The following is a 288,358-nucleotide window of genomic DNA, read 5'->3' on the forward strand; positions in this document are numbered from 1 at the left end:
GTGGTTAGGATACAGTAATCTGGAACTTCTAGACTCGAGAATTTGAACTCTAGATCTCTTGTCCACCATCTCACTGATCTTCTGACTTCCGTGTCCAGTGTTAACATTCGATGGCTGTTGCATTGATCTTTCATGAACTTTAGTAAGAACCATTGCAGTCCTCTCATGTTCCCTTGGGCCCAGGGTATTACATGAATACCTGACGCCATCATACCCAGCAGTCTTGACAACGTTGCCAGTGTACTTCTCCTTGCCCGCAGAACAGAGCTTGCTAGGTTCTGAATCCTGACACATCTTTCTATTGATAGTGCTATGGAGAATCTCGTTGTATTTATTCTTACTCCCAGAAACTGTAGTTCTTGAGTGGGATTCAGCTGGCTCTTCTCCTTGTTCACTATCCAACCATGTTTTCTTAGATAGCTTATTGTCACGAATACTTTCTGTCGTACTTCTTCTACTGTAGGTCCTGCTATTAGTAGGTCGTCTAGATACGGCCAGATCTGGACTCCCCCCTTCCTTAACTCTGCCATCAGCGGAACTAGGACCTTCGTGAATATCCTGGGTGACGTTTTCAGTCCAAATGGGAGACAGGTGAACTGTAGGTGTGTCTCTCCTACCGCAAACCTCAGAAACCTTCTGTCTTCTGGATGAATTGCTACATGGTAGTAGGCATCCTTGAGGTCTATGGATGCGAGGAATTCCTTCCTTCTTATTCCCATTACTATTGATGATATAGTCTCCATTTTGAATTTGACTGATTTTATGAATTCGTTCAAGTCTCTCAAGTCTAAAATCGTTCTGTATCCTCCTGTACTTTTGTCTACCAGGAACAGGTTCGAATAGAAACCCTTCTTTCTTTGCTCCATCGGAACATGTTCGACCGCTTTTGCAACTATCAGTTGCTGTATCTTTTCCCATAAGGCCTTTCTCTTCTGCCTTTCTATTGGAATTTTTGATTGAAGAAATCTGTTTTGATAGGGGACAGACCAAAACTCTATCTTGTATCCATGTTGAATAATGTCCTGCACCCATTTGTCTGTGATCGATCTTATCCAGACTTCGGCAAATTTGAGAAGCCTGGCCCCCACTCCTGACTCCTGCACATAGTCATAGTCTTGATCCTCTTCGGAATGGCTGCCGAAAGGATTGACGAGAGGTGTTTGGGTTTCCTCTCCTGTAGTATGGACGGCCTGGTCTATAACTCTTAGCCTCTCTAAAGTTTTGACGGTATGGGTTAGGTATGGGAAACTTGTTCCTCTTGTCTTGAGGGAGTCTGACTGACTTCCCCCCTGATAGCTTACTGATCATTGTATCCAGCTTCGGTCCGAACAGATAGGTTCCCTCATAGGGCAATGCTGCCAACTTATTTTTCGAACTAGCATCCGCACTCCAGGGTTTTAGCCACAAGGCTCTCCTTGCGGATACTCCAGCCGCCATAGTCTTGGATGAGAACGTAACTGTGTCCAATGATGATTCGCACAGATATTCAATCGCCTTTTGCATGATGCCGAGACTCCTAAGGAGATATTGTTTAGATATTTTATCTTCAATATCCTCATGCAGATTAGTGGCCCATAGTCGTAGCACTCTAGCTACTGATGCTGTTGCTACGCTTGATTTTATAGCAACTGCTGATGCTGTGTGCACCTTACGTAAAGAGTTCTCAATCTTTTTCTCCATGGAGTCCTTAAACGCCGCCCCATCCTCAACGGGTATGGTAGTCTTAGACGTCAATTCAGCAACTGCAGCGTCAACCTTCGGCAGAGTGCACCAGTTTAGAAATTCATCATCTTTAAACGGATACATTTTGTCAAGTCTGACACCAGTACCCATTCTCTTATCTACTGCTGAACACTCTTTGGCTATGATTTCCCTCACTACTTTATGGATAGGAAAGGTCCTCCCTTTCTTGAAGCGATCTTCAAACAGCGTATCAGCGTCAGATGATTTAGGCTCCTCCTTGTATTCCATTGTTTTATAAATGTTTTTCAGGAGACTTTCTACTATATCCAAGTTGAACTCTCTGGGTTCCTCCAGCTCTCCTGACTCATCCGTATGATCATCATCCACATCATCTATTACAGGTTCATCTTCCCCTGAAAACTCTGCCTGAGCCCTGGATCTCTTGGCAGTCTGAGTCTGCATGAATTCATCCTTTGAAACAAATGACTGTTTCATCCAGTCCATTAAGTTCTTTAATATTTCTGCCTGATTAGAGGACTCAGGTGTCTTAATCTTCTCAGCATCGCATTCATCACATAAAGATTTCTTATTGGGTGCAGAGAAACTTTTATCACATGCCACACAGGTATATGAGAGATTTTTCTTCTTTGCTACTCTTTTCTTCTTTGCAGGCGATGAAGGCACACTGCAAAAAGGAAACTGACTAAGTACTATGATACATAGCTAACTAACAAATAAATAACTAATGCCCATAAAACAGGGGCTTACCTCAAAGGGGCATCAATAGGCTCTTGGGGAGAAGGCACTTCCATCATGCTTCCAACAGAGTCATCCACGGTATAACAGCCTGTTTTCAAGTGTTCCCGGCTCCCTGTATATATAGGAGCCATTAACTCCTCAGTCCCCGGTTACTCCCATTCAGGATGACCGAGCGGAACCAAACTTCCCCTTCCCCGTTGTGGGGGAAGCAATTATCCGTGCGCCTGCACACGCTGGGCGGAAGTGGGCTAGCGCGCACTTCCTCCCCCTTCTGCCTGAGACGCTGCCGCCGGACCAGAGCAGCGTCTCATAGGGAATCATGCGGCCAGCCTGTCCCAGCTCAGAACCGCTTCTCCTGTCCTCTCAGCCCGACACCACGACCTCAGACGCCGCTGTCACACTCCAGGGCTGCTCCGCTGCACGCATACTGCAGGTACTTATTATATATATCAAGGCAGGTATTTGATGTGTTTTATAGTGCAAGGAGCAGGAATCTTTATAAGGCCACATCTCCTTGCACTCTTCCTCTCCCCGGGGTGCCACCCCACAGCTCCAGCTGTACTTAGAGGTAACCCTATTTGAAATAAACAAACAGACCCTACACTGTCTAACTAACACGGAGACAGGAAAAAAAGACACAGGGTACAGGGAGGAGGGGTCAATTATACCCAAGGTGGGCGGTCCCTGCAAAAAAGATCCTGTCTGAACTAAAGGAGGAGGGGATTAACCCAATGTATAGGCTGCCATGGGGATCGTAGAAGAAATGCAAAATTATGCATTTGGGTCTCAAAAACCCAAAGACAAAATATAGTAAAAATGGCACTATAATGGAAACTACTGAGGAAGAGAGGGATCTAGGTGTCACTATTTCATGTGACTTAAAGGCAGGTAGGCAATGTAACAAAGCAATGGAGAATGCAAGTCCGATGCTTGATTGCATAGGGAGAGGAATCAGCAGTAGAAAGACGTAATAATGCTACTGTATAGGACCTTGATGGCTAACCTTGACACTCCAGATGTTTTTAAACTACCCATCACAGCATGCTCTGCTTCAGTTTTGATATTTTGGCCATGCTAAATATGATGCAGAGCATGCTGGGATGTGTAGTTCAACAACAGCTGGAGTGTCAAAGTTAGCGGTCAAGGGTATAGGACATTGGTACGAACTCATCTAGAATACTGTGTTCAGTTCTGGAGGCCATATCTCAAGAAATATATAAATTCATTAGAGAGTGTACAAAGAAGGGCAACTAAAATGGTGCATAGCCTACATCACGAAACTTACCCAGAAAGACTAAACTATCTTAATATGTATAGTTTAGAGAAGCGGTTCTCAAACTGTGGATCCTGACCCCAAAGTGGGTCCCGACTATGTTGCTGACTATCAGGCAAATGTGTCTGTGGAGGAGGGACAGGGTATAACTAATTAAATAAACACCCACTGCTTCCCTCTTCCATCACTCTGTCACCCTTTTCCATCCCCCATTAGCCACTGCCTCCCTGTCACAATAGCGGTCACTTTTCACATTTGTGGCAGCCATTCAGTAGTAACTTGCTGGGATCCTGTAATAATTGTTATTGTCTGATGGGATCCCAGAGCAATATAGTTTGAGCACCCCTGGTTTAGAGCATAGAAGGGAAAGGGGGGGTGATAAAACCTTGATATACTTTAAAGTGTTTAACAAGTTACAGGAGGGAGACATTCTTTACAGGAAAAGGAGCAACAGAACACAAGGACATGCACTAAAACTAGAGGGAGGAACATTCAGGGGAAATTTAAGGAAAAATTACTTCACAGAAAGGGTAGTGGATAAGTGAAATAGCCTCCCATCGGGGGTGGTAGAGGCAAATATGGAAGAGCAATTTAAACATGCTTGGGATAGGCATACTAATATCCTTACAAAGAAATAAGGATCAAATATGGTTTGAGGTAACATGTTTAACAAGGGACAAGTGATTCTTATTTGCCGTCAAAATTTTATAGGTTTTAAATTTTTACTACTTACTATACAATTATGACTAGTCAAAATTGCACCGTGTGTACACCACTTAACAGGTTATGTTCACTGTTGTGCTGTGGCTATACTGTACAATGTGAACCCAGCCAAATATCGGCAGTGACAGGACCTTGCGGGTGAAGTCACCATCGGCATGTGCAAACACACACCTGACCACATTGGCTTTGTAATGACATCCCACATCCGCCCTGCATGTACGGCCAATGGAGGATACTGCAGACGACCCACAAGAGCATGCATCATCAACTACGTAACTGGTACACAATAGATGATATGCCAGATACGTTTGTCTGATCCGCCAGATCGGAAGACATATTGCCTAGTGTGCACCCAGCTTAAGAGCAAATACACACACAAAAAAGTGTGTGCCCAAATTTATAGTTTTTTTTCTAATTGAATGTTCATTACAACAGATTGTACTTTGGTGATATAGAAAGCAAAATATTTGGGTCACAATTGTTTGACTCAATGGTCAGTTAACCAGGTTTGTTCAATTTGATGTGTAAAAGGTGGGAGAATAGCAACTTGAATAATGAACACAAAAACTCACAAGACAGGTAAAATTTGATGATTTTTTTTTATGATTTGATTTTAAAAACATTTAAATAAATTGACTTTAATGCTGCATCAACCAACCAAACAATATCTTTTTATATATAAAGTTCCATTTAAAGGCCCCTGGTTTTGCAAAGATCAATAATGATATTAAAAGAGCGGATATTTTATGAGAGTGTGGAGATTCTGGGCTTTAATAAACTCTTGAGGTTTTGCTTCTATTAAAAAAATAAAAATAAAAAAACTGCAACAAATCAAGTTATGTGCACAACTATATAATGGCATGATGCAACAAGCATGCCACTCAAATCATAAGACTTATCTGTATTCTTGCGATTTCCAGAACCCTAGGTAGATCTGCTTGTGCAATGGTACAACCCAAAACTACTTTAACAAAAAAAAAAAAAAAAAAAGTTAGCACTTTTACCTATTTATGTACAAAGATATAATTGACATTATGCAATCATTTCTTTAACTTTGCAGCACATGGGAAATTATCAGTGCACACATTTAGTAATTTTGTCTATAAATCCACTGACATGAGGTATATTTAAAAGACAAATAAAACATTTAATTTAAAAAAAGCATAATAAAAGTAAAAAAAAAGTTTTTTATTTCAAGTCCCAGGATGCCAGGAAAATTGCGTAAAATTCCAAAATATTTTATTTGGTGTAAAACTGTGAAAAAAAGTGATACATATCTGATTTTTCCATAGAACACACAAGTATTTTTTTGTATAGCACCGTTTTAAAAAGCTTGAGCAATTTTCAACATCTGAGAACTACTAACTAGTTTATCCTTCTTTACTGTTTTTGCCTCTTTTGACTCCTTTTTTTGGTGTGGGTGGAACATTCTGACAGCAGTCACATATCCAGCGTCCTTAAAAAGAAACACGTATATAGGTTTGGTTTGAAATACACACATGCCAAGGAGAAATTTGCATTAAAAACATGTAATGTTTAACCGTTCATTGATGTTTACATATGTATAATAATACATTTTTCTCTGAATGCTCAGTAGCATAAAATATGAATCCACATCACTTTTACAAATCTGATTTGTCTATCAATCTTTTTAGAAAAAAAATTGGTTATATATTTTATATAAATGGCTTAACATTTGTTTGAACAAAACACTTTCAAAAGAGGAAACCTTTATTTTATCAAAAAGAAAACATTCAACAGAATCAAAAACAAAAATTGAACACATCAACCCACTTTGCCTAAATGCAATTGCATCAAAACAAAGCACATTCAAAATATAAAAAAAAAATAAAAAAATAGACCCCAAGGACCGACACTCCACAATGTAGACAGCTTTCACGGTGCCTTTCCAAATTCAATGTAATATAAGTCCAATAAGCGGATGGCACTCCATGCAAATTTATTGCATGGAGTGCCATCCGCTTATTGGACATTATATATATATATATACACACACACACACACATATACATATACATATATACATGCACGCACATACATACACCTTTGAATCCAATATTTTAAAGCTAGAAGGTTTTTCGGTTCTTGTTTAGTTTCACGCCGGCAGCATGGCCGCCCGCTACTTCTGGGTTTGGCACTTAGCAAACTTTCTAAAATAAAGTCCATGCCAACGTGAATAGTTCATTCCCCCACTATCCACGTTGGCATGGAGTTGATTTTAGATAGCGTAGCGAGCCACCGAGCCCGTAGCGTGGGTGAGCGTAGCAAGCCCCACAAGCGGACACAGACGCTGCTGCGACTGAGACGCTGCCGCCGTGAAACTAAACAAGTACCGGTTTTTCATACTCTGTATTTACAGTCAATTATCAGAGTCTGGAACTGGAGTACTTTTTTTTCCCTACAAGTCACTTTTTAGTTGGGTATCAGGCTAGAATAGTTGGGTATTGGCTACAATTCCAGAAGTAAAGACCTTTTGCAGGGTTTTTCTCTCATGCAGCCACCATATAAGGGGTGGGTAATAAGTTTCCCCATGTGCAGTACATAGTACTCACGGGCAAAGCGATTCATTGAAATAAGTTGAGACACAAGGCTCAGCTCTGTGAAGTGTGTTGAGTCAGTGACTCGACACACACAAGTCAAAACTCTTTTGGTTTTGCAGGCACAGAGACAGTGCACGGGCTCACAGCACATTCAGGAAGTTGCAGAGTCTCAGTCCCTCAGTGTGACAGGAAGTAAGACAGTGGCTTGGCTCACAACTCAGTTAGGGATGCCTATCGTTGCCATTGCCATCGATCTCAATTCTGCAACTGGTCATCCATTGTATTTGAATGATTGGCATGTGGGCCAATCAAAACACAGGGGGCGGGGCTTTGTGGGAGTCGGGGGCAGAGCTATGCTCCGTGTCCCGACACTTTTTTTAACACATTTTTGTTTGAATTTATATAACACGTGAGTGACACTGACATTTTTAGTGGCTATTTTGGAACATCTCTCACAGATGTTGGCACGCAAAAGGGTTAATAAAATGAGAAAAAAGAAAGAAAAGGTTGTGTCTCAATTTTAAAGTATGTTAAAATATACGAGTATATAGGGGGTCATTTTGGAGAATGGGTATTTATGCAACATATGGGTTACCGGTAACTATTTAAGGATTGAATTACTCTAAATGGGTGTTTAGTGCAGTAACACAAGTCTCTGCACCAGGGGATCTTACACACGATCGCCCTTATTCTGGGAGAGAATTAGCTTTTGTGGGGTTTTACATCAAAGAGAGATCTATATTGCAGTGCACAGAAACAAAAATAACTCACCCACATCTAATTCTCTCTGCACATGTTACATCTGCCCCACCTGTAGTGCACATGGTTTTGTCCATTTGAGAAGGAAATTGGGTACTTATGTAATATCTGGGCTCCCGTTTTTCTTATGAGACCGCGTCCGCTCGCCACGCTTCGGGCACGGTGGCTCGCTGCGCTCGCCACACTATATAAAATCACCTCCATGCGTAGTTGGATAGTAAGGGTATGAAAAAATGGGGTTCATTTAACATGGGAGCCCAGATAATACATAAGTACCGGAATTTGTCTTGGCGAGTGAACCAGAATAAGGGGACATGTATTTCGGGCGCTCGTGACCCAGAAGTTCCAGTTATTACGGCGTCACTTTGATTTAATTAAATGTATTTCATTTTATGTGTTTTAATGAAAAATTATATTCTAATAAATTGAAGATTAATAAGATTACACGAACACTTCTTGCCTCCTCCTCAAACGTTATTTTATTATGTATATTTACAGATTGGTAGGTCTAATTAGATCTGTCACATGACCCATGTAGCTAGGGTATATAAAGCCAGTTATACCGATGCCGTAACTATCCTTTGATAAAGCTACCAAGCGTAGCGAAACACGTAAGGAGAACTCTGCTGACTCTCCCAACCAAGTGTACCTGGATTGCAGACCCAATCATCTTTATTTTGGACTCTCCCCTATTTCTCCATTTGGATACAACTTTGCATACCATCAGCATACCAGGAGGTTAAGGACATGACCCCGCTTCACTAAACCTGCGGCAGGAGTTGGTTATTTGTGCCATCTTGGGCCACTCCTTGTGAAATTTCCTCATTGTTTCTCCCCCTGGATCATTGCTTTGGGGACCAATACTATTTCAAGTGGACCTATATAAAAATTAGGACTCTCCGGGACACAAGTTATATGGTTGGTGAGGACTATACTATTTTTAACAGAAAATTGTATTAATTATCATTCATTTTATGAAATTTGCTTGCTTAATATGCCGGTACACCTTTGTTTACTATGTGTTATTAAATTATTGTGATAGATCTACCAATCTGATCTTTTATTTTTAACAGCGCTGCTCCATTTTTTCCTTTTGTTTTATTGAACCAGAATAAGGGCCTATATTCCTTACTCCATGTCTGACTAGGGCATGAAGGGCATGCCAGGGGACTGCAGAGGAAGGGGACCTTAATTATGGGGTGTGCACAGCTACAATAAAAAGGTATAAAAGGTAACATTCATGAACACTACACTGTAGTAGTGAATAAATAATTCATGTATAATACTAAATAATCTAATGATGATCTTGTCCACATTAATTCACTCTAAATATGATAACAGAGGGGGACAGAGTGGTTAAAAGTTAGAGCCAGTGGGTGACGGGGAGAGAATGACATGCAGAGGGTGACAGGGAGATACAATGTGTCACAGGAAGAGGTTGGCAGGGAGATGCAAAGGGTTGAAGCAGAGGGTATGCGCAATCTTTGTAGGTGCGAGCAAAGGTGGTAAATTGGGGTAAAAGGGTGTACTGAGACACGGGAAGCTATCAGAGGGGACAACAGTCCATGATCCTTCTAGAGAAACCATCTATAGCAGCGCGTGACTAGATAGCCGGCACAGCAGGGGCCCAGCCAGACAGAGTAGACCTGGGGCCAAATGTAATAAGGTGTGTGAATCAGAATGTGAGATTTTGGGAGAATTTTCCTATATTTTATAATCGGCAATCAATTATATGGCAAAATCAACCTGGATTTCCATGTAAAAAATTGTCTCTTTAAAAAAAAAAAAAATAATAAAAAAAAACCTCTCCCAAAATCTCTCACCCTATTACATTTGTCCCCTGGACAGGAACACACCAGAGGCGGACTATACGCCACCATAGTCTGTCAAACCACGGTAGGTGGGTAAATAAATCATTTCTCCAACTCATCTGGAACATGTAGGTCTGGAGCATTCACATCAAACCGTGGAGCAACACGGATGTCCTGCTGGTATCTCACCTCCCAGTTGTGGTGTATGTAAAGGAAACGGCTAATAAAACAGTGACTTCTGAAAGGGTTTGGCCATATACTGAGAAAGAAGTTTTCATACCAGACTACTCAATCTCGAATTCTCCGATTCAATATACAATTGAATAATTTTTCAATGAAAGAGACACAACTCCCTGCAGCTGTAACAAAACTGCTCCCCCTCAAAGTCCGCACAGAGTAAGGAGACCCTTGTAGTGAGGAGGAACCCATTACTCACTGCTGAGAGAATGAGGACACCTCTCTGGTGTCTTAGATCTGCAGCGTCCCTATACGGAAAGAGAGCGGGCAGTTGACATCTGTTGATGTCAGCTGCCCGCCCCCACATCATGGCTGCAATATCATGGGAACACACAGTGTTTTCATGGGGATGCACATGAAACGCTGGGCGTTTCCATGGGTGCTACCCCCTTGCCGCTGCTGCCCCACGCACCCATTGCCAGGTGCCAACGAATAAGCGATTCGCCGCTAGCACAAAGCGTCTGCACTAAAAGTTTATGCGCATGCAAACTTGCTAAACAACTTTCCCCTGTGAACGCACAAGGGAGTGTATGGACCAGAATAAGGTCCTTAATTCAGATGAGAACACTGGCTTCCTATGTGATCACACCCTGTCACTCCTGACCACAGCATCCAACAATTTCTACTGCCCAAAAATAACAAATTTGTGGCCATGTGAAGAGGAGGTGTTATATGGAGGTATCTGTGTTAATGGTATCTTCCTGTCTCCACCCTAATGTTCATTATGGGGCAGTAAGTTGGTTCTAAAGCATGGATCAGGTAAGAGTTTCTCTTGTATCTTGATTTCCTGACTTCATCCCAACCTTCATAATGTGATTCTCTACTGTAGACTACCTAAAAATAAAGAATGGCCTAGTCTGGACCATCATCCTTTATTTCTAGTTATTCTACACTAGAGTATCACAAAATACATTGAAACCATAATGTGTAGCCCCGCCAATGACAGTTGCTTCTGGCTCAACAAGAACGGGATTAGATGTTGTGCATATAGAAATGGAAACACATATAGGAAGTGGTATGTTAATAAAGTACAGGGATAGCTAAGATAAATTTTATGAAAAAAAAATTAGTTGTGTCAGGGGGCCACGTCAATGGAAAACACTAGAAATAGGAGGACAACGAAAGCACAAAAAGAGGTGAAGAAACTCTACTGGTAGTATATTTCCTATAAATATCATTAAGTAACCCACATTTTCCCTGAGGAGACAGCTATGGGGGAAAAAAACACACAACAGTCTCATCTCTACAGCATGTGACCTTATCATAGTGATGTCACAATGGGCCCAACAGCACAGATATATATATATATATATATCTCCACATACCTATCCATCCATCCATTCTCCACATATATACACACACACATATATATATATGTGCAGGGGCCCCTAATGCTCTTAGCATGGCCCTGCCCCTTGGCAACAAGCAATTTCACCCCTCTTGGCAACAAGCAACCCCCCCTGGCAACGAGCAAGCATTTTTTATGATTTTTAATGACATCCACAAGAAAACGCAGGGCTGACCCAGGTTCAGTGTAAATGGTGCAGACTCAGGTCCAACCCTGGTCGAAATGCTTAATGGTCAGCCCCAGGTTCAGTTATGTGGTGGGTAGGGGTGACCAACTCATCCCTTTAATCCGGGACACATATTAATTACACAGGTTCTGTGGCAGTTTAAAACCAGGTGAAAGCCAGCCACAGAACCTGTATAATTAATATGTGTCCCGGATTAAAGGGATGAGTTGGTCACCCTAGTGGTGGGCAACATAGCTGTGGTTCTAATTGTCCATACCTTTTATGATTGGCAGTCACCAGCACTGGTTTTGCCTAACCCAAGGCATCCTTGCAAACATCCCGAGGAACCCCAGGGTGCCTAGGCACATAGTTTGGGAACCACTGGGTTAATATGAAGTAGCTTTACTTCATTTGAATGCAGCCAATGAGCATGATAGTTTAGAAAACTAATCAGGTGTCATCTTGTTTTGGCAGTGAGCAAATCAGGCCACCATAGAATTCAGCTGTTGTCATGTGTTGGAGCTGAGAGGAGGACATTTGTAAGTGTGTTATGTAATTGCAATTAGAGTTGGTTGTAAAATGTAATAAAATTAAAGAAAGGTCAGAGTTGTCACTCAGAAAAAAGTGTAAAATAATAATTACTATTAAGTGAACAAGGCTACATTTATGAAGAATTGCTTTTCTAAATTGTTGAAGATCACAAAGCATATTTTTTCTCAAATGGACAAAACCATGTTGTACTGCAGACAAATGTAACATGTGCAGAGAAAGTTAACCTGGGTACACACTAATATATAGATCTGCAGAATTATTGATCTGTAGATCTATCTACAGACGGATTGGGCCGCGTGTTCTACATTCTCACTGGCTAATCCATCGGAATGCACATCACAAGTGGGCGGTCAATCACAGTCAGCTCCCAGCAGCGGATCGCCCCTTCCCCAGCACGATGCGCCGATATATCCTTAGATCAGTGGTGGCCAACCCTAGCCCTCGAGAGCTACCAACAGTTCACATTTTCCAGACAACCTAGCTGCTGCACAGCTGCACTCATTAATCACTGACACATTTTAAAAGATCCACAGATGGAGCTAATTAGCTCACTTGTGATTCTGTGAGGAGACCTGCAAAACATGCACTGTTGGTAGCTCTCGAGGACTAGGGTTGGCTACCCCAACCTTAGATATATCTGGCATCGGCTGTGACACGATATATCTGAACGATGCCGCTCACAGATATAGCGTACACACTGGCCGATGGTTCATTAATATATCAGCCGTTCAATTGTGCCAGTGTGCACCATAAGATATGGATATGGAAGTGTGTTCAGTCTGAAATCTAAATTGCAGTGTAAACAAAGCAGGCAGTATTTACCCTGCGCAGAAACAAAATAACTCACCCAAATCTAACTCTGCACGGGAAACGGTCATCTGTCAGACCAGACTTAGGTCCACAGTCATTAGGTCGACCCCGAAAGGTCGACTGTCCCCAAGGTCGACATGGCTCAAGGTCGACATGGCTCAAGGTCGACATGGCTCAAGGTCGACATGGCTCAAGGTCGACATGGCTCAAGGTCGACATGAGTTTTTCACTGTTTTTTGAGACGACATGTGCCGACAGGCGGTATTTCATGCCCTACCATCCACTAGGGCATGGTGGGAGAATAAAATAGTGTGCCGAGCGCAGCGAGGCACCGTGCCCGAAGCATTGCGAGCGAAGCGAGGGGCTGCGGTTCAACTCCAACTGTGTCCATGTCGACTGTGTCGACATTCAGGTAAAAAACAGTGAAAAACTCATGTCGACCTAATGACTGTCGACCTAAAACCATGTCGACCTTGGCCCATGTCGACCTTGGGGACAGTCGACCTTGGGGACAGTCGACCTTCCGGGGTCGACCTAATGACTGTAGACCTAAGTCTGTTCTGACAGATGTACCGCTTCCCTCTGCACATTTCATTTGCCACACCTGCAGTGCAACATGGGTTATTTTTCAGAAGAGATAAACATAATATAAAGTGACAATCAGAAAGGGAGAGATTTTGGAAGTGGTTTCCCATTTTTTTTTTTAAAGCTGCAATCAATTAAATGGCAAAAAGCAACCTGGTTTTTTTTTAGTGTAAAGGACTGTGGCTTTAAAAAAAAAAAAAAAAAAAAAAAAAAAAAAAAAAACTGGAAAACTACCAAAATCTCTCACTTTCTGATTTTCACACCCGATTACGTTTGCTCCATAATGTCACTTGAAAAAAATGAAATAAATAAAACATACCTGATGGAAGAGCACCAAGACCAACACAAAACGTATGGTAGCCCCGGTCACAGTGGTCACAAAACATCATCTCCTCTTCATGATGAGGCTGCCCACATATAATACACGTTTTACACTCCATGCATTGCCAAGGATATTTCTTTATTACTGCAACCAGCTCAGGAGACATATCTAAACACGAAGGGTGACCTAAGGAAAACAAGATAGTTCTTTGAGAAAAAGCCATTATAACTCAACTAATAGACAAAAGAATGTTATAAGACCTGAGGGACCATCTTCAGTATGCCTATAGAAACCAATCAGATTCTAGCTTTTATCAAAGTGCATTCCATGAAGGCTAGATATAAGTTTATTGATGTGGGCAACTTCTCTACTCTTTAGATGGCTTTAAGCATTTCCATTAAAGAGTTTATTGTTGTAACAATGGATTATGGTCCCTGTCCTCTTTATATGGACTGTATATTATTGCCATATTCTGTGAATTTACAATTTAACTCTACTGCATACATGCTAAAGATTGGACCAGTTCTCTAGGGCACAGTTTCCAACACAACTGACTAATAGCTCATGCGTGAGCACAACCTGAGAGTACTTAGACGTTTATTTTTATTTTGAAATGTTCACCCTCCTGCACTTGGAATGTGAGAGATGTCCACAAGGGTGAAAAACTGTAGTAGTGCTGCCTGCATGCCACCAGCCTGACATTAGAATGCAATATGTGACATCATTTCCATCAGCTTCTAATAGTCCATGTTAGAAACCATTAGAAGATGGCAGCACACCAGACAAGCCCCATCAACTGAAATGATAGCGCAAAAGGCTGGATTTGAAAGAAAACAAAAAGAAGAAAAAGACACATCATCAGAACCAGAGAGAAAATTACTGGTGGCTTATTCCAAAGGGTGTGGTATAGCTCCCAGAAAATGTCTAAGTCGACAGACAAAAAAAAATGTCCCCCCCCACACACAAAACCATTCACAAGCCAACATAAAAACTGTGAAAAACTTTGCAGGTGTCCACCTTTAGGGTTGACCTTGTACATTTTCAATTGTTGGTGTCAACCTAGACATTGTCAGCCATCCAAATACCCATTAAGGTCACCTCAATACAGGTTAATAGACACTTCTACTGGTGGCATATTTCTGGGCACGGGTATTGCTGAAATCTTACGGTCTTTTACTACTACTGGGGTAAAAATGTTTGTTTCTATTAAAGTGGCATACAACTTTATTGCTAAAACGTCTGACGACATGTTAGTGGGCATTACTGCAAGGTTTTATTATAGTGCAATTCTGTTACTGCTGAAATATAACCAAACATTAATACTGTTGCTGTATAGACAATTGGGCATCACTGGTACTGCTGCAGTGCACTGTGTGGTAGAAGTTATTAAGCACATACTGTAAGAGATCAGTGTCAGCTATCGCTTATTGATTGAGGTGTACAGCAAAATAGATCACAACATTCTGTCTGCTTTGTACTATACAGTATATTGAACCTATGCTAGAATGGATGAAGTTTATCCTCTGTTTCTGCAATGCAGATCTTCATTGAAACGTATTTGATATCCATCATTTGTCATTGGATACAATATAGTATACTGTACATAAAAAACATTTTTGCCTGACAGTAAATATCCAGTTTGTTTGCATCACTGTTTCCAATTGTAAAGCGCATGAATGTGCTGCACTATGCAAGAAATTTATGAAAATGCTGAAACAAGAAAAAGGAGCAATTCAATTGGCATGCACTGTAAACCGCGAGTAGTGAATTTCTGCTATGAGGTGCAGGCAGCAATCTGACGAAACTAGCGGTGTGTTGCCAGTTGCAGTCTAAAATCATTTTCTAAAAGCATGGTGCCCGGCAATTAATCAGAAAATGCTGTTTAAAACAGCTAAATGTCCGCCATTAAACGCAGTAAATTGCATCTGTCTACTTGAGTGCCGAGCGCAATGTGGATAATGAAATGGCTCCATTTACTCATTTCCAGCACCACTCACTCTCCCATCCGATTAAATTACATCAACAAGCATTAGGTAGACCACTATTGTTGACAGGCCATAGGTCTGGAAAACATCAACATACTTTAGGTCAAAAAGTAAACATAAGGTTTTGGATGTGGAGGGGGAATAGAACAGTGTGCCGAGCGCAACAAGGCACCATGCCCAAAGCATAAGCCATAAGAGAGGAAGCAGTACACTCACACAGTGTCCATGTCGACAGACACAAAAAAAAAAAAAAGACACATTAAAAACTCATCCCTAACTTTTTTATATTGACCTTTTTCGTGTCGGTCTTTCGACTAGGTCGACCTAAGCCATGTCAATCTTTTTAACGTGTTGATCTACGGCATGTCAACCTATAGTGGCCAAGCTAATAAGAAACGACCTAAAATCTTGTTGAGCTAATGATCCCCACCCACATAAATGTTGCACTATACAAAAGTGTCATGAAGATTTAGAAATGTAATGGGGACTGTGTACCCCCTATACTGTAATTACAAGTCACTACATTTTATGTACATATAGATACATACGGCTGTTATGGAACATTTCAACCACTTGTTTTAACTATACCAACATTATAGACATGGTTACTATTACTGCTGACCTAACAACGGATGACATAATATGCTACAAATTTTTAAGCTACATATTTCTGTAACTACATTATTTAATATAGCTTTAATGTCAGACATATAAAACTGTACTATACATCCCAACTTTACAGCATTGGAAGGAGGGACACTGATGCGCACTCAAAATTTCGGGGGCCACTGTGGGGGCATGTCCAGTGGCTCTGAGCTACTGGTCATGCCCCAGCCCCTCTGGCTGCAGGAATAGGGCACGGATGACTCCCCCTCCCACCAGTATTACAAGGCTGGTGGAGGTACTTTATTGGCCGCTTCTGCTACTACAAGGCTGGTGGAGGCACTTTATTGGCCGCTGCTGCTACTACAAGGCTGGTGGAGGCACTTTATTTGCCGCTGCTGCTACTACAAGGCTGGTGGAGGCACTTTATTGTCTGCTGCTGCTACTACAAGGCTGGTAGAGGCACTTTTTTGGCCGCTGCTGCTACTACAAGGCTGGTGTATATCATTGTATAAAGCAGGCTGAATTCTCACAGACTATTTATGCTGATACAACCAAGTGCAGTAGATTTGTCTGTACAATCTATAGGCATGCCCAATCTTTGACAGATGTGAATAGAAATAAAAACATGAATAGCACAGCACAGTAAAATAAAAACCTTTAATATGAAAAATAAGGGAAGAGTATTTCAAAAATGCTAGACAAAATCAGGCACAATTGTGGTGACAATTTATAAATGAAAATGAAATACTTTTGCAAGAAAGTAAAATCGGATGAAACTGTTCTGCCAGATAGATTGGGTACTTGTTTCCTAGCACGGCGCCCATGATATTAAGTTGTATGGCATCTCATCGTATGGCATGCGATGAGATTTTAAATTGTATAAGCCCTTATACGATTTTTAATTGTATAAGCACCCTAATGGGTGCTTACAATGTTAAATGCACCCCCACGCCACCCCCAGTATCGACGTTAACCCGAAGCGTGGCGAGCGCAGCAAGCCCGCAAGGGGCGGCGGTACGCGTCCTCCGACCTTTTCATACTCCCACTATCCACGTCGGTGTGGAGTTGATTTCATATAGTGTGGCGAGCCCGAAGCGTGGCGAGCCCCGCTAGGGGACGTGCATTACTTCGCATGTATTCCGCGTCTGCTCGCCACGCTTCGGGCTCGGTGGCTCGCCACACTATATAAAAATCAACTCCACACCGACGTGGATAGTGGGGGTATGAAAAGGTCGGAGGATGCGTACCGCCGCCCCTTGCGGGCTAGCTGCGCTCGTCACATTTTGGGTTGGCGTTGATAGTACGGGTGGCATGGGGGTGCTTTTAACTTTGTAAGCACCTACAAACATTGACTGACGTAACAGGATATGATTACAAATAGCTATTTATCACTGCACCATATGATCTAACATGATATGGCAACAAGCAAATAAACACTGAATGGACATAGCATAAATTACAATATTGGAAAGCACTGCAAAGAGTAGTGGATTAATTTGAGCTCATATAAACAGCAACGGAAGATCATCTTTAATTATGTATGTGTTAATGTATTTTACACATTGCAATACATTGGGATTACATGTAATATTTTATAAGTAGATACAGATGTGTCCTCAAACTTTATTACTGCAGTCACACCAAGCATACCTTCTCGGTCTGCCAGGTCCCATGCAACTTTGTTTGCTTCTTAAATTGAACAAAACCAGTTTATGAGACTGGTTCGAATAATTTGACATGCGACTTGGAATGTGCCATGGCCAATCAAGGAGGGGGTGTGGTCTTATGACACTCCTTGTTGATCACTCTTTCAGCATGCCCAGCACCTAAGGGCACGCCCGGATGCCCACAACATCACTCCTCAATGTAAATAGATGCCATATGCATGACATCTATTCCGCAGCATTAGACACTACACTGCAATTTTTCACAAAGAAAAGGGTCAGAATTGGAAAGGCTGTTTCATTGGAGTGGGGCGCATGTTGCCATTTTAAAATTTGGAAGGGCGTGGTGTCTAACGAGAGTACTGTTTGTATATGTATATGATCCAGTTTTCCATGGTGTCCTGCACAAAAAAACTATCCATGAATAAAGAAACCGAGGCGAAGCCATTCACTACAAATGCACAACTGGGAAAAATGCCACGCCATCTAACACCTTTACCCACTGCGATTAGATACAACGCCGCCACAGCAAGTCTTTTTTTCATTTGCGCACACCTTATAGTTGATCTTCCTTATGAAGGGCTACAATATGTAGAAGCGTTTTGTATGCCAAGTTCCATTGCTTTGTATCAAGAGCCAGACTCAAGCTCCCCCAAATATACATGTCATATCATATCATATGAAAGCATTATTTAGTGTGCATTACCATATTATCAGCATAGTCTGGTGAAGAAGTTTTGTCACATTGTGCACAATCATGCGGGATTTTTTTTTAAAATAGGTATATAAGGTAAGCTCCTGGGGAGCACTGGTTACTTCTGACATACGTGCAAAGCAAACAGAGTACATAAGTGCCTTACAAAACAGCATTGATGAGTATGCACATCACTGACTTACCACTGTTCTCACATTGGGAGCAATGTATAAGCTTCTCCGATCTGGTCTTCTTGGTGACGTCCTTACCCTTCAGACAAATTCCACAAATAGCATTTGGGATGGACTTAGGCTGGAAAGGTAGAAAAGGGCAGTAATGTCATGTCATAAGAACCCAGTGAGGGCTCATCAGAACGCTTTCCAATATGCAGTTAAACACTTTGATAATCAAATCACATGAAAAACATACCTGTTCCAAAAAAAGCATTAAAAAGTGGCAAACACACAACAATAATTTCTTACTGTAATAGCACATTACATAAGAGAATACACCTGTTAAATAACATATTTTGAATTACCAAGCTTCTATTTATACAATGTTCATAAGTCTGTAACCTAACAATCAGTCCTGGTTAGGACGGTCTTAAAAGTCTGGTAAATCCTGCAACTAAAATTTAAAGGCAAAAATTAAGTCAGTTTCAGGATCAGTGTTATTTTGTTGCCTTCAGATGTAATCTATCAATTCTCTTGGACATCACTTACATAGTATACAGTGTGAAAGGGTTTCTTCCTGGTACCCTGTAAATAGATAGGCTACATTCCCATAAAGGCTTCATCCATAGTTTTTTGTTTCAATTTTAACAAAGACTAAAATTGGCCTATGTTGTTACGACTCCATATTTACAACAACCTTTGCCATAGAGGTTTTATATTTTTATAAAAAGATATCCTTCATCTGATTACCATTTAAGCCCTGTACACATGGGCCGACCTGGCCTCTATGCTGAGCGGTGGGCTTAACCCCCGCGATGTGTTTCCCTGTAGGCGATGCGTGCTCCGTCGCCTGCGGCTATACACACAGAGTGTTCAGTGCTCCATTTCATCTAGTCAGATCGTTTGGAAATGAGGTGAAGATCGCCCCGTGTGTATGCTCTGTTTTGTGTAGGAGGTACTGTTGCAGGAAGCTGTCTTTTTTACCTATTAGCAGTGATAATTTACATCTGTTAATAGGTTTGCAGGGGGCTATCCTATTAGCCCTGATGCCAGTATCCTAATCCTCCGGATGCTGGAACTTTACAGTAATTATGAAGCATAATCCGCAATAACACATGGGTCCTGGAACTTATCCCGGATTCCATGTTTATCGCCTGAAAATGGGACCTTTTTCACCCAACAAATACAGGTAGTAATTGATTGATAATGACCATTGGGTCATTTGGGTGATTAAGCATCAGGGCTAATAGGATAGCCCCCCAATTGCACAAATATACAGCGGTTGTAACATGCTGAATAAATTGGCACAAGCCTATAAACGTGGCTTTGAAACAAAAGAAGGCTCTGATTGTACTGAACAATATCGCCTAGTGTGTATGCTCCCTGACGTTAACAATGCGCACTTCCGTGAGTCGTTAACAACCACCACCCTCATCCAAACATGTCCGGACGAGGAAGGTCCTCGCTAACAACGGCCATGCTCACCCGCCGATGCTCACCTCGGAGCAGGCAGCAGCAAGTGTCCATGCACTTGCTGATGCCTGCTCCCCGCCAATATTGGCGGCGGGGACCATCGGAAAGTGTGTATAGGCCTTTATACACTTTTATAATTCTATATTTCAATAGTACAATTATGTTTAGGACAAAGAAAACAGCACACAATTAGATACACACAGATAAAAAGGTCAGATCTAATCAGATTTATAAACACTGAAAAATGTTCTTTGCAGAATGTGGAAATTAAAGTTACACATAGTTATATTTGGTTGCAAAAAAAGATGTATAGCTTGTCAACAGTATCTTGACAGCAAAACCTCAGAAGCATTTCAAAGCCCAGAGTCCTCAGCTCAAGCTAAATAACATTACACAAATTGAATGTTCACGACATAATTTGCTAGATGCATTTGCACAAATAAAATAAAAAACACACACCTTTCACTAATTAATATTCAGAATTAGCAGATTACGGACGAAGTACCTATGGAGGTCGATTCGGCTCTTTGAAGTCCCCATAGGGATTTGTGATCCTGTTAAGGCCCTGTACCTGTATCAGAGTGCTGTGCAGTCCGCCCATTAGGCCATAACCATGATTAAAACAAATCCTGCTGAAGCCACGCCCATTTGGAAGAAACCACTTCTCCTTCCGAAACTCAGGACAGTGTATATTCAGTGTTTTATGTAGCCATCACCATCATTAAAAACCTCCATAGGTTACATACAGTGGCTTAACTTGTGAGTGGTGGGCCCAGGTGCACAAATATGCTCCCCCACCCCAAGTTAATCACATTGGGGAACATGGAGAGGGTGACAACTGAGATAGGAAACCTTGCCTTATCCCCAGGCAGAATACATTTCTAAAACATATATATGGCCTCATCCTATTTGAAAGCATAATACAGCACAAAAAGCATGTATACGTGTTTAGTCTTGCCCAAGTTGCATGGCAATAAAGCTTACTTGTGAACAGGTCTAGAAAGAATGGGGGATATTTATAAAAGCAAACTAATTATGTGAGCTGCATTGAAATTAAATCTGCAGATCTTTAAAAGATGACAAAAGCATTCATAATGACATTAGTGCCATTTATTTCAATATTAGAGCATTTTCAGCCTCTTTATATACACAATAAAACATTGAAATAGAAAGTGTGAAACATTCATAGGTTTAAGTCTACATCTACAAAATAAATAGAACGGAGATTAAACTAAACACTTTAAACATTTCACAGGACAAACTGCCTATATTACACTCTTCTTTTTACTTAATATATATTTACATGCATCCATATATATATTTTTTTTCTCGCTTTTTTAAACAAACCTTTGGCGTTTTTTTGTTTGTGTTTAATCAAAAACCTGTGCAATGCGGGGTCCAGGAACAACTTGGAACAGAGTAAAGCTGGCTATACATCTACAGATTGCTTGTCAGATCTGGTTGGTTGGAACAAAAACCTGGTAATATCTGAGTGACAGTTTGTCAGTTTTCCAGAATTTCAAAGCAAAACAGTCAACTGCTCTCATCCATTACCAGGTTTTTGTTCCAACCAGCCAGATCGGACAATAAAATCTGAATATGTATGGCCAGCTTAAGGCAACATCACAAGTCTGTTTTATATCTGCCTCCCCAAGGTTCCACATTTTGAACAAAGACAGATGGATACTCGAGTAGAGAGTTGGACTGATGCACGTGGAAGATTTGAAGTCAGTCCGACACCCCATAGATATCACTGTTGACTTCAAGTTTGCATCTGCTGGTTAAAACTGGTACAGAGGGAAGCTATAAGAATGCCTTTATGCCCAAGGCCAACGTGACCCAAGGACAAACCATTTGTATTTCAGGGAAATTAATTTTCCTTTTTATACAATCTAGTCCCATTGTTTCAGTGCAGGAGCATCATAATACATGGTTGAAACCATTGCACATGTTCATGTATGCTTTATTTGTACTGTACAGACACTTTTCTGTCTCTTCATAAAAAAATAAACATTCCTCAGTTTTGTGCGACTCCCTACAAAACCATCTTCAGTCCAAGTGATGCAGCATATTAAAGTAAAACAACAACTTTTAGCATTCACAATAAATTAATGTTTTCATTGTACCTCTCTCTTACTAGGACATTCTTTTAACTAAGGTAATTGCTAAATGTTACAGCCTGCATCATTCCATCCATCTGGAGGGTTATGGGTACATTTACTAATCCTTGTGTTTTTAAATATTATTGGCCTTTTAAAACCAAAGACAAGGTGGCTTTGAAAAGTTGTACTTAAAAAAAAAAAATGTATCCCTTAAGGCTCTATTTACGAAGCCTTGTGTTGTCATACCTGGGCACCTCCAAGCATGTTTGCTGTGGGCCAGATAATTAAAATGACAATGTTTTTATTAGCAAGTCACAGCTAGTGAATGCATTGCGCTTTATAAATATCAACTATAAGCATGTTAAAAAGCCCCGGGTTTTGCAACACGGGCCGACAGACAACCCTGGGCAAAATTTTCACCGGTGCAAAAAATTGCCGCAAATTCACATGGTTTCCGCGAATCTGTGGCAGGTTTTGACTGTTTGTGTGGCCGTTTTCACCCATGCCATTTAACAACCCCCCCCCCTCACCACCACCACCACCAAAAGCCAGCAAAATCTTTGCCGTTCGTTTCGGCTGGCTAAAATTTGTCCGGTATTGAAGACGGCCCATGATGTTTCATAGATAAACCCCTAACAACACTAATGGCAGGGGGGGGGGGGGGGGGGGGGGGCACAAGAAAGTCTTTACTTCATACTCTGGGCTACTCTGTGATTTTAAGTATGAGTAAAATACTCTGTTTAAAGTTTCCCCTTGTCTAACACTAGCTTCACTCTTGATTATAGTGTAAAGGGGCATACACACGGAGCGACTTTGTGCCATTTTCTAAGCAATCTCACTAGATTGCTTAGAAAGTAAGTACAGATCTTTCCATTAGCAGGAGATTATCTCCTGATAACCAAGTCAGTGCATGCAGTCATGCAGTCAAAATATAGTCATATTGCTTAGCAAATGACTGCAAATCTCTTTTTGTGTACAGAATGAGAGATACTGAGTGCAATCTCTCATTCTGAACCACTACCCGGCCTTTTTCTGCTTAAGCAAAATTGCTTAGCACAAATCTCTGCATGTGTATGTGTTCTCCATGGGAGACCTGGACACCAGGAAATCGCCTACCCTAAATAGCTTAGCAAAATTGCTTAGCACACATCTCTACTTGTGTATGCCCCTTTACATAATGCCCCTCAAAGTGACCATCAAAGGAGAAGCATAGGAATCATCTCTGCGTGCAACACGTTTTAATAATTTTTTTTTGTTTTCTTTCTATTGCTCACTTACCAATATAGGCCATCATCCATAGAAGAAACCTGTATACCAGGCTATCCTTTCCTTTCAGTTGCATAAAATTATCCAACTGTTTAGTCATAAACACCCAATTAATTTAACACTGGTGTATGAAGTGTATATTATACATTATGGCTTGAAACTAAATACATTCTATAGACACAGGGTAGTAATTAAGTCGACAATAACAATGTTGACACTCACAATGTCGTCATTTGGGATGTCAACATTCTCAGAATGTCGATATTGGGGTTAGGCTGTTGGAGGGATTAGGTAATAGAGGAGATTAGGGATAGGGGTTACAGATAAAGCTTATGGATCGAGGTAGGTATACTTATTTGTGAAATAAAATGTCCTTGTGTGTGAAGATTCTCCTATTTGTAGATTAGACCTAGATTTTTTTAGCTTTAGTAGTACATCTGATATTTGTGATCAAGGTAGCTGAATGGTTAGCATAAAAACACCAAAAACAAAAAGTGCCTAGACATGGCAACTATGCCACAGACTTAAGTCTTCCTCCACTTAAAATGTGTTAATATTGTTTTGATCATCAACTGCCGCCAATAAAAGCAATACAACAAACAAAACTCTAAGACATAAGTTTTTATCAAACACAGTCTATAAACTACAGTGTTAACATTTGATGTAGCTTAAATAAATGTACTTCTACTTGGTTTAGCAAAACAACAATAAGAGAAAAGCGTTCTTCGGAACACGGGAAATATCAGATCTAGGTTTTTTCATATGAAGGGGATGGGGAGGGATTTTGGTAACACTGTTGACTGGATAATAGCAATAGCATGTGCGATAACAATGGTATTGTGTATATGCAAGCACCAGGAGACTGCTAAAGTAGCTTATGCCCCTTTCAGACCGCACAAATTAAACGATATATTGCCGTTTCTTTAACGGTAATATGTGCGGTCTGAAAGGTCCAGAGTGAATTTATCGTTTTAAAATAACCGGTATTTTAAAACGGTAAAAAAGCAGGGTCCTACACGTTTCAGACCAGTTTTTTTTGCGGTCTGAACAAGTCTGAAACGGTACCCACTCAGCAGTGAGCACTATTGATCCCCAGTGCCTGCATATTTAATGAGCCGACCGCTAATTACATATGTGCATATGTAATTAGTGGCTAATTACATATGTAATTAGCCGTTCATTACATATGCGCATATGTAATGAGCGGTCGGCTCATTAAATATGCACTGCGCTGGCTCAGAGGGACCAGCGCAGAGGGGACCTGGCTCGGAGGGGACCTCCCCAATGTGTTTAAGAAAACCCCCATGCGCCGGTACCTCGTGCCTTACGATCCCGGCTGTCGGCTCCTGCTTATAAAAAAATAAGTGACTTTCTGAAAATGGCTGCCCCATAGGAAAGACTGTTTGAAAAAACTGTCTTTGGTATGGGGGCAGCCATTTTCCGAAAGTCACTTTTTTTTATAAGCAGCAGAAGTCTGCACAGCCGGGATCCGCAAGGCATGAGGTACCGGCTGCACGGGGGGCTTCTTACACACATTGGGGGGGGGTTTAACTGTAACACATCATGTTACAGGGTGGGGAGGGGGGGGTTGCTGAAGACCGCACTGGCTTTGATCCTGGCTGGATAATATCCCGTTTAAGAGATGCGGTGTGAAAGGGGTTACCTGGCAGACCCGTTTTTAGAAACGTTTCAAAATACCTGGTCAAAGCCAGTTTTGCGGTCTGAAAGCAGCATTAGTTTGGGGATATAAGATTACACTCTGTGCTCCAGACTATAGTTTTAAAGGCTCAGATAAGTGATCTATAATTAAAAATCATTATCTTATTTATCTTCAGGTGCTGATTAGATTCACCACTGAGCAATGTTAGAAAACATCTTTTATTGTTTACTAAATCTGGAGAATTATTCAGAAGCACTAACACACTGCAATCCCTAGTCATACCAATAAATAAAATGACCCTGTCACCAATGTATGCAATAAAATAATTTGATCTCGGTTGTCTGTTTACAGATGCATGAGACACGGGGCCTGATTCAGGTTTGTATGTAAAGAAAAAAAAGGAACTGGGCAAAACCCTGTTGCACTGCAGGTGGGCAGATGTAACATGTGCACAGTGATTTAGAGTTGGGAGGGATGTTTGCAAACTGAAAACTACATTTCAGTGAAAAAATAAACATATAACATGTGAGCTACATGCAAAAGCATCCAGTATTTACGCTACACCCCTAAAAAATATACATTTATTTACTTCCCTTGCATTGCAACAGGGTTTGTTCCATACACAAAGTTACATGCTTTTCTTTTTGGTTTAATTATAAATGTGAATCAGACCCACGGAGCCTGCTGTCTGTGTGCAGTAGTAGTAATATACAAAAGGTGTGTACACATTAGATGATAAGATAAGTGATAAGCACGATAAAAAAAATTTGTGTGCATACTGTCTAATGCAGTGGTCAGGGAACTCGGTCCTCATTACCCCACACAGTGCATGTTTTGCTGGTAACCCAGGAGGCGCACAGGTGTACTAATTACTCACAGACACATATTGTAAGGTCCGCAGGTGGAGTTAATTATTTCACTTGTGATTCTGTGAGGAGACCTGCAAAACATGCACTGCATGGGGTAATGAGGACCGAGTTCCCTGACCACTGGTCTAAGGTGTACAGCAGTGGTGTCAAACTCATGGTCCTCCAGCTGTTGTGGAACTAAACATCCCAGAATGCCCTGCCACAGTTTTAGCAATCCATTATATAAAATCTGTTGCAGGGCATGCTGGGATGTTTCACAACAACTGTTGTGCTGTGAGTTTGGAAATGGTAGCATGACGAGTGAAAACACTACACTAATTGTGGATCCACGTGCTCAGGTGTCAACATTGACACCAAAAACTCCCTGGAAATCATCATGTCGACCTGTTGTCATTGTCGGCCTAGTGAATTTTGGCCTAATGCTTGTCCACCTATCCAGACCTAATCCAGCTAATCCACACCCATGCCATATATACGTGGACACGTTATAAACCAGATTATTAGGCATTAAGTTTGTTTTCAGGCACACAAACTCTCTGATGCTGAGACTATTGTAAATATTGACTGCATTATCTACGCAGGAGGCTATCATTAATCTGACAGCTGTCAATCATAGGAATGACAGCGAAGCTGCTTGGTTATAAACCAAAATGGCCTCTTGCAAACGGATAATTCAGCCTGAAAATAAATACGGCCTGATATAAGCCAACCCAAGCAGTAAACATCAACAAAACACTGAGTATTTTCATGTCATTAATAAGGTTTTTTCTATTTTTATTACAAAAAATATATATATTTATATAAGTCTATGATAAATAAATCTATTCATTAAGGAGACAAAGCTATTAAAAGGGGGGAGGGGGTTCCATGTGGGACAGCACATTCTACGATCCTGCTCAGTACGCATAGCAAACAGGAAAGTTATTTGAAAAGAGCCCCTCCCAGAACACACATTATGCAAATTGGAGTTCCAGGTGTCCTATAGTACAGTGGTTCCCAACCCTGGTCCTCAAGTACACCTGGTCCACAGTGCACGTTTTCCAGGTCACACGGCAGGTGCACTCATTATTCAGGCACATTTGAAAAGATCCACAGGTGGAGCGTATTATAGCATTTGTAATTCTGTGTGGAGACCTGCAAAACATGCACTGTTGGGGGTACTTGAGGACCAGGGTTGGGAACCACAGCTATAGTACATCCAGTCCCACCATATTTGCAATGTTTGATGGGCAGGATTAATCAGGGTTGTCCAGTACAGACAACCCCTATCAGAAGATAGACAACAATGAACATATGCTACAAAAAAGCTCTGAACTAAGAAAGACTGGGGTCAGCATCGACTATAGGGGCTTTCAGAATTGAAGTCTTTCTCAGATACCATGATTATACCAGTTATACCAGTTAATGAAAACTTCCTTAAATAAAAGTTAGCCATCCTGCTGGAATAAATCTCTAGCAGAGAATTTTTGTTTTATATATACTTTTAACAGATACAACAAAGTCTTATTTTCCTAAAGCACTAGGCTAGGTAAATTGGTGTTACTGTGGAGAGGAGATTCTCAATAACTTCTGTATTAAATGCAAACTTTTTAAAAATGTCCTCAAAAGCTGCCGCTGTCAAACAATTTACATAAAAAAAAAAACGAGAGAGTTATGGTAGACCTACCTTAGGTTAACTCTCTTTCTTTTAGGTTCATGGTACCCACAGGGTGACATTGGGGTTGTAGGCGGTTTAGAGGACCGTGGCACCAATCCTGGCACCATCAGTAGTGAGGAGAATTCAATCTGTGAACCAGAAAGGACGTCCCTGGTTCAGGTGAGGCAATTGTAGCCACCACTGGAGAGATATCCGAACTTCTGGAGTCAGTGCCATGAATGTGGTCCTTATGCGCATAAGTTGTCCGTCCTATTTCTGAAGGATCAGACGTTGGAGGGGGCGGGAGTGAAATTGTGCCCATGTCGAATGTTGACACCATTAGACCCAGAATTTGCATTGGATGGATACTCTGGGGCTCTGTAAGAAGAGGCATATCCTTCTTTGTAGAGATTGACACTTGTCCCCTGGTAGGAACAATCTCTGTGTCTGGGAGTCTAGACACGCACCCAGGTGCCACATCTGACATGACGGAGTGAGGGAGGACTTCTCCCAATTGAGGAGCCAACCGTGCTGTAGGAGAACAGCAATCATTGTTTGTAAATGTGCTAATGGCACTACCGGTGACTTTGCTACGAGGAACAAATCGTCCAGGTAGGGAAATGCTCTTATCCCCTGGAGATGCAGATATGCCGCCATTACTGCCATCACCTTGGTAAACACCTGAGGGGCAGTGGCCAAGCCAAATGGAAGGGCCTGGAATTGAAAAAGGTGGGACAGAATCGCAAACCGGAGAAATCTCTGGTGTGAAGGAAGTATGGGTACATGTAGATATGCATCCCGTACATCTAGGGACACCATGTAATCTCCCGGTTCTAATGCTAGAACTATTGTCCTCAGGGTTTCCATGCAGAATTTTGGCACTGACAAATTTGTTGAGTGCCTTCAAATTTAGTATGGGCCTGTAAGTCCCATTTGGTTTTGGGACTAGGAACAGTGTGGAGTAAAAATCGATCCCTCGCTGGTGTTGAGGGACTGGTATAATGACCTGAGACCATCAGGGAGGCGAATATTTGCAATAATTTTTGCGGATTGTGAGGGAGGCCTGTACAAAATAACTTTTGGGGGGGGGGTTCTTTTGAACGAGATGGAGTATCCCCGTGGCACGACTTCTTTCACCCAAAGTTCCGCCGATGTGGTGAGCCACTATTGTGTGAATTGTAGAGGTCTGCCTCCTACTTTGGAGGTCCCCCTGCGGGAGGCCCACCCCGTCATACTGCAGGTTTATCTGGCTTGACTAGGGGTTGTCTAGTGGCCCAGACTTGGTTGATGAGCGAGGAAAGGAGTGACCTCTCGCTTTACCTTGGGGATGAAAGGACCGAAAAGGTGTAGTTTTCGGTCTCTGAGGGAGAGCTGAGGGAAGGCATGCAGTCTTAGCTGCTGACAGCGAGGCTACAATTTTTATTGAGCTCTTCATCATAAACAAAACATCCCCCTTAAAGGGTAGCATTTCTAGTGTCTTTTTAGACTGTAGGTCAGCCTTCCAGGCAGTGTTCCCTCTAAGCTGTGCGCGCGTGCACACAACTCAACGAGCGTGCGCACAGACATTACAACAGAGCGCACAAAGCAGCAGTGGTCCCTTTTTGCAGTTGTGGACTCAATTAATGTGCGTTTCACCCATTAACTACATTGTGTGCTGTGTTTCGAATGTTTAAATGTTTAATATCATTTTGAAGTAAAGTTAACACAAATGCTGAACGTCATTTTCCAGTTATATATAAGTGACGCACAATTTTTTTTAATTTCCTTCCAAAGTTGCACAACCAAAATCTTTTGCCGCACACAGCCTTCGTAAAATTAGAGGGAACATTGCTTCCAGGGCCGTAGCCACAGGATATGATGTGCCAATACAGAGTTTGCAGATGCCTTTGCTGCTAGGACTCCAGCATCAGACAATGCCTCCATTATATATATATATATATATACACAGAGGAGGATCCGGCACAGCAGGTCTTGAGGTGGCCAAGGAAGGTTGTAACTGCCCAGGTGCCAACGATAGGGACCTTTCAGCCCCTTGTATATAAATAGGAAAAGAACGGGCACTCAGGGTCTTGATGGTAGTGAAAATAAAGGACTGTTTATTCAGTCAGATGGTCCGTCTACGTTTCGGGGTCTCCCCCTTCGTCAGGACAGGTAATGGGTATAACAACAAGCAAGTGCAATACAAGTGAATTATAAAGGCTCAGTGACTTACCCCTCCTGCAGCTTGCGCTCACTCTCCGGGACCGCTGGGCTGACTTCCGGGTGCGATCGCGCCGTGATGACGTCACCGTGATTGACAGTGTCATCCCTCCGGCGCATCAGAGCGGGGCTGGCCTGCGGTCACGTGGGGCGGGCTGTGGGGAGGCATACAGAGCGTCATACAGTGCAAAAAACATTATGCATGGTACATACAAATTGTGAACATTGATGCTTCAATGACATGTCAATATAGTGAAAAGTGAATCCAGGACACAGCACCTGAAAACATAAATATGCAAACATTAGTGATATCGCACTGCAAATTATACAAAAAAGCTATACGTGAGGTGGTGCTGACATCTAGTGGTGGACATGTGTATCAAGTAGAAAATACAGAAATGGTTAAAAACAAAGCAAGCTGCACTGAGTACAGTGTAGCAGGAATACATGCATATCGTGTGACATGTATGCTCGGTGTGCTCACAGCACTACCTGCTGAACTCATACTGCAAATGCGACTGGCATATGTCTGTAAAGAATAAAATGAACCCGTAGGTTTGACAAATGTAACAGTTGCCGAGTGTGCCCGCAGAATGGTGCAAAGAAAGATCTGAAGGCAAAGGACATGGCTGCACTAAGTGGGACCCAGAACTGGGCTCAGTCAGCAGGGCTATTACAAGAAATTGTGGAGCCCCAAGGACTCGTTGAGGCCCTTAGGGGCCAGAGTATCAAGTTTATAGATCCACTGTGACTCCAATTGGAGGAGTTTTTTGGATCTATCACCCCTACGAATGGAAGCTGGAATGTGGTCCACAATTCTATAACGGAGCATGGCCATATTATGTTTTGCTCGGGCAAAGTGCCGGGCAACTGGTTGTTCACTCTTACCCGATACAAGCGCTGCCCTGATGGCACTGCGGTGCTGTGCCATACGGACCTTAAAGGTGCAGTCGGTTTTGCCGACGTAATTAAGCCCACACGGGCATTGGATGACATAAATGACGTGACTGGTAGTACACGTCAAGGGCCACTTGATTTTAAATTTCTTACCCGAAAAAGGATGAGCTATCTCGGTGCAGGTGACAAGGTAGCTGCACGTTGTGCAACCCAAGCACCTATAGCACCCTGTTCTCGTGGGCCTAATAGTGCGGGTCTGCTTTTCAAAATTGGAAATTTCCGTCTTAACGAGAAGGTCACGTAAATTGGGCCCTCGCTTGTAACTGGGCATGAGTTTGATGTTTTTGAACATGGGAAGATCGGGGTCACTTTTAACTATGTCCCACCACTGCTTGGCTTTGCGGGACGTGACCAAGCTGGAAGAGCTATAGTCATTGACCCAAGGGATACTGGGTGGCTTGACCTTGGGACTACTTTTAGCGATCAAATCAATACGATTTTGTGCCAGCGCTTTGGATTTTGCCAACAGCAATTCGGTGGTGGGATAGCCCCTCTGTTCAAATTTTTTGACCATAATGTCTAGTTGTGTATTTGTCTCACTGATAGTGTCAGTGATTCTGCAGACCCTAAGAAACTGCGAGTATGGCAGACTTTCCACTGTGCCACGGGGGTGGAAACTGTCATGCCGCAGAAGGGTGTTCCGGTCTGTAGGTTTAACAAACAGAGACGTATGTAGCTGGCCGTCAGTAATAGAAATGGACAGGTCCAGGAATGAGATGGTACTTTGACTAGTCGTAAGAGTGAGTTTGATGGGGTGCGTCGAGCTGTTCTGGGTCTCTACCATGTCAGTGAGTGGGACTAGAGGACCTCTCCCTGGCCCTTATTCTGGTTGGTGCGGTCAGAGCCGCACACGGGGCTCCGACCGCACAAACCAAGGGCCGCCCACCAGACGGATCGCCACGGCCGTCCTTACACGGACGGCTGGCGATCCGCACAAAAATGGTGGAGGCGTACGCCTCCACCATGGTGGGAGCTGCCCCCTGCATTCGATGGTCGTCGACCATCGAAGGCAGGGCCGCACGCCGCGGCAGCTCCCGCAAGCTGAGACCACACGGACAATCGTCCGTGTGGTAGCTTGTATGGGGGCTGAAAGCTGACATCCGGCGACGTCAGCTTTCCGCCCCCATGTCATGGTAATGAGGGCGTCATGCCCTCATTACCATGCATACGCCCCGCGTTTGCATGGGAACGCCCATGAAACGCGGGGCGTACACATAGGGAAATGAGGGCATGATGCCTCTCACGCCCCTATACGCCCCCTTTGCGGCGGACGAAAGACGTCTGCGGCGAAGGGGGCTGCACATGCGCAGAATGACCTCTGCGCATGTGCAGACCAAAAACATCGGCGGTACGGCCGCACGCGGGCCGTACCGTGCCGATTAGAATAAGGGCCCATAAGAGGAAGAGGTCGTCTATGTACCGTACGTAAAGATCCATGTTAGGATGGACACCAGGATTGTCAAGAAGTAAAGATTTCTCCACTTGCCACATATAGGCATTTGCAAAGGACGGAGCTACTGGGGAACCCATAGCACACCCCGTCCTTTGCAAATAATAGCCTCCATCAAAGAAAAAATAATTGTGTGACAATGTATGGCTCAACAATTTAACGAAAAAGTCAACTGGTGGTCCGTGGTACAGCGGATTGTTCTGGATCAGTGTGGCCACTGCCTGTACCCCCTCCGTATGTGGGATACAAGTATAAAGACTTGTAACATCTAGAGTCGCCAGTGAGACGTCTGTCATATCAGGATTTAAATGCAAGAATTTTTGTAAAAGAGAGGTGGAATCACGCAAGTAAGTCGGGAGGTTTTGAATGCAGGGTTGTAAAAATGTATCTAGATACACCGCTATCGGTTCGCACAGCGACCCTCTGGCAGAGATGATGGGTCTGCCAGGGGGGTGCTGTGCGTCCTTATGTAACTTGGGAATGCTGTAAAACAGAGGTATGACGGGAAAGGCCGTGGTCAATTTTCTAAACACAGTGTCGGATATAATGGCATTATTCTTGGCAGTTGACAGTAAGGTGTCAAGCGTGTGCTTAAATTTGACAGTGGGATCACCGTGTAATTTCTCATAGGTAAGAGGGTCATGTAGTAACCGATAGCAATCATTGCGATAATAACTGGTATTCATGACCACTATGGCTCCCCCCTTATCCGCACTGCGGATGATGATGTCAGTGCGCTGACTAAGCTCCTTGAGAGCTACTCTCTCAGCAACAGGTAAGTTGGGGAATACCTTGGGAGGGGGGGAAGGGATGGCAGAATCCAATAGCCGTGAGAAAGTTTTAATGGATGCATTAGTCGACTGTGGGTCGAATTTCGACCTGGGGCCTAGATTTTTTATGGCCATAGGTAAAGTCTCATCAGTGGCAGGGGAAGGATTTTTGGAGAAATACTCCTTGAGCTTCAGGTTTCTATGGAACCTGTATGTGTCCACTGTCCACCGGAATTCGTCCGGGCCTCTGGATGGCACAAAAGATAAACCTCGACTGAGGACTTGCATCTCTGCGGCGGATAGCGGGGTTGATGATAAGTTAAATATTATGTCCTGGACCCCCTCGGTGGCTTGCGCTTGGTTTTTGCGGCGCTTTTGGCCTCCTCGCCTGGTAGGTCTTTTGGGCCGGTTTTGCCCCCGGCTCTGGTGTTCACCCCTAAAGGGCTCGGACCGCGGCTGGTGGTTGGTCCTCCTCTGCGTGCTGAATCGGTGTCACTCCCAGATGTGCTGGAATTCTGGAAGCGCTGTCGGTAACCGGTACGCCCACCAAATCTCCCTCTGGTGGATGGTCTTGAGGTGCTGCCCAGCCAGGGATATACCGCGTGCTGCTCGTTGTCCAGCTGCACTTTCTTTAATTTGTCTTTTTTGAAACGGAGAAGTTCCGTCTTGTAAGACTCCACTTGGGCTTTCAGTTTGTCCAGCCACTTAGTGGTCGGGTCAGCAATCAGGGAGGCTAAATTGGTGGCTTCAAAGGAGGAGATCTTGGCCTGAGTGGTGGAGTGTTCTTTCTTGGATTCTTCTATCACTAGAAGCATGAGGTCCATAGAACACTTATTTAATATGGATATCCACCTTTTACAAAAAGGCACACTATAGCGACCAATGGTGGGGGTGTTATGCACCCTAAACCCTCTGGGTATTTGTTTGTTTCTGTATTAGTCGGAAAGTGTGCGGGCGTGATAGAGAAAATCTATCTCTCTCTTTTTGAGTTTAAACAACTCTTTAAAGATGTCGTCGTTGGTATTGATATCGGTTTCATTAAAGGCAGGGTCTTTGCAGAGAATATCATCTGCTTCAGCTTCAGAGTAGCTGTGATGGTCCACGTTATCACACTGTAGTACGTATGCTGCTGCAGCCGGGAACTCAGGTTCAGTCTGTGACATAATCAGTCAAAAAAGCAGTGTCCGTGAACAACAGAAGTCTGCAGCTTCTGTAGAACCTCAACCCTTCACACTGGGGGGAGGAAGTGATGATGGTAATCCAAACAGGAATGGGAGCAAGGTGAACTGAGCAGGGTGAAAAGGCTTGCCTGGTGCCTGGTATCATGTGTTAGCTGCAACAGGGATATAGCAGCCTGCACATAAATATGCACAGAGGAGGATCCGGCACAGCAGGTCTTGAGGTGGCCAAGGAAGGTTGTAACTGCCCAGGTGCCAACGATAGGGACCTTTCAGCCCCTTGTATATAAATAGGAAAAGAACGGGCACTCAGGGTCTTGATGGTAGTGAAAATAAAGGACTGTTTATTCAGTCAGATGGTCCGTCTACGTTTCGGGGTCTCCCCCTTCGTCAGGACAGGTAATGGGTATAACAACAAGCAAGTGCAATACAAGTGAATTATAAAGGCTCAGTGACTTACCCCTCCTGCAGCTTGCGCTCACTCTCCGGGACCGCTGGGCTGACTTCCGGGTGCGATCGCGCCGTGATGACGTCACCGTGATTGACAGTGTCATCCCTCCGGCGCATCAGAGCGGGGCTGGCCTGCGGTCACGTGGGGCGGGCTGTGGGGAGGCATACAGAGCGTCATACAGTGCAAAAAACATTATGCATGGTACATTCAAATTGTGAACATTGATGCTTCAATGACATGTCAATATAGTGAAAAGTGAATCCAGGACACAGCACCTGAAAACATAAATATGCAAACATTAGTGATATCGCACTGCAAATTATACAAAAAAGCTATACGTGAGGTGGTGCTGACATCTAGTGGTGGACATGTGTATCAAGTAGAAAATACAGAAATGGTTAAAAACAAAGCAAGCTGCACTGAGTACAGTGTAGCTGGAATACATGCATATCGTGTGACATGTATGCTCGGTGTGCTCACAGCACTACCTGCTGAACTCATACTGCAAATGCGACTGGCATATGTCTGTAAAGAATAAAATGAACCCGTAGGTTTGACAAATGTAACAGTTGCCGAGTGTGCCCGCAGAATGGTGCAAAGAAAGATCTGAAGGCAAAGGACATGGCTGCACTAAGTGGGACCCAGAACTGGGCTCAGTCAGCAGGGCTATTACAAGAAATTGTGGAGCCCCAAGGACTCGTTGAGGCCCTTAGGGGCCAGAGTATCAAGTTTATAGATCCACTGTGACTCCAATTGGAGGAGTTTTTTGGATCTATCACCCCTACGAATGGAAGCTGGAATGTGGTCCACAATTCTATAACGGAGCATGGCCATATTATGTTTTGCTCGGGCAAAGTGCCGGGCAACTGTTTGTTCACTCTTACCCGATACAAGCGCTGCCCTGATGGCACTGCGGTGCTGTGCCATACGGACCTTAAAGGTGCAGTCGGTTTTGCCGACGTAATTAAGCCCACACGGGCATTGGATGACATAAATGACGTGACTGGTAGTACACGTCAAGGGCCACTTGATTTTAAATTTCTTACCCGAAAAAGGATGAGCTATCTCGGTGCAGGTGACAAGGTAGCTGCACGTTGTGCAACCCAAGCACCTATAGCACCCTGTTCTCGTGGGCCTAATAGTGCGGGTCTGCTTTTCAAAATTGGAAATTTCCGTCTTAACGAGAAGGTCACGTAAATTGGGCCCTCGCTTGTAACTGGGCATGAGTTTGATGTTTTTGAACATGGGAAGATCGGGGTCACTTTTAACTATGTCCCACCACTGCTTGGCTTTGCGGGACGTGACCAAGCTGGAAGAGCTATAGTCATTGACCCAAGGGATACTGGGTGGCTTGACCTTGACCTTACTACTACTCGCTAAAAGTAGTCCCAAGGTCAAGCCACCCAGTATCCCTTGGGTCAATGACTATAGCTCTTCCAGCTTGGTCACGTCCCGCAAAGCCAAGCAGTGGTGGGACATAGTTAAAAGTGACCCCGATCTTCCCATGTTCAAAAACATCAAACTCATGCCCAGTTACAAGCGAGGGCCCAATTTACGTGACCTTCTCGTTAAGACGGAAATTTCCAATTTTGAAAAGCAGACCCGCACTATTAGGCCCACGAGAACAGGGTGCTATAGGTGCTTGGGTTGCACAACGTGCAGCTACCTTGTCACCTGCACCGAGATAGCTCATCCTTTTTCGGGTAAGAAATTTAAAATCAAGTGGCCCTTGACGTGTACTACCAGTCACGTCATTTATGTCATCCAATGCCCGTGTGGGCTCAATTACGTCGGCAAAACCGACTGCACCTTTAAGGTCCGTATGGCACAGCACCGCAGTGCCATCAGGGCAGCGCTTGTATCGGGTAAGAGTGAACAACCAGTTGCCCGGCACTTTGCCCGAGCAAAACATAATATGGCCATGCTCCGTTATAGAATTGTGGACCACATTCCAGCTTCCATTCGTAGGGGTAATAGATCCAAAAAACTCCTCCAATTGGAGTCACAGTGGATCTATAAACTTGATACTCTGGCCCCTAAGGGCCTCAACGAGTCCTTGGGGCTCCACAATTTCTTGTAATAGCCCTGCTGACTGAGCCCAGTTCTGGGTCCCACTTAGTGCAGCCATGTCCTTTGCCTTCAGATCTTTCTTTGCACCATTCTGCGGGCACACTCGGCAACTGTTACATTTGTCAAACCTACGGGTTCATTTTATTCTTTACAGACATATGCCAGTCGCATTTGCAGTATGAGTTCAGCAGGTAGTGCTGTGAGCACACCGAGCATACATGTCACACGATATGCATGTATTCCAGCTACACTGTACTCAGTGCAGCTTGCTTTGTTTTTAACCATTTCTGTATTTTCTACTTGATACACATGTCCACCACTAGATGTCAGCACCACCTCACGTATAGCTTTTTTGTATAATTTGCAGTGCGATATCACTAATGTTTGCATATTTATGTTTTCAGGTGCTGTGTCCTGGATTCACTTTTCACTATATTGACATGTCATTGAAGCATCAATGTTCACAATTTGAATGTACCATGCATAATGTTTTTTGCACTGTATGACGCTCTGTATGCCTCCCCACAGCCCGCCCCACGTGACCTCAGGCCAGCCCCGCTCTGATGCGCCGGAGGGATGACACTGTCAATCACGGTGACGTCATCACGGCGCGATCGCACCCGGAAGTCAGCCCAGCGGTCCCGGAGAGTGAGCGCAAGCTGCAGGAGGGGTAAGTCACTGAGCCTTTATAATTCACTTGTATTGCACTTGCTTGTTGTTATACCCATTACCTGTCCTGACGAAGGGGGAGACCCCGAAACGTAGACGGACCATCTGACTGAATAAACAGTCCTTTATTTTCACTACCATCAAGACCCTGAGTGCCCGTTCTTTTCCTATTTATATACAAGGGGCTGAAAGGTCCCTATCGTTGGCACCTGGGCAGTTACAACCTTCCTTGGCCACCTCAAGACCTGCTGTGCCGGATCCTCCTCTGTGCATATTTATGTGCAGGCTGCTATATCCCTGTTGCAGCTAACACATGATACCAGGCACCAGGCAAGCCTTTTCACCCTGCTCAGTTCACCTTGCTCCCATTCCTGTTTGGATTACCATCATCACTTCCTCCCCCCAGTGTGAAGGGTTGAGGTTCTACAAAAGCTGCAGACTTCTGTTGTTCACGGACACTGCTTTTTTGACTGATTATGTCACAGACTGAACCTGAGTTCCCGGCTGCAGCAGCATACGTACTACAGTGTGATAACGTGGACCATCACAGCTACTCTGAAGCTGAAGCAGATGATATTCTCTGCAAAGACCCTGCCTTTAATGAAACCGATATCAATACCAACGACGACATCTTTAAAGAGTTGTTTAAACTCAAAAAGAGAGAGATAGATTTTCTCTATCACGCCCGCACACTTTCCGACTATTACAGAAACAAACAAATACCCAGAGGGTTTAGGGTGCATAACACCCCCACCATTGGTCGCTATAGTGTGCCTTTTTGTAAAAGGTGGATATCCATATTAAATAAGTGTTCTATGGACCTCATGCTTCTAGTGATAGAAGAATCCAAGAAAGAACACTCCACCACTCAGGCCAAGATCTCCTCCTTTGAAGCCACCAATTTAGCCTCCCTGATTGCTGACCCGACCACTAAGTGGCTGGACAAACTGAAAGCCCAAGTGGAGTCTTACAAGACGGAACTTCTCCGTTTCAAAAAAGACAAATTAAAGAAAGTGCAGCTGGACTACGAGCAGCACGCGGTATATCCCTGGCTGGGCAGCACCTCAAGACCATCCACCAGAGGGAGATTTGGTGGGCGTACCGGTTACCGACAGCGCTTCCAGAATTCCAGCACATCTGGGAGTGACACCGATTCAGCACGCAGAGGAGGACCAACCACCAGCCGCGGTCCGAGCCCTTTAGGGGTGAACACCAGAGCCGGGGGCAAAACCGGCCCAAAAGACCTACCAGGCGAGGAGGCCAAAAGCGCCGCAAAAACCAAGCGCAAGCCACCGAGGGGGTCCAGGACATAATATTTAACTTATCATCAACCCCGCTATCCGCCGCAGAGATGCAAGTCCTCAGTCGAGGTTTATCTTTTGTGCCATCCAGAGGCCCGGACAAATTCCGGTGGACAGTGGACACATACAGGTTCCATAGAAACCTGAAGCTCAAGGAGTATTTCTCCAAAAATCCTTCCCCTGCCACTGATGAGACTTTACCTATGGCCATAAAAAATCTAGGCCCCAGGTCGAAATTCGACCCACAGTCGACTAATGCATCCATTAAAACTTTCTCACGGCTATTGGATTCTGCCATCCCTTCCCCCCCTCCCAAGGTATTCCCCAACTTACCTGTTGCTGAGAGAGTAGCTCTCAAGGAGCTTAGTCAGCGCACTGACATCATCATCCGCAGTGCGGATAAGGGGGGAGCCATAGTGGTCATGGATACCAGTTATTATCGCAATGATTGCTATCGGTTACTACATGACCCTCTTACCTATGAGAAATTACACGGTGATCCCACTGTCAAATTTAAGCACACGCTTGACACCTTACTGTCAACTGCCAAGAATAATGCCATTATATCCGACACTGTGTTTAGAAAATTGACCACGGCCTTTCCCGTCATACCTCTGTTTTACAGCATTCCCAAGTTACATAAGGACGCACAGCACCCCCCTGGCAGACCCATCATCTCTGCCAGAGGGTCGCTGTGCGAACCGATAGCGGTGTATCTAGATACATTTTTACAACCCTGCATTCAAAACCTCCCGACTTACTTGCGTGATTCCACCTCTCTTTTACAAAAATTCTTGCATTTAAATCCTGATATGACAGACGTCTCACTGGCGACTCTAGATGTTACAAGTCTTTATACTTGTATCCCACATACGGAGGGGGTACAGGCAGTGGCCACACTGATCCAGAACAATCCGCTGTACCACGGACCACCAGTTGACTTTTTCGTTAAATTGTTGAGCCATACATTGTCACACAATTATTTTTTCTTTGATGGAGGCTATTATTTGCAAAGGACGGGGTGTGCTATGGGTTCCCCAGTAGCTCCGTCCTTTGCAAATGCCTATATGTGGCAAGTGGAGAAATCTTTACTTCTTGACAATCCTGGTGTCCATCCTAACATGGATCTTTACGTACGGTACATAGACGACCTCTTCCTCTTATGGAGAGGTCCTCTAGTCCCACTCACTGACATGGTAGAGACCCAGAACAGCTCGACGCACCCCATCAAACTCACTCTTACGACTAGTCAAAGTACCATCTCATTCCTGGACCTGTCCATTTCTATTACTGACGGCCAGCTACATACGTCTCTGTTTGTTAAACCTACAGACCGGAACACCCTTCTGCGGCATGACAGTTTCCACCCCCGTGGCACAGTGGAAAGTCTGCCATACTCGCAGTTTCTTAGGGTCTGCAGAATCACTGACACTATCAGTGAGACAAATACACAACTAGACATTATGGTCAAAAAATTTGAACAGAGGGGCTATCCCACCACCGAATTGCTGTTGGCAAAATCCAAAGCGCTGGCACAAAATCGTATTGATTTGATCGCTAAAAGTAGTCCCAAGGTCAAGCCACCCAGTATCCCTTGGGTCAATGACTATAGCTCTTCCAGCTTGGTCACGTCCCGCAAAGCCAAGCAGTGGTGGGACATAGTTAAAAGTGACCCCGATCTTCCCATGTTCAAAAACATCAAACTCATGCCCAGTTACAAGCGAGGGCCCAATTTACGTGACCTTCTCGTTAAGACGGAAATTTCCAATTTTGAAAAGCAGACCCGCACTATTAGGCCCACGAGAACAGGGTGCTATAGGTGCTTGGGTTGCACAACGTGCAGCTACCTTGTCACCTGCACCGAGATAGCTCATCCTTTTTCGGGTAAGAAATTTAAAATCAAGTGGCCCTTGACGTGTACTACCAGTCACGTCATTTATGTCATCCAATGCCCGTGTGGGCTTAATTACGTCGGCAAAACCGACTGCACCTTTAAGGTCCGTATGGCACAGCACCGCAGTGCCATCAGGGCAGCGCTTGTATCGGGTAAGAGTGAACAACCAGTTGCCCGGCACTTTGCCCGAGCAAAACATAATATGGCCATGCTCCGTTATAGAATTGTGGACCACATTCCAGCTTCCATTCGTAGGGGTGATAGATCCAAAAAACTCCTCCAATTGGAGTCACAGTGGATCTATAAACTTGATACTCTGGCCCCTAAGGGCCTCAACCAGTCCTTGGGGCTCCACAATTTCTTGTAATAGCCCTGCTGACTGAGCCCAGTTCTGGGTCCCACTTAGTGCAGCCATGTCCTTTGCCTTCAGATCTTTCTTTGCACCATTCTGCGGGCACACTCGGCAACTGTTACATTTGTCAAACCTACGGGTTCATTTTATTCTTTACAGACATATGCCAGTCGCATTTGCAGTATGAGTTCAGCAGGTAGTGCTGTGAGCACACCGAGCATACATGTCACACGATATGCATGTATTCCAGCTACACTGTACTCAGTGCAGCTTGCTTTGTTTTTAACCATTTCTGTATTTTCTACTTGATACACATGTCCACCACTAGATGTCAGCACCACCTCACGTATAGCTTTTTTGTATAATTTGCAGTGCGATATCACTAATGTTTGCATATTTATGTTTTCAGGTGCTGTGTCCTGGATTCACTTTTCACTATATTGACATGTCATTGAAGCATCAATGTTCACAATTTGAATGTACCATGCATAATGTTTTTTGCACTGTATGACGCTCTGTATGCCTCCCCACAGCCCGCCCCACGTGACCGCAGGCCAGCCCCGCTCTGATGCGCCGGAGGGATGACACTGTCAATCACGGTGACGTCATCACGGCGCGATCGCACCCGGAAGTCAGCCCAGCGGTCCCGGAGAGTGAGCGCAAGCTGCAGGAGGGGTAAGTCACTGAGCCTTTATAATTCACTTGTATTGCACTTGCTTGTTGTTATACCCATTACCTGTCCTGACGAAGGGGGAGACCCCGAAACGTAGACGGACCATCTGACTGAATAAACAGTCCTTTATTTTCACTACCATCAAGACCCTGAGTGCCCGTTCTTTTCCTATTTATATATATATATATATATATATATATATATATTGCGGCCTGCTTAATATGAGACACGCATAGTCTTGCATCTTCTGATGCATTAATGGGTAATTTGTCTTCCACAACCTGAAGCCATGGCAGAATAGCCTTTGTGGCTCAGGTCGCAGCCACAGTAGGTCTTTGGACCGCTCCAGTGAGGGAAAAGATGGCTTTAATAGAGTGCTCTAAGCGCCTATCCATGGGATCCTTTAGAGAAGATCCCGTGGTGATAGAGAGGACAGATTGTTTAAACAGTCATGTAACATGGGAATCTACCAGGGGAAGAGCTTCCCACAATTTGCAATCTTCTGGTGGCAAGGGGTACCTGGCTAGAACGCTCTTAGAAAAGGAGGATTTCTTGCCCAAAGCCTCCCATTGGTCAGTACGGATCTCCATTAAGTGGTCCGGTGTGGGAATTGGTCTTTGATAACCTTTTGTTTTTTAAAACATCCCTGGGCTTTGCCACTGGTTCATAAGTGTCAGATGAGAGCACTAGTCGTATTGCGTCAATAAGGGCTGGTACATCCGCCATATCCGCTTGTACTACAGGTGTCCCTAACTCTGGTAGAGTGGGATCCCCGTAACTCCCATCAGCTTTGTCACCATCTTCATCCCCATTATCATCATCCTCATCTCCTGTAGTGTCATCATCTAACAATTGGAGTAATGGGGCAGAAACACTAGGTAACTGGTTTCTGACAGATGTAGTTGGCAGTAACTTCTGCATAGCCACCGATGTCTGTGCAAGGGTTTGCACCGTGGTCGTCAGGGTATCTACTCATGGTGGAGGAGCCTGTACAGCCGGTGTAATTACAGGGGGCCTAGAGATGGCAACTATGCCACAAACTTTTAAGACTTCCTGCACTTAAAATGTGTTAATATTGTTTTGATCATCACCTGCAGCCAGGTGCTCCAGCTTCCTGCTGGCACTAACAAAAAACGGATGAGCTAGGCATGCAGGCGGGGTTATATGGGAGAGGAGCCGTGCATCCTGGGAAACCTGAAAGCTTCGCTGATTGTTGCCACGGTCCTCAACCGCCTACAACCAAAATGGCACCCTGTGGGACCATGGAACCCGAAGAAGAAAAACAAATAAAATACGTTTATTAAAAATATCCTAAAATTTTCTATTTTACAGATAGATCTCCTTCCATAAACATATCGGGGACACTTACAACACAGAAACTCACCTATGCAGGAAACTGCCCAATAAAATACACTGCACAACGCAATGTGTTGATAAAGCCGATTAGGAACCTTTAAAATGTAACATTAAATGGATTGGGATCATTTGGTCTACAGCAAGTTGGATAACAAGCATTAGGTCAACACCGTTAGGTCGACCGTTCAATAGGTCGACACAAACATTAGGTTGACAGTGTCTAGGTCGACAGTCAAAAGGTTGACATGGGGTTTTTCACTGTTTTTTTTACCCGAATGTAGTCACAGTCGACATGGAAACAGTTTCCAGTGCACCGCATCCGCTCACAATGCTTCGGGCACCATGTCAACTCGTCGGTTCAAAAAACAGTGAAAAACCCCATGACCACCTTTTGACTGTCGACCTAATGCTTGCGTGGACCTAATTACCTGTCGACCTAGACCCATGTCAACCCAATACTTGTCGACCAAATGACCGTATCCCCTTTAAATTGCCACACCACGCGGACAATGTAGTCACTCCGGAACATCAGTACAGAAGATGCAAACATAGACTAGGTTCTGTGCACATGGGATCCTTGCCATACTGGTTATATGGGGGCTCACACGGGCCGAAACATTTTTGTGGGCATCTCCTTATTATAATGTGCAAGTTTTAAGGAAGACCATCTAATATAGCTCCCTGAGACTAAGGTTGTATGCCTTTCAATAGTAGGTGACCACTAGAAATACTGGTTTATAAATACATCACCTGCATAATCTAACTGGTGGGAGAGTCTTCACAATGACAACACAGTGTGCTGTGGCTAAACAGGACAAACAGAATTCTACTTCTCAAAATAAATGTCATATTAGAGAGTTACAGTTGTTACTAAAACACCATATTGCCATTGTCAATAACATATCATCATTTCAGTCTTGAAAGGGAAGAAATAGACATTAGTTAGTACCAAAACGCTTTTGTAGTGAAGTATGAAGACCAGCCTGGAGAGCAAAGGAGACCTTAAACCTTAACACCTGGTACTTGGATTTGTCTTTAAAAGCCCAAAAGGAATGAGTTCAGTAGCCACTCCAAAGTAAAAGGTTATTAAAAGGCCCCACGTGAAAAAAAAAAACAGAAGCAAAAACAGAAGAAGTAGAACAAATGACAGGAGAAGGGCAAGATATACTTGGGAGCGAAAAAAAAAATTATAAATGTTAGATGCAGGGGAAAAAAAAATATAGAAAAAAAAATTAAAAAAAGGGACCATAAAAAAAAGTAACGAAGGAGTAATATGAAAAATTGAAATGTGAAAAAGCAAGAATAATTCAAGGAGAAAGGCTGGTCAGTAAAGAAGCTGAGTCAGGGGCTTTTTTCTTCTACCTTGTACCCAGTGGTTGATTTGGACCCTACAGAACGTTTGGTGCTCTCCTTTTTTGGGGTTTTTTCTTTCGCCTTCGGTTTTCCTTGCACAGATTCCTCCTTGACATCCTGCAAGTTTTCACCCTCTGATACATTCCCAGATGAACTGTCCTGAAATGACAAAATATTTTTGTGAGTTTTGGTAAACAGGATCTCTACCAGCAAACATCTGTGGCATCTGTGCTTTGAATTAATGGAGATTAAGACTGGGCTCATTCATTGCACCTTCCAATTTCTGTGACCAAATTAAGGACTTCAACCCACTCCTGGAACAGTGTCTGGAGGGATTTAACAGAGGCAGAACACCTATCAAACCTAAGGCAAGTTCATGGAAGACATAAACATGCCATAACTTGGGGATGCAGTCATTTGGTCTACAGCATGATGGTCGACAGTCATTAGGTCGACATGGTTCTAGGTTGACGTCATTAGTTTGACCATGTCTAGCTCGACAGTCAAAAGGTTGACATGGGGTTGGTCACTGTTTTTTTTGAACTGACGTGCCCACAGACGGTATTGCACACCCTACCATCCACTAGGGCGTGGTGGGAGAATAAAATAGTGTGCCGAGCGTTGCAAGGCACCATGCCCGAAGCATTGCAAGCGCAGCAAGCGAGGCGAGGGGATGCGGTGTACTTTAAACTTTGTCCATGTTGACTGTGTTGACATTCAGGTAAAAAAACAGTGAACCAAATAGTGTCGAACTAATGACCTTTCGACCTAGACCCATGTCGACCTAATGGTGTTGATCTAATAACGGTCAACCATCATGCTGTAGACCAAATGATCCCAACCCATAACATATCCTATCAGTTTCAGGTGCAGCTGGAACTGGGGTGCACTCAGATAATGGTTTCAACTGCAGTAAATGCAACAGACAGTGGGGAAGGAGACTAAGATGACTGGGGTCCAAGTTACTAGGGGATACATAAATTAGCACAGTAAATAATTGCTTACTGCCACCATCTCTGTTCACCCCAGGGTTGGGTTAAGTAAAAGTAATTGTCCAACTGTATATGCCCCCTCTTCATAAACTATCAAATGATGTCCCTTTATAGGAGGATATCCATCAATTACTTAAAATTCAGACCACACCACTTTAGCACCTTCAGAAAAGTACAGATGTGTCCTCCTAAATCCTTGCCGTAGTCACGTTAATCAGCCCTTCTTGTTGCCCTTAATCGTGGGTGTGATTGCTAATGAAGGGCATTTTTGTGCATGGTTTCCCCTAAAAAAAGGAGTCTTATTCACATTGCTATGCCAATACGACATAAAAGCTGACTGATTATTAAAATGATATGCGGCATGCCTATATTCTGTGTGTGGCTGCGGCTGTATCTGCATAGAAAAAGCTACGTTAGTGATTTCCTGGTAAACTCGATAGCATAACATTTCATATGCAGATACAGCCAGTGTCACACATATAATATAGGCATGCTGCATATCATTTTTATCTGCCTGCATGACTTATTCCCAATAGCGATGCAAGCAAGATGCATTTACGGCAAAACCATAGCCCAACAATAAGCGGAGGGCTACCTCTCGCCAGACATCTCTCTGTGCATGGCGTATTTAGGACAGATGTAGGAGGACACATCTGTACCTGAATTAGGTTACCAGCTTTAAGTTATGGTGTGCATCCTAAGGGTACGACTTTATTTGCTGAATGATCGTAAGTCTTTAATTCTGCTAAAAAGAACCTGCTCTAAAATGAGAATACAAACAGCCCATAACAAAAAGCATAAAAGCAATCTTTTAGTAAAAATAAATGCAAAAGGTCCTCGTGTAACAGCAGAAGAGTTTGTTATTGTATCCTACAATCTGAAAATCTTAACCATTTGAGTGCCAAGTGAATTTGTTAAAATAAGTGCGAAAATTGGCAAGCAAACATTTTTATTCATCATAATGTACAGTAATGTTTACCTTATATAGGAAATGTAATCTTTATTACACAATTTTTATTTGAATTTATATAACAAATGTGAGCGACACTGGCATTTTTAGCGGATATTTTGAACATCTCTCACAGAGATGTTGGCACTCAAAGAGTTAATAAAGAGAACATAAGCAAGTTCTGTTTATAGCGATGATTCTGCACATCAGACAGGAAGACTAAGGTGATCGCAACTTTGCTTTCTACTACAGTAATTCCAGTTCTCCGCCAATCTCAACATTTCTTAATACCTTCATTTTAGATTTCTCCTGACATATTCTACGGCCACATTAGGGATGCCAATCCCAGGGCATTTTTTTCATTCCCGGGATTTGGGATGGAAAATTACTCATCCCCAGCATTCCCAGGATTGGCATCCTTAATTTAACAAAAAAACAAACAAAAAAAAAAACGGAACCCGTTTAGTTAACGTAGTGTCCTATTCACCGTAGTAGGATCGCATCGCATGCGATTTTCGTGAGATGCAATGGTACTTGTGCAGCTTCACGGCACCCCTTCCCACGGATCGCATTGCACCACACGCAAATTGCATGCAATGCGATTTAGCACACCCCCACTATCCATGTCACCCCAAAGCGTGGTGAGGGGACGCGGTATGCGTCCTCCCGACCTGTTCATACCCCCACTATCCACATTGGCGTGGAGTTGATGTTAAAAAAGTGTGGCGAGCGCAGCGAGCCACCAAGCCCGACGCGTGGCGAGCGTAGCGAGAGGATGCAAATTACTTGACGCGTATTCCGCGTCCGCTCGCCACGCTTTGGGCTCGGAGGCTCGCCACATATAAAATCAACTCCACCCCGACGTGGATAGTATGGGCATGAACAGGTCGGGAGGACGCGTACCATCCTCCTGACCTGTTCTAATGTATTGCTTATTCACATTTTACTTGATTTTTACATACTAATGTGCAACTTAAAATTGGGTACTTGTTTAGATCTGCAGACTACTTTATTCTATAATATATGAAGGGTTATACCTACATGTGTGGTAAAATTTACATAATTCTTCAATAAAACAGACAGGTACTTGTTTCCTAGCACTGCGCCCACGATATTCAGTCGTATGGCATTGTATTCAATTTAAAATTGTATACCATTGTATATGGCAAACAATGGCATACAATGCAATGTGATGCGATTTTAAAAATTGTATATACAATTTTTAATTGTATAAGCACCTTAATAGGGGCTTACAATGTTAAATGCACCCCCCACGCCACCGCCACTATGAACGCCAACCCGAAGTGTGGCGAGCGCAAGGGTTTCTTTTAGTATTTTCAAATAAACTTTTTATTGATGCAAATCCACACAATGAAGTGAAAATATTTATTATAAAATAAGACTGTTCTGAGCAGCAAACCTGAATCTGATGGTGATAATGGGCTACCAGGAATACCAGGTGGGAGTGTTAATAGCCCATTATCACCATCAGATTCAGGTTTGCTGCTCAGAACAGTCTTATTTTATAATAAATATTTTCACTTCATTGTGTGGATTTGCATCAATAAAAAGTTTATTTGAAAATACTAAAAGAAACCTTTATGAGTGTCAACCCACCATTTACATCGTGAGTACGGGTGCGTGTCACCTAGTAGAAAGATACCCAGATACGTGTGTTTATTCATTCCCCATAGAGAAAAATACACAAGAAAAAGAAGAAACAAAGAAATTAAGGATACGAATATCTTGGAGAAAAATATACCTGTCTCGACGTTAAGGGAAGTACTCTCCGTTTTTTATGCTTGGCACCCTTACATTTGCACAGCAGATTTGATCTATGCCCATAGGAAGAGCGCCTAGTATTTGAATCCCATCTGTACATATACGTGTTTATTCTCCAGGGGCATCTAGGGTGAGACCCCAGGGGATTCAGAAGGCCGAACTTCCGATACATCGAGCGCCACGTTAACCTTCACTCCAGTTTTTTTTCCTAAGTTACACCAACTGCACAGTCAAGTATAAATCCAACATTATATATAAAAAGTAAATGTAGAAAACCCACACATTGCTGTCTTACTGAGGTTCCCTTGGTTTTTTTCTTTTCACTGCGCCCTTCATCAATATCATCAGAATCTCCATCACTGTCAAGAGCCAGCAATTCAGGGTCCAGAGGATCCAGTGGAGGCTCAAACAAGGCTGTGTTAAGGGGCAAGTACCGGAGCTCATTTGGTGAATATCTGGAAAGCAATGCAGTAAAATACATGTTGTGCATGAACACCGGAATACATCAGACATAAGAAATTGCTTTAAAATACAGGAGAGTGCAGGGGCCAACTAATCTCTGCACAATCTAAGAGCAAACTTAAAAGTTTAGTAGCTGGGCAATGGTCCCCAAAAATACAGACTCTAATATATCAGTGGTCTTTAACAGAGATCCCTGACATAAGGTTTTGGGCTCTGCTGCGCCCAATACGCAGGTCGTGGCCCTCAGACTGGGTTTCTCATTTGTGAGGCAGGGCGATTCTGGAGGAACCAAAGGCTGGCAGTAACCGGTGCGTTGCGAGGCATACTGAAGACATCAGAATTAGGTCAGAATGAAGTGGACAATGTGCTACCAGGGAACAGGCCGAATGCAGGTATGAAAAAGCCAAAGTTTGGAACCGGGAGTCTTAAGAAGCAGTACCAAGGAAGCAGGATAGAAAAATCAGATAGCTCAAATAAGAACACATGTAACTATGCCGGAGGTTTTAGCAGAACAAGCACTGTTGATCAGCATCTTTATATGATCATGTTATGGCACGGCTGTCCCTTTACATTTCAAACAGGGCAGTGCATGTGTATGGACGGGTGCTGGAATCACCATAAAGGGGAGAGCTGCCCAGAGCAGCAGTCAAGGAGAGGGGAGATGCCGGTGGTCCCAGCAGCAGCCAAAGAGAGAACATGTCAGGAACTCCCTAATAGTTTGTTTTTCACTCCAGTGTGAACTCCTCAAAGTGTAATTAAATATATTGTCCAGCAACACACAGGGAGTTTAATGCTACCCAATTCCCTCCTATTTAACCCCTTCCCGACATTTGACGTACATTTACGTCATGGTCGGGAAGCACTTCCCGACACATGGCGTAAATGTACGTCATGGATTTAAACTGTCACCGCGTCTATAGACGCGGTGACAGTTTCAACATGTCAGCAGACATGTCCGTGCATGCCCAGGGGGGGCTGCGATGCCGCCCCCCCGTCGGCGATCGCTGTGATTGGCTGTTCAGTGTGAACAGCCATTCACAGCGTTTTCCTGTGTCACCGGCGAATAACGTTCGCCGGTGAAACGGGATCGGAGGTGATTGGTGCTGTAAAGTACAGCACCAATCACCGCGGGGTGTAAGGGTGACACTGGTGTCACCCCACCTCACCCCGCCCGCCCCCAAAGGCCGTGATTGGTCCGTCGGACCGACGGACCAATCACAGCCATGGAGGGGGGTTTAAACTAACGGTGACTGCACTGCAGACGCCATTCCGTTCTGGAATAGCGTGCAGTGCGGTCACCGTGCCCACCTGCCGCCATATACTGACCAGAACCTTGCTCCATACTTACCTGATCACTGCTTCATCACTGCTTGATCACTGCTTGATCTGTGCTTGTAGTGTGCTGGATGCTTCCTGGATCCTGTTGCTACTTGTGCCTTCCTGTGCTGTGAAATTGTGCTGCTGCAGTGTAATAGCTAGATAGAGAGATAGATAGAGAGAGATAGAGAGAGATAGAGAGAGATAGAGAGAGATAGAGAGAGATACTGTGCTGTGAAATTGTGCTGCTGCAGTGTAATAGCTAGATAGAGAGAGAGATAGAGAGAGATAGAGAGAGATAGATAGAGAGAGATACTGTGCTGTGAAATTGTGCTGCTGCAGTGTAATAGCTAGATAGAGAGATAGATAGAGAGAGATAGAGAGAGATAGATAGAGAGAGATACTGTGCTGTGAAATTGTGCTGCTGCAGTGTAATAGCTAGATAGAGAGATAGATAGAGATAGATAGAGAGAGATAGAGAGAGATAGAGAGAGAGATAGTGTCAGAGAGTGCTATATTTTGTGCTGCTGCAGTGTGATATAGTTATAGATAGAGATAGAGAGATAGAGAGAGATAGAGAGAGAGAGATAGATAGAGAGGCCTAGTGACAGAGTGCTATATTTTGTGCTGCTGCAGTGTGATAGTTATAGAGAGATAGAGAGAGATAGAGAGAGAGAGATAGAGAGAGATAGTGACAGATTGTGCTATATATTTTTTATATAACTGACTGCTGCCCCCTCCTTTTGTGCTGATCAGTATAAATTAACTGATCAGCAACTTTTTGGGGGCGCAGGTTTTTTTTTATATATAGATATACCTGTCAGTGCTGCTGCTGCAGTGTCATAGAGTGATAGATAGTGAGAGATAGAGAGATAGAGAGAGATAGTGACAGAGAGTGATAGAGAGTGCTAAATTTTGTGTCTGCTGCCCCCGCCTTTTGTGCTGATCACTATATCTGAGGTGATCAGCAACTTTTTTGGGGGTACAGAGGTTTTTTTTTTTTTATATATACCTGTCAGTTGCACCAAAGGTTGTGCACCTGCTGCCCCTCACTGGTAATCAGTGTCGCATCACTGATCACCGTTTTTTTTTTTTTTGTGGGTGCTGTGTGGTCTTTTTTTAATTTTTTTTTTACACACACTGTGATTTTGTGGGTGTCCTGTGGCCACTGTGCGCTGATCAGTGACGTACATCACTGATCAGCTTTTTCGGCACAGGGTTGATCTATTTTTTTTTTTTTGATCAAATTCCTGTTGCCTTTGAGCGCTGTTCAGTGACAGACGTTACTGACCAACATCTGTGCTCAATTTTTGGCGCAGGACCTTTTTTTTTTTTAACCCCTTCAATTTTTTTTTTTAACCCCTTCAATTTTTTTTTTTGGTATAAAGTATTTTTTTTTTCTGCACTACATACACATTACACACTACATTCCCCCCAGGTTGAAATAAAGTTTGTACCCCCCCCTACACTATACACGTGTTGAAACATTTCACTACCAGTAACACAAAAATAAAAATGGCATCCCAAATGTCCTCCCAAATGTCCTCCCAGTCATCCAGGAGAATGTATTCAGTGGAGGAGGCATATGCCATGCTTGCTTCTGACTCTGACACAGCCAGTGATGCAAGCGGGGAATTTGAAGGATTCGTCTTAAGCTCCTCTTCCTCCTCTGGTGATGAGGGACCCCCTCAAAGACGCCCCCGTAGAGCAGCTGAGACCCCCCCCCCAACAATTGATCTCGTATGGACCCCACCACCAGACAATTTTGAGCCCCAGGTTCCTGAGTTTTTGGCCATGCCAGGAATCCAATTTGATTCCACAGGTCTCAGAGAAATTGACTTTTTCAAATTATTTTTCTCTGATGATTTTATAAATTTAATGGTGGACCAAACTAATTTATATGCCCAGCAGTTTATTGCTCAAAACCCCACGTCATCATTTGCTAGGTGGACCCCTGTAGATGCAGTAGAGATGATGACGTTTTGGGGTCTGGTGTTTCATATGGGCATAGTAAAAAAGCCAGAAATTAGGCAATATTGGAGTACAGATGTTCTGTACAGTACTCCATTTTACCGTATGGCCATGACCCGGACTCGATTTGAGACAATTCTTAAATTTATACATTACACCGATAATGCACAGTGCCCGCCCAGAGATGATCCCACCTTTGACCGGCTATTCAAAGTCAGGCCGGTCATTGATCATTTCAGTGCCAAATTTGAAGAGGTGTACATCCCTGAAAAATTTATTTGTATCGACGAGTCCCTTATACATTTTAAAGGAAGGGTTAAATTCCGCCAGTACCTTCCCAGTAAGAGGGCAAGGTATGGCATAAAAATGTATAAACTGTGTGAAAGCACCTCAGGGTACACCCACAGGTTTAGGGTTTATGAAGGGAAGGATTCAAGAATTGAACCGCCAGAATGCCCCCCCTCCCTCGTAGGTGTTAGTGGGAAAATTGTCTGGGATTTAGTGCACCCCTTCCTGGATAAAGGTTATCACCTCTATGTGGATAATTTTTAACTTTTACACTAGCATCCCCCTGTTTAAGGCCCTTGGTTCAAGAGGTACAGCAGCTTGCGGTACTGTGCGCAAGAACCAAAGAGGCCTCCCAAAAACGCACATTGCCCAAGTAATGAGAAGGGGTGAAAGCAGGGGAATATGCAACGAAAATATGTTGTTGGTCAAATATAAGGACAAGAGGGATGTCCTTATACTGACAACAATTCACGGAGACAGTACCACCTCCGTCCCTGTACGAGGTACCAGTACCCACACCTCAAAACCTAATTGTATCCTGGATTACAATAGGTACATGGGCGGAGTGGATCTTTCAGATCAGGTACTGAAGCCGTACAGTGCCCTGCGGAAAACAAAAATCTGGTACAAGAAGGTGGCCGTGTATATCATCCAGATGGCACTGTATAACGCTTACGTGCTATTCCGTTCTACCGGCCAGAGGGGGACATTTATGCACTTTCAAGAGGAAGTCATATAGGGCCTAATATTTGGGAACCAGCAGGCAGAGGGCCCCAGTACTTCTAGTACTGGCCCCCGTATTGTACCAGGGCAGCATTTTCCTGATGAAATCCCCTCCACTGGAAAAAAGGGCAGGACACAAAAAAGGTGCAAAGTTTGCTATAAAAAGGGAATAAGAAAGCAAACTATTTTCCAGTGTGACACTTGCCCCGACAAACCCGGCCTATGTATAAAGGAGTGTTTTAAAATATACCACACATCTATGGAATATTAGGTTCATAATTTCACCGTGCTTCGGGGGTCTTGCTAATGCCACATAGCACCCACCATTCATTCCACCAGAATCTGAGCCGCAAAATCCAAAAATCACTCCTTCCCTTCTGAGTCCTGCCATGCACCCAACTGGTATTTTTTGGTCACATGTGAGGCATTGCCGTACTCGGGAGAAATTGGGGCACAGATTTTGGGGTGCTTTTTCTCCTTCATTCCTTGTGAAAATGAAAAATTTTAAGCCAGAACTGCATTTTTGTGTAAAAAAATGTAATTTTTCATTTTCACTGCCCACTTGTATCAAAATTGGTGAAACCCCTGGGGGTTTGAAATGTACACTATACCCCTAGATGAATTCCCTGAGGGGTGTAGTTTGCAAAATGGGGTCACTTGTGGGGGGGTTCCACTGTATTGGTGCTTTGGGGGTCTTGCTAATGCGACATAGCACCCACCATCATTCCACCAGAATTTGTGCTGCAAACTCCAAATATCACTCCTTCCCTTCTGAGTCCTGCCACTTTTTGGTCACACATGAGGCATTGCCGTACTCGGGAGAAATTGGGGCACAGATTTTGGGGTGCTTTGTCTCCTTCATTCCTTCTGAAAATGAAAAATTTTGAGCCAGAACTGCATTTTTGTGTAAAAAAATGTAATTTTTCATTTTCACTGCCCACTTGTATCAAAATTGGTGAAACCCCTGGGGGTTTGAAATGTACACTATACCCCTAGATGAATTCCCTGAGGGGTGTAGTTTGCAAAATGGGGTCACTTGTGGGGGGGTTCCACTGTCTTGGTGCTTGGGGGGTCTTGCTAATGCGACATAGCACCCACCAAAATTCCACCAGAATCTGAGCTGCAAAATCCAAAAATCACTCCTTCCCTTCTGAGTCCTGCCATGCACCCAACTGGTATTTTTTGTTCACATGTGAGGCATTGCCGTACTCGGGAGAAATTGGGGCACAGATTTTGGGGTGCTTTTTCTCCTTCATACCTTCTGAAAATGAAAAATTTTGAGCCAGAACTGCATTTTTGTGTAAAAAAATGTAATTTTTCATGTTCACTGCCCACTTGTATCAAAATTGGTGAAACCCCTGGGGGTTTGAAATGTACACTATACCCCTAGATGAATTCCCTGAGGGGTGTAGTTTGCAAAATGGGGTCACTTGTGGGGGGGTTCCACTGTATTGGTGCTTTGGGGGTCTTGCTAATGCGACATAGCACCCACCAAAATTCCACCAGAATCTAAACTGCAAAATCCAAAAATCACTCCTTCCCTTCTGAGTCCTGCCATGCACCCAACTGGTATTTTTTGGTCACATGTGAGGCATTGCCGTACTCGGGAGAAATTGGGGCACAGATTTTGGGGTGCTTTTTCTCCTTCATACCTTCTGAAAATGAAAAATTTTGAGCCAGAACTGCATTTTTGTGTAAAAAAATGTAATTTTTCATTTTCACTGCCCACTTGTATCAAAATTGGTGAAACCCCTGGGGGTCTGAAATGTACACTATACCCCTAGATGAATTCCCTGAGGGGTGTACTTTGCAAAATGGGGTGACTTGTGGGGGGGTTCCACTGTATTGGTGCAACATAGCACCCACCATTCATTCCACCAAAATCTGTGCTGCAAAATCCAAAAATCACTCCTTCCCTTCTGAGTCCTGCCATGCACCCAACTGGTATTTTTTGTTCACATGTGAGGCATTGCCGTACTCGGGAGAAATTGGGGCACAGATTTTGGGGTGCTTTGTCTCCTTCATTCCTTCTGAAAATGAAAAATTTTGAGCCAGAACTGCATTTTTGTGTAAAAAAATGTAATTTTTCATTTTCACTGCCCACTTGTATCAAAATTGGTGAAACCCCTGGGGGTTTGAAATGTACACTATACCCCTAGATGAATTCCCTGAGGGGTGTAGTTTGCAAAATGGGGTCACTTGTGGGGGGGTTCCACTGTCTTGGTGCTTGGGGGGTCTTGCTAATGCGACATAGCACCCACCAAAATTCCACCAGAATCTGAGCTGCAAAATCCAAAAATCACTCCTTCCCTTCTGAGTCCTGCCATGCACCCAACTGGTATTTTTTGTTCACATGTGAGGCATTGCCGTACTCGGGAGAAATTGGGGCACAGATTTTGGGGTGCTTTTTCTCCTTCATACCTTCTGAAAATGAAAAATTTTGAGCCAGAACTGCATTTTTGTGTAAAAAAATGTAATTTTTCATTTTCACTGCCCACTTGTATCAAAATTGGTGAAACCCCTGGGGGTTTGAAATGTACACTATACCCCTAGATGAATTCCCTGAGGGGTGTACTTTGCAAAATGGGGTGACTTGTGGGGGGGTTCCTAAATTTTAGCATCTTATGGTGCCTAGAAACCTACATGGTGCCTAAAAAATAATCTCATAAAAAGGAGGCTCCAAAATCAAGTAGGTGCTCCTTCTATTATGAAGCCTGTGGTTTGGTCAACGTGCACACTAGGGCCACATATAGGATATTTTTGAAAACAAAAGAATTGGGGGAATCAATTTTTAGTCACATTTCTCTAGTAAAATGTACTGTGTTCCTTAGAAAAATGTATTAAAATTGCAAATCTGCAAAAAAAATGAAATTTTGAAATTTCACCTACACTTTGTTTTAATTCCTGTGAAACACCTAAAGGGTTAACAAACTTCCAAAATGCTGTTTTGAATACTGTGAGGGGTGCAGTTTTTGAAATGGCATCATTTATGGGGGTGTCTCACATACAAGTCCCTCAAAGTCACATCAGAACTGAACTGGTCCCTAAAAAAATCAGTGTTTGAAATTTTCTTGAAAATTTGAGAATTTGCTATTCATATTGTAAGCCTCCTAGTGTCCAAAAAAATTAAAAGGAAGTTGAAATAATGATGGAAACATAAAGTAGACATATGGTCTATGTTAGTTATTAACTATTTTGAGTGGTATGATTATTTGTCTCACAAGCAGAAAATTTAACATTTTGCAAATCGCTAAATTTTCCATTTTTTCACGACATTTTGGTATTTTTCACAAAAAAACACAGACTGTATCGACCCAAATTTACCACTAATTTGAAGTACAATGTGTCACGAAAAAACAATCTCAAAATCACTGGGATAAGTAAAAGCAAAAAAAAGTTATCCCCACTTAAGTGAGACATGTCAGATTTGAAAAAAATGGCTCTGTCAGGAACGCAAAAACTAGCTCTGTCAGGAAGGGGTTAAAACACACACAAACAATTTTTTGCCATTTGAACTGTTGGTGCTTCAAATCGGGTATGGAACATAGGATAGACAGTACATAGGTGAGGGGTAGCTAACTCCAGTCCTCGAGAGCTACCAACAGCTCACGTTTTCCAGCTCTCCTCGCAAGTGCACAGGTGCACTCATTACTGACTGACACATTTTAAAAGATCCACAGGTGGAGCTAAATACTTGTGATTCTGGGGCAGATTTATTAAGCTTGGAGAAGAGATAAACTGGAGATAAAGCAGAGAAAAGGTAAAAGGAGATAAAGCACCAGCCAATCAGCTGTGTTTGAAAAAGACAGTTGGGAGTTGATTGGCTGGTGCTTTATCTCCTTTTACCTTTTCTCCGCTTTATCTCCAGTTTATCTCTTCTCCAAGCTTAATAAATCTGCCCCCCTGTGAGGAGATCTGGAAAACAGTAACTGTTGGTAGCTCTCAAGGACTGGAGTTGCCTACCCCTGGCCTCGGTCAACATTCATTTTTTTCAACTTTTGGTGTCAATGTCAACAACTGAACACGTGGACCCAAATTAGTGTAGTGTGTACCCACGCATGGCTCGCCTTGCTCATCATGCTTCAGCTCAGGTCCCTTACTCTGCTACAACTGCACTAGGCACACTGTACTCTGCCCAATCAGAGTCTACATGCAGGGGCAGATTGGGAACTAAAAGTGGTCCTGAAAAATTTCCTGAAGTGGACTCACGTGAGCAGCACCAAACCAACACCAAAATGGGCAGGATTAATACATCACTACATCTGGGTGGAAGCCATTGGTTTCAATATACTTGCCAGTCATTACTATAAATTCCCTGAAGATCACATATATGCCCACCCCTCCCCGTGGAGCCCAGAAACTGTCACACCCCCAGATAGCACCCACTTATGTCTTTGTAACAGATGTCACAATGGATATAGATGGGTGCCCGCCTTAGATGAGTATTTGCAGCATTGGGTGCTCTGTAAACTTGCAGAGTTGTTTGTGTGGATATTAACATATAAGCCCCCTCAAAAAAAGTGAAAAATTCATGCAGTCCTTCTAACTGTCGAACCATATATTTGTGACATATCATCCAAATGTGCTTTAAAGCTATGGGCTAAATTGCCAGAATCACGCCCCTTTTTGAAACTTGCAGGCTATTACATAAAAGGCAGATAAGTAAAGATATACCTTTTATAATACTCTTGAAACTGTCCAGGTATGAGGGATACAGGATAAGAACTGACTTTTGTCATATCAGCAGGTAGCATTTTGTATTTTCCCTGAGGCACTTGGATTACCTATTATAGAATAACAATATAGAATAAGGACACCGCAACAAAATCAGATAACACTGCATAAGTGATTATCACTAGATAGAAATCACAAATAAAATAAATAGGGATATTAAAAGCTTCACAATGTTTATGGAAAAATGATTGTGCAAAACACAGCGCTACCTTTTTGAACACACTATAACCTTTACTCCTAATAGTGATGGCAAAATAGATATAATAACCCAAAATAGTATACTTTCATCTAGGGATGCCAATCCCGGGGCATTTTTTTCAATCCCGGAATTCGGGATTAAAAACGCCCAATCCCAGGATTGGCTTCCCTAATACAAAATCCCGCCCCGGACGCCCGCATATTTATTTACAAGTGCGGTGCGGCCGGGGGGATGCAGCCTGGGCGTGTAGGCGGGAGGATGGTACTGGGAAGAGGCGATTGCAGGCAGCCTGGGTGAGTGGGCGGTCTCATGGAGGCGGCGGGAGATCAGCGCAGTGCGCACAGGATGAGGCGGCTGTTGTGTGGCCTGTGCAGCGTGACCTCTGACGTCGTCATTATGCACAGAGCCGCACTGCCCGGGACAAGAGAAGCTGGACAGCGTCTGAACACCTACTCAGACGCTGCCCGGCATTAGACTGCGCATTCGCAGTCTAATCACAAAACCCCAGGATTGGAAACTCCAATCCTGGGATAGAAATCCTGGCGTTTTAGGGGCCAAATACAGGGATCCCACACCCTACTTTCATCCAAAGATTGGAATCAGATCATCCACACAACTATCTCCCCTATTTCGGGTGTGGAGATGATAGTGTGTTCAAAAAGGTAGAGCTGTGTGTTGCACAATAATTTTTCTATATTTATGTATCATTTGGTGACTGACAAACATGAATATTGTTGCAACAATAGCTACATATCCTTATATTGCGCTATTCACAATGTTTGCCACAGATAGTAATTTAAATTATCACAGCATAGATGTGGGACATAACATTTTATTCAAGACTGTAACCGCAGAAACAATTACTCTAGGACACAATTAATCAAAGTTGGCCCTCAGGACCCCAAACAGTGCATGTTTTGCAGGTCTCCTCACTGAATCAAGTGAAATAATTAGCTTCACCAGTGGAGCTTTTAAACTGTGTCAGTCAGTAATGAGTGCACCTGCCGGGTGACCTGGAAAATGTGAACTGTGTGGGGTCCTGAAGACCGAGTTTGAGAACCACTCTTCTATGATATAAAAAGGCAATACATTGGTCACTGCAATTCTTCAATTTAACAGAACATGATGTTTACAAAAAAAAATGAAAATATCTACATATATAAATAGAATTAGCCAATATATTTTGTAATGTTACAAACGGTAGTTTTTTACACAAGACGAAACATAAAAAACTCTAAGATTGTGATTCTATAGTCACAATCATTGTTAATATGTATGACAAATTCCAAAGTGCCTGACAGTCAGAGTATTTGTGAGAGTGACAGTGAGAGTATTTGATAGCAGTCACCGTGCTAGCGCACAGAGCTAAACGTGTTAACTTAAAGATACATTGGTAAAGTTGTGTCATATAATCCATCTTGCCTCAGCTCAAATGTCTAAAAAGTGTAAGGATTTACCCAAGTCCTTTCCAAGCATGTACAGGTGTGTCCTATTTGGGCCATATGGCAAAAGACACCTGTGCTGACCCATGGGTAGCGGACCGTGTTGTGCACTGTAACATCACTTTTGTGTCTGTGCTTGCAGTATACAAGGTACTTAAGGTGCAGATAGGTCTCAAAGTTGAGGGCTAAACAAGGCTATTTTTGGCTAGGTGTATGTGCGCACACCTGTTCTTTGGAAAGTTGGCAAATTACACCATCCAGAAGGCCGGATTCATAGAAGTTTTTTAAAGGTAATAAAAGGGGTCATTCAAGAAGACATGAAACCAATGTTAGGGGAGGGGGGTGGGGGGTCAAATAGACTTAAATGTGTGAATGTTTTGATGCTTATTCAATTAAGAGTCCCTTTTTCTCACCCGGTAAATAGTTTTTGGTGTGAACATATAGAATCCGGGAGACGTTCTCAGACCTATGTGTTAACAGGTTCACGGCACTTGAAAACAGGCATCAGAGATTTATTTTAGGGTCTGCTCAGACCCGGAAACAATCCTGTTACTGCATTTTGCAAGGTGACTTCAGGACAAATTGAATAATCCCAGGGGGATCAATTAGGCCATGGTTAATTACCACAGATAACTGAATTTCCCCCGTAATGTCTTTATAAAGTCCTTACACAATTAAACACATATTGGCAAAAATCAATTACACACAATACAAACTCAATAAATCACAAAATGTAATGTCTTACATGCGTCTGTAAATCAAAATACGCTCTTCTCTCTTCCATTCTTTCACGATTTAAATTACTATTAAACTCTGCAGCTTTCTTGGCAGCTTTTTTAATGTACTCTGGGACTTTGCTTGCCTCCACTTTTTGTGTGTTCTGCTGCTGCTGTTGTTGCTGAAAAACAGGAGTGTTATCATTAGATATCTAATCATATTCACACAATCTAAGATGAAATAAAAATAAAATAAAAAAAGAGGAATTTGCAGTAAAACGGTTTACTTTCTCTGTTTCATCCTGATCACACACTTCATTCTGACTCTCTTCAGTAGTTATCTGTTATGGAAAAATATTGGTATAAAAACAGTTTGAGCTGCGATTCTTCAAATGGCACTAAATGTATTCTGTAATCTCATTAGAACCATAAAATATACATTTTAAAGTGTTGTGTAAAACTGAAGACAGTTTAACTGTGTAAGGAGCTTGATTGGAAAGTCCAAAGTTGTTTAAGGCAAGTCCTCATGATCCTGTTCATTACATAAAATGGTCTCTCCTTTGTGTGTGTTTGAAAAGTTATGGTGCGCTACGACTAATCTAATTCTAATGGAATTAAAAATATTTAGAAAACTTCATTTTTTTTTTTTTTTTTTTTTTTTTTTTTTTTTTTAGGTACAGTCAACGAATGTTTATACAACAGCAAAACAATGATAGAAGAATATATATTATACAACAGCAAAACAATATTAGAATAATATATATATTACACAACAGCAAAACAACGATAGAATAATATATATTATACAACAGCAAAACAATGAAAAAAAAAATAAATAAAAAAAAAAAAAATAATATATATATATATATATATATATATATATATATATATATATATATATATATATATATATATATATATATATATATATACACACACACACACACACTATAATATCACTTTATTAATAATACACTTTTTAATATCTTTATTGGTGATATTGCAAATGGAATGGAGGGTAAAATGTGCCTTTTTGCAGATGACACAAAGGTATGCAACAGGTAGACACACCAGGAGAGGTAAAACAAATGAATGAGGAACTAGGTAGATTAGAGAAATGGTCAAGAGCATGGCAACTACAGTTTAATGCCAAAAAATGCAAAATCATGCACTTGGGTCTCAGAAATCCAAAGACTCAATATAGTATAAATGGCACTATAATGGAAACTACTGAGGAAGAGAGGGATCTAGGTGTCACTATTTCAGGGGACTTAAAAGCAGGTAGGCAATGTAACAAAGCAATGAAGAAGGCAAGTCAGATGCTTGGTTGCATAGGGAGAGGTATCAGCAGTAGAAAGAAAGAAGTAATAATGCCACTGTATAGGTCATTGGTACGACCTCACCTAGAGTATTGTGTTCAGTTCTGGAGGCCATATCTCCAGAAGGATATAAATACATTAGAGACTGTACAAAGAAGAGCAACTAAAATGGTGCATGGCCTACATCACAAAACGTACCAGGAAAGACTAAAAGATCTTAATATGTATACTTTAGAGCAGAGAAGGGAAAGGGGGGACATGATAGAAACTTTCAATTATATCAAGGGTTTTAACAAGGTACAGGTGGGAGACATTCTTAACAGGAAGAGGAGCAACAGAACACGAGGACATGCACTGAAACTAGAGGGAAGATTCAGGGGAAATGTGAGGAAGAATTTTTTCACAGAAAGAGTAGTAAATAAGTGGAATAGCCTCCCATCAGAGGTGGTAGACGCAAATACAGTAGTACAATTTAAACATGCTTGGGATAAGCATATTGATATCCTTACAAAAAAATAAGGATCAAATATGGTTTGAGGTAACATGTTTAAAAAAAGGGGCAGACTAGATGGGCCAAGTGGTTCTTATCTGCCGTCAAAATAAATAAATAAATAAATATATATATATATATATATATATATATATATATATATATATATATATATATATATATATATATATATATATATATATATATATATATATATATATATATATATATATATATATACATATATACACACACACACACACATATATATATAAATAAATAAATAAATAATGGGGCCACAGGGCGGCACTCCTATGCAAGTAATAATAGTCCCAGTGTCAGGTACATAAAAAATATATAGTACACCCCCCCCCCCCTCACTGTACTGAAAAACTGCTTAATCAAATTGCTCCCAGAAAATGTAAATCTGTTTAATACAACACAAATACCAGCATAACTATGAGCATCCTACTATTAAAGTCTTCATTGTTTGGTATATACCAGTGGATGGTGTGTCTTTTACATGGACTAGGGGTGATGTGGAAAAATTCTGATAATCTAAGGTGCCATGATTCCAACAAAATGTGGATATATACTCAGCCCCATAAATTAGGTTTGCACTAATCTGTTCAATGAAGCAGACTGTATGGTCCAGTGGCGTGTCTAAATTCGCTGACAGACATTCAACCAATGCAGATAACATCTATATATTTCTCCTCTCTCTTTTTGTTGGGAGAAGAACCCGTTATACAGTACCAACACATACTGTGGCGCTATGAATCAGTGGGAGGGCATTTTATGGTCACAAAAATAACTTCAGTGGAGCTTACATTTAAAACACACTGGGCTTGATACACTGTAGACTGGGCCTGATCCAAAGACGTACACAAACCCTGATGGCTTACATACATCTCACATTTTATGTGATCTATGCTGTGCAGAGCCATTTCTGCGACAACGCAGCGCTAGTTAATCACAGTGGCTGTAATACATAATACAGACCCACTGTAACATAATTTTTTTGCTTAAACAGCACTTTGTATGTAGACTGTGAATTAAACAATAGTTTGAGACCTTAAAAGAAATATTACTTTACAACTTTTGATTACGAAAACATAAAAAAGGCAGGAATGTAGTTACAGTAACTGTCCTCCAAGAATATATCAACAGCTACAGTTGGAGCCCCTGTCAACTTTGTTCCTTAGGTCTTGGCTCACCATGGCTATCCTATTGTTCTCGGCAGCAATACAATACATAGAACAATACAGTAGGGGATTAGCATAGTAATCCTATTACTCACTTAATCCAATTAACAGGCTAAATGAGGAGGGCTCCATCTGTATGGTGATATTTTTACATAATACAACTAATCATACCACAAAAAAGACAGTTGAAATAATAATAACAATTTCTAAGTGATTGTTTTCATGTTTTACACATAAAAAAAAATATATATATATATATATATATATATATATATATATATATATATATATATATATATATATATATATATATATATATATATATATATATATATTCTTTTAGCCCAAAAATATTTTGTCTTACCTATAATATATTTTTTATGAGGCCATGGATACTGGTACTGTGGGGTATGGGGAGCACCAATTAATTTACTTCTTTAAATGCAGCAGAGGCTCATTCTCCTCTATAGCGAGGACATGGGTTTGATTCCCACCATGGCCCTAACTGTGCAGAGTTTGTATATTCTCCCTGTACTTGCATGGGTTTCCTCCGGGTACTCCGGTTTCCTCCCACAACCCAAAAATATACTGGTAGGTTAATTGGCATCCAACAAAATTAGGCCTAGAATGAATGTGTGTGCGTGTGGTAGGGAATATAGATTGGCGCAGGGACTGATGTAAATGTTCAAGTATTCTCTGTACAACTCTGTGGAATATGTGTGCGCTATATAAGAAACTGATAATAAATAAATAATAATAATATACAACCCCTGCCTTTGTGGACCAGTTTGACTCAACAAGCCCAAGGAACAGGAGAGGCGAAACAACCAACACACAGAAAAACAGTGACACAGAGTGTAGGACCCAAAAGACCATCATCAGGTGTTAGAGCATGGCCTCAATTTATTTATTTTTTACAGGTAAGACAAAAAGCCCTTCATTTTATTTCAGCCTGTAGTGGACACTGGGACTGTGAAACATCCCAAAGCTGCCCGTTTACAAGCAGGAACAGTCCAGTGCTGCACAGGGGACCTGACACCCAAAGCTGCATTAGCCAAAGTGAATGTGTCACAATTATAAAATGAAATAGAAAGGTGTGGGCAGAAGACCATGTTGCCACCTTGCAAAGATACTCTACAGTGGCTCCATGGTGGCCCGCACTAGTAGCCCAAACAGACCTTGTAAAATGGGCCCTGACGGATGTCTGAAATGGCCTCGCAGCCATCATCAGCCTGGTGAATAGTGACACATAACCAATGTGCCTAAGAGTGTTAGATATGTGTATCAACCATCGTAAAAAATGGATTTCATTAAATCCTGCGAGTCATTCATTGACTTGGCTGAAATTAATAAAGAGACACAATTACTTACAACATTTATAGAAAGACGAAAAAAAGTATATACAGTTAAAAGTTTAAACATGGCGAAAATATTTTCAAGTTTAGATGTTGGTCACAGTTGGGATACCGCAATATTTAAGTGTGGAATCCTTATGCAGGTTATAAAGTGTAAATCCTCCCACACAGAATTGGCAAAGAGAAGGTAAGGACAGATTATAAACAGAATTGCTCGCTCTTGCCTGCTCCTACTGTCTCCCCATGTGCCTCACCGGCAGTGAATGGGGCAGGTGAGGGTGCAGAATAATGAGTCTTGTGGTTTTGTGAGCAATTTGAAGAAAGATTATGCACCGGGTTGCTAAGAGCAACAGAGTCCAAAAGGTTCAAAAGGGAGCCCATTAAAGAACCCATAGGAACAAGGTCAAGTCCTTGGGATGTACAAAGAGGGCTGAATGTGGAGCACTCACCGCAGAAAAGTCTGAACTGTCGATGAGTGGGCCATTCAGTGCTGAAAGAATAGTTAAAAGAACAGAGGTTTGCACCATCGGGAAAGCTAGATGAAGGCTTAAGAGGCGACTCAGATCTTAATGCAGTGCAGCAACTTTTTGCAGCCCAGCGATCTGTTAGCTGCCACATGGAAATACCCGCTCAAATACCCTGCGAATGCCACCACAGCCATGCAAATAGGTATGTTTCTCAATCACTCAACCATGGAGAGACGGTATACGTGTAGATCCAGATTTCAGGCAGTCCACTACTGGAAGTACGTCCGTTACACCAGATGATAAACTCTAGCCAAAGAAGGCTTCCTGGCCGAGAGCATGGTCTGGATAACAGGGTCCTGAAATTGACCACTCAGCAGCAACCCAGTCAAAGCCAGACAAGTTTGGGTGAAAATATGGGCCCTGGGACAGTAGATTTGGCTGGAGAGTCTGCTTACCAATTCTGTACCCCGGAAAAGTAGATTTCAGACAAAGCAGGAAGAAATTGCTCACCAACCTCCTCATGGGGGCCACAATCATTGAATTGTCTGACGTGACCTTTATTGGTTTGTGGTGTCCCATCTGACAAGGTGCATGATAAAACACAGAGTTCCAGCATGTTTATGGAGAGACCTGCCTCATGAACGTACCAAAGGCTCTGAAAAGGAGTGATTCCCTGTGAAAGCCCCCAGAGTGCACAGGCTGGCATCAGTGGTTAGAAGAACGACCCATTCCTGGATCAACCCTTGTTTACATAAGATGACTGTAGCTACCACAAAAGAGAGCGAGAGATGGACTTCCCTGGATAGAACAATCAAAAACAGATTTGAGATGTAGATAGGGCGTGATTCCACCTTTGTAAGAGTCCAGTTGTAACAGCCAGGACTGCACTGGAACTGAACATTTTTCACCATGTCAAAGAAGGAGAACTATTTGCCCAGAACTCCTATGAAAAAATGAACCGAGACCCTGCGCAATTTCAGAAATTTTCAAATATCAGGCTGGACTTGCACCAAAAGATTGGCAAGCCATTGGACTACAATAAGTCCAGAGTCAGATGGGTATTTTCTTGCAAGTCATGTTGGGACTGGGCCTTTAGAAGGAGGCTGCCAGATACGGAATAATGTAAATACCCTGGAGGCTGAGGTGGGAAGCCATGACCTTCCTAAAAACATTGGAGAGGCCGAATGACAGGACCTAAAACTGATAGTTCTTCCTCTGTATTGCAAAATGTAGTAATAGAACATGAATTGGCATGGGCAAATAGATATACTTAATGCCCAAGAAGACCATGCAGTCACCCAGCTCAAGGACCTGCACAATGGATCGAAGGGACTCAGGGAAACAGTTTCAATGACCAGAGGTTGAGTATGGGGCAGAAACAACTGTCGGGATTTTGAATTGAGAATAGATTTGGATAACCAAAATAAAAAAAATAGAACTGGTCTATCCAGGGGACTCGGCACCGGGATAATCCTCTTCTCCACCTGGAGGATACAGAAGGAATGGTACTTGTGCAGTTTCACGGCACCGCTGCGCGCACACTCTGTCTCTGAAACTCGGCAGCCTGCCAGAAGCTGTTTAACTGTGGGCGTGCCGCTCTAGCTCTGTTTAACTGTGCGGTACGCGTCCTACGACCTTTTCATACCCCCACTATCCACGTCGGCGTGGAGTTGATTTTATAAAGTGTGGCGAGCGCAGCGAGCCCAAAGCGTGACGAGGGGACGCCGACACCTTCACAGCTATCCGCGTCCCCTCGCGGGCTTCACAGGTGTCTGCGTCCCCTCGCGGGGCTCGCCACACTTTCTATTCTCAACTCCACGCCGACGTGGATATTGGGGGTATGAAAAGGTCGTAGGACGCGTACCGCCGCTCGCCACGCTTCAGGTTGGCGTGGATAGTGGAATTTACACGGTCGACAGCTGTTGGGTCGACTAGTGGCACTGTGGACAGGTTTCAATAGCTGATAACGTAAGCTGACAATACATAGCTTACAGCTAGAGCGGCACGCGCACAGTTAAACAGAGCTTCTGGCAGGCTTCCAGGTTTCAGAGACAGAGTGTGCGCGCGGCGGCGCCGTGAAACTACACAAGTACCGAAGGAATTCTGGAGGGTAGCAGCCTTGCCGAAAACACTTCCACATATATCTCTAGGAATTGACATTCCTTGGTGTGAGCAGCTGGTACCACATAAACCCCATTTTTCTGGCGCCCACTTCTTACCTTGTGTAAGAAAACCACCTCTTTTTTCTCTAGAAGTGAAGGAAACAGCTGTTCATCTGACAAGAAACTAAGTGGGTGCCTGTGTCATCATACCGTAGGCTTTTCAGATGGCTTGAGGGACTAGCAGTAACCAGGATTTAGCCTGTTTGGCTTAAGAGCATTGAACTCTAGAGGAGGACCGACCTCTGGCTTTGCCCTGTTGGCAAAAGGAATGAAAGGAAGACTGTCTGGCCTTGGATGGCGCTGAGGACAGAAATGCAGTTTTAGAGGCCGCAACTGTAGCTACAATCCTGTCCAGCCCTGGAACAAAGAAGACACCTTTAGAAAAGGAAAAAAGTGGTATACTCGAGATGGGGTACTTAGAGTAGGAACAGGCGCCTTGTGGGGTGCTGTGCCAAGCTGCTCCAACTTAAAGGGTGTCAACCCTCTACAGTATGGGTGAAGAAAAGAAAAATAATGTGGAGCGCTAGAAACGGATCAAATGGATATTACAAAGTTAATTTATTATTAAGATAAAAATAAAAAAGACATCAATGACAATGATTTAAGATAATGTATGTATAAAAATTTAGACAAAGAAGGTTTATACTTATGTATCTGGAACACTGCTGATTTTATCTTGCTCCCATATAAATATTGGGCTCCTTGATCCAATGGATTTATACCCTTTGATGGTAAAAAAACAAAAAAACAGAATACCGTGCTGGAATGCAGAGATAACGCTGGAGGATGGTCTTGTTCCCAAATTGATGTGGGGTCCTCACGATAGTGCGAAATTTGTAATCCACAGTGGGTGAGTTCACGCTGGAGGATGATCTTATTCCTGGGTGTAGGAAAGGTCCTCACAATGTATGCGGAAATGGGGATCCACAGTGGATGAGAGATGAAGTCCCAAACAAAGGGGGGAGCAATCCGGGTGTTCGGGCAATATGGGGGTCCAAGGGTGGGCAGGGAGTGGTGTACAGTCGCAACCTTACGACTTTATCAAAGGTATACTTATAAGTCTAACTCTCTTATTACCCCATAGCAAAGAGGAAATCAATCCCTCTATTACTCTAAATATTCAACACTAAGGTGCATATTGGCACCGAAACGGCCGTCGTGCAATGACCTATCTGTGGGGGAGAACCATGTCTGATAAGTATTCCCATTCTTATGGATGTATTTGAACTTGTTTGATGGACTCCTCTTGTTGAAATTGTGTCACTCTTGCACTTTATATGCCTTTATAAACGTTTTTGGCTTAAAGAAAAAATCTGATGTTGCTGGTCTCCAGTTCTACCATATCTAAATCGGGCACTCAGTGGCTGACATGAGTAAATGAGTGCGGTCGATCTATCTATATATATATATATATATAGTGAAGCAAATAAGAGGCGTCAGTCCGGGGCTTGGTGAAAGAAAAATCAATCTTTACTGGTGCATATGGCCTACGCCGTTTCGGGCTATCGTCCTTCGTCAGGACCAACACTTAAGGTTAAGTGTTGGTCCTGACGAAGGGCGATAGCCCGAAACGGCGTTGGTCATATGCAACAGTAAAGTTTGATTTTTCTTTCACCAAGCCCCGGAGTGACGCCTCTTATTTGCTTCACTGTATAGTGGCTCATACCACTAAGGAAGGCACCCGGGCCATTACTTTATAAAGCGGGGAGTGCCGGATATATATATATATATATATATACATACACACACACACACGGGTACCCCTTACCAACACTCATGCTGGAGGGGAATAAGGCGGCACTCCACGGATTTTGGTGAAATCAAAGTAGTTTATATTGGCATAATCAAATGGAAACCATAAACGTTTCAAGGCTCTGTGGCCTTTTCGTCAGGATGTGCTCCAAAAGTGCTGTGTCCGGCACTCCCCGCTTTATAAAGTAATGGCCCGGGTGCCTTCCTTAGTGGTATGAGCCACTATACAGAAAATCCGTGGAGTGCCGCCTTATTCCCCTCCAGCCTGAGTGTTGGTAAGGGGTACCCGTGTGTATTCATCATTTGCTTGGGAAAGCTCCGCGGTGCTATTTCATTCGTCCGGAGTGCCGAACAAAACAAGGAGATAGATATATATATATACACACACACATACACACACCAAGCATCTAGAACCTGGTTAAAGTTTACCATTGAGCAGTCTCAGAAGCTCTTAAACGGAGGCAAATATTGCTAGCTGATTCCAAGTACTTCATTCCCTACAGATCCAGGGCGGCCTCTGAATGAGTGTCCACCAGATAAAGTGAATAGGAGCAGTCCAAATCAGTATACCGAGTGTATATACAAACGGATCCTATACCTGTAGGTATATACTCATGTGAATTGTTATATAAAATAATACCACACCTTTTCGAATTAAGAAATTTTATTTGAATTATTATTTAATTATTACCAAACAGAACTATCCCCATAAGGTGAAAAGAGTTTGGACGGATTAGCAGGATGAATGCCCTAGAACCCTTAAACCCCAAGGTAAAGGCTCTAGTTCATAAATAAACCCCAACACCAGTAAGGGGTCCAATTATAACAGTATGCTCATTATATTTTTATTTTGTACTTATACCCACAGCTATTCAATCATTTGCACATATACGGACTTAATAAATTATCTGTACCGATTGAAATATTGAGAAATCAAGCCCCAAAGTTAAAACGTAAGTGTCCATCTGGATTAATCGACTGTTAATGGTGTAAACACCCCAATGTAAATGACAATCTGTAAGGAATCTTTCCTTTCATAAACTCTCTACCTATAGTTAATTATATCTCGAATTATCAGAGTGATCTCTAAGAAATGACACGTCTTTTTATCAGGCACCTTTGAATTAGTGTTCAACACCCAGTCGGAGACACCCTTACCAAGAAAACTGTGGAAATTGTTCCTATGCCTTTTGGTATGTCAAAGTTACAAATTTTCTTCAAATTCTCTTTAAACCTCTTGGAAACCTGAATTCTTCCTTTTTCTTAATTTTTCTTCTTATCACCTGTTTCTCCATCTTCCCGTAACATAAATTGTCAATTGATATATTCTGACAATTTTGGCCTACTAAATTGTTAAAATTCAAAATTCTTTTAAAGAAGTAAAGTCCCTCCTTTTATAAGTTGCTATTAAAATAGTAGATGTATAAATTGTTATGTATGATGTTAAAGTAAGAATATATGTATGTTTATGGCGAACCCCTGATGAAGTCCCGTGTTGGGACGAAACGCGTTGGGATCGTCTAGTGTGCTGTTATGAATTATACTACTGAACTTTTTATGGTCTAATAAAACCACCACTGTATTGTGGAACAAGAGACATTTTAATAAATTTGTACGTATCTTGGACTTTACTTTCATGTGTTTGGAAATCTGACTAAAGGCTATACAGATCTAATTACCGAAGGTCTCACTAAGGGGCGCCAACCCACAACTGCTATCCACATTCTCCTTGTCCCCATCCAACAGGGGTCAGTGTGAGTCCGGCAGCCCTAACACAGTTATCACAAAAATAGTGGAGCAAAACTAGAGTCTGATATATATATATATATATATATATATATATATATATATATATATATATATATATATATATATATATATATATATATATATATATATATATATATATATATATATATATATATATATATATACTGGATAATAATTTTTATGAGATTAACGCGCCCTGTCAAAGATAGGCCCCTAGGACTAATTTTTTATTTAATATATTCAACTTGGGGTGTTATGTTAAGAGCTTCAAACTTTAAAGGTGTCTCTAGATACCCATATTCCCGGGTATTTGAATTTATCCAGCCATCTTAGTAACTTGAGAGAGCTCAAAGCCCCGGGACGGGTACCTCTCAAGGGTAGAACGTATGATTTGCTCCAATTAATCGTACTGGAATTTTCACCAAAAAAGTATTAATGATCTCCAAAACCCCTGGCATAGCTTCTGCGTTGTTTTGTAAAAACAGCAGAATATGATCGGCATAGAGGCTGATGCGATCTTCTCTTGCACCTATTTTCAGAACCTGGAGCTCTGTACTTTCTCTAATCAAGCATGCCAATGGTTCAATCGCTACTGCGAATAGGCCTGGTGACATTTGGCAGCCTTGACTGGTGCCTCTCTCCACTTTAAAACTGGGGAAATATATTTCTTAACAGATACACTAGCTAAACGGGAAACATACAGCAGCTTCACCCAATTTATGAAAAACACTCCATAGCTTCCAACAGAAATCCCCATTCAATAGTGTTGAATGCTTTAGCAGCGTCTAATGAAGTCACCACTGGGTCCCCCCCTCCTCCTGCGGGGTTTGGAGTTGGCAGTATAGTCTCCTTAAATTAGATGTAGTTGACCTTTCAGGCATAAAGCCTGTTTGGTCTGGATGAATAATTTTGCTGATAGCTTTATTTACCTAGTCGATAGAAATTGAGCAAGAATTTTAATATCATTAGTTAATAGCGAAATAGGCATATACAGTAGGAGTCCATAAGCTTTGGGTCCTTGTCTTTTTTCAGTAAAATTATAATGAACGCTTCTGACATGTAGACTGGTAAATTTTTCTCGTATAAATCATTAAATAATTCAAGAAATATTTGCGAGAACAAGAATTTGCTATGCTTCTTATATAGTTCCTGGGGGATACCATCCAGTCCAATGCGTTACCACCAGGAATCAATGAGATCGCCTCCTCTATTTCAGAGAGGGACAATGGAGCATCCAGCATCTCCCTACTATCTCTTGATAGTCTAGTTATTTTTATCCCTGAAAGAAATATACGTATCTCCTCGGGGGTATGACACTGTTGGGAGGTGTATGGTTGATAATAGTACTGCTTGAAGCTTTCTACTATTTCTGGAGTCTGGTAAACTATACCACCCCTGAGTCCTGAATTTCTGTCACCATAGTCACAGATTGATCTACTCTTGAAAGCCGTGCTAAAAAGCTGCCGGGCCTGTCCCCGTTGGCATATCTGGCATGGCCCGTGAAGAGGTCCCTATATATCACCTTATTAGAGAGGCAATTATGCCAAGTTTCCTGAGCTTTAATCCACGCCTTTTTGCTATACCATTGGGCATCCACTTGGATATTTACAGTCCAACCAAGTTACAGCGTCTTTTGGCATAAAGAAGATTTTTGTAATGTCCTCGTGTATCACCCAAAGTTTAGTGGGGAAAATCATTGCATACTGCAATTCCAGTTCTCTCAGGCGCTTTTTAATTGGGTAGTATTGGGCTCTTTCCTGCTGTACTCCAGCCGCAAAGTCAGGGAATAGAGAGACTTTAACATTATTACATGTTGGTGAGCCTTTTACTCTAGCCATCTTTAATATTGCATCTCGATCCGCATAGTGCAGTAGCTTAATTATAAGCATGCTGGCTGGCGCCCCCGAAGGGCACTCTGTGAGCTCTCTCTACAGTAAAATATTTGGAGAAAGCATTGTGGCCGTATGCCTCCAATAGCCACTTCTGAACAAATAGATCTGGTGTTGACCCTTCTGCTTTCTCAGGCAGGCTCACCACCCTTAAATTATTTCTGCGCAAATGTCCCTCCATGTCCGTCAATTTTGCGCTGACAGATTTCAACTGAAAGGCCATATCCTCCATTTCCCTACTAAGGGGGTGACTGTATCCTCTAAGGTTGAAGTGCGGTTTTCCACCTCCTTCACCCAACTTTGTTGAACAGATTGTCGTATCACATCTAGATCTTCCTGGACTTTTTCTATTTTATTAGCAAGGCGTCCTTAACTTGCAGCCAGGGCGTCTAGCACTTTTTGTATAGAAAGATGAATCTGGTCAGGTTGTTTTTCCACCTCAGGGGGGAACAGGGCCAGAATCTTCTCCTTTTGCGGAGGATGGTGTTGGAGTTACGGGGGCCCTAGCATACTTTGCAAGTGGTTGACAGCTGCAGCATTCTGTGTTTTCCCCATTGTAAGCAAGCGGGGAAGAGGTGCTTCTTTTGAACAATAAATGAGTTGTTTAGGGTGTATCAAGTATATTTACTCTGACCCCAGCTGTTTCGAGCACCCAAATTGGCCTTTACACTGCTTAGCTGTTGTTCAGTTATTTTGGTCTAAGAGGTACTATGGCTGGGAGCACCAAGTAGCCGTACCAGCCCGGGGGACCCAGGTTGTTCACACTCGCCCCGCACCAAGCAATATTCACTTGTACAGCCCAGTCCAGTGTCTCCCGCCCGCAATATAACTGGTCATTTCCCCAAGTCCAGGCTCCACAACAGTCACAATGTCCCCAAGAGGGCTCACCCTTTAAAATAGTGTGCCAGCAGCCAGCCCCTTATTAACTCTATACAAACTCCAGTACTTCTACTCATGGTCTGGTAAGTCTTCTATGGGTGAATGGCAATACCAGTCTCTCACACTGGGTCCCTCTTCCAGGCCACGCCAGACTGCCTCAGGCTGCAGTGGGGAATCAGCGCAGGAGATGTGTCTGCTGCGGCTCTCACACAGCCACTCTCTGTGCCTCAACCTGTCTTTCCCTGGAGGCTCGGCTCTCCCATCCACCCGCCGCCTCAGCTCATCCCACCTACGCTCAGCCACGTCACTGTGCCCCCCAGCCACGGGTCTCCGGATCGTCACAGGCTCTCCTCCTCTCACCGCCTACCCTCAGTAAAGTCCCCTGCGAATGGGAGGCTACCTCACACCAGGATCCTCTGCCAGGCTGCAGTGGGAGATCAGCTAGGGAGATGTATCTGCTGCAGCTCTCACAGTCGCTCTTCGGCTCAGCCTCGGCTCTCCCGGCTTCCTGCTGCCACAGGCTCAGCTGACTGTTAGGTCTAAATTGTAGTGGGCTAAAGGACCTCCTGACAACACAGGGGAGGAGAGGGAGTGGAGAGGAGGAGGAGCAAGGTCGGAAGAAGGGTCACAAACGGACCCTTGCAGGCTTGCTTTACTCGCCACGTTTCGGGCACGGTGGCTCGCCACCTGGTTACTGAAGGCAGCCAGTGGTGGCGTGGATAGTGAAGGAGCAACCCCGCCCCACCCTTGCTCCTCCCCCTAGGCGTGGAAGGTCCTTTAGCCCACTACAATTTAACAACTACCCTCAGCTGACCCCTCTGGCGCACAGCTATGTCACTGCGCCCTCCGGCCGCAGGTCTCTCTCTGGGTTTACACCAGCTCTCCTCCACCCGCCGCCTCCCGTCCTCCAGCACACACTGACTCGCAGGTACACAGGTGCCCGGCTCGTATCTCTGCTCCTCCTCCGCACACACTAAGGAAGTTAGAGACCGCTCTTCCCTCCCTAGACAGGGGGGCTTATACGAGGATTTCTTATGTTGGAGCAGCACATACCTCCCAACTTTGGCACTGCATTAGGCGGGACGCTGCTGCGCGCCTCAGGCGCGTCAAAATTTTCGGAGGTGTGGTCTAATTTGGGGCGTGGCCTATACTCGCGGCTCTTCCGCGAGGCCACGCCCCCATTTTGCCGCTGTGGGGGCATGACCCAGAGGCTCTGTGAGCCTCTAGCCATGCCCCCAGCCCCCTGGCTGCGGGAATAGACGCTGTGCGCATGCGCACAGCGTTTATTCCCCGCTGCTTAGCAGCTGACAGGGGGGACTCCCAACAGCCCCCCCACACCGCGGGACACTGCCGCCCGTGGGTGGGACAGCGGGACAAGCCTTGACAATCGGGACTGTCCCGATAAAATCGGGACTGTTAGGAGGTATGGCAGCAGGAGAGGACAGCGTCCTACGCTCTACTCCCTGCTCGCCGTGGCCACGCCCCCCAAATAACAGCTAGTGTGTATTTTTTAGCAACTGCGATGTATCGCATCTGATTTCTCTTGAACTCCCCCAGCAGCGCACCCAATAAATCGCATGTAAAAATGGCACATCAAGTGCCAAATCTTATGGAAGCACTCCCAGGTTCAAGGGAAAAATCAGGTCTTAATTGTGCCTCAGACATGTCGGACCAGTGTATGGGCACCTTTAGATGAAAGTATGCAGGGAAATGCAATTTGAACATGTATTAACACATGGCAATGAAAATCTAAATGTGAACATCTATAAAACGTTTATATTGCTACCTGTGCATGTCCCCAAACTAAAAAACAAAAAATAAATGCCTAAAATGTAAGGAGTACAGTAATAGAAATATCAATGGAACAGTCATCAATAAACCTATAAACATAAATGCATAATACATTTACAAATATCTGTATGGAAACCAGGGAGTATACTTACCTACAGTAAGTGCAGGTTTTCAGAAGTGGAGAGATCATCCATAACAACCACATTCTACTTATCATTAATTTAGCTTTTTCTAGAAGATAATACCTAGAATCTGATTAGTTGCTATGGGCAACATCTCACCCTCAGAAAACCCACAATTTAGTAAATATAACCCATGTCTCGAAAAAGAGTCAGTCTAGTAGAATACATGCATGTGATAATGGTTACAGAATGTGTGGATAGGTGCATAGACTGCTGCCATGCATAGCTTTGAGGACTGAGCCCAAGATGGCAACTGCTGGAATTTAACTTGACTTTCAGTATTTCTAGCACTGTTTTTACTTTTAGAATGACTTTCTTTGTGAATATTTATACAAGGTTTCTTGCACCACAGTGCCTACAACCCTCCAATTCATGTGCAGAAGTAACTGCCTATAGGAAGGCTTCTTTCAATGAAACACTTCCAATAATTGTTCAAATTAGGTGTTACTCAGAGCATTAAACGCTAAGTTAGGGACCAATAGCTCCAAAAGACAGATTGGATTTTCATATTTTCATGGTCAATGTCATGCATGCGGTATTGGTTCTGGCTTTGGCAGATGTGTGGTTTTCAAACAGGAACAGAGGGTGCGTAAATAAAGCTGAGCCAGCTCTCGCTCATGGAACGTAGCGTGACCATGGATACTGCTAATTTGGTACTTAGTATGTGCAATGGTTGGCCCATAGGTGTGCATAACAGGAAACTTTATATAACAAGAACAAGTATAGGAACTCAAACTGGACTAGCTGTGGATATGAACTGAGAGGATCAGGAGGGTGCTTGGAACCAACTGGTAGCAGTGTATAACAGGGCCGGACTAAACTCTTTGTGCAGCTAGTCCCTGGACTGGAATACAAACTTACTAAGGATGAACTAGGGATACAACTGGAACCATAGTAGTAGTCCTCAAATTACCAGGATCTGGAAACGAGTGCACAGGGACAGGTTAGCCGATGTGATAGTGGTAAACAATGCTGCAAGGATCGGATCGGAGCCAGAGAGAGTGCAATACTGGTAAGGGACTTCAACAGAAGTGACATTGTACTGGCAGGAAGTCGTTCTCATAGCACTGAGCAGATGCTAATTGAATGCTGGTCTTGGAGCAGCATCCAGATTGCCTGTAGAAATTCAGCTAACTGAAACCAAGATGGCCGCATCCATACCAGTGTTTTGAAGGGAACTCTGGAAACTCTGATAGCCAGAGTAATGATTGGAATAGGGAGTACTGCAGAGAGACACACTTTCAATTATTCACAAGGAGCACTGTGCAGGGTGACCAGTGAACACTGCTGAATTCTTAAGATTCTGCAGATTATTCACATACTGTAGGAAACATCTTGCAGGTGGCTAATCAGTCACACCCTCCCTGAAAATACCCGGGCATGTCTGCGTTTTTTCTAACACTTCCATAAAAATGGACAGTTACCACCCAAAATCACCAGCTTCCTGTCAGTCAAGTTGTTAGGGGATTGCGAAAAACTAATCGCTGATTTTTGTCAATGTTTGGCCTCAAGCATATGTGCTTTGATCCGTACGCATGTGAAGTCATCTGATAATCGATGGCTTTCGACTTCACACAACAGCGGTCAACTGTGGCAGGGCATGCTGGGACTTATAGTTTCACAACAGCTGGAGAGCCACAGGTTGGCCAGGCCTAGAATAGACCTTGATTAAGAATCAAAATGTCGAAGAAAACTTCATACAGAAATTATATTCCTCTTCATATAAATTTTGATTTGGGAATAAAGTAGGAATGTGTATGTTACATTGCTGCGTACCTGGACAAACCATGTTGAAATGCAAGGGGGTTTTGCCTCTGGATGAATGCCAACCAGACAAGATTGGACAGATAATCTTAAAAGGTGTATTTAATTTCAACTGCGTGTTACAATGCATTGTTACTGGGTAAAAAAAAAAAAAAAAAAAAAATACAAGCAACAGGATGGAGCATAGCCAAGTAAGCAATTTTATGTAAATTAAATAATTTTAGATGCAAAAACCATCAAGTTTTTCTATTTTTAGCAACTACAAGCTACAATCATTAGTGGAAAAGATGCAACAGGAAACAAGACAAGTGTAACAAGTAACAACAATCTCTGCTGAATGGTGGCCATATACTGTCGATGCCAAAGCAACAGTAGAACTTACCGAGTATTCCTTGTAATGGTCAGTAATGCGTTGACGCTCTTTTTCTTGAAGAATTACAGAGTACTCTGCGTGCTTGGTTGGATACTCCTTCATCATTAGATCAATTACTTCATCACTTCGTAAAGCTGTCAAACCTGTGAAAATGGTAAGGGGAGACTTGTAGTCCAACCAGACATTGACAATGAGAAATAGGTTTGTCCAATAGTAGTAATATTTAGTCTAGTTAATAACATGCATTACTTTAATCATTGTATTCTTGGAAGTACATTTTCTAAGCCACATTACATTGTATTTAGCAAGAAAATAAAAAAAAAAATGGTCATACTATTCAGAGCAAGACATAGTACGGATGGTGTAATGCAGGGGTCTTCAACCCATGGCCCGCGGGCCACGAGTGGCCCGCCGAGTTGTTTTCACTGGCCCGCCAGTTAATGCCATTTAAATTAAAAAAATAAAAGGTATTTAAAAAAAAAAAAAAAACCTTCCGCGCTAGTATCTTAGCAGTGGGACGCGGCGGAGGTGGATGTGCTGGCTGGGGCGGGACTGTGTGCAGACATGCCCATTGTGTATTGCCGGCGCCGCGCACCACTCCCGCCCTCGCCCTTTTTTAGAGAAGACACTAGTTGAACCTGTTTGATTTAAACAATTTGACTGAATGTTTTTGTCAATTTTCCAGGGTTTGTGAGCACATTTCTGATTGTCCTTTGCTCCCATCCAGTACCATATTTTTATTCCATCCAAGCAACCAGTTGGGTGGTTGGAGGAAAGTTGGTCTGATGTGTGGCCAGCATAAGGGAGGTCTGGCATGCTGTCCAATGTGCTGACTATGGAGGGCAATACTAGGGCATTTTGTGAGGGACACTACTGGTGGCATTTTATGAGGGACACTACTGGTGGCATTTTATGAGGGACACTACTGGTGGCATTTTATGAGGGACACTACTGGTGGCATTTTATGAGGGACACTACTGGTGGCCTTTTATGAGGGACACTACTGGTGGCATTTTATGAGGGACACTACTGGTGGCATTTTATGAGGGACACTACTGGTTGCATTTTATGAGGGACACTACTGGTGGCATTTTATGAGGGACACTACTGGTGGCATTTTATGAGGGACACTACTGGTGGCATTTTATGAGGGACACTACTGGTGGCATTTTATGAGGAACACTACTGGTGGCATCATATACATAAGCAGGAGTATTGGGGGCCTTATAGTGCAAGGTGCAATGGGCATCATGGTGTGAAGCATAATGTGCAATGGGCATCCTGGTGTGAGGCATAATGTGCAATGGGCATCCTGGTGTGAGGCATAATGGGCATCCTGGTGTGTGGCATAATGTGCAATGGGCATCCTGGTGTGTGGCATAATGTGCAATGGGCATCCTGGTGTGTGGCATAATGTGCAATGGGCATCCTGGTGTGTGGCATAATGTGCAATGGGCATCCTGGTGTGTGGCATAATGTGCAATGGGCATCCTGGTGTGTGGCATAATGTGCAGTGGGCATCACGGTGGGCCTTCATGTTTATATGTCACTGTGCGGCAACAACCATTTCTGCTGTAACCAATGTCTGGTCATGCAGGTTGCAAAAGTGAGGTGTCAGGTAATTGTTTTCCTGCTAGTTCACACTCTTATAATTAGCCCACGCCCCTTATAATTAGACCACACTCCTTTTTGGCGCACACAATTTCTTCAATACCAAATTATGTATGGGGGGCTGCAGTTTTATTCTGTTCGCACTGAGACCCTAATTGTTTAGAAATAGCCCTGGTGCTGACTATATATTGGGGGCAGGGTTTATGTGTATGGGCAGCTGTGCCAACTATCTATGTGGGGGCTGTGCTGTCTATCTATTAAGAGCTGTGCTAAATACCACAGTAGAGCTTAGTGGCCCTCGGGCTTCGTTTAATTTTTTAATGTGGCCCACACTGTCTTAAAGGTTGAAGACCCCTGGTGTAATGGTTAGTATTACTGCCTCACAGCACTCAGGTCATGGGTTTGATTCCCACCATGGCCCTGTGTGGAATTTGTATATTCTCCCCGTACTCTGGTTTCCTCCCACAATCCAAAAAATATACTGGTAGGCTAATTGGCTCCCAACAAATTAACCCTAGAATGTCTGTGTGTACATGTGGTAAGGAATATAGATTGCCCCAGGGGCAGGGACTGATATGAAAAATATTCTCTGTAAAGCGCTGCGGAACAGTGGCGTAGCTACGTTTTGGGCGCCCCCCCCCCCCCCCGCCGTTAGGGGGCGCCCCCCCTCGCCACTGCCCCGCCAAGCACCCCTACCCCGCCGCCTATGCAAACCCCCCCCCCCCAATCCCCCACAGCCTTACCTATCGCGCTGGTCCCGGCGGCTCCGTTCTTCTGCTGAGGACCACCACAAAATGGCCGCCCCCATACAGCAGACAGTTTCAGAGAACTGTGTGCTATATGGGGGTGGCCATTTTGTGGTGGTCCTCAGCAGAAGAACGGAGCCGCCGGGACCAGCGCGATAGGTAAGTCTGCTGGGGATTGGGGTTTAACTATAGCACCACAGCCCCCGGCGCCCCCCCAGGTGGCGGGGGCTGCGGTGCTATAGTTACGCCGCTGCTGCAGAATATGTGTGCGCTATATAAATAACGGTTAATAACATTACCCCATAATTTAGACCACGGTTTATTACTATAATAAAATGTGAAGTCTTGTGTCATTGTAACCATAATAACCAACCATTCAAAATTAATTTTTGTTTCTGCTAAATTACTCAGTCAAAAACCTCCCCACACCAAAATAAGAAGAAAAAAAAAGGTACAAGCCTGGGCATACAAACTGCCTGTGCCTGGTTTTCCAATATAAGAAAACTCTAAAGCAACTGGACAGCAAAATCCACCTCTCACTTTGCTGTACATGCATGGCTTCCTCCACCAGCCCTAAGCAAATATTTTATTTTCATGTGACTTAAAGGGGCATACACACATAGAGATGGGTGCTAAACAATTTTGCCAAGCTATCTAGAGTAGGCGATTTACTGGTGTCTAGATCTCCCATGGGGAGGCACATACACATGCAGAGATTTGTGCTAAGCAATTTTGCTTAAGCAAAAAAAAGGCCGGGTAGTGGTTCACAATGAGAGTGTGATCAGTAGCGCTCGTTCTGTACACACAGAGAAATTTGCAGTCACTTGCTAAGCAATCTGACTAGATTTTAAATGCATGCACTGACTTAGTTAGCAGGAGATAATCTCTCAGGGTATTCACATGGAGAGATCTGTGCTTACTTTCTAAACAATCTAGTCAGATTGCCTAGAAAATAGCACAAAATCGCTTTATGTGTATGCCCCATTTAGATACCTTCTAAGTAAACAAAGTCTAACTTTTTTTTCCCCCCAGAAGAAAAGGAACATTTAATAAAATCCTCACAGATTAATGACATCATGAGTGGTCAGCTCAGCATATTGAGCTCACAGTGCTAGAGCATAGGCACCACTGAAACAGGGACGGTTGTAAATGGTTAAATACTCCTTGTAAAGTTTTGTATATTGTATTGGAACAATATCAAAACATTAATATATAGATGCAGAATTCATGAACATAGCATAACATTTAAAAAAAAAAAAATCCCTTTGGCCTAATGGATTATATAGAGATAAACAATATGTGGTTTTAAGGGGTCACAACTCTGCTGGCAGACCAACTTTTTTTTTTTTTTTTTGTCCTGTATCAAAAGGGGAGCATGGGTTCAGTTATAACAGGGAGTAAGGCTTAGGGGGTTATTTATATTAAGGCAGAGTTTCCAAAACTCCACCATTACAGTTCAGGTTTTAAGGATATCCCTGCTTAAGTGATTGGTAAAAGGTGCCAGTACACTAGGGTAATATACATTAAAAAGGCCACCGTCGCTCACAGCAACTGTTCATGTAGTATAAATACAGCCAAGTAAATTAATTGAAGTTTAGTTAAAAGGTACTTGTGTATTATCCGGGCGCCCAATTTTTGTCATCGCACGTCTGATTCTTATGTTAAATGCCCCCCCAGACCCGATTTTTGATTATACACCCACCCTGATGGGTGATTACTATGTTAAATGGCCCCCCCATTGTGAACGCCACCCCAGTATCAACGCGAACCCGAAGCGTGGCGAGCGCAGCGGTACGCGTCCTCCGACCTTTTCATACCACCACTATCCACGTCGGCGTGGAGATGATTTTATATATAGTGTGGCTCGCTGCGCTCACCACCGACCCCGACTGGATAGTGGGGGTATGAAAAGGTCGGAGGACGCGTACCGCCGCTGCTCGCCAGGCTTCGGGTTGGTGTTGATACTGGGGTGGCATTAACAAGGGAGGGGGGGGGGGGCATTTCACATAGTAATCACCCATCAGGGTGGGTGTACAACTAAAAATCGGGTCTGGGGGGGCATTTAACATAAGAATCCGGCATCTGGGTGCCTGTGCGATAAAAAATCGGGTATGGGGGTGCATTTAACATTGTAATCAGGCATCAGGGTGCCAATGTATACAATCGGCTATAATCGCGTTGCATCGCATGCCACTAGTTAAGGCATGCGATGCAATATTAAAATTGTACACTTCTCCTGGGAAAGGCTCAAAATCGGGTATAATCGCATCGCATTGCATGCCTTAAGTAGTGGCATGCGATGCAATGTATCGGGCACCCGGATAATACACAAGTACCTAGTTAAATATTGCTCCCAAAAAAAAGCACAATTGCTGTGTGAGATGCTGGCATTTTAGTGGATATTTTGAGAATTAGCATTCAAAGGGTTAAAATAAAAATTATTATTTGAAGCCAAATGTTGTTTATTTTCTGGATTACACTCATGCAAAGACAAATGGTCCAAAATAAAATAATAATGGAATATAAAAGTTGTCAATATCCAAGTTCCAAAGTGAAAAACAGAACATCTCTAGTCCTAGTTACCTAAAGTGCATTGAGTTTCTGTGATGACATTTAGCTCTCTCAGGTACAGCTTCTCCTTGTGTGACAGATCTCTTCTTTCTAAATCTTTAAAGAAAAAAAAAGTATTGCGGTTTGTTTATGCATGAAAGAAAAAAAAGTTATTTATATTTTTTTTTACATAGAATTGACAATTTCTTATTTAAAAGTGCAAAAAGTTAGACATAAGTTGACAAAACACTGCTGTGTAAATAGTGTAATAGAGAAACACATATTAAACAACATATTTATCTCTCCAAAATATAAAACCTACATTTAGAAACTTTCAAGTCATTACCAATATTATGTATAATACTCAATAAGGGTGTCAGACTGATGTACAAAATAAAGTCAGTCACTTTTTTTTATAGTGTAAGAACTTAGTTCAAATCCCTTTCTCTTAATCCATCCTGGTGACACAGCTCAAACATGGGAAGTAGGAGGATCCGCAGGACCTGTCTCTCAAAGACTTAGCATAGGTGCCTAGCTCCTGCGGACCCTCCTACATCCCGTAGGATGGATGAAAGAGAAGTACTACAGCACACCTGCAACCTGCCTACTGTGTATGAGAAGATGCAGCATCTTTTCATGCCATATGCAGTTGGCCTTAAATGCATATGCGTCTTGATGGCTCCCACTTTTAGGGAGATGGACTTTTAGCAGATGAGTAAGACATCAAGGACCATGACACATCTGGGGACAGAATGGGAGGTGAAGAGGTAAAGAGAAGGCAGGGATTAGGGAAGGGGCACAGCGATGCAGGAAAGCCGCAGAGCAGGTGGTGTGGAACAGAGCTGCAAAGGAAAGGGGCAGAACAGAGGATAGAGAGGGGGAAGGGTAAAGCAGTTGGCAGATACTGAGGTGATCTGACAACTATCAAATAGACGGGGTAAGTAAAACAAGACATTTTTTCCCTCAGCACACTGAGTAATGTTAGTAACCAATCTTGAACACTACATGATAATAGAATTCAGAGATATTGGTTACATATACCTGCGAAGGTGTATGCTATGCCCCCAAGCCGCGTCAAGGCTTCTCTGTATATTGGGGGTCCCTAGCGCTATATCTAGGTGCAGGGTGCGGCACCCCAAAAACCATAAGCTGGGAAGCCCAGTGCGGCATGCCAGTGAGATACTAAGTGTTAATAATTAGTGATAAGAGGCCAAAGCTATATATAAAGAGAGAGATAAATGAAATGTAATTAAAATAGGAGAGAGATAGTGTTAGTGAGGGAAAAGTGTTAATAGAATGTAAGGGCTTGCCGCACTAAAGCCACCCAGCCCATCCAGTCCAGGGGCACCGCAACTATCAAATAGACACAAAGGACCAGATAAACTGTTTCGCATGAAAAGCATCTCTGTCCCACAGTGTCCCAAATGTGGAGCCCTGGAAGGTTCTTTCTGGCACTTACTGTGGAGGGGCCCCCATATAGCAACGTTCTGGTCCAATGTTATTGACATTATATCTAGTACCGGTATCCCAAAAGATGCTTGGTCACCCACAGTCTGTACTGTAGCTGTCATAGATGAGGAAGTTTTGGATGCACCATCTAGACGGTATGTAGTTGGTCTCTGGACCCTGACTAAGGTATGCATTGCCAGGATTTGGCTAGCTAAGAATTTCCCAACTACGCACGCCTGGATATCTGTCGTTAATGAAACGGTTTCTCATGAGAAGTTTGCGTATCTCACCATGAAAGCAGAGTAAGTACTTGGCAGGATGGTCCAAATGGCTGGATTCCCCTTACACAATGCCCAGTGTCTAGTTGTACCCACACCTCTTATGAGGCGTGGAGCCTGCAGCTGACCACCCTCCTTCATGGAAGCACATATACTACTATGTTTCATGGTATTTTGTACCCAAGTTAATTTTTTGTGTACTGTACCATAGATGCCTTGATGACACAAAAAGGGACTATAGGGGTTATTCTGATTGATTCGCTCCCTTGTGAGTCAACTAGAACCTGCCCTGCGAATGGTGGTACGCCCCCCCCTCACAGCGTGTGTTCGCATGCACGGCCTGTGAATGGATGTTTGACAAACATCCGTTCGCAGCCTGTGGGTGAAAACCTACATCATTCGGTGCTCGCCGACCATCGAATGGTGTGGAATGTGCACGCCTATCTAAGTGACTCTCAGGTTTGCGTACACCCTCCGGAGGAAGTGGGCGGGAAGCAGAAATCCTGTCCCCGGCACCGACGTCATGGCTCGATTACCATGGGAACCATCTCATTTACATGGGATTGCCATGGGTATGAGAATCCGCCACTGCCCTACGCCCCTGCCAGGCACAGCCTTGGGTGCACCCAAACAGTCTGTTCGCCGTGGCTGCACGCACCTGGCATATGCACATGAGCAGAAATGCTGCTGCACAAGCGCCAAACATCGGTCCCCGTGCGAACGAAGGCTAGCTGCGAAAGGACCAAAATAAGGTCCTATGTTTCATCCATACATAAAGTAAGGTCTTTAAGTTTTAAACATTGCTTTTGAGTTTTCACTTCTACTCAGTGGCACCTTGATTCTATCCTTCACTGGACAGCACTGTTCCTGTTTGTTTAACATCTCTGTAATAGCTGCTCAAAAAAATTGCATAACTGAGATTGTCATTTTCTGTATGCATTAATTATTATTCCCCTTTAACATCACTGACATTTATCGCATTTTATCCAATTTTGGTCACCTGAATACACAGGTTTAGTGAAAACTGTGTGTCTTTACCGGCAGAGCCCCATTTCCGCATGAAAACGTCTGCTTTCAGGAATTTGATTTTGTCTGAGGCAGGTGAAACGAAATCCCTGATTGAACCAGTGCATGCCAGTTTATTAAATTAACAAATTACATTTGCCTTTTTCTCCAGCTGCATGTTTTCAGAAATACATTTGCTGATATATTAGCTTTCTTTGATGTAGACAAAGTCTATCCAATCCTGGGTCACAACTATCGGTACGTCCCTACAGCCGTGACCCTGGCCCATTTGCGTTTTGCTCGACCAAAAATCGCCAAGCCAAGCGTGATTCAATGTCCCACCTGGTGATCATCCAAAAGGGGCCGTGTCTTCGTTAACGGCCGTGGATTGTCAAGATCTGGCCGTGATCGCGACAATTTGCGGCCGTTCTCGGCAAAACAGGCCCGACTTTAAAGGGGGGGGGGGGTTGTATGTGTTTTTGTGGATATGGTGTATATATGCTGTGTATGTACAGTATGCAATGTATGTGTGTATGTATGCTACTATATGTGGGTCTGTGGGTACATGCTGTGTGTAAATGTATGCTATGTGTGTTTGCATATCAATAATTTTAGTTTATATAAGGAATAAACGGGTCACATCACAACATATCAGACAATAACATTCTTTATGAAGGAGAGGACCATGACACTGGGAATCTTTACTGAATACACACAGTACTATCCTCTGAAAATGGATTATTTACCTGGGTATTTACGTTTGAAGGAGGTGACACCCAAATATTCACTGACTTGTTCTTGTAACATATAGTACTCTCCGGTTTCATCTGCTGGCCATTTGTATTCAACTAAATTTTCTGCTGGGAAATAGCTGGAGCTGATAGAAAAATAAAAATCTTTTATATTATTCTGGTTGTACAGTAAAAAGGTGTGCATTTAAAAAAAAGATTCTGTACATTAGTTGGATTGTTGTTTTCTTTAAAGATTTAAAATCTTACTGCTAATAATATTTAAAAAAAATATATATAAGCATCTTTAATTCTGTGCAAAGTAATTCCATTTTTTATGGCAATTTGTCATTGCAATAGCGCTCTACACCATGCACTCTACCTGCTGCTGCATGGAAAAAATTGAAGCTTTTAAAAAAAATGTCATAATTGCATAAGAAAAAAAAAATACTTGCCCAAAGTCTTGGTTTGAATTTTCACAACTAGGGGAGCTTTCTCCGGATGTTGTACGCCTCCTTTTGGGTGGTTGGCTACCATCATTGGAAGTTTCCTCTGGATCTCTACCATCATTTGAATTATCCTCCTAGAGACAGGGACAAATGCATTGAATACTTTGGAGAACAACATAAATAGTATGTACAGGTAAAAGCCATGTGCACTTGCTGTCAGTGATCACTGTACAAGTCTGCATCTCACCACATCTTACCAAGGTGCCCCTACCCCTAGTAAGAACCCTGTGGGCTTCAATAAAGCAGCAGCTTTTCCTTATTCGCATAGTGTATGAGGGCCTTTAAGCCCTGTAAAAGCAATGCAATAAAGGCATACAACATTATCATGCATATCATTTAGTGTGTACACTATTTAGTGTTCATTCTAGCACCCGCTATATTTGAAAACCCATGCAGTTCCTCTTTCCTGCCTGGGGTGTCACTGTCTGCTCTGGTGTTTCTAGCACAGGTCTGGTTTGCATATCAGTGCCGATATACAGACCACACTATGCTAGAAGCACTACACCAGACAGCGACACCCCAGGCAGGGTTTTCAAATATGGCGGGTGCTAGAATGAACACTACTATTGACCTCTTTTCTTGTCTGTACATGAAGTCAAACTTTGCCTAGGTGCATTATTTTTATAAAACAAGATGTTCAGTGATAAAGAACAGAATGTACAGTATTTTTGTCTTTATCTATTGAACTCGTTCAGTGTGTAGTCTCTATATTGTTCATTCTGTAGCTCCGGGGAGTTCAAGGGAAATCATTAGTGATATGGTTGTCTGCTTTTATTGCATAGTGTGGATGGAGCTTAACCCTTTGGGTGCCAACTGCTCTGTGATATGCGCAAAATATCCGCTGAAATCCCCAAATCTCTGTAAGAGATATGCAAAGTATCGGCTAAATATGCCAGCGTTACTCACATTTGTTATGTAAATTCAAATTAAAAAAATAAAATATATATATATATATATATTTCCTATATAAAAGGTAAACATGACAGGTTATCATGATTAATAAAAAATGTTTGTTTGGCAATTTTCACACCAATTTTGCTAAATTCACTTGGCACTCAAAGGGTTAAGCCATATATATATATATATATATATATATATATATATATATATATATATATATATATATATATATATATATATATATATATATATATATATATATATATATATATATATATATATATATAATGGTGTAGTCGGCGGCACTCCCAGACTGGGAAATAAAGAACAACGATATGCCCAAATGTGGATCAACGTTTCAGTGCCCGTGCACTTTTATCAAGATCAGCATTATGGGAAAAATCCCATCATTCCCATCTCAGAACCACTGCCTAAACATCTCTTCCCCCTGAAACATAAGTCCAACTTTGATCCAGTAAGTACGAATGCATCCTTGAAAACGTTCAGTCGATTATTGGAGGAGACACCGAAAACAACCGACAGTTTGATACCGACACATTGGAACTTATCCAACCAGGAAAGGACAGCACTCCGTGCTCTCTCGAATTATAAGGATATAATCATCCGACAATCGGACAAAGGTGGATCGATTGTGGTCCAGAACCTAACTGACTACCAACTGGAACTTGACCGGCAACTTGCCGACGCAAACACCTACCGTCTACTCAATGGGGATCCTACTATGATTTTTAAAAAATAATTGGACAGTCTGATCTCACATGCTTACAAAGAAGGACTCATTTCATCAGCCATTAAGAACTGTCTGACGACTGAATACCCAGTAAGACCCCTTTTATATTCATTACCTAAGATTCATAAAAATCTTGATAAACCACCGGGCAGGCCGATAATATCGGTGAGGGGTTCCATCTTTTCACCGATTTCGGTGTACCTTGATGGATATCTCCAGCCGATCATTCAGGCCAAACCCACTTGTCTGAAGGACACAGCAGCTTTATTAACAGCTATTAATGCTTTTACATCTCTGCCTGAAAATTGCTTATTGTGTACCGTTGATGTATGTAACCTGTACACCTGCATACCACATAATTTGGGTTTACAAGCCACAAGAATGCTACTAACCAACAACCCCCTTTACAATGGTCCTGACCTCAACTTATACATGACCCTATTGGAGACCATCCTTACCAAAAATTATTTTTACTTTAATGGTAATTACTACCTGCAAACAGCTGGGGTAGCAATGGGATCTTGTGTGGCTCCGTCATATTCTAACGCTTTCATGATAATGATTGAAAATTAAACTTTCTTTGCAGATCCTGAAATTGCCAAACATGTATTTGCCTATTTTAGGTTTATTGATGACGTCTTGATATTCTGGAGTGGCACTAGAGAGACATTCTCTCAAATTATGGAAAACCATAATTCCACCTCAAGCCCAGTAAAATATACCTACTCCATCAGTGATCAATCGACTAACTTCCTAGACGTCACCCTGACATTGGCCAATAATAAGATCATAACATCCTTGTACCATAAGCCCACAGATAGGAACAACATACTCCTATCATCAAGTGCTCACCCCACCAGCCTTAAAAAAGCCTTACCCTTTAGTCAATTCTTACGGGTACTACGCATCAACAGTGAGCGTAGCCAGGCCCTGGTAGAATTGGACACTATGGCCAACAAATTTCTCGAGAGAGGTTATGACAAAAAAACGATACAACAAATGAAACAGAAAGCACTAGCAATCCCCCTTAGTGAATTGAAAAATCCCACACGAAATCCCAAAAAAAAACAACTAATGAGACACTGGTATGGACAAACACTTATAATCACCAAACACCTAATCTGATTAAAAAAGCTAAAAAACTGTGGCCAATTATACAATCGGACACAGACCTCCACCTCTCTAACAAAAAGCTCATGCCCGCCTATAGAAGAAATAAAAATCTTAAAAACTATTTGGTACATAATGACATCACAGAAATGGTCAAGAATCCAACCAACACATTTCTTGGCAAACCACGGGCGGGGTGTGTGAGATGTCCGAATTGTACCACATGTGGTTTCTTACAAACTGGCTCAAGCTTCAATCACCCATTTACCGGTAAAAAAATCGACATACATTATCGGTTGACATGTACCTCAAGGTTCATAATCTATCTTATCACCTGTCCCTGTTCCCTCTTCTATGTGGGAAAAACTGAAACCATGTTCAAAGAGAGAATGGCAAACCATAGGTCAGCCATTAAAGCAGCAGTTGCCAAGGGCAACAGTGAACAACCAGTGGCCAGACACTTTGCTAAGGCAAAGCATAGTGTCACGGCCATAAGATACATGATCATTGATCAGGTTCCACCTCTTAAAAGAGGAGGTGATAGACAGACCAAGCTATTACAACTTGAGACCCGGTGGATTGAGAGATTGGGGACCCTAGCACCCCGTGGGTTAAACGAATCACTGGGATTGTATGCATTCTGTTGATAACCTTGACTCATAAGCCATTACGCAATATTGGGCAAGCGGATTTAGACATATAACCACAGTATTGACTCCCCGATATGTATTTCAAGTGGGTATCCCGACATGGTGACGTAGCTGACAAGGTTGCGTCAAGGGAGATTATACTCACTACAATCTCACATACCGCATATATTTCTTTCTTCACACAGTCACTATATTTCTCATTTAATACTTTACAGATGAGATCTTATTTGAACCATTGCATATTTTTAACATGTTTTTCGTATCCTTTCCTTTTAGATGTGCCATTAATTATTATGATGTGGTTGCTTAGCAACGTGTTTGTGTACTGGCGATGACGCAGTAACCGAGCGCCGGATCTTGTGAAGGCGTCCGGAAGCAGCTGACTCCCCATGATGTATTCACTGTCTATTTAGAGTGGTAAGTCTCACTGTTTTTTATTCACTCTGCTGATCTTGATAAAAGTGCACGGGCACTGAAACGTTGATCCACATTTGGGCATATCGTTGTTCTTTATTTCCCAGTCTGGGAGTGCCGCCGACTACACCATACTGTATTCTCCCCCCTCGCTTGAGGGGAAATTTCGGAAGGCACCGGGCAAGCAACGCAGCACAGCGCTCAGAGTGCCGGCCAGCGCAAACAAATATATATATATATATAAATAAAAAGAAACACCACGGTATAAGAAAGTTATCTGTGTTGGGTAGGATAGACAAAAGGTAGATGGTGATCTACCAGCGGAACACAACCTGAACAAAAATACATCTAAGGCCTCAGAACGCCAGCTCCTTAGTAGTGCAATGTGCCCCGGATGTCATGACTTTACCAGAGTGCTGTGAAGAGCCCTATGCAGCTGCTATATAATCAGCCTGGCCTCACACCACAGACTAATGCCAGGCTTACTGCTTTGTACTGCACATAGGTTCCTCACAGCACCAAGTACATCCCAAGTGGCTCCTGGACATCGTGTCTGGGGTTTAATTGTCTGATATGGGTGATGCTGGTGAAGCATAGCCTCCTCTTGCTGGGTTAATATGCCATCCTGAAAACATGGTTCCATGCTCTGGTGTCCTGGATATCAGCTGCTGACTGACTAATAGGTCCTATAATAATGCCAATTTCTCTTCCACAGAAGGCATAGTGCAAGGTATGAAAAGGTCGGAGGACGCGTACCGCCGCCGCTCGCCACGCTTCGGGTTGGCATTCATCGTGGGGTGGCGTTAACAATGGGGGGGCATTTGACAAGAAATTACCCATCAGGGTGGGTATACAATCAAAAATTGGGTATGGGGGGCCATTTAACATTGGTTCCTATGTAAAATCAGGTCCATCGCATTGTATGCCATTATAATGGCATACAATGGACCCAATTATACATAGGAATTTAACATTACATACAATGCTTACAATGTAAAATCGGGTCGGTCGCATCGCATGCCATTATAATGGCATGCGATGGACCAGATTTTACATTTGTCGGGAAACCTCCAAAAAAAGCCAGAAATCGGGTCCGTCGGGTCTCATCGCATACCTTAAGTTAAGGTATGCGATGGGACCCGATGGGCGCCGTGCTAGGAAACAAGTACCGGAGAATCTAATGTTGTGTACACACTTGTACAATGTGCATGAGATTTTGACTATATAGTATAATATAGTCTATACAATATAAATTGTATGCAGACGACGCTCAGTGTGTATGCACGTAGTGTTTTTCAGCCCGGCTATTTTCCCCATCATCGTGCACCATACACGCTGGGCATAATTGCCCAGTGTGTATGGATCTTTAGTGCATCTGGCCCAAAGCGAGAGTAACCGCACGTTGCTCACGTTACCGCACACTCCCATTGTAGAGAAAGACAAAACGAGCAAAGTTGCACTGTAGTTGTGACCTGCACTGATATAAGAAGTGTGGTGCTTTTCCAAGGGCACATCACCACAAACTGAATTTGTATCACTGTATAGATACTGCACAAACATCTTAAGCGATTTGGAACCAAAATGCTGTTCTATAGGCAAAGCTTGGCTCAGTTTTGAAAAATACACAGCACAAGACCCAACATATCAAAACAAAATGTGATATCTGCAATGGCAGTGCTGTACGTACATACATACATGTCCATTAATCAATGAAAACCCATGAACCTGAACAGGTCAGCACTATATTCATACATAATAACTGAAGTCAGAGGCCTACTATAAGCACAACACAATTAAACAGTGGCTATATCCTAGAGGATGTTGTGGCACGCAGTAAATGATAGCAGGGGCTGGAGAAGAGGGCTAGCAGTGACACACACACACCTATAGAGGTACACAACGCACACACCTATAGAGGTACACAATCAAATCTCATACATGTAGCTGGATACATAGCCTAGTTTATCACCTTAAGGGAGGGCGGAGCAGGGGTGGCTGGATCACTGTCGCACGGAGGCCGCACAGGTGACATGACGGCCGCCATGATCCGACCTGCTGCAAGAGGAAACACAACAACGGGAGCCGTACCGGCGGCTAACTCCTCCCCTGTGCTGTCCGACACACCCCCTAATTCACCAGCTAACATTTGATAGGCCCGCCGATACCATAAACGAGCCTATAGAGCACAAACACGCCTCCTTCTCTACCGACAAGCTTGTGATAGGAACACCATAATAACTACGCCTACAGCACAGCTATACGCCCCCTAATCTATCGCCGTGTGATTGGCCCCCAAATCTACAACCACGCCTACAGCGGTTAATCTGCCAATCTGTGGGTAATCTGCGTGACGGTGTGATAGGACTGCGTAGGGATGGGACATCGAAAGAAAACATCGGTCAAATGATGTTTTTCAACATTGAATGCAAAACATCATTTAGACCTAAACATTGGTACTGTGAACCCGATGTTAAGCGATGTTAACCGATGTTTCGATGTTTTTTTAAATAAACTGGTTACCAAAGCATATAATACACTAATAAGCTTCTGAAATGATAAATAATCCCTCTATTAAGTTTATCTTGTTGGAGGCTTACAGTTTATACACACACAATGGATGTAGGATTCATGTTTTGTGGTAAATCAAATTTGTTATGGAAGGAAAAAAACATGAAGCATTAACTATCAAAGCTTTATTGCAACAACTCACAATCTGCTATTTTTACCTAGATTTTTAACTGTAGCAACTTATGTTGATCATAGAAAATAACAAAAAAACTGTACACACAGTGCAACATAGAACATACTACATAGAACAATCACATAGTACATTGAAAAAAAACCTTTAATTTAAATAAGTTTATCACGATTGTTTTAATATACAAAAACTTTGGGCCTAATTCAGAGGTGGATGCAGTTGCGCTCTCAAATCCACAACTTAAGTATAAAAGATGCAACATTGAGAACATCAAGCATATGAGCAACCCTATTGTTGCTTAGAATAACCATCAGAACAAAGATGCTGGAGCCAGTGCAACTGCAAATTAATGTTTGAAACACATCTGCATTTGAAAAACCAGCCCCCATCCCCTCCCTCAAATAGAAACTACTGTACCTGTCACTCAGTATCTGCAGCCACTGTTACTAATAAATCACTGCACATGTGCAGTGTGACTGACATTGCATTTCAAAGAAATAAACTGTGCAAATGTCTGCATCCACAACTGAATCAGGCCCTTTGTAAGGTGCTGTGATATGCTTGCTGCATAATAATAAATCAATTGATAGATTGTAAGCTTGCGAGCAGGACCTTCATACCTTTGACTGACTGTAAATACCCAGTTTGTTGTATCACTGTCTCCTATTGCAAAGCGCAAGTGAATATGCTGCACTATATAAGAAACTATTAATAAATAAATATATATGAAGGGAGTTCACCACAATGTCACTACTAGTGACTTTCATATTATACTGTTCATTCTAGCACCCACTATCTTTGAAAACCCTGCCTGGAGTGTCGCTGTCTGCTGTAGTGCTTCTAGCACAGTGTGGTCTGTATATCAGCACTGATATGCAAACCAGACCTGTGCTAGAAACACCACAGTAGACAGTGACAGTGACTCACTAACAGCACCAGTTGCAGTGAGGCAGGGGTGGGGCTGTTCTGTGTGCTGCTGCTGAATGGCTGGCCAGACTGTCTTTCACTGTCAGCTACCACCCACAGCAGCTGCACACAGCCACACACACATATGAAAGCCCAGCCAGCAGTGATACTGTCATGTTTGTTAATGTTTTTTATCAGTCTCTTAAGATTTTAAAGAATATAAATCAAGGAGAGAGTGAGCTGGCTGCAAAAGCATTGAAAGCAGCACACATTGACACACAAAAGAAAAAACATTGGAAGATTGAGAAAAACATCGGGGGAGAAATCTAGCGATGTTGATGAAACATTGGATCCTCAACATAGCAGGGTTAAACATCGAACATTGGAACCATAAATCCGATGTTACCGATGAAACATCATATGATTACCCATCCCTAAGGACTGGCACTCGCCACTCAGGCGACACTATAACCAATTCGCTGACAGCGCACGCAGTGACGCGTAGCCTGGCAACATTTGGCAACGCATGGTGCTGTGTAGCGGTGCGTCATCCAAGCAAGGCATAACGTCACAAGTCTAGTGAAGTTGCCTATGGCCACCATTTAGGTGTTGTCATAGTATAGATTGCTAAATAAATTCGAACTAGAAGCGGTTTGATGCATCTCCCAATATGGTATTATTTAAGTGAGATATTTGAAGGATCCACCAATTAATAAATTATCTTCTAAAAATGCCTGCATCGCTCACAGCAACTGTACTTTTAGTATAAATAAATACAAATACAGACAAGTTTAATTTTATGAATTAATTTAATTTTAGTTAAATATTTGGACCAAAAAAAAGAACATTAGCGCTGAGCTTTTTTTTGGAGTGCAATGTTTAACTAAACGGTACTTGTGTACTTTCACAGCTCCCATCGCATGCCAAATGTAATGGCATGCGATGGCATGCGATTTTTGCAGTTTTTAGCTTTTTTTTATAAATCGCATGCGATCACATGCGATTTTTAGCAGAAATGCATCCAAATGCATTGAAATTATTATCAAACATGTTCAATGGCCCCCAAATGTCATTTTTGAGGCTGTACCACCCCCACTATCAACGCAAACCCGAAGCGTGGCGAGCGCAGCGAGCCCGCGAGGGGCGGCGGTACGCGTCCTACGACCTTTTCATACCCCCACTATCCACGTCGGCGTGGAGTTGAGAATACAAAGTGTGGCGAGGGGACGCGGACACCTGTGAAGCCCGCGAGGGGACACGGATACCTGTGAAGGTATCCGTGTCCCCTCGCGGGACTCGCTGCGCTCGCCACGCTTCGGGCTCGGTGGCTCGCTGCGCTCGTCACACTTTCTATTCTCAACTCCACGCCGACGTGGATAGTGGGGGTATGAAAAGGTCGTAGGATGCGTACCGCCGCCCCTCGCGGGCTCTCTGCGCTCGCCACGCTTCGGGTTCGCGTTGATAGTGGGGGTGGTACAGCCTCAAAAATGACATTTGGGGGCCATTGAACATGTTTGATACTAATTTCAATGCATTTGGATGCATTTCTGTAAAAAATCGCATGCGATGCAATTTTTTTCCTATACGATGGACATCGTGGGAGCCGTGATTGTACACAAGTACCAACTAAACTTCAATTTAGTGACTTGGTTGTATTTGTATTTATACTAAAAGAACAGTCACTGTAATACCCCTTTTACACCACTGCAAAAACCCGGGTCATGGACGGGTCAGACCCGGGTCAGCGGCGGTGTAAATGGGTCACGCCGTGTCCCTTTACATAGGACTTATACCCAGGTCCTGACCTGGGTAGAACACGGCTAGGACCTGGGTAGAGGGCGGTGTAAACGGGTACGCCGGGTCATCCGACCCGGCTCACGTTTAAATGAATGGGGGACGTCCAACCTGCGGGCCGCAGCGTCCACAGGTAGGGCGGGGAGGCACACACAGTCTCCGCTGCTGTCTGCTATACTCTGCAGACAGCAGCGGAGGAGGTGAATGGATGCCTGTGTGTGGCATCCATTCACCTCCTGGACGAAGGCTGGGGGCAGCCCAGCAGATTACCTTAGTGCTGGGTTTGCCCCCAGTGCAGCGGTCCGGGTCCTGGTGGCGGGGATCGCGCTTGGAGATGACGTCATCTCCAAGCGGCAGCGGTGTAAAAGGGAAAAAACTCCGGGTCGCACCCGGCTTGAAGCGGGGATCAAAAACCTGGGTGTGACCCGGCAATTTAATTCTGTCTAAAAGGTGGAAATTGCCATTGCTGCTGCCTTTAAACACGATCAACGACACCCATTTTGGTGCATTGTCTCCACACAGCGAATGTCTGAATCTCACAAAAGAACACTATCGTGTGAGGGATGTACAGCATAGAGAAGATGTTACCATACCCTCCAACTGTACCGATTTAGCCGGTACAGTACCGTTTTTAAACGGTCTGTACCGGCTAAAATCCACTGTACCGATTGTACCGATTTTTGATCCATCAGGTGGCTTTTCATTTTATAGCAGCTGTGACAGGCAAGCCACTCTGCAAATCCTGTCTCCCCTCACCTACTAAGAAAATATGGCCCTGTAATGACCTGCACCCGTTCCCAGAGGTGCATTGCGGGTGGAGGCCAGCGTGCGTCGTGTAATGACGTCACGCGGCCGCACCGTGGACCTGCCTGTGCGCTCAGGGATTGTTGTGTACATACAGCGCCCTGTGGCAACACATGTGAGGTTGCTTTTTTTGGATGCAGGCCATGGCACGGGACTCTAGGTGGATCTGTGAGGAGGTGAGGGAGAGAGCGGCATATGTGCCCTGCGATTATCCGCTACCTTTGCCAGGGGTCATGCGTCTCCACACTCGGGTTCATCTTCACTGGCCTGGGTGGGTGCTGTTTTCACTCCTTGTAGGAGCCGCTGCTGGGACTGCCCGGTGGCCACACCCCCTCTACCAATGACCACGCCCCCTATATCTGTGGTTACATCCCCCTGTACCAATTTTTATGAATAAAATGTTGGAGGGTATGTGTTACATCATTCAGATCCAGGTAGAAGTACAAATACCGGGGCTCACAGGCTCTCTTTCTATAGGCAGAAAACACACTGGAATGGTCAGATCCTCCCTTAAGATTACATCCCAAAAGGTTCAATCCAATTTCCTTTGAATATTTAACTTCCAGGAAAGGTGATCATTTGTTTATCTCCTGGACACGTTTACATAAAGAAACACAAAGGTCTGTGCATTAGCAACACTTTGCACACAGGATGGCAAACACCCAGCCCACTACCTGCTTTGCAGTGGTCATTCTCCAGACATTCTGTTAGCAAAAGGACAATTTCGCTTCTCATTTCCTCGTCACAGAGACTCTCCTCTAAAATGATCAGCAAGCAGCAGCCACCTTTCAGAAGCCGGGATACTGTCTCCAGGCCCACCCTATTTAGGGCGACATGCATTGGGTCAACCGCTGAAATTTGACAGGGCTTAGGTTGACACCTAAAATAGGTCGACATGGCTAAGATCGACAGGGTTGGAAGGTCGACACAAGCAATAGGTCGACTATTAGACGCTTGACAGACAAAAAAATATTTTAAGCGACATGTGCCGACTGGTTGTATTTCATGCCCTACCATCCACTACAGCGCAGTGGGAGAATACAATAGTGTGCCGAGCGCAGTGAACCATGCGGTACACTTTGACGATGCCCATATTGACTATGTCGACATTCGGGACAAAAAAAAGTGAAAACCTCATGTCGACCTTCCTATTGTTGACCTAATGCTTGTGTTGACCTTCCAACCCTGTCCACCTTAGCCATGTCGACTTATTTCAGGTGTCAACCTTCAGTGGTCGACCCAATGAACCATACCCTCAGAAGCCACTGTTCCCTGTCCACCTAAACACATTGGAGGGAGACTGGTTATACATGTCCGCTTTGCTAATAAATGTTAGTGTATCTATCAACCTAACCAACCTATTCCACAGGGTGATAATCTTCTTTATCATTTATTTTTAATTAACCTGGGGTTTTTGCTTAGGCAGTGTTTTCCTAACCTCGGGCATCCAAGCAAAACTAAAGCCCCGTACACACGGGGGAGATATATGGCTCAGCCATATATTGCTCAGTTTCTCCTTTTCATCAGCGACCAGAGATGGTCGCTGGTGAAAGGTAACCTCTGCCGGCGGTGCCGCAGAGGTAATCAGCTGGTCACAGGAGCAAGCTCCTGTGACCAGCGATTATAACGGGGCTGAAAACGGGAGCGCGCATCTGGCGATTTATCGCCGGGGCACACTCCTATCACTGACAATATTGTCGCCAGCAACCATATTCCCAGCGATATCAGCCCCTATAGCAGCCGTGTGTACAGTCCAGGTTTAAGGATAGCCATGTTTGAGAATAAGTAACTTTATTAGTGCCTCAGCTATTGTGATTTAACAATCTGTACTCAAGCATGGATTTCCTTAAAACCTGGACTGTTACTGGGGTTAGGAACCACTAGCTTAATGGTTGTTAAAATACCTTTTTTATGCATCAACTAATTCACAACGGTTATTGCAAGTGGAAAGGGGAAACACCTGATCGTCACACTGCAAAAGGAGCCAGGTTTGCTAATGCCAGTGAAAGGCATACATGGTGCATTGCTTGTGGCTAGTTACTGAAACTATTTACATTTTTTGTAGTAGAAAACACATAAAATAAATGTGATATTCAAGTGTGGTTAAGTAGATTAATTTATGATCTGGAGAACAAATCACATGAATGAATATAAAACATGTTTCCCTTATACTTTGATATGACTAATTGATATTTTCAACAAGGTAAAGCTGTTCTCCTCCCCCAATTGTGCAATAAGGTTCTCCCACAGCTATAAAGGGATCATGCACAGCAGATAAGCTGACATCCAGCTTTGGTTGCTGTGATAGTGAACATTTAAAATATTTTTTTTTTTTAAGGGTCAAAGGGGGAAGAAAATGCAGTCTCCTCCGAAGGTTGTAAACACTAAGCCGTTCAAACTAAGGAAAAGCTTAGGTAAAAGGTGGAAACTGTTTAGTAATAAAGCATATGAAATTGGCTAAAGAAATCTGACCCTTATTTTATTTTCTTCTCTTAACAGCAACCCGAAAATCTGAAGTCGTTCGGATAAAGGCCAAGTTTCCAACTAAAATTCCGGTAAAATTATTTACTGTTCTAATATTTACTAAAATGATATGTCCAAAATACCATGCAGCTACAGTAATTGTACGGTTTTGTATTGCTGAGGTGTTTTTATTTAACAAATCAAAATGTCATTTCTTTTAAGTATGTGAAAGCTCGCTAGTTCAGAACCAAGTTAAACCTGTATTATTTTTAGTTGATCGGCACAGTATTTTTACAATCTTTTTCTATCTTGTTCCCTTCAGGTCATTGTAGAAAGATACACCAAAGAAAAATATTTACCGCGCCTCGACAAAACAAAGTTTCTTGTTCCTCAGGATATCTCCATGTCCCAGTTCATAAATATCATCAGGTATGTGTCTTATTTACTTATATTTTGGCTTGCCATAACACCCCTTAAAATCAGGTAGCCTATAGCGGTATACACACAGTGTGATTCCATACAATTGTTTACTACATAGTAAAAATCGTGAGGATTTTTTTTTTCTTAACTTTTGGAATTCATTATTCACTGCAATTGGTATTCAATTGTGAAATGTAGTGCAGTCTTAATATTTCCAACCGCAGCACAATGTGAAATGAATTGACTATTCTCATGCAAACTGTATCTATGGACTGTAGTTTCTGCACACTTATAAATCCTATGAGGGATGAAACTGCATTGGCAATAGAATTGCTGGAGCTCTGCGACCTGATCTCTGCGAAACTTTAGTAATTCATGATCTTTTCCTACACTTAGGAACCAGGTTAAGTTTCTTTGTTTAATGCATGTTTTACAATACTGACCACTGACCCATAATGTTCCTCTTTTTGTTTCATGCAAGTTTTTACGTTTATTCTTAGGCTGGGTACACACCTACAGATTTATATGTGCAATCTATCTGGTGGGAACAAAAATCTAGCAATGGATCGAAGTAAATTACAATCAACCCTTTGCTACCAAGCACTGGGAAATGGACTAAATGATTTGGAAACATTCATTAAATCAAATGGACCTTACCATTGTCAGTTTTCCTGTGGTTGGGCACAAATGGTTGATTCTTATTTGCTCCCTTACATTACCATATTTTTGTTCCCACCAGACAGATTGGACAAGTAAATCTGTAGGTGTGTACGCACCTTTATACTCTGGTTTTTCTAAATATTTATTGAAGCTGTATAGATAAACAGGGCAGGTGTAGTGTTTCTAGTAGTCCTAGACAGAGCTGCATAATATTACCGGTCTCCACCGACATCTCTCACGGGTGTGACGTACAAAGCACTGGCAATACAGCCTGCCGCCCATCGCATATGTACTTACACATGCGATGAGCCATGCAAGGGCAGCTACTTCAATAAGACCTGCTCTTTGGGATGGCCACACATCCCTAGACTGGCAGCTGCAGGGCATAATGTGAGGAATCTTTGTCTGATCCCTTCTGCAATCCTGCAGAGAAGCCCATAAGCTTCTAAGGGGTAGGGCCAGCTATACTGTAGCTGCCATTGCCCCAACAGGAGGGGGCTTTAGGGGCCCATTTATCATTGATCGCATTTACAATGCGATCTGGGCGGAACATTACCACCTAGGATCGCATTGTAAAATGAGATCCTAATTGTCGGATATATCATCCCCCGCTCACAGGGACAGTGCATCAAAAGGAGCCTGTCCCTGCGATGCACTCACCCGGAAGCCTGGGTCTGAGTATGCACGGTTAGTGCTGGTCACACTACCCCGGTGGCAGTGCGAACAATAGCCCATAGGCAAATCTAAGGGGTGGTCCGGGGTGCACCAGACCACCCATTAGATCACCGGCCCCTGCCGCACACACAAATTAAAGAAATGACAGCCAGGCAGAAAGTTGTGTGCTGCCCAGCTGTATAGTCACTGTCTAAGCAAAGCAGCAGCTCCGTCGATATCTTTAATGCTCCCGCTGGACCGCAGGCCAATAGGAGCTTGCAGTCCTGCAGCCAATCAGGAGCGACCACCAATGCTGCTCCTTATTGGCTGCCAGCGGAAGCATTGAAGATATTGACGGACCTGCTGCTTTGCTTAGACTATACAGCTGGGCAGCGCACAGCTCTTTCTGCCTGGCTGTTATTTAAATTGGGTGCACCCGGTGTCACGCCCCTCTGGAAACGAGCAATCCCCCCCCCCCCCCCCCCGCAACACGCAAATTCACTCCCCCTTTGCAATGAGCATTTAACTCCCCCTAGGCTAGAAAACACTCAGCATGTAGGTAAGCGGCACTTATGTATCAAATATGTAATGGGCATTATGGTTTGTTATATACAGTAGTATGTAATGGACATCATGATGTGTGGCTTTATTTGTAATGGGTGTTAAGGAGTTTGCTAAAATGTGTTTTGGGTATTACGGTGTGGTGTCTAATATGTAATTGTCCTTTTTGATGACACGCCTCCTTTCCATGAGGCCAAACCCCCTTTTTGCCGCACAAAGGTCCAACCTGCTTCAGTGTTTGAATCTGGGACCATCCATTACCATATTTCTAGATTCACCTATGCCCATAGGCTACCACCATCTCAGAGTGGCAATAGCCCAGGGATGTGAAGCCGGGCTGCCTGACGGGGATGTGGCGGTGCAGGGGGGATCGGAGATTCCTGCTGTGGACCCCCTTTGGTACATTCGGGAGATACTTAATATTTGCAGCTAACCCCCGAAACCGGGTATTTAGCCGCATTTAATATTTGATTAAATGCGACTCTTTTTGTATTAGGGAATGTGTTAAAAATCCTGAAAACAAGGGTTTTATGGCCTATCTTTAGTACATCCTGCCCATGCACACTTGATTCTTCAAATTATTAATATTTCATAGCAACAGGAAATAACATTAAATTATGAGCAGCAATTGCAATAACACTTTGTACAGGAAATGTAGTGAAGTGCAGCAATACATTTAGACTTTTACTTCCCGTGCTTTTAATTTAACAAAATTCTAATCCATGATCTCCTCTCCCACATTGATTATAGCAATAGTCTCCTTACTCGTCTTCCCCAATACAAACTCTTACATTTTTGTTTTTTTTTAACTACGATGGGAGATCTATTGAAGAGGGAATGTTGCTATGGGCAACCAATCAGGTTCTACCTATGCTATTCTGGAAGGTGTTAAGTAAGTTGATTACTTTGGGCACCATCCCATCTTCAATAGGAGGGCGTTAAGCATACTTGCCGACTTTGGCATACTCCTTTCAGGGAGAAGTCCGGAGAGAAGTGAAAGGGGGCGGGTAGAGGCTTCGTTTTGGGGGCGGGGCACGGGTGATGTAATCAAGCCCCGCCCCCATGACGGGCTGAAGCCTCAATTTGCGTGTCCGTGGGGGGAGGGGGTAAAAATGCCGCGAATTGTGTCATTTAGCCCCGCCCCCTCCCCGCGGACCCGCGAAAGTCATAGTTTTTAGACCGCGGGGAGTCGGGGCTGTAGGGAAATGCGGGAGACTTGCCCCCCTTCCCGGGGGACCGGGAGGGGGACCCGATTTGCGGGACCCTCCCGGCCATTCCGGGAGGGTAGGCAAGTATGGCGTTAAGTTGCCGTGACATGAGCTTGCTCCTGGTACCATTGTTCCACACTAAACCTCAGTTAGTTGGCAACTGCTTGAGCCTCATGAACTGTTATTTTGATTAAAATTTAGCTCACAAAAAAGTGTGCTGACTCTTTTAAGCCTTGTACACACTGTGCTATATGCGGCACCACTTATTAATTGTTAACGATATAAGCAGTGCCCCACAACAATTTGCGCTTAAACACAATGATATCGTTAACTGTATACAGTGGCGTAAGTTTGTCCATGTCGCCCGGAGGCAAGATAAAAGTTGGTGCCCCCCATAGATAGATAGAGGGTGAATGATAAATAGAGGGAGAGAGAGAGATGCATCAGGAAAAGTGAGTCAATTAGAGGGGATAGCGACAGTGTCAGGGATAAAGAGTAGGGGGTGAGATGATTTAAAAGGTAAGAGAGAAGGGTCAGGTACAAAGAGAGAGGGTAGGTCATGTGGAGAGTTGGGTTACGTGAAAGAGTGAGTGGGGGGTCAGGCAGGAGCGAGGGATGGGGTGAGGGGGGTCAGGCAGAGAGGGATTGGGTGGGAGCGGGGGTTAGCAGAGAGAGAGTGGGGGTCAGGCAAAGAGTGAAGGGTGACAGTGGGGTCTGACAGAGAGAGGGGTCATGTAAAGAGATATGGGTGACAGTGGGGCCTGGCAGAGAGGGATAGGGTGACTGGGGTCAGGCAGAGAGAGAGGATGGTCAGGCAAAGAGATGGGTGACAGTGGGGTCAGGCAGAGGGAGAGGGGGGGGTCAGGCAAAGAGAGATGGATGACAGTGGGGCTGGCAGAGAGGGAGAGAGGGGTAAAGGTACTTTCCATGTCCTTGGTATGGAGATTCTCCTGACGGTGGTGCATATAGTCCCCAGGGCCTCAATCAGTCCTACTCACTGCTTGATCTTGGCTGCAGCCTTTTTTCAGCAGGTGGTGGGGAGAGTGCAGGAAAGCCGGCAGCAGGGATATTTGCGCACTTAGGATGCCAGTGTTGGTGGAAGGTGCGGTGGAATGCTTCTCCCCAGGGGCCCTCAATGGCTGCTGGTAATGATAGGCGGAGCTGACACCTGGCCGCTGACACCCCGCACGGCTGCTGGACCTGTCCGCTCAGGGCTGCCGAGGAAGCATGTATGCTGTGCACAGGGAGTCGTCCCCCCCTCCCCCCCAGTCCCTGAGTGGCACTGGCTGCAGAGTCCCCTGCTGTATCTCGCGGCTCCTTGCCCGACTCTCCACTTGCTAAGGCAGCTGTCACTCAGTGAGTACAGCCGCAGCCAATCAAGTGGCAGGGAGCAGGAAGGGGGTGACGCCGCTGCATACAAGGGTACTACCGAGGGGGGGACGCCACTGTGTACAAGGGTATTACCGGGCACCACCTCTAAAAGTGATCAGAACATCAGAGGCAATGGAGCCAGTGCCCCCTTTAAGGCTGGCGCCCGGCGGCAGATGACTCCATTGCCTCCGGGAGTTCCGCCACTGACTGTATACTTAATTCAGTGATTCCACTGGATCCTCACTGAATGCGTATTCGCTGTTGATATTGTCAGATTTGACAGCATGTTCAGACAGCAGGGGGTTATCATTAGCGACCTGTGGGAGCGCACATGGTTCAAGATACAGTGGGTACACACTGAATGATATGAATGGTAAATCAATAGTGTTTGTGGAAATTGCATAGTGTATATCCAGCGTTCGGGGAAAATCCAATGTCAGCGCAACTGGCAGATAGCACCCAATGAGGCTTGCAAATGACTGCCAGCGCCCTGGGAGAGTGGAGAGCTGAAGTGAGCAATAAGTGACCAGTTGGAGCCTTCAAACTGGACTTTTCTCTTTGTGTCCGTTAGTTTGGTCAGGTTTAGCCACTCTGTTAAGCTAAGCCAGATCATAATTGGTGCAATTGTAAAAAACAGCTATTTAATATCCCCCACAATTGTTACCGAAACCTTAGACCAGGAGTGGCCAAACTGGTCATCGAGATCTACGAATGGTCCACGTCTTCCACATCACCTAGCTGGTGCACAACTGTAGTCATTACTAACATCACATTTTTAAACCTGCTACATTCATTCCTACTATAGATCCACAGGTTGAATGAAAAGCATGAGCTGTTGGTAGATCTTGAGGACAGGTATGGCCACCCCTGCCTTATGGGACATACACAAGGGGAGATGTGCTGTTGCTAGATTTCTTTATCCAGCATGCTGGATTTGATTCGCCGGGCGGTAGCGCCACGCTTCACTTTCACTATGGCCCTTACACATGAAGCGATGAAGGGGCATTTTCTAAGCAATCTAGTGATTGCCCTCCCCTTCTTTACCACCATTTTGTTGCTCATGGAGCAGTAGTGGGTACCTGACGTGTAGATGCCTCTTACAGTAATTACAAGATGTGCATTTGCAATCACAAAGGGGGGGGGGGGGTGTATACGGTATGTGATCATGGTGGGGGGTGCATAATTGCCATGCATGTGACTGATGAAACTGTGGTAATATGTTGCATGAATGCTGACCCCCACTATATCCTTCATTACTGACTCATCTATACCCTACAGTGCTGACCCTTATATACCCACCACTACTTCACAGGATGCTGGTGTTCAGTGTACAAACGCCGGCATCCTGACTGCATTCAAGACACCGGTGCCAGAATTGCAACAGATCAGGATGCTGTAATAGACTGCTGGCATACCGAACAGTGAGTGTAGGAAATGTTCGGCCAGGGATTGGGGTATTGGGTTTAGACGCAAGTGGGGAGCCTTAGGGTAAGGCTGCAGGAAGGTGGGTTTTAAGGTTGGCTTCCAAAAAGCTGACAGACAATGTCTAGTCTGACTAACGCATGCCTAACTTTTTTTAGTGTCAGACCTATTGACTGTCTGACATTGACAAAACTAACACAAGTAAAATGTTGACATGAAAAATCAATGTGTACATGGACACTGTATAAGTGTGGTTATGGTATATTGGGTCTATGGTCATTTGGTCGACAGTCAAAAGGGTGTGGGACTACAAAGAATATTAGTATTCATGAGATCTGGTTATCCTACATAGGATATCTGCATGTCTCATCCAGTTTTTGTAATGTACTGGGTTTTTTTTTTTTTTTATGCTCAATAAGTGGGGTATTCAATGTTGAATAGCACCCGCCACCTATTCAATTATGCCATTTCCGACCACATTAAAGGTGGAATTCAACAAAACAGATCTGACTTTAAAACTGGTCAGATCCGTTTTGACGGAAACTGTCAGATTGCCGCATTCATGGGCGTTTTTGCCAACACGCCCCCTTTTCCCCTAGGTGGAACATTACGTTTGTGAAATGTGGGACATTTCGACAGTCGGAAACCCACATTGAATACCCCTACTAAATGAAAATGAATGAATTGGTACATGTATAGCCTTATTTAGCGTTGGGCTTATGTTCTCTTTGCCTCCAAATGTGATAGATAGATATAGATTTATACATACATACATACAGTAGCTGAGGTACCCTGTATTGCTTGGAATGTGGTTGTGCAATTCGCATTACTTTTATTCTTTTGTTTTAAACTTAACCGCTCGCCGTGCCCATGTCTTGCATCCCTGACCCAGTTTTAGTGGCTGTACCCCTATTTGAGCGCCGGGTCCCCTGCGGTGTCGAGATTAAGGGTGTTGGTGGCTGTAAACAGCCATGGATGTTCTCTTTGCCTCCAAATGTGATAGATAGATAGATAGATATAGATATAGATATTATCAATACCTGATATTTATATGATCAAAGAACAATAAGTGAAATGTGCAGTTTACGTACTTATTCCGTAACTTGCGTACCCTTTATTCCTAGCTACGTGCGAACAAAAAGTAGTGCAGCGTAGCGTACCTTTTCCGTGTATTGTACACGATAAATCAGTTACAGTAATTGGAAATCCCTTCGCAGTACTTAGTCTCTAATCTGCGAATACCTTTTAAGGACAATGTCCGTAATATACGTTATCGCTAGATGCGAATAATAGACGAGACCATGATATGACAATTGAGGAGATAGATTCTCCAATATAGTGTATTTAGTCCCTAGCGGACAAAAGGGATTATAGAAAGAAAATTCAGGCTAACACGTGATACAATTATATAACAATACTAATATACTCTAAACTAAACAGGGGAACAGTAACATATACAGAATACAGGGGGACAGTAACATATACAGAATACAATTATAATCAGCCACGTTACACAGAAGGGGGAACACAAATGTTACCGTCATGGAGTATGCGCAGCGCAGTCCGGTCGGAGCTCGCTATATTCAAATTGAACTATAGCCCGGGTCAATGGTGAGGGGATACAGCTGATTATCAGCAGTGCCAAAGTGAGAGAGCGAGCCAGCTCAGGGATGGCTATCTTATAGGGTCCAGGAAGGGGGGGTCAAAGGCCCTTACGATTGGTTAAGGGTTCAAATGTCCAGTCCTCAGTGATTGGGGCAAGGTATTACATCTGGCTTGAAGGGGGGAAGGGTACTTTGGTGTCCTTTTGTTTGCTGGCATCGTCGTCGGGGGTCGCAAGCAGCAACAAGAACTGGTTACAACTGCATTCCTTTGTCTCACACAGGACACATGGCAGAAGTACATATAATAGGTATTTTGTCCGTAATTATCAGACCATAGGACTTGCGAATATTTGGCTACGACCGGAATGCCGTGCACGGGACACTGAACATAAAGATACCAAACATGTACAGAAACAATCGTGTATTTCTAATTAAACTATGTGTAGTGCACTAATCCTTTAACTATATTTTATTTAGTGTTAGTGAAACATTATGAATTTATGTGTATTAGTATGGCTGCGCTTATGGTCCACTTCGTTACAGACTCGGGTATTATACTTTATTTGCGCAACTCTGCGAACCAAAATGGCGGCCATACTATCCTAAAATGGCGTGTGTGTAACTCGACTTTAACAATATATACATACATACAGTAGCTAAGGTACCCTGTATTGCTTGGAATGTGGTTGTGCAATTCGCATTACTTTTATTCTTTTGTTTTAAACTTAACCGCTCGCCGTGCCCATGTCTTGCATCCCTGACCCAGTTTTAGTGGCTGTACCCCTATTTGAGCGCCGGGCCCCTTGCGGTTTCGAGATTAAGGGTGTTGGTGGCTGTAAACCTTATCTGGACCCAATAAATGTCCTCTACCCCCTTGCAACTTTGCCATATGTTGCTTCCTTGGCCCACTTTGTGAGGTGGCCAGACACCTTTTTGGGCCCACGTGGATGCTAGGGGTGTCTTACCCTCACAGTATTTTTTCCAGATCTGTACCAAGTATGGTGTAAATTGTTCCAGGCATTCCAGAGTTATGCTGGAACATACATACAGTACACACATACATCCATTTATATAGCTTTTGGGAAGCAAAAAAAAATGTGTATTAAGGAGATTACGGAAGAGTTAAGTCATAGCAGCAACAATGTTCTGTAAGTGTAACCTCCTTAATACAAATTTTCTGCTTCACTAATGCGGTTGCGGGTTGTTTAGTCTGCTTCTACTACAGGAGGGGTAAGTGCCGCTGTATACTACTTATGGACTCTGCACCTCAATCTGTACAATCATTTGAGTGCCGCCTTGCATATATATAGTGAGAAAGATCGATCTCTCCTGATATCTATTTATCCGGAGAGGATACCTGTACCTGACGATGTAAGTGATGGGCGGGCGGGCTGCCCTGACGCTAGGGGAAGTCTCCACCTGAGCCAGCAGCCGCCCACAAGCACCCAGGGATCTGCCGCTGACAGCAGGTATGGGTCCCAGTGTCCTAACTGTATGTCTGCCTATCCATGTAGATGACATTCCAGTCCTCACCAGATTTGTGGATTTCTTAAATAATAAAGTGGGTAATAAGGTAACCCTGATTGTTAGGCAATTGTAGGTCTGTAACACAATGATCACGCTGGATGCTATTAGAGTATATTTTTGCACTCTATTGTAATTCTTATCACCCCCTCTGAATGGGTGCACCTTGCTGCCTGTGTCAAGCAGGTTTGGGTCTCATGGGACCTGAACCAATAGGAGATTCCCATTAGTAACTGCCTGTTACTGACTCCACCCACTTTGCAGTAGGAGGACAAACTGTTTTCCACCACCAGGTCCTCCCACCAGCATCTGGAAACGTGTACTGATATATGTACATAGAGAGGATACTAAGGATGGAAAATGGCATTGGTCCCTCACACGAACCAGGTTCTGCATGGTAGCTTGCAGAGGGCAGAGCTTGGAGATACTGGAACCAACCCAGAACAGTAAGAACGGGACTGCATTTGTTGTCTGTCTTGTGGTCACAGAATAAAAGGAATCTCTTGAAGGCAGGATGTTTATTGTTCAAATAGTCTTAAAAATACTCTTCCACTTTCGCAAGAGGGTTACAGTGAACAGATATTCACAGCACTAATAACCGTTCTTGATATCAAAGAAGGTATATTTATTCATTTACAGTTTCTTATATAGCGCAGCAGATTTCGTTGCGCTTTACAATAGTAGACAGTGCTAAAACAAACTGGGTAACAGACAGACTTGGGGGTTAGAGGGCCCTGCTGCAAGCTTACAATCTATAGGGATATAGGAGGGAAACACAAGGACAGGCATAAGTAATAGCATAGCAGTCCCACCAAGTTACAAGTCCAGAAGGGAAGCTATATAGTACATAAGTGCCTCAGAGTTATGCGTGTAGAACTTAAATATGATAGGCTTGCCTGAAGATGTGAGTTTTCAGTGAACGTTTGGAGGCTAGCGGAGAGTCTTATTGTGCGTGGAAGGGCATTCCATAAGATGGGAGCAGCCCGATGAAAGTCCTGTAATAGTGAATGGGAGCTAGTGATCCATTCAGAAGAGACGCAAATCTTGTGCAGAGCGGAGTGGTCGAGATGGGAGATATTTTGTGATAAGTAGAGAGATATATGCTGGTGCAGTATGGTTAATAGCTTTATATGCTAGTAGAAGTTTTATATTGAATACGGTAAGATACAGGTAACCAATGGCAGAGCGGATCAGCAGATGAGCGTCTTGCAAGGAAGATCAGCCTAGCAGCAGCATTTAAAATGGATTGTAGCGGCGAGAGTCTGTTCTTGGGAAGACCAGTTAGGAGACTATTGCAATAATCAATGCGGGATATAATGAGTGCATGGATAAGATATTTAGTAGTGTCTTGTGTGAGATACGGTCGTATTTTGGATATGTTTTTTAGATGCATGTAACATGATTTGGAGACAGATTGAATGTGGGGAACAAAGGACAGGTCAGAATCGAGGGTGACCCCTAAGCAACGAGCTTGTGGGGTAGGGTAGATTGTCGAGTTGTCAACAGTGATGGAGATATCAGGATGGTAACTGTTCTTAGTTGGCGGGAATATAAGTAATTCTGTTTTGGAAATATTGAGTTGGAGTTGGCGAGAAGACATCCAAAATGAGATGTCAGATTTGGCCCAGTATACATATTTCTTGTTCCTGTTTTTTTTACACACAATTTGATGGGGGTAGTTCCACCCGGTATCTGGACTGATCATAGACTGACTCATGATAGACAGTCCAAGTGGTCGACCAATAATGGTAGACCGGGTTTAAAGGTTGACAAACCATAAGCAGACAGGGGGAAAAGGTCGACATACTTTTTTACTACATTTTCAGCCGACTTGTGCCGTCAGGCGGTATTTCATGCCCTACCATCCACTAGGGCATGGAAGAATGGCGAGCGCAGTGGTACACTTAGACAGTGTCCATGTCGACATAGACACCCTAAACATTTAAATCTCATGTCAACCATATGACTGTTGACCATGAGACAGTCTATGATGCATACCATAACCATTCCACCCTGTGGTCTCTCTAACCAATCCATACTTGCCTACTTTTGTAAACTAGTTTCAGGGAGATTATAGTTGGTGGTAGAATTTTGCAGAGCGTGTCATGCTCCACGCAAAGGGCGTGTTCAGTTCCATATCTGAAGAGATTGTGCACATTGCGCCTAGAAGCGTTGGTGTGCACTGCTACATCTTAGAGGAATCTTTTAAAATGACATATTCAAATGTAGATGAGCCCCAAAGCAGTTAGTAAGAGCTACTATACTTGCTAAAGTGCTGGGAAATAGTGCTGATGATTCAATGCACAGTAACTATCTATTATTCCTTGTTTTTCCCCAAAAAATGTGATGCTGCCCATACACTTGTGAGATATTGTATACAATCATTTGATTTCGACCAATTCTGGCCGATAAATGGAATGATTGTATGCATTTAAGGGACTTTTCTTTGCGATGCGTGGGCATGCCGTCGAATGTCGCGTCAATAGATATTATGTGCTGCACATATCAATCGAATACAAACCGGGGGTGGGGAGCGGAGGGGACGCATTCAGCGGTGTGGGGTTTGTATGGCATACAATGGGATTTAGGCACCCCCCCCCCCCTATATCCACGCCACCCCGAAGAGTGGCAGCGGAACACGTCCTCCCAACCTTTTCATACCCCCACTATCCACGTTGGTGTGGAGTTGATTTTATATAGTGTGGTGAGCCACCGAGCTCGATGCGTGGTGACTAAAATTACGTTAAATGTATTCCGCGTGAGCTCGCCACACTATATAAATTCAACGCCACACTGACAGTGGATAGTGGGGGTATGAAAAGGTTGGGAGGACGCGTTCCACCACCGCTCGCCACGCTTCGGGGTGGTGGGGTGCCTAAATCCCATTGTATGTCTTAAGTGTATAGTACATTTAAATGGCATCGCACCCTATAAAATTGCATGCGATTTTGCAGGAGGTGCGATGAGATCGCATGCGATCTCACCGCACCGCCCAAGGCCAGAGAGCAGTGAATAAATTACATAAGAAAATCACATTGCATGCGATGTGATTTCACTACGGTGCCGTACATATGTAAATTTGGCGCCCAGCTAATATATAAGTACCACATTTACCATAGGATATTGGACATTCTGGATTTGGCTGAAAACAGATCCTGTATACTCTGGTTTGCAACATTAAACAAAATTCCAAAAAAGGGATTTTTGTAAGAACTTCGTTCGAATCCCTTTCTCTGATATGGTCCTGGTGACACAACCCAACATTGGGATGTAGGAGGGTCCGTAGGAGCCAGGCACCTATCCTAAAGCTTTTGGAGGGTAGGCTCCTCCCCTCTGCATCCCAGACTCCTCCCCTCTGCATCCCAGACTCCTCAGTTCAATCTTTCAAAGCCACTGGAATACATTAACTCAGTACAAACGCCTGCACATATTATATGCCCAATTTCAGAAATAACTTTTCAACCATATATAACATGAAACATCATGAACACTGGCATAATTACTGAGCGTAAGGGAGGGATCGCTGTGTCACCAGGACCATATCAGAGAAAGGGATTTGAACGGTAAGTTCTTACAAAAATCCCTTTTTCTCTTTCAATGGTCCTGGTGACACAGCTCAACATTGGGACGTTCCAGAGCCGGTCCTTTGGGTGGGTACGCTCAGGTCTGCAGCTCTCATCACTGCTCACCCGAATGATGCGTCCTCCGACGCGAACTCATGGAACCTATAGAATTTGGCAAAAGTGTGAACAGATGACCAAGTGGCGGCCCTGCAAACCTGCTCAGCTGTGGCCCCATGTCGAACTGCCCAAGAGGTGGCGACCGACCTGGTGGTATGCGCATTAATCCTGGCCGGCACAGGTCTACCAACCTTAGTATATGCAAAGGCAATAACAGAACGCAACCACCTAGCAATGGTCTGCTTAGAGGCAGGCCAACCAATCTTGTGCACATCATACAAGACTAGCAAAGTGTCAGTCTTCCTGACACCCTTCACCCTGTCCACATAAATGCGCAAGGCGCGCACAACATCCAAATTCCTCAATTTGTCCCTTTTTCTTGAACCCTCTGGGGGTTGAAACACAGGCAGAACTATCTCCTGATTTAGATGAAAAGCAGAGACTACTTTTGGCAAAAACTGGGGTACTGTTCGAAGAACAGCCCTGTCATCATGAAAAATAAGAAAAGGAGACTTGCATGACAACGCTCCCAATTCTGATACTCTCTTTGCTGACGCAACAGCCAACAAATACAAGCTTCCATGTAAGGAACTTAAGGTCAGCCGACCTCAGTGGCTCAAAAGGCGCCTTTTTGAAGACACTCCAGTGCCAGCGATAAATCCCATGGAGCCACTGACTGCTTGTAGGGGGGTTTCAATTGTGAAACCCCTTGCAGGAAAGTTTGCACCTCTGGTAGCAAAGCTATCCTTTTCTGGAAATCGACAAGGCCGATATCTGTACCTTGAGTGACTGAAGGCTTAACCCAGACGAGAAGCCATCCTGCAAAACCTCCAGCAATTTAGAAAGTCGAAATCGCGATGTGTGCGACTTCTGCCTTTCACACCACCTAATATAGGTCTTCCAGACCCTATATTAGTTAGCCGAAGACACTGACTTCCTAGCTTTAACCATGGTGTTAATCACAGCCTCCGAGAACCCCTTATTCTTCAAGATGGTGGTCTCAATAGCCAAGCCATCAAATTTAGCCGAGCTGAATCCAGGTGTAAGAACGGCCCTTGGCTTAACAGGTCTGACCTCAGAGGTAGACGCCACGAGTCCACAGACAATCTCTGAAGCATCGAGTACCAGGACCTCCTTGGCCAATCTTGGGCCACTAGAATCACCGGAATTCCTTGGGACTGGACTCTTTTCAATACCCTCGCCAGCATTGGAAAAGGCGGGAAGACATAAAGCAGATTCCCCTCCCAGGGGATAGTCATTGCATCCACTGCTTCGGCTCGTGGATCTCTCGTCCTGGCATAGAACCTGGGCACCTGATGATTGAACCTTTATGCCATCAGGTCCACATCCGAAGTTCCCCACTTCAATGTAAGCTGAAGAAATATCTGTGGGTTCAGGCTCCATTCCCCTTCCAGCAGCTCCTCCCTGCTCAGGAAATGGGCCTCGATATTCTCCACCCCTGGGATGAATATCGCTGACAACGCTGGAACATTCAGCTCCGCCCACAAGAAAATCCGGGAAACCTCCCACATGGCCAGCTTGCTGCGTGTGCCTCCCTAGTGATTCAGGTATGCCACAGCCGTGGTGTTGTCGGTCTGAATCCTCAAAGGAAGGCCCTGTAATCTTTCTCCTGCCAGAGATATCACTTTCCACACAGCCCGCAGTTCCAGGATGTTGATCGGCAAGGCAGACTCCTCCGAGGTCCATAAGCCCTGAAGGCGTAGGTCCAAAACCACTGCCCCCCAGCCCCTGAGACTGGCATCGGTAGTCACTACCAGCCAGTCCCAGGACTGCAGAGACCGACCCCACTGAAGGGAATACACCTGCATCCACCATTGCAGAGAAGACCATGTCTCTGGAGACAACACTATGTGCTCTGACTTCATGGTGTGAGTATTTCCTGACCAAGACGTCAGAATGTCCCACTGAAACACTCGAGAGTGGAACCTGGCAAACTGTAGCATCTCGAAAGTCGCCACCATTTTCCCCAACAGTTTGAGACACCTCCAAACGGATGGACTCTGAGGCCCCAGGATCTCCCGCACTAAGGGGAGAAGGAAAGACTAGGCTTGTCGTTATTGTGGTGCACCGTAAGGAGGTATTTTATATAAAATATAACTTTTATTCAAGTATTCACTTAAAAAGCGACATCTAAAACCAAAGACATACAAAATGGACAATTAACACAAAAGTTTTAAAATTGAGGAAAAGATTCCTCACGTAGTGAGACCCCAATGTCACAGTATCCTGTGGTTTTTGTTTGTCACAGCAGTGCGTCTTACTATATAGGGAGTAGTCTGCAGACCTGAACAGATCAGTGAATTCTACCCATGTGATAGTGTTATATCTGAGTAGCCTCTAAGTTACAATGATGAGTACTAATCCATTAATTGCTAGGGTACTCCAACACTAGTTGTTTTAAATATGGTTATAGTGGGGAGATATAGTGATCTGATAGGTCTAGGTCTGAGATTTTAAACAATGTTCAATGACCCGGTCCTGATGAAGCGAGCAGCGACACGCGCGTTGACCGTGTCCACCTAGTGACTGCACCCCATTGTCCTCCTTTATGATTTGTCATTGAACATTGTTTTGTCACAACAGTGTGCGCAGCCCTCCGGCACTGTCCAGTGGGCGGTGAAGGCACATGGTTCATTGTTAAACTGTGCCTCCCCTCCCCCCATTCCACCTATGTCCAGATACAAATGGTGAATACTTACCTAGTTCTGCAGATTAGGGACAGCTACACCCGCCGTCAGACCGAAGGCGTTACCCTGCTGGTGCCAGGACATCTGTCAGCATCAAGGGTGCGCTGTAATCCGGATCTGTCGGGGGTGACAGGGCTAGTATTCTAGTATTGTTTAGGGTATTGCAAGTGTGCACTTATATAGAGAGACTGCAAGCATTTAACCCCGGTGATGCTAATTCATTCTATGTGCATCATGAATATGCTATAAAATTGGGATCTCTGATTTATCTATAACTCAGTCTGTTGGAAGGTCAGCTGGGTGGCACCTATGAATTGATAAGGTGATATATTCACCACACCAGCCGATTACACTCCAGACAGTTATATCATCACCTAACACTACCTATTACCCAAACAGAGAGACCATTAGCATTTAACCCCTCTGATGCCAATTCATTCTATGTGCACCATGAATATGCTACAAATTTGGATCTCTTTATCTATAACGCAGTCAGTTGGAAGGTCAGCTGGGTAGCACCTGTGAATTGAAAAGGTGATATATTCACCACACCAGCTGATTACCCTCCAGACAGTTATACTGCCATCTAGCACACATGTAATACTGCCTCTAAAAACTCAGCAGACCTAGACCTATCAGATCACTATAGCTCCCCACTATAACCATATTTAAAACAACTAGTGTTGGAGTACCCTAGCAATTAGAGGATTAGTACTCATCATTGTAACTTAAAGGCTACTCGGATATAACACTATCACATGGGTAGAATTCACTGATCTGTTCAGGTCTGCAGACTACTCCCTATATAGTAAGACGCACTGCTGTGACAAACAAAAACCACAGGATACTGTGACATTGGGGTCTCACTACGTGAGGAATCTTTTCCTCAATTTTAAAACTTTTGTGTTAATTGTCCATTTTGTATGTCTTTGGTTTTATATGTCGCTTTTTAAGTGAATAATTGAATAAAAGTTATATTTTATATAAAATACCTCCTTACGGTGCACCACAATAACGACAAGCCTAGTCTTTCCTTCTCCCCTTGATGTATTCAAATTTCTTGTCAAAAGGTAGCACACCCCGCCAATATCACTGATTTAAGTGTAATAAATACTGGGGGCCTCTTCTGATATTTACATTATCAGTACCTAGTGCGACGAGCCCAACTTTGTCTTTTTGTGATCTCCCGCACCAAGGTTTGTTTCTGGCAGAAATACCCGATGTAAATGGGTATCCAGGACAACCCCCAGGAACTGGATTCTCTGTGACGGCACAAGCTGAGGCTTTTGTAAGTTTAAAAGCCATCCGTGAGTCTGCAAAAAACTGATGGCCTCTGCCAAGTGACTCTGCAACTTCTCCGCCGACTCTGCTTTGAACAGCAGGTCATCTAAATACGGAATCACCGTGATCCCTTTCAGACAGAGAGCAGCTGCCATTACAGACATAATTTTGGTGATTACCCTTGGTGCTGTGTCCAGATCGAAGGGCAACGCCTGAAATTGCAAATGCAGGTCTCCTATTGCAAACCTCAAGAGAGCCTGATGCTCCGGATGGATAGGGACGTGGAAATATGCGTCCTGAACATCCATGGACGCCAAAAATTCTCCCTGGTCCAAGCTTAGCAGCACAGAACGTAGAGATTCCATCTTGAAATGGTCTACCCACAGATGGAGATTCAAAGACTTTAGATTTAATATTGGTCTGAAAGACCCGTCTGGCTTGGGCACCAAAAACAGTGTGAAATAAAAGCCTTTTTTCCACTCCGCTCGAGGGACTGGAATCGCCACACCCTTCTCCAAGAGAGATTGAGCCGCCCCCAAAAGAGCAGCCCGGAGCCGAGACTCCTTTTGGTAGTGGTGTAGGAATGAATCTTCTCAGAGGAAGACCTTTGAAGGGAATTCTGTAACCCTGGGATATAATGTCCAACACCCAAGGATCCCGGCCCAACAATGCCCAAGTGTCCCTGAACCATCTCAGACTCCCCCCCCACTCTGACCACCGTCGGGATAATTCCCGGGTAGTCATGCTGAGGGCTTGTCTTCACCTTTGGTGCTTGGTTTCTTATTAAAGGAACCAAACTTTGACTTGGGGGCCTTGCCCCTGGAGGACTGAAATTTTCCCCTAAAGGACTGTCCACGAAAGGACGCACTTCCTCTAGGCGAGGGCTGAAAGGACGGCCTAAAAGCAGAAAACCTTGAGGCCTGTTTTTCTGCAGGAGCCGGCAGGAAGGTACTTTGGCCTCCCGTGGCCTTTTTAATAATCTCTTCCAGCTCTGAACCAAACGGCTTTCCTTTAAAAGCTAATGCCTCTAAGGCCTTTTTTGATTCATTATCCGCCTCCCCGGCTTTAAGCCACAGCACTCTCCTGGCATTGACGGACACTGTGGAAACTCTGGAAGCCATTTTGAGAGCTTCCTCCTCAGCCTCAAGCACATACTCCGCAGCTGCTTTAAGCTTCTCAGCAAGCAGCAACACACATGGATCAGCATGTAAAATTGTACACAGGTCATTGGCCCACACAATCATGGCCTTAGAGACCCAGGCTGATGCTATAAGCGGGCGTACAGTGAAGCCTACCCCCTCAAATATTGCCTTGAGGTTACCTTCCAGCTTTTTGTCTACGGGGTCCTTAAATGCTGCCCCCCCTCCCTGGACAGGTAGCACCATGGCTTTAGAAAGCCGAGCCACAGAAGCATCCACCACCGGAACTTTTTCTCAGAGGTCTGCATGAGCCCCAGGCATGGGGTATAGACTTAAGAATCTCTTAGGCATCTGCAGCCTTTTATCGGGCGTTTTCCAAGCCCCTTCCAATAGATCCTGTAAACCTTCATCCGCAGGGAAGGTAACAGTCTCCTTACGCTGCAGTTTAAAAACACCCTTTGCAGGAGTTTTATCCTCCACAGACAAATTCAAAGCCTGCTTAACAGCAGTAATCCAGTCCTCCACCCCTGAGGCTGAGGACTCTTCAGAATCATCACCCTGATCCCAGGGGATGTCTGTACTCTCCCTCCTCATCAGCAACAAGCAATGGCACTGAATAAGACCTTTTAGGGTTCCCCACAGTATCACCATCAAATCTGTCCAACAAATCATTAAACCTGCTGATCCCCTTAGCAGTATCCTGCATGACCTGTAAGAAGCCAGGATCTGCCTGGGTCAGAGGCGAGGAGCCAGAGGACTGCTGAGATGATGACATAGGTCTCGGGGAAGCTACCAACACTGCACTTTGTCTGTCCAGCAATTGCACTAAGGCATTAACAGACCTGCCCAGGGCACTGGCCCACGCAGGTTCCGATTGCTCTACTCTCTGGGGTTCACTCCCCATGGGTCTCACAGCAGCGCAAGCAATACACAAGCCCCCCTTGGCCATCTGCTCAGGGACAAAATCCAGTGTACAAACACTGCAAGCGCTCAATGCATTAAGGGCTTCCTCCCCCAAAGCCACAGACTGTTGCTCAGACATGATGTTCTACAAATAAGTCACAGCGCACACTGTACAGGCGTTTTATTGGAGCCAATGTACTCAGTCACTTATCTGTCTGAAGCCTTCAGAAGTGGGGAAATGATGCCCAGAAAATCCAATCACTCTGCCAGGATCTGTCAGCCAGCTCAGCTCCGTTGCAAGCATTTCGAATGGCGACAAAACAGAGTGAGTGAAGAGACCAAGTCCCTGCTGCTGCGGGGTCCGTGGCGTTTGGCGCCAACCACCCCCAGACAGCCGCTCCCACAGCAGGATCTCCAAGTTCCAGTGTCTCCCCCTCTGCTGGGGACCACTTGGAACATGCCTGTAACACACTGCTGTCCTCTCATTTAGGAGCTCAGTGTGTAAGCTCCGCAGAAAATGGCCGCCGCCATCACGGAGCGCCTGTCCCCCATGATCCCCACCTAGCGTGAAGCCGGTTTCAAATCGCTCCGGAGCCCAGGCAGCTTCTTAATAGAAGCTGTAAGCGCTGCACAGGGAGACCAGACAGCGTCTCCCCTGTGCACAGCGAGCTGACAGGACGTGCTTCTGTCAGCTCCTGCTGCGCTGTCAGTGTGAGGATTCAGTGAGAATCCTCACACTGTGCCTACCTAGCTAGTGTAAAAGTTAATAAAATAAAAAACTCCTAACTCTAATCCTTTGGCTGCTCCAGCAGCCCTTTAGAATAGCACCCACTCCAGTGGGCACCTAACACGAACTGAGGAGTCTGGGAAGCAGAAGGGAGGAGCCTACCCCCTCCAAAAGCTTTAGGATAGGTGCCTGGCTCCTACGGACCCTCCTACATCCCAGTGTTGAGCTGTGTCACCCGGACCATTGAAAGAGAAATGTGAGCTCCTAAAGAATCTATGCACTGACAGTTCCTGAAAGTAAAATTTGCAACAATATTTGCCATCACTTCTGTAATCCATGGATAGGTAGCTTCTTAGGAGCCAGTATTTATAAATTTCAGTGGCCTGTGGAAATTATTTTCCCATGAGTTGTGGTGGTGGTATACCAATGTATCTGGGGAAATTCTGCATTGCTAGGTTACTTAAATAACTGCTCTAACATTCGAGTCCTAATACTATTATGAAGTCTATACAGTCCGTGTTACTGCACATACATGAACAAGGCGACCTAGGCCCAACAGGTCTGCACCATAAAAATATCCTGGCCAATTTTTTGTTTTATTCAAATCCATTTGAGGATTGAGACCAATCCTAAAATAGCCGATATGATTGTTTAATGTAAACTCCTGTGAGATGCAGCAGTGTGACTACTTCAGCAAGTTTATCCGTATTTTTAAAGTGGCAGTCACTTACAAGATGAATCCAGCCTGTTTGTAAATGATTGCCACTTTAAAAATACAGGCATTCCCACACAACTGCCTGCATCCTTTTGGTTATTACCAAAAAAACACATTATATTGGATTGTGTGCTAACTTTAATTTCTATTTTCAGAAATAGAATGGATCTGTCAGCCACACAAGCATTCTACATTTTGGTGAATAATAAGAGCCTTGCCAGCATGTCCCTTACTATATCAGAATTGTACAGAGATAATAAAGATGAAGATGGATTTTTATACATGACCTATGCATCCCAAGAGATGTTTGGATGAATTTTATTTCTTGCCTGAGAAAAACCCATGTGACATGTTGGAGTATTTGCCTATATCCTTTAGCATGAACGGACCTTTTTTATCCCTTATTTTATTGCTGACTCTCAGAGTAATTGTATGTTTTCTCAATTTTAAAGAATTTATAGAACCTTGTGGTTTTGTTTTTTTTTTAAAGGTAACTACAAATGTAATTTTTCAACAGTTATTGTAATAAAGGATTAAAAATTCCCCTGTTTTCGGTGTATTTTATTTTTTAAACATCGGTCCCCTTCTCCTGTAGAATCCATTTGGGGTACCTGTTGAAAGTAAACACTCACAAGCTGTCTTTTCAGCTTCTCTGGGTCTCCGCCATCGCTGTACACACACCGGGACTACTGTTTACATTTGGGGCTCCGCCAACAGACCGGAAGTTAAGCGTTCCCACCAGCCAATCAAGGTTGCCCTCCATTCCTTTGTACATTATACAAATAACGTGATGGAATAATTTAGTTCAATTTTCTTGAAACCTTTTATAAAGTTAAGTCATTGGGGGTTCCCCCTTCCCCAAGAACCCTGCCCATGCTGGCCGGGCGGGGTGAATGCTTTGGCCGGGGGGACTTTTATAAAAAGTCTCTTCCAGCTGTTGCAATCTCCTACTGGCTGGTTGGGCCCGGTGCTGGTTTTTGAAATACAGGGGACCCCTTCTCATTTTGTCCCTCGTATTTTGGGAACCAGGACCAGCTCTTGAGCCTGGTGCTGTTTTTGTAAAAATCAAGGGGAACCTTATTTGATTTGCCCCGTGATTTTATGAAACCAGGACCGGCACTTTGAGCCCGGGCTGGATATGCTCAGGACATGAGAGTGCGATTTCGGAAAATGCAATAAAATCACATCCTATTAAATGTCACCTACTGTGTCCACTATACAGACCAACCTTGTCTCTTTGTGATCAGCACTACGGAAATATCACTCACTCTCCATCAATGTAAATTAACACAAGGAACAGTAACATCAATCTGTAGATGCTGGGCACGTATCTATAACCCAACACATTTTCACAGATACTGTCATCCTAACGCTGTACGCTGTGACCCCTGCAATGGTAATGTACTAGACAGGGCACACAAACAGTTTTGGGGACCGCAGGTATTTGTTTTCTCACCCGATAATTTGGGATAGTGCAGTCTCGCTCACTCCTCAATTCCTGAGAATCTATCGATTTGTCGGACTAAACAAAGGAAATTAATAGGAGTTTGAGGAGCAGCAGCTACACATCCGATCCGTTACACATGATACCACCCTCCCTGTGTTTTTTTCTCACATACCGATTCTGCCACTTGCTGTACCTGATTTATGGCTTGATTGAACTGCTCTCGAATCATTTTCGATCAGCAATTATATAAATACATACTAATATCAAGAATACTACTATGGATCATTAGGTCACCACAATGTTGGTCGACTCATTAGGTTGACATGCGTTTAGGTCAAAAGGTCGGAGTGTTCACTTTTTTTTTTTTGGTCCTGAATGTTGACATGGACACAAACGTAGCACCACTGCGCTTGCCATGCTTTGGGCAAGGATTAGGGCGACAGGTGGTCAACATGGGGTTTTCAAATTTATTTATTTTTTTGGTACAGAATTTCAACACAGTCGACATGGAGACTGAAACGTAGCAAGACTCGCCATGCTTTGGGCACAGTGCCTCACTACACTCAACACACTATTTTATTCTCCCACCACGCCCTAGTGGATGGTAGGGCATGAAATGCCACCTGTCGTTACATGTTGGCTTGAAAAAAATATGAAAAACACTGTGACCTAACCCATGTAGACCTTCCTGCATGTCAACCTAAATACATGTCGACCAACATGCTGGTGACCCAATGACCGTATCCCATCTATACAACAGTCTGCAATTGTGGTCTATTATGATGTACAGCAGGCATTCCCAACCACGGTCCTCAAGGCACACAAACAGTGCAGGTTTTAGTGATATCCAGGCTTCAGCACAGATGGTTTAATCAGAATCCCTCAGATACTAATTAAGTCACCTGTGCTCAAGCCTGGATATCTACAACACCTGCACTGTTGAGCCGTGTACACACGGCTGTGATAGGGGCTGATATCGCTGGGAATATTGCCAGTGATGGGCGTGTGCCCCGGCGATAAATCGGCGGCACCGATGAAAAGTAGACACTGAGCAATATATTGCTGAGAAATATATCTCCCCCGTGTGTACACACCTTTGGCATACCTCCCAACAGTCCCGAAAACCGCATGAATGTCCCGGTTTTCGCTGGTCATTCCTCCCCCCACAGCATCCCGCAATGAGGGGGGGGGCTGTTGGGAGGCCCCCCTGTTGGCTGGTGAGCAGCGGTGCATGCGCACAGCTTCTATTCTCAACGCCAGGGGACTGGGGGCATGGCTAGAGGCTCATAGAGCCTCTGGGTCATTCCCCCATAGCATCAAAATGGGGGCATTGCCTCATGGGTGAGCTGCGAATATAGGACACTCCCCCAATTTTCCGGTTTACAGTCCCCTGCTCCCAAGAAGTTGGGAGGTGTGCCTTAAGGACAGTGGTTGGGAATGCCTGATGTACAGGGTGGTGTAGCCCTATACGGCCTACACACATGCTGATATTAAGGCATTTTCTAAGCGATTTTGCTTAGTTTGGCAAAGTCGCTTAGAAAATGCCCTCACCTCGGTGTGTGTGTGGGGACTATATCGGCAGCAATGCACGTCCCCGCGCGTCTTTATCGCTGGCCGAGATTGATGGACAGTGTCCATCAGCATCGGCAGGGTTCTCCCACTGGAGAACACTGGTGCTGTCTGCTCACTTAGCACACAGAGCTGACAGCTCGCTCTGTGTGTGGGCTGTCAGCTCTGTGTGCTATGCGATAGCGGCGCAGCACAGCCCGACCTAGTATAGCTAGGTCGCCCTACACACATCGCTATGTGTGTAGGGCCCATAATAATATGTACAGGCTACACTCCTCTTTTAAGGATCTCTATAATTGCTCAAGACCACTAATGTGTGCCTTTATAATTTGCAACACTCTCACTGACTTTCTGTAATTGTGGGGGAATTTACTAAGATGGAAGTTCTATTTCAGATGGAATATTTCTGTGGGCAACCAATCAGACACATTACAGCTCATTACATATGCACTACGCTGTCTTATAGCTACTGTCTGTCCTGCTTTCACACTACAAACCTGCTTGAGACCCAGTATTTATGTGCAGTGTGCAGGGGCGTAACTAGAACTTAGTGGGCCCCATAGCAAAATCTTGAATGGGGCCCCCCTCATTGGTGAAAAAAATTGTCAAGACCAGGACAGAAGGAGAAGATAGAGGATTGAGGGGATAGGAGAGATGAGTGACAGCACCAGGACAGAGGGGACAGGACAGGGACAGAGAGGATAAGGACAGGAGAGAGAGGAGTGACAGCACTGGGACAGGGACATGTCAGCAAGAACAGGACAGAGGGGACATGACCGATCAGTGGGGTTAGGATGGAGGGCAGGAGTAACTATAGAGAAGGCAGGAGTAACTATAGAGAAGGCAGGGACAAGACGGTGCGGAGAGAGGTGACTCACTGGCTGTAACAGTAACATTTTTCTTTCTTTCATTTTTACTCACTGCCAGCTCTATCTGATTGCCTGTTCTGTGGCAGGGACTGTGGTCAGCAGGTCCTGGGTCATTGCAGTGCAGGTCAGTGCCTGGGGTGCATGTACCTTCCCCCGAGCACTGGTCAGGGAAACCTCTTTTGGATCACTGGAGCTGGCTGAGCTGGGGAGAGGCTGCTGAGAGCGAGCACTTGAAGCAGGAATCGCTCTACTGCTTCCATGCACCCGCCGGCGACGCTGCATAGATTCCTGCTGGTGACATCATCATCATCCCACGAGTGTCTCCACTAAGCTCCAGCCAGGCGCAGTGAGTTCAGTGTCCCGGCGATACCCCCTCCCTCTTATTATCCCCTATCTGGTGCAACTATGGAAGTGCGGTGCAGTGGGGGACTGGGCTTTGGGGCCCCCCAAACGGGCCGGGCCCCATAGCAGTTGCACCCTCCATAGTTTCGCCACTGGCAGTGTGAAAGGGGTTTAAAACGGTAATATACCGTTTTAAAATACCGGGTCTCAAATGTTTAAGCAATGTGAAAGCAGCATAAGAGTCCAGGAACCAAATGTAATAGGGCGTGAGAATCATAAAGTGAGAAATTTTGTTAGTTTTCCCATTTTTTTTAAAGCGCCATTTGTTTACACTGAAAAACCAGGTTGATTTTGCCATGTCATTAATTTCTGCTTGCAATAAAATGGGACACTCTCCCTAAGGGCCTTATTCGAGTTCACTCTTTCAGACAAAATCCTTCTTAGATGGACAAAACCATGTGCACTGCAGGGGGGCAGATGTAACTTGTGCAGATCTAATTAGATTTGGGTGGGGTTTTACTTCAAAGTGAGATCTATATTGCAGTGGTAAAATAAAGCAGCCAGTATTTATCCTGCAAAGAATCACCAAAAAAATCACCAAATCTATTTCTATCTGTACATGTTACATCTGCCCCCCTGCAGTGCACATGGTTTTGTCCATCTAATACCCCTTTCACATTGCAGCTGTAACACGGTATATTGCCGTTTTTTTAGTGCTTTAAAACGGTTCCAGCTGCAATGTGAAAGCTACATTGTCAATTTACCGGTTACAGAAAACCGGTATTTTGACACGTGTTAAAAGCAGGATCCTACACGTTTCTGAGCCGTTTTCCCTGCAGTCTGAACAGTTTAGAAACGGTATTTGCTACAAATGATAACCACACTTGATCCCCGCCCACAAGCAGGAAAAAAAACATTTAAAATGACATTGTATGGCTTTCTATGGGTGAAACGGGTTGAATCTGAAAGGTACAAAACGGTATTTAAACTGCAATATACCTTTACACCATGCAATATGAAAGGGGTTTAACTGGCTTTTGACCAGTTTTAAGACACGTTTTGAAAAACGGGTTGAAAGCAGGTTTTTGCAATGTGAAAGTGGTATAAGAAGGATTTTGTCAGAAAGAGTGAACTCGAATAAGGCCCTAAATCTCTCCCTTTCTGATTCTCACACCCTATTACAATTGGCCGCAGGTGTTTGTTTAGCAGCTTGCATACCATTGATAAAACTATTACTGTCGACTGACACATTTGACTTCACAGGTTGAACTGGATCTGCTTTTCTGCAACACCACTGGACACGTTCAAAACAGTTTCTTAGGTCGTACATTATTTTTGTGTTTTGCTATATGTTATGTCCTTTAATTAAAAAACAAATAGTTCTTTTCTTTCCTGTTGTATATTGACCCAACTCTCACCTCCACATCCATTTGAGACCTATCTCCTCCTAAATTAATTTCATTATGTGGATTAATATTTGGCCTATATAATTATCACTTTATTAGCTTTTCACAAATATTCCCATTTTTCCCCTTCCCCATACATTGATTATATGAGTTGCAAGAGTTAGCACTGGGTCAATATATAGTAAGAATAACCTGGGGCAGAACTACAACTTTGTGGGCCCATAGCAAACTTTTGAAAGGACCCCCATTCTACAGTGAGGGAAGGTACAGGGTGATGCTCACATGGGTAACGTGGGGAGAAAAGGGGTAACAAAAACATTCATACTGGGGTGGGGGGTACAGGGTGACACCTACAGGGGTAGGAGGTGTATAAATAAGGTCATACACAAGGATGGGAAGTTGATTGGGTACAGTATTTGTGACATCCTGTACCAGCCTCAGAACTATAAGTGTATAGTGTCACATACCTCCCAACATGCTCCTCTCCACGAGGGACACTTTGCTCTGTTTCTGGACTTCCCTCTTAATGTATGATTGCTGTCACCTGTTTTAAACAGGTAAATGGATAAGAAGTCCAGAAACAAAGCAATGTGTCCCTCCTGGAGAGGGTCATGTTGGGAGGTATGGTGTCATACATGGGGGTGGGTGTAGACTGTACAGGGGTCACACACAGGGGATGAGGAGAAAACAAGGTGTCAAATACACACTAGGATAGGGGTCACACACAGAGGAAGAGAGTGGGGGACATGGGTGAAACACACAGGTAGGGGATACACCGGGTCATACAAGAGGGATGAGGAGGTTAGGAAGACAAGGTTTTACACACACCCATACAGGGGTAGTGGGGCACAGGGGGTTAAACACTGGGGACACCAATCTGTGGAAACCATGACAAAATCTGCATTTACTGTATATTACATGTATATCAAAGTTTTTTTTTTCTTGCTCCCTAGTTTTATCTTTAATGTATCACATAAATTTGAGTAGAATTTATTATGAGAAAGACCATACACAGTCCAAACAATGGAACTGTCTCAATTTTTTTTTAGTATTATATACATTGGTATTAAACTTTCCATTGAAGACTAGCTAAGCCTAGTGATTGCCTCTGTCTTTCTGTATGTGTGAAAGACAGAGATGTAGTTTAACTCGCTGCCAGCAGATGGCAGTGTTTCGGTTACACAAGGACACACAAATATATATATATATATATATATATATATATATATATATATATATATATGAAAAAGAATTTATCGGAGAGCGCTAAACCTAGTACCACCTAGTCAATCATACACTGGTTATTGAATAAAACACCAATCACATTTCGTATGACAATTCTTTGTCCCCTTCCAGAATGATACATGAGATTCGTTCAAGATCAAAGTCCTTTATTAAAACCCAACGCGTTTCGTCAGAACGACTTCATCAGGGGTGTGACTAAAAGTGGTACAGAAAGAAAAACAGGGGGAGTACTTTAAGTAGTACAGTACATAGTGTCCATAGTAATACAGGAACGTACAAACAATTTACAGTACATAGTATCCATAACAATACAGAAACGTATGAACGATTTACAAAATATATACTGTACATACCGAAAGAAATGTATTATTAGGCCAGCATGGTGGCTAACAATTCCTTCAGGACAAGGTAAAATCTAAAAATATAAAAAAAAAAGGTACTTATGTAGTATCTGGGCGTCCGATTTTGTGATTGTATGCCTTACCTTAAGGCATATAATCAGATGCGATGCGATTCGATGCGATTTTGCATAGGATTCAATGTTAAGAAGGTCCTGTTCATTTCCCCACTATCCAAGTGGGCAAAGAGTTGATTTTATATAGCGTGGCGAGCGCAGCGAGCCACCGAGCCCGAAGCGTGGCGAGCGAACGCATATTTCTTAAAAAGTATTCTGTGTCCCCTCGCGGGGCTCACTACGCTTCAGGCTCGGGGGCTCGCTACGCTCGCCACAGGTTTATATCCAACTCCATGCCCACTTGGATAGTGGGGAAAGGAAAAGGACCCCTTTTTCCCATTGAATTCTATGTTAAAATGGACTCAGACCATTTTAACATTGAATCCTATGGAAAAATCTTGACCATCGCATCGCATACGATTTGGTCGCATGCGATGCGATCCGATTTCTAAATCGGACGCCCAGATACTACATAAGTACCAAAAAAAATTCTATAATCACGATGATGAAAAAATACGAGAGAAAGAGCAAGCAAGAACACTTAAAGACTGGCAGGTGACAAAATTACATACCAGTGAGGTGATGGATTTAAGGGAAGCCAATCCGGCTTATTGTACTAGATACTCCTGTAAGGGTGAGGTCCTTGAATGTTGGGCTCACAGGGCCTGAAATTGTTACATCACCACTATATTATCTAGTACACTAAGCCGGATTGGCTTCCCTTAAATCCATCACCTCACTGGTATGTAATTTTGTCACCTGCCAGTCTTTAACCCCTTCCCGACATTTGACGTACATTTACGTCATGGTCGGGAAGCACTTCCCGACACATGGCGTAAATGTACGTCATGGATTTAAACTGTCACCGCGTCTATAGACGCGGTGACAGTTTCAACATGTCTGCTGTCCCTGACAGCAGACATGTCCGTGCATGCCCAGGGGGGGCTGCGATGCCGCCCCCCCGTCGGCGATCGCTGTGATTGGCTGTTCAGTGTGAACAGCCATTCACAGCGTTTTCCTGTGTCACCGGCGAATAACGTTCGCCGGTGACACGGGATCAGAGGTGATTGGTGCTCTAAAGTACAGCACCAATCACCGCGGGGTGTAAGGGTGACACTGGTGTCACCCCACCTCACCCCGCCCGCCCCCAAAGGCCGTGATTGGTCCGTCGGACCGACGGACCAATCACAGCCAAGGAGGGGGATTTAAACTAACGGTGACTGCACTGCAGACGCCATTCCGGTCTGGAATAGCGTGCAGTGCGGTCACCGTACCCCCCTGCCGCCATATACTGACCAGAACCTTGCTCCATACTTACCTGATCGCTGCTTCATCACTGCTTGATCACTGCTTGATCTGTGCTTGTAGTGTGCTGGATGCTTCCTGGATCCTGTTGCTACTTGTGCCTTCCTGTGCTGTGAAATTGTGCTGCTGCAGTGTAATAGCTAGATAGAGAGATAGATAGAGAGAGATAGAGAGATAGAGAGAGATAGAGAGAGAGATAGAGAGAGAGATAGTGTCAGAGAGTGCTATATTTTGTGCTGCTGCAGTGTGATATAGTTATAGATAGAGAGAGAGAGATAGAGAGAGAGAGATAGATAGAGAGGCCTAGTGACAGAGTGCTATATTTTGTGCTGCTGCAGTGTGATAGTTATAGAGAGATAGAGAGAGATAGAGAGAGATAGAGAGAGAGAGATATAGAGAGATAGTGACAGATTGTGCTATATATTTTTTATATAACTGACTGCTGCCCCCTCCTTTTGTGCTGATCAGTATAAATTAACTGATCAGCAACTTTTTGGGGGCGCAGGTTTTTTTTTATATATAGATATACCTGTCAGTGCTGCTGCTGTAGTGTCATAGAGTGATAGATAGTGAGAGATAGAGAGATAGAGAGAGATAGTGACAGAGAGTGATAGAGAGTGCTAAATTTTGTGTCTGCTGCCCCCGCCTTTTGTGCTGATCACTATATCTGAGGTGATCAGCAACTTTTTTGGGGGTACAGAGGTTTTTTTTTTTTTATATATACCTGTCAGTTGCACTGTCAGTTGCACCAAAGGTTGTGCACCTGCTGCACCTCACTGGTAATCAGTGTCGCATCACTGATCACCTTTTTTTTTTGTGTGTGTGCTGTGGGGTCTTTTTTTAATTTTTTTTTTACACACACTGTGATTTTGTGGGTGTCCTGTGGCCGCTGTGCGCTGATCAGTGACGTACATCACTGATCATCTTTTTCGGCACAGGGTTGGTCTATTTTTTTTTTTTTTTTTGATCAAATTCCTGTTGCCTTTGAGCGCTGTTCAGTGACAGACGTTACTGACCAACATCTGTGCTCAATTTTTGGCGCAGGACCTTTTTTTTTTTTTTTTTTTAACCCCTTCAATTTTTTATTTTTAACCCCTTCATTTTTTTTTTTTTTTATTGGTATAAAGTATTTTTTTTTTTCTGCACTACATACACACTACACACTACATACCCCCCGGGTTGAAATAAAGTTTGTACCCCCCCCTACACTATACACGTGTTGAAACATTTCACTACCAGTAACACAAAAATAAAAATGGCATCCCAAATGTCCTCCCAAATGTCCTCCCAAATGTCCTCCCAGTCATCCAGGAGAATGTATTCAGTGGAGGAGGCATATGCCATGCTTGCCTCTGACTCAGACACAGCCAGTGATGCAAGCGGGGAATTTGAAGGATTCGTCTTAAGCTCCTCTTCCTCCTCTGGTGATGAGGGACCCCCTCAAAGACGCCCCCGTAGAGCAGCTGAGACCCCCCCCCCAACAATTGATCTCGTATGGACCCCACCACCAGACAATTTTGAGCCCCAGGTTCCTGAGTTTTTGGCCATGCCAGGAATCCAATTTGATTCCACAGGTCTCAGAGAAATTGACTTTTTCAAATTATTTTTCTCTGATGATTTTATAAATTTAATGGTGGACCAAACTAATTTATATGCCCAGCAGTTTATTGCTCAAAACCCCACGTCATCATTTGCTAGGTGGACCCCTGTAGATGCAGTAGAGATGATGACGTTTTGGGGTCTGGTGTTTCATATGGGCATAGTAAAAAAGCCAGAAATTAGGCAATATTGGAGTACAGATGTTCTGTACAGTACTCCATTTTACCGTATGGCCATGACCCGGACTCGATTTGAGACAATTCTTAAATTTATACATTACACCGATAATGCACAGTGCCCACCCAGAGATGATCCCACCTTTGACCGGCTATTCAAAGTCAGGCCGGTCATTGATCATTTCAGTGCCAAATTTGAAGAGGTGTACATCCCTGAAAAATTTATTTGTATCGACGAGTCCCTTATACATTTTAAAGGAAGGGTTAAATTCCGCCAGTACCTTCCCAGTAAGAGGGCAAGGTATGGCATAAAAATTTATAAACTGTGTGAAAGCACCTCAGGGTACACCCACAGGTTTAGGGTTTATGAAGGGAAGGATTCAAGAATTGAACCGCCAGAATGCCCCCCCTCCCTCGTAGGTGTTAGTGGGAAAATTGTCTGGGATTTAGTGCACCCCTTCCTGGATAAAGGTTATCACCTCTATGTGGATAACTTTTACACTAGCATCCCCCTGTTTAAGGCCCTTGGTTCAAGAGGTACAGCAGCTTGCGGTACTGTGCGCAAGAACCAAAGAGGCCTCCCAAAAACGCACATTGCCCAAGTAATGAGAAGGGGTGAAAGCAGGGGAATATGCAACGAAAATATGTTGTTGGTCAAATATAAGGACAAGAGGGATGTCCTTATACTGACAACAATTCACGGAGACAGTACCACCTCCATCCCTGTACGAGGTACCAGTACCCACACCTCCAAACCTAATTGTATCCTGGATTACAATAGGTACATGGGCGGAGTGGATCTTTCAGATCAGGTACTGAAGCCGTACAGTGCCCTGCGGAAAACAAAAATCTGGTACAAGAAGGTGGCCGTGTATATCATCCAGATGGCACTGTATAACGCTTACGTGCTATTCCGTTCTACCGGCCAGAGGGGGACATTTATGCACTTTCAAGAGGAAGTCATAAAGGGCCTAATATTTGGGAACCAGCAGGCAGAGGGCCCCAGTACTTCTAGTACTGGCCCCCGTATTGTACCAGGGCAGCATTTTCCTGATGAAATCCCCTCCACTGGAAAAAAGGGCAGGACACAAAAAAGGTGCAAAGTTTGCTATAAAAAGGGAATAAGAAAGCAAACTATTTTCCAGTGTGACACTTGCCCCGACAAACCCGGCCTATGTATAAAGGAGTGTTTTAAAATATACCACACATCTATGGAATATTAGGTTCATAATTTCACCGTGCTTCGGGGGTCTTGCAAATGCCACATAGCACCCACCATTCATTCCACCAGAATCTGAGCCGCAAAATCCAAAAATCACTCCTTCCCTTCTGAGTCCTGCCATGCACCCAACTGGTATTTTTTGGTCACATGTGAGGCATTGCCGTACTTGGGAGATATTGGGGCACAGATTTTGGGGTGCTTTTTCTCCTTCATTCCTTGTGAAAATGAAAAATTTTGAGCCAGAACTGCATTTTTGTGTAAAAAAATGTAATTTTTCATGTTCACTGCCCAGTTTTATCAAAATTGGTGAAACCCCTGGGGGTTTGAAATGTACACTATACCCCTAGATGAATTCCCTGAGGGGTGTAGTTTGCAAAATGGGGTCACTTGTGGGGGGGTTCCACTGTATTGGTGCTTTGGGGGTCTTGCTAATGCGACATAGCACCCACCATCATTCCACCAGAATTTGTGCTGCAAACTCCAAATATCACTCCTTCCCTTCTGAGTCCTGCCACTTTTTGGTCACACATGAGGCATTGCCATACTCGGGAGAAATTGGGGCACAGATTTTGGGGTGCTTTGTCTCCTTCATTCCTTCTGAAAATGAAAAATTTTGAGCCAGAACTGCATTTTTGTGTAAAAAAATGTAATTTTTCATTTTCACTGCCCACTTGTATCAAAATTGGTGAAACCCCTGGGGGTTTGAAATGTACACTATACCCCTAGATGAATTCCCTGAGGGGTGTACTTCGCAAAATGGGGTGACTTGTGGGGGGGTTCCACTGTATTGGTGCAACATAGCACCCACCATTCATTCCACCAAAATCTGTGCTGCAAAATCCAAAAATCACTCCTTCCCTTCTGAGTCCTGCCATGCACCCAACTGGTATTTTTTGGTCACATGTGAGGCATTGCCGTACTTGGGAGATATTGGGGCACAGATTTTGGGGTGCTTTTTCTCCTTCATTCCTTGTGAAAATGAAAAATTTTGAGCCAGAACTGCATTTTTGTGTAAAAAAATGTAATTTTTCATGTTCACTGCCCACTTGTATCAAAATTGGTGAAACCCCTGGGGGTTTGAAATGTACACTATACCCCTAGATGAATTCCCTGAGGGGTGTAGTTTGCAAAATGGGGTCACTTGTGGGGGGGTTCCACTGTCTTGGTGCTTGGGGGGTCTTGCTAATGCGACATAGCACCCACCAAAATTCCACCAGAATCTGAGCTGCAAAATCCAAAAATCACTCCTTCCCTTCTGAGTCCTGCCATGCACCCAACTGGTATTTTTTGGTCACATGTGAGGCATTGCCGTACTCGGGAGAAATTGGGGCACAGATTTTGGGGTGCTTTTTCTCCTTCATACCTTCTGAAAATGAAAAATTTTGAGCCAGAACTGCATTTTTGTGTAAAAAAATGTAATTTTTCATGTTCACTGCCCACTTGTATCAAAATTGGTGAAACCCCTGGGGGTTTGAAATGTACATTATACCCCTAGATGAATTCCCTGAGGGGTGTAGTTTGCAAAATGGGGTCACTTGTGGGGGGGTTCCACTGTCTTGGTGCTTGGGGGGTCTTGCTAATGCGACATAGCACCCACCAAAATTCCACCAGAATCTGAGCTGCAAAATCCAAAAATCACTCCTTCCCTTCTGAGTCCTGCCATGCACCCAACTGGTATTTTTTGGTCACATGTGAGGCATTGCCGTACTCGGGAGAAATTGGGGCACAGATTTTGGGGTGCTTTTTCTCCTTCATACCTTCTGAAAATGAAAAATTCTGAGCCAGAACTGCATTTTTGTGTAAAAAAATGTAATTTTTCATGTTCACTGCCCACTTGTATCAAAATTGGTGAAACCCCTGGGGGTTTGAAATGTACACTATACCCCTAGATGAATTCCCTGAGGGGTGTACTTCGCAAAATGGGGTGACTTGTGGGGGGGTTCCACTGTATTGGTGCAACATAGCACCCACCATTCATTCCACCAAAATCTGTGCTGCAAAATCCAAAAATCACTCCTTCCGTTCTGAGTCCTGCCATGCACCCAACTGGTATTTTTTGGTCACATGTGAGGCATTGCCGTACTTGGGAGATATTGGGGCACAGATTTTGGGGTGCTTTTTCTCCTTCATTCCTTGTGAAAATGAAAAATTTTGAGCCAGAACTGCATTTTTGTGTAAAAAAATGTAATTTTTCATGTTCACTGCCCACTTGTATCAAAATTGGTGAAACCCCTGGGGGTTTGAAATGTACACTATACCCCTAGATGAATTCCCTGAGGGGTTTAGTTTGCAAAATGGGGTCACTTGTGGGGGGGTTCCACTGTCTTGGTGCTTGGGGGGTCTTGCTAATGCGACATAGCACCCACCAAAATTCCACCAGAATCTGAGCTGCAAAATCCAAAAATCACTCCTTCCCTTCTGAGTCCTGCCATGCACCCAACTGGTATTTTTTGGTCACATGTGAGGCATTGCCGTACTCGGGAGAAATTGGGGCACAGATTTTGGGGTGCTTTTTCTCCTTCATACCTTCTGAAAATGAAAAATTTTGAGCCAGAACTGCATTTTTGTGTAAAAAAATGTAATTTTTCATGTTCACTGCCCACTTGTATCAAAATTGGTGAAACCCCTGGGGGTTTGAAATGTACACTATACCCCTAGATGAATTCCCTGAGGGGTGTAGTTTGCAAAATGGGGTCACTTGTGGGGGGGTTCCACTGTCTTGGTGCTTGGGGGGTCTTGCTAATGCGACATAGCACCCACCAAAATTCCACCAGAATCTGAGCTGCAAAATCCAAAAATCACTCCTTCCCTTCTGAGTCCTGCCATGCACCCAACTGGTATTTTTTGGTCACATGTGAGGCATTGCCGTACTCGGGAGAAATTGGGGCACAGATTTTGGGGTGCTTTTTCTCCTTCATACCTTCTGAAAATGAAAAATTTTGAGCCAGAACTGCATTTTTGTGTAAAAAAATGTAATTTTTCATGTTCACTGCCCACTTGTATCAAAATTGGTGAAACCCCTGGGGGTTTGAAATGTACACTATACCCCTAGATGAATTCCCTGAGGGGTGTACTTTGCAAAATGGGGTGACTTGTGGGGGGGTTCCACTGTATTGGTGCAACATAGCACCCACCATTCATTCCACCAAAATCTGTGCTGCAAAATCCAAAAATCACTCCTTCCCTTCTGAGTCCTGCCATGCACCCAACTGGTATTTTTTGTTCACATGTGAGGCATTGCCGTACTCGGGAGAAATTGGGGCACAGATTTTGGGGTGCTTTTTCTCCTTCATACCTTCTGAAAATGAAAAATTTTGAGCCAGAACTGCATTTTTGTGTAAAAAATTTAATTTTTCATTTTCACTGCCCAGTTGTACCACAATTGGTGAAACCCCTGGGGGTTTGAAATGTACACTATACCCCTAGATGAATTCCCTGAGGGGTGTAGTTTGCAAAATGGGGTAACTTGTGGGGGGGTTCCTAAATTTTAGCATCTTATGGTGCCTAGAAACCTACATGGTGCCTAAAAAATAATCTCATAAAAAGGAGGCTCCAAAATCAAGTAGGTGCTCCTTCTATTATGAAGCCTGTGGTTTGGTCAACGTGCACACTAGGGCCACATATAGGATATTTTTGAAAACAAAAGAATTGGGGGAATCAATTTTTAGTCACATTTCTCTAGTAAAATGTACTGTGTTCCTTAGAAAAATGTATTAAAATTGCAAATCTGCAAAAAAAATGAAATTTTGAAATTTCTCCTACACTTTGTTTTAATTCCTGTGAAACACCTAAAGGGTTAACAAACTTCCAAAATGCTGTTTTGAATACTGTGAGGGGTGCAGTTTTTGAAATGGCATCATTTATGGGGGTGTCTCACATACAAGTCCCTCAAAGTCATATCAGAACTGAACTGGTCCCTAAAAAAATCAGTGTTTGAAATTTTCTTGAAAATTTGAGAATTTGCTATTCATATTGTAAGCCTCCTAGTGTCCAAAAAAATTAAAAGGAAGTTGAAATAATGATGGAAACATAAAGTAGACATATGGTCTATGTTAGTTATTAACTATTTTGAGTGGTATGATTATTTGTCTCACAAGCAGAAAATTTAACATTTTGCAAATTGCTAAATTTTCCATTTTTTCACGACATTTTGGTATTTTTCACAAAAAAACACAGACTGTATCGACCCAAATTTACCACTAATTTGAAGTACAATGTGTCACGAAAAAACAATCTCAAAATCACTGGGATAAGTAAAAGCAAAAAAAAGTTATCCCCACTTAAGTGAGACATGTCAGATTTGAAAAAAATGGCTCTGTCAGGAACGCAAAAACTAGCTCTGTCAGGAAGGGGTTAAATGTTCTTGCTTGCTCTTTCTCTCGTATTTTTTCATCATCGTAATTATTGATTTTTTTTTTATATTTTTATATTTTATCTTGTCCTGAATGAATTGTTAGCCGCCATGCTGGCCTAATAATAAATTTCTTTCGGTCTGTATATATTTTGTAAATCGTTCATACGTTTCTGTATTGTTATGGATACTATGTACTGTAAATTGTTTGTACGTTCCTGTATTACTATGGACACTATGTACTGTAATACGAAATGTGATTGGTGTTTTATTCAATAACCAGTGTATGTTTGACTAGGTAGTACTAGGTTTGGTGCTCTCCGATAAATTCTTTTTCGTGTATCTTTGTTGTTAGACTCTCACTAACAGGGGAGCCTTATCGGAGTAGCAGCTGATTATAAATTCTTTAGCGCAATACGAAGGCCATATTGTAATATATATATATATATATATATATATATATAGTAGTGGAGGATGGCAGCACGCAGAAAAAAATAGAAACAGCAGACCGGATTTAACCGACATTTCAAAGCCTGCAGGCCTTTTTATCAAGGTGCTCAGCACCTTGATAAAAAGGCCTGTGGGCTTTGAAACGTCATTTAAATCCGGTCTGCTGTTTCTATTTTTTTCTGAGTGCCGCCATCCTCCACTACTCTACATTAAGGGAAGGCAGCAGGGTATATTGCCAGCATTTAGTACACAAGACCTGCACTCTCACCTAGAGGTAACTGCTGGGGTGCCATATATAAAGCAGAGTGTAAGGCACAGTGTTCTAAACAAACAGGAACTCCCCTGTTTGGGGAAAAAAACAGCACTCACCAGACTTTAGCAATGTGGATATATATATATATATTTTTATATATACACACACCCACATAACGATGAAAATAAGTAAAGCTTATTGAAACGTTGACTGTACACAGGCTGCTGTTGTGAAATTATTATACCGGACCTTGCTGCTTATGCCGGACCTTGCTGCTATATATATATATATATATATATATATATACACCCACATAGCGGTGGGGGTGTCCAGCGCAGTCACTTTAGGTAACTGCTTCCTGGGAAGATAGTACAATAGACGATAGAGGTGGCACTCCAAAAGAACTCTGGCAAATGGTAAACGTAAGAATCTATTTGCAACGTTATAATACATATTTTTCAAGCATTTTCTCTATCGTCAATTTTATATAAATATGTATATATATATATATATATATATATATATATAGAGTCAAAGTCATGTTGCATCCACACCGCACTAGCATACTATAGCCACCATTTTAGTTCGCATATTTACGTAATTAGTGTATAGAAGCAAGTAGGAATATTGTGCAAACTCAGAGGGCAGCCATACTAATACACATAGACCCATACTCCACAACCACAAATAATAAAATAGTTATATGGATTAATATCGCTACACATAGTATTAGTGGTAATACACGTTCTCCCCTGGTCATTTTTGGTATCAATATGATCAGTCTCTCACTCGCAGCTCTCTGGTGTTGGTTTGAAATGCGCAGCATTTACCTGTCAAAAGTTATGGACAAAATATATATTTTAAGTTATACATTGCCATGAGGAAGGGATAACTGAAAGAGATCCAGCTGAATCCTTACTGTACCAATCAGGAGAAGCGAAACCTGACCTCTTGGCCAATGAATAACTTTACTGTACCCTATTATCTGGGCCCTATATATTGCTGCAACACAGGCCAGAAACGCTCTATTTGAACTGTGCCTCAGAACTGATTACAGATACTCGGTCTGAGTGGAGCGCCCACATGTTGAGAGATGGTAACTGTACTTTTGTATTGTTGTATTTGTACTGTGGCTGATTGTGCTTACTTCTGTTTTTCCCCTTTTCGTTAGTTATTGTTAAGTATTGTATAGAGATTTGTATATGGTGTAATGATTTTATATTCTGTTACCCCTTTTGTCCATTAGGGACTAAATACATAAGGTGCAGGACTTTGTATCCTTACTCCAAATTTATACCAAGTCTCGTGGAATTTATTCGCAATAAGCGCAAGTGTCAACAGGATTTATACCTGGTACGAATTGTGTTCAAGTACTTAGTACTACGAAAGATACCACCATAAGGGTATTGGTGTAGCGTGAGATATGCTGATAAGGTTCACTACATGGCGCTATGCATTGGTTTGCCCGTAGTTAGGAATAAAAGGTATCAGTTTACCCACATTATGTAAACTGCAAAACGTACTTATTGTCCATCGGTTTGGGATTTATTAGGATTTAACAATAGATAATGATGAGGAAAAAAAATAAAAGGAACAAATACACATTAATAAAATTAAACATTTATTTAAAAAAAATTTACATGCAAGGAAAAAAAATCAAAATCTTAACAGAAAATAAATAAAATTTTTGTACAAAAAAATGAAGATACATTTAATAAAGTATATATATATATATATATATATGTATGACAAAGTAAACTCAGCTGTGTTTACTGAGAAATATAAACTTATTTCAGACATTTTCCACTGTTTTCAGTCTTAATTGCTTCATGAACAATAGTATTCTTATTTATCCTGTTGATTAGTCAAACATTTGCCCTTTAAATCCTATTGAAGTTCATTAAATTTGAACAGGTAAGGCAACCAAAAACACTGGGACGGTTACAGATTTACACCTAAATCTAATAACCTTCTTTATTTCACATTTTTTAAGAATATTAAGAGCCATCAAAAATGAATGTTTCTTTAAATAAAATCCTTATAATCACCAACAGATTCTGTAACAGCAGCTACTACAGGTCGGGTATCCCGTATCAAAATTATTCCAAAAAACGTGTTTTTTTGGAATAATTCAAATATTATTTTATTTTTTCCCTAACCCTCTTTTAATACTTACCAAGTCCTCCGGTGTCCACGGCAGGCCTTCAGCATCCTCTCCCGCGTCTCCAGCGGTCCCAGGAGTGCTTTGCGCGAGTGCGCACGCGTGCCGGTGACGTCACCGGCGCACCTGGGAACTTGCGCAAAGCACTCCTGGGACCGCTGGAGATGGTGCTGGTGGCCTGCCGTGGACGCCGGAGGACTCCATGGACACCTAGGGACCATCGGGGACCCACCAGGGGCAGGTAAGTATAGCTAAAAAAAAAATTCCAAAAACCGGAATATTCCCTTATCCAGAATGCTCGTGGTCCCGAGCATTTCGGATAAGGGATACTCAACCTGTACCTAAATGGAAGGCTTCCCAGAAAGCAGTTTCCTAATGGTGTTCCTGTATGGCTATAGGTGCGTACACACGTAGAGATTTTCTGTCTGATCTATCTGGTGGGAACAATAACCAGGAAATGTATGACTATCAAACATTTCCACCCAAATGCAGTAAAACAGAAAATCAATATATGCTTTGATAAATTTGTAATATCAGAATGATTTAAACAGTTTGTCTGACTGATCAGTGTCTGTTTTCAAGTGTTTGGGAAGAATTTATTGATTGTCAGTTGCTCCCATACATTTCCAGGTTTTTGTTCCCACCAGATAGATCAGACAGAGAGTATTTCTATATACGAAGGCCATAAAGGGATACTAATAGATCCAGATTTAGACTCCTTAATCACAGGAATACTTATAAAGTTAGCAGAAATGGATCTCACACGAGCAGAGCCCTCTTACCTTTCTCGCTACTATTACCCAGCATTGTTTATTACTGTTCTATTACTTATTTATTCCAAATTGTAAAGTGCAACATAATAAGCTGGATCCAATTTTCATTAGTACTAAATATATTATAGTCCAAATGGAAAATAAATATTAGGAGGGAAAAGGGAAAATAAAATCATCCCAGTTATGCCAATTCAATATACTAGCCCAAACTAGTAACTATTGCATCCCCCCCCAATATGCAAACATAATCTGCAACAATGCCATTCTATTTATTATACATTTATGTAGGTCTTGAGAGGTCTTGCTGCCTGATTTATTGAACCACCTGTGTGTGTGCGTGTGCATTTTATATATATATATATATATATATATATATATATATATGCAGTCAATAAGCAGAAGGTTGACACGTTAAAAAGGTTGATCTGAGTTTTTCATGATTTTTTTTTTAACCGACTTGCTCAGAATTTACCATCCCAGTGGGCATAGAGGGAGGCACTGTACCTAAAGCATGATGAGCACAGTGAGCCATGTGAGGGGACATGGTACACTAATATAGTGTCCATGTCAACCTACAGTATGTCTACATAGACTTAAAAAAAAAACATTAAAAACTTGTCGACCTTTTGCCTATCAACTGCCAACTTAGACACTGCCAACTTAGGCGCCCAAGTAGTTGCTTTTTTAATCACTATGGGTCAAGCACAAAATCATTGAACTTGTTATTAAGGGGAGAACTAGATGTGGCCATGAAAGAGTGAAGCCAGAGGAACAGGACAAATGCACATACAGTATAGTTTCCCCAAATGGTGATGAACGGTATAGAGCACAGAAACCAGGCTTTCCGGCATAGAACATTCCATGGGCTTTACATTTGTTAGGAACAAATATATTAGATTTGATGTACTTATTTAGAGGCCCTTTTATAGTTCTGCATTTAAATGAATGTATTTTGTTTTTATGTAAATGACCACTGTTGTTTTGGTTCATAAATTACCCAGCTTTGCACTACAAATGTTAATGCATTGTGAGAAACGTACAATTTTCATTCAAAATGGCAAGCTGAGCAATTTAGTGCTAAACTTTCTAACTACTATTTTAATACAGATTTCATGTGGAGGTGAAAAGACAAACCTAGGCAGTGCCCCCCCTCCCCCCCCTTAATTTTTCAAACATTGAGTGCTCCACTTGCGTGATCCCTGCTACTCTTTACATGGAGAACAGATACAAAGATGTCTCTGAGGACAGTTGTGGGTATGGGTCATTAGGTCGATTCAAGAAATAGGTCTACATGGCTAAGGTCAACAGGGTTGGATGGTCGACAGAAGCATTAGGTCGACAATGGCAAGGTCTACACTCAAAAGGTTGACATGAGTTTTCGACCTTTTTTGTCCCGAATGTCAACATAGTCGACATGGACATCGTCAAAGTGTACCTATGTTCTCGCCATGCTTCGTGCATACTATTCTCTCTCAACATCATAGTGGACGGTAGGGCATAAAATACCGCCTGTCGGCTAAAAAAAAACAACAAAAAAAACCCCTGAGAAACTCATGTCGACCTTTTGACTGTTGATCTTGCTGACCTAATGCTTGTGTTGACCTTCCAACCCTGTCCACCTTAGCAATGTTGAACTATTTCATGTGTCAACCTTCAGTGGTCGACCCAATGCTTGCACCTTAAAATGGTTCGACCTAATGACCCTATACCCCAGCTGTGTCATCAGTCTAATCAGATAAATACATTTAGATACCATCAATCTCTAATCCAGTATGTCTGCAATCTCTATGCTGTACAACAATTGATGTTATTTGATTAAAAAGTAATATGGGAACATTTACAAAGATAAAAAATGTGAATACTTATAACTTAAGTCAAGCAAAATGTACTCTCCAGTTTATGTCCAGGTAAAGAAAATAAGATACATTCTTTGTACATGAAAATTTAAATCTGATTGCTTCTGTATTTCTTCTTTTGAACACATTAAACACAAATGTAAGATTTGCAAAGTAACAGTACCTAAATGAATAAAATATAACTCTTTATTAGAAAATAAAACAAAAAGGTTTACCTAGCATTAATGTTTAAAGCTTCTCTTCCACTTAAAATGTTACCAAAATGTCCATCCCCATGCAGAGCCCCACTGTTCCTTAGAGATTGTGGCTTGTGATTGGTTACACACAATGCTCCTCTGCACTGCCATTTTAGGTTGGTGAATAATACTAATTTGAAGATTCTGGGGCAAGCTAAGGAAAAAAATGAATTCCTATTCAATTGTGGTGTCTTCAGCCTGATTTTGGTCATGTTTCAACTATGCAGCTTAATTTTATTTATTTTTTAAGTCGAAACTCCTTCGGCAAAATATGTCAAAATCGGCCACCGTTTCAACAAAAATGAGTATTTCGCTGATCCAGGTGTTTTTTTTTAATGTGCCGGATTTTTCGACAGTCAAAAAATAAACACTTTAATTGAATACCCCACTGTATACTGTATGTATGAGACAGACTCCAAGGAAAAATGTATCCAAGCAGTAGGGGAAGGCAGCTTAAGAAAATATTTAACATACTTCAGTTCAGCAAGAAATGTATGTGCTTTGTAGGAACAAAAAAAGACATTGGTTATATACAAAGTGTATTAAATTGAAATAAGTTGCAGCTAATTACATTTTAAATTTAATTAATTTGATACCTTTTCCAAAAATTACACAGAAACCTTTGCAACCCATTGTTTATTTCTATGGATGTAATGAAGCAAGTGATACATTTAGGACGTACTTGTCTTAAGTAGGTCCATGAGTGTCACATATGTGTTCATGCAGGGAATACAAAAAAATCAGGATCCTGCACTTAGACTGAGGGACACATATGTCTTTAAAACAGCTGGAGTCAGGTTAGCTTGATTTTTGTGCTCACTATGAAGTCTGCTCGGCTCAGGTGAGTTCTAACAGAATGTAATGTTGCAAACATTAATAACTATACTAAAAAATTAGGAATATATACAGAAGGGTAAAAGGCCATGGTAAAAAAACAAATTCTAACATGTTGAGATGACCAAGGCACAAGTAGTGTTGCTAGTATTCTTTCTGGGGTAACAAGACGGTGGGAAAGGGATGATTTAACAAAAAAAAAAAAAAACTACTGAGGATAAAAGAAGTTTAAAAATTGTACTAACTTTGTATAAAATCCCCTAGTGTGTACAAAGATTATAAATGGTCCTATACAGTAAACTTACCTGCTACTTAAATGTTTTGGATAACCTTTTGCACAATTGCAAATCGCTGTCTGCTAAACAAACCGCAAAATGCTCTGAGGAGTGACACGCGGTCTGTAAACGAACAGGCTTTTAGCATCTTGTGCTATTTTTTTGTTTCAAAATGGTTGGATAAAAAAAAAAAATAATACATAAAATGGTTTGTATACATTGTTAGTGTTAATCCACCATAAAACAAGCTATAATATGTAATAAATTAGATCGGTTGAATTCATACTGAGTACATAGCTAGATGGGGGCAATAGATTTATATGGGTTAGGGGCCTGATTCAGAGTTGAATGCGAACGCATTGGCAGCGGCAATCCTGTATGCAAATAACTGAGGTGGCAGAATGTGTACTGAGAAGCTCAACGGCAGCTTTGCTAATCTCAGTAACTGTGTACACAGAAAAAGCCAAATTGCAGGTCTTTCCATAATCGGGCTTCTGAGTAACACTATAGTCTTTCAGAATGGCAAGGTTAACGGAGATGCTAGAGCCATCCTTAATGCATACGAGATTGCAGACTTAGACAAGGCCATGACCCAAAGACATGTCACCACACCCTGTTACCACCCCCAAATCCCTTCCTGCCAACCAAATGAATCCGCACTGTGGCCCTTATTCAGATCTTATCGCAGTACAAATTTATTCTCACAATGGACAAAACCATGTGCACTGCAGGTGGGGCAGAGGTAACATATATAGAGAGAGTTAGATTTGTGTTTGCCCATTTTGAGAACAAATTTGTACTGCGATCAGATCTGAAGTCGGGCCTGTGTCTACAGTGCAACTAAGACTCATGGCAGCCAGGCTGATATTCCCTTACCTGCGAAACCAGCAGTGTAGCACACAAGTATGTTTCAGGCCACTATGATGGAAGGGAGGTAAACTATTCTATGCAATAAGCACTTGGAAACACTATTAATTGTAAATGTTATCCACACAAAACCTATATTTGATGCTTAGTTTACATAAATTTCAATGTAGCAATAAAAGCCTATCCCTACATGATCTCTCAAATAGGTGTCATACATATACAATGCAAGACCACTGCTCAGATAATAAGATATGAAAGACAAAAGCATAACAACTATTAGTGGTGTAACTTCCAAACAAATTTTGTGTGGAATATCGACACTCCTGAAGTTAGACCCAATGTACTTTGCGGCCAGCTCTGCCCAGTGGGCCCTCCTCTACGGATAACCAATTTCTTTAAGAACCTCCCCAAATATTGATATAGAGGGTGCCAGTGACAGAGCCCCACTGTAGGGTTTATCAAAAAAAATTTAAATGGTCATGTCCAAAAAGGACATCTTTCAATTGTGTAGCATATAACTGTACTGCATTAGACTTGTTTACATACATTTGAGTCACTGTTACTACATTTTATTTGCAGTTTTGTATAATAAATGTAGGATTTGCATTAACAGTGCTATTCAGGTAAAGTGGAATCTTCTTTTCCATCAGGGTTGAACCTATTAAAATGAATGCTAAAATGAGGATCAGTTTCCACCCCATCCAAGTCTGAGGATACCAATGCAATATTTTGTCGACTCGTCCTGCTTTCAGTTTGACATCGGGTTGATAATGTTGAACTGACGTTCTGGACTGAGGAGCTTCGTTTAGGCTTTGACTGGGTTGCAGGAAGTGAGGAGCCAAATCCCAATAAGTTCAAGGCATCGAGAGAGCCATCTGGATCAATCATTGCATTGATGACTAGAAAACAAAAATGCATTCAGACTGAAAGTTTGACCACTCAACAGTGACGAAGATAACATTTTAAGAATTTGTATGGTCCTAGAAATTTTTAGATTTAATTTGGCATGTTATTAGACCAATTTTAAAACTGAACATCCAAAGAATACGTGTATTTATAGTCAGTTAACCATTATTATTGTATTCACATCAACATATAAAATGCTAGTAAGTGACCTGGCATGTCTCAGTTCACTTTGGTCTGTCTGCTGATCGGGAATTGTATTCCTTCACGTGGAAGGAAAAGGTGGCGCTTGGACCTGGGCTGCTGGATCACTAGCAGCTGCTGGATAAAGTCAGGTTTGTCAGACCCGAACTACAAAAAACAGGAGAAGCAGCGCTAACTGTTTGATGTATAGGTAAATAAAAATAAAGGATACAATAGTATATAAATAATTTTAAAAATGAGATTGGACTGAATGTACAATAAAATCAATACATTTTATTCAACAATAGTAACCATAGGAAAGATGCTGGTATTAGGTAACCTCACGTGAGGAATAAGAAGGGGGGGATTTAAAATAAAATATGTAGTGTTCCCGCTAGGCTTGTTTTACAGGGCGCTGCGCCCTGCCCCTTTCAAACCCGCCGATTTCCGCCCTGCCCGTTTGTGGCCGCCCTGCACAAGTTAATTGCTGCTGCCGCGCTAGAAGTCTCCTCCCGCTGACAGTGTTAAGCTTCTAGCGCGGCAGCGTGTGTGAAGTGGTCACTCCCCCTTCAGCCCTGCAGTCTGACATGCCGCTCACCTCCTATTGTGAGCGGCTGTCAGCTATTCCACCAACATCCCTCCTTCCCCTTGCCACGCTGACATGCCGCTCACCTCCTATTGTGAGCGGCTGTCAGCTATTCCATCAAGCATCCCTCCTCCCCCCTGCCACGCTGACATGCCGCTCACCTCCTCTTATGTGAGCGGCTGTCAGCTCTTAAGTTTCAGGGAGCATCTCTCCTCCCCTTGCCAGGGAGCGGACCCCATGGAGGATTATACTGTTAGCTATAACATCCAGCGCAGCAGCAGCCGGCAGAGCGGTGCACAACTCACCGGGCTGCTGCTGTATCAGAGCAGGTCTGCGGCGCGGCTATTTAAAAGTTGAGCACGGCGGAGCTACAGTGGTAGCTCCTGATTGGCTCGGGAGCCGTCTTGACTTTTCAAATAGTCGCGCTGCGGACCTGCTGTGTGCTCTGATACAGCAGCAGCCGGGTGATTTGTTTGCGGCACTGCTAGCTGCTGCTGCGCTGGATGTTATAGATAACCGCTTATAGTATAACCCATCTCGGGGCTGTCGCGCTGCGGACCTGCTGTGTTACACAGCAGCAGCCGGGTGAGTTGTGCGCGGCTCTGCTGGCTGCTGCGGCGCTGCCGCAGGACCGCTAACAGTATAACCCACAGCGGGGCTGCTGCTCACGTGGACCCCCCCCCCCTGTAGTTTTTTTATGGATCTGCCCCTGCCTGGTATCAATGTGGCATAATATGTAATGGACATTATGGCATGTGGTTTTATATATAATGGGCATCACAGTGTGTGGCATAAGGTGCAATAGGCATTACGGTGTTTGGTATACAGTGTAATGGGCATTATGGCATGAAGTATAATATGCAATAGGTATTACAGCATGTGGTATAATGTGTAATGGGCATTGCGGCATGTGGTATAATATCTAATGGGTGTTCGACATGTGTAATAGCCATTATGGTGTGACGTTTTGGCACGCACTTTACCTATTGTTAGTTTTCTGGCTCCTACACTTTCATCCTGGCTCCTAGATTTTTTTTAAATTGTCAAGCCCTGGGTTACGGTATGTGATAAGTTCTGGGGGGGGGGGGCGTCATGTAAATGTGCGCTGGGGGAGGTGTCATGTAAATGTACTGGGGAGGGGGCGGTGGCATGTAAATGTGTGCTGAGGAGGGGGCGGTGTCATGTAAATGTGTGCTGGGGAGGGGGGTGACATGCAAATGTGTGTTGGGGGGATGGAGGCATAATGTGTGATGTAGGGGAGCGAGGCATGATATGTGATATAGGTGATGGAGGAATAGGCAGGTATTCAATGCCGCTGCGAGCGGCCGGCGAGGGGGTTAAACTGCGAGGATCACAGAAAACCAGCGATCCTCGCTGTTTAACCCCCGCGCCGGCCGCTTGCACTATTCAACGTTCTGGGGATTCCCCTAAACAGCGAGACCTGCGGCTATTGCAGCAAACTCGCTGTAATTAGCCGCAAGTCTCGCAGCTTCTGCAGCCGCATACGCCGATTCCCCCTCACTCAAAAAAGGAAGCGAGGGGGAATTGGCATATGAGGGGGCTGCGTTGAATACTGACAGGGTGAGTGGTGACAGCGAGCAGAAAGCCCTGCTCGCTGTCAACGCTCGCCCACAGCATTGAATACACCCCAATATGTGTGATGTAGGGGCTGGAGGCATAAGGTGTGATGTAGGGGATGGAGGCATAAGGTGTGATGTATGGGGATGTGGGATAAATGTGCTGATGGTGTGACACTCCGGTGTCACAAGATGGTTATATAGCATAAATGTGCTGATGGTGTGACGCTCAGGTGTCACAAGATGGATTATATAGCATAAATGTGCTGATGGTGTGACGCTCCGGTGTCACAAGATGGGTTATATAGCATAAATGTGCTGATGGTGTGACGCTCAGGTGTCACAAGATGGTTATATAGCATAAATGTGCTGATGGTGTGACGCTCAGGTGTCACAAGATGGATTATATAGCATAAATGTGCTAATGGTGTGACGCTCCGGTGTCACAGGATGGATTATATAGCATAAATGTGCTGATGGTGTGACGCTCCGGTGTCACAGGATGGATTATATAGCATAAATGTGCTGATGGCGTGACGCTCCGGTGTCACAAGATGGTTATATAGCATAAATGTGCCGATGGTGTGACGCTCAGGTGTCACAAGATGGGTTATATAGCATAAATGTGCTGATGGTGTGACGCTCAGGTGTCACAAGATGGATTATATAGCATAAATGTGCTGATTGTGTGACGCTCTCAGGTGTCACAAGATGGATTATATAGCATAAATGTGCTGATGGTGTGACGCTCAGGTGTCACAAGATGGTTATATAGCATAAATGTGCTGATGGTGTGACGCTCAGGTGTCACAGGATGGATTATATAGCATAAATGTGCTGATGGTGTGACGCTCAGGTGTCACAAGATGGTTATATAGCATCAATGTGTTGATTGTGTGACGCTCTCAGGTGTCACAAGATGGGTTATATAGCATAAATGTGCTGATGGTGTGACGCTCCGGTGTCACAAGGTGGTTATATAGCATAAATGTGCTGATGGTGTGAGGCTCCGGTGTCACAAGATGGTTATATAGCATAAATGTGCTGATGGTGTGACGCTCAGGTGTCACAAGATGGTTATATAGCATAAATGTGCTGATGGTGTGACGCTCAGGTGTCACAAGATGGTTATATAGCATAAATGTGCTGATGGTGTGATGCTCTCAGGTGTCACAAGATGGTTATATAGCATAAATGTGCTGATGGTGTGACGCTCAGGTGTCACAGGATGGATTATATAGCATAAATGTGCTGATGGTGTGACGCTCAGGTGTCACAAGATGGTTATATAGCATAAATGTGCTGATGGTGTGATGCTCTCAGGTGTCACAAGATGGTTATATAGCATAAATGTGCTGATGGTGTGACGCTCCGGTGTCACAAGGTGGTTATATAGCATAAATGTGCTGATGGTGTGACGCTCAGGTGTCACAAGATGGATTATATAGCATAAATGTGCTGCTGGTGTGACGCTCAGGTGTCACAAGATGGGTTATATAGCATAAATGTGCTGATTGTGTGACGCTCAGGTGTCACAAGATGGTTATATAGAATAAATGTGCTGATGGTGTGACGCTCAGGTGTCACAAGATGGTTATATAGCATAAATGTGCTGATGGTGTGACGCTCAGGTGTCACAAGATGGTTATATAGAATAAATGTGCTGATGGTGTGACGCTCCGGTGTCACAAGATGGTTATATAGCATAAATGTGCTGCTGGTGTGACGCTCAGGTGTCACAAGATGGGTTATATAGCATAAATGTGCTGATTGTGTGACGCTCAGGTGTCACAAGATGGGTTATATAGCATAAATGTGCTGATGGTGTGACGCTCAGGTGTCACAAGATGGTTATATAGCATAAATGTGCTGATGGTGTGACGCTCAGGTGTCACAGGATGGATTATATAGCATAAATGTGCTGCTGGTGTGACGCTCAGGTGTCACAAGATGGGTTATATAGCATAAATGTGCTGATGGTCTGACGCTCAGGTGTCACAAGATGGTTATATAGCATAAATGTGCTGATGGTGTGACGCTCAGGTGTCACAAGATGGTTATATAGCATAAATGTGCTTATTGCCTGATGCTCCAGTGTCACAAGAGGGTTTATATAGATGTGCTGATGGTGTGACGCTCCAGGGGGCAGTCCCTCTCATCGCAAAGCACAAAAAGTATGTGCTGCACATACTTTTTAACTAGATTGCATCTAGTTCAAAATGCATGCTGCTTTAGCACATTGCATACATTTTTAACTAGATGCGATGTGATCTAGTTCGAAATGCATGGAGCACATCGCTCCATGTATGGGCACCTTAACATGAATTTTGTCTGATTCCGAGTGGCATAATGTTTGTGGGGCAAGTAAAAGGGGATCTACTATTGTGTTACATAATGTACATAAGAGGTATATGGTGTGGCACACTACACTCAAGGACACGTTCCATTTTAGGTGACCGTGCCCCCTTTTTCTGGCGCGCACATAACCCCCACCATCACTTTTCCATTCCCCCACTTTCAAATTTCACTTTGTCCACTGTCTCTCTCTAAACGCATCATTTTGCCCTTTAAAATTAAAATGTGCCTTCCTAAACGAAAAATGTGCCCTCGCGATTGAAAAATGTGCCCGCCCCGTGGTCAGCACCCTGCCCTAAAAAATTTCTAGAGTGAACACTAATATGGGCTGTCCGTTATTATTGTGCCTTGGATATTAAAGTGCAAATGCAAAAAAGGATAATTTTTGTTACCGTCCACCTGTGGATCAAGAGTTCTGGGTGTACGATTTGCTCCCTGGGACTCAAGGCCTGAGTGTGTTATGGGCCGAGTCACCTTCAAAGGCCTTTGATAAAGCCGCTGAGACGGCGAAACACGTCAGGTGTCTTGCCTTTTTACAGATTATTGGACTGACCCGGACCAGCCTTGGACCCCCCACTTTTGCTTGGATTCCATCATCTCCAAACTTTGGATGTTACCTGAAAACACCTTGAAGGACTGCAGTACCAGCTTTGGGAATACAAACCTTGGGTGACTCCCTTACTCTGGAAGGTGACTCGGCCCATAAGACACTCAGGCTTTGAGTCCCAGGGAGCAAATCGAACACCCAGAACTCTTGATCCACAGGTGGACGGTAACAAAAATTATCCTTTTTTGCATTTGCACTTTAATAGCCAAGGCACAATAGGAACGGACAGCCCATATTTTATTTCAAATCCCCCCCCCCCTTCTTATTCCTCACGTGAGGTTACCTAATACCAGTATCTTTCCTATGGTTACTATTGTTGAAAAAAATGTATTGATTTTATTGTACAATCAGTTCAATCTCATTTTTAAAATTATTTATATACTATTGTATCCTTTATTTTTATTTACCTATACACCAAACAGTTAGCGCTGCTTCTCCTGTTTTCTGTCTGCTGATCCACCTTGTCCTAAGCTTGGGTGTATGAGATACTTAGAACTGGAAAAATAATCCTTCCAATACCCTGGTCAAAGGTGCCTACAACACTGTGACCAATGTTTTCCAGTGGCACGGTGACCCACTGTCATTTCAAACCAGACTGCTACTTGCAAATATAGCCCACACATTGATGGGTACATTTAGCAAGAAAAGAGTTCTGTTGAAGATGGAATGTTGCCCATAGCAACCAATCAGATTATATCTATTACCTTCTAGAAGGTGCCAAATAAATAAGAAGAATTGGATTGGTTGTTATGTGCAACATCCCATCTTCAATAGAACTCCCATCAGCAGGGGTAAGAAAATGATACACCATACCCCCAAAACACACTATTGTGATTGTGACTTCTTAAGTAGGGGGTTGACCTTAGCACCAATACCCAGCCTGAATGTGACTTTGAATCGACAAATGAAAAGAAGCCTAGTGCCCTCACTCCATACATCCACCAACCCTGTACTTATCAAGTACAGGGTTGAACATAGCACAGAAATGGAGCTCAGTCTCCCCTGTCTGGATATACTAAGTGACTAGTTGGTCCAATTTCAGTTCACCTGGGAGCAAGCACAAGTAAGTTATATTTATATATATTATATATATATATATATATATATATAGAATAGGTAGGTCCGCACTCCCAATCAGGATGGTAGGCAACAGTGGGGTGCTTCACTTAAGGTACCACAAGTGTACCATATATAAGTCTGTGGGCTAATCTTTGTATACGTCAGCCGAGAGAGCACACACCAAAAAAGTTCAGCAAAAAGTAAATGGTTTAATACATCACCATTATTAGGAAAGCAAGTCGACGTTTCGGACTAGGCACAGTCCTTTTTCAAGACAAACAACACTGTAACTCAACAGCTCAGCAACAATGCAGGAGGCAATGTGATGTGCTGAGCCTGGGGCGCCCCTAATAAAGGTCCTTAATTACATTCATTAAGAGCAGCTGAAAAGCTGTCAGATACATAGTGCAACGGGAGCCTGCATGGCTCAATTCAAAATACCTTGTATCACTGAGAATCCCCCAAGCGCGCCAGTAGTTGGACAGTCAGTAACGGGTGTCCTGTCAGGAAAAAGACCGATCGAAATACCCTGCTTGAAGCTAGTAGTCAGCACCCTGTGCGACTCAAAGAAAGCCTACCAATTTCCCAATTCCTCCGTGTACTACGAACCAATTCTTCAGCCCAATCACAGCTCATATGCTACCTGCGTTATATTGACGATTTATTCTTGGTCTGGTCGGGATCACAAGATATGTTTTTGTCAATGGTAGGTTGGCTCAATACAGTGCCTCTCGGCTGACGTATACAAAGATTAGCACACAGACTTATATATATATATATATATATATATATATATATATATATATATATATATATATATATACACACCAAGTAGAAAAGTAGAATGCAGCGGGGGGCCAAATGGTGGTGGCACTCTGGTACATAAGCAGTGAAACACAGAATATTACTATGTGTTTACTGCTAAATATTATTTGGCATTTACTGCTAAATCATCCAGCTAGAAAACAAATAGAAATACATAAATATTAAAATGGATGAATTACAAATATGTGAAATGATACTTTAAGTTATTTGTCATAGTATCACTCAAAACATTAAAATGATCCATATACAACTTCAACTCCAAATGAAATACTTAATTTAAGAAATCATGGTATAAAATAAGTTATGCAATTATGTCAATATACACAGGATTTTTTTTTTTTGCTGGAATATGTGCCACAAAGCGATAAAAGTAAAAATGCTAATTTGTATGTAGACACCCAAACCTAAAAGCACATACACTTTGACCTAATAAGCTATTAGTATGACTGAATTGGAAGATGTCAATGCCAGACATATATAACACAGGCACGTATAGATATCATGAATTCAGTCAACTTGTGGGGAGAGCCCTGCATAACTGGATAATTAAAATTAAATATATACTAGTGTGAAATGAGCAATGTGAGAATTTTACAATACATACACAAAGCATTAGAGAGCTACTACATATTTTGTTGCTATGCTTCAAACCAAGTCCTACAAGTATAGACATCTTGAAATAAGGAGTACTAATGGATGCATTATCAGGGTCGTCTCCACTGGTAGCAACATAAAATGTACATAAATGTCCATTGAGGACAACTCTACATCATCTAAATAATAAAATGCTCAAAAACAATATCTTACAGAGAGATAGGACTATACTGACTATCCTGTGTAACTGTGTGTTACAGGGTGCAACAGCAAAGTCAGATAGTCGGGCAATGATGTAAGATGTAAACCTAAAGCAATAGCTTTTAAATTATCACTACAGAAAATACTAAATACGCATCTGAGAATGACAGTATTGGAGAACTGGGTGAATTTCTGTCTTGGCTTCTGGCACTAGGTGGGGAAAGGGCTGTACTTGACTGGGGAGAGTGTATTTAACATTTTAAATGATGAACTGAAGAGGAAGGTGTATAGTGAAGCAATGTGTAATAAAGGATTGCCTGGAAGCCAGGATTAACAAGGAAAATCAGGAAGATGTGACAATAAAAAGGTGCATTTACCTAGGACTAATCCATACAAAATATGTGACTGAGAATTAATGATTTTGGAAGTCAATAATAATATCTTATTCATAAGGGAGATTTGGATAAATGAATACCAGTGAATTTGAAAGGGAAAGTGAAAGTCGGCCTTTTTGTGTTTAACATTTATACAAGACGTGTCCAGCGGTGGACTGCCAAAACACTGTATGTTATGTGAGAAAAGTAAACTCCACTTTACATTTTAAGTTTTAGAAGTTCTTATTCTTTATCAAGTACTATATCATAAATAGCATACGGTATATAAATGCAGATTCATAACACGCAAACAAAAATACCTTGTAATTGTTTCTCAATCCGTTTCAGCTCTTGCAGTATTGATAAAATTTCCTGGAAAGGAAAAAATAAATGACAGATAATTCATGAACAAGTGTTGCTATGTATATTTTGGCATTAGCAGCTCATCACAGATCATTGGCTCTCAAACTGTAGGTCCTGACCCCAAAGTGGGACGCGACCATCTTAGCATAGGGTCACAATACCATGTTGTCAGGGCGAATACTTCTCTGATCTCTCAGCCAGTGATCCAAGGAGTTTGAAAAATCAGATGAATTGTCTGTTACTTCAGACTCCTTGCATCACTGGCTTAGAGATCTGAGGAGTCATCAGGCAGCTCCCCAATATTCTGCCTCTCCTGTCCTGCAACAGCTTCTGCCACTAGCAGGCTGCACTCCTGGCTCCCTCATCTACATGCAGATATCCATAGGGGTCACAGGGCTGGCGCCACCTACTTCCTCTCCCTTTCATTTACTTCCTGTCCACACTACTGCTTCTTCCTGACATCCTCTGCCTCCTGCCCTCCTCAAAGCCATCACAGCATGATTACATTAAAAACACATGCTGGGCATGGACTCCAAAACAAGCTGATCTCTGCAATTGGGTAAGAAATTAGGTGATTGCATTAGCAACCACTTCACTTCTGTTTTTTTGCCACCGCGAAAATGCTGTGCATGCGTGGTCTCCTCACCACATGTGTGACCTCTATTCTGCGTTATCTTGCTGGGGTCCTGTTATCATTTTTATTGCATGATGGGGTCCCAGAGCAACATATTTTAAGAAACCCTGTCATAGATAACTCAAAAATTGTATTTATTTACAATCAAAAGAAATGATGTTTTTGTTCTGTATTTATGTCTACGCCTTCATTGGCAATTCTAAAATACAAAGACTGTAAATGTTTTGTTTCTAAGCACAACTTATTATTAAGAAAAAGAAAGTAACTCTGGCACATATGATAGTTTTGGAGAAAATGAGAACAAAATGAGATCTATTAAAATAGATAAAAAATAGCCCACAATGCTAAAGTTCCTTGCAGCTGTCTGTGGAATTCTCTCTATCTCTCTCTCTCCTGACATCGCCAGCCATTCCAGTCTCCTGCATTTGCTGGTCCCCTGCCGCGTTAGTCTTCCGCCCTGCCCGGCACCGGTCTCGTGTTCCCGACAGCACCATCCTCTGCTTCCAGCCGCATCGGTCTTGCGCTCCACTCTGCGCTGGTCCCCTGTGCCAGGCCAGGTCGGCCACGCCAGTCTTCCGCTCGGCCCAGCGCTGGTCTCCTCCTACAGCCGCCCGTCATCTGCCACTGAGGGTTCCCTGCTTCACTGCTGAAGGGGGTATGGGCAGCGGCACAACACTATTTAAAAAAAATCTGGTTACGCCACTGGTAACAGGGGCTTTAGAACTGGTCCATGGAGCAATTGCTAAAGGTTTTTGTTTTGTGTATCTTGGAAAGGGATGATTTCAAGATGCAGTATGAGCAGAAGACAAGCCGACGGAGGCAGTGTTATGCTCTGGGTAATGTTCTGCTGAGAAACCTTGGCACTCATATGGCCGTTACTTTGACACATATCACTTACCCTAACTTTTTTGCAGATACAGTACATCTCTTCATGGCAATGGTATTCCCTATAAGCAGTGGCTTTTTTTCCAGCAGGATAATGCACCCTGTCACACCCTAAAATTTCATGAATGGTTGGAGGAAGATGAGAAAAATCCCAAGATATTGGCATAGCCTCCAAATTCCTCATATCTCAATCTGATTGACTTTTGGATATGTTGAAAAAACAAGGCTCAGCAATGGAGGCCCTATCTCGCAACTTACAGGAGTTAAAGTACCTGCTGCTAACATCGAGGTGATAGATACCACAGGGCATCTCAGAACTTTTGTGGAGTCCATGACTTGACAAATGAGAACTTTGAGGGAGACCTATGGAATATTAGGAATAGATGCTTTTTATGTTACGGCTGATTGGTGTACAACACACCTTTGGACTATTAATATCTACATTTAGGAAACTTGATAAATCTGGCAGAATGTTGCTATATAATCAAAGCACTGTGCCTGATAATGTTCTGTTGCTGTTTGTTGCATAATCTGATATTACATCAACCTTTTCCACCGGAATATGCAATAGTGAGTATTTCCCAGCTAGTGGAACATATGTTATGCACTTGTATCTGCATTACAAATAATTTTCCAGTTTGCCTACAGTCACAATTACATACAGTATATGGGCATGCTGTATATAATTTTTGTCATCAAAATCCACGTCTAGTTACCATACCGATGCACATAAGATGCATTGAAAGGTGGAGTGACAGGAAGTGAGAGAGGGTATCAGGGAGAGAGACAGTGCCAGGTAGAGAGAGATGTGAGGGAGGGGGGAGAAAGAGAGGGAAAATATGGGGAAAGAGATGGGGTTCAGAGAGACGGAGGAGGAAAAGAGGGACAGAGTAAGAGATGAAGAAGTGACAGAAGTTGAGGTGGAGTGACAGAGGGTTAAGAGAAATGGAGAGAGGGTGGGGGTGAGGAAGCATGGGAAGGAGAGGGAAAAAAACAGCAGGGGAGCGAGGGTCAGAGAGGAAGGAGGTGGGGGAAGCACAGGAGGGAGAAAAAGATTAGAAAGAGCAAAGGAGTGCAGGGTAGAGATGGCAGGGGTGGAGGAGCACAGAAAAAAAGGAGAGAGAGAGCATGGGACTACAGGAGAGAGGGAAGGAGTAGGGGAGCACGGGAGGGAGTGCCAGGCATCTTTTACTTGCATATATAATCCCACCTCCTCCACCGGAGGGTACCTTGCCCCCCCCCTCTCCCCCCAAACACTGAGTACCTTGCCCCCCCCTAAGATTAGTGCACCTCCAGTATCGATTCCCTGCTGCTGCCGGGTCTCTATCTCCCTCACTCACCTCATGTCAACCTGCATGTCCGCTGGTCATTGCTGTCGCTGGCCCCCTGTTCTCCGGGTCATGCTGCAGCCAGGCATCCTTCCCCTGTCACCGCCGCCGACAGGACTCCTGCGCTGCCACCGCGCCATCTGCTCCCCGGGTAATGTCTGCCGCCGGCCTTCTGTTCACCAGGTCATGCTGCAGCCAGGCCTCCTCCCCTGGTCACCGCCGTAGACAGGACTCCTGCAGTGTCAGCGCGCCTCCTGTTATCCGGGACATCTCTGCAGCCAGGCCTCCTCCTCCCCTGGTCACTGCCGCTGCTAGTACTCCTGCACTCCCGCTGCTTCTGCTAGGTATCTAATGATCCTGCAGTTCCCCCGCGTACAGAAAGAGTCAGACGCCGGAAGCAAGAAAAAACTTAAAGGTCAGGTGGGGAGGAGCCCGGCTGCGGACGGGTAGGGGGACATTCAGCATAGTTCAAAAAAGAGAATGAAATAAAAAAAACTTGAAGAGGGTGCAGGGGATAGCCGCCTGGGTCATCGGGCCCCCCAAACCTCCGGGCCCCATAGCAGCTGCACCCCCTGCACCCTCTATAGTTACGCCACTGTATGTAAGTATGAAAAAAAAAATAGAGGGGGGGTGATAAACGACTTGTGTTTTACGAAATCTGGACTTATATAACACCATTACCTTGATGTAATATTATTCTTTGTTGTACAGATTTTTGTACATGTTACTATGTCCAATAAACACTTTAACAAAAAACAAAAAAATCAATCCATGTTGGTGGTATGCATATACGCTTGTAGGGATGAAGTGGTTCTTCACATTCAGAAAGACATGTACAGTCAGCTGAATTATTATTATGTTGGGCGCACCTGACCTCTGTTCCCACCAGCAGGATATAATAGCCTGATAAGTACCGATCTCTGATTCTCCGGTAAGTCGCACTCCCTAACAAGCACTGTGGAGGATTCATGCTCCCTCTTTATCGGGCAGAGAGAGCCCACAATCATACATAGTCCATAATTCTTTAGCATATATGTGTATTCCTATGAACTACTGGTTATTACTATGACAACATTGTCATAACTTGTTAACACCCATAACAACACTACTGTTCACACGCGCAGTCTTTTTCTACAAATTAATCCCTTATTATTAAACAGTGATTAAACATGGTATTTCCCATCACTTAACATTTATTAAGCTCTTTCCACATGATCTGCACCTCCACGAGGATGAAATGCAAACTCTGCAAGATTACCACAAAAAGACAGTACAATCATAAAGTACATTTCTTTGAAGGATCATTGTTCCTCTTTATAACCTTAGGTGGAGTTACATTGGATGACATCTTGTCACTCAATTGTATTTTCCTACATGCCTGAAAATATTCTAATAATTTCAATAAGATCATCATCTGTCACTATGGAAGTTTTTGTGGCGTGATGAGATATCTGGTTAATTGCTTTATGTTAGTTGTGATATCACAGGGTGTACGGTGAGCTTATTTTTATAAAGCTTGAATCGACCTTTAAACCCTGTCGACCATTAGTGGTTGACCATATGACTATCTGTCATGAGTCAGTCTATGATCAGTCCGGATACCCCAAATACCACATAACTTATTTATAATTATTGTTAATATGAAAGAAATATGGTCACATACCGCACATGACGTTTTAAAAATAGGAATTTCACTCTCTGATCTTAGTTTCTTTTCAATCTCATCCCAATTCCGTTCTTTGTCTTTAAATAATATTCTGTAAATATAAAACACATATGCATAGAGTAAGAACATATGAAGTAAGAAGTATGGTTTCATTGGTCTATATACAGTAATAATAACAACAACAATAATAATAATAATAAATAATATGAATTCAATTAAGACTTTCTTATTCAATTGCAGTTTCAACTTTAAAAAAAAAGTGAAACTGCAGCCACCAAACATGCCTAAAAAATGCTTCAGCGAAACAGGACTATAAAAAGTCGCAAATGGTCGCAGTTTTTTTTTTAAAAAAAAAACACGTGGAAAAATAGGCACTTTAGTTGAATTTGCCCCCATCCCCCAAAAAAAGATGATGTCCGATGCTAGTGGAGTTGTACTAGACCTGCTAGCTCACTCATGCCAGTTATCTCTTGCTGGGTGGCATGCAGAGATTAGAAAAAATATTTCTGTAGCACAAAAATATTTAAAATAAACCAAATAAAAATACCTAACATGTTTTATTTATAATGACATGAGTGTAAAATAAAACGTGAGCAGAAGGACAAACTGACCGGAAAAACAAAACAAAAAAAATAGCGCGACTAATCCCCCAATTACACTTAAATAAATAAATAATACTGTGCTTCTAGGAATCTGACACTTGGAATTATTCTTAATATTTACTTAATATAGTAAACAAAAACTACTTATTCAACATATGCATGCGTGTACAGTTCCAGACATAAACCAAAACAACAATGTAGTACCAGCCAATTGGCTGTAAGAGGCTCATAAATGAAACCGTATCATATAGTGCGATGCAGAGTTTGGGAAATTTTTCCTGGAAATTAAGTTCTGAACCAGATATAGAATCTTTAATTAGGAAATAACTCTACAGCCTGATGGCTTTTTAGTCTAAGAATGCTGAAATATAGAACATAAATTGGGCTCAACACCCAAAAATCTAGTAAAGATTTACATTGCATCCGGAAAATATTCACAGTACTTCACTTTTTCCATATTTTGTTATTTAAAAATGGAATTAATTTATTCCCTCAAAATTCTACACAAAATGACATGACAAATGTTTTTGGGAGATTTTTGCAAATTTATTAAAAACTTGTAAGCTCATTTAAAGCAAAAGCTTTGAAAGCTAGCCTACTAACTTCTGTTTTTGTGCATGTGTGAGAAAGATGCAGTTTCACTTTCTGCCAGCAGATGGCAGTGTTTAAGAGACTCACGGACACTAGACATATATACAGATGATAAAAAAACGAATAAATTGCATGTACATAAGTGTGGAAAATTCAGTTGATTGGACATGATTTTGAAAGGCACACACTTGACAGTGAATGTCAAAGCACAATCCAAGCAAGCAAATAAATTGTCTGTAGACTTCCAAGACAGTAATGTCTCGAGGCACAAATCTGGAGAAGGGTACAGAAAAATATCTGGTACTTGTGTATTTTGGCGGCGCCCATCGCATCGCATACCATAAGGCATACGATGGTATGCGATGCGACGCGATATTGTACAATGGCATACAATTTTTAAATTGTATGCCATTGTATGGCATACAATGCCATACAATGCGATGTGATGAAACATTGTATACCCCCACTATCCACGTCGGCGTGGAGTTGAGAATAGAAAGTGTGGCGAGCACAGCGAGCCACCGAGCCCGAAGCGTGGCGAGCGGTTGCGGACACCTGTGAAGCCCGCGAGGGGACGCGTATACCTGTGAAGGTATCCGCGTCCGCTCGCCACACTTTCTATTCTCAACTCCACGCCACGCTTCGGGTTCACGTTTATAGTGGGGGGGGGGGTGGCGTGGGGGTGCATTTAACATTGTAAGCACCCATTAGGGTGCTTATACAATCTTTCATCGAATAGGGGGCAAAAATCGCGTCGCATCGCATGAGATCGGGTGCATGGCATGCGATGCGACGTACTCATCGCGCGATGGAGATCGGGGGCGCCGCCAAAATACACAAGTACCAAATATCTATAGCTTTGGAAGTCCTAATGAGCACAATGGCCTCAATCATCCGTAAATGAGAGAAGTTCGGAACCACCAGGACTCTTCCTAGAGCTGGCTGGACGCCCCTCTAAACTGAGCAAATGGGAGAGAAGGGCCCTAGTCAGGAAGCTGACCAAGAACCCAATGGTCATTCTGTCAGAGTTACAGCATTGTGGAGACAAGAGAACCTACCAGAAGGACAACCATCTCTGCAGGAAACTACCAATCTGGCTTGTATGGTAGCGTGGCCATACGCAAGCCACTCCTTAGTAAAAAGCACATTGCAGCCGGCTTGGTGTTTGCCAAAGTGCAATGAAGGACTCCCAGACCATGAGAAACAACATTCTCTGATGAGACAAAGATTGAACGAGGCCAATACCATCCCTACCGTGAAGCATGGTGGTGGTGGCATCATGCTGTGGGCATGTTTTTCGGGGGGGGGGGGGGGCAGGAACTGGGAGATGAGTCAGGATAGAGGGAAAGATGAATTCAGCAATGTTGAGATATCCAAACTGGGGCGACGGTTAATCTTTCAGCAGAGCAACGAACCTAAGCACATACCCAAGATCTCAAAGAAGTGGTTTCAAGACAACTCTGTGAATGTCCTTGAGTGGCTCAGCCAGAGCCCAGACTTGAATCGGATTGAAAAAGCCCAAAGATAGGTGTGCCAAGCGTGTGGCATCATATTAAAAAATACTTGAGGCTGTAATGGCTGCCAAAGGTGCATCAACAATGTGAGCAAAGGCTGTGAATACTTGCACATGTGATTTCTTAGTTTTTTCTTTTTTTAATAATTCTGCAAAAAAACTTTTTTTCATGTTGTCATTATGGGGTAGAATTTTGAGGGGGAAAAAATCCTGTAATGCCAAAATATTTTGGTAGGCTTCTGAAAAACTCCTTGGAATAAATTCACTAATACCATGAGCCTGTCATTTGCATAAAATATCTAAACACAAACATTTAGATTTTTTTAAGTTACTGGATCTCTCATGTCTTCCCTATTCAGGTATACACAACTTACCTTTAAATGTAAAGAGTTTTTTTGCATTGTGATATTAAAAAAAAAAATACCCCAAAAAACAAAGAGCTCACATGTAGTATTTTGTTAAAATGTTTTTTTTTTTTTTTTTTTAATACCAACAAAAAGAATCACATACCTTATTTTATTAGCAGTTTTGTCAATAGTTTGCCTAATTTTCCGAGAAAACTGGAATACTGAAGAAAGCAGTAAACTGTCGCCCATCACCTACATAGAATAAAAATCATTTAGTTTACATTTATTACAAATTGATATGCTGTCACATACTTCTATGTCACTGTCAGACATAGCTCCCAGAAGTCTTGCTTTTTTGGGCCCAATACTGGACACCTTTCTGTTCTCTCTAGAACAGTGGTTCCAAAACTGGGGTACATGTACCCCTGGGGGTACTCTGCAGAGTTTACCGAAAATAACATTGGTAACTGCAGAAGTGGTAGAAGTCTTCCTATAGCAGAAGAAGTCTAGCATTGCGTCAATTCCGGTTCCATCTGTAGCATCATCAGTGTCTCTTTGTGCTTTAGCCGTGCTGCCCGCAGACATTAGCGTTCATCTCCCCCGTGCTGACTTGGATGAAGGAAGCAGCGGCATTAATCCTACAGGCATTAACAGCAACCGCAGAGGGACACGATTCCTGACGTATACTACTTCAGCACTACGCCTTAACCCTTTGCATGCCAAGTGACTTTGTCAAACTATTTTTCAAAATTGCCAAGCAAACATTTTTATTCATCATAACGACCTGTAATGTTTACCTTATATAGGGAATATAATCTTTTTTTACACAATTTTTTTTTTTTTTAACATTTATATAACAAATGTGAGCAACGCTGTCATTTAGCGGATATTTTGCACATTTCTCACAGAGATGTTGCCACTCAAAGGGTTAATATAATAAAATGCATAAGGACATGCCTACCACTCAATCCTACTCCACTCGTAAATACTGTGGAGATTTCAAATTGAGATGAGGGGATATTCATAAATTAAAGGCCTCAAGTGGTACAGGAGAGAAAAATGGTTGGGAACCGCTGCTCTACAACACAGGAAACACACGCACACTTTTTGCAATGAAAAGATTGATTATGTAAAGTTAAGAGTTCAGTTTTTACATGATTAATTTGGAAACTCCTAAAAGAAACAATATTCTCTTTTGTTATTTAAATCTGTTAAAATCATATCTGCACTTAGTGGCAGGCCAACACTTACTTCATCTCTGCTCCAAGTCTTTCTTCGAGTGATAACTGGTGGTTCCGAATTTTCTTTAGGCTGAGATTTTGAATCAGCTGCTTTAGAATTTGAATCTGATTTGGGCACAGTTGGGGGAATCTTTCGGAAGTTAAGGCTTTCATCAAAAACACGATCTACCAGCTGGCAGTAAACAAAAGACATTTCATAAGTTTTAGTTATACTTTTTTTTTTTTAACACTATTAAGGCACTAATATCTACAAAATCCCCCACAACATGAGCGAATACTGTATCAAAATTTGTTGACCATTGAGCCATGTTTTGAGGATTTTGTGAGTATTCATGGGTGCAAAGCATTTGTTAACACATTTACTTAGTGTGAGTTAGGATGAGTTTTGTACATTATTATTGCTTATTTATATGGGGACACATGGGTTTCACAGCACCTAACTAAGTACATGAACAAGTGAGCAAATGAAGAAAAACGACTTACAGTACAAGACAATATAGGACAATTACATGTTATACAAACATTGCTGCATCAGGGGATATGGCACTGGAATAAACATCAGTGTGGCAGAAATCAAGGACTAGGTGCCAATGTATGGAGAAAAAGATAGTCTAAGTAAAAGCACATGAGGGAAGAGGGCCCTGCTTGTGATAACGAACATTCTGAAGGAGAGGGTTATAGAGATAAGAGGGACAGAGATGGGGTAGAACTTAGAATGGGACAGGGAGTTAGGATAATGATGAAGAATTACGTCTTGAGAGCCTATTTGAAGTTCAGGAGGTGCAGAGTCTGCTAGAGAGATAGAGAATTCCAGAGGTAGGGAGCAGCATGGCCAAAATCCCAGAGGCAGGGATGGGAGGAAGTTATCAGATGTCAAGAGAGGCAGCAAGCATTTGTGGAAAGAAGAGAGTGGGCAGGAGTGTATACAGATATGGTCAGACATGCAAATGGAGAGGAATGGATGAGGACTTTGCAAATGAGTGTTAGAAACTTGAATTGGATTTGGAAGAAAGATTTGGAGAGTTAAGGCTGTCATACATCTACAGATCGATTGTCAGATTGGGCTGGTTGGAACAAAAACCTGGTAATGGATGAGAGTAAATGAAAGTTGACCATTTGCTTTGAAATGTTGGAAAACTGCCAAAAACAGTCACTCATCAATTACCAGGTTTTTGTTCCAACCAGCCAAATCTGACAATCGATCTGTAGATGTATGGCCACCTTTAAGCTGGTCATACACCTAAAGATTTATTGTATGGCTGGTTGGAGCAAAAATCGGTCTGGGTTCTCATTGCAGCGGGATGAGGCAGCAGCACAAAATCCTCTTCCTGCCTCCTTGGGCTTGCTCTATTAGCTAGAACGAGACAGGGGACAGGCAGTTTGATGCCCGAGGAGGAGCTGAGAAGAGCTACGAAAGATGCTGAAGTCCTGGCAGCCAATGTAATAGAGCTTTAAGATGGCCGCCCGCCCGCCCCAGATAAGGATCACGGATGAAGATATCTGAGAAAGACCGGGGAGGCGGTGGCCATGCAAAAGAGCTTAAAGGCAACCGCCACTGCCACAGGTGAAAGTCCAGAGAAATAAAAATATTATAGCAATCAATGTTTTATGGTTATTTTAATATTGCCTTTGCCTGGGGACTATAGGTACCCTCACAGGCTGGTACCTGTGGCTCTCCATGTATCAGCATGTGGGATAGGCTTGGTGAAACCTTTATTTCAACTGTAAAGGACACTATTACTTGCACAAGCTATTAAAATTGAACCCACTACCCAGGGGTGTGGGAGATAGCCCCAAGCTTCAGCCCAGTCCTGGGGAACCCTGGCTAGTTAGGGTGGATGAATGCTTTGACCATGGGACCCTGGTCAAGTGTTACCCTGGCTGTGGCATTACCACCCTGCTATTTAGCACGGTGCTGGTTCTTAAATTACGGGGAAACCCTACTCAATTTCTGCCCCCATTTTTAGAACCAGGGCCACACACCAAGAGCCTGGTTCTGGTTCTATAAATATGGGGGACTCCTATGCATTTTTATTTCTTCTAACAACAAGGTTTCATTGTGTCAGGGGCAGGAAGCAATAGTAGTACCACTAATTATTTAAATATTCTCCAAGTGACTAGGAAAATCACAATCAACTGAGGTGATGTATGGGCACATTCAAGATTGATCCCTGAAACAAATCTGTAATGTGTTGGCAAGTCAGAAAAATTGGAAAAAACATTTATCTGGGGGGGGGGGGGGGGGGGGGGGGAGAAATATTGGATCTAGAGAAACAATTCATTGTGATTGGTGATGTACGGGCACCTCAAGATGAGTGGGGAAGCAGCAATGAGGATAAATTGATTTTTTTTCCCCGCCCCCTATAAAATAGAAGTAAAGGTGGCCATACATCTACAGATCGATTGTCAGATTGGGCTGGTTGGGCTGCCAAAAACTCATCAATTACCAGGATTTTGTTCCAACTAGCCCAATCTGACAATTGATCTATAGATGTATGGCCAGCTTAAGAAAGATTCTTGGAAGAGAACATCTGGGAGGTAGAATCTAAATGCTTCCTAGATTTCATACACGTGGGAGAGAAGGAAATAAGTTTATTTAAACTAATTTGTTTCCAAATGTAATTGTGTGTTTTTCTTCATGTAAATTAGTAGAGATCAAAACAGCTTTTCTGAGACTCCCCTGCTATGGAGACGCAGCTGCTTAAAAGATGTTTAGCATGAGTCTTGGTGAAATATTGGTGCCCAGATGTGCAAATTGCTGGGATTCCAGCAGAGACTAATGATAAGGGTTACTACTAGATATTGGGGGTGTAGTGTGGGCACAATGTGAATAATGATTATAAAACCAATAACAGTTACCTTGTACAGTGCATGCACAATGGATATATAGGCATCTACATAGAGCCAATTCAGTGAACAGAATGGAGGCTAAGCTGGATGCATTACGCTAACGCTGTAATATTTATAAAACAGATGTAGTTATTGGATAAAATATGCATGGTGTAATATAGTGAATTCATAATGACTATGCAATACACAGGATTACCACTGTGAATAGCGTAGTGGCTGAATGCTGTGGATGTAAAAGTGTTTATGCATAGGCTATGTTAATAGCAGTAGTATTGACGCTGGAGTAACTACACAGTGGCTGCATAATGCCTGTAAAGAACACATGGAAGCAACTTCAGAATGAATGCTCTAAACTGTGCATAATAACAACAACAGAGAATGCAAGGTGTCTGCACAGTGTGGGAAAGAGTGACTTTATAGTAGGGGCAGCAACAAAAAAGCAGACCCCCACAATAATAATAATAAATGTATTACAATAAAAACTTTATTGTTACAATAGATATTCGATTAATAGAAAACACACAAAAAAAATGGATAGAGAGCAGAGCGCAAGACAGAAGGTGTTAACAAAGAAAAGATGATTGCAGAGAAGGAAAGTCATGGCTGCAGTCAGAAATGTTCACGGGGATGGCTGCTGGAAGATAATCTTCCAGCAGATGTCTATATCGGAGGGACTTCCTGGATCCCCGTGCACCCTGGGTTTCAACCCAGTGTATAATCGCTGCAGGCCACAATGATCAGGAAATAGTGTGGCATCCCTACTCAGCTTCCGCTCAGCAAGAGGTGCAGGCCTCAGCTCTTTTACTGTGCTCAGATCACTGTGGGGAGAAGTAATCAGGCCGCTTGGTGGTAACCCCTGTCTGCATGTTAGTATAGTGGAATTGGCTTATAGCCAGCGCCCCTCAAACTCTGCCCCTCGCCCACCCATGTCCCATTTTCCACTATGAATTACCCCACCCCCTCCTTTGTCACAGATCCTTTCCTGCTTCTCCATCCCACCCCTGTGAACATAGTAATTTCTTTTTTTTTAAGCTATAAACAATTTTTTTCAAAAAGGTTTCCGAAATGATATACCAGTATATTAAAAAATTAATATCACATTATTTAAATAATAGCTTTTTAACTGTGATTTTACAATGTGTTCAAATGTTTTATTGATTCAGGTTTAAATAGATATTTTTTGCATCATTTCATAAAATGTGTTGCCATTTTTGGAAAACATAGCAAGTTAAGTGGTTAAAAGAGGATGACGGTACATGCATGACTAGATACATAATAAACCAACTTTCTAATTGGACAGACTGCAGATGAAAATAGACTGCAGGACACAAAGATAATGCAAACATTGTTAAACCTCCATGTTGATTTCATTAGCTTTTCTTAAAAATATATATGGATTTATATGTTTGAAATGACTGATATTTTACAGTTACACATGTGTCCACATACATCTAGCCTCACCTTAAACAGCCAGATAGGGACTTTTCATGTGACTTTTCCATTAAAATGCTTCTTTTTCAACAAACAATGCTAATTGGGCACACAAGCAGGTTTTGCTAATTTGATATGCAGCATGCCTATATTCTGCGTAAGAATGCACCTGTATTTGCATATGAAATGCTACGCTACAGTATCTCCTGGAAAACACCATAATGTTCCATTTCATAGGCAGATACAGGCACATGGGACACAGATATGATGCATAGAATTTTAATCAGCGGACTGTGTGTATCTAAATCGCATAGTGATGCCTATAAGACACATATTTGCCACAAAAAAAATGGTGCCTGATGTTAGGAGTTGCATGGGACCAGTCAGCTTACTCACATAAGGCATCTCCTGCTGGTGTATTGAAGCAAGATGTATGAGGACACATCTGTAGCTGTACTAGATTATTAGATATATTGTAGACTGAAAAGGAAAGTGTATATACTGTAGGGGTTTCCAGTTTAACAACGTATCTTATAGAAACACAGAATACCTTTGGCTTTAAATAAACTTTTAAGATCAGATTAGTACTTTATGTCTTCTAAACAGATTAATAAATTATGTGCAAGTTTTAATAGTAAAACAAAAAGAAATGAAACCTGAAAAAAAATGGAAATTGAATGTTATAGACAAAAGGAAGAGACAAGAACCTGAATATCTTCCTGAAGATCTCCTACCTCTTCTCTGGTGTCTATAGCTGAACCAGGTGTGGTAGCTGCAGTGCTTACTGTGGTACTAGGTGCAGTGCCGGATGAAGTCACTGAATCTATTTCCCCTGCAACGTCATTTATTTCCCGAGCAATGAGAGCCAAATCTTGGCTGATCCTGCAAAATGTCGTCTGAAATCTTATGGCAAATAAGCAATTTGCAGTAAATGAGAAGACATCTCTTATAATAAGGAAGAAACTGCTGTTATCATCAATATATTCTACAACAGACATGGTTTATTCAAAATAACTTATTTGCATACAACACTTTAAACTAAAAAGAAAATGATCACATATGGATAAATCCAACTCATCCAAAGTGTGTAGAAAGTTATTTTTTTCATGAATATACATTATATTTGCCACAACCTGGATGGGTCAGCATTATACATAGTCACCAGTGTCAGAGTAGCAATTGCTTTTGAGGCTGTGCAGAGTTTAGCACTGAGGATCCCATGTTGTGGATTACTACACACCCTGGCAGCCAGGATTAGTTGGGGCAGGGGCTGCAGTGAAGGTGGTATGGTAACTGGCATCTTTTTTCACCTTCGGTCCTCTCTGCCATCCATCTTCCCCTCCTGTCCTCTTTGGCAATCATTTTCTCCCTCCTGTCCTCCATGCAATCCTTCCACAGTGTGCCACGTGATATCCCCCCTGGCTATCCTTCTCCCTTGTTACACCAGACAACCCTCTTTCTCCTCTCTTTTTCCTTACCTTAGTCACACAGTGATGGTCTGAATAGGTTTCTCTGGTCAGCGGATAGTTTGTCTGGTCCTCTCCCAGGCTTAGCTGCAGAAGACTAGGAGTTACTATCTGGCTGGAAGTGGCAGCATAGCGATTAACTCATCGCACAGAGTGCTGCCAGCAGCCTATCAGTGACTGACAGCAACTGCATCATGGGACTCCCATATTTTCTATGGGCAGCTGGGAGAGCCTGAGAGGACAGGAACTTAGAAGATAAATATTATCCCACTCCAATAATAACCTGGGTATTTTTTGGGGCTTAAAAAAATCTGGGATTGGGGGATTATCTTTCTAGTTTGCACCCCTGGATGGTCTGATCTACATACACAAAGCCAGAGGGCTTCTGTGACTACTTCAGCTAAAGATGGGTACACATACTGTATATGCAATCAGCCTTTCAATGCAATCATTTCAATCGACTAAATTACCAACCAATCAGTCTAAAATTAGCCGTGGGTCTCGCTGTTTGGGGGAATCCTCACCGTCATCTGATGGCGAGGGTTCCCACGGAACATTGAATACAGTGAGCGGCCGGTGCGGGGGTTAAACAGTGAGGGTCACTTGTTTTCAACGAGCCCTGCCTTTTAACCCCCTCGCTGGCCGCATTAAATATTGCCCAAACAGTTTTTTTGGCAATATTTAATTATTTTTTAAAAAAAAGTTCTGCTTGATGCACATTAACAAATAGTATTCAAAGGGTGTGTGTTGTAGGCATTCAAATAGGTACTTGTGTAGTTTCACAGCGGCAGCCTATGATACGTTTGAAGCTACGTAGCGTAGCCCAACGGCTGCCTTACTTGTGTAGTTTCACGGCAGCAACCTAAGCTATACGTTGTCAGCGTAGCCCGACGGCTGCCTAGCGTAGTAAGTGTAATGTCTCCGTGGCAGCCCTGCGTAGTTAGCATAGTCACCGTACTGTCCCCAGCATCCCTGGTAAGCCTAGTGAGCTCTTTCACAGCGCCGGTAACTGCCAGATCCACTGCAATGGCAGATGCCGGTGGTGAGGGGATCATGCGGGCGACGGCAGAGAGGCGCTCCATCTGTCTGACGCTTGTGCGTCTCAGTAAGTATTGCGGCAGGGTACGGCAACCCTGCCAACAGGGTTAGGGGTTTGGTACTGCGTGCGGTGTGCAAGTGCATCTCAAGCACAATAAAGGACGCATTTGTCAGTGCTCCATGTTACATACTGGCAAATGCCTCCATTTGAAACACCCCCTATCCACGCCAGTCCGAAGCGTGGCGAGCCCTGCGGGATGATGCAGATAACTTGACGTGTATTCCGCCTCCCCTCGCCACACTTTATAAAATCAAATTCACACTGACGTGGATAGTGGGGGTATGAACAAGTCGGGAGAACGTGTACTGCATCCCCACGCGAAACTCGCCACGCTTCGGGCTGGCGTTGATAGTGGGGGTGTTTCAGGAACACATTTACACCTGTCAAGTCAGGCAGGTTAAAATGGTCAATGGTTCCCCCACAATGTAATAAGCGCTGACTGACTATGCTAACTGCGTAAGCTCCGGCTAGCCCGCGAACGGATGGGAACACGAAGCTGATACTGACAGGGATGCCTGATTGACTACGCTAACTACTTAAGCGGCCACGGGAACACGCTCTATTGACTATGCTAACTAATTAAGTGAGCCGTGGGAACACTACGCTGATTCTGGCAGGGACGCTGACCGTGGGAACACTACCCTGATTCTGACAGGGACGCTACGCTAACTACATAACCGCCGTCAAACTACACAAGTACCTTCAAATATATTTAAAATAGTTGACAGACTGGTTTAATGGCTATGCATGTGCAACTTTTAAACCATATTCCCTTACCGTGCAATTTCTTCGCGATGTGCCGTCCAGTCACGGATATAATCTTCCTGTTCTTTTGCCTTATGTTTAAAAGTTGAGACATTTAAAGTGGTTGATGGTGCTATAACGGGGGTATTTCCAGTAACTTGTGATCGCTGAATTTTAATGGTTGGAGAGGCACGTAGTCGAGTGGGTTTAGGAGAGTTTAGTTTAGATCCAAACTCATCTTCCGAAGTGGAAGCATACTCTGGTGGAACCCGTCTCCATCGCGTATTGGCTGTTTATTGTTTGTTGTAATGTGGAAAAAACATAGGTCATTATTTTTTTAGGAAAATACATTAAAATCACACTAATATTTTGGAAAATTCCCCCTCATATAAATGCAAAGAAAATATTTAAGGCTATTACTATTGCAGAACTTTACCCAGCTAAAATAAAAGTATCACTATTTCAGGACTTAAAAGCAGGTAGGCAATGTAACAAAGCAATGAAGAAGGCAAGTCAGATGCTTGGTTGCATAGGGAGAGGTATCAGCAGTAGAAAGAAAGAAGTAATAATGCCACTGTATAGGTCATTGGTACGACCTCACCTAGAGTATTGTGTTCAGTTCTGGAGGCCATATCTCCAGAAGGATATAAATACATTAGAGACTGAACAAAGAAGGGCAACTAAAATGGTGCATGGCCTACATCACAAAACGTACCAGGAAAGACTAAAAGATCTTAATATGTATACTTTAGAGCAGAGAAGGGAAAGGGGGGACATGATAGAAACTTTCAAATATATCAAAGGTTTTAACAAGGTACAGGTCAATGTAATTTGTTATGTGTTTGCTCATAACTATGCTCTGTAAAGCGCTGCGGAATTTGTATGCGCTATATAAGAAACTGTTAATAAATAAAAAAAATAGGTGGGAGACATTCTTCACAGGAAGAGGAGCAACAGAACACGAGGACATGCACTGACACTAGAGGGAGGAAGATTCAGGGGAAATGTGAGGAAGAATTTTTTCACAGAAAGAGTAGTAGATAAGTGGAATAGCCTAGCATCAGAGGTGGTAGATGCAAATACAGTAGTACAATTTAAACATGCTTGGGATAGGCATATTGATATCCTTACAAAAAAATAAGGATCAAATATGGTTTGAGGTAACATGTTTTAAAAAAGGGGCAGACTAGATGGGCCAAGTGGTTCTTATCTGCCGTCAAATTCTATGTTTGTATCACTAAACTTATTTGCCAGGCCTCGTGGGAGTGATGCTATTAGTAGGTCATGCCCCTTGATGGCAGACCATGTCCCCAAATCATCAGGTGCGCGCCTTTGGCACGTGCAAGGGTCCCTCCTCAGTCTGTTCAAAAGTTGGGAGGTACAGTATGTATTACTGCTTTCTAGAGTAATTAAAACCCATTTTCCTAATAACTCTGTACCAGCATCTGATGCATCAGTGTAAAAACTAAAAAGTGAGACCATACTATCAGCTAGCTTTTTGAAGCCAGGCAAGAGAACTTTACTTTGGGTGCCTTTTTATGATCTTTTTTTTTTTTTATTGAGTAAATAATTATTTTTTTTAACGGTAATAATAAAAACAGCAAAAGAAAAAAAAGGGGTTAAGATATATTCACAAAAAGGGCACAGCGATATCATCACATTATGAAAAGCCTTAAATCAGGCATGTCCAACGTTGGCCCTTCAGATGTTGTAAAACTACACATCCCAGCATGCTTTGCAATAGTTTAGCATTCTCTAATAGCAAAACTGTGGCAAAGCATGCTGGAAAGTGTGTTGTATACACAACATCTGGAGGGCCAACGTTGGACATGCCTGCCTTAAATCAATGTAAAACCCGCCCTCCACCGCCGCTCACCTCCCCTGATGAGAACAGCTGTCAGCTGTTCCACCTGCATCCCCCCCCCGTCACACTGACACGACGCTGAGGTCTGTGTTTAACACAGACCTTAGTGTCAGGGGGCAACTGGAATAGCTGGCAGCCACCCTCAGCAGAGGTGAAAGGTCCAGCGTGTAAGCTCTTTGGAGCATTGTGCTGGAAGCCAGCTTCAGTGATTGGCTGCCAGGCTCACGAGCTGGCGTCAGATTTCAAATAGCCGCTGGGGTCACCCAGTGTGGTGGGAGAAGAGAAATCTTGGTTTCTCCCCTCAATAAGTAAGGAGGCAGCAACAGAAGAGGCCAGGCAGTATTACTGGCAAACTAAATCTGTGTCACTGCTGGGGGCATTATATGTGTTTTACTGCGGGGGGGTTATATGTGTTTTACTGCTGGGGGGGGGGGGGGGGCATTATATGTGTTTTACTGCTAAGGGGGGGGGGGTGCGGGCATTATATGTGTTTTACTGCTAAGGGGGGGGGGCATTATATGTGTTTTACTGCTGGGGTGGGGAGCATTATATATGTTTTACTGCTGGGCACATTATATGTGTTTTACTGCAGGGGGGGGCATTGTATGTGTTTTACTGCTGGGGGGGGGCATTATATGTGTTTTACTGCTAAGGGGGGGGGGGCATTATATGTGTTTTACTGCTAAGGGGGGGACATTATATGTGTTTTACTGCGGGGGGCGGCATTATATGTATTTTACTGCTGGGAGGCATTATATGTGTTTTACTGCTGAGGGGGGGGGGGCATAGCATGTGTTTTACTGCTGGGGGGGGGGGGGCATTATATGTGTTTTACTGCTGGGGGGCATTACATGTGTTTTACTGCTGGGGTGGGGGGTATTATATATGTTTTACTGCTGGGGGGCATTATATGTGTTTTACTGCTGGGGGGCATTATATGTGTTTTACTGCTGGGGGGCATTATATGTGTTTTACTGCTGGGGGGGCATTATATGTTGTACTGTACATACATTACATTTTGTGCAGGGCACTACTGGTGGCATTTTGTGCAGGGCACTACTGGGGGGTTCTAAATGTGTTGCCAGCTTGAAGTCTTTAGTCGCATCTAAGGAGACAATTATAAAGGAGGACTCATCCCCATGAGACTTGGCCTTTATACAATCTTACTACAATATTGGTAAATTTATTTTCAATGGGTAATAAAAGAGATGAAAGCATTTTCAGTCTATTAATACAGATATGATGGAAAGAACAACAGAAATGCTATATACAGATGCATCCTTCCTCATCAAGCCTCCATACTTAATGAGTCACAGCACATAAGGGGCATGAGAGCAACCAGCTCCTTATCAACGAGGCCAGCACTGAAATGTTGCGTTACAGTGTTTTTCATGAAGACACTGTAAATGTAGCATTTCTTACTGTATGTAGATACAGCCACCGATAGAACATTGTCATACATCATTTTAATCAGCAAAGGCTGCTTGTGTATCTTATGTTTCACATTATGTTAGTAAACTCGCTCACAACTTGGTGAGACTAGAAGGTAAAAACTATTTTATACAACTGTAAAACCTATCCTAATTTTTGGTGACTAGAGATGACAGTGTGACAAAGATGAAAATTGTCCTTCACTATAGTGTCCTATATACTAGATTAAATGTACTACAAAAACTCAACAGTGAAAAAGATAAAAAATAGAATACATGAGCATTGTGTTGTAAAAACAGCAGTGAAATCTGTCATACTCTGACATCAAAAGCGATGATACATAGCATTATTATTAACAAAACTAGCTCAACCTCTAATATAATATAAAGTTAAAAAAGTTTTAGAATCTTCCCATAACAATGCTCACACATACTTTATACCTATGTACTAACGTTATACCTAAATTGTTAAACAGTGATGACGAGATACAATAATGTAACAATCTTGAACTGTACTATATTGATACTTTAGACAATTTTTGAAATGTTCCTTTAATATGTATACTCTGTATGCCGTTTTTCAATGCTTCTGCTTCAATAAATAATCCCCCCAAAAAGTTTTATTGCAAATATACCAAAATAAAAAGGTCAGTTAAAACCTTTACCTGATGGAGAACCGTGACTTGGTGGCGCAGTCTTTGTTTTGGCATCTGATAAGCGAGATATGCTGTTAGCTCTGGCTCTCGGAGAACTTTTTCCATCGGTAGTTGCTGCAGATTTTAGTCCACTCCTGCTGGCATATTCTGTAGTCCGACACGATCCAGAACCTTTTGATATTGTTGCTTCAGAGTCACTGCGGGCTGATAAAGAACCAAGTCTTGTTCTTCGTGGCTGTGCTAGCAAATCAATTCTTGAAAGAGGTTTCTTACCAGTAGGTTGTTTTGATGTTGAACTTGTTGTAGAAACTTCAGAGGCAACAGACGCTCTATCATTATCCCCAATTTCTGTATCTGAAGTCTCACCTAAGCGTGATCTGCGCAACAGTGAAGTCCTAGTTGGTCGTGGCCTTGGGAGAGTGATTGACTTGTTAGCTGCTGTTGCTTTTGATGTAGCATATTTTTCATCTGCAGAAGCAAACTGCGCTTTGGTAAGTGGCTTTCTAGAATAGCTTTCTTGGTCAGATGACAAAATATCTGAGACAGCTGAACAAGGTAAACTAGAAGTCTGATCATCATCAGTCAGGTCGAGAGATGGTGGCCTATTTCTTGTACTTGTTCGCAATACCTTCCGAATTTCAGTTCTAGTTGCAACCTCTTTGACATGGGGTTTACTTTTTCGTTCATTCCGCTCTCGATTTATAGCCGCTGATGAATTAGGAGGGTCTTTAGAAGGAGAAGAAGTTGAGGATTTCTCTTTATGTAGACTGCTGAGGCTTTTTCGCTTTTGGGGACATTTTCTATCTGACTCACCAGCTACAAAACTAATGGTGCTTGCTGTATCAACATCTGACTCTGGGGATATAGAATTATCTTGGGTATAGCTAGGTGTTTTTGGATCCTCATCGGGTTTGCTTTCATCCCGGAGCTTTGCTTCAAGAAAAGCCATGACTGCTTCTGTATCTTTCAAAAGGAGAGTAGTATCCATGCTAGAGTCAGTGTCTACAGAGTCACTTCTCCCTCTTATATTGTTCACAGATGTAAAGGGAAAGCCTGGTGATAAAACAGGATGTTTGTTAATGTGTGGAATGAGTTCTATTGGGACGTTTGAGCTTGGTTTGTCTATAGTGAAACTACCCTGTCTCACTAACGGCCTTACATGCTCCTTTTTCTCAGTTTCGGCATTTTTAAATTGATTATTACTGGAAACATCATTTTTTTGACTAGTTTCATGGGGCATGTCTACAGCTTTCTGTAGTTTGTACACATTTTGGGATGATGAATCGCCTTTACAAGCTGGCGGCTTACTGGATAATTTTGAAGAGGTCAGCTGATCTTTAGTCTGTTCACGCTGAGTTTTGCATACTACTTGTTTTTTAGCAGCATTTGCAGAGAGAAGGACATCTTTCCTGGACGTCTCAAAACTTAATCTCGAATAATCTGCAAGGTTTCCTGTCTTTTCCAATGAACTATCTGACAGTTTACTCGGCTTATCCATACTTCGTCCATATGGAACATACACGTTGTCTGTTTTGCTAATATAGCTAGGTGCTTCTTTCTCCTGCAACTCTGTATCTTGCTTTTCTCCAATATCGGACCTATGCTTAAATTTACTAATAGAAGCATGTGTGCTATATTCTTCTTTTGGAGGCTTTGGCAAAGTTCTTCTTTTACAATCATTTTGACCAGTCATAGAGGTGACAGATTCACCTTGATGTGATGCTCCAGATTCGCTCATATCTGCACCTAAAATAAGTAGAACATTTTCAATCAGTTCCTTATAGCTTTGAAACATTATAGCATTTTGCAGAACGTTACAGCATCGGACAAATGTATAATGTATTTAAAAATAAAAAAAATAATCAGCTGCTTGTGTCACCCCGGGAGACCATCAATCCCGAATAAACAAAGTGGTAAAAATACAGGGGGTTGGGGAAAACACCAGCGCTCAAACTTGAAAATTATGATTCAAGAGCAGGATTTTAGTAATATCCAACACCTACTTAAATGTCCATACACATGTGCATAAATGGATGTAGACGATCAATCAAGGAAAATGAAAGCTCCTATCCCCGCATGCAGGCAGACACTTACTTCAGAGTTCTGTCTCGCATGCACGTAGCGTTTTCTTTTAGACAGCTGAAACTGCATTCATACACAATCCTCTCAATGCTATAGAACTTACTTTCCAAATCTATCTCAAGTTTGCGTTGTTATAGCCACACGATCCCTCTCATTCAAGAATAAAAACTTCATGTAAAATGAGTGAGCAGACTGTGGGGTTTGGTTGGCAGCAGTTTTTATCTACAAATTAGTCTTTGAATTTGTATGTTTCCAATACTAGTTTTTTTTCTGCTCCATATAGTCATACACAATATACAAGTGTGACATGAAATTATTAATGTCTTCTGGTGCATCCTAGTTGCATTGCATTACTACTCAATGCCAGTAAGTTGCAAGGGACCTGGTTACTCACTCGTTCCATGGCGTATTGAGGCTAGAGAACGCACTTGTAGTTACAACTTGCACAATTCACTGTACTTTCTCATCTCCGCGGCCACCGCTTATGCTAGGGAACTTACATAGCGTAACCCGCACCACCCTGGGTCCACGCCACCATCTATTACCCTTTGTAAAGTTGTGGCGAGCGAAGCGAGCCCACAAGGGGTCGATGGTGCTATTCTCAAATCGGCTACCGAACCTGGAGTAAGCAGTGGCCACAAAGATGAGGAAGTACCAAATTCACTTCTATTATATCACATGTAAATACTGGTTTGTTACGATGAATTTTCTATATTTAGTTGTATGTGACCATCTGAATATCTGTCCGGTTTAGATCTGTGTTGTTCTGTGTAACTCACCTTATTGGATTTCAGAGTGTCCTATTAATTGAGGTATGTGCTTTCTAAACCCCTTGGCTGAGTATAATGCAACCCATCACATCATGATGTTTCTCCAACAGCCCAAAGCCAGCAACTGCCTTGCACCAGCACAGTGCCTGTAATCACTAACTGTCATGCGCCAGCACAGTGCCTGTAATCATCAGCTGCCATGCGCCAGCACAGTGTATGTCTGCTGCCCAGAGCCAGGAGCTGGTATAGTACCTATGTTCTCCAACTGACTTGAGCAGGAACCAGAGCAATTTTGGTGATCATAAATTACCCAAAGTCTAGACACGGCATAGTTTCTGTAATCATTACCTGCCTAAAGTCAGAAACTAGAAAAGTATTTGCATTAATGAATATTAATTTCATCAAACAGTTACCATGGTTATTTTGTTAGATTCTGCATAAAACGTACCCCAGAAGCTCATTTGAGCAGGGTCATATTTACCTCATTTATGCTACTGTAGGGTACAGCATGTCATTGTTTACATGATATCATGATATTGTAAATGTACTGTGACGTTGATACTTTATAATGTAAAAAATAATGTTGTGTTACTATTAGTGATGTGTATTATGTGTGCATTTAAATAGCTTTGACACAATCCAAAATCAAAGACCAGGCATAAGGGACAGGAGGGGTTAAACAGAAAATCACATCAAAGATATGAATACAACCAGGAAATAATACTTCAAAACATATACACTATATGGGCAAAATTATTTGGCCATTCCATGTTAATGACTGAATTCAGGTGTTTCAATCAGACCCATTGTGTATAAAATCAAGCACCTAGCTGTGCAGTCTGCATTTGTGATACAAAAATGGGTCAATCTGAAGAGCTCAGCGACTTGTGTTTCTGTTATTTGATGCCACCTATTGGTTTGTGAGATTTCATCCCTGCTGGATATCCTATGGTCATTGTCATAAGTGACAATGGAGCAGATGTATTAAGCTTTAACAAGAGATAAATGAAAGGGTGGTAAGGAGAGATAAACGTCCAGCCAATCACCTGCTAACTGACATGTTACAGGCTGTGTTTGAAAAAAAAGTCAGTAAGTAGCTGATTGGCTGGACGTTTATCTCTCCATATCACCCTTGCATTTATCTCTTGTTAAGGCTTAATACATCTGCCCCATTATAAGAAAATACAAGCATTTAGGAACATGTAAAATCAGAGCAGGTTCACAATTGCTAAGGCACATGGGGCCTTATTCAGATCTGAGCTCAGTACAATTTTTTTTTTTAAATGGGCAAAAACATGTGCACTGCAGGTGTGGCAGATGTAACATGTATAGAGACAGTTAGATTTGTGTGAGTTATTTTGTTTCTGTGCAGGGTAAATACTGTCTGCCTTTTACACTGCAATTTAGATTGCAGCTTCAACACACCACACCCAAATGTAACCCTCTCTATACATGTTACATCTGCCCCACCTGCAGTGCACATGGTTTTGCCCATTTTCCAAACAGATTTGTACTGAGCTCAGATCTGAATAAGGCCCATGGTGTATAAAAGCCACCAACGCTCTGCTGATTCCACGGATGAGTTCTGAAATTCCACTGGCATTATTGTTGGCACAACTGACGGGAGCTGAATGGAATGGGTGTCCGTGGCTGAACAGCTGTATTCGAGCATTACATAAAGTCAAATGCCAATCGTTGGATGGAGAAGTGTAAAGCACACCAACACTGGACTATGGAGCAATGGAAATGTGTTCTGTGGAGTGACAAATCATGCTTTTCTGTTTGGAAGTCAGATGGGCAAGTCTGGGTATGGTGAATGCCAGGAGAACGTTATCAGTCTGACTGCATTATGCCAACTGTGAAGAAGTTTGGTGGTGGAGGGTTAATGGTATGGGGCTCTTTTTCAAGGCTAGGCCCAGTATCTATAGTGATTGGCAAGCTCAATTCTTCACCAAACCACGACAGATTGAACAATGTTATGCTTCCAAGTTTGGGTGACTGTGCCCCAGTGCACTATGTAAGGACTATAAAGACATGTGTTGATGAGTTCAGTGTGGAAGAACTTAATTGGCCTGCACAGAGTCCTGACCTCAACCCCATTGAGCACTTTTGGGATGAACTGGAACAGAGATTGAGCTAGGCCATATTGTCCAACATCAGTGCCTGATTTAATATATGCTCTACATAATTAATGGGCACAAAGTCTCCAAATCTTGTAGAAAACCTTCCAAGAAGAGTAGAAGCTGTTATAGCTGCATAAGGGAAACAACTCCATATTACATAGTAACATAGTAATTAAGGCTGAAAAAATACGTTAGTTCATCGAGTTAAAAATATCTGACTTGTAACTACTCACTTGAATAAGTCATATCTATAGGATTCCCTTAGTGGCCAAAAATGCATCCAGTTTTGTTTTAAATTCATTACCAATAGCTGCTGTAACCACCCCCACCGGCAAGGAGTTCCAGAGTTTTACTGCTCTAATGGTGAAGAATCCTTTTATTAATTCAGTACGGAATTTCTTTTCCTTGAGCCTCAGCACATGCCTAAGCATAGACCTGTTAGTAAACAAATCAACTCCCAGTTCCATATGATTCCCAATCCTGTATTTGAGCATACTAATCATACCACCTCTCAACCTCCACTTCTCCACTGAAAACATATTCAGCCTGGTTAACCTATCTTTGTATTCTAGTGATTCAAGACCTTTTACTAGCTTTGTCGCCCTTCTCTGTACCTGTTCCAATCAATTTACGTCCTTTTTAAGGTGCGGTGCCCAGAACTGATATTAAAAGTAGATGTTTTTTAATACGTCATTGCAGTCCCTGTTTGTGTAATGGACAGGCGTGCAAATACTTTTGTCCATATAAATGTACCTTTCTCAGATAAGGCAGACAAAAATGACTAGTTACCCGTGAAAGCATCTTGACCTCGGCAGATCAGAGTTGATAGACTACCATGTTAGCACAACCTGTTGTCTCAAATTCAAAATATTTATGGGTCTTCGACTTGATAAGATTCTTAACTAAACACAGCAGCTTAGGAAAACACAGATATTGGTTCAGGTTTTGCTGTTACACACTATAGGTGCTGATAGGCTAAGGGGGGTATTCAATATAGGATCACGGCTGTCGATCCCTGCCGACAGCCATGATCCTGGCCCGTTTGCGGTCAGCCCAACAGCTGAACGACAGGTGTCAGTGTCCTGCCTGCCGATGGGCGCAAAGGGGGCGTGGCCGTGAAAACGGCCGTGGACAGCTCCTAAAGTCGGGCCCGTTCTGCCGTGATCCCGCTTCAATGCTGCCGCTAAAGACAACATTGAATAGGGAGCCGCTGCTATTTCCCCAGTCAGAAATAGCAGCGGCATATTGAATACCCCCCCCTAAGGATGTTCTGCTCCTGTAGCGTCCTCCTCCCATCCAAACATAAACAGCATGTCACACTGCTCTAATTAAGGAGGAGGAGACGGAGGCATCCTTCCTGAGTGTTACAAGTATAGGCACATCACTGCAGAGAGCAGGACAATGTAGCAGAGTGGGTGACCAACAGTCAAAAGGTCAACACCACAATGTTGGATGTCACTATGGTTAAAAGGTGACTATCCAACATGTTCACACATGAATGCGGACACTTAAAATTTTAGGTTTAAGTTTAATATTGGGTGCAGAAATTACCTGTCAACATGTTGGATTGTGATTAGTGTGTGCGCGACAAGCGGGATGCTGGCAGGCAGAAGACAGTGGCATCCCGCAAAACAGTATGCTGACAGGCGCTGGGTTTTCCTGCAGCTTGACATTCTGCCGTTTATATGAGTTTTGATATTGTGATTTGACAAAACATACAGAAACAGCCTTATTGGTGCATGCAACCTATAAATTAATAGCTGTGGTAGTATAAAACGCAATACAATGAGTGTTTAGATCATCACCACAAATAGTACAATGGTTAGGTTTACTTATAATATCTGAAGTGCTTATGACAGGATAATAAAGCACAAAATGTTATGGTCTGGAAGGCTGCATGAAGCCCTCATGATGCCAGTACTCCAGGTACAATTGTAGTGCCTAATTTACTTTCTCTGCTGATTAAACCAACAAATTGTTATTTTGTACCCATTTATACATTTAACTGCCATATTTCTGCTAGTCAGGTAAGTAAAAAATCAAACAAACAAACAAACAAACAAACAAACAAACAAGAAAGACACCCCCCTCCCCCTTTTTTTAAATTAGAATACAGTTTTTTCCACCTATCAAAGGCCTGCAGCTATAGAGGTTTAGCTATTGCACTACACCTCCCAGTATGTGTTTTCTGGTCCTTAACTTCACATTATTTCTATTTATTTGGTTTAATAGCCATTTTCAATAGAAAGGCGGTAAAAGTAGCATAATTTAGCATGTATCTTAGACCAGTGTAGCTCCCATGTAAAGCAATACAGCTTAACAGTCTTATCCATAGCGCTCATCCTTTATTACTAAATATTAGCAAGGCCTCACAATCTGAATCTATGCCTTCAATAAGTACATGTAAATTGTATTTACTGTAGCTGTGGACTGAGGTGCTTGTAAGGAGTTTGTAGAACCGTGTGGAGCCATGTGGGGAGGAAATTGTATTTACTGTATCTGTGGACTGAGGTGCTTGTAAGGAGTTTGTAGAACCGTGTGGAGCCATGTGGGGAGGAAATTGTACTTACTGTAGCTGTGGACTGAGGTGCTTGTAAGGAGTTTGTAGAACCGTGTGGAGCCATGTGGGGAGGAAATTGTATTTACTGTAGCTGTGGACTGAGGTGCTTGTAAGGAGTTTGTAGAACCGTGTGGAGCCATGTGGGGAGGAAATTGTATTTACTGTAGCTGTGGACTGAGGTGTTTGTAAGGAGTTTGTAGAACCGTGTGGAGCCATGTGGGGAGGTTTGAGCTACAAATAAGAGTCCTAAGAGAAAGTTTGATGTCAAGTGGGAAGATGTGATTTGCATTTAAGAGGCATGTGGGGATAAAATATGAAAAATAGATCACTGGGAATCACATAAGTAGGGAAATTCCCACAGCATTATTTGAAAGAGGAGACCCCCTTTTGTTAAATGAGGGTGCTACCAAGTTTATTGAAGCTGAGATAAGGCAGATCCTTGCCTATGTGTGGCCTTCTTAATGATTTATGCAGTGTATGGGGATATTATCAAGTGACAGTCACCAGGCAACAACTACCAGGGGTAGGGCACTCATGAGCTTTTTGTTAATAGGGTGATGGAACTAGGGAGTGCAATGAGCAAAGTTTCACTCCTCCAGAGACGCAATTGTGCACCAATGTAATGGTCAAATAATTCTGCCGCTTCCTTTCCTGGCCACCACATGCAGAAACTGCCAGGTGGGGAAGCAGGACTCTTTACGTAAATGCTGAGGACAACCCCCCCTTTACCATTGTACTGAAGGGTTTAACAAATACAACAAAGATCAGTATAAGCATCACAATCTTTTTTAATTATACTACTAAACAAAAATTGTTAATAAATGCTATGACAACAAATGTACAAAATATTTGCAAGGACAATGTAAAATATAAAATGAATAAGAGATATTAGTAAGTTTAAAGTTGATCTTCATGTGATTTCCTCAGCACAACATTACCTCCTCTGCACATTAAGGGAGGTCTTGCAGCACTAGTGGTAAAAGGGGTTCTAAGGAACATATAGGAATATGGGGTGAAATTTAATAGGATGAGAGACTTGGTAAGAAATCTCCATTTTTTTTTTTTTTTAAAGTGGCAATAATTTACACTTTAAAACCAGTTTGATTTTGAATTGTAAATGATTGCCGCTTTAAAAAAACTGGAGATTTCTTACCAAATCTCTCACTTTCTGAACCTCTCATCCTATTCAGTTTTACCCATAGTGTTATATTGGGCAGTACGGACGGTGTAATGGTTAGCTGCCTCACAGCGCTGAGGTCATGGGTTCTATTGCCACCATGGCCGTAACTGTGCAGAATTAGTATATTCTCCCCGTACTTGCGTGGGTTTCCTCCGGGTACTCCGGTTTCCTCCCACAATCCAAAAATATACTGGTAGGTTAATTGGCTCCCAAAAAATTAAACCTAGAATGTCTGTGTGTGCGTGTATATGTGGTAGGGAATATAGATTGTAAGCTCCACTGGGGCAGGGACTGATGTGAATGTTCAAAATATTCTCTCTGTAAAGAGCTGCGGAATCTGTGTGCGCTATATATGAAACTGCTAATAAATAATAAATATTGAAAACAGTGGTAGCCTGAAGTGTTCTTTGGTGGGTTTGACGTTAAAGTTCAAGTATTCTGAAGGTTAGAAAGCAGCAAATGTGAACTTAGGGGAAAGATTGCAATAACATTATTGGTAGCTATATAGGCGTACACACTGAATAGTGGTACTCAACTCAAGACTATTTATCCTAAGAGATAGCAGAAGCCATACACTTTTTATAGTGTATTTTCATATGACCAGGGTTCGACCATTCTATTTTACTGTGACTAGAGAGAACATATGAGAGTGGAATCTCCTCAGGCTGTTTGTGTAGCTGAGGGAATTACAATTGGGACTGTGCACTGTCACTTGGGTTAGTGCACATGTATTGGGACAAAATGTAGTTTATGTAAGGAAACCAATGTAATAAATGAAACTATATTATACTTGTAAGGTGAACACCCCAGTATATGGTTGAACATGGTTATTATTATTATTATATTTGTATTTATATTTATAAAGGCGCCATAAGTGTTTTGCAGCACCCTACAAAGGAACAGTACAGGGAGAAAAGACTAAACATTACAGTAAGCAAATAACAAAAATAGGAGTACAGGTAAAAAGAGCACCACAATTCAGTACACAGTACAGCTTAGATGTAAGTAGTGAGGATGTGATCAACGTACTATTAGGGGCTGGTGGCCAAATATGGAGATGAGTGAAGATGTGGGAGATGCTTGCCGAGTGTTTGAGTATGGGAGAGCTGTAAGCGAAATGTAAAGAGAAGAGGGCTTTGACAATGCGAAAGAAGAGGGCCCTGCTCTTAGGAGCTTACAATCTAGTATGGTTAATTATGAATATCTTCGGGCATAACGCGGCGCTGCAAAAATATTTTTAACATTGCAATTTTTGATAGGCTTATGTTTGGTGAAAATGCCACAAGTGTGCCCAATTCAATTCATGTATATTCCATTGGCTACAAATCTCCTGTGTCACTTGATCTCAGTATTCTTCACTGCCTCCTTTGAGTCTGCTTTAGTGAGCACTATCTGGAACTAGGTGGCTCCATGGTCAGGGTCCTGGTCTGATTATGTACTTCATTCTCTGCATTCCCAGATAAGCTTTCACTGCCCTTTTCAATATTCCCTGAAATGCTGTTTGATGAATAAAAACACAAATGGAAAGAAAAATATTTAATTAATATTAACACTATATACCCAGATGGTGACATACTTGGGAAGCTATGTGACAGTGCCTACTTGGAATCCTTCTCAAAATGGACCATTAGCGACCTCTGCCCTATATTGCAAATGTATAGGTTATTATATATGTAAATGTCATTATGTAGGCTAAACAATAAGACGCACATAGTGGGGAAATATACATACTAGCTTTTGTGACAAATGTTTGATTTAAAACGTAATGTTCAATTAAGATGTTACCAAATTACTAGGTTAGAACTACAGAACGAGCAATTACTGCTTCATGTAGCTATACACACACAGTACATGGCGGGAAAATATGCATCCTAAGCACTTTGCCGCACATTAGATGTTAGAATAGGAAACAAATCCCAAGACCACAGGTACAGTACATGGAAATTTAATATGAGTTTATTTTTTACAATTCTAGCTTATTTACCTTTGTGTTGATAAAGATTCCATGTCATTCACCAGCTCTTGGCAAACAGCAGTCCAACATTCCTGCCGTTTGTTCAGTCAAAAGAAAGAAATAAAGTAGTGGTTGTGTAAAAAGACTGATTTGCATTTAATGAAATCAATCTGCCTTCATCTCCATCCTTCGTAAGTCACATGGTTGACTACACACATCTCTAGCTGGAAACATCCTGTTTTGAGACAGGATGTGGTCAGGATTTACAAGACAAAAAGCTGTTATGAACGCTCTTGTTAACAGCAAGTGGGTAAGTACAGTATGCAATCCAACAGAGGCGAATGGCTTTTTCAATGGAGAGACATGATGAGAATGCTGTGAAATGGAACAAGCAGCATCCAAAAAGAAAGGGCTGTGGTGGAGCAGAAGGCAAATGCAATTATGAAAGCCAATGCACGCACTTAGTGAGTCGGCTTGTAAAAATGCAAGTCAGACAAGGGGCAGTATTTAATGCCAATTATGGCGATGTGCAGCGAATCCTGTTTAGGATTCGTTGCAAAGTCGCCACGTTCCGGAGGGCTGGAGCATTCGCTGCCAGCCCTCCCTGTCGCCCTATTCAATGCCGCAGGGGCTCACTGCCCGTGACGGCGAATTTTAACCAGAGTCGGGGGATGGCGGCAGGCAAAGAGATGGAAGTCTCCCTGCCTGCGCTGGAGTGTGTGTGGGGTGAACATTGAATAGGGTGAATCTGATTTTCAGTGAAAAAGATTCACCGCAAGGGGCAGTATTCAATGATAAATTACTGTTTAGGATTCACTGCACATTTGCCGTGTTCCGGAGGGCTGGAGCATTTGCTGCCAGCCCTCCCTGTCAACCTAATTCAACGACGCAGGGGCTGTTCGCCGCAGGAAGCCGGGGAACGGCAGCAGGCAGGGAGATGGAAGCCTCCCTGCCTGCCCCAGAATGTGTGAGGGAGAAGAAGGGCTCGCGTCGACACAGGCAGCACAAGCTGCCCCCCCCCCCCCCAGGAGAGCTGGCAGGGGACAAGGGGGAAACGGTCATCTGTCAGACCAGACTTAGGTCGACAGTCATTAGGTCGACCCCGGACTGTCGACTGTCCCCAAGGTCGACATGGCATTAGGTCGACATGAGTTTTTCACTGTTTTTTGAGCCGACAGGCGGTATTTCATACCCTACCATCCACTAGGGCGTGGTGGGAGAATAAAAAAGTGTGCCGAGCGCAGCGAGGCACTGTGCCCGAAGCATTGCGAGCGGCTGCGGTTCAACTCCAACTGTGTCCATGTCGACATTCGGGTAAAAAAAACAGTAAAAAACTTATGTCGACCTAATGACTGTCGACCTTGAGCCATGTCGACCTTTAACCCTGTCGACCTTGGGTACAGTCGACCTTCCAGGGTCGACCTAATGACTGTAGACCTAAGTCTGGTCTGACAGATGTACCGATTCCGGACAAGGGTAGGTAGCCGCTGCACTGCTCCCGCTCGTGCAGCCCAACCCTAACACTCCCTTCTAAGGACTTAACCCTAGCCCTCCCTCCCCGAAGCCTAAACCTAATGTTCCCACAGCCTAATCCTAAATCCTCTGCTAATGCCTAAACCTAGTCCTCCACCCCCCCCCCCCCCCCCCGTTCAGGATACTGGCAGTCAGTATTCTTGGGTCCGTGCACAATCATTGATGTTGGGATTTCGTCGCTGGTCTTCTGGCCACAAGGCGGAATGCCGTCATTCTGACAATGGTCATTCTGGTCAAGATGCTAACTGCATTCCTGTGTAGGACCTCAATCTTACCACAGCACCCCTATAATGGCTCCTCAAGCTGCAGTAACCTAATTGGTTACTTGGCTACATCACACGTTTTTCTAATTATTATTATTTGAAAACAAATCACTACAAAAAAAAAAAAAAACAGATGCTCATGTCAAGAGTAGATACAAGGGGAGGGGGTGATTAGTGTGATCACATTCCCAGTGTGATCCCCATTAGTGTGATTGCAAAGAGGGGAGGACTGTTGCAGCCTCAGTCCAGACCCAGTGCAGCCTTGCTCACACAACATGTGCTGGCTGCTACTGGCTGACCGCTTCAGGTGAGGAAGTTGAAAGGAAGTGAACTCGTGCAGCACTACATTCCCCAGCAGGCTAAGCAGAGCGGGCAAAGTACCTCTCCAAGCTGACGCCTCTCAGCTTCGCATACCCTTGCTGAGCGGGTAGCGCTGGCACTGTGTGTGACAGCGTATGCACCCACGTGCTGTGTGCAGAGCACCACTGGCACACATCTACTTATGGCCTTGCTTGATCTGTGTGCGACAAAGTCTGACCGTATGAAGTGTGACTATGTAACAGCCATGGCTTTTTGAAGCAAAGTTCCTGGTTCTTGGACTCTCAGTCGTACCCAGATGTTTTAATGTTTCATATCAAAATAATCAGTGCTGTTTTGAGAAGTGGTTGTGCTGCTTTGCACTGCAATTCAGGAAAACATTTGCCCTCAAAAAAATACTACAGTACACCCCTCAGTGCAGCTCATTTGCACCACATGGCATATTGAGGTCTGTATGTTGTATAACTACATAAATACCCTATTATTCATATGCCAGAAGAATCTTTTCTTTACATTTCACTTTGAATTACTTGTGTTAAGATGCCGGCAGTTATACTTTATGCTTATTTACGGCTAGCGGAACACTGTATACATTAAGCAGGTAAGTCGCCTTATCTGAATACTATACTTAGGCATCATGTGTGACTTAGGGAGTCTCTTACAGCATTTCTTGATCTGGGTTTACTTCCAGAGATCAAGTGTTTCCCTTTCATTTTTTCTCTGTGCAACAGTAATAAAGCAGATCATATTTAAATACAAGTATATCATTATATATAGATTTAAATACAAAGCACAGTTCTGGATATAGTCAAATTATATTCAATATAATTTGTATTGAAGACTCACGGGTCTAGCGGTTTCAGGTACAAGCAACTTGACATTTTGGTCTAAACAGAATTTTCCTCAAAACTGTAAACACACTAGACACCACCCCATTTGGTTTCATTTTCTCTGTGCTGACCCTACACTGAGCACGTCACTGACACAGAGGGGCAGCAGCCAACAACTTCTTAGAGATAAATATATCCAAGCACCTGCCACAGCTTTAAAACAAACAAGGAGATTATGCAGTCAACTCAGCCCTGTTGTGGTGTTGGTAATCTCTCCCTTATACAAATCATTTCAAGTCAGTCTTTTCGGGTAGAGAAATGCGTCCCATCTAGCAACATAATACAGATGACTGAAACATTCCAATGAACAGAGTTCGTCAACTAAAAAAAACAAACAACCCCCCCAAAAATTGTCTTTTTAATTAATTGGTGGCTTTACTTGTTTTTAAATGTTGTCATTTCAAGAGGTTAATCAAGGGTATATTGTGTCACCTGGATAGTTTTGTTCATGTGACTGCAGAATTAGACATGGAGGTTTATTCAGCTCATTATAGTCCACTGAAGCAGAAGCAACAAATGGGTTATTAAATCTTCTTGACTGCAAACATTTCTCACCATACATGACCACTAACTAAAGCCCCCCATCCACTTAAGTGTATGGAGAGGCTTACGCTTGAAGTTGCTTGCAATTTCTCTTGAGTCTCCTTGGCAGCTTCTCTGATGTCAGGATTGCATATGATACACTGTATGAAGTCCTTTTGCATACAATGTATCGTATGCAATCCCAGACATGGCTGCGGGATCTGATAAATCTTTATGGCAGCCATAGCAATCTCTGCACCATTCCAATATGCACAAGACTGCAAATCAGTTTGAAGGTTAAACACATACAATTTGACACTTTTTACCCTAATTCATGACTTGCATCGAAATCAGATAAAAATGGCGCAAAATGCACAAGTGTATGGCCAGCTTCAGTGTCTGTGAAAGACAGATAAATTGTGTGCGTCCTCAGCTTTTGCAGTACTATAAACAAGTGTAAACATTGTTTAATTTTGTCAAAAAATATTGGTGTGTGTGTGTGTGTGTGTGTGTAGGCACATTTGTTCCATATGGAATAAATATTTAAGATATGTAGTGTTCACTCTAGGCTATTTTAGCCCCCTGCTTCGTGAATAGATAGCGTGCGCATGTGCACAGCTCCTACTCATGTTGACACGGGTAGGTGTCGGCCACACCCCCAACAGCGATGCCAGCGGCCAAGCCTGCCCACTTTAGTGGTAGGCCCAGGTTGCTGAGCTCAAGCTGCCCTGTTTCCCCCTCCACCCTGTCCTGTCGTGATCCTGGGGGGCTCAACAGATCTGTACATAAATAATAAATACAGTATAGAAACACATCCTGCATAGTACATAAAATGGTCTTTCAAGAGGCACTCTGGATGAGATATCTTAATTAACAACCAATTCTTCATTATTTATTCATTTTCTACCTTGAGTATTTGTTTTCCAGCTTCATTCTAATAGAGATGACATACTAAAACCTTTGTAAAGTACTGTAACGTAACAAACATGGGGAACCCATAAACAAATTATGTTTCTAGTTGACTAAAGCACCCTATAAACTACTGTGACTTCTCCAATGGAGATAGCCGATCCCCCTTGAACCTCCAAGGAGATTCATGAATAGCATGATCACATGTGATTTATCTCATGTGGTCCTTTTGTATGTGATATATCGCATGCAATCCCATTCTCCGATGCCGGGGGGATGTCTGAGGTAAAACGTGCAAGCAGGTCCCATCTCCAACTCTGATCTGATGCACACAGCACCGTGCATCGTATCGGATCAGTCAAACAACTGCAAATTGGCCTCTCTTCACTGGATTTTTGGCCCAATCCATCGGAATCAATGAAAAGTGGCCAAATCGAAAGTGTATGACCACCTTAAGTATATAAGTCTGTCTATCTATATGCTATCGTATTGGAAATGCATTCACACACACAACAAAACATAACATTTCTTTCATGTGAAGTGGTGATTGGTGTATTTTTCATACATTTTAACTGGAAAGTCAAAATGTATGAAAAATATTTAGCTAATATTCTGCAATCAATTAATTCTCAAGAAAGTATCTTGATTAAACAGTTCTTAAATATATATAATCCATGTTTAGTAAACTCCATAACAAACATGTACATCAAAAGAACAACTAAAACACAAAGCCATAAAAACAAATTCAAGAAATTACCATTTTCAGAAGCCGCCATACTGGATTCAGACTTTTCAGACTTCCCATTGTCTTGGTCATGTCCCATGTGATTAGAAGCCAGACTTGCCCATTGCGAGACCCAAATTTTTTTGCCAGATGAGGTGGCAACATCCTGGAATGAGAAAAGTTTACAAATACATTAACATTAAATTGAAATGATCAAGATCACTAAAATAATAAAAAAAAAACACAATATGGTAATTTCTATTATTTCAAGGGTTTCGCAATTATTCTTGACACCATATAAGAATATTATATTCAATATCAACTATGACCAAGCATACTAGAGATGGAACCAAATACAGTAAATAACGCTCAGCATATAATGCTCAACGCCAAATAGGGCCCACTATATTTTACTTGCTAATAACACTTAAGTGTATAGATAGTTGATAGCAGAAATGGATCAGCACATTTAAAAAAAATATTAAAACATTGGGACGAATAAATAATATTATCAATAAATAAATAAAATATCATAAACGTGTGTTATACATTCATTGACTATAAAAAATGGTTATTCATTAGCTCATCGCCAGGGCTGGGGTCGAAAAAATTCCGCCATAAAAAATACTGTATCCAAGTGTTCATGTATAGAGATCTCCAAAGAGGAACTACTCATGTATATCCTCTGCAGCTGACAGTTCCCTTGTATAAAATAATGGATATTCATTTCTGACCATTATAGAACAATGGACATGGACAATGGACAATGAGTGCACTTTGCATCCAAGTGTTTATGTATACTGATCTCCAAATAACAAAGTATATTGACCAGTGGGAGGTTTGATAAAATGCATGAACGTTGCTGCACTTTATATTATGAGATAGCGGTTCAATGGATTTCATATACATTTTTTGATATTCTAAGCAAATAATCATTGTATAACATGATTATGCAATTTTATAATACTATACTTTACAGTTGTTGTACAATATAACTATTGTGGTTCTCTTATATTCTATTACCAATTAACTTAATTTATTAGTGCTTTCCCAATTTTTTATTGGTTTCTTGAGGGCGGTTTACGCATTTTGCCCTGTTTTGGGTAATGCCGAAGATGAATATATTTATAAGTAAAATTTAACTTCATTTATTGGTATGATTTTTGCAAAGTCTAATTTTTATTTTGTAGTTTAGCATATTGCATAAGGCACATGACATTGTAGCGACAGTGATATCAAGCTTCTGAATGTAACAATGTTATTAGATCTAGCTGATTTATCACCGATCACATGACCTATCACACATTTTTCAGACCATGTTGTACTGAAGCAGTTCTGTAACAGGTGCCATCATCTGCAATCCTATGAAAGTACTGTTTAAGTTGCACTACTGTCCAACACCACTGTTGAACAAAATCTAAAGTATTACTTTTTGTTACTATTAACATCTAGTTGTCAATCCCAGTTTTATATTTGCACTACCTTTGCATTTGGTGGGCTAACCTCCTCTTTGGCGTTTGATTTTTCATCAAGCTGACTATCGTTATAATCTTTTTCCACAGGCGACAAATCAGCGTTGGGAGGAGTAACGCGTTTATTTGTTGGCCGATGTCCAAGACTTCCCGAACTTCTCAATAAAACATTTTGTGAAAATAATAAAGATGTACAAGGTTCTTCAGATTTCTGTTTCAGCAGCAATTTTGCATGCTGCGTGCTATGAATTACCCTGTGAGATGAAGAACCAGATTGCAGACCTAATAGTAAGCCTTTTGGATCAGCGGATGCAGCTTTTACTTTCTCTATTCTCGACTGTGGAATTGGATATGGTGCTTCTGGGCCGGTAGCACTAGCGTTCAGAGAGAAAGAATATGAACGTCTCTTTCTTGGATGATCATCATCGATAAACTCTATTAGAAATGCAGTTTGACTTGCAGTGTCTTGCTGCTTTCCCCCACTCTGCTGATCCAACTTTCTCTGTTCTAAGTTCCTCTGTCTTGCATGTTCTTGTAAGTTGTTCAATTTGTTTATACGCTTAAGAGATGCACTATTTTCATAGTCACTCTGAGTCCCATCTTCATGTTTGTTGCCTAAAGAGATAATTAACATAAGTAAAATAGTAGAGAAATGCCCTCAAAGTCCAAATGAATGGTTCTCTACATTATAGATGAAAAACTGATGGTTGGAAATTCTTATTTCAATAACCTTAACACAATAAAATAATACAGATGTGTTCTTGGATATCTAGCCTCAATACAGCATGCAGAGGGAGATGCCTTTATGTCTAAAGATGTGCCTTATATCCCATTACGCTGCTTAAATAACCCAGATAATTACCTCAGTGTAAATGGCTCTAAAAAAAAAACACAGAGTCCAAAGACCCAGAAATCCAAACTGGGAAATGAACACAGGTAAGACCAGTGTTCAGGGGGAGTGTAAAAGGGTAACCCGGTCATCCAACAAGAAAGCCATTTACATCAACGGGAAAGCCCATACCTTCCAACGGCATTGTCCTGTGGTCAGTCCAGAATTTGGGCTACAGGGTGCACAACGTCTACGCTACTGTCTGCCTTGATATTCAGACAGCAGTGGTGAAGGTGAATAGATGCTGCGAGCATGAGTCAGATGTCCATTTACCTCACAGAGGCAGAGAGGGGTATTCAATGTAGGGTCACGACTGTCAGGCTGGCCCTGTCCTGTTCTCTGCCCGCTCAGCGCTGATTCAGCAGGCTGGATTCGATGTCCCACCTGCTGAGCACCAAGAAGGGGGCGTGGCCCAGATAAATTGCTGGAAATCGACGAGCTGCGGCCAGGAGCTCATCAATTACCGGCCATTCTGGGCAGAACGTGCTCCACTGCTTGTAAAGTCGAGTACGCTCTGCCGAGAACCCTGTTCAATGCTGTCAGGGAAGACAGCATTGAATAGGGCCCCGCTCCTATGTCCCCCGTCGGGAATGGCGGCAGGAGATTGAATATCCTCTAGAGACCCAATCAGCTTTCCCCAGGGCTGGGTTTGCCCCTTTAGTGACATAGGCATAAAGTTGAACGTGATAACACACCTGGCAATCAGATCTGAACCGTAATTTTTCAAATACAATTGATTGGTGGTGCGTTATCTTTCACTATCACCGCTTTATTACCACTTTATCAGGCTTCATACATCTGCCACAGTGTTCCAAATACAGGGTTGGATCCAGGATTTTGGTGTAAAAGGGGCATTAAGCTAGGTACACAAGTAAAGATTTATCTGTCCAATTTTTCTGGTGAGAACTAAAAACTGGTAAAGGAGCATGAGAGAATCAACCATTAGCTCATATATGATGGAAAATTAACAAAAACATCATTCAGATTAAGGTTTTAAATCAAATGGATTTAACTAAATTTGCCTGAGTGTGTTTGGGAGCAAATGTTCGATTCTCATGTTTCATACCAGCTTTTTGTTCCCAATAGACAGATTGAATAGATAAATCTTTTGGTGTGTTCCTAGCTTTAGACATAATGAAACACACCAGGAGGACTGTGCTGATTAATAAGATAAATTAAAAATCTGTGTTCCACTAAACCTGAATGTGAAAAACAGAACTTGGCAAAAGAAAAACCCAGTGGCCACTGCATTCTGGATTTAGATTCCTTCACACACAGATACAAGTGTTACATATGAAATTAATCAGCACAGTCTCCCTGTGCATGATAGCGGCATCGTTTTGTGTCTAGAAAGCGTTTTTAGCAAATCAGCAGACATTAGCAGAGTCTCACTGGATCTGATGTCCAAAGACGGTCTGATTATAGCGACTGCAACAAAGATGTATGAGGACACATTGGGCGGTATTCAATGAGGCTGATTCGCCATGTTTTTATGGCGATTTTGTGCTGTAAGGCGAATTTTTGACTAAAACGGTGAATCACCCTATTCAATGACCAGATGGCGAATACATTTCAAGGTTTTTTTCGCCATGATTCACCGAGTAGCAATCGCTATCTTTTTATGGTGAAGTGGAATGTGAACTTTTAAAATAAAGTGTTTTGTTTTTTACATTTGGTGTCAAAAAAATCAGGAATTTTATTCTGAGGAGGGGCATGCTATTTTTATTCATGTGCTGTAAGCACATGAATATATATTTAATAAAAAAAAAACATTATTATTTTTTTTTTTTACACAGACCAGCCAGCAGGGGGCCGGAGCTGAGCCGCTCATTAGATATTCATATATTCACTGCACCCGATCATTACATATGCATGATCGGGTGTAGTGAATATACCCGGTCCCCTGCTGGCACCCCCGGGGGGCAGCCTGTGCTGCCTGGCACCCGGGGAGCCCACCTCTCCCCCACAAACGTTCTGGGGCAGGCAGGGAGACTTCCATCTCCCTACCTGCCGCCGTCCTCGGGCTCCCTGCGGCATCGCCGCAGGAGTTAAAATTCACCAGTCAGGGGCAGTGAGCCCCTGACTCGTTGAATACTGGAGCCGGCGAGGCTCCGGAACGCAGCGAGCAGTGGCGAATGTGCAGCGAATCCTAAACAGGATTCGCTGCACGTCGTCAGTATTCTCATTGAATACTGCCCATTGTCTCTAGCCCAAAGAGATTGGTGTTTAACATCATTATTAATAAATTCCCCATATAAACCGCTTTCCCAGTTGACAGATGCAGGTAATCTATTTCTAGGTCCGCTCTGATACTCCACATAGGAGTCAACCACATCTGATTTCTCGGCCTGATCTGTTGGTCAGATGAAATTAGGCTAAAATTGCACCAGTATATAAAGGCCTTAACCCCAAGGATCATAAATGCAAGTTTAGCAGAATTACTTCACTAGATTGCTTTGCCTTAAAATGCATTCTTCTTCTGTAAAAAATGTCCTATCCCAAACATATAATAATCTGATGAACGGAAGACAAAACTAACTATGCTCAAATCAACATCATAAATAAATTAACAATAAATTCAATAATTTTTTTTCTTTTATGTGAATTGATTGTAAAAAGTGCAATATGGAGTTAAAATGTATTACCTTGTAACCTCTTTAGGTATACTGGTACATCACTCTTAATACTTTTAGCGTCATCTTCAGCTGCTTCTTTCAACAAACGAGGTGGATTATTTTGCGCCAGCCAGTCTGCTACCTTACTCTCCGCAGCAATCATCTCCGCGTTTAACCCAGCAAGCTCCTTATCGCCAGATAACGGCTTCTTTCCTTTTGGACGGTGGTCCATAAATTTTGTTACATGATCTTTAATGGTTACTTTACCAGGAGAACTATCATCAAATTCGATTGTAAATGAGGCATGTCCTGCACCTGACCCTTGAGAACACTGCGGGTCATGTGTTGGGACTTCATAAACTGCATTGTCTTCTGCTTCGGATTTTTGCTGATGATCTTTGTTGCGGATCTCAAAATAACTGGGCTCTCTACCTAAGGCTTCTTCCTTCAAAGCTTTAATTTGCTCACCAAATTTCTTGCCATATTTGCAGCAGCCTGCAAAGGGAAACCAATGGAGTTAGACATTTCTAGGATTTCTATGCTCTTATTATTTGTAAATGATTCAATTGTATTGTTTAGTAATAAAAATGCATTTTTTAAAAGAAAGGGTCGGAGAGCACGTTATTGTAGAAGTTGGGAATACTGTAGCTGAAGACAAAGGGGCTTATGTAATAGCCTGCAAGCTGTACGATCTGTGGAAATTCCGCTGAGTCATATTTTTAAAGCTGCAATCATTTGAAAGGCAAAAATAACCTGATTGCCCATTTCAAAAAATGATGGGCAGACTCGCTGGAATTCCCAGAGCACGCAGTTTGCAGAGTATTACACCAGCTCCAAAACATTGCTGATGAATCATATATGCCAAGGGCCCAGGGCATGCACATTATGTTTACATTCCTCAGAAACAAATAAGTGATAGAACCTTTAAAGCCAGACACATACACTAGAAACTGTACTGTAAGAGCTGCAAAAAGTGGGAATATACTAAATGACCTTCCAAAGACTAGCCATACCACAGTAATTATGGTAACAAAATAAAGAACAAAAGAATGCTTCAAGAGGCTAGTACCTCAGTAAATGTAGCATCTGTTCCCGCTCCCTATAGATTGTAAGCTCCTTTGCGCACTCTTCTTTTGCAGTTCAATTATATCGCTCTCCTACTCAGCTACCATCTATAACCGCAGCTCTTCTCACTTGTAATCGTTCATCTCTACCAGCGACAACCCGCCCCTGGTAGTATGCGGACAACTCCTTTGCTTCCCTACCTCTCAGCTGTATTGTGTTCTGAGAATTGTGACGCTCATTGTTACCTATGCTCTGATTTTCGTTAATGTAATATTTAATTGCGTACCCTGTATTGTAATGTGTGCCGTATATACGGCACTGAGAACCACTTGTGGCGTCTTATAAATAACATGTAATAATCTGCTTCTATACGGCTAATGTTTTTGTTATCTCAGTACCAATAGCAAGTGGCTCCATGTACGTATTATTGTGCATCTTCATAAATTTAAACTTGGACTTCTCATTTCAAATTGCCAGACAAAGCACACGTAGATGTGGCACATCACTGTGGATAAAGGAAAGTGTTCTTTGGATTTTCTTTTTTAATCAGGCATTGTTAAAACAAATGTTTTTCGATGCTGCTAAATTAAAAATGTGCGGTTACCAATTTTGGTGAATGGTTTAGGAGATCGTTATGATACCACAAGCCAAAAGAACCTCATGTAACAACACATGTTGGAATCCGCTATACTGAACTAAATCTGGCATCTGTTTTAAACATTTTGTGTTAATAAGAAGGTAAAAAAGAAAGCCAGCATCGTCAAGTGTGTATGCACTGCCTATGCCGGCACCCCGCTGCACGGCTGCAGGGACCACTTTGTGTGTATATGCACCATTAGGGAGGTGGAACAGACAAGGGGCATGCTATTGTTCGCCAAGTATGGGAAGAGCTCCCACATCTGCATTTAATGCAGGCCAAAAGACACACATAAATTGTGGATGCTAAACCCCTGGAGGAAATACATTCTGATAAGCAAATGCGCTGACTGCATCTTGTTTACATCAATTGTGGCTGAAGCAGTTATGGTATAGGGAAGGAGGAGGTGTTTTGACAGTGACTAGGTCGTCACCTGCAAATGGTCGACATACCATAGGTCAACATAGATAGGACGACACAAACTTAAGGTTCATACAAGTTTTTGATGGTGTTTGTTGACTATTGTAAACATGACACACTATTATATACTCACTCTATACCCACTTGGATAGTACAGTATGAACCAAGTCGGTCTACACCCAAAATAAAAGGGAATTCAGTGTCAATGCCGACCTATGGTATGTTTACCATTTCAGCGACTATCGATCCCGGAACTGGATATTGGCTGAAGCAATCTATTTTTATTACACTTTCTTATAACTGCAATCGATCCTCATCAGGAAAACTAATTTTCCATTTGGGTTTTGTTAAAGGGCAAGATAACATATGTTATTTTAACACTGTATTTGCATCTGTATTTTAATGAATCTTACATGGTAATTGTGAGTTTAGCATTTACCAATAATGCTGTCCAGTCAGTCTTATGTACCGTACATGGTCCATCATTATAGAACTACTTTGTATCTAAAAATTTAGAAAGCCACATTTCTTTTGTAAATCAGGCGCATATACTACAGTATTGTTCTCTCCAGTGTCAAACTGGCACATTTTCTTATCTCCTAACACGAACTTGGGAGATATACTATCCTTGTAGACCAGCGCCAACATCTCGGTGAGAGATGTGCAAAATATCCGCTACAAATGCCTTTGGTCGCTCACATTTGTTCTATAAATTAAAATACAAAATTGTGTAATAAAATAATTATATTCCCTATACAAGGCAAACATTACAGTTCATGAAAAATGTTTGCTTGCCAAATTTCACACCAATTTTGATCAATTCACTTGGTACTCAAAGGGTTAAATGCATTTTTTATTATCTATTTGCAGAGAACACGCATTGTAGTAAGCAGTAAAAAAAAAAAAAAGGGAAAAAAAGGGTGGGTTACAAAAGAAGGGAGTATTTACACATTTGTGAAGTTTTATCATCTGTGAGTTATCTTAAGATGCCTCCCCCCCCCCCCCCCCCCTACAATATCGTATCTCATCACATCTCGGGTATTGCGATGTAATGGGATGAGATCTAGTACAAAAAGTATGTGCTGCATATACTTATTGTACTAGATCTCATCTCATCGCAAAACCGAGATGTGAGGAGATGTAATATTGTATAAAATAATTGTACCGTGTATGGGCATCGACGACACAGTTTGTAGTCTGCTGGTCCAAACAGTGTACATTTTAAGAACTGCTGCCCTCAAACAAATCACTAGTGCAGCACCTATGATTTCATGTGATACATTGGTATTTGGCCACTAGTTGGATTTTGCCTGTTTTTTTCAGATTGAGGGGCAGATTTATTAAGCTCAGTGAAGTGATAAAGTGTCTGGTTTTTATCACCGGCCAATCAACTCCTACCTGTCATTTTTCAAACCAAGCCTGTAACTTCACAGTTAGGAGCTGATTGGCCGGTGATAAAAACCAGACACTTTATCACTTCACCGAGCTTAATATATCTGCCCCTCAGACGAATCTCAGTGATTGATCTGAACAAAACCGGCCAAATCGGAGCTCCCTCTGATCCAATGCGCGGCCTCATTTCAGATGTGCCTGACAGATCCTTAGAGCAGAAGCAAGGATCTGTCTGATCTGAAGCTATCAGGGGTGCATCAGATGGCTTCTGTGTGCTTCAGATGCAATACATCTGAAGCAGTGGTCTACTGGGTGGCCCAGCTGCCCTCTCTCATCCAGCTGCTGCATCCCCCGCCAGGTGGTTCAGATCTCCTCCCTCCTCCAGCCACTACATCCAACACTAGATGGCCCAGCTCTCCTCCCTCCCCCTGCCACAACATTACCCTGGCTGGGTTGACCGGCCTGTCCACCCTCCTCCAGACACCGCATCCTCACTGAGTGGCCCGGCTGTGCACCCTCTACCGCTGGGTAGCCCTGCTCTCCTCTATCAGCCCAAAGCAGCTGGAAAAGGCTTGAAACTGTCCCCGCTGTCACTCTCCCTGCATTCCTAATGTCACATTCCCCCACTGTCACCACAGTCACTGTCCCACCTGTCTTTTTCCGTAGCCCCAAAGCAGCAGGACTAGGAGCCACGGCACCGCCAAACTCCTTCCCTTGTGGCGTCACTAAACGGTGGTGCATCACTAGGGGGGGTTTATTATTATTTTTTACACTCAGGGATGACCAGATAAGGGGGTAATGCTGCAGCCCCTTGGGATCACTATAAACGTGGCCCCAGGCTGTGGCATTTTCCTCCTGGCTAGTGAAGCCAGATGCTGGTTACAAAAATACCCCTACATCTTTTTAACATGCATAATATTGCCACTCTGCCAATGGATTGCTGATCATCAATGGCCGTCTGTCAGGCTGATCTGGTTGGCATACTGGCGGGGATGGGGGCCTTTACTCTAAATGCACAGAGGGACAACCTCTGAGGGGCACACAGGTGTCTGCACCAGGGATGTGGATGGAATGCAAGTGAAATGCTAAAGGCACTAGATGCGGCTGCATTTGGTTCTATAATATGTAGAACCAAGTCATAGCAGTAAATGATGGTTTTAGGATTGATGAGGATGGGGAGCTGAACATTAGATGCCAGTAAGTGCCAGTATTGGGGCACATTCAGTGGAAAATATTTTGTGGAAAACAATTATCGCCACACAGTAACTATCCGTTTGAAATAAGTATCTCCGCTCTTTCAAGCAAGACTGTTAGCATGGGAATGCTCTATGTTTCTTTTATCAAAACGGCAGAGCAAGCTCCATGGGTTGACTCCTGCAGTCTTGAAACCACATCAATCATATAAAGCCTCTCCTCCCTTATAGTGATACGGACTACAAGCGGAGGGTTGTTATAGTAAGTAAAAAAGTAAGCAAATCCTCAAGGCTGGAATATTGGCTACTCACTCTATCTTCTGACTTGATTTCCAGTCTTTGTAACCATTTATTACGCAGTGTGTCCTGACCAGAGAGCACAGACTTTACTGGGTAACCCTGCTTCTCAGTGAAATACATACATAAGTATGATGGGAGGACGGAATGCCGGCAGTCAGAAGACAAATAGATGCATCTTTCATCATCAGGATCCCGATAGGGCTAGATAAGTAGTATACCCCCCACATACACACACACACACACACTAGAGGCTATGTACCTGCAACACTGGAATCAGGAAGTTTGCTTTCTTTGCTATCTTGGTTGTTCATTTTTCCTGCAGCATCTTCATCTCCCCACCAAGATGGTTGCCCATACAAAGGTGTACCACGAGGCATCGCAGAAAGATCAACTATATACAAAAAAAAAAATACAAAATAATATTACATACAAGCAAACATATATTACGTTACATTATATATATATATATATATATATATATATATATATATATACACATATATATATATATGAAGAAGAAAAGGGGGGTTTCAGGGTGCGCTTAACCTTTTCTGATTGAACAGAATCATTCAGATATAATAAAACAATTTAATATAAAACTGCCCAAAGGGCATAGCAGTGTACAATAAAGGTTCTGTACACTGATTTTCCCCCCTTTTCTTCTTCCCATTTCTATACCGGGTCTCACCTAACAGGGGACCCTATCAGGGTAGCAGCTCTCTCAACTAGTATTGTGCGCATAGTGTGGTCCTTTTCGATATATATATATATATATATATATATATATATGGGTGGAGTGAAAAAACTGAAATTAAGAAATTCAAAATCGGCTAGTGTGGGAAAGTTGTGACTTGACCTGAATAAGAAATGTGCAAAAGCTTTTTGATCTGAGTCAACATCTTCTGTTCTGGCAAGAGGCCTGACGTTTCACTTTTTTGGTGAAAATGACAAAAACTGTGAAGATGCTCCGATCTAGTTAAAATAATGTCATGATGTCTTAGAGTGGTTTATTAATATACTTTAGCATAGTAAAAAAGAGTACGAGCTTTTCCTAGTGCAAAGTGACTGACTTTGGCGGGAGAAAAAATACCTGATAAATGACCCATTTTCATGGTTTTAATTGTGAATATGGTGTTTTCTCCGGAACGTGTTTTTTTATTATTTTTTTGGGAGAGGATGCTCTGTAATTGATGTGATCAGGAAAAGAAACTTGGTGGAAAAAAACAGGGTAAATCCATTTTGTTTGCCTTTAATAGATGAGTGCACCTATGTGTCTCCTAATGTCCAACAAACTCTTTACTGAATGCTCCAGTAAGTTCGGTAACAATGCATTACACTCTGTTCTTTAGGTGCAGGATTTAAAAACTTCTGTTTATTGTCTTTACTTATTATTTATTAACAGTTTCATATATAGCGCACACATATTCTGCAGCGCTTTATAGAGGATATTTGAATATTCACATCAGTCCCTGCCCCAGTGGAGATTACAATCTATATTCCCTACCACATGTACACGCACACACAGACATTCTTGGGTTAATTTTTGGAAGCCAATTAACCTATCTGTATATTTTTGGATTGTGGGAGGAAACCAGAGTACACAGAGTAAACCCACGCAAGCACGGGGAGAATACACAAACTCCACACAGTTAGAGCCATGGTGGGGATCGAACCCATGACCTCAGCGCTGTGAGGCAGTAATGCTAACCATTACACCGCCCGTGCTGCCCCGTATATATAACACATGGTGGGGATAGAACCCATGACCTCAGTGCTGTGAGACAGTAATTCTAACCATTACACCATCCGTGCTGCCCCACTTGTTGCAGTTTATTTTAAACATGAATTGGTCTGAAAACTATGCAGGGAACATGAATGGGCTGCATTACTGCATGTAATTATGCCAAAGAGAAGCCAATAAATTAACAGTTATATACATAGGTATATTGTGTCTTATCAATAATACCACTTTTACACCAGAATGCCAGGTAGGACATGGGAAATTGAACACGGGAAATTGCCATGGCATGACCTGCCTCAGACCCCATTTACACTGCACTTCAATCCAGGTTATTCCCGGGTAATGCCCTTTTACACTGAAAATGGAACAGCTCTGCCTTTCCTTGCTGGTGTCATTAAAAAATAGCTTTTTGGCCTGTTGATGATAAGGTCACAACAAATGGAGCATGACACTCTTCAAGTTTTTTGCTTCATTAAGCTAAAAATATGCATAAAATCATCATACATTGAAATCTTTATAGATGTAATGCATTCTCATAAAGAAAGATGAAGATGCGTATGTATACACACTGTGTGACAGCCAGCATGTGTTGCTGTAGCTGAGGCTATAAACTCACTGGGGAGAGTGCTTCCAGCACAGACTGTTGCTGTAGTGTAAGGTACAGCAACAGAAAAGAGTCAGTCAGGCCACGTCCCTACGCGTTTCATCACTACCCACTGACAAAGTCCATGACGAAACGCGTAGGGACATGGCCTGACTGACGCTTTTCCAGAAGCAGGAGATGTGAGTTGCTAGCAGCTGCTGTGCTGTCTGCTGGAGAAAAACTTGTGAAGTGCCGCGAGTGGGAGAACCTCTCTCTGTGGTATCTGTTATTGACCCGCTGTTTATGCAAAAAGCGTTCCTGTATTTGCCAGTGTGGATTATTGTGTTACACCATGTGGTTTTAAGTCCACCACTGAGGACTTTTATGGTACAAATAATGTACTAGTGATATATGTCACTTTTATTCACTAAAACTTTTTATATGATTTGACAATACTACGCTATTGGGTGCCCCTTCTTATTCTGTGTGTATTACTGTAGTTCAACTGCCGCGGTGCCCTCTTGAAGTAATGCAATATGTACAAGAAAGAGGCACTCAGGAGGTCTTGGTAAAGGATAACAAATCTTTAGTGTAGTAAAGCCGACGTTACGGGGTCTGCAAGCCCCTTTGTCAAGGTGCAAAAGAGTAAAATCAGTGAGACGTACCTTTATAGCTGTGCTGGGGTGCGAGCAGGGAAAGGGTGGCTCTGGTTACTCAATGGTGGCTCTGAGCCACCAGAGCCACCCTTTGTTTCCAGCTACCCATTGCACCTGCCATCTAATCACCCGGACCAGCTTGAAAAATTCAAAAGGATTCCATAGCCTCAGTCCATATACCAAGGCCCATTTGGGTGTATCAAAACCATCTAACCCTCAACATCTCGCCTTCTACTGAGTTAATCTGGATCCATAATGCTGGATAATTCTCCGGGACTTTTGTAAATTCTTCTTGGAAACATAGGAGACCGACCATCCGACCATAACTTGGTAAATATTCAACTTTATTGGTGCACTGAACTGCTGCTATAATTCCCCCAATTGGAGCAAATACCCATCCAGATTATTTTTATTTAATTGACCTATTCTGAAGGTGCCCACAGACGCTACAATTGTACTGTGCTATGCGTTTTTGACTGTACAATGGTTCTATACAATTTTTCTTCCAGCTTGCTATGAGATGTGCACTTGGATGCATGTGATGAACCCATGTTTGTAATGTTAAATTTCAGATGTAGTCTAAAAAGTACGTGCAGCACGTACTTTTTTAGACATACAATATCGGGCTCCCGGGAACATAAACACCATCCAATAATTGTACATAAGATGCAATTTGTGCTTAAAAAGTACAAAACGCATTCGATAATTGATGCGTCTGTGGGCACCTTCAGAATTCTCTGTAGACAATGGTTAATTGTTCTTTTAATTCTGTAGAATAAATGTATTTTATTGGATAAATGAATTAATTTTTTATTCAGTCAATCCTAGCGCTGTATTCTACCTTTTCCTTTTTACAATTACAGGGAGCTTTACACACTTCCATTTACAGCTGCTTTAACTGTACTTGTGGTTCTAAACTTCTCTGCTAGTCTACAAATCACGTCACCTGGCCGATCTGAGGGAAGGCTTCTAGGACTTAGGGCACGGTGTGCTCTGTGGGACATAATGGTGGCGTCGGGTTCCAAGCCATGAATCTCCCCAAAATTTTTAATAAGGACATCTATAAGATTGGAGTGAGGTATGTCTTCTGATAAGCCTCTAACCCTAAAATTATTTATTCTCCCCTGATTGTCCATATCTTCTATATGGGCTTTAAGGAAGGTGATGTCAGACGTCTGTTGGGAGATCACTTCTTTGAATTTAGTTAAGATATCTGTGGTCGGTGAATTGTGTCGCTCCAATATGTCAACTCTCGATTCAAGTGAATATATGTCTTCCTGGAGGACAGATACCTCAGGTTTGATAGTAGAAAGTAGGCGAGACTCTAGGTTTGAGAAGTTTAAGGTTTGCTTAGTAGGTAAGGATTTGATGTGCGCCAGGATCTCACTAATCTCCGTAGTCAGTGACCAAGCAGCTTGAGACTGGGTACGTTCAAGTGAAGACATTTCGTCTGAACGAGTGGGAGAAGCTGGAGGGTGAGGTGTTTCCACTGTACACAGAGAATCTGTATTAGAAGGTAGTAAAAACTGATGTAGGTCAGACGTGTGTCAATCAGAGGTTCTAGGGGTTCCTTCCGGCTTGGTCTTAAATTTTTTCTTTGTGTTTTTCACCATGATCGCAGACTTGTAAGTGTGTGACTTAAAGTTTAGATGGCGAGAAAAGGCTCAACTCTTCAGGTCTTGGGTTAAATGCCCAAAATCACTTGACAAGCAAGTGGGGAAAGGACTCAGAGATACTGAGGGGACCAGCACACCCTTAACTATAGCCTCCAGATTGAGGAGCTGGTTAGCAGTAATATATATTTCTATATACACAGAATACATATACAAAGTATGTGCAACAGCCAAAACACCCTAATGAGTGTTTTTAGCACTATTTTACTTGCTGTCATTGCTACAGAACTCTTCCACTCTGTCAGGAATCTGTCAGCACCACTGAGGAGTGTCTGCTGCTGTATAATGGCACCCACAGCATGCAGGAAGAAGCAGGAAATTCACGCTCAGAGAGCTGGGTCCCCACTCTTAGTAAGCCCCGCCCTTAATATGGCGCTGGTGCCATTACTAATTTTATACTGGTGCTTGTGCTATTGCTAGCAAACAGGAACACATGCCCTGGTGGTCCAGTGGCAGTGCACAGCATTCAGTCTGAGCGGGGGGCAGCGTGGTCCCTGTGCAGGGACACTGCCATCGCCGCCGCCATCTTGCCAGACAGTAAACTGGGTTACCCCACTGAGGGAACCCCAGGTAACACTCACCACAGAAGTCTTCGGACTGAGACAGATGTGTGCATGTCAAGCTGGGGGTGTGAAGCACTGCAGCATGATGCCCACCACAACAAGCACCCACTCAGGACAGTGGTCCTGCAGCTAAGACAGTTCGGTACCTTGTAATGCCTGCAACTGTAACCCTCCCCTGGCTTCCCCCGAAGCAGAGAGATGTTAAATCCAAAACAGGCATCCCCAAAATAACAAAATAAATGAAGAAAAACTCACTCTGGAGCCTCTCCAAGTGCATATTTTCCTAAACTGGCTTGTGGGAGGGGAAGTAGAGGGGAGGAGCCAGTACACCCACTAATAAGAAGTTTTATGAGCCTGTCTCCTGCGGAGGACCTCTTCTTCCCCAAAGTATTGAGATCCCAGTATCCCATATGGATGACAGAGAAAATTAGGTACTTGTTTCCTAGCAGGTCGCCCAGATTTCCTACGTACGCTAACGTAGTGAAATCGCATTGCACATCGCATTGCTTGGCTTTTTGTGGCGTGCGATGTGCGATCTCAGTAGTTAATATGGTAAAACACCACCACTCTTCATGTCACCCAGAAGCGTGTGGAGTGCAGCGAGCCACCGTGCCTGAAGCATGGCGAGCGCACCGATCCCGAAGCATGGCGAGCGCAGCGAGCCCTGTGAGGGGACGTGGAATACATGTAAAGTAATCCACGTACGCTCGCCATGCTTCGGGCTTGGTGGCTCGCTGCGCTCGTCACACAATGTAAAATCAACTCCACTCCAACGTGGATAGTGGGGGTATGAAAAGGACGCGTTCCGCTGCGCTCGCCACGCTTCGGGGTGATGTGGAGAGTGGTGGTGTTTTACCATATGAACTACTGAGATCACATCTCACTCCACAAAAAAAGGGCCATGCGATGCGATGTGTGATGAGATTTCACTCAGGGTGCAGTGAATAAATTAACTAAATGAACTACTGAGATCGCATCGCACGCTTTGCAAGGCACAAAAAGCCATGCAATGCAATGTGCGATGCGATTTCACTACGCAGAATAGCCCACTAAACAAATTGCTTAGTGGGCGCCCTGCTAGGAAACAAGTACCGAAAATTATCATAATGCAGCTTAAAGAACTCCCTTGCATGCATGAAAACATTTGGTCTCTGAAACAATCTAATATACCTGGTACTTTTTCTTCAGCCTTCAAGGAATCCAACGGTTTCTGATGTACTTCTGTAGGAACATGCATCCTGGCATCAGTACTCTTGGATTTCGATCCTTCTGCTTCAAAATGTTTTTGTGAAAATTGAAGCTGACTCGTAAATTTTTCATGCTACAGGGTAGGAGTAAATTTATTTTTTATTCCATATTATCTAATATGAACATATTAGTAAAAGATGAATGTTTTAAAAGCAAGTTACCTTTAGAGCCTCCTCAGGTACTTTCATTTCTCCCCGCACTACAGTAAAAAGATTGGTATGTATGGTTTGCTAAGGAAATAATAGGCAATATCAAGGAAATTACCTAGTAAAGACAAATGGTGTTATATAAAATACACTTACATACCTCTTATTGATCTATGTAATATTTACCAACTGTTTATGCCTTCTAAATTACCTAAATGCAGTGTACCTATATACACACACTCATATACAAACACACCTCTGTTTATAGCTCTGCATTTGTAGCCAAAAAAACAAAGACTTGTAGAGTTCCCGCTAGACTTATTTCACAGGGAAAGAGATAGACAGAGCGCAAATCTATATGATTTCCCTGAGTCTGCTGCTATCTCCAACAAGCTAATACTCCACCCCTTGTACAGTACAAAAAAATAGGAAGGGATTTTAGAGACAGCGCTGATCCAGGTTTTAAATTAAAAAAGTTATTTAATATTACAATAAAAAAAAAAAAAATCACACACAAATACCGGCCGGTAAATCCAACAATAAAAGGCTACTGCAGTTTACACTATAGCTGTTGATTAAAAAAAAAAAAAAAGTTCCACATATGAAGAAAGTAGCTACGTCCTTCTGCCGCCGCCGATTTGTAGGCGGGGAAACGCGTCAAGGAAGCCCACACAGGTGCCGACCTCGCTGCCACTGCCGCCCCCCGCACAACCCCGTGGAGGTTGCTTTGCACAAGCAGGGAATCAGCAGCCGGGAAGCCACCATTCCACACAGAGGCACTCAATCGGGAAGCCAGCAGGTTATAGCTCATTTGAGCACCTCCAAGTTTAATTGCTTTTTAAACTAACTGAGCTTTATTGTGCACAAATAACTATTTGAAGCATGCATGCTAGCAATAACTAAACAACTAACTAACAAACAGAGCTGTGAGAGAGCTAACTGACTTTTTTGCTGCTGTTTGGAGCACTAACAAACGCATTAACTTGGATTTAAAGTAGAATTATGGCTGTTTACCTGCCTTGATAATTTCTACATATGTGGAACACTTTTTTTTTTTAAAGCTATAGTGTAAATTGCAGTAGCCTTTTATTGTTGAATTTACCGGCAGGTATTTGTGTGTGACTTGTTTAATTGTAATATTAAATAACTTTTTTAATTTAAAACCTGGATCAGCGCTGTCTCTAAAATCCCTTATTTCACAGGGTGCTGCGCCCTGCCCCTTTAAAAGCCGCAGTTTTCAGCCCTGCCTGTTTTTGCCCGCCCTGCACAAGTTTATAGCTGCTGCCGAGCTAGAAGTCTCCTCCCGCTGACAGTGTAAGCTGCTAGCGCGGCAGCGTGTGGAGTGGACACCCCCCTCAGCCCTGCAGTGTGACATACCCCTCACCTCCTATGGTTTGAGAGTCTGTCAGCTATTCCACCAAGCATCCCTCCTCCCCCCTGCCACGCTGACATGCCGCTCACCTCTTCTTATGTGAGCGGCATGCTCTTTCAGGAAGCATCTCTCCTCCCCCTGCCATGCTGCTCACACCACTACTGAGTGCACTGGCGTACTGGGCCACACTGGACAAAAAGATGATAAAACAGAAAAATAGCAGCGCTGAAGGTCAGCTAGGGTGAAATATAACACGTGGTGACCCCGCACCACAAAAACACAATGTAACAAAGAAATGTGCACTAGACACATATAATTCGCTATATTTCCTCCTGCGAGCCAAGAGATTAAAAACGGACAGGGACGTTCCTATCTCACTGGGAGCGGTCCTCTTCTCCGTTGTATATATTAATATACCAGGTAGGTAGTGGGTGTAGACACTCTCCCTTCACCAGATAATTCTTAACCATGAAAAAGAGGTACCATACGCCCCTTCAGGGTAGTGGCGTCTCCTCTTCTCCGATTTGTAAAATTTCTTAAACACACCAGAACGACCCAGATATCTTGTATATTCTCAGAGGTCTCTCCAAGGGTTAAAAGTACATGTGGGAAACACAATATGGCCACCAATAGAGTAGTACAGTACTTTTATTTTTGACAACATAAAATATACACACTGGGGTAAAGATTAAAAAATATTTTCCAAACGCCACACAAAAGAAAAACTGAACAATTACCAGAACAGGTGGAGAACAAGGTGGACCAAGTTCTCAAATGCGCTAGGTGTAAAGAGTCCCGGGAACCCTCACATGGGCACTATCCACAAAGTCCTGGCAAAAGGGGCTTCTCTTAGGTGGGCGTCTGCAGTAGGTCCAGATCCAACGCGTTTCGACCGTTCGCTACGGTCTTTTTCAAGGTACTGGGCCACACTGTTGCCGAATATCCAGGGCCAACTCCTGTGACTGCAGTCGCGGTCACGTGATCACACTGTGCCCCTCTCCTTTACTTTGACCTGCAGGGCTGTGAGCACCGCGTGGACCAGCCACTAGCAGTGATTCCGTGCTGCCAGTGGCCATCCACAATAAGATGGGAGCCAGCCCAACGCTGCAGGGTCGGACCTCCCTGCTGTGCCTGACGGCCTGTTAGAAGAAGAGACAGCAGGAGGATAGCCACGCTCGGGCACAGCACATCATTGCAACTTGTCAGTACAGTACAGGCACAGGTGCAATGCAGAGATTGATGTGAGCGTATATTGTATGTAGACCCATCCCTGTTATTAGGTAAAAAAGAGGCTCCTTACATTTCATCCAAGAGGAGCTCTTTATATTTAAATTACCATTCTGTGGGAGTGAAGTAAATGGTAAGAGTAGGTGATGGAGGCATAATGGGTGATGTAGGTGATGTGTGATGTAGGTGATGGACGCATAAGGTGTGATGTAGGTGACGGAGGCATGAGGTGTGATGTAGGCGTGAAGTAGGGGATGGAGGCGTGATGCAGGGGATGGAGGCGTGATGCAGGGGATGGAGGCATGATGTGTGATGTAAGGGATGGAGGCATAAGGTGTGATGTAGGTGACAGATGCATGATGTGTGATGTAGGGACGGAGGCATGAGGTGATGATGACGGGAAGGGGATCCACCTTATTCTTATCCTCTTTTAATATTGCCACCTTTTAATGTTGTGGCAGTAAATGATTGTTGTGGGGGTTAAATGCTCATTGACAGGGGTTACCTGATCCTTGCCTTGGGTTTCATGCTCGTTGCCACGGGGGATTACTTGCTCTTTGCGAGTGGAAGTTACATGCTACTTGTACTTTGTCCAGAGTGATTTACATGCTAGTTGCCCAGTGGGAATTATATGAGCATTGTCCAGGGGCTGTTACATGCTCATTGCCCAGGGGGGAGGGTTTCATGCTCATTGCCCAAGGGGAGTTTCATGCTCAGTGCCCAAGGGGATTTTCATGCTCAGTGCCCAAGGGGATTTTCATGCTCAGTGCCCAAGGGGAGTTTCATGCTCAGTGCCCAAGGGGAGTTTCATGCTCAGTGACCAGGGGGTGTTGCCATTACTTATGGGCCAGTGCTATAGACTTGAACCCCAGGCTAAAAGATGCCAGACAGCCTCTGACTGAGCATGTCAGCTCTCTCAGGTGCCTGCCCACCCCGCCTCCTCTCCCAGCCCAAACACATCTGCGGGGCTCAGCTTACTAGGTATTTTCTATATTTTAAATGCGCCCCCGCCCACCAATCAGAGCATGGGTGCCAGGCTCAGGAGCTGGCGCCATATTTCAAATGGCAGCTGGGCGTTCATGCAGTGATGAGAGAAGAGTGTTCTCGGCATCTCCTCTCAATGAGGATGCCGCAGCAGCAGAGGCCGGACCAGGGCGGTGAGTGTTACAGGGATTACAGGGAAACTGCATATGTGTCACTGCTGGGGGGCATAGCACCTGTTTCACTGCTGGGGGGCATACCACCTGTGTCACTGCTCGGAGGGCATACCACCTGTGTCACTGCTCGGGGGGCATACCACCTGTGTCACTGCTCGGGGGGCATACCACCTGTGTCACTGCTCGGGGGGCATACCACCTGTGTCACTGCTCGGGGGGCATACCACCTGTGTCACTGCTGCGGGGGCATACCACCTGTGTCACTGCTGCGGGGGCATACCACCTGTGTCACTGCTGCGGGGCATACCACCTGTGTCACTGCTGCGGGGCATACCACCTGTGTCACTGCTGCGGGGCATACCACCTGTGTCACTGCTGCGGGGCATACCACCTGTGTCACTGCTGCGGGGCATACCACCTGTGTCACTGCTGGGGGGGCATACCACCTGTGTCACTGCTGGGGGGGGGGGCATACCACCTGTGTCACTGCTGGGGGGGGCATACCACCTGTGTCACTGCTCGGGGGGCATACCACCTGTGTCACTGCTCGGGGGGCATACCACCTGTGTCACTGCTCGGGGGGCATACCACCTGTGTCACTGCTTGGGGGCATACCACCTGTGTCACTGCTGCGGGGCATACCACCTGTGTCACTGCTGCGGGGCATACCACCTGTGTCACTGCTGCGGGGCATACCACCTGTGTCACTGCTGCGGGGCATACCACCTGTGTCACTGCTGGGGGGGGGGCATACCACCTGTGTCACTGCTGTGGGGCATACCACCTGTGTCACTGCTGCGGGGCATACCACCTGTGTCACTGCTGCGGGGCATACCACCTGTGTCACTGCTGCGGGGCATACCACCTGTGTCACTGCTGCGGGGCATACCACCTGTGTCACTGCTGCGGGGCATACCACCTGTGTCACTGCTGCGGGGCATACCACCTGTGTCACTGCTGGGGGCATTTTGTGCAGGACACTACTGGGAGTATGGCACTACTGGTGGCATTTTGTCTAGGGCGTTACTGTGTGTGTGGGGTGCCCTTCCGATTGAAAAATGTGCCCTTCCGATTGAAAAATGTGCCCTGCTCAGTGGTCAGCACCCTGTCCTAAAAAAATCCTAGAGTGAACACTAACATGTATAGATACACAACAGCAGCATGATGCATATCAGCAAACCATGATAAAGTGCAAGAACATGGTACTTACTGTATGTTTAAAGGGGGCTGTAAACAAAGACAGTTACCACCCCGGCAGCCATTTTGGTGGAATCTCACCTTCCTCAAGTACATAGCCTTGATGGCTAACCTTGACACTCCAACGGTTGTTGAACTACACATCCCAGCATGCTCTGCATCAGATTTAGCATGGCCAAAATAGTAAAAAAAACTGAAGCAGAGCATGCTGGGATGTGTAGTTTAAAAACATCTGGAGTGTCAAGGTTAACCATCAAGGGCCTATACTAATAAAAATGCGGTTTTATAAGGGTAGGGTTCCTGCTGCCCTCACAGTAACTCACCTGTATAATCAAGCGTTCTAAATATTTTCTGACTTGCACCCCCATGCAATATATGAAATAATAAGTACAGATCCCACAAGTGATTTTATTTATATAAAATATAGGAACTGTGTCATAGTAGTAATATCTTTACTGATTGTATTAGCAGTAAAGATATTATTACTTGTTTTATTGGTCCGTATGGTAAATCGGCTGGCTGGAGACAGTGATGTTTATAATTTTTCACATTTTGGTTTGTTTTCAAGAATATATTTTATGCAACTCTTTTCTGATGGGCATAGGATTTGCTGCACATTCGCAGCGTTCAGGAGGGCTGCAGCATTCGCTGCCAGCCCTCCCTGTCACCCTATTCAATGCAGCAGGGGCTCGCTGCCCCTGCCGGCGAATTTTAACCTCTGCAGCGAATGGCGCTGGGGGATGGAGGCAGGCAGGGAGATGTAAGCCTCCCTGCCTGCCCCAGAATTTGTGGGGGAGGGCTCCCGGGACACAGGCAGCAGAGGCTGCCCCTTGGGAATGCTGGCACGGGACAGGTGTAGGGAGCCACTTCTCTGGTACCGCACTTAACAAGCCGGGACCAGAGTGAAGTGAATAAATGAATATCTAATGAGCTGCTCCCGACCCCCTGCTGGCGAATGTGTAAAAAAAAGAAATATTGGAAAAAAAAATAGAATAAAAATTAAATATATATTATAACATGAATAAAAATAGCATGCCCCTGCACCGAAAAAAATAATTGGATTTTTTGACACCAAAAAAATAAAATAAAAAAATTATTTTAAAAGATCACTTTCCAGTTCACCTTAAAAAGATGTCGAATGCAAAACGGTGAATCATGGCAAAAAATCAGGGAGAAAGCAATTCACCATCCTAGCATTGAATACACTTTCGGCGAGTCCCAGTGAAAACCCCATTGAAATACACCAGCGAATTGCAGCGAGCATGAAACGGAGAACTGGCCGGCATTCACTGTTCGCTTTCGCCGAACAGTGAACATTGAATAGGGTGAATCAGATTTTCAGCGAAAAAAATTCACTGCAAGGAGAGAAAACAGCCCGATTCGCTGGAAAAACCTGTGAATAGGGAGCATTGAATACTGGCCATAGTCTTGATGTGAACCAATGTTGTGCACTCCTTATGTAAAGATTTATTATAGCATATACATTGTTTCACTTACATTTACATGGGAGCAATGCATTTATTTGTGTTAATCATGTAAGAAAGTTCCCTCCCCCATTGCCAAGCCACCCAGCCGGGACCAATGTAACTACAGTATGTAAGTTGGCCACTCGCGGCTATTTATTTCACAGTCTGTTCACCTATATGTTATCCAGATGAAGGATAACAAGCATTAAGCATGTTTTACCACAATTAAAGTTTTCCAGTGTCACATGCTTTTTATTTATTGTGCGATTATATTATTATATTATATATAGATACATACACACACACGCACAAATTTATGAAAGGATATCGTATCCAAATCTCAGTTTATCATCAAGTTTCAAAGTAGTGTAAGTTTGTTCCAGAATCCTGTTATCATTCACAAATGTCTGTAATGAAAAATAAACATTCAAATTTAACACAATACTGAAAGGGGTAAACTAAGATGGGAGTTCTATTGAAAATGGGATGCTTCTCATAGCAACCAATCAGATTCTATTATCTTCTAACAGGTGTTAAATAAATAAATAAATAAATAAATAAAGTAGAATCTCACTGGTTGCTATTGAACACATATCATCCATCTTCAATAGAACTCCTCTTAGTAAATTTACCCCAAATAGGGGTATTCAATGCCCTGACTGTGAGTTATCAGCACATAAAAGTGCCGATAACTCGCCGTCAGGGTATTCAATCACTAACTATCTGCCTCCTGGCCTGTTCCCTGAGGCAAGGTGGCAGCAGCAAGTGTGGCCATTAAAATAGCAAGGCTCGCCACAAAATGCGGCAGACTCGCCACATTTGCGGAAAACCTCGCCGTGGGAGGCCGGTGAGGATCCCCTTACACAGCGAGGTTTGCTGCAAATGCAAATCCAGCCCCATCATTGAATATGGCGAGAGGGTTTCACGGCAAGGATGGATTATTTACGGCAAGGAAAAGCCATACAAACCCTCTCGCCAGCAGCATTGAATACCGCTAAAAGTGTTACAATATTTATGTATCTACGTAGATTAGAAATCACTATGGAGTCCAGGAACCATAAAAAAATATGCATCCAAGCTTTCCCCGCGCTAGGCAATTATGTGTCTTAATCAAAACACAACAAGATTAGGCTGCACCAAGTGACAGTGCTGATTAATTTGACATGTAATTCAATTTGCAGCGATAACCTGTTTTGCATGTAAAATGGGCTTTTACTGTGGTTTTTAATTGTCTGTGAAAAAGTATTTTTCATAGGTTTAATAGGGATTTAATTTTGCAGCCTCACTAGCAGGTGAAAAGTTGGGAAAAATCCCTATTTTAATGTCAAAATGTCAAGAAATTGCTCAAAAAACACTGGGGCAAATCCGTTATTCTTTAATCATGCACATTAATTTTTTAATTTGCTTAATTTGACCAATTAGGATGCCAATTTTGGTTGAGTCTAGAGTAGTGGGTTTCAAGACATGGGACAGGCATATAAGCATACCTCCCAACATGACCCTCTCCAGGAGGGACACAATGCTCTGCTCCTGGACTTCCCTGTTAATGTATGATTACCATCACCTGTGTTGAACAGGTTAATTGATAAGAAAAGGTGTTTCACCACAGGTAATGGCAATGATACATTATGAGGAAAGCCCAGGAGCAGAACAATGGGGTCATGTTGGGAGGTATGTATAAGGGCACAGTATAAATGGCAACGGTTTTGTAGGCTTACAGGTGGGAGGTAAAGGTTTTGTTTTTTAAACAAAGATCATTATTTTCATTGTTTTTGAATAATGTATATAATATCTGACATATTTTAAGGCCCTCAAATACTTTTATGGCCAATAGACTTCTATACTGTTATCCTATATTAGTTTGCCTCTTTTTGTTGCACAGGCAAAGTTTTCCAATTTCACCTAGACTTAACACAGGCTTTGCTGGCAAGAAATACTGGGTGAATTCTTTTTTTGCTCATCTCTACTTGAACTGTACCATAAACTGGAGTGAGTTTACAATTGATTAGCAGAATAATCAGGTGACATGTGCACTAAATTAACACAGATAGCTAAATGCTTTATCACATAATTGATATCCACAGATTCTCTGAATATGCATACAAAGTCCTGCAATGAAGCAGCCAAGGATGTACTCAATGCCAAGTCCCATTGTACTTCATATACAGACTTTGTGGAAATCAATTAGCCCATAGGTTCACAAACGCGGTCCTCAAGGCACCCCAAAGGTCCAGTAAGTATGACTTAATTAGTAACTCAGTCAGTCTGATTTAACCATCTGTGCTGAGCCATAGATATACCTAAAATCTGGACCGCTGGGGTGCCATGAAGACCGCGTTTGGGAACCTGTGAATGAGCCCCATCCAGTGGCGTAACTATAGAGGGTGCAGGGGATGCAGCTGCTATGGGGGGGGGCCGAGAAACAGCAGGCAATCCCCTGCATCCTCTATAGTTACAGCACTGGCTGCTACCTTTTGAATAATTTTCGTAGCTTTTCATTTTTTTTTTATATAATTTATTGCTTCGCTGTGCTGAGTTAAGGACTCGGCACTTCCTGGTTTGGAATGAGGTGCTGTGCTGTTGGGGTCCTAATAGGGCAGGCTGCTTCTAGCGCCAGATTAGTATGCGCTGCGCCTGCCCCATCCATTTGCCGGGCGCTCGCTGGGATTGTTACAAGCGGGCGCCTGGCGGCTCCTGCAGGGACATCTGAGTGAGAGCGGAGAAATGCTCTCACAGTCACCACTACCCGCCGCAGCAGCACAATGGAGAGTCAGATGGCAGCTGTTCATCCGTGCTCACACCTGGCCAAGTGCAATCCACACTATCTGATCTCAGGACAGGTAACAAGGGGGGGAGAGAAAGGGGAGATTTCATGTTTTGCCTTCAATTTAATAACCGTTTGTGCCTGCTTCCCATTTCACCTGAAGATTCCTACTACCCATGTGACAGCCAGCCCCCCTCTCCCACCTGCACTTGCCTATACACCCCTACCCAGCAAATGACAGCCTGCTGCCTTCCCTCTCACCATAATGTGTCTGCCAGTCCACCCTGTGACAGCCTGTCCCCCTCTCCAAGCAGCACGTACCTGCTGCCCCCCCCCCCCCCCCAAGAAGTGATAGCCTGCACCCCCACTCTTGTGTGTGTGTGTGTGTGTGTGCCTGTGACCGCCTATCCCCCTCTCCAAGCAGCACGTACCTGCTGCCCCCCCAGGTAGTGATAGCCTGCACCCCCACTCTTGTGTGTGTGTGTGTGTGTGTGTGTGTGTGTGTGTGTGAGAGTGTGCCTGTGACCCCCTTTCCTTGCAAGTGACAGCCTGCCCTTACTCCTCCCACTCTCAATCTGACACACCATCTTCCTAATTCCTTCTTCCTCCCCCTTATCCTCCCTTTATCTCTTAGTCCCTGACACCCTGTCTGGGGGGGGGGGATAATAAAGTTATATTTAGGCATCTGCCCCCATCAATTGAAAAAGGGTGGTAGCCTCGAGCTTTAATGCATGTGGCTGGTCAATTAGATCCTATTTTTCTTGCATGGTAAACTACACCATTAATGGGTGATAACATACAGAATCGATACAAGTTCGTTCCTGCAGCTAGTATGTTATTAAGTCCAGAGCACCCGAAAGCAGGCTTTTATCTGGATTTCTTTTCTGGTTTGCTCAGGCTTGAAAACAAATCCATGGTAATTGCAGTATGTAGGGTGCCTTTGGGGCTGATTGAATAGCCCTAAAGGTATGATCTCGCATGGCTAAGCCTCAACCCCCTTTGCCATCAAAAGTAAGCCTCGTTCCTGGAGGGGTCAGCCATGAACCGGGAAGGCAGGGAGGAGAGAACTGCAGAATTCCTGGCCAGAAATTTAAAAAGCTGCCATTGGCTATAAGTGCAAAAGAAAACGTGTACTTATGTGATACATACTGGGTATTAAAAGCAATAATCACTATATTCCTGACATTTCAGTTCACAAATAATTGCACTTTTAACAATATACTTTTACACACCAATACATATTAAAGGAACATTACACTTCTTACTTACCCCATTGAGACTGCCCAAGTCCTTAACTAGATGTTCATCAGTGGATGGTTCATAGTTGATAACAGCATGCTGTTTGTCCACACTTCTTGACTACAAATTTTTAAAATTAGAAAGAATATCAGCATTGCATTTGTCTTATCAACAAAATATGCATTTATTAATAAAAAGAACATGGCAAAACCGTGTTGTTTAATGAATCACCAGTTTCGGGGTTTTCTTCCCTTCTTCAGGTCCTGAAATATTCAGATACTCCAATCCAATGGTTACCAGGGAAAGAAGTGCAGCAGCTCTCAGGACATGGTACAGTAGGTGTGAAAGCACTACAGACAGACTGGGTAAACTCAAGTCTTTCCATTAGCTTCAGCATCCAGTGGAATACAAACCAAGCTAGGCCCATAAAACATCTTAAAAGCTGAGAGTACTGCAAAAGTTTCTAAGCAGGAGCACAAATTAGTGCAGAAGCCATATGGTGAGAACGTGAGCCAATTTCAACAAAAGATTTTTGGAAGTGTCTCATCAAATCTCTGCATGACATATATGGATATAATGAGGAAATAGCTACTCTTTAAAATCAGTTATCGGTACTAAGGTTTCCCACAAACTGTGAGATGTGTGCTAGGTAGGTGCGATTTGAGCCTATACAATGTGTGCTATGCGATTAGAACTGTACACACTGTGGGGCCCATTTACTATAAAATATTTGGGGTTAATTCCTCTGAAACCCACAAATATTAAGTAACACTGGTTTATCAAGGATGTACCACTGCAGGATTGCGATCCCTCCAGCATCCTCCCTAGGTTTCTATGGAGGATACCTGCAAGCCTGCAAATTGCTTAGCATGGCTTGCGAAAATTAGATGGATCGGCGATTAGCTGCAAATTCATTCACAAGCTGCTCACTGTCTAATGATATTTCCAGTGTGTGCAGTCTGTGCCTAGCCCAGGACTTACTCAGCGGGTGCAATAGAACAAATGTATCGGAACCGTAGCCGACGTCACACTAGGGCACATGTGCACTACAATCTGTACACATGTGCAGTCTATTGATAAACCCGTTGCAAATTTGCAGCCCTGCGATCAGCTATGAACTCCCCCCCTCCCCATATTATTTATAAACTCTGTTTACAAACTGGACTATACATTACATTTGGCTAAGTGAGTTTCTGCAGTAAGTCAATTTTATTCATGCTAGTAAACAGAAAAGCAGGAAAGCAGGCAATACTCATTCAGATAGTTAAGGTCCATACACACTGGGCGACTATGCCCAGCGTGTATGGACAGCGATGATGCCCGTGTGCATACACACTGAGCGGCTTTCCCCCTGCCCGGCGCCAACGGAGGGGGGACGGGGACGGCGTTGCATAGCAGAGCGCTATGCAATCCTAAAAGCCGCTCCTGGTATAACCAGCAGATGAACGGCTTTCCCGGCGATGTTGCGGGAGAGCGCAGCAGCGCTCACCGCCAGGGTATACACACTGGGCTGCTTTGAGCTGAAAGCCGCTCATACATACTGTTTTGAGCGACTTTCAGCTCAAAGTCACCCAGTGTGTATGGGCCTTTAGTGCTGAGTTTCTGTTTGTCAACATATTTTATAAAATATAAAACCACTGCTGGAGGATGCAATCACATTGATTATAAACTTGATTTAGCCCTGGACCATCAACCTGTGGCACCCCTGTAAGTGCATGGCTAATTTGAAAATGAGGCCACTGCTAAGACAGAGCATTACCTATGTAGATCTCTTTTATGGCTTTATGCAGCTGCCTCCAACCCCTAGGATTCCAGAACCTCCAATGTGCAGCAATGAGCAGGGCTCAGGTTTTAGTGCCTGCAGAATCCCTGGAAACACTCCTGAGGAAGCTGCTGATATATCCCCACAGGTGGAGAAAAGCGTATTGGGAGCCCAAACAGTACTGTTATCCCCAGGAACAGAATTGCCGCTGGGACTCCAGCCAATCGGGTGGTCGGCTACGCCAAACGTTTGTGGCCAAAGGGAATAATACCATCCAGCACCTAAGCACATCTCAGGGTTAGGGAGGACTATTCTATACAAGAGATCGCCCCATAAATACATCCAGGAAGGTGTCTGGTAAAAAAAATGGTCACTGGAGGAACAGCTATACAAATGCGGGACTGGTAAATAAAGATATCATTGCCTCAAACACAAAATAACTCTATGGAACGATTAAACAGCCATTGAGCATTTTCCAGCCTATTACAAATGACAAAGAAATGCCATTTAATATATGTTTTATGTTGTTTGTCTTGTGATGTCTTTATGAATTATGTCCGGAAGTGCATATTTATATCCATTTTTATGCTTATTCTAATTGATTACTTTTATAAAAATTTCTGAACTATAAACAGTGTTGTGAACATTATTCTGCTGAGCGCAGCTGTGCCCCTTAAAAAGGCAATACTGACTTTGGTCACGATTTCCATCTCCAAAGTGTTAATCTAGACGGGTACACACAGCCTTATATAAAGGGGCAGCAGCAGTGCTCAGACTAATACAAGACTTGCAACCAATAACCTCTTGTGTGAGCCAGGGTCTCAACCTTTTTTCTGCCACAACCTACTGGCAATGCACCAAGAAATTTTGCATAGAGCTTATTATACACCCAAATCAAAATTATTCCAATTGATAGAAGTGTCAGGTTCCTATATTGTCTTTTCAATTGACCCACGGTTCAAATATTCTGGCACAATTTACAGAGTTATCTTGATCATATAATACATATACATTTGAAGGCGTCCAAAGAATAAGCATTTGGGAATCTTTACGCTGATGATGTCACTAACCATATATTGAAAGGGGTTCGATCATTACTTAGAAAATCGGAAACTGCTGCCAACATAACAAAAAACATTCCCAATGGATTGCTCTTGATCCACCAAAGTTACCTATCATGTATCTAATAATATCTTATGTAGAAAGTCACTTATGTTGCCAACTTACCTGTAACATAAGTTCACAGTCATCTCTTCCAACAAAAATCATTTCTCTGGGAAGTCTATGTCGCGTGCCGCCGCTGCTCACCAAAAACCAGGATGTCACGCTCATTTTTCCACTTCAACTTTTAATCCTTCATATATAAAAGGTGTTCTAAATAGGTGAAAGGGATAAATATTATTTTGCCATTTGTAATCATCTACCCATACAGTATATGGCCCTAAACAGCTGGCTTTTATGTAGAACTGCAGTATGTTTAATTTCTCAGAGCAACAGATTTTACAACAAAGAGCTATATTTGTATTCAACAGTAGCAAATTATTATGTGTGGTGTAACAATAACTCACAGACATATGACCAGATCAGCTGTACATTACCAAAATAAAAAAAGGCACAAAAAGTATTGTTTAACAATATGTTCCCTTATCTGATTGACACAATGGGAGTTATTCAGCTCTGATCTCTGCAGCGCTAATAAGCAGCACCCTGACATCACCCTGCAGTTAGATAGCCACTGCCCAGTCTGAGTGGAAAACCGCCCCATGCAAGCCTGCAAATTGCTTAGCATGGCTTGCGAAAATTAGATGGATCGGCGATTAGCTGCAAATTCATTCACAAGCTGCTCACCGTCTAATGATATTTCCAGTGTGTGCAGTCTGTGCCTAGCCCAGGACTTACTCAGCGGGTGCAATAGAACAAATGTATCGGAACCGTAGCCGACGTCACACTAGGGCACATGCGCACTACAATCTGTACACATGTGCAGTCTATTGATAAACCCGTTGCAAATTTGCAGCCCTGCGATCAGCTATGAACTCCCCCCCTCCCCATATTATTTATAAACTCTGTTTACAAACTGGACTATACATTACATTTGGCTAAGTGAGTTTCTGCAGTAAGTCAATTTTATTCATGCTAGTAAACAGAAAAGCAGGAAAGCAGGCAATAGTCATTCAGACAGTTAAGGTCCATACACACTGGGCGACTATGCCCAGCGTGTATGGACAGCGATGATGCCAGTGTGCATACACACTGAGCTGCTTTCCCCCTGCCCCAACGGAGGGGGGACGGGGACGGCGTTGCATAGCAGAGCGCTATGCAAAGCCGTCCTAAAAGCCGCAGCTGGTATAACCAGGTATAACCAGCAGATGAACGGCTTTCCTGGCGATGTTGCGGGAGAGCGCAGCAGCGCTCATCGCTGGGGCATACACACTGGGCTGCTTTGAGCTGAAAGCCACTCAAACATGCTGTTTTGAGCGACTTTCAGCTCAAAGTCACCAGGTGTGTATGGGCCTTTAGTGCTGAGTTTCTGTTTGTCAACATATTTTATAAAATATAAAACCACTGCTGGAGGCTGCAATCACATTGATTATAAACTTGATTTAGCCCTGGACCATCAACCTGTGGCACCCCTGTAAGTGACTGACGGCACCCAGGTTGGAAAGCACTGCATTAGGGTAACTGCACACTGTAAACTCAAAGGGGTCGAACCAATTAGTTGCAAGTTGCAAGGAGCCGCTCTCACAGCGAACTTGCTATGCTAATTATATCTGCAATCCAATTCTTATATTGAATAACTTAACCTTAACAGGTAGAAAGCAGGTAAAAAGTTAGCTAAAATATTTATTGTAAAAGGTAAAAATGTTTAGAGATCGTCCAGAACTTCTGTACACCCCTCCTAATAACTAGTCAAGCAGTTGGCGCATTGTTAGCTTGATCAAAGAAAACAGGTCATGTTTCAGGTGAATTTCTCTAAAAGTCTCAATAATACATTAAATGGTGTGGGACCAGTACATTGAGCTTTTCTTCTGATGGAAGAGGGGATGGTAGAATTTGCAGATGACAGATAAAAGTGTTTTCAGATGTGTTCCTGCAATGCAAGGATTTTGCAACATAAGGGGTGTTTGCTCACTCGCGCTATGTCATTGAAGATTGAAGTGAATGGGTATGTGCATAAACATGCCTCCCATTCACTGCTATGGGAAGTATTCAATGTGGAACAAAATTTCGGCACACATCTATTCAATGCAGTCGTGTCCAACCGCATCAAAGCCTGTCCGTAGTGTTCCCGCTAAGCTTCTTTTGCAGGTGTATGCCGTCGTGTGTAATGGGCATTATGGTGTGTTGTATAATGTGTGAGAGGCAGTACAGTGTGTGCCATAATGTGTTGTCATTACCACAGAATATGTCATGGTAATTTAATAATCCACGATTATTCTCACTGTTGGTATGCTTCCAACAGTCGGAACACTGAATACCAAAGGTTGTATTGATGTGAGATTGGCTGTGAGTCCGACAGTCAGAATCAAACATTGAATACCCCCTATACCAGTGATGGCTAACCTTGACATGCCAGCAGTTGTTGAACTACACATCCCAGCATGCCCTGCATCAGTTTTAGCATGGCCAAATAGTAAAACTGTAGCAGGGCATGCTGGGATGTGTAGTTCAACAACAGCTGGAGTGTCAAGGTTAGCCATCACTATTATTATTTAGTTGAATTTCAAATGTACCTATTCAGTGAAAGTGACGATTTTTCACCTAAGCAAAAATTTGGATCCATCAAAAAAATAAAAACACAGCTCATTTTGTAAATATACATAAGCTTCAGCAGGAATTTGCAATCACTGTGCAATATTATATATTTGCTATAACTGCAGACTTTCAGCTTTAATTTGAGGGTATTTGCATCCAAATTGGGTGAACGGTGCAGGAATTACAACAGTTTCTATATGTGCCTCCCACTTTTTAAGCGACCAGAGGTAATGGGACGATCGATTCAAAAGCTATTTCATGGACAGGTGTGGGATATTTCCTAGTTATTTAATCATCAATTAAGCAGATAAAAGGTCTGGCGTTCATTCCAGGTGTGACATTTACATTTGGAATCTGTTACTGTCAACTCTCGATATGAGATCCAAAGAGCTGTCACTGTCAGTGAAGCAAGCCATCATTAGGCTAAAAAATCAAAACAAACCCATCAGAGAGATAGCAAAGCCATTAGGTGTGGCCGAATCAACGGTTTCAAACATTCATAAAAAGAAAGATCGCACCGGAGAGCTCAGCAACACCAAAATACCCAGCTGATCACAGAAAACAATTGTGGTGGATGAAAGAAAAATGACTTCCCTGGTGAGGAAAAACCCCTTCACAACAGTTAGCCAGATCAAGAACACTCTCCAGAAGGTAGGTGTATATGTGTCAAAGTCAACAATCAAGAGAATACTTCACAAGAGTGCATATAGAGGGTTCACCTCAAGATTTAAACCATTGGTGAGCCTCAAAAACAGGAAGACCAGATTAGAGTTTGCCAAACAACCTCTAAAAAAGCCTTCACAGTTCTGGAACAACATCCTATGGACAGATGAGACAAAGATCAACTTGTACCAGAGTGATGGGAAGAGAGGAGTATGCAGAAGGAAAGGAACTGCTCATGATCCAAAACATACCACCTCATCAGTTAAGCAAGGTGGGGGTAGTGTCATAGCGTGGGCATGTATTGCTGCCAATGGAACTGGTTCCCTTGTATCTATTGATAATGTGACTGCTGACAAAAACAGCAGGATGAATTCTGAAGTGTTTCGGGCAATATCATCTGCTCATATTCAGTTAAATACTTCAGAACTCATTGGACGGCGCTTCACAGTGCAGATGGAGAATGGCCCGAAGCATACTGCAAAAGCAACCAGAGTTTTCCAAGGCAAATAAGTGGAATGTTATGCAATGGCCAAGTCAATCACCTGACCTGAATCCAATTGTGCATGCGTTTCAAGTGATGAAGACAAAAATAGGAATTTGGTACTCACCGTTAATTCCCTTTCTCCGAATCCGTAGGGGACACTGAAGTCTACGCTGGGAATAGAGTGGTGTATCGGAGGAGTCGGCACTTTAAGAAACTTGAACTGTGGTATGGCTCCTCCCCCTCTATTCCCCCCTCAGACCTCAGTCTTAGTTGACCGTGCCCGAGAGGAGAAAAGAGACCAGGGAATCCCCAATAGAGAGAGAGAACATTAACAAAAACAAACAACCATACTACTCAGTAGGCTATCAACAACACCCAGACGCATGCATAACCAAACATAACTGCATGCGCTCAAAATAAATCCCCCCCTTTTGGCCTGAACAGTGCCGGGAGGGTGTTCAGTGTCCCCTACGGATTCGGAGAAAGGGAATTAACGGTGAGTACCAAATTCCTATTTTCTCCTTCATCCTTGGGGACACTGAAGTCTACGCTGGGGACGTCCCAAAGCCATCCCCACGGGTGGGAAGGCACTGGGCATCCTGAAGCACCGCACGGCCGAAACTGGAGGCAGAGGCCGCAAAGGTGTCAAACCTATAAAACTTAACGAAAGTATTAGGGCCCGACCAGGTGGCCGCCCTACATAACTGTGCCAGGGAAACTCCCCTGGCAGCGGCCCAGGAAGGCCCCACCGAACGGGTGGAATGGGCCGAAATCCTGACTGGCGGTGACTGTGAAGCATGAAGGTAAGCCTGCTTAATGGTGAGACAGATCCACCTAGCCAGAGTCTGTTTAGATGCTGGCCAACCCCGCTTCGCCGAAGAATACAGGACAAACAGTGAATCCGACCTTCTGAGATCTTTGGTCCTATTCACATACACCTGCAAGGCTCGGACCACGTTCAGCGAGGCGGAATCTCCCGTAAGAACTGGAACCAAGATTGGCTGATTCAGGTGATAAGATGAAACCACCTTAGGCAAATAATCCAACCTGGTCCGAAGCTCAGCCCTGTCCGGATGAAACACCTGATAGGGAGACCGGCATGAAAGAGCGCTAAGATCGGACACCCGGCGTGCCGATGCTAACGCGAGCAGTAACACCGTTTTCCAAGTTAACAACCGCAAATCAATAGAATCCAAGGGTTCAAAAACACTTGACTTAAGATAATCCAAAACTAAGGAAAGATCCCAAGGTTCCTCCGGAGCCCGCACTGGGGGCTGAAGACGGAGAACCCCGCTCAGAAACGTCTGCACCTCAGGAATGACGGCAAGACGCCGATGAAAGAAAACTGACAATGCAGACACTTGTACCTTAAGGGACCCTAGGCGCAAACCCGCCTTAAACCCGGACTGCCGAAACTGCAGCAACCGAGACAAAGAAAAAACAGCCGTGGGCAAGTTACGGCACTCGCACCACGCTACATAGGCCTTCCAAATACTATAATAATGCCGTGAAGTAACCTCCTTCCTGGCTCTTATCATAGTGGGAATCACTGACTTAGGAATTCCTCTTCTGCTCAACAGTGCGGCCTCAACAGCCATGCCGTCAAACGAAGTTGCCGTAAGCCTTGGTAGGCGAACGGCCCCTGCTGTAGAAGATCGTCCCTTAGAGGTAGCTGCCAAGCATGATCTGTCAGGAGCCCCTGAAGGTCGGCATACCAAGGACGACGAGGCCAATTCGGTGCCACCAGGATGACCGTGGACCTCTCCCGCTTGATTCTTCTGAGTACCAACTGAATCAAGGGCAACGGAGGAAACAGATAAATGAGGGCATAGTTCCAACTCGCGGTCAGCGCGTCCGTCGCTACCGCCTCTGGATCCCGAGACCTGGAACAATACAGCCGCACCTTCCGATTGTTCCTGGAGGCCATCATGTCCACCTGAGGCATCCCCCATCGGTGGGCGATCTGGGCAAATACCTCCGGATGTAAGGCCCACTCCCCAGGTTGAACATCCTGGCGACTCAGATAGTCCGCCTCCCAGTTGTCCACCCCGGGAATGAAGACCGCTGACAAAGCCAGAGCATGCCGCTCTGCCCATTGCAGAATTGGACGGACCTCCTGCATGGCTCCGCGACTGCGCGTTCCGCCCTGCCGGTTCACATAAGCCACAGCCGTGGCATTGTCCGACTGAATGCGAATCGCCTTCCCTCGGAGGATCCCGTCCGCATTGGACAAGGCCAGACGAATCGCGCGAAGCTCCAAGATGTTTATAGATAGCTTCGCCTCCTGAAACGACCAACGACCCTGGAAGTGCTGTCCCAACACAACCGCTCCCCAGCCCCGGAGGCTGGCATCGGTCGTTACCATCGTCCAATCCCAGATTCCGAAACGTCGGCCCTCCAACAAATTGGCCGACAGTAGCCACCACTGGAGAGAGAGACGGCTGCAAGGCGATAAAGCCACCATCTTGTACATGTGCAAGTGGGAGCCCGACCACTTCCTGAGCAGGTCTAATTGAAAGGTCCTTGAATGGAAGCGGCCGAACTGAAGAGCCTCGAACGAGGCTACCATCTTGCCCAGCAATCGAATACATAAGTGCACCGACACTCTCCGAGGTCGAAGCACCTGCCGAACCAATTCCTGCAGGGACAACATCTTTTCCCGAGGCAGAAAAACTTTTTGAACCTCCGTGTCCAAAATCAACCCCAGGAATTCAATCCTTCTTGAAGGATTCAGCTGAGATTTCTGGTAGTTGAGAATCCAGCCATGGGTCAATAACGTCTGGCAGGTTACCTGAATCGCCTGCGTCAACTGATCCCTGGATTCGGCCTTGATGAGTAAATCGTCCAAATAAGGAACGATCTTTACTCCCAGAGAATGAAGCACCTCTACCATCACTGCCATTACCTTGGTAAACAGACGTGGCGCCGATGAAAGGCCAAAGGGCAGAGCCCGAAACTGAAAATGGAGATCCCTTATCGCGAAGCGAAGAAACTTCTGATGCGGGACGTAAATGGGAATATGCAAATAAGCATCTTTGACATCCAAAGATGCTAAAAATTCCCCCGGCTCCAGCCCTGCAACCACAGAACGAAGAGACTCCATTTTGAATCTGTGGTACGTGATGTATTCGTTTAAAGCTTTTAAATTCAATATTGGTCGAACCGAACCGTCCGGTTTCGGAACCAGGAACAGGGGAGAATAAAACCCCTCTGTGCGTTGTTCGGAAGGAACCGGCATTATAACTCCTGCGGTCAACAGCTTCTGTACTGCTTGAAGAAGCAACTGACGGTTCAATTCCACGTGAGGCAGACCTATTGTAAAAAACTGGCGAGGAGGAGTACCGGAAAACTCCAGTCTGTACCCCTGCGCAATGACGGACAGAACCCACTTGTCCTTGCAAGACCCCTCCCAGGCCTGCCGGAAGTCCAACAGGCGAGCCCCTACTCTGGGATCCCCCAGGTAGGAGGGCCGGGAGTCATGCTGCGGGCTTTTCGGTTTGCTTGACGTCTGCGCGCCGAGCGGCTGGTCCTGAGGAAGTGGTTGCTCCACCAAACCCTCTGCCTCGAGAAGCAGTAAAGGATCCTCTGGACTTACCTCTGAACTTAGGTGCCCCCCGAAAGGAGCGAAAAGCCGGGCCTTGATAAGGCTTTTTGGGAGGAGGGGCCGCGGAAGGCAGGAAAGTTGATTTGCCTCCTGTGGCCAGAGAAATCAACTTGTCTAACTCCGGCCCAAATAAGACCTCTCCCGTAAACGGAAGAGCCTCTACCGCCTTTTTAATGTCCGCCTCCGCTTGCCAGGACTTAAGCCACAATGACCTCCTAGCCGTAATGGACTGAGCAGAAATCCTTGCCACCAGAGCCGCAGAATCCCTTGCAGCCTCTCCAATATACATCGCAGATTCCCGCATCTGTTCTGCTAACTGAATGAACTCCTCAGACGAGCCCTGATCATTCAGACCCTTAGACAAATCCTCGGCCCATTTCTCCATGGCCCTACTGACCCAGGAAATCACAAGAATGGGCCGAAGTGACACACCTGCGGTTGAAAAAATCTGCTTAAGCCCCGCCTCTAGACGCCTATCTGGCGCCTCCTTGAGGGCCACTGCCCCAGGAATGGGAAGTGCCGCTTTCTTGGAAAGCTTTGACACTGACGCGTCTGCCAACGGCGGAGTCTCCCATTTTGCCCTAGCCTCCGGAGCAAATGGGTAAGAGGCCTTAAACCGTTTAGATAACTGAAACTTTTTTTCTGGAGACCTCCAAATATCCAGAAGAGGTTTCTCCAATTCCATAGACTCTGGGAAGTTGACCACTGCCTTAGCAGACCTCCCAAAAATAGAAACCTGCGTCGGCGGCTCCTGCTCGCTAACATTGAGGGTAGATTTAATAGCCTGAATGAGGGCCTCTATACCCTGGGCCTCCTCCTGAGGAACGTCCTCCACCGGATCTATAGGATCCTCCTGAAACATATCCCCTTCTAGAGGGTCCCCCGGTTCATCCTCTGAAGTATCTCCCTGTAACAATAAAGGAACACTTCTTTTCCTCAGGGGAGGTGGAGCACTTGCGGACCCTGAAGGCACCGCAGTGGTTTGGACCAACGCCTTCACTGATGTAATCAGTTCTCTGGCCCAGGTAGGCTCCGCAGCAGACATGGAAGCCAGTTGCACATGCAATGACTCCCTGTCCCTGCGAGACGCAGCCATCTCTGATGCCAGAGTGGCTAACACACTGGTAACTCCCTCAGTGTTCAGAATAGGGACCTGACTCTGCCCAGCATCCCCTTTGAAGCAATCCTTACACAAGGATACACCCTTCACATGCTGCGTAAACTGTTGCTCACACTTAGTGCATACAAACAGCTTTGGAGAAGCTTTTGACTGAGACTTGGTTGCCATCTGCACACACACACACCTTACACACAGGTGGAAGGAGGTGAAATACGCCAGACAAAGAGAGCCCCCAACAAGGACCCCACACCAAGAGCAAAAGCACCAAACTAATAGGGGGAGAGGAGCGCACCTTCCCCGAATTAGGCCCACCTGATAATCTCTCCAGCGGGGAAGTCTCACAAGAGAAAATCCCCTCCACTCACCCAGCGCAGCATTCAATAATATCCAGGCTGAAGAGGGAGAGAAAGCGTCCTGCTGTCCTGTTCCAGAGAACTGTAGAGGCACAGCAGACAAGGGAGCAGCGTGGCAGGCACCGGCGTCTGACGCTGAGGACTGCAGCTAGGACGCGACCACTCACAGGTCCACCCCTTCCGTCCTCATCAGAGCGCGCGCTGTACACAGCGGCGCTGATTGGCTGTCTGCTCCCTGCTGGACCAGCGAATTAACCCTGGTCCAGCCGTCACCCAGCGCTATGCGCTCGCACGCCCTGCTCTCTCCGGCGGGCGACTAGGTCGCGGCCCCGTAACACAAGCCGCAGGCAGCTGTGGCGGGACCCAGACGCCGATGCGTCCGTGACCGGAGTCAGCCGCGTGCGCCGCAAGCGGTGCCGCTCTGACCCCCCCGGAGAGCTATCCCACGTCGCAGGCAGCCGGCACGCGCTGGCTGCCTGTCTCATATATAAACAAGCAAAAACAAAAAAGGCCCCAAACGGAGCCCCTTGCCCAAGGATCCGACTCCTCCGGGCACTAAACTAAGACTGAGGTCTGAGGGGGGAATAGAGGGGGAGGAGCCATACCACAGTTCAAGTTTCTTAAAGTGCCGACTCCTCCGATACACCACTCTATTCCCAGCGTAGACTTCAGTGTCCCCAAGGATGAAGGAGAAACAGAAGGGAAAATGCCCCAAGAACAAACAGGAACTGAAGACATTTGCAGTAGAGGCCTCACAGAGCATCACAAGGATGAAACCAAGCATCTGGTGAGGTCTATGCGTTCCAGACTTCAGGCTGTAATTGACTGCAAAGAATTTGCAACAAAAAGTGAAAGTTTGATTTATGAATGTTTAGTTTGTCCCATTACTTTTTGGTCCCTTATAAAGTGGGAGGCACATACCTTATAGAAACCATTGTAATTCCTACACCGGTCACCTGATTTGGATGCACATACCCTCAAATTAAAGCGGAAAGCTTGAAGTTAAAGCACATCTTGTTTGGTTCAATTCAAATCCATTGTGATGGTGTACAGAGCCCAAAATATGAGAATTGTGTTGATATCCCAATATTTATGTACATGACTGTTGTATGTAGTATGTAGTATGTAGTGTTCATTCTAGCACCACCCGCCATCTTTGAAAACTCGTGCAGTTCCTCTTCCTTGCATGGGGTGTTGCTGTCTGCTGTAGTGCTTCTAGCACAGTGTGGTCTGTATATCAGCACTGATATGCAAACCAGAGCTGTGCTAGAAACACCACAGCAGAAGGCGACACCCCAGGCAAAGAACAGGAACTGCATGGGTTTTCAAAGATGGCGGGGGCTAGAATGAACACTATCTATGTATGTATGTAAATACCCAGAAGTCAGGCTACCCCAGAGATGCTACAGGGAACAGCTGGTGTGCATCTACATTAGCAAACGGAGAGGAGGACCAGAAGAAGGGTGACGAGGGACAGTCAGAATGATCTACACATAGGAATACAGGTTACACAGCGCATCATGGGAGGATGGTACACCATCCTCCTGTAATATCCCATAATAGAACATTACCTATTTATACTCAGAGGTCATTTGCCTTTTGGCATTTGTTACCAGACTTTTTAACTTTACTCCCATTTTTTATTTATTATATTTTTTATGTAACCTTTTTCTGAACCATTCTACAGACAGAGGGCAAGATATGCATCCAAATAATTTTTTTAAAGTCTTTAAATATGTTGAACGCCAATAAAGCAGCAATATAACTGAATAAAGTGCTTCCACTGTATTAGATAGCTTAAAACTGATGTCATAGTGCCTTATTCAGCGTTAGACTGAAAATTTTAGACCCGGAGATTTGCTCTCCTGTGTGAAGGGGTCTGACAGCGAGCGGCCAAATAACCGGTGCTTCAAAAGCTGGGTAATTGCCGGGTTATTTGGCCGCTGCTGTGTGAAAGCAGAATAACAGTTTATTGTATAGTGCAGCAAATTATGGGGGTGATTCTGATTCACTCACAAAGCACATTTGGTTTGCTAATGGACAAAACCAGTTGCACTGCAGATGGGGCAGATGTAACATTTGCAGAGAGAGTTAGATTTGCTTGGGGTTTGTACTTCAAATGGATATCTATATTGCAATTTAAGAATAAAGAAGCCAGTATTTACCCTGCACAGAAACAAAATAACTCCCCCACATCTAAGGGCGGTATTCAATGCCATGGTGAGGATATTTCCTACCGCGAGGATGGCTTTTTTCAGCGAGAAAAAACAAACCTAGCCGTTCAACCCCCTCGCCGTATTCAATGTTTGGCCGGAATCCTCGCCATCCTTTGACGTCCTCGCCATCCTCCCCTTAAATGGCGAGGTTTGCCGCAAATGGGCGAGCCCTGCCGGTTTAATTGTCACACTCACCGTTTCCACCTCTCCGAATAAAACCAGCGATGTGGAAATGACGAGTGAAGGGGGGGGGGGGGGGGGGGGGGGGCAGTTGAATACTTGCCCAGCACTGCTCGCCGTCATAGCATTGAATATCCCTCTAACTCTCTATGTACATGTTACATCTGCCCCACCTGCAGTGCACATGGTTTTGTCCATTAGCAAACCAATTGTGCTTTGCGAGTGAACCAGAATCAGGCCCTATTTTTGCACTTTATAATAGGAAATAGTGATAAAACAAACTGGGCAGTTACAGACAGTCACAGAGGTAGGAAGGCCCTGCTCGCAAGCTAACAATCTATGTACTGTATAACTTTGTGTAAATAAATGAACAGCGTATCGAACACTCATTGTATATCTCTTCACAGCATCAAATAGCATTATATAGAAAATACATTAAGTATAACTTAACAGAGTTTGCACCCAGATTGCACCTTATCAAATGTGTCAACTGACAGGGGAATAATCAATTATGGTTTTTTTGCACTTATTGTGTCAAATACAGATGGTTAAGACACATTCCATTCGCTAATTCAATTCCAATGAATTCCATTGACCATCCAAATAGACGTTTTGATGCTCAAAACCAGGAATTTTACATTGCTTTCTGCTCACCACCTCAGGAGGCAGGTGGTTCTGCTCACCACCTCAGATACTTGGGGGGGAGTAATCAATTTGCTGCCGCTATTTCCGACGTGGGAAATAGCAGCAGCTCCCTATTCAATGCTGTCATTAATGACAGCATTGATGAGGGATCACGACAGAACGGGCCCAACTTCAGATGCTGTCGGCCCGTTCTGCCGATACCGGCCATGGATTGTCGTTATCTGGGCCGCAGATAAACAATCCACGGCCGTTTTCATGGCCACGCCCCCTTTGCGCTGAGTGGCAGTCGGAACCTTTAAATCCAGCCTGTCGTTCTGCGGTCAATCTGACCGCAAACGGGCCTGGATCGCGGCTGTCGGTGGAGATCGGCAGCCGTGATCCCACATTGAATACCCCCCACTGCAGGAACAACTGAATCACTCCCATTAAAAGAAGAAGATAAAAACACACAATATGATAACTCTGGGATGTTAAGCTTGGTGGCAGGAACAATATTTGAGTAAGAGCATATTAGAACTACTCCAACTCTCTATGCAGTGAAGGATCAAGAATCTAGATGATGTTTAAGTGGGTGGGGCAATTTACCAAAGCCCAGCTTCTCTTGCACTCTTATTGGTTTATGACAAGTGCCATCCACCAGTGTGCTTTTGAGGCCACGGACTGCATACATAGCTGTTGACCAAGAAGTAAAGGATGCTGCCGTGCTGTGTTTAACACACTGTCAGAGCATGCAGATGAAAAGGACCCTTTGCCTTTTAGCCTCTAGGCACAACAATATTATATGCGCTCTCAGGCAGCCTTCCCCATAGATCTGCAACTGTATTTCTGTAGTAAAAGTTCATTCTATGGCCCCTTTTGCAGGAACAATTGTTACTGCCCCTATAGCAAATATGCTGCCTCAGCAGGTCAGCAAGTGACAGTTAATGAAAATACAGTAGTTAACTAACTATCTCAGTGTAATGGTGTTCATTTTCTTTTTATCCTAAGGAATAACACACAAAAATATTGCCTCAAACACCAGCACTGACAGGGGGTCTGCCAAGTAACTGAGCTATCAGGATGAATGAATTTTACCTCCAGCAGTTGAGAGGGATGTAGTTTAACAGCAGGCCCTAAGCTAATTGAAATAAATTATGTAGAAGACCCCTGCTGTCATTAACAGTAATAGCTAATCTAAACTACTCTAACAGCAACCACAAGAGAAAGGGGAAAAAGCCATTATTATAACCCCTTCTGGTACAAATTTCTGCATATATAATTGAACACTTATTATTCAATTATATTAGTATTTCAACACTTCAAAATAGGTCAGTCTCACCAAAAATCACCTTTTCATTTTAAAATCCATTAGGGTTTAGGTGCATTGGTAGCATCTAGTGATCAGTATACTCATTTTCCACATTAATAATGCCACAATCTCATGGGATAAAACATGGTCCATTCTGAAAGCAGGAAATGTAGATTGAATAGAACAAACAAAGGCAAAATGCAGTAATCCATGGTTTTGGTTCTTGTTATTTTAATGAGATTATGTGTCGCCATTGCTCATTTTTGTATTACAAAATTAAAAACATAGGGGGAATTACTTTGTTTTCCCCAGTGGCTGTCACTAGATGGTACCGACAGAGCAATTCAATTGTTGCTTTGTCTTATTTATTTATAGGTTCTCATGCGTTTTGTCTTCTCTCTGCCTTCTGACTGTTCATTTTTTATTTTTATTCTTTAGCTTTAAAGCCCCCATAGGGAAAACTTATTTTGATAAGATCAGTAAATCAAAACCTCACTAACCTCTGCCAAAAAACACAAACTGGAAAGGAAGTTTGTCTTGACAGAACAAAGATGCAAAAAAATTGCAAGCGCAACAATGGGCTGACTTAAAATAAAGAAATTTGAATAACTTAAATTGCTTTATCTCAGGGGGGTATTTAATGTTGGGTCACGGCTGTTGAGCTGGCCCAACAGCCGTAACCCTGTCGCGTTCTCGGACAGCTCTACCAAGATTTTGCAGGCGGGATTCAATGTCCTGCCAGCAGGGGGACGAGAAGGGGACATGGCCATGAGCTGCGGCCGAGAATCGGGGAACTGCAGCCGGGAGCTCATCAATTCCCAGCCGTTCTCGGCAGAACAAGCCCGACTGCTTGTGAAGTCGGGCTCGTTCTGCCGAGATCCCTTGTTCAAGGCAGTCCAGGAAGACAACATTGAATAGGGCCCCGCAGCCATCTCCCCCATCGGGAGATGGCTGTGGGAGATTGAATATCCCCCAAAGCCCTTTAACTATTCACCTTCCCTTCCCAACCACAGCAAGATAGTCAGCAGCTGCAGCAGCCAGAGCAAGTCTCCAACTATCCACCTTCCCTTCCCAACCACAGTAAGACAGAAGCAGCTGCAGCAGCCAGAGCAAGTCTCCAACTATCCACCTTCCCTTCCCATCTATAGCAGGGCAAAAGCTGCTGCAGCAGCCAGAGTAGGTCTCCAACTATCCACCTAACCTTGCCAACCACAGTAAGACAGAAGCAGCTGCAGCAGCCAGAGCAAGTCTCCAACTATCCACCTTCCCTTCCCATCTATAGCAGGGCAAAAGCTGCTGCAGCAGCCAGAGTAGGTCTCCAACTATCCACCTAACCTTGCCAACCACAGCAGGGCAGGAGCTGCTGCAGCAGGTACAGAAGATCCTGAAAACCCTCAATTAATAAGCAATCAATCAAGAGAAAAAAACCTGACTGGGGGGTCGATCTTTCATGGATTTCACAATGATATCTACAGTATTTGATTCACAGACCACTCTGCCAATCAGCCACTTACTCTTTTCAGTTTGTCAAAAGATTGGTAAGGTGAAAAAAATGTTTTGCATGCCTTTAAGGGTCTACTTAAGGAAGTCAGTGGTACTTGTGTACTATCACGGCGCCCATCGCATCGCAGACCATATCGCATGCGATGCGATATCGGACGATGTTCTACAATGCCATACAATGCGATGGGATGCGATTATAAATTGTATAAGCACCCTAATGGGTGCTTACAATGCTTAAATGCACCCCCACGCCACGCCCCAAGTATAAACGTGAACCCAAAGCATGGCGAGCGCAGCGAGCCCGCGAGGGGTGTCGGTACGTGTCCTACGACCTTTTCATACCCCCACTATCCACGTCGGCGTGGAGTTGATTTTATAAAGTGTGGCGAGCGCAGCGAGCCCGAAGCGTGGGGAGCGCAGCGAGGGGACGCGGATACCTTCACAGGTATCCGCGTCCCCTCGCGGGCTTCACAGGTATCCGCGTCCGCTCGCCATGCTTTAGGTGCTTAAAAGCACCCATTAGGGTGCTTATACAATTTAATATCGTATATGAGTTAAAATCGGATCGCATGCCATGGGGTTTATGGCATGCGATTAAAAAAATCAGGCGACTAATTATCGGGGCGGCGTGCTAGTACACATGTACCAAGTCAGTTTATTGTGCAGTATTCAGAAAGTCATAAGTTTTCCAACGATATATCACAATGCATGAAACCAACAGAATAGCATGGACCATTATGACAGCACCCTTAAGGGCTCGTCTGATTAAACCCATCTTCAAACTTAGATTGTCGCTTAATATGATAAGGCAGTGTGCTAAGTTTGAAGATGATTAGTTAAAGCTTTCTTGAGTGATCGCGGAATATACACACACACAAACACCTTGAAATAGTCCCCTAAATACTTCAATACACATAAATTTTCCCCTTGAATTTGCTTAGCTAGAATGTAATATATAGTAATAATTGTATGTGCATTGTAATCCAAACTACAAGCGGATTGTAAGCAATAAACAAAATGCAATAGGAATGCTGTGTGACCTACACTGGAGTCCCATTTCCACATCTTTAGTTAAACATCCAGGAGTATTAAGGCCCATACACACTAGAAGATTTTCATTTGAAAAGACTTTGCCAAAATCTCTGACAGATATACCTTTCACCAAAGTAGTGCGTACACACTGAGCTATTTTCCCCAAAGAGCAAGAGATTTTCAGGAGGCGAAAGACTTTGCTGAAAATCTTTCATATTAAAGGCTATTTACATAATGGGCGGGTTTGAATTCCAATGGTGGGAGCAAGGGCCATCTAATAATTCAGTGCCACTAGGAATTTTGGGGTCTGGGACTGATTTTCAGTCTGCCCCCCCCCCCCCCGGTACCTTTGTCGGCATCTGTGATGAGGGAGAGGGGAGTGCGGTGGGATGCCGGGGGGGTGCGATGGGACACGGGCACGGGGAGTGCGGTGGAACACGGATGGGTTAGTGGTTCCGCTCCTGAGCTTTACGCTGGCGTCTGACATCAGGCGACGGAGTCTCTGCTGCTGCTGGTTGCAGCGGCTCGGCTCACCGGCACTGCGGGGGTGCTGAGGATAGAGCTGCCTGGACCCTACCCTCTGTCAGAGCGGCGGGGCCCGGGACAGTTGTCCCCATAGCACTCCTGTTCAATGCATATCATTAGTGGGCAGTGGTGCCAGTAATATATACATTGCTGGCCTGTGCCAACAATGTATATATTAATGGCTAATAAATAAAACATCATTGGTGCCCACTGGCACTGGCTTATGAAACTCATTGGTGCCCAGCAGTGCCAGTAATATATACATTGCTGGCACATGCCAGCAATGTATATATTACTGGCTTAAGGATCTCATTGGTGCCCAGTGGTGCCATTAATATATACATTGCTGGCACATGCCAGCAATGTATATATTACTGGCTTAAAAATGAAAACATTGGTGGACAGTGGTGCTCTGTGTGGAGCAGGACAGAGGGAGGCGGAGGGAGCAGGGTGTAGGGGGGCGGGGCGTCAGCCAGTGTGGCCGGGCGGCAGAGCTGGGACCCAGGAGAACAGGAGGACGGCGGGGGAGCGAAGCTCTGCAGCATCCAGCCGCAGCAGCAGACTGAGCGGGGCAGCACGGACCAATCCTGCAGGGTGAGTATTATGACAGGCGAGGGGCGGGGCGGCGGGGGGCAGCCGGGCGGTCCGCCGGGCCGAAAGTGGTTAATCTTTCAGCCCGGCCGGCGTACACACATGGCGATGATGGATGAAAAACCATCCATCATCGCCACATCTGCTGGTAAAACCAGCAGATGAACCACTTAACTAGCGATGATGCGGGAGCGCGCATCATCGCTAGTCGGCAATCTCTGGGGCATACACACTGGGCGTTTTTCAGCCGAAAATCGCTCAAAACGGCTGTTTTGACCGATTTTCAGCTGAAAATCGTCAAGTGTGTATGGGCCTTTAGAGTGAAATAGAGTATTGCATGAAACGTTTATTATAATTAAAAAAAATTATGGCAGGGGTCAGGGAACTTTTTTATCTTTTACCCCCCAAAATATTGAAATACTCCGACGTTACCCCCTTGATTTGAAAGGAAGGAAATCATACATTATTATTTGAATTAAAAATCTTATTGAATCTATTCAACATCTCTTTGAGCGGTCCCTCCATGATACATTGGGGAGATACTTAATATTTGTGGCTATCCCCCAAAAAGGGTGTTTTCTGGGATTTAGTTGTAAATACTGAATGATAAATGGGCCCCTATATATATATATATATATATATATATATATATATATATATATATATATATATATATATATATATATATATATATATATATATATATATATACACACACACACACACAACATACAGAAAACTGCTATAATGACAGCTACACCTCACACAGTACCACACCTCCCCCCACCCGCTGGCAGTCAGACATATACATGATGGCTGTGATCAACTGCGCCAATCCCTGAAAGCCATCTGCCCAGGCCGCTCTACCTTCTGCCACCCCGGAATAGCACAGCCCCCTGGCAGCAGGGACAGGCCTCACCTTCCTCTCTACAGCATTGTACTGGCGATGCCCTGTCCAAGCTGCGGAAACAATCGTCTGGGCACCTCCGTCCTTCGGTGGCGCCGCTAACTGCTTGCACAGGCGGGCCCGTCCACTCCTCCAGCCAAGCCACCCCTCCTGTGTATTGCAGTGACATTCCGCCCTGCCGCTCCTTCCCTACTTCCGCAGTTGCTCATTACATATGCAAATATAATGAGCGGCTGCAGAAGTACAGAAGGAGGAAAGAGCAGGGACAGTTGCGCTGCTGAGACGCAGCTGGGCATGCATATAGAATAGATTCATATGCATGCTCGGCTGTGTCCCCATTACCCCAGGAATTAATATGTTACCCCATTTGAGGTAATTTACCCCGGTCACTGGTTTATGGGTCCTTACTGACAGGCATTTTGTGCAGCATCACAGGCAGTAAGTATGTTTGATTGACACATGCTTGTAGTGATCTATTGCTAATTAGTATGTTAGCTAACAACATTACAAGTGATCATATGCTATACATATTCCAGGACACCAGACCAGGTATGCCCTCCAATATTTTAAAGTATACAAATAAAGTTGCAAGCAAAAACAATGGCACCCTTGAGCTACGCTTTCAGAATCAGAAGTTAACGCATTCTCCAGAACCAAGAAGTTTTTCATAAAATTTTACACACAATAATCCTACAAAAAAGGGCAACTACTCCAAGTGTTTGCCTGCCCAGTCACAAGCCTATACCTATTACAGGTTGAGCATCCCTTATCCAAATAATTCTGAAAAACCATACATTCCAGAAAGTGAACTTTTTTTTATATTTTTGCTAAACGCACTACTGGGGACTTCTGTACCAGCACTTCTAGGGACATGATATGTAACTGGCACTAAATATGTTCAAGACAATGATTGCTTGGCATTTATATTCAGTATCTGAGATAGTACACAAACTTTGTTTCATATTTTGAAACCTTGTTTGATGCACAAATAAAATGTGTGTGTATTTCATGTGTTTATACAACATTCATGCAATATACCTCAAGATACATCATTGAAACATAAAAATATTCTGAAATACGGAATAATCTGTTATCCAAAATTCTTCTGGTCCCGAGCATTTTGCATAAGGGATACTCAGGATTTCTACACATGGATGCTCCACGTCCCTAATATGTCATTAAGAGGAAAAAAACCTTCTAAAACTAAATGACATTTATTACATGTTTATGCATATATGTTTATTACATGTTTATGCATATATGTTTATTACATGTTTATGCCTATTTATTGCCCTAGTGGAGCTTACTCTCTATGGGTTACATGTATCAAGCTTCATAAGTGATAAAATGGAGAGTGGTAAACAAGCAGCTTCTACCTGTTACTTTTCAAACCCAGCCTTTAGCATGACAGGTAGGAGCTGATTGGCCGATGGTTAATCACTCTCCATTTAATCACTTTTTGAAGCTTGATACATCTGGCCCCAAATTCCCTACCACATGTACACACACATACACAACCATTCATTCTAGGGTTAGTTTTGTTGGGAGCCAATTAATGTACCAATATATTTTTGGATTGTGGATGAAAACCAGAGTACCCCGAGGAAACCCACGCAAACATAGGGAGAATATAAAAACTCCACAGAGTTTGGGCCATAGTGGGAATCAAATCCATGACCTTAGCGCTGTGATGCTGTAATGCTAACCATTACACCATCCATGTGCCCATGCCTGTGCTAATATAGCTTTAGAGGCTTCTGACCCTATACAACTGTGACAAGCATTGGGGTCAATCCAATTATTTGCAAAGGGAGCAAGTTGCCATTGTAATTTATAGTCGGCAACAGCACCTGCATTCGCAACCCTTGTGGCCTGATCCCTGCCCAAAACTGCTTGCAGCCCCTGCGAGTTCACAAAGCTGTGGCAACCATCCACGTGTGCGAGATACTAGCACATAAGAAGACTGTCCTGACCAGGGGTTAAAGTGAGGGGGAACTGGGGGGAACTGAGTTCCACCACCTCTAATGGTAGGGGGAACTGAGTTCCACCTCTACCACAGTCCTAAACAGTAATTCCAAAAGAAAGCCTGTCCCAAGGGTTTCTTCTTCTGACTTGGCATTTGTAATGTAAAGTTAAGATGAACAATTGTGGACATTATGTGTATAAGAGGCATCACTGTGTGATTTAATATGAATCAAGGGCACTACATGCGGTGTAATGTGTAAACGACTGTGCTAATATGTATTGTGGGACCATTATCCCTTTATTGGTGGTAGGGCACAAACTCCCTGGCACTGGTCTAGGCTCTGCCTAATGGGGGGGGGGGGGTCCTGTGTTAGGGGAACGGAGTTCCACCACCTCTCCAGGAGCACTTTAAGCCCGTTCCTGACTATATAGAGGCACACATATTTGGTTTGGGGATGGCCATCGACCATTGATGATTAAAAATCACTTATGGTTTATGGTCAATGTTAAATAGTTTTGCCATCAATGGGGGAGAACCAGATGTTTTCCCACCATCGATGTCAAGCTTAAACAAAGTTACATTTTTTTCCCCCCAAGGGTCTGGGACACTGAGCATAGCCCCGCCCTTGTGTTTTGATTGGCCCATAAGCCAATCAGTCAATGAAAATGAATGACCATCAATATGTATAAACATCAATGGTTATCCATTGCATAGTTTGACACTATCGATGGCCAGATGCAGTATTGCAAAGGCAACAATGGCCATCCCCAAGAACCTTCCTCTTTATGCACGCTCTTTTTAATGAAATACAGTAAACATTTAATAACTTGCTAATTTTAATAAATTAGTGTTGCTGTAATAAAAGTATATATGTGTTCTGCTTGCAACAATGGTTACTTTTAACATTAAAAAAAAAAAAAAACACATCATGGCCAAATGTGCAAGCTGTCAATTTCACAAAACCCTTTTTGTTTTCTACCAGCATAACTGTCCCCAGTCTATGGTAGGATGGACGTACAGTATTGCAGCTTTTCCCAGGCCAGCAGCCATTCATAATTCACAGCTCTGCAACATGATTAGTGTAACTAATACAAGATACAATAGGAACATAATGCCAGGAGCCTGCAACAAAAGCAGCATGCTTGCTTTGCACAGGACAGGACAGGAGCACCTACTGTACATCATGGTGTAGTAACAGTAGTGAGCAATAACAGGGTGTAGTATAGTGTGGTACAAGAGCAATGCTGAGGCATAAGCAGCAATGCCCTGCTTTGTTCTGGCTGCCATAGCAATACGAAGGCTAAAGAGAGGAGGCTATAAGCCATCATGAAACCACTGTACACACTATGAGCACAAAGCACTTCCTCCTCTGAAGCCAGATGTCACTCATCCTAATCCATACTGCGGACCCCCAATGTCAGCTGCTTCTGTACACAGCGTAAGGCCGCCGCCAGTCTGCACAGATGTCACTCACCGCCTACGAGCCACAGTGCGAAGCCTCTGATTTATTACTGACTTAAGGGTAGCGGCAATACACAGAGACACCATGAATCTTCGCAATGGGAACACACGGGCCAGGTGATGCTTAGCTGCAGCAGGAGCCGGTGGCGGCGGGTAACGGGCGGCTCGGAGGAGAAGGGCGGGGCTGCTGCTGCTGGGAAGGATGGAGGATCCATGTACAGAGCATGCGCAGTGGATCTCGACGCTCACTGCAACGCTCAGCAAGGAGGGGACGCGAAGAGTAATGTAATCAGTGTGCGGCGTGTACAGTTACAGTACACACAGCGCATTGCTGCCAGCCAGGGTCAGACTCATCATCATCACCGCTGCCGGCACTTTACTGTACACTGTACAGGCAGGGTCACCACCGCCTCTGCAATGGATGCGTTCCATGCGGATGCTTCTTAGGATCTTCAAAGGAATCCTAAAAGTATAGTTTAATAAACTATGAATCAGCACGGCCCAAGGGCTTTCAGGTTCTCAGAATCCCCTATAGTACAGAATGTATGGTTAATAGAACGGCCAGCCATTTCTTAGAGGGCCTGTAATATAACTGAACAACCCAATGCATTTTAAACATTGGAAGCAGATTAAATATAAAATACACATCTTGGATATGTAAGCTAAATAAAAAATAATAGACTATGCTTCTGAGCAGGGTAATCTTAACTTTATTGGGTCTATGTACTATCTGTAAAATAGGATTTAAAAAAGTTAAGTACATAGAATATCAATATACTGTCAGGGCTGGCGCCACCACTAGGCATTTGCCTAGGGCGCCGGCCACTGGAGGGCGCCAGCACATGCAGCCAATTGAGTTGAGGTGACTGGCGAGGAGCAAGAACTAAGCAGTGGACAGCCGCCACTGAGGGGAGCCGCTGCAATCAAGTCAGCCCCTAGCCAGTGCTGGCTGCGGAGGAGGCTAATAGGTTAAGCTGGCCATACATCAGAAAGATCGATCTTAAGATCGCTTGCGCTCATGCTGGGTACACACCAAAACGATTTTGGCACAATCCCATCAATCTGGATCCAATTCAGACTGATTGGATGCAGATTGGATGCAGATTTGGTCAAAATCGTTTGGTTGGATCTGAATTGGATCTGAATCCGATCCTACCTGCTGCAGGTAGGATCTGTAAAAGATCCATTCATCTGAATACAGAGGGGATCGGATTGTATGCAAATCGTATGCAAATCGTATGTAAATCGTATGCAAATTGTATGCAAATCGAACAATCCGATTTGCATCCAATCCAAATCGTTTTGGTGTGTACCCAGCATTATGATTGTGTACAATTTCCCTTGAAATCCCCAGCAGTCCTTGGTGGTTTTTGGACACACAATCTACACACAATCCATCATACAATCAGTCATACAATCCATCTGCTGCATGATTGTGTATACAAGATGTGCACACAACCTGCATACAATCCATCTGATGATTGATTGTATGATTGTGTACACAAGATGTGCACACAATCTGCATACAATCCATCTTACAATCAATTGAAATTGTATGATTGGGTACAATATCTTTCTGATGTATGGCCACCTTTAAGGCTGAGTACGGGCGAGTGAGGACTGGTGCTGGGGGAGGCGGGCCCAGGCGTGGTTGGGGGGCTGCTGCCACTGTGAGTCTGGGGCGAGCTCCGTGTGAGCGCGGCTCAAGGCACCTGCTTTGGCAGCGCACCACAGCGCAGGGAGATGCCTGCACTGCTGCACCCAAGAAGAGGGAGTGATACGCCGGCGGCTGGGGATGAGACGCCGGCAGTGGAAAGCGGGATGTGGGTAATGAAGGGTGAGACGCAGCCAGCACTGCTATGATCAGCTGAGATAGCGCGATATGCTGGTGCTGCTGTGCACTTGCAGGAGGAGGGTGCCGGTCAGGGTACTGTGTGCTGAGGACTGCTGCTGCTGACCTCCCCCCTTTAACCAGAGCCATAGTCAGTGCCTCTGTATAAGTTATACAGGCACTGACACAGAAGGTTTTATTAACTATATATATATATATATATTTATTTATTTTATAGTGTGTATCAGATATTAGTGGATTATTGGAGGTGTATATATGTACAGTATATTTCCCCCCTGTGGTGACTATTGTGGATGTGGGGGCGTCGTGACGTGGGTTTGGTTTATTCAGATTACCAGGGGGGGAGGGGGGGTGGTGCTGGGGCAGTTTTGCCTAGGGCATCTACATGCCTTGCACCGGCCCTGTATACTGTACAACAGCAGGGAGAGCAAGAAACCCACTTTCCGCATTTGTGCAAGGATTTCAGAAAGTGAGGACGTACTAGTCTAAAGGAGTGATTTGGCAAACGATTCAATGTCTTTAAACATAGGCGTGCGCACAAGGGGTGAACAGGCTGCTGACTAGGGATGGGCAACGACCATTGATGGTTTATGACCGATGTCAAATAGTTTTGCCATCGATGGGGGGCCAAATAGTTTCTTACCATCGATGTCAAGCTTAAACGAATAGTTTCGTTTTTGCTTTTTCACAAAGGAGCCGGGACTCAGAGCTTAGCTCTGCCCCCGACACCCGTGAAGTCCCGCCCCATATTTTGATTGGCCCTCAGGCCAATTCAATCAAAGAATGGATGACCATCGATATGTAAAAACATTGATGGTATAGAAATACATTGGTATAGAAAAAACATTGAATAGAAATACACTATCAATGGTCAGTTGCACTTTTGCCATCGATGGAAAAGGCAATGATGGCCATCCCTACTGCTGACCAGTGCTGTGGCCACCAGGGTGGAAACTACCGCTGGTCAAAGCACCACCGTTGATGATTTTTTTTGTTGATCACGGGCACTCAGTGGGATGCCGAAAAGGAAGACGTGTGGGTGGGTTGTACCTCCTCACAGTCAGCATAGCAACAGGCAGACGATCGCGAGGCTGCCTGTTGCTGAATGGGGGGGGGGGGGGGGGGGGGGCAGGCCGAAAGACACTGCTCAGGCACAAGTGATCTGAGCAGTGAGGAACCTCCAGAATGACACCAGGAGCAACCAGTGCCATAGGTAAACTTATTTAGGGGAGGGGGAATGGGCTGAGAGGGGGGCGCAGAAATATCAGAACATATGATATAACAGAAGAACTGAATTATCTAGGGGGGGGGGCGCTGCCAACATTTTTATAATAGAACTACAAGGAGGGGGTTGTTGAATACTAATAATAATCAAATGGGCATTATGGTGTGTGGCATTATGCGTAATGGGCATTAGTGCGCATGACAGTATGCCGTCGGCACGCACTGTCCCTGTTTCTAGTATGTGTGGGGGGAATGATTCTTTCTAAAGTGGATGTACATAAATAAGTCACCTATTAAGTTTGCGTTGATGCAGTGATAGACACGCCGAGTAGGCGGTGGTCTAGCAATGCCCTTCCAATGGTGCACCCCCTAAGAAAATGGGCTACGCACGCCTATGGTCATTAACGATTTAACGATTGAACTCCAGCACAAACGATTTGTTGACAAATGATGAATGATTGAGTAAACTATTACACATGAACGATTGATCTTTAACAATGGTGGAGGCGAGTGGGAGCTAGTCAATCAGATTTACCAAATTGTTCATTATGCATACACATGAAACGATTGGTACACATCACTAATGATTGGTCTATGATCTTTCTGCATGCAGGAAAGATCATCGACCTCTACCAACGACCGGCGTGTACACGCATCGTCACCTATATTGTTCATACACACGGAATGATTTGAGCAATTGGTCATTTCAATAAGTCGGGAACACCCAGATCTTTTGCCAAATCTATCTGTGTGTACACACCTTAAGCTTCTGACATCCAGTGCACAGTGCTAACCCCTCCCAACAGGCAGGGCCGGCGCCACCACTAGGCAGCTCTAGGCATTTGCCTAGGGCGCCGGCACCTGGCAGTTCGCCCCTCACCCCAGCATGGAGGGTTAGCGAACTGTGGTACCTGTGTAAAAAAACTTGCGTCCCTGCTGAGTGCTGGTGTGTGCAGGGGTGTACGTGCCGCCGGGGGAACCTGCGGCGCTGTTATTGTGTATAAGTTGGCCGCGGCCGGCGGGGTTCCTACAGTGAATAGAAAATAACTAGCGATATGCGTGCGGCGGCGCGGGAAGCGCTAGTTATTTGCTATTCACTACAGGGACCCCGCCGGCCGCAGCCAGCTTTATACACATGACGGCGCCGCAGGTACCCCTACGGCACGGACACCCCTGACCGCCCCAGCACTGCAGGGATGCCGGAGCAGCAATTTTTTATACAGGTACCACCCCCCGCCCCCTCGCTCCCCCCGGTACCGGGGCGCCCCCACCCCGACTCGCCTGGGGTGCTCCGGTGCCTTGCTGGTCTCCCAGCCAGGGGGATCTGTGTAAGGTGGTAGGGAAAGAAACAAACACGAGAAAAGGAAAACAAAGAAGAAGCTGGTGCCTGGCAAGCCTGAAGTGGCGGTAATGGAGAGTGGTGAGGACCTTAGCTGGCTGATGGACACCTTGGATGTATACGCCAGAGATGGCTTGCTGGGGGTGGGTGGGTGGCTGGGGGTGCGGGTGAACCCAGAACCACAGCCGGTACCGATGTCCAATGAGGAAGACGAAGAGGAAAAAGAATTGTACCGACACATGTGCCCCCAAGACTTGATAATGGAGGGTATGAAAAATGTGCGAGCGACAGTTGTGGAGAGACAGACTAGAACTGCTTGTGGTCTCTCTAAGCAAAGCAAAAAGAGAAGATCAAACAGAAAAATGAAGAACTAAAGAAGAAAGAAGAGTATTCATTTGCAACATGACCAGGCATCAGTGCGCTAATGGCAGAGTGAATACAGATAGCACTCACAGCAATCCAGCTGGTTGATGTCATTGGCGGCAGGGATCCCCATTGTGAAGCAGCGGGAGAAGCTGCTTGGAATTCCCAACAGGAGAGAGGTGCAGATGGTGCTATATTGTGGAATGAAGGAGCGGGGGCCATGAATGAGTACTCAGGAGAGGCAGAAGATCGGCAGGGAAAAGGCAAAGGCTTGGAGTGTGTGGTAATGGTGCCAGGATGTTTGCAGGATGGAATGTGAGAACCCCGGGATGTGATGAGTATTATGGAGGAGGAAGGTGCTACATACCGGGGATCCCCAGATGCTGAGTTCAGTCAGCAATGTGGAGAAGACATTACCAGGTGGATTTGGGGGTAGGAGGATGGAAACGATCCAGGGGAAATCGATAGAAAGTTGTGGGGTACTAACCCCTAGTATATTGTGTAAAGATGCTATTCCACAGGAGCCTGTTGTATGACTCAAGGACAAAAGTGCTTGAGCCCACAAGGGCTAAATAACAGGGGAAAAAATTTACATGGACATAATTTATGGGAGCATGAGTGTTGCATAGAGGGCAAAGGCAACCTTAAAAATGATCACTAAGCACCAAGAGAAAAAGAAGCATATGAATAATAATGTTGATGGTGAAATGAAGGCAGGAGGAGAAAAGAAGAGAGGGGAGAGTGAAGAAAACTTGAAGATCGGTATAAAGCCCAGTAAGTCCTAGGAGGAGGATGCCCAGTAATAATGTTTGCCAACAAACCACCTGATCCAGGAACTGAGGGGGGTTGATTTTGTTGAAATAAGGGAATGTGACGGGTGGAAGGGTATGTAGCTATAGTGGTGGAGTTGGTGGTAGTAAGTAAAATAAAGTGTATATGGTCCTACTCCATGACTGACGTTGAAATAGTTTTCTTGCTGGGGACCCAGGCAGCTCTTGCATGGCCAAAAGGGAGTGGAGATGTGGGCCCTCACTCAGGTCCCTTGCGGCCCAGCCTTTCTGTGGGGGGGTGGTGCTATTTTCTGATATGGTAACTTTGCAGAGACATGGAATTAAAATAGAAAGATGTATAATTTTGTTCAGACTGTAGCTCCCTAAGTCCACGCCATGGATTGCAGTGTCCCTTTTGTCCTCCCTTCCAAACAGTGCAAGACAAGGGGCTTAAAGGGGGGTTAAATTCCAGGACCAGGAAGTTGCCTTCAGCAACGTCGCTATCAGACACCAGCTTCGGATGCTACCTTGCTTTTTGCACATGGCTCCTGTTTGTTGTTTTTTTTCCATACAAGTAACCTGACTACCCAGCCGAGATCCAGACTCCAGCTACTGCCCAGCTTCTTAACCAGGCTGTCCGCCATAGCCTGGATTCCCGCTGTTCAATCATTAAGCTGCTCTTCCATCTGACAATTACCTGGAATCCTGCTATACTCTGCATCCTGTAGAATACAGTCATCCGGGGGCGTGGCTTGGCCGGCAACGCAAGCGGGTGCGGGGAGCTAGAGCTCCGACAATATCCTTCCTACATATCCTGCCCCGTGACCCCTGGACGCTGTATATCTACTCCCATCAGCTCCGGAACTGCTCCTGCTCCTCCTGTGACTCTGCTGATACTCCTCTGTGGTGTGAGAAGATCGGTCTGGCTGCCTCCTGAGGTGTGTGTCTTCTTCACGCGTGCGGGCGCCATCTTGGATCCTCCGGCGGCTGCGGCTGGATCCCGGTGCCTCTGAGACCTGATAGTGCTGGTGCCCCGGCGGGTGTCTCGGGGGGTGGAGGTGCCTGATGACCCTCTGGAGGATTGGCGGAAGAGAGCGGGAGTCGTCTTCCCTGAGGCGCGCTGCTCGGCCGCACAGAGACGCCGGCGCCATCTTGCCCTACTTGCTCCTGGACTAAGGTACCTGTGCTGACTTACTCCTGCGTGCGCTGGGTCCCGCAGGCGCCCCTGGTCTGCTCAGAGCTCGTGGGGTCCCTTATAGTGGAGAGCTGAGCTTACTTGTAACTACTGGACACTATACTTGTGACGTGCCTATCTGTGACCTGGAGGACCTCTATTGGTGATTTTAAACATGGCCCCATCTGTACAACACATCCTGCAGGAGATTCATGCCTCCGCCGCTAGACTGTGTAGGCAACTGGAAAATCTATGGGCGGGTGATCCACCTTTCCCATGTACAGCTGAGAATTGCGAAGTGGCCGCTGTGGGAGATATCCCTATTCACATTGAGCCTTTGGAGCCTCCTGTTACAACCCTGAACTGTATAATCCTGCATAACATCGGGAGGGGAGACCCACCCTTTTTCCCTAAATCCGTAGGATATATTGCGACCAATGCATGGGAGGTTTATGCATCTACACCTCCTTTGGTTTTTCCTGATGTGGGTCTAAATATCCTAACACACTCAAACAGCCCAGATGATCTACACAAATATACGATGGGTTGGGATATTCCCCCTGTATGCATCGCTGATACTACAATAGAGAACGTAAAGAGCGGCCTGCATATCTACATTTCCTCTGGGAACTGCATCTCTCCTGCACCAACTCCGGTTTCCTCTGGGAGCTGTAGCTCTCCTGCACCAACTCCGGTTATGCGACCCTTGGTGGATGTACCTCCAGAAAAATTCACTCTAGACACTGTAACCCTCCGGGAATATATGTTTGTACTGTCTTATTGTTCCAAGGTTTGTCCCCGAGATCCTGAGGACAAATTTCCTTCTACTGTGCCCATTATATTTCAGGGACAGGAGGACTGGCCGGACTAAATAAATATTTTCTCTTCTCCCTTTTCTTTATATGCGTTAGATCCCTACTGTGATTTAATATAATTTGTGCTACAGTGTATTACACCTCTTTGTTGTCCTCAATACTCTACAAAGTGTTCCATTTACTGCTGATACATTTTCTCTGCCCCGTATACTTCATATGATAATTCCCCCTTTTTATTTTTTTTATTTTACCTGGGGGTGGAACTAATCACTGCTGTCTATATCCTGTTTGGTTTCTCTAATTCTATATTACTTAATATTGTGAATTACATAGGGAGAAGGTTTGATATATTTAAATTTTTTCGGGGTCATATCCTTGCAGCCCTCGACATATCCTTTTTTTTTTTTTTTAATCTACACTGTTTATTCGTGGGGGGGGGGGGGGGGTATAGGTGGGTCTAGTCTTAAATTGATATTTTAGATGGTAGATTAGGGGGGAAGGGGGTTTACAGTTGGTATAGGGTTAACGTGGTTATAGGGCTCCAGGTACACCTAAGTTGGGGGTGGGTAGTACAGGGTGGGGGTTATGTGGGAGGTTTGTTTTGGGTCCTTTGGGAGGTTTTCTTTTCTTTTTTTGTTATTTTATTTTCTATTAGGATTATGGGTCTTTATCTATATCGATGGTGCTACTTCACTGCTTCCATGGACCTGGATGGCGCCTCCGGGAACTGGTTATACAGTGTGCTTATCTCTATCTTGAAGGGTTGGCACTTACATATGTCCCAAAATTATACTTTGCATAACTATATATGGTTGCTTATCTCTACCACTGTACATATAATATCCTGGTTGCTGCATATTTCCTGTACGCACTGCATCCTTCATCGCCGTCTGTAATATTAATATGAATGTTTGTCTTCTTTTTATTTTTTTCTCTTGAAAAATGTAATAAAAATTACCCAATTAAAAAAAATAACAATACAGTCATCCATCCTGTAAACTTCCTGTTTGGTGTAACCATCTGCTATCAGCTACAGCAGTGGTTCTCAAACTCGGTCCTCGAGGACCCCCAACAGTGCACATTTTCCAGGTCGCCTGGCAGGTGAACAGGTGTGCTCATTAGTCACTGACACATTTTAGAAGGTGGAGCTAATTATTTCACCTTTGATTGTGTGTGGAGACCTGGAAAATGTGCACTGTTAGGGATCCTTGAGGACTGAGGTTGAGAACCACTGAGCTACAGTACTGCAACAGGCTAACCAGCTGCTACCAGTGCCACAATAGGCTAGCCAGCCAGTTGCTACCACTCCTCCGGAATTGAAGTTATGTTATCTGGCCCTTCCCCAGTGGTCAGTCTACAGTGGTCAGTCTACAGTGTTCAAGTAGCAGTCATAATTCAAGCTCCAGTAATTCACTGCAATTATTCCAACAACACCAGATTACGTTTCTGCCAAGTAGACACATTCCAGTTATTCCGTCTACCCCAGATTCCTTAAATACCAAAGATGTATTTTCTCAGTTATATTGCCAAGGAGGCATTCCTTAGTTTTATTTAGTTCTACTTCCTAGGAGGCGTTCCTTAGTTATATTGCCTATCCGGATCCATTATTTAAAAACTGTATCTAGTAAGTCCAACAGTCCCAGATTTGGTTTCTTGTTATCACTAATCAGAGCTATTACAGCATTTCCAGATTCTGTGTGTTTCTGGCATTCCTGGATTTTAGTACCTCCAGTCATCTCTTGATCCTGTCTCCACCATCAAGTTACTTGCCACTGAAACACTGCGGTCACAACAGAGATCTCAAACTTGTACCCACGGCATATATATTCAGTATGACCGAGTGGTATCTTTGATTCTAGAGAGGGATTACGGTACCTGCCACTAACCTAATCAGTACCAAAGTTGCAGAAAAGCAATTGAGGTAAGAGAAATAAGAGGCCTGTATGATGAAAGGGGTGTGCTTCTGGAGGAGAAGGAAGGCATTCTGGAAGTCTTCAGAGCTTACTATTCTGATCTTTTATATGAGAAGCCACTAATCATAGAGAGGATGGAGAGGTTTCTGAGGGAGACACCCAGTTTAGTGGAACCATACAGTATTCCTTTTTGAATGTTTGGACAGTGAAATAATGGTAGAGGAGGTCAGGGAAGCAACTGGCAGATTAGAAAAGGGTCCGGATGGTTCAACATCTCAGTTCTAAAAAAAAAAAAATCTGACATCCTGGCCCTCCACACTTTGTGGAAGTGTTTAATTCCAGCCTAAAGGAAGGAGAGTACCTCCTTCTATGAGGTGGCCGGCCCTTATTTTGTTGTTCAAAGGAAAAGACCCAGCCCGTGTTGAGAACCGGCGCCCCATAGCCCTTCTCAATATTGATAGAAATATTTTTGGCAAAAGTATTTTTAACAGACTGAAGGAGTTTGCAGAACACCTTCTTTCCTCCTCCCAACACTGCATGGTAAAGAGGCATAGCAAAAGAAAACTCCTTTAATGGACAAAATCATATGCACTGCAAGTTGGACTGAAGTAACATGTGCAGAGTTAGATGAGAGAGTTAGATTTGGGTGGGGGTTGTACTTCAAACTGATACCTATATGGCAGTGTAAAAATAAAGCAGACAGTATTTACCCTGCACAGAAACAAAATAACTCACTGAAATCTACACGTTACATCTGCCACATGGTTTTGCCCATTAGCAAACCAAATGTGCTTTGCGTGTGAACCAGAATCAGGCCCTTAGTGCAATCCTAGGTGTCAATGAGGCCATAGAGTACTGCAGGGATGGATAATTAATTCTGGCACTGGATAAGACAAAAGCTTTTGACCAAGGCAATCACGAGTACCTGCTGGAAGGTTATGGCTTCCCATCAAAAATGATAAATTGGCTACAAACGCTGTTTATTAGAAGGCTTGAAAATTTCCAAGTTGTTGATGATGATTGGGTAGTGCCTACCTTTGATGTGGACTCGGGTGTCAGGGGTATCATCCTAGCCCTCTTCTATACATGTTTGCAGTTGGCCATTTTAATAAGAAAGGTTGAGGGTGGAATGGTGGGAGGGGTGCAGCTGAAGCCTGGGTCACCCTTGAAGGCCTATACAGATGACATTATGGTGGTTCTGTCGTCCAGGACAGAGGCACGCGAGGTGGAGACCAACTGATCTGTGACTACTCTGAGGCTTGGGACTTCACAGTGAACTAGGATAAGTCTGAAGCTTTCTGGATGGGGTAAGGAGGAAAATAATTTGAACTCTCAGACAACTTTCCTAAGGCCAAAAAAGGATCAAAATACTTGGCATCCAATTTGATCAGGGATATTATGCTTTGCTAAATTGGGGACAGAAGCTGGAAGATGCTTGCTGGAAGGTAAATAGTTGCAAAAGGTGGAAGTTCTACCTGAGGGAATTTGATTTATGTTAAATCTATCTGATTCTTTATGTCCGTTACATCTGGGTTTTTTTTTTTTGCCACAATGTGATTTTAGATATGTTCAGTGCTTTTCCCGTTACTCTGGAGAAACAATATTAACATAGTAAAAAAGAGGTTTCACCTACAGATCAAGGGATGAAGGGGGACTAGGGTGAACCATATAGTGTTCTTCGGAACAACTTTTTTAAAGCTTCAAGTTGGTAGTCCCTAGTTAGGGACTACCTCTCAATGAGTAGATGGTTTCACAGAATACATAGTAACATAGGGCCTTATTTTGGTTCATTCTTTCTGACAAAATCCTTCTTAGATGGACAAAACCATGTGCACTGCAGGGGGGCAGATGTAACATGTGCAGAGAGAATTAGATTTGGGTGAGTAATTTTGTTTCTGTGCAGGGAAAATACTGACTGCTTTATTTTTACACTGCAATATAGATCTCACTTTGAAGTAAAACCCCACCCAAATCTAATTCTCTCTGCACAAGTAACACCTGCCCCACCTGCAGTGCACATGGTTTTGCCCATCTAAGAAGGATTTTGTCAGAAAGAATGAACCAAAATAAGGCCCATAGTAACTAAGGCTGAAAAAAAGATGTCAGTACATCGAGTTCAACCTATTTGACTGGTAACTACTGACTGGAGTAAGTCATATCTATCCCCTTACTGGCCAAAAATGCATCCAGTTTTGATTTAAATTTATTAACCGTAGTTGCTGTAATCACCCCCACCGGAAATGAGTTCCAGAATTGTATTCACTCTAATGTACGGAATTTATTTTCCACAAGCCTGCGTGTCCTAAGTATAGGCCTGATAGTAAACAAATCATCTCCCAGTTCCATATGATTCTCAATCCTGTATTTGAACATTCTAATGATATCACCTCTCAACCTCCTTTTCTCCAGTGAAAACATATTCAGCCTGGTTAGCCTATCTTTTTATTCTAGTGATTTGAGACCTTTTACTAGCTTAGTTGCCCTTCTCTGTACCTGTTCCAATTAAATTATGTCCTTTTAAAGGTGCAGTGCCCAGAACTGAACACAATATTCCAAGTGTGGTCTCACCAATGCCTTGTAAAGAGGCACTATCACATTGGCATCCCTTGGATCCATTCCCCTTTTAATGCATGCCAGTGTCCGGTTTGTTTTTGCTGCTGCACTTGAGCAGTGTGCACTATTACCCAAGTTTTCATCTATGATGACCCCAAGTCCTTCTCTACAGCAGAATTCCCTATAATAACTCCATTTAGCCTATAAGTAGCTTGTTTATGTGTTCCCATAATTAATTACTTTACATTTGTCAATGTTAACCTGCATTTTCCACCTTTCTAGTTTAATTAAGTCACTTGGTAGTTTATCCACATTCTCTCCTGAGTTAATTTCCTTACTCAATTTCGTGTCGTCCGCAATTATTGCAATTTTACTATGTCACTTCCTATATCATTAATGAAAATATTAAACAAGGTGGGTCCCAATATTGAACCTTGCGGGACTCCACTTTGGACCTTACCCCAGCTGGAATGTATGCCATTTGCCTCTCTGTCCCCAATTGTGCAACCAGTTTTTTTTCTTTTTTTGCATGTTAAATTTTTATTTGAGTTAGAAAACAAATGAATGGTTACAACAGTGGGAACATTTTCTTTTAGTTTTTGAAAGGCTCATACTTAAACAATCTCATCTGTCACAAAAAAGAAAGTATTGTAATCAGGTATAAATCAGGAATGTGACATGGAGGGTAGCGTTACGTTTGAGTATAACTCCCAATAAACATTTTAAGCATGAACTTGCTGTGTGCAGTTTTAACAGAAAATATGTCTCAGTAATATATTATGTAGGAAGGAGAAGGGGGGAAAGAAAGAAAGAGAGAATAAGGGGAAGGGGAAGAAGTTGGGTGTGGGAACCAGCTAAAGCATCTGGCGGGGATTGCGCCGTTTCCTATTTGTGTGCTTGGGCTCAGGACGGAGGTTGAGGCTTGTTAACGATATTTTTGTATTTGTCTGTCTCACAGAATTCTAGCCAAGGGAGCCAGATCATGGAATATGTTTGGAATTTGTCTGGGGAGGACATTATAATGTCATCCATTGATCTGTAAAGCTCTATTCTTTGGAACCAGTTTAAGAGGGATGGTGGAGAGGTGGATCTCCAATGGACTGGTATGACTGCCTTCGCTGCGCTATTGAGATATTTCAGTACAGATTTTTTATATTTTGATAAGGGAGAGGAGTGTAGGTTGAGTAGCCAGAATTCTGGACTGTCTGGGATCTCTGGACCCAGTATTTCTTTTGAGATCTCGATCATATTGTTCCAGAAGGGCCGTAAAGTCGGGCATGTCCACCAAATGTGTACTGGGGAGCCAAGATCAGAACCACATCTCCAACAAGTTGCCGAGACCCCCGGGAACATCTTGGAGAGCATGGATGGGCAGCGGTACTAACGGGAAATAACTTTGAAGTGGGTTTCTAAAGTGAGTATGTTAGTGGAGCTACTCCATGACTTCTCAAAAATGGAAGTCCACTGTGACCCGCTAATTGTCAGGTTCAGGTCGTTCTCCCAGTCTGTGGTAAATTTTGGTAAAGTGGAGAATTGGTTTTCAATTAGGTATTTGTATATGTGTGATGTAGTATGCGCTGACATGTTCTGTGAACAAACTAGTTGTTCAAAAGGCGTTAGGTCTCTAGAGCCTGCCTCCTTCATTTCCTTAGACTGGAGGAAATGTTTGACTTGGAGGTATCTCCAAATTTCCTTATTGGGGAGGAGCCACTTGGATTGGACCTCTGGGAATGGCAGCACCCCCGAAGAATTGTATAGTTGGCCCAATCTCGAGATACCTGCCTCACGCCATGACTTGAAAGCCATTTTGGAGTCTCCTGGTAAGAACTTCGGATTATCAAACAATGGTGTCATAGGGGAGTATACTGATGAAATGTACTTCTTGCTTCTATTTCATTTCCATATTTCAAGGGTTGGGCCTATAGTCGGGTGTATGATCTTGGGTATGCGGGGCAGCCATGGCACAATCCCCAGGGGAGTCTTATAAAATGAGTTCTCTATGGTCACCCATTGTCTTGTTGTTTTAGGATTGGCCCATTCGTAAATTCTGTTTAGCAGAATGGCTACATAATAAGTTTCAAAATGGGGGAGTTGGAAGCCCCCCAAATGTTTCCTTCTATATAAGTAATCCTGTCTGAATCGGGGGGATCTACCACTCCATACAAAATTTCGGACCATCCGGTGAAGTTCTACGAACCAGCCCCTGGGGATTAGAACCGGCAGTGCCTGTAGTAGATAGAGGATACGGGGTAAAACATTCATTTTTATTACATTGATCCTCCCCAACCAAGATATGCCTTTGGAAGACCATAAGGAAAGTTCGTGTCGGAGTTTGGTAATTGTCGGGTTGAGGTTTAGAGAGTATGTCGATATGAGATGTTTCGGAAGGAGAACCCCTAGATACTTGATGTATGTGGGGTTCCATCTAAATGGGAACCTCTGCTGCAGATGAGTTTGTGTGTCTGGGGGGATGGTGAGGTTAAGAGCAGTCGATTTGCTATAATTGATTTTAAAATGAACTCCTTCATTAGGTTTGGTAGGGAGACCCTTGGGTTGGTAATAATTGCTAAGAGGTCGTCGGCAAATAATGCTAGTTTGTATTCCGTATCTGCTAACCGCAAACCTGCAATGTTAGGGTTTGCACGAATGGATCTTGCTAGGGCCTCCATGCATAGAACGAAAATCAAGGGGGACAATGGGCAGCCTTGACGTGTTCCATTCGAAATAATCACTGGGTCTGATAGGCTTCCATTGACCTTAATTCTGGCGGTGGGATTACTGTAGAGTGCCAGTATCCTATGTAGGGAGGTGGGCTTTAATCCTATGTGTTCGAGTAGGCATTTCATAAATTTCCAGTTTACTCGATCAAATGCCTTTTCGGCATCGGTGGATAGTAGCATTGTATGGGCAGAGGACTGGGTTGACTGATGGATTAGGTTTAACATCTTGGTGGTGTTGTCACGAGCTTCTCGCCCCAGCACAAAGCCCACCTGGTCAGTATGGATTAGGTCAGGTAACAGTAGCTTTAGTCTGTTAGAAATTAGTTTAGCATATAATTTTAGGTCAACATTTAGAAGGGAGATGGGTCTGTAGCTGGGGCAGAGGGAAGGGTCTTTATCTTCTTTGGGTATTACGGTGATATAGGCTTCTAGTGACTGGGCTGAGAAAGACATTGTATCTGTTATTGCATTAAAAGCTCGGAGCATAATGGGCAGCAAGGATTCACTAAAAGTTTTGTAGTATGTGATCGGGAGGCCATCTGGCCCTGGACTTTTCCCTGATGGCGTGCGCTTAATCGCCTCATTCAGTTCCTCTTGAGTGAAAGACCTGTCTAGGTGGTTCGCCTCAACCTCTGAGATCTTTGGAAAAGCCGAGTTCCTGAGGTAGGTCAGGAGTGTGTCATCGGTTATTTGACTGGAGGCATCAGGAGAGCCATCCATCAGGTTATAGAGTTTGGAGTAATAGGTCTGGAATGCCTTCGCAATGTCAGATGTCAGGTGGCATTTCTGTCCACTGTCATCTCCAACCTCTTGTATATGCATGGAGGCCCTTTGCGCCCTCAGTGCTTTTGCCAGCATTTTACTAGGTTTGTTGCCCCACTGGAAAAAGCGGCTTCTACATTTAGTGTAGTCCATTTTAATCTGATCTGACATGAGTTTGTTAAGGGCGTGTCTAGTTTCAGTAAGTTCTTGGAGTACTTCATGCGATTGGGAGGACTTATGTTTGGTTTCTAGATTATGGATTGTTTGCAACAACCTTTTTTTTTGTTCCTCTTTTTGTTTTTTAACATATGTGCCGAGTTGGATTAGTTTCCCTCTAATGACACATTTGTGTGCTTCCCACAATGTAACCGCTGAGGTGTCAGGAGTGTCGTTGAGCTTGATATATTCAACAATACATTGTTTTAATTGGTCAGTGCAATAGGAGTCTTGAAGAAGAAGTTCATTTAGTCGCCATGTGCGGAAAGTGGGTTGGTTTTGGGAAAACTTAAGGGTAAGGGAGACGGGGGCATGGTCTGACCATGTGATATGTCCGATTTCCACATCAACCAACATATGTAGGTGCTGGTGGTCTATTAAGAGGTAGTCTATCCTAGTGTAGGTGTCATGAGGATGTGAGTAGAAGGTGTAGTCACGATCCGTTGGATGACGTAACCTCCAAGTGTCAACAAGTTGGTGTTCATGTAAGGACCGGCATACTTTGCAGTGCCATTTGTCTGGCCGATTCGAGTGGGAAGAGGATGAATCTAGTGATGGATGCATTAGCCAATTTAGGTCCCCCCCGATAATCATAACACCTGCCTTCAGGGCATATATCTGGTTGAGCATGTTGTCAATAAAGGAATGTTGATTAGAGTTTGGAGCATATAAGTTTACAAATGTAAAAGTTTGGTTGGATATTTTACATTTAATTAATAAGCCCCGTCCCTCAGCTAAAACATGGGTTTCCACATTAGATGGGGAGAGTTTACGATGAAAAAGTATTGCCACTCCCAGTGTCCTACCCAGGCTGTTGTTGCTGTAGTATGAGTCAGTATAGTCTCGGTTGCGTAAAGTTGGTGCTCTGCCCTCCTGAAAGTGGGTTTCCTGGATAAAGGCAATGTCTGCTTTGTCCGTTCTAAGCTCTCTTAGGACTCTGGATCTTTTTTCTGGAACATTCAAACCCTTAGCATTGATAGATATAATTTTAAGAGTTGGATTCATCACATAGGGGGTCAGAGGAGTTCTCGGCTGTGATCCAGGGTTCTAGATAATGATTTAGGCACAGCGTGACTGGTAGTGGTGGTTGCAAGAGTGGCTCCCGGGAATAAGGTGGCGGGATGGAGTAGGGGGAAGGACAGAAGGGGGAGGTAGAGTCAGAGGAGGAAATCAGAGAGGCAGTAGAATAGAAAGTGAGTAACAAAGCAACAAAAAACATTAGGAGTCTATTGTTCAAACCTCGGTGTAAGAGAGACATATTAATATCTTCTCTGAGGTAGAAGGGCAGTGAAGGCATTGAACAAAGACTATAAGGTGGTTGACTAAGCTAGCATTCTGACCGGTTTTGAGATTGGAAACACTATCGTAAATCGTCCACCCAACCAGCGGAGAGAACGACTTATCTGAACTCTGTAAAAAAGGTGAGTAAACAGTCCTCACCTCAATTAGAACTTTGATAACTTTAACCTAGACTATAACAGTAAGGGGTTACTATGAACACGTATCAGAACCATAGCCAACTGATCCCGATCGATGTCCCTTTTAACAATATGATGCACAAGTCCCTAAGTTTACTAGGTGATTGGGATGAATCACCAGCTTATTCAGGCAAACATATCAAGAGTAAGAAGAAAAAATTAAACCTGGTTATAATGAAAGTCAAGTGACTTCTTGTGGTTCATTTTGGAGTCTCCTCCTCTGCTGACGTCTGGAACTACGGGTCGGTTGGAAGTCCCTCTCGGTGGGATCAGATCTGGGAGGTGGAGGGATCAAATAGGTTTCATCCCAGTTGGATAGGTCTGGATCGGGTATTTCTAGCACTGTACAAAAGTTGTCTAAATCAGGGCGGTCCCGAAATATTGCAGATTTGCCGTTATAAGTTGATTGTAAGCCAAACGGGAACAACCATTTGTACTTCCTGTCCTTTGAGCGCAAAGCTTCTGTCAGAGGTCTAAGTAGGCGGCGGAGCTGTAGGGTGCGCCACGATAGATCTTGAAATATTTGGATCTTGTTACCGTTAAAGTCCGCTTCATCTAGATTACGGAGCTTACGCAGTATTTCCTCTTTCTGAGAATAGTAGTGAAGTCTGCATATCACGTCTCTGGGCTTTGCCAAGGGGTCTCCCCTAGGTTTCAATGCTCTGTGTGCTCTGTCAAATGTAATACTGGAGCTCGGGTCGCCTTCCAGGATTTCATTAAAGATCTTGGTCAAAACATCAGTCAAGCTCTGGGTTGGGATGTCTTCTGGTAAACCTCGGACTCTCAAATTGTTTCTACGCCCTCTGTTGTCCATTTCATTCAGTTGCTGTTGTAAGGTTAATATCCCCGTGGCTTGGAGCCGTACTGTGTCTCTTAGGGCATGTAGTTCTTCAGACAGGGCGTCCTTGCTCTCTTCCACAAGAGTTAGTCTGTTTGATAGCACAGATATGTCTGTTTTAAGCTCCGCTACCTCTTTGCGAACTGTTTCTTGGAGGCGTTTCTCAAGTAACTCAAAGTCTTTTTTTGATGGTAGCTCCTGTTTCGTTGGTAACGATTTAAGGAGTAGCATTATTGCGGGAAGGTCAGGAGCTCCATCGGAGGCCATTTCTGTATTTGCTCCCTGTGAGGAGGGGCACGGAGGTGGGGAGGTAGTGGGGGTAGATAGACACGGAGTATCGTCTAATGGAGTCGTTTGAGGTTCAGGAGATCTCAGGAAGTGACGCAGGTCAGGCTGAGGGGTGGAGCTTGGGCCTTTAGGGGTATTTACCTTTGAGAGGCTTTTCCCACGTTTACCCATGTGATTTTTAGCCCTGGAGGAGCTAACGTGATATACAGAGTTCAGGTAATGAAGCAGTAGGTCAGACTTTGCGTGTGCTTTGCATCATGTATGACCGTCGGTCACATCCCCCAGGTAGAAAGAGGCCTACGCACGCATAGGACTCAGCAGCGTCTCATCTCATTTCTGGGAGGGGGTCACCTTAGCGATTACATCACAGGCATTGTAGTTAGTGTTTTAAGATGAAAGATGCCAAATTAGGAATGAAGCACCAGGTGGCGCTCTTGTATAAGGAAAGGTGTTGTCCCTGAGCAATAGCAGAGCAGTAGATTTATAGAAAGTTGGTGGATCCGTGCTTATTTACTGATTTACTTTGCACCTGATATGTTTCTAGGTGTGGATTAGGGGGTAGTTGTATGTTAGGAGGTCAGAGCACTTCCAGGGTATTGCAGGGTTGAGGTGGGTGTTACACCTCTAATGGTGTATGTGAATGTTCCCAGCACCCTTGTGCCCTCACCACAGGTAGGGGGAGTATTTCTGGACACCTAGTGTCTCCCCTTATGTTATGGCTGCCTGCTCTCAGTGGGCTCCAGCCTGCACCCCAGGGACCTCCACTACTCTTCTCCAGGCGTCCCCCACGGCCAGCCCCTCACAGTACCTGAGAGCTCCTTTGACTGGAGGCTCAGGAGCATCCGCTGCAGCACACAGGATTCTTGTGCTGGGTTTCCAAGATGGCCGCCGCCGAAGTGCACACAGGAGGGAACGGAGCTCCAAACACCTCTTCTCCCGCAGTAAGTACCAGCGGGGTAGCAATCAGTAGCGGCGGAGGGCTCAGGGGGGGCTCCGCACTTCAGTGATGATAGCGCCGGCTTCAAACGCGGTCCCGAACGCCCGCGATTCCCGCCACGGAGCTCAGGAGCAGGCAGAGTCTCTTAATTGAGGCCCCGGCTTCTCAGACCAGGTAGGCCACAACCTGCAGGGACCTGTTACCAGGTCCCCCGGCTCCGCGGCACTTACCAGTCCTCTCCCTGGGTGTCTAATGTAGGGCATGCAGGGGAAACAGGGCAGAGTCAGCAGCGGGGAAGCTTAAAGCTGGATGTTTGAGGGAAGTTCAGCAGGAGCTATGGAGAGACGCTGCTATCCTCTCTGCTGGTCAGGCCACGCCGTGCAACCAGTTTTTAATCAAATTACAAATTTTATCTCCTAACCCTAAATGACCTAGTTTTATTAAGCTTTAGCGAAACAAGAAGTATTACATCAACAGATTTTTCTAAGTCCAGCCCCCTACTGACTTCCTCATAGAAGCGAATACAATTAGTCTGACCTATCTTTGCCAAACCTATGCTGAGCTTTACTTATCACCTTCTCCTGTTCTAAGACATTTTGGATACTAGCTCTTACTGGGGCAGATGTATTAAGCCTGGCGAAGAGATAAACTGGAGAAAAAGTGGAAGGAGATAACGCACCAGCCAATCAACTTCCAACTGTCATATTTAAAACACTGCTGATTGGCGGGTGTGTTATCTCCTACCACTTTTTTCTCCACTTTATCTCCAGTTTATCTCTTCGCCAGGCTTAATACATCTGCCCCATTATTCCTTCTAATATTTTCCCCACAATGGATGTAAGGCTGACTTGTCTATAATTTTCAGGGTTAGTTTTTCTTTTAGTATCCTAGGATGTATATCGTCCAGGCAGGGCCGGTGCTACCCACTCAGCAGCTCCTGCAAAGCAGGGAGGCGCCATGCTGAAAAGGCGCTGTCTCTCTCCCTGCTCTGCTAAAGCTGCCTCAGCCCTCACTGTCACTGCCTCCTGCACGCCGCCCCCCGCAGCGCCTGTCTGAAAGCAGGCGGGCGGCAGTATAAAGAGCTGCTCCCTGCACCACAAGTGCACACAGCCTGCACACCACCCGCAGTGCCTGTCTGACAGCAGACGGCAGTATGGAGAGGCTGAGCAGCTCCCTGCACCGTGCACACACTGTCTTCCTCCTGCGACCTGCCCCCTCTTCCTCACGGACACTTGCGCTGAGGCATGTAGCGCTGTCTGTGAATGCCTGGATGACATGTCATGTCCGGATCCGCCCCCTACCCATTTCTCCCTGCGCCTGTCAGCTGTCAATCAAATGACGAACAGGCAGCAGAGCCACCTCCCCTTCCTTCCCTCTTCTCAGTGTGCTGTGCCAGTGCCACTGCCAGTCCTCAACACTCCGCCCCCTCTATCTCCTCCCCCTTCTTCCATCTCCTCCTTCCTTTCCCCCTCAGTCACGAGAGGGGTGTAATGGTGTCCTCAGCATCCTGCCTACGCAGATAGAAGAGGAGGGACTGCACAAGAGTTAAACAGCAAAAGAACAGTGAGTCTTTTATTATACATGTTTATAACACATTTTAGATTTTTTTATATTAATTTAGACACTTTTTAAATAATGGGCTGGGTTTAATAATAGCAGCATGCGATGCCATGTGCGCTCCCACGGGCATCGCATCACACAGTAAAAAAAGTATGTGCTGCACATACTTTTTGTACAGCTTTCAGATCGCATTGCACACACATTGCATGCATGCTGTGCAATGTGATCTAGCACATAACGTATGCGATTCTCGCAGTGTGTATGGGCACCTTTAGTGCCTGCAACATTTTGCAGAAACAGCACTGAGATGGTGTATGCATACATGTACATGCACCCGAGATCCTCCATAGGATCGCATGTTGCATACGCTCCCACAACAGTAGTTTGCAGGAATCTATGACCTGCAAACTTCCTTTGTTCTAGGGAATAGGATTGCCACCTAGCAACAGCTGGTGGGTTAGGGTGGCAAGCCTCCCGAATGCGCAGAAAGGTAAAGTGAAAATAATTTTTCACTTACCTTTCCCCTGCTCTAGGGAGCGGGTCCGGGTGCCGGGCGCGCGCGCGCACGCTGGTCACGTGCACGCTCGCGCTCTCCTGAGCCCGGGATCCCGCCCCCTAGCTTTAGTTTTTTCGGAAGGTCGCCGATGGCAATCCCAATTAGAACATCTGGATGGAACACCTTAGTCAAACTATTAGGGAATAATGACAAAGAGAATTAGGTGCAACGAAGGATTTTACTGAACATAATCACGTAAGTGAAACAAGAACTAGTAAGGACTAACTAGGACCAGCAATACGGTCTATAGAAGGTAGAGTCCAATAAGAAGGACCAAGTGGTCGACTTGAAACTGTGGGCGGATGAGCCAGACGGATCTACTTGTTCTCCTTAGCTGGTTGTGCCTGCGGCTTCTTCTGGCCTTTTGGTGCGCCTGGAAGGGCAGAAGAGAATTACAGGATTATAGAATTGAGTTAGAGTAACCAACGGACCTAGCAAGGTCTAGGGTGGGTTGGGTGGGAGCTGTTGCTAGGTGGCAATCCTATTCCCTAGAACAAAGGAAGTTTGCAGGTCATAGATTCCTGCAAACTACTGTTTGTTCGTCGGGAGGCTTGCCACCTAGCAACAGCTGGTGGGTAGACTACCACATACCTGGTGGTTGCTCTAATGAACTCGATCCTTTGAGGATCAGTGGGTCTCCAGTAGTGTTTTACAAACGTATGGCTGGATGACCAACGGGCAGCTTGCATTATCGATTGCAGAGGTAAGCCCTTGGCTGCAGCGGAAGTTACGGCTGGGCCCCTAATTGAATGACATTTGAAGGTTGATGTGTCTATTCCGGCCAGGTTCATTGCGGCTACTATCCATCCACGGATAGTAGATGGTCTAGCAGGACGGAAGGGTTTCCGGCATGTAATGAATAACTGGGAATGGACGCCTCGAATCGGGGATGTCATTTGGAGGTAATGTGTCAAGCATGTAACTAGACACAGGTCCTCATCTGAATGGTCTTTCAGTATGTCAAACTCTACCAGCGGGTTGCTTAGAGAGCTGGTTTTTGTGTGACCCTTTAGGATTATGTGAAAGCCTAATGGGGTTTGGGTCTGACATGTGTATGAGGCTGAGTTCAGCGCCTCTCGCAGCAAAGGCTAAGGCTAGTAGGGATGCTAGCTTTCTGGATAACATACCCATATCCGATGTAGAGCCTATAGAGGCTAGGAATTGTAAAAATGGTTCGGTGTCCCATGTGCTAGAGTAGCGGGGACCACATGGTCTGGAGAGGAAAGCTCCCTTCAGAAGACGTAGATAGAGCTTGTTCTCTGTAAGACCGGGGACCAATAATGCTAAGGCCGAGCCGTAAGAGCGTATGGTAGTAGATGCCAGGCCAGCTTCGAACTTAGCTGCTAAGAAGTCTAAGGCTAAGTTGAGGGTATTGGAAGAGAGGGCTTGAGACCGAGTAGCTACCCATGTACTGTATTCGTTAATGATAGCTCGGTATCTGGCCCTAGTTCTGGGTCTCAGAGAGGCATTGATTAGAGTTACTGATGCCGAAGATAAGTTGGCGTTTGCTAATAGCCTGTTCAGGTACGAAACTGCCGTCCTGTTGTCTAAGCAGATCTGTACCGAAATCCCTTGAGATTGGGGAGGAATGAGGGAGTGTAGTGCTAGTTTGGCCGCCCTCAGCTCTAATAGATTTATGTGGAACCTGGTTTCCTGGGTGGACCAAACTCCCCTTATTGCTTTGTTCTGTGTGCATGCCCCCCAACCCGTCAGGGAAGCGTCTGAGGAAATTATTATGTTTGGTATTGGGTCCAATAGAGGTCTGGGTGTTGGTAAGGGAAGAATTTTCCAGTTCTCTATTTCTGTTCGAACTGGGGGGGGTTAATTGGATTTTCTCTCTCCAGGAAAATCCCTTCCTGAGTAGGTTACCTAGGAGGAATTGGGAAAATCTGCATAGGAGAGGGACTTGCAGAAATCCGGGACCCAGAGCTCTCATTTTCCCTATGAGTTTCGCTAAGTCCCTCATCGACAGCTGGCGATGGAGGGTACGAGAAATTACTGTCTGTACTTCCGTCCATTTCTCTGGTGGGACTGATATCGAGAAGGAAGTGGAGTCTATTAGGAATCCCAGGAATATTATTGACTGACATGGGACCAGGATTGATTTGGGGTAGTTTATGGTGAAGCCCAAATCTAGGAGAAGGGTCGTGGTTAGATCCCGTTGTGAGAGGAGAGTTTCTCTGTCTGGGTGAACTACAAGTAGATCGTCCAGATATATTAGGCAACGGATGCCCTTCTGACGGAGGTGAGACACTACCGCCTTCATCAGACGAGTAAAAGTGTACGGTGCGTTCGACAGCCCGAAGACCATCACCGTCCATTGATATAGTGTGTCCTTCCAGAAGAATCTTAGGAATCTTCTGTGGTTTTTGCAGACCCGTATCGAATGGAAGGCTTCTTTGAAGTCTACCTTGATACAGTAGTCGTTTTGGGAAAGTAGGAATGGGACTTCTGGTAAGCCCTCCATCCTGAATGTGCGTCTTCTTATGAAGCGATTGAGGTTTTTTACATTCAGGACGGGTCTGTAAGTGCCATCTGTTTTTCTTATAGGGAAAAGGTGACTGATCCAACCTTTTTTGGTTTTGTCCGCTAATTCTATCTTGCCCTGGGATAGTGCTATGGACAACACTTCGTCTAGCAGTGGGCTGCAATTCCTTGTACAGGGAAATGCTTGGCGCGGAAAATGGATAAGAGGTAGGGATAGCCCTTTCTCTATAATTTTCATAATCCACTTGTCTGTGGAGATTGTTTTCCAAACTGTTACAGCTTGTGAGAGGCCAAGGTGGGGGGTTATGTGTACGGGACTTACCATAACCTGTATCTCTCCTTGAGGGGTTCCTGTTGTAGGACGTTCCACCTCTCGTGGGTCTTGTCCTGTAGGAGCCTCCTCTCGATCCTCTGGTGGCGCCACTGTAGTCTCGGGCCGAACCACTGGCTGACGCAGCTCGACCCTCTTGGGAAAAGGGTCTTCTGGAGGATTGGGGGCCTTTGAGATCTGAGAAGGATCTACGGGCTTTGTATCTTATCTTAACCTCATTAATGAAGTCTGGACCGAACAGGTCTCCATCTGCCAGGTTGGGTACCTCCACGGGCTTAGGTGCGAGGTTAGTTAAACCCGCCTTTGTGAGCCAGCGTACTCTGCGGGTATTTGATATATAATCAAAAGTTTGGCCAATCATTAAAGTGGCTCTGCTAATGGCCTTAAGGAGGGCGTTCTTAGATGCTATTAGGGAATCTAGAGAACCCCCACATTCTCCCTCTTTTTCTGCCTTATCGAGGACAAAGAGTAGGGGACCAGCTGCATCTGCCACTTTCAGCTGTATTTTCCTTAATAGCTTATCATTAGCGTCACTTTGGGTTTTTTCCCCTATTAGTGAGCTGAGTGCCGGGTCGATTTCGGGAGCAAATAGGGCTGGTATATCTGGTATGCCTGTATGGCTTCTTAGAACCATTTCATCCTCTTTTACCAGAGCAGTTCTGAATGCTAACTGGGCAAAATTATAATACCCGGGAAAGAGACGTATTCTCCCGTACGGGCGTCTCTGTGAGAAACATTGTCTGTATGTTTCTTTTTTGTGGTGTGTTTCCTCACCTTTTTCTGAGGAAACACTGAGGGAGACTGTTGCTGACCACCAGGTGTCTCCCTCTCAGACTGGGAGCTGTCCCTGCTCCCCTCAGAGCTGACAGGGACTGTGCACTTTTTTCTCTTAATAATAATATTATCTTCTGAGGAGGAACTGTCCTCAGACAGTTGTTGCCTCCTCTTTCTAGGCATTTTTGCCCACTTGCTGACAGATGGGGACTTGTACAGTGTGTCTGTTGCTGAGACAGACACAGAGTCCTCCATCTCTGTCACGCTGAAGAAAAAACTAAAGCTAGGGGGCGGGATCCCGGGCTCAGGAGAGCGCGAGCGTGCACGTGACCAGCGTGCGCGCGCCCGGCGCGTGCACGCGCCCGGCACCCGGACCCGCTCCCTAGAGCAGGGGAAAGGTAAGTAAAAAATTATTTTCACTTTACCTTTCTGCGCATTCGGGAGGCTTGCCACCCTAACCCACCAGCTGTTGCTAGGTGGCAAGCCTCCCGACGAACAAATTGGGCTGCAGCTTGTTGCAATGGCAATGTGGAAGGGCGCAAAATGTATGGTTTGCAGGAGGGCGCCGGACACCCTAGCACCGGCCCTGCGTCCAGGCCAGGAGATTTTTTACTATTTAGGTTCTGTAATCTATTTTTGACTATTTCCTCACTCAAACATACAGTTTGGGAGCAATCAAGAGCGGAGCATTTAATCTGTGGGAGATCTTCTGAAGATTCTCCCTTGTAAATGCAAAAAATTCATTGAATAATTCCGCTTTCTCTTTTCCTTCTTTTTGAGTGGGCCAATATTTTCATTCCTTAACCATTTCCCCGGTTTATATACTGTAACTGTAGATTTTTTTGGGATTAGATTTGCTATCTGTGGCTATTTTATGGGTACTCTTTACTTAGAAGGGCGCCCACGATTTTGATCGTGGGCATCGTTAGTAAAAAATCTCGGGCATCTCGGGCATTGAATGCACTAAAAAATCGGGTGCGATCAACCGACGAGATGCCCGAGATTTCCCATAGGGAACAATGTTAAATGTCTCAATTGACCCAATTTTCCTGTTCAATGCCTCAATTGACCCGATTTTTCCATAGGAAACAATGTTAAATGGGCCACAGAGGCCAAATAGGCACCCTGAAGTGTATAATGGCCACCCGAATTGTTAACGCCACCCCACGATCAACGTCAACCCGATGCGTGGCGAGCGCAGCGAGCCCGCGAGGGGCGGCGGTACGCGTCCTACGACCTTTTCATACCCCCACTATCCACGTCGGCGTGGAGTTGAGAATAGAAAGTGTGGCGAGCGCAGCGAGCCACCGCGCCCGAAGCGTGGCGAGCGCAGCGAGCCCCGCGAGGGTACGCGGACAGCTGTGAAGCCCGCGAGGGGACGCGGATACCTGTGGCCCATTTAACATTGTTTCCTATGGAAAAATTGGGTCAATTGAGGCATTGAACAGGAAAATCGGGTCAATTGAGACATTTAACATTGTTCCCTATGGGAAATCTCGGGCATCTCGTCTGTCGCATCGCACCTGATTTTTTAGTGCATTCAATGCCCGAGATGGCCGAGATGGGCGCCCTTCTAAGTAAAGAGTACCATTTTATGTTCAGTCTCAAATTTAGCCTTCTTGATTGTATTTTTACATTTCTTATTACATTCTTTATATGTGGCAAATTATTTGGGTGTCCCATCTTGCTTAAACACTTTGTATGCCCTCCTTTTTTTTTGCCATTTCAAATTTGACTTTGCTGTTAAGCCACATCAGTTTCCTTTTAACATTTGTTATTTTATTTACCATAGGAATACATTTATCAGTGCCCTCCTCCAGCCTTTTTTTTTTAGTTTGCCGCCTTTTAGTAGTACCCATACCTCTAAATCACTTGATCCAATTCCTGATAAAAAAAAAAAGCAAAACAAAGTTATCAAACACTGATAGAAAGGAAGAAGGTGAAGGATAGAAGGTGCTAAATAAATAAGTAGATTCTGATTGGTCACTCATAGCAAGATCTCATGTGAAATAGAATTCCCATCTTAGTAATTTCTCTGTGTTACCATTTATTACTTCCTATATAAAAGTTATGATAAGGCTGTTTACAGGTATCATAGAAAGCTGGATGTCCTAATTTATAAAACAACACTGATGTAGAAGAACCATCAACAAAGCTAATGGTTACAGACCAATGTAAAATCTATGAAAGAGTCAACATGTCCTCTAAGGAGGACAGAGGATGGCTTTGAGAAGGACAATTGGACTTTGCCAGAGTATAACTGTAGATAGATCCCATGTACTATATGCATTAGTGGCAGATCATTCTCGAATGACCATGTGGACAGTTAAAACTACAAATCCCATGCACAAAATCATTAAGCGACAATGGTGAGCTCACTACCAGTATCCACCAGTGCTCAGATCTCCCGGCCTTCAAACTGCACCAGCACACAGAACAGGGTTTACTCCGCTCGGGATACCCCCCGCAGCAGCCATACTGACCATTGGCCAATCTGCCTTGCCGCAGTGCACTACATCAGCTCTCCCTGTTTTGGGCAGTCCCGCCGCACATGACCGGCTTGCCACATTTGAAGCACACCATGGAAGGTGGAGCCTTTGGTTTAAGGACAGGGACCTGATTTCTGGCCATTGGTACTGACACAAATCCTGACCTGGATTTATTCAGCTTTCACATTGTCAGGTGCCGCTCAATCACCACTGCCAGCTCCTCAAATGTCTGGGGGTCCATCTGAAGGGCCCACTGCTGTACTGAGCAATCTAACACCTGCATAGCCTGGTCCAGTGCGACTATCTCCACAATCCTCACTGCAGAGTTTTTATCCGGCTGCAACCAGGCCCTTGCCAGCCGGGCTAGTTTGGCCAGCTGAACCCTGGGAGGCTCAGAGCCCTCCAACCACTAGTCATGGTATCCTGTGCTTTGCTAGGGCCTGTCACTCCAATCCTCTCAAGTATAGCCTTCTTAAGGACAGGATAGGAACGTGCCTCAGCCAGAGTCCTATCCACACACGCTCACTGTGCCTCCCCTGTTAAACAGAAAATAAATATATATGGGAGCACTAATTATCATAAAAAATGCACATTTATTAAAAACATTAAAAAACAAAAAATATATAAGAACACAATATGATTACTAATATTCAGCAGCGGATCCTGTTAAACACATAAATGTTCTATAGATTTTAAAAAGTTTTCAAGTCCCAAAAGTGAATTTATTGATAATTAAATAATCAGCAGTTCATTCTATTTAACCCCCTCAGATGCTATGCTCCACCTCCAATATTAAGTGTCCATAAGTGTATATGTTAGATAAGCAGAATATAAATGTATCAAACTGCAGTACTAAAAAGGAAGCTGTATGGAATAGCCGCTCCATAGCCGATAGAAGAAACACAGCATATAAAAGCAGTAGATGTCCAGCATTACACATTGTGATAAATGGACAGCCAAAAGTACCTTTAACTCTGCTGTATTGAATCTCCTAGGACTCGCGGAAATTGGGGGGAAAAAAATTGTCCATTTAAACACAGGTAGTTCACCCACATTTCTCTGCTGGATATAGTGCCCCTCTGAAATGGATCCTTACTCGCATTCTCCACCGATTGTGACAAGGATCACATACACGGGGATTTAAATGAAGACATTGTTCTATATATTATAATGCAGGTCACAGCATAGCTGATTAATTCCAAAGGGCAAGCATAGTTACAGGCAGTAGTTTACAGATAATCCCAGCATAAACAGAATCTTGCAAATGCTCCACTGGTCCCTACCATAGCCCACACCCCGGCCTATCGCTTGGGCAGCTAATCCACCAACAAGAGCAACAGCACTCTCCCCTGGAAACCCTTATAACAGGAAATCACAGGTGCTGCTGATAGCAATCCGACTTCTGCTACCGCTCTATATGTGTGTCACTCCAAACGACATAGCTTTCACAGGGTAAAATATTCTTTATTGAAGTAACGTTTCAATACATAAATCGTATGGTCATGTAGCCTGATGATGATGATACGATTTATATATTGAAACATTGTTTCAATAAAGAACATTTTTACCCTTTGAATGGTAGATCGTTTGGCGTGCCGCACATATAGATGTCTACATTTACTTATCCATGAAGGCAACTACACAGTAGCTAATTTGGAGGCTGTGCCGGGCATATGTATACACATATACTGTTACATAGTTACATAGTAGGTAAGGCTGAAAAAAGACTTGCGTCCATCTAGTTCAACCTGGTATAGATATCCATTGCGGATTTGATAGGTTCTGATATTTTACAGACAGATTATACATCTTATTTGTACCCATGGATGTTTTTATCCAGTAAATGTTTGTCCAACTTTGCCTTGAACGCATTTAATGAGCCAGCCGTTACCACCTCTCTGGGAAGAGAGTTCCAGAGTTTGACTGTTCTGACCGTAAAGAAATTCTTTCTACTAGCTGAATGAAATCTTTTTTCTTCTAATCTATACTCATGCCCTCGCGTCCTAGATTCCTTTCTAGTAGAAAAGAGGGTGTGTGACAGTTCCTTATATTGGCCCTTGATATACTTGTACATGTTGAGCATGTCCCCCCTTAAACGTCTCTTTTCTAATGTAAATAGTCCCAAATTGCTTAATCTCTCCCCGTAGCTTAAATTCTCCATTCCCCTAATAAGCTTTGTTGCTCGCCTTTGGACTTTTTCTAATTCTATGATGTCCTTTTTATAGTGTGGGGCCCAGAACTGTACTCCGTACTCTAGGTGAGGTCTCACCAATGCTTTATATAGTGGCATAATTACCCTTGAGTCCCTAGTTTCCATTCCCCTCTTAATACACGCCAGAATTTTGTTGGCCTTTTTTGTAGCTACATTACAATGGGCACTACATCCCAGTTTGCTGTTGAAGTCGTATTGCATCCTCTCCGCATACTATGACCTCCATTTTCCTCTGCACATTTATGTAAAGAGTGTACAGCGCAGTCATACTAATACACATAGAATCATACGCCACAATCACAAATAGTAAAATATAGTTATATAGTATTAAGGATAATACACAATTTCCCCTGTATCTGTGTAACCAGTCCCTCACTCGCAGTTCTCTGGTGTTTCTTTGAAAAGTGCACCATATACCATTCATAAGTTATGGACATTACATATAATAATCTAGAGATAGAGCCGGCTCCATCCCGCCGCCTCCCCCAGTGCCCCCCATATCCCTGAAGTGGAGATGGGGAGGGACTCACAGCGGCACCGTCCAGAAACTGGGACGCCAAAAAGGGATGGAGCGCCTTTGCGCCGGCGATCACCAGCGCAGGCATGCTGGTGATCCCCGGGCAAGAACTAGAGGCGCTCCATCTGTATACATTGCCACAAGGAAGGGCTAACTGCAGAAATCCAGTTGAAACCAGATGCACAGCAGGGACACCTGGACATGATGACGAAGCATTTAACAAAGATCCAGCTGTGCATCCTTACTGTACCAAAAAGGAGAGGTGAAACCTGACCTCTTGACCAATGAAGAACTTTATTGTACCCCTTTGTCTGGACCCTTTATATTGCTGTGCAGACTAGGGACAGTTTACTTGACTGTGAACAGAACTTTGAATACAGATCCCTGGTCCGGGTGGCACCTGCGAGTGAGAGACAGTAACTGTACCTTTTGTATTGTTGTATATGTTGCTGATTGATCCTACATTTGTTTTTCCCCTTCTCAATAATTGTTGTTAAGCCTTATATAAGGATTTGTATACTGTGTGATATCGTTATATTGTTACCCCTTTTTGTCCATTAGGGACTAAATACATACAGTGAAGGACTTTATACTCTTACGGCAAATTTATATCAAGTCGTGTGTAATTTGTTTGCAATAAGTGTTATGCTGTGTACACACGGTCCGATTTCCTTTCCGATATAGTCAACATCGGATCGGCATCGGATGCAGATCGCAAGGGTTTTAACCCTTGCAATCCCGATCCGATCCCAATGCGCGTTCACGTATCGGAAGCCAGAAAGTCTTGGCTGCCTTGTCTATATAGTGCAGATCTGCACTATATAGTCAAGATAGGATGCAAATCGGATGTGCCTTAAGATCCTATCCACGATCCTACCTGATCAGATCGTGGATAGGATCTTAAGGCACATCTAACGTGTGTACACACCATTAGCGTTTCCAAGAATGATACCTGGTACATTGAGAGTGTTAATGAGTACTTTGTACTGATAAGGATACCGCAGTAAGGGTATCGGTGTAGCGTGAGAGACGCTGATAAGGTACACTACATGGTGCTACGCATTAGTACACCCGTACTTAGGAATAAAGGGTAACAGTTTACGGACACATTAATTATATATATATATATATATATATATATATATATATATATATATATATATATATATATATATAGCAGGTGGCACTCGGAGGCTTCAAATATAAGGGTCTTCATTGTTTCTACATTTCAGGGTCTCTGCGTCTTTTATCAGGATATCGTCATACATTGAAATAGGGTGTCACTAACTACAAATCACCTGAGAAAACTTCACTAAATCAAGATTATATATATATATATATATATATATATATATATATATATATATATATGCGAAAAAAGGAATGGGAGGAGGTCGCCTCCTGACGAAGTCCAGCGTGACGAAACGCGTTGAGGGTGTTCCTGTCGTACGTGAACCGGTGGTCTGATCCTGCGGTGAAGCCTAGCAGATATCCACGCTGCATCACAAAGCTTCTTATACCGACTCTGGAGAAACCGGCTGTACCGAAATCCTTTGGACGTTGGTGACGATTATGCTGTTTTATTTGAACCTATGTGTACGTGAGCTTTTATGATTTAGTAAAAATTGTTATATTTTATACTCACTGGCGCGCCTCCTCCCATTCCTTTTTTCGCATGTATCTAAATGTTTGAGGTTGGAGATAGCCTCTACCGTGGAGGAAAGGCTGCGCTACACGAAGGAGTATCTACAAGATTGACCATTCACTATAAATTAATGACTGAGCGCTCTTCAGATTATTGGTTGTATATATATATATATATATATATATATATATGTATATATATATATATATATATATATATATATATATATATATATATATATATATATATATATATATAATCACATACATAAAAGCACAAACAATACTGGAGGATACACAAAAGTTACAAAATATTTACAGAATAATAGCGAACATCAGGTTTAATTATGTATTACTAATGCTGCTTTCCCACTGCCAAGCCGTTTAAAGAACCGGTATTTTTAAACGTTATTTAAAATGGTATTAGCTTTCACATTGCAGTAGATTACCGTTTTAAATACCGTTTAAGTACCATTCACATCACAGTGAAACCGTTTAATCCCCTCGTGTTCCCTGGCATCTGTCCTGCCCACCGTGTCCCCCCCCCGTACCTGCCAGCTTTTACCCTCGTTTCCCCCCCCCCCCCCCGTCTCCCCTGGTACCTGGCAGCAATCCATCCGGGCAGCGGGGCAGTGCAGTAGGCAGCGGCATGCCAGGGCTCCTAGTCGGCAGGTCCCCCACTGATGCAGGAGTATGATTCAGGCGGAGGCTGCAGCTGGTGCACAGACAGCGGGTGCACTGGGGATCCTGGCAGTTCCGTGCTCAGGAGGACAAAGCGGAGGAAGGTCCATTAGGAGATTGTCATTTCATCGGCGGGGGTCCCTGCCGCGAATAGGGGAGTATTCAATGATTTATTTCTCCATGTGCAGCGAATCCTGTTTAGGATTCGCTGCACATTCGCAGGGTTCTGGAGGGCTGCAGCATTCGCTGCCAGCCCTCCCCGTCACCCTATTCAATGCTGCAGGAGCTCGCTGCCCCTGCTGGCGAATTTTAACCCCTGCGGCAAATGCCGCAGGGATCCAGGGGACGGTGGCAGGCAGGGAGATATAAGCCTCCCTGCCTGCCCCAGAATTTTTGTTGGGGAGAAGGAGGGCTTAAGGGGACACAGGAAGAGCCCTCCGAGAGCTGGCAGGGGACTGGGATAGTAGCCGCTGCACTCACTGGTCCCGATCCTGCATATGTAATGATCGGGACCAGAGTGCAGTGAATATATGAATATTAATGAGCGGCTCCCAGCCCACTGCTGGCGAATGTGTAAAAAAAAAAAAAAATAAAATATATATTCATGTGCTCCAATAAAAATAGCATGCCCCTTCACAGAAAAAAAAAATCAGATTTTTTTACTCTAAAAAAACAAAAAAATTAAAAACCTTATTTTAAAAGATCACATTCCAGTTCACCTAAAAAAGATGACAAATGCAAAAACGGTGAAACAAATTAAAAGTGGATACATACGAATTGCAATATAATAAAGATTCACAAAATAGTGACAGTTTGGAGCACATTAAGTGCAACATGCTTCAATCACTCACAAGTTTTGATACCAGCAATATTGATATTTCATCTTTCCAGGTGCTGGACTCGGCGGGACACGAGATCTCAGCTGGGGCCTTGTTTCCTCCATCACCTGGGCTCCATATTCAGAAGGGTAGCTAAGGTCCACCCTAGAGCAGATCATCCATCTTTATTCTTATACATTTCATGCAGTTATCGCTAAAGCTGGCTTTATATGACCCATATCATTTGCATGGTGCTATATAGGAAAGGAACATGTTGTACCTAGAATCACACTTTTGTTCTGAGTCAGGATAGCCTCAACTTTAGCAGGTACAATCACTTCATTTAGTCTTTGGTGATCTATGAAGAACCAGGTATTATAATCTTTCTATCTTTCTTGGGTACTAGCATAACACTTGCTGCCAAGGATTGCATGGAGGCACTTTCTAGGTCTACTTCTCCCCCATATATGAAGATGTGTGCTATATGACAGGGATGCTATGCACCCCTATAATTTTAGGCATTGCTATCTAAAAGACAGCCGGAGGATACTCAGGCCGTACAAAGGAACAGTACAGGGAGACAAAACTTAACATTACAATATATCAATAACAAAAATAGAGTACAGGTAAAAGGAGCGCCACAGTTCAATACACATTACAGCTTAAATATAAGTAATGAGGACTTGATCAACGTACTACTAGAGGCTGGTGGCCAAAGATGGAGAGGAGTATGTGGACAAAGATGGTTGCTGAATGTTTGAGTATGGGAGAGCTGTGAATGAAATGTGAAGAGAAGAGGTCCCTGCTCTGAGGAGTTTACAATCTAGTAGGAAGGGGAGACAGAGAGATTACATGAGTTGCAAGCAAGTGGGAGGTAGCTTGATAGTAGGATGTAAGCAGGCAGAGATGGTTAAGGCAGGAGGCAGGGGGTCAAAGGATCAGCCTCAGGACTAGGTTATGCAGCGGAAGGGTACGCCTTGATGAATAGGTGAATTTTCAGTGCCCGTTTGAACCATCACAAAGTTGGGGAGAGTCTAATGGAGCGAAGGAGTGCGTTCTACTGAAGGGGTGCAGCATGGGCAAAGTCCTGAACTCTAGCGTGGAAAGCAGTGATCAGGGTGGCGAGAGACGCCAGTCGTCGGCCTACCGTAGAGGCAGGGAGGGTGTATGAATGGAAAGGAGGTTGGAGATATATGGCGCAATGGAATTAGAGATGGCCCTGTATGCGAGTGTGAGGTGTTTGAAGAGGATTCTGTAGGGGATGGGAGCCAGTTCAGATTTTGTTGAAGGGGAGTGGCAGAAGTGTAAGATAAGCCTGGCTGCAGAGTTAAGGACAGATTGGAGAGGAACCAGTTGGGAGCGAGCGAGGCCAGTGAAGAGAACATTGCAGTAGTTGAGCCGCGAGATAACCAGTGAGTGGATGATAACTTTAGCTGCACTCTGGGAGAAAAAAGGCCTGATGCGAGCAATGTTGCATAACTGGAACCGACAAGAATGGGCCAGAGCTTGGATGTGGGGCGCAAAGGAGAGGGAGGAGTCAAGAGTGACACCCAGGCAGAGGAGTTGGGTAACAGGGGAGATGGTAGTGTTGTTAACAGTGAGAGATATTAGTAGGGGTGTAAATCTAGGTGGGGGAAAGATAAGGAGTTCAGTTTTGTCCATATTGAGGTTCAGAGAGCGCTCAGACATCCAGGAGGAGGAGGAGATGGTGGAGAGGCAGTTGGAAACCTGAGAGAGAGAGCAGTGGGGGCAGATCTGTATACATTGCCACAAGGAAGGGCTAACTGCAGAAATCCAGTTGAAACCAGATGCACAGCAGGGACACCTGGACATGATGACGAAGCATTTAACAAAGATCCAGCTGTGCATCCTTACTGTACCAAAAAGGAGAGGTGAAACCTGACCTCTTGACCAATGAAGAACTTTATTGTACCCCTTTGTCTGGACCCTTTATATTGCTGTGCAGACTAGGGACAGTTTACTTGACTGTGAACAGAACTTTGAATACAGATCCCTGGTCCGGGTGGCACCTGCGAGTGAGAGACAGTAACTGTACCTTTTGTATTGTTGTATATGTTGCTGATTGATCCTACATTTGTTTTTCCCCTTCTCAATAATTGTTGTTAAGCCTTATATAAGGATTTGTATACTGTGTGATATCGTTATATTGTTACCCCTTTTTGTCCATTAGGGACTAAATACATACAGTGAAGGACTTTATACTCTTACGGCAAATTTATATCAAGTCGTGTGTAATTTGTTTGCAATAAGTGTTATGCTGTGTACACACGGTCCGATTTCCTTTCCGATATAGTCAACATCGGATCGGCATCGGATGCAGATCGCAAGGGTTTTAACCCTTGCAATCCCGATCCGATCCCAATGCGCGTTCACGTATCGGAAGCCAGAAAGTCTTGGCTGCCTTGTCTATATAGTGCAGATCTGCACTATATAGTCAAGATAGGATGCAAATCGGATGTGCCTTAAGATCCTATCCACGATCCTACCTGATCAGATCGTGGATAGGATCTTAAGGCACATCTAACGTGTGTACACACCATTAGCGTTTCCAAGAATGATACCTGGTACATTGAGAGTGTTAATGAGTACTTTGTACTGATAAGGATACCGCAGTAAGGGTATCGGTGTAGCGTGAGAGACGCTGATAAGGTACACTACATGGTGCTACGCATTAGTACACCCGTACTTAGGAATAAAGGGTAACAGTTTACGGACACATTAATTATATATATATATATATATATATATATATATATATATATATATATATATATATATATATAGCAGGTGGCACTCGGAGGCTTCAAATATAAGGGTCTTCATTGTTTCTACATTTCAGGGTCTCTGCGTCTTTTATCAGGATATCGTCATACATTGAAATAGGGTGTCACTAACTACAAATCACCTGAGAAAACTTCACTAAATCAAGATTATATATATATATATATATATATATATATATATATATGCGAAAAAAGGAATGGGAGGAGGTCGCCTCCTGACGAAGTCCAGCGTGACGAAACGCGTTGAGGGTGTTCCTGTCGTACGTGAACCGGTGGTCTGATCCTGCGGTGAAGCCTAGCAGATATCCACGCTGCATCACAAAGCTTCTTATACCGACTCTGGAGAAACCGGCTGTACCGAAATCCTTTGGACGTTGGTGACGATTATGCTGTTTTATTTGAACCTATGTGTACGTGAGCTTTTATGATTTAGTAAAAATTGTTATATTTTATACTCACTGGCGCGCCTCCTCCCATTCCTTTTTTCGCATGTATCTAAATGTTTGAGGTTGGAGATAGCCTCTACCGTGGAGGAAAGGCTGCGCTACACGAAGGAGTATCTACAAGATTGACCATTCACTATAAATTAATGACTGAGCGCTCTTCAGATTATTGGTTGTATATATATATATATATATATATATGTATATATATATATATATATATATATATATATATATATATATATATATAATCACATACATAAAAGCACAAACAATACTGGAGGATACACAAAAGTTACAAAATATTTACAGAATAATAGCGAACATCAGGTTTAATTATGTATTACTAATGCTGCTTTCCCACTGCCAAGCCGTTTAAAGAACCGGTATTTTTAAACGTTATTTAAAATGGTATTAGCTTTCACATTGCAGTAGATTACCGTTTTAAATACCGTTTAAGTACCATTCACATCACAGTGAAACCGTTTAATCCCCTCGTGTTCCCTGGCATCTGTCCTGCCCACCGTGTCCCCCCCCCGTACCTGCCAGCTTTTACCCTCGTTTCCCCCCCCCCCCGTCTCCCCTGGTACCTGGCAGCAATCCATCCGGGCAGCGGGGCAGTGCAGTAGGCAGCGGCATGCCAGGGCTCCTAGTCGGCAGGTCCCCCACTGATGCAGGAGTATGATTCAGGCGGAGGCTGCAGCTGGTGCACAGACAGCGGGTGCACTGGGGATCCTGGCAGTTCCGTGCTCAGGAGGACAAAGCGGAGGAAGGTCCATTAGGAGATTGTCATTTCATCGGCGGGGGTCCCTGCCGCGAATAGGGGAGTATTCAATGATTTATTTCTCCATGTGCAGCGAATCCTGTTTAGGATTCGCTGCACATTCGCAGGGTTCTGGAGGGCTGCAGCATTCGCTGCCAGCCCTCCCCGTCACCCTATTCAATGCTGCAGGAGCTCGCTGCCCCTGCTGGCGAATTTTAACCCCTGCGGCAAATGCCGCAGGGATCCAGGGGACGGTGGCAGGCAGGGAGATATAAGCCTCCCTGCCTGCCCCAGAATTTTTGTTGGGGAGAAGGAGGGCTTAAGGGGACACAGGAAGAGCCCTCCGAGAGCTGGCAGGGGACTGGGATAGTAGCCGCTGCACTCACTGGTCCCGATCCTGCATATGTAATGATCGGGACCAGAGTGCAGTGAATATATGAATATTAATGAGCGGCTCCCAGCCCACTGCTGGCGAATGTGTAAAAAAAAAAAAAAATAAAATATATATTCATGTGCTCCAATAAAAATAGCATGCCCCTTCACAGAAAAAAAAAATCAGATTTTTTTACTCTAAAAAAACAAAAAAATTAAAAACCTTATTTTAAAAGATCACATTCCAGTTCACCTAAAAAAGATGACAAATGCAAAAACGGTGAAACAAATTAAAAGTGGATACATACGAATTGCAATATAATAAAGATTCACAAAATAGTGACAGTTTGGAGCACATTAAGTGCAACATGCTTCAATCACTCACAAGTTTTGATACCAGCAATATTGATATTTCATCTTTCCAGGTGCTGGACTCGGCGGGACACGAGATCTCAGCTGGGGCCTTGTTTCCTCCATCACCTGGGCTCCATATTCAGAAGGGTAGCTAAGGTCCACCCTAGAGCAGATCATCCATCTTTATTCTTATACATTTCATGCAGTTATCGCTAAAGCTGGCTTTATATGACCCATATCATTTGCATGGTGCTATATAGGAAAGGAACATGTTGTACCTAGAATCACACTTTTGTTCTGAGTCAGGATAGCCTCAACTTTAGCAGGTACAATCACTTCATTTAGTCTTTGGTGATCTATGAAGAACCAGGTATTATAATCTTTCTATCTTTCTTGGGTACTAGCATAACACTTGCTGCCAAGGATTGCATGGAGGCACTTTCTAGGTCTACTTCTCCCCCATATATGAAGATGTGTGCTATATGACAGGGATGCTATGCACCCCTATAATTTTAGGCATTGCTATCTAAAAGACAGCCGGAGGATACTCAGGCCGTACAAAGGAACAGTACAGGGAGACAAAACTTAACATTACAATATATCAATAACAAAAATAGAGTACAGGTAAAAGGAGCGCCACAGTTCAATACACATTACAGCTTAAATATAAGTAATGAGGACTTGATCAACGTACTACTAGAGGCTGGTGGCCAAAGATGGAGAGGAGTATGTGGACAAAGATGGTTGCTGAATGTTTGAGTATGGGAGAGCTGTGAATGAAATGTGAAGAGAAGAGGTCCCTGCTCTGAGGAGTTTACAATCTAGTAGGAAGGGGAGACAGAGAGATTACATGAGTTGCAAGCAAGTGGGAGGTAGCTTGATAGTAGGATGTAAGCAGGCAGAGATGGTTAAGGCAGGAGGCAGGGGGTCAAAGGATCAGCCTCAGGACTAGGTTATGCAGCGGAAGGGTACGCCTTGATGAATAGGTGAATTTTCAGTGCCCGTTTGAACCATCACAAAGTTGGGGAGAGTCTAATGGAGCGAAGGAGTGCGTTCTACTGAAGGGGTGCAGCATGGGCAAAGTCCTGAACTCTAGCGTGGAAAGCAGTGATCAGGGTGGCGAGAGACGCCAGTCGTCGGCCTACCGTAGAGGCAGGGAGGGTGTATGAATGGAAAGGAGGTTGGAGATATATGGCGCAATGGAATTAGAGATGGCCCTGTATGCGAGTGTGAGGTGTTTGAAGAGGATTCTGTAGGGGATGGGAGCCAGTTCAGATTTTGTTGAAGGGGAGTGGCAGAAGTGTAAGATAAGCCTGGCTGCAGAGTTAAGGACAGATTGGAGAGGAACCAGTTGGGAGCGAGCGAGGCCAGTGAAGAGAACATTGCAGTAGTTGAGCCGCGAGATAACCAGTGAGTGGATGATAACTTTAGCTGCACTCTGGGAGAAAAAAGGCCTGATGCGAGCAATGTTGCATAACTGGAACCGACAAGAATGGGCCAGAGCTTGGATGTGGGGCGCAAAGGAGAGGGAGGAGTCAAGAGTGACACCCAGGCAGAGGAGTTGGGTAACAGGGGAGATGGTAGTGTTGTTAACAGTGAGAGATATTAGTAGGGGTGTAAATCTAGGTGGGGGAAAGATAAGGAGTTCAGTTTTGTCCATATTGAGGTTCAGAGAGCGCTCAGACATCCAGGAGGAGGAGGAGATGGTGGAGAGGCAGTTGGAAACCTGAGAGAGAGAGCAGTGGGGGCAGATCAGGAGAGGTAGATTTGTGTGTCATCAGCATAGAGGTGGTATTGGAGGCCAAAAGAGTTAATGAGTGCATGCAGGGAAGAGGTGTACCAGGACTTCAGAAGGGGGCCAAGGACAGAACCCTGAGGGACACCATCAAGAAGGATAGAAGGTGGTAGAAACTGAGAAGGAATGGTTGGCGAGGTAAGAGGTAAACCAGTCAAGGACAGTGCCAAAGAGGCCAATGTTTTGGAGTGTGTGAGCCACAGTGTCAAAGGCAGCAGAGAGGTCCAGAAGGATAAGCAGATAAGTGGCCCCTGGATATGGCTGAAAGCAGGTCATTGGTGACTTTCACCAAGGTGATCTCAGTGGAGTAGAGTGGGCGAAAGCCAGAAGAGGGGATGGGAGGAAATTTCATGTCGGATTATATCAATTTTAAAGAGGAAGAAGGAGGCAAAGCCAGTGGCAGTGAGGGATGATGGGAGGAGGGGTGGAGGAGGGCGAAGGAGCATGCTGAAAGTTTCACAGAGACAGCAGCGACTGGAGGAGAGATAAATGATTTGAAAAAACATTGTTTGTCAAATGATAGAGCAGCACTGTAGGAGGAGAGAATACACTTGAAATGGAGGAAGTCTACCAGAGAAAGTTTTCTTCCAGAGGAGTTCAGCAGAGTGTGCACATTATTTTAAAAAAATCATGTTAGTTTGTTGTGCCATGGGTGGGGTTTAGAGCGCCAGAGGGGGACCATAGAGTCAAAAGCAGAAGTAAGAATTTATAGAAAGAGGCAGCCTGGTTGGGGCATGGTAGAAAGAGAGAGGAAAGTCTCCAGGTAGGACAGGATAGCAGAGTCAAGGGATCACAGCCACAAAGAGGTGAAGGAGGTAGTAGAGGTGGATAGTGTGTATCTCAAAGGTGGAGAATGTGGTGGAGGGCTCAGGTGGGATGACACTGAAGGTGAAGTTGGGGGAGAGAAGGATTCCCACTCCTCTACCCTGGCGGCCATCAGATCTGACTGAGTGGGTGAAGGAGAGGCCTCCATAGGAGAGTGCAGCAGGGGAGCCAGGTTTCAGTGATGGGCAGAAGGTAAAAAAGTGGGGGAGATGAAGAGGTCGTGGATTGTTTCAGATTTTTCGAGCATTCCAGAGAGCACAGGAGAAAGGATCGGAAGGGACAGGTGAGATAGGGATTAGGTTGGCTGGGTTGTGGATGCGTGAGTGGTGTGGAAATTGAGAGGGGATGAGACAGTGAAGACTGGTATAGAATCAATGATCAGTAGCACAGACCCTTGTGACAGGTATAGAGTTTGACAGCTGATGTTTTTATCTGTTCACTGCAATAGCTGCCTGCTCCAGGCTGCACGGGAGACCTCAAAAGTTGGGAGGTCTTGTGCCTTTCCAAAGGAGCCAGCAGGAGAGGCTAGTGCCATAGTGGTGGTGGGGTTTCTGGCATGGATTGCCGACTGGGGGAATTTTGAAATCTACTTCAGCATCTGAGTTGAGAATACATTTTTGCCGCTGCGGCTTCTTGCTTCGCCTTGGTAAAGAGACAAAGCAGGAAATACTTATGCCTGCATGCTATGTAGAATATATTTACCTAAAGAAACCATGACTGTTACTGGAAAACACGGTACTTATGTATTATCTGGACTCCCATGTTAAATGCACCCCATTTTTTCACACCCCTACTATCCAACTACGCATGGAGTTGACTTTATATAGTGTGGCGAGAGCAGCGAGCCACCGTGCCCGAAGCGTGGCGAGCCCCGCGAGGGGACACTGTCTCATAAGAAAACCAGGAGCCCAGATATTACATAAGTACCGAAAACACTTAACAGGGAGGGACTGGACAAGAGAGAATATGAGGAACCAGTTGAGACAGAAAGGGATTTATTTATTAAGATGGGAGTTCTATATCAGATTCTATTATCTTCTAGAGGGTGCTAAAGCTAAGTAGATTCTCATTGGTTGCAATGGTCAATAGAACTCCCATCTTATTAAATAAACCCCAGAGAGAAAAAGATCCTGACACAACAGCTACGAGTAACCAAGCAGATCATGTTTCTTGTGATTATTGCATGATCAGAAGAGGTTTATACACACACACACTTTCATACAAAGGTCAAAATAAAATGATTACACTGGGATCACCAAGGTCATTTTTATTTTATTTTATTTACACAAATATTTTGACTTTGAAATGTACAGATTATTTTGGACCAAGCATGTCTTTCGGCCTAACCCACTGGTCAAACTGCTCTGATGTAAGAATTCCAAGTTTGATCGCAGTCTCCTTTAATGTTGAACCTTCCTTATGGGCGATTTTGGCAATCTTTGCTGCTTTATCATACCCTGTTAAATAAAAAAATAATAATGTACAGCATTATAATATTTTAAAATGTACTTCTGAGGACTTTCTTGCAGTATCTACAGTACAGTACAATATCATCCAATATTGAAATTGGTTAAGATCATACATCGTCTTTTACTTCCCAAAAAGGTCTCCCTTTATCTAAAGCTTTTCAAATAGAAACCTGTTATTTGTCATGTTGCGTACATTCTGTTAGACCACATAGTACTAGAATACATAGATACCATTTGCACACTGATGCAGTCAGCGTAAACGTAAATGTCAGGGTGTACTGTATATATGTATAGATCTGTCATTTCAATGTAGTTTCTGCTATAAGTGAAGCATTATTTCTGAACATTGGTCCACACATGAGGAATGCTGTGCATGCACTGGAAGATATACTGTCTGTTTATATGCAGATCCATAGGTGTACACACAATAGATAGGTCTGAACAACATAGTTCACAAGCATATCAGCCCTGTAGTACAGCCGATGTCTTATATAAAACGGCACATTTCAGTGGGTATACAGACGACCTTTTGACCGCAAAAAAAGATTTATTCTGTAATTACTCCGAGCCATAACTCTGACGCCTCAATTAAACCCTCCCAGAACTAAATATTTCCAATGCCTCCCATTTCTCAGAGCATGATATGTACCGCAAATCAGAGGGTAGCTAAGCATCCAAATACGGTAACCGGTCGACAGTGTTAAAGTCCTCATTCAATAGATTTGACACCATATGGTCGTAATTGACAAGGCAGACAAATAAACTGTCATCATGCCAATGGTTGACACATTAAAAGGTTGACATGAGTTTTTTGTTTAGTATTTCATACTTTATCATCCATGTTCTAGTGTGCTAAGTGGTCGATTCTGGTTTGATCAGCAAGCTGGGAACATTGTAGCTTACCGAGCATCTGAGACATCGAACTGCCGTATATCCGCCCCCCGTACCGCTGATTCCTATCGGTACCATGTGAACTAGAACACATCCCCCTGCATACCTCCTGGCTATACAAATAGAAGTCAGTGGAAATTGAGTCTTATTTGCATGCGCCTGGACAAAGACGGGGCGGGCATCAGCCTGCCGGTGTACCCATTGGAATGCCCAGCATTTTCACGGAGACGCCCATAAAACGCTGGGTGTTCCCATGGGAGGTCTCCGTAACAAACGGCCCTTCATGTATGTAACTTGCTGAGGCCGCACATGTGCAAGCTTGCGCGGTCCCAAACATCAGAAGGGGGCCAAATTCGTTCCCGTCTGAGTGAACTAGAATTACCCCCTAAGTGTGGTGGTAGCCAGAAGCGGTACACTAATTTGGGGTCCATGTGTCAACCATTACCATGTCGAACCTTGCTTGTTTGTTGACCCAATGTCTATATCAGTGGTTCTCAACCTCGGTCCTCAAGGACCCCCAACAGTGCACGTTTTCCAGGTCTCCACACAGAATCACAGGTGAACTTATTAGCTCCACCTGTGATCTTTTAAAATGTGTCAGTGAATAAATGAATGCACCCGTGCAACTGCCAGGAGAAAACATGCACTGTTGGGGGTCCTTGAGGACCAAGGTTGAGAAACACTTGTCTTTAACAACCCTGTTCATGTCGGCCACATGGTTACCACCTATTAACTGTTGACCTAGGCACTGTTGATCCTTTATACCCGGCATTCCCAACCACGGTCCTCAAGGCACACCAAGAGTGCAGGTTTTAGTGATATCCAGGCTTCAGCACAGATGGTTTAATCAGAATCCCTCAAATACTAATTAAGTCACCTGTGCTCAAGCCTGGATATCTAGAAAACCTGCACTGTTGGTGTGCCTTGAGGACCGTGGTTGGGAATGCCTGCTTTATACCATAACCTCAAGATACATACCAACTGGACACAGCAAATTTTGCGAGAGAGCAAGCGAGAGAGAGTATATCTTATAGATGAATGTGGAATTTGAGCATAAAGTTATACATGGATTAATTTAAAAGGTCATTTATTTGGTATGTAGATTAGATCATCAAGGTCATGCTTTCCTTATTGAGCGGAATCTACTGTTAACTTCGCTGATTATTTTACAATGTAACTGTAGAACCATAATTTCACATTTGGGTTGTTTAACGAAACTGTAGACATTTGGCCTTTATTCCTCTAGAACGTTTAGAAAATAAAGAGTAAACCCTCTATTCTGCAGACCACATCATGTAATTACAGCAAATAAAATGTGTAAGTATGCTTTTTATCTACAATATGAATGGTTTAAAGCTCTTCATTATAAAGTCGTGGCAAATGTACATCTTTCAAAGCAGTATATTTCATAATATCAAAAACAAAGCCAAGCATGTGAAAATGTTAACTAGTCCCTTTAAAGCAGGGCTGGGCAACACCGGCCCTCCAGATGTTGATGAACTACACATCCCAGCATGCTTCATCAGTTTCAGCATGGCCACATAGCACAACTAATGCAAAGCATCCTGGGATGTGTAGTTCACTAACATCTGGAGGGCCGGTGTTGCCCAGCTCTGCTTTAAAGAGTATTTTGTATCCATCATAAAACCATTTCTCATAATCCATCAGGAGGGACCATGCAGAATCTGGATTAGAGGGGCTGCTACAAGAACTAGGCACTAAATGGCGTGTCCTGGCTCCTCCTCCCTATGCCCCCTCCCCCAGCCCAGTATAGGTAAAACTGTGCCCGAAGGAGGTAGACATACTTAAGAGGAGGAAACTTAAGACACAAGTGGTGAGACAAACAACCAACACACCATTCATAACATAAATCAACAAACCGTTGTTACACAACTGCAACAGCAAGGTAAGCCATTATTACTACCTGCAGAACGGCAAACCACTGAGGTGGGCGCCCAGTACATATATACATAGTAGGTGAGGCTGAATAAAGACTTGTGTCCATCTAGTTCAACCTATGTTTATAATAATTTATCCCTTGTTGTATAGTATGTTCTGATATTTTAAAGACAGTTTATGTTACTTATTCGTACCCATGGATGTTTTTAACCAATAAATGTTTATCCAACCTTATTTTAAATGTATTTATAGTGTCTGTCGACACCAATTCTCCAGGAAGAGAGTTCCAAAGTTTGACCGCTCTGACTGTAAAGAAATTTTTTCTTCTAATCATGTCCCCCCTTAAACGTCTCTTCTCTAGTGTAAATAGTCCCAAATTGCTTAATCTTTCCTCGTAGCTTAAATTCTCCATTCCCCTAATAAGCTTTGTTGCTCTTCTTTGGATTTTTTCTAAATTCTATGATGTCCTTTTTATAGTGTGGGGCCAGAATTGTACTCCGTATTCGAGGTGCAGTCTAACCAATGATTTGTACAGAGGCATAATTACTTTTGAATCCCTAGTTTCCATGCCCCTTTTAATACATGCTAGAAGTTTGTTGGCCTTTTTTGTTGCTATATTACATTGAGCACAACACCCCAGTTTGTTGTCTATTTGGACCCCTAGATCCTTTTCGAGTACTGAATTACCCAATTCATCCCCGCTTAGGTTATAACTAGCACACTGGTTATGTCTCCCAAGGTGCATGACCTTTCATTTGTCCACATTGAACCTCATCTTCCACTTTTTTGCCCACTCATCTAGATTGTCAAGATCATTTTAAAGCGTGGTGACAACTTCTGATGATTTAATAACTCTGCTCAGTTTTGTAACATCCGCAAAAATGGATACATTGCTGAGTAACCCCATCCGAATATCGTTAATAAAAATGTTAAATTAAATGGGCCCTAGAACCGAACCCTGTGGCACTCCACTTAGTACTGGTATCATATTTGCTACGGCACTGTTCACGACCACTCTTTGTTCTCTATTACTCAGCCAGTTCCCTACCCATCTACAGATATTTGCCGCTAATCCCATGTCCTCCATTTTTTTTATCAACCTCTTGTGTGTTACGGTGTCGAAGGCTTTAGCCAAATCTAGCAAAATCACATCTACAGCGTTTCCACTATCAAGGTTTTTGCGAACCTCTTCATAGAAACCAAGTAGATTAGTTTGGGATGAAAGATTTTTCAAGAACCCATGCTGGTTATCACTGAGTAAACTATGAAGGTCTAAATATTCCTGGATACCATCTCTTAAAAATCCTTCAAATAGTTTACCCACTATTGATGTTAAACTAACAGGTCTGTAATTAGCGGGATCCTCTTTTTTTTTTCCTTTTTGGAATAATGGCACTACCTCTGCTATTCTCCAGTCTTTTGGTACCTTTCCTGATGATAGTGAATTATCAAAAAGATATAATGTAGAGGGGAAGCTACTTCCTCCCTTAATTCCATTAGTACCCTAGGATGAATCCCATCTGGCCCAGGTGATTTATTTGTTTTGATTTTGCCGAGCCTCAATATTATTTCCTTGGCAGAGAATCAATATTGAGGTCCAGCTTCATCATCCCATTTGTAGCTTCATCATCCCATTTGTGGTATGTGTGCGTTCCACTGTCTGCTCTCCCTTAGTAAACACTGATGAGAAGAACTTATTTAACAGTTCTGCTTTTCCCTTATCCTCCGTAAAACTTTTTGCAGTGGGCCTATGTTGTCCTAAATTATTCCTTACCCAGGTATAAACGGCAAGTATGATCCCAGACGTGGCTGAAGAACCTAAGCCTTGCACCCACCTCCAAGCCTTCCAGGGAACGGGGCATGGCATTAGTCTGAGGTCTTGGAAGAATCAAGCTCTGCTACAGTGAGCCAACTGAGGCAGGCTTACGCAAATTACCCTTGGAGCCCCTAATGGCATTAAAAGCACCCCTGGATTTTCCACGAAAGCAGGTCCCTCAACAGGACTGCAGTTGAGGGGTTTGAAAGGGATGTCTAACAGGCAGGGCAGCAGAAGGAAGGGAAGTGGACTCCACATATCCAATTCCCCGCCAAACAGCCAGTCTCCCATAAAGGGAAGGGTTTCTACACTATGCTTGACATGGGTTGCGACCGCAGCCACCGCTGTTATTCATATTCTATGTACTCACCGGATCAGCACTGCAGGTTTTGGCTGATCCAGCTTGCCTGGTTTCCATGCATGCCTTAGTCTGTCTTGGGTGTGGCTTCTAAGTCACTTGGTATATAGATGTGCTCTAAGAACTGAACCCTGCTGGTTATACTTCTATGATATATTCCTGTGATACTCCTATTATATTCCTTGTTCCTGGTGATTTCTATGTTCCCAGAGATTCTCAAGAGATCCTAAAAAACTCCGGTCTGAGATTATTCCAGAGTCCAGTGTATTCCAGCCTGTGGATCTAGGACCTCAGTACAGCAGTTGTGTCCTAAATTGCTCCAGCCTGTGTCTGAGTATTCCAGTAGCATACCTGCCATGCATCCTGTGAGATCCTGCCTGTGTCAGTGAATCATTGCATCCAGTTTGGGAGATCTTGTCTGTGTCCAGCTTCAGAACGGAGGTGTAGTGAGTACCAGCAGCTTCCCCACCCATTGTGGAGGAAGTTGCACCTTTCATTATTATCTGCCATTAGTATTCTCACAGCACCAGCTGGAGCCATAGCTCTTGTCCTGTGATAGAGTCATGGAGGTGGATAGGGCACATGCCTAACTGCATGTTAACTTGTCTTGTTTGTTTTTCATGTTTGTCTTACTGCAGATGCTGGAGACATTGGTCTAGCCTTGAGATGGTGTTGCACAGGTGGTTAGGTTGCAGACCTATCCACACTACCTTGGTTATACTTCTTGTTTGGCTTCTTGCAACGGATTCACATCATAGCAGTAAAGACCGCAAATCCTGTGTTTAGTCCTTGTCTGCAAGGTTGCATATTCTAGTCCATGTTCATGTGCAGAGCCTAGTTAATCTTTGTGTTGTCTAGTCAGTGCATACTCTTACAAGTACCCTAACTTGGTTGGGACTTTGTGTCACCGCGAAAGACCAGATGGCATCAAAGTACAGGATGGAACTAATCTGCCCTGGAAAGGCGGCTATTCGTAGCCACAGGTGTCAGCCAGCTCAGGGTATAATAAGAGTCAGAGTCTGGATCAGGTGCTGCTGTGGCTTCACCACCTCGGCCACAGAAGCACAATACAGGCTGTAATCAACACCTTGCAGACCTGTCAGTCAGAGCAAGGGTTAAATCTGTGTTCACCCCAGATTTTCCTGACAACACTGACTCAGCGTCAGTCACCCAAGTACGCAGCCACGAGGACCTGTGTGCCAAAACAGCCATGGTAGAAGTCCTAGCGTAAATCACACCCACCTCCTTAATAGACTCACAAAGGAACTACTTTGATGGCCTTGATGGTGAGTAAATGTTCTAAAATCTTCCAGAGTTCATTCCTTTCCACAGGGGATTTCAGCATCCTTTATTGTAGGAAATGATCATTGCTGGGTATATGTAGAAACT

The 288,358-nt window shown here is 43.6% G+C and overlaps 5 protein-coding genes across 13 annotated transcripts in view; 1 reads left to right on the forward strand and 4 right to left on the reverse strand.

The window, feature by feature from the left end:
* Nucleotides 1–5,020: 5,020 nt before the first annotated feature.
* Nucleotides 5,021–92,304, reverse strand: PHF10 (PHD finger protein 10). Of its 4 annotated transcripts, none has more exons than XM_083176282.1 (13): nucleotides 92,034–92,304; nucleotides 86,186–86,313; nucleotides 85,749–85,879; nucleotides 82,304–82,387; nucleotides 77,373–77,506; nucleotides 60,253–60,306; nucleotides 59,995–60,147; nucleotides 57,549–57,658; nucleotides 48,409–48,568; nucleotides 44,400–44,549; nucleotides 18,742–18,850; nucleotides 13,587–13,775; nucleotides 5,021–5,894 (listed from the first exon to the last, which is right to left on the reverse strand). In XM_083176282.1, exons 1-13 carry the CDS (start codon nucleotides 92,208–92,210, stop codon nucleotides 5,809–5,811), a joined length of 1,665 nt encoding a protein of 554 aa, XP_083032408.1. In that variant the 5' UTR covers nucleotides 92,211–92,304; the 3' UTR covers nucleotides 5,021–5,808. The 4 variants fall into 4 exon arrangements, with proteins under 4 accessions (XP_083032408.1, XP_083032407.1, XP_083032410.1 ...); XM_083176281.1 differs by having other exon boundaries at nucleotides 48,394–48,568; nucleotides 92,034–92,301; XM_083176284.1 differs by lacking the exon at nucleotides 60,253–60,306 and having other exon boundaries at nucleotides 92,034–92,303.
* Nucleotides 92,305–98,527: 6,223 nt separating this feature from the next.
* MAP1LC3C (microtubule associated protein 1 light chain 3 gamma) lies at nucleotides 98,528–119,790 on the forward strand. The gene is made up of 4 exons (XM_083174658.1): nucleotides 98,528–98,680; nucleotides 98,766–98,821; nucleotides 99,052–99,158; nucleotides 119,462–119,790. The coding sequence occupies exons 1-4, from the start codon at nucleotides 98,623–98,625 to the stop codon at nucleotides 119,619–119,621; spliced, it is 381 nt and encodes a 126-aa protein (XP_083030784.1). The 5' UTR covers nucleotides 98,528–98,622; the 3' UTR covers nucleotides 119,622–119,790.
* Nucleotides 119,791–141,499: 21,709 nt separating this feature from the next.
* CEP170 (centrosomal protein 170) lies at nucleotides 141,500–240,104 on the reverse strand. Of its 6 annotated transcripts, none has more exons than XM_083176290.1 (18): nucleotides 239,883–240,104; nucleotides 218,803–218,949; nucleotides 215,844–215,933; nucleotides 212,136–212,217; nucleotides 205,407–205,462; nucleotides 205,168–205,318; nucleotides 199,041–199,172; nucleotides 193,805–194,269; nucleotides 190,524–190,885; nucleotides 188,832–188,964; nucleotides 172,980–174,716; nucleotides 169,054–169,309; nucleotides 166,419–166,614; nucleotides 161,441–161,602; nucleotides 160,353–160,441; nucleotides 157,134–157,227; nucleotides 152,581–152,632; nucleotides 141,500–143,895 (listed from the first exon to the last, which is right to left on the reverse strand). In XM_083176290.1, the coding sequence occupies exons 2-18, from the start codon at nucleotides 218,905–218,907 to the stop codon at nucleotides 143,612–143,614; spliced, it is 4,446 nt and encodes a 1,481-aa protein (XP_083032416.1). In that variant the 5' UTR covers nucleotides 218,908–218,949; nucleotides 239,883–240,104; the 3' UTR covers nucleotides 141,500–143,611. The 6 variants fall into 6 exon arrangements, with proteins under 6 accessions (XP_083032416.1, XP_083032411.1, XP_083032414.1 ...); XM_083176285.1 differs by having other exon boundaries at nucleotides 190,281–190,885; XM_083176288.1 differs by having other exon boundaries at nucleotides 166,446–166,614; nucleotides 190,281–190,885; nucleotides 239,883–240,103.
* Nucleotides 240,105–261,398: 21,294 nt separating this feature from the next.
* Nucleotides 261,399–265,074, reverse strand: LOC146062895 (uncharacterized). The gene is made up of 3 exons (XM_083174901.1): nucleotides 264,820–265,074; nucleotides 264,037–264,715; nucleotides 261,399–261,600 (listed from the first exon to the last, which is right to left on the reverse strand). Exons 1-3 carry the CDS (start codon nucleotides 265,072–265,074, stop codon nucleotides 261,545–261,547), a joined length of 990 nt encoding a protein of 329 aa, XP_083031027.1. The 3' UTR covers nucleotides 261,399–261,544.
* A 16,714-nt stretch (nucleotides 265,075–281,788) lies between these two features.
* FH (fumarate hydratase) overlaps nucleotides 281,789–288,358 on the reverse strand; it is a 58,052-nt gene continuing 51,482 nt past the window's right edge. The window contains exon 10 of the mRNA XM_083176294.1: nucleotides 281,789–281,993. Within this exon, the coding sequence (XP_083032420.1) occupies nucleotides 281,851–281,993 (143 nt within the window). The 3' untranslated portion in view covers nucleotides 281,789–281,850. The remainder of the gene's footprint in view (nucleotides 281,994–288,358) is intronic.

This window comes from Crinia signifera, chromosome 3 (genome assembly GCF_055691185.1).
Source record: "Crinia signifera chromosome 3, ASM5569118v1, whole genome shotgun sequence".
NCBI lineage: Eukaryota > Metazoa > Chordata > Amphibia > Anura > Myobatrachidae > Crinia > Crinia signifera.

Bases quoted from the DNA above. Each gene is read 5' to 3' on its own strand.
- CEP170 (XM_083176285.1), bottom strand. From the start codon at position 218,907: ATGAGCGTGACATCCTGGTTTTTGGTGAGCAGCGGCGGCACGCGACAT. The intron at 188,965-190,280 runs GTAGTGCAAATA...TTCTCATTCCAG, and splicing joins TTAGCCCACCAAATGCAAAG to GATGTTGCCACCTCATCTGG. The intron at 166,615-169,053 runs GTAAGGGAATAT...ATTTGCCATAAG, and splicing joins CATCGCGAAGAAATTGCACG to ATTTCAGACGACATTTTGCA.
- LOC146062895 (XM_083174901.1), bottom strand. From the start codon at position 265,074: ATGGAGGACTCTGTGTCTGTCTCAGCAACAGACACACTGTACAAGTCC. The intron at 264,716-264,819 runs GTGAGGAAACAC...AATTTTGCCCAG, and splicing joins CAGTGTTTCCTCAGAAAAAG to TTAGCATTCAGAACTGCTCT. The intron at 261,601-264,036 runs GTAAGTCCCGTA...CTGCCCTTCCAG, and splicing joins AAGGAGAGATACAGGTTATG to GCGCACCAAAAGGCCAGAAG.
- MAP1LC3C (XM_083174658.1), top strand. From the start codon at position 98,623: ATGCAGTCTCCTCCGAAGGTTGTAAACACTAAGCCGTTCAAACTAAGG. The intron at 98,822-99,051 runs GTAAAATTATTT...TGTTCCCTTCAG, and splicing joins AGTTTCCAACTAAAATTCCG to GTCATTGTAGAAAGATACAC. The intron at 99,159-119,461 runs GTATGTGTCTTA...TTCTATTTTCAG, and splicing joins CAGTTCATAAATATCATCAG to AAATAGAATGGATCTGTCAG.
- PHF10 (XM_083176281.1), bottom strand. From the start codon at position 92,210: ATGTTAGCTGGTGAATTAGGGGGTGTGTCGGACAGCACAGGGGAGGAG. The intron at 48,569-57,548 runs GTATATCTTTAC...ATTGCTTTCCAG, and splicing joins TTTCAAGAGTATTATAAAAG to ATATTCACCAAATGAGCTCC. The intron at 18,851-44,399 runs GTAGAAGAAAAA...CTACCTTTCCAG, and splicing joins AATCAACCACTGGGTACAAG to CCTAAGTCCATCCCAAATGC.